We start from the raw sequence: 288,358 nt of genomic DNA, 5'->3' as shown, positions 1-288,358 counted from the left end.
CAAAGTATTAAAAAATTAGAGCTACAATTGAAGTCAAATTGGGATTCCAATACTTTTCAGGCCCTTTTAAAAACAAAATTTAGGTATAATGAAATTTCTTCTCAGTTGGCTAGAAAAAAGTTGGTGTCTCATAAGGCTCTGTATTATGGAAATTCAAATAAGGCAGGAAGATTACTGGCTAATTATCTAAAAGCAATAAAGAGGAAATAAATATTACAGCAATTGTAGATGGAAAAAAAGGAAATTCAATATCTAAATATTAATATACTAAAACAGTTTTTAAAATTTTATTTAAGCTTGTATTCTTCTGAGCATTATTCAACTAAAGAGGAAGAAGGGTTGGAATTCTTAAAGTTGATTGAGGGCCCTAAAATTCCTGAGCATGAAAGAAGAAAACTAGAAGCAACTATTTCACAAAAAGAAATACAATCTGCATTGAAGTCCCTTAGAGTCGGATACACTCCGGGTGGTGATGGATATACGGTAGAACTTTATACATCATTTCAAAACATATTGTTACTTCATCTACTAAATTTATATCAAGATCAACTGAAAAATGGTTGTATATCAGGTACTATGGCAGAATCATTAACTATTGTTTGCCAAAGCCAAATAAAGATCCTATGTTGGTTTCTAATTACAGGCCGATTTCTTTGATTAATGTAGATGGGAAATTATTAGCTAAGTTATTAGCTTTACGCTTGGCCAAAGCTCTCCCATATATTATTGGTATTCACCAAACAGGGTTCGTTGCTCATAGACATTCTTCAAATAATACTAGATTGGCCTTTCATATGCTAAATTTGACAAAAGAATTGGAGGATCCAGCATTTTCTGTATCCTTGGATGCAGAGAAGGCTTTTGATCGAGTAGAATGGTCCTTCATGTATCAGGCTATAGATTGGTTTGGTATTGGGTCTGGATTTATACAAATGATTCAAACCTTGTATAGCTCTCCTGCTAGATTATATATTAATAATACTTTTTCATACTGTTTTTGCTTGGAAAGGGGAGTTAGGCAAGGATGTCCGTTATCTCCGTTGCTATTTGATATTGTTCTGGAACCCTTGTTATTGGCTATTAAACAAGCGAAGGAGATATGTGATATTCCTTATGCAGGTCGGGAATACAAAGTTTCTGCATATGCAGATGATATTTTGCTTCATTTGAGGAATCCTGAAACTACCATCCCACATTTATTGGATCTGATTAATAGATTTGGAAAATTCTCTGGTTGCAAAATAAACTGGAGTAAATCAGAGGTTCTTCCATTGAATGTACATTGTGCAAAATAATTATTTAATAAGTTTCCTTTTATCTGGAAGGATGATGGTATTAAATATTTAGGTATATGGATTAAAAGTACATTGGAAGAAATGATGAAAATAAATGAAAAATCTTTATTATTAAAGGTCATGGAGATGTGTAAGCAATGGAACCCTTTACATTTGTCTTGGTGGGGGAGAGTTCAAACGGCCAAGATGATGATTTTGCCTGTAGTTTGCTACCAAATGGTCATGTTGCCAGTTTATTTTCAAGGGTCCTTTTACAAAAAGTTAAATGGTATTCTGACAAAATTTATTTGGCTAGGAAAAAAAAGCAATAATTGCTTTAGTATCTCTACAAAAAACAATTATGGAGGGTGGGGTAAATTTTCCCAATTTTTATAGGTATCATCAAGCCTATATAATGCGTCAAGGTATATATTGGATCCTCCCTGAGCTCTTGGAACATCAGCCAGATTGGCTATATCTTGAGTGGTAAATCATGTCACCGATGCGACTATCTCATATATTAAATATTAAAATGCCTAGATATGCTAAGGAGAATGTGATTTTATTGGATACGTGGCAAACAATTAAATTTATTGATAAATTAACAGATGTTCCCATAATAAAATCTACTTTGCAGTCCTTATGGTTAAATTCCAAGATTCAAATAGGCGGTGCTGGGGTCGCTTGGAAGAATTGGATGCAGGCAGGTATTCGGACATTAGATGATGTTATATCTAATGAAAATCTGCTTGATTTTTCACAACTGCAGCAATCATTTAGAATTTAAAAATCTCAACAAAATAGGTGGTTGCAGTTGAAGCAGGCTATTCAGAGTGGGTTCCCTGTATGGAAACATTTAAAAACTTATTTCAGCCTGCAGATCCTCTGCTACCAAACTGATCTAGTAGGACATCAGGCTGCCCAGTGGTACAAATTGATTTTTAGATTTTTGAATAAAAAGCTAAAAAATAGTCTTAAAGACATCTGGAGCATCAAGATAAAACAATATATTTCTGTATCTCATTGGCCATGAATTTGGATTTGGAGATTGAAATGTACAATCTCAGCATCTATGAGACAAACTTGGTTATGTTTGTTACATAGAATTTTCTGGACCCCAGCTCGGTTAAATAAAATTGATAGTTCTAAGTCTAATAGATGTTGGCATTGTCATATAGATATTGGGACTTTGGATCATCTGTTGTATTTTTGTCCTTTTATATTTATATTTTGGAAGTCAATTTGGGGACAAATAAATTTGGTTTTGGATTCAAATGTTCCACTAACATATGAGGTTATAATTTGTGGAACTATATTACATGTGAAACCCACTTTAAATAAATACAAGAGCTGTCTTTTTATGATCATGACTGGCATAGCTATGCAATTGATCACGAGTAACTGGAAAAACCATGACAGATTAAGTTACACTTTTTGGTGGGTATGTATGCATTACATACAAATTATACATACAAAGAATTAATGCAGAATGTAGGAGATTTAGTGGTGTATTTAATAAAGTTTGAAGCCCATTGACTACATTTATGGAGTTATGATAATATTTTTTTCTTCTGTTCATTACCTGTACACATCCATGGGGGTAGGGGGGTGGAAGGGAGGGAAAGAAATACTGATGGTGACATTTAGGTAACTTTATTATTTATTTAAGTCATATATTATGTTAAATTATATTATTATTAAATATAGGAAATTTGAAAATCCTGAATGATATATAAGTTGCCTGCACAGATAATAGTGCAATGTATGTAATACCTACTGTTCTTTTATTTGTTTGTCACTGTTTTTAGTTTAAAAATTAATAAAGATTTTTTTTTAAAAAAAGAATCTATATACTGTAAATTAATAGACCCATCGTTTTAACAAATACATTTCAAAGTAGAAGGGACAAATCTTTCTGTAGCTTCTTGACTCTAACATAGGTGTGGAAAATAGAAATAAGAATGTGGACCAACCAAAAATGTGTATAGCAGTAATTACAACTTTAAATGCTCATCATAAAATGCATTGAGTTAGTCCAATATAAAAGGTATTTCCTTTGGTTTTTGCTTTATTTCTATATATTACCTGGAAAAGTGAACTAACACAGCCACCATACCATTTCACTCAACTTGTAATAAAAACTCTTACGAAATAAACATATAACAATATACTGTAATGTATTAATAAATTAAGTTGCTGTATAGTCTTGTACTGTCCAAATTGTGAATGTTGGCTTGTAACCCGTTCGGAGCTACTGGGAGGACGGGACAGAAATCAAAATAAATAAATTAGAAAACATGTATCCATATAGAGGGTATTTCTAGAACAGGGTGTTTAAGATAAGGGGGCAAGCAGGTGCCTACTTTTTTCACAGAATAGCGCAAATAGCAGAAAATGCGCTTACATTTATGGCACACTTATACTAGCCATATAGCTAGTATAAATACTTGTGCCTTGATGTTAGCCAAACACATGTAAATTACAAAATTCTATCATTTGTGTGTCTATTTATACATTCTACCTATGTTCCACCCAAATTCTACCATGTGCGTGCCCAAAGTAAACACCAGCAAGATATAGGGCCTGACAAGTAGTAAGAAAGACATGGCCAGACTCATATTGATTCAGAATACGGCAGTCAGATTGCACAAATCTGATTTTTCATTGGGAGTGTGACTTTATTCACACGCTTATTAGTTTCTTTATGGACTACATGATGTATGAGGCAATTCTCATTTAGATTACGGTCTGGTGCTGGTCACCTTTGAGATTTCGCCTGAGTCAGAGGTTTACGTTGATTCATCAAGGACTCATACTTTTGTCCATTACTTAAAAGCCTTTTTCACTTTAACAGACTTCTTATCCAAGGGACTAGGTGTGTTAACCAATTCCTTAGTGGTGTTATTTCTAGTATAGTATTGGCTATTATCCAAAAGGGTTATACTATTGTGCTGTTTTGAAGAAGTATGACCATGTGACGCCATTCTGTTGCAAGTTGCATTGGCTCCCGATGGAGGCTCGTGTCTTGTTTAAGTTGGGTTGTCTCTTTTATAAGGTTATGTATGGCACTGCTCCATTCTATATGGTCAATAGATTTTCCTTAGCATCCATACAGGGTTGTAAAAGCAAGAAATTTCTTAATTATACTTCAACATTTCAAGCAGCTTCCCATGATAAAGAATTTAGATTGTTATTGCTTACAGCTTGTTCTTATAAATATTTTAGAACTCAGTTGAAAACCTATCTTTTCTCAAAATATTTAATCAAATAACTCTTCTTGTTCTTCATGATATTGTTTATAATCTTCTGTAAATCGCATTGAACTGACGGTTATGCGGTTAAGAAGCATGATGTTATATTATAGTGCCCAAAAAATCAACATTAACTAGAATGGTGTTTAGTGCAATTTTATTATTTATTTAGGCCCTCTTTTACTAATCCACGGTAGAGGTTTATACGGCAGCCCAGGGTGCAAATGCTCCGATGCTCATTGGAATTCTATGAGTGTTGGAGTATTTAGCACTCCGGGCCATGATAGACCTCCACCACGGCTTAGTTATTTATTTATTTAGATTTATTAACTGCCTTTTTCATAAAGAGTTTCATCCAAAGCAGTTTACAATACCTTGAATAGTAATCAGGTACTCAGGTATTTACAAGGTGCACTTACCTTTAGAGCAGTGGTCTCAAACTCAAACCCTTTGCAGGGCCACATTTTGGATTTGTAGGTATTTGGAGGGCCTCAGAAAAAAACAGTTAATGTCTTATTAAAGAAATGACAATTTTGCATGAGGTAAAATTCTTTATAGTTTATAAATCTTTCCTTTTGGCTAAGTCTTAATAATATTGTAATTTATAGCTAAAGAGACATATGATCAAGAAACTCTTTTATTTTACTTTTGTGATTATGATAAGCATACCGAGGGCCTCAAAATAGTGTCTGTTGGGCCACATGTGGCCCCCAGGTCGCAAGTTTGAGACCAATGCTTTAGAGCATCACACTAAGCACCTGAATGCCTGGGCCTAAGTTGTGCACAGATCAGGCATATTCTATAACAATGCGCATAACGTTTAGGAATGTCCATGATTTGTCCCTGGCCTTGCCCCCTTTTCGAATTCAATTCAACTAGCGCATGCTGTTTATAGAATTGTACTTTCCAAGTTGTATGTATAACTTTTAATTGTTCCAGTTAGAGTCAGTTAGGAAGTGTGAATTGCCAATTATCAGTGCCAATTAGGCCAATTAATTAAGTTGTGCACACAACTGAGCTGTGTACAACATAAGGCACCTTATACAGAATTTGGGGGATAGTGCGATCTTTTCTACTTGGTGGTGTTCTACAAGAGGTCATTTACATATGTAAATGGACACTTATGCATATAATGATTAGCATAAATCACTAATATTAATGACTGTTCCTTCTTCATAAAATTAGGTTGCTCCTTATAGAATTGCCCCTATAAAGTTGATAGCCATGTTTTGGCATATGCCTGCATCAGGGGTTAAAATCTAAAATCAAAAATAATATATGAATGTTAAATGTCATGCTATCAATTACAAAGTAATCAATTCATTAATTAATCATAACAGTGAATACCTTAATAATTACTAATGCAGAAACAGAACTTTCCCCTTTCTAATTAAACAAAAGAAACCCCAACACTAAATATCAAAAAGTATTTTTAAACTAAATATCGTTCTCCTTTTTAAAAAATAGGTACTGGTGGGGTCCTGGTGGGTTGGAGGGGTGTCAGAGTGGGGGCATGTCTTCAAGGGCTGGGTCTTTGGAGGCTGGATGATGTTCCGGCAGGAGGGACTAGGCATCCCTTCTGCTGGTGATCTTCGGGGGGATGGGTAGGTTTCCAGCCGGCAAGCCCACCTCCACAGAATGATGGGCCTTCCCCTTCCCGGTGCATAGTGGGATGGCACCAGGGAGGCGCCCAGGTGCCTAAGGCCCCTCCCATTCTGGGATGCACTGGGAGTGGCCTAAAACTCAGATTGGTCAGATTCCTTAGGCTACTCCCATGAGTGGGCATCCCTCCTACCAGAGGATGTCTAGGGGGATAGGTGCAGGAGGAATTGGGCACTCCCCTGCTGCAGACATTTGGGGATGGAGGGGCTTCGGGAGTTCTGGAAGAAGGGAGTGAGCATCCCTCCTGACAGTGGTCTTCGTAGGGGGGATGGGATCCCTACTGTGGCTGCTAAACTGATTGTGGCAGAGAGATCCTCTTGCTGCGATCAGCTCCCGGGCTGCGTCTATTTGAAATGTAGACCATCATTTTGCTGGCCTACATTTCAGGCTACCTAGGCTCGCCTTAGACTTCTTCTGAGCGAAACTATGCTCATGCCTAGCCTTGGGCAAGCTTAAGTAGCCCTCCATGCCTCCCTAGGCTCGTAAGAACGCTTACAATGCCTCCCTGCCTCCTGATTGGCTGGTTAGACAGCGGTACGACGCCTCCGCCACCTACAATTGGGATGCTGTTTATAGAATTTGCCCCTCAGTGCCCATTCATCTGCAGATAGGAGTTTAAGGTTTTATATGTCTATTGTGAAGATAGTGTATTTGAGAATCTTTTTTCTTTTATAGAGTGGGATTTCTTCTTTACAGACTGGAAAGCTGTACGAGTTGATGTTTTCAATTAATATTACAGCAAAACCTGTTCAAATCAGCTGTGCATACTGATTTGCATGCACAACTTAAGGCACCTTAAACAGAATTTAGGGAATAGTGTATACTTTTCCACTTGGTGATATTCTACAAGAGGTCATTTATATGTGTAAATAGCCACTTGTGCATATAGGTCTGGATTCTGTAACCAGCGTCATTGTCAGTGGATGCCTTAAAAATGGCCACCAATCGTGTATATTTAAGAATCTTTTATAGAGTGGGATTTCCTCTTTATAGACTGGAAAGCTGTAGGAGTTGGTGTTTTCAATTAATATTGCAAGGGACCTCTGAAAAGCACTCAGCCCAGCCTACAAAGTTGAGGCAGTCTCTATTGAGGGCTATACACATAGACCACTTTTTTCGTTCCATTGGAAAGATACACATTGAAAAAAGTGAAAAATCACTGGACTATGTGCAAAACCCTCGATGGACTCTGCCCCAACTTTGTTGGTTGGGCTGAGAACTTTTCACTATGACTGTAGCAAGAAAACTAATATATTTAAAAAAGGGAACAATATGTTATAATTGTTCCTTTTGGTAATTTTTGGACATTGGATTCTATTTATGTGATCTTATATACTTATAAATACACATTTTTTTGAATATGCTTTCAGATAACCAGGGTTATTGGGTGGAATAAATGATTTCAGGATAGGCTGGTGATATTCCTGTGAGCTTTTTGAATGATATTTTTTATAATGTGCATCACTTTGATATTTATTTATGCAGTTAATCAAATAAAATCTTGAACCTTAACCTTATGGATACAGATAACCAGGTAATTTGGTATGACTAGCTGATTTTAGGAACAGACTGTTGGCATTTTTTGTTTGAACAATTGGAATAGTCTAATTTTATATCCATTCTCAAGTATGTTCTGTATATTTTTGAGGCCTTTATGGCATGTTTAATTAGATTTTACTACAGCAGTCGGCGATAAAAAAGACTAACACGTCTTGATAAAAGAGGGCTCAGAATTTTACAGTGTGGTGCAATATACATAATTAAACAATAATGCAGAAAGTGAAGACCCTTGTGGTACACCCGAGCTAATTTTGACCCAAGATGAAGTCACAGCATCCAATTTTATTTGAAAATGATGATCCTGTAGAAATGAAGTAAACCATTTCAACACTTGTCCGGCTATTCCGAAAGCCTGTAATCTCTTTAACAAGAGCTGATGATTAATCGTATCAAATGCTGCACTAATGTCTAATCTAACCAACAAAAACACCTTCCCTGAATCAAAACCAATTCTAATTTATTTATTTTATTTTAAAAATTGATATACCGTTTAAACCTAAACGGTCTACATATCGTTACATACATAATTCAGTAAGACAAATATTGTCAAGAACAGACAATAGCAAAGGGGTCCTTTTACAAAGGCACGGTAGCGGTTTAACGTACGGAATACCGCACGTTAAACCGCCTGCCGCGCTAGTACCTAACGCCTCCATTGATGAGGCATTAGGATTTCAGGCTGCCGCGGGGGTTAGCGCATGATGAAATGTCCGACGCGCTGACCCCCGTAGCGCACCTTGATAAAAAGAGCCCAAAGTCCTAACTGGTTAGACCATAGATAGGTTAAAGTTTATTTAGTTAGAGCTCCCCTTTAACAAGGTGGGTTACAGTAATACATTCATAGTAAGTATTATAAAAAAGCCACAAATACAGATGATTGATAAATAAATTTCATCCACATATACAAAAATAAGCAGGTAAGATATGTGCTCAGCACCCATGTTTCGTTTTGCAAAAGAGATGGCTCTTCAAAATACAGGAGCCCTTACTGTCTTCAAAATAAGTAGAGGTAAGTTCCATAATTTTTTTTTAAATGGTGACATTTGTGTCCGGTTATTATTTAAATAAATAGAAAATCTAGGTTTGTATGGCAGTGGTAAAAATGACCTTGGTGCATGGGAAAGACCCACTAAGGGTGCTTTATGATCATCTTTTACTGCAGCTTAGAAAAAATACCTCTATATATCAACAGAATATGGAAAACTGAAATTAAATTAAAAGACAATAGAAATATGATGATATGGTCATATTATACTAGCCCCAAACATTAGGGGAGTCATAAGAATGGCTTTTGTAAATCACCTTCTAAAAGCTGGAAGAATAAATTGACATAAAGGAAAATCAATCTAGGAGAGTGGTTTGAAAAGTTTGGTGAAAAAGCAAATTAAACAACATAGTCTCCATTAAGTCCAGCAAGTTTCCAGGTTTGTTTTCGTATCATAGGAAAAATAGCTTACTGTTTAAAATGCTCAGTCCAGGACACAAAATTCAAACCATTCCACACAGTGACTTCACCCTGCATTTGTCAAAGTTTTAGTAAACATGAAATCTGGATTCAATTTATTTAATATACTGCAAATATAAAACCAAGCGGTTTACAATAAAATTTAAAATAAACAAAGTAAAAATGAAATAGGGTGGGAAACAAAAAAATAAAACAAAACGTAAAGTACAATTGAGAACATGAGGAAAGAGGGAATCAGCGGATTACAATAAAAATAAAAAGGTTTGGGAAAGGGATGAACAATATGGTAGAGGGGAAACAGAAATTTTAGTTCTGCCCACATTAATTTCATAAAGCTAGAAATGTAATTTTTGAGAAAAGCTGCCATCAAAGGAAGTAAATTAAGAGCTGAAAGTCAAGGAGAAGTAGTATGCCTTAGGTTGTACCTTTGAAGGTTGAAAATGATTTTTCTTTTTTTTTTTAACTCTTTTTTATAACTAATACAAACAGTCAGTTTAACAGAATATCAATACACCAAAACAACCCATCCCCACCTACCTTTCTTCCTTTCACTAGTATATCCACCTTGAGCTACCACTGAAAAAAGCACAAGCTAAATCCATATCCAAAGCTAAAAGAAAAATATAGTATAAATATTATAATACACAAGTTATCAACTTTCTTTTTAAATGTTCTTTATTCATTTATAAACTTTCAACAAGTGATTAAAAATACACTTTAATATCACTTATTAATCAGACATATATTAATTCATATAATAATTCCTTCCTCCCTCCCTCCCTTCTCTCATATAACATCCAAATTTCTTATAACCTTAAAACTTAAAACCTTCCCTCCCCCCACCTTATACTTCAATAATTAAAAGGGGAAGAAATAAATTATTATTTAATCAATCATTACAATAATTTGGTAATGGCTCCCAAACATCACTAAACTTTTTATACCGTCCCTGCTGAATAGCTAATATCCTTTCCATTTTAAAAATATGGCACAATGAATTCCACCAAAAGTTATAACTTAGGGCTCCTTTTATCCAGGTGCGGTAGGCGGTTAACCCGCGGAATGCTGCGCGTTCAACCGCCTGCCACACTAGTCGCTAATGCATCCATTGACGAGGCATTAGTTTTGTGGCTTGCCGCGGGAGTTAGCGCATGATGAAATGTCCGATGCGCTAACCCCCGTAGCGCGCCTTGATAAAAGGAGCCCTTAGTTATAACTTTTCCATAGTTTTTCCAATTTCTCGTAATATGTTGAATGGCAGCTCCTGTCATTATGAGTAAAAGTTTATTGTTTTTAGAGGATATTTAACTCTTTGCCCTCATTGATGTACCAAATAATATTGTATCATATCAAAGTGCTACCGGGTTCTCAAGTAAATTATTAACTTGACCCCCAATAGATTTCCAAAAGCTATGTATCAGAGGACAATAAAACAATAGATGATCCAATGTCCCAGCTTCAAGATGACAGTGCCAACATTTATTAGACTTAGAATGATCTAACTTTTGTAAACGCACCAAGGTCCAGAATGCTCTATGTAACTGAAAATACCAAGTTTGTCTCATAGATGCCGACATTGTACATCTCATCCTCCAAGACCAAATTCGTGGCCATTGAGACGCAGTAATTTGATGCTTAATCTCAATGCTCCAAATATCCCGAAGGCCATTTTTGGGGTTCTTATTCATAAATCCAGATATCAATTTATACCACTGCACAGCCTGGTGACCCAGAAAGTCTACCTGAAAACATAAAGGCAAACTGTACTTATCACTAAGAGATCAACTTTGTTTTAAAAAATTTAAAAACTGTGATTCGTACAGAATCATTAACATTTGTTAATAGCCAGAAACTAATCAAAACTGCCTGCTGTTATGAGTCCCTGTGTGAAAATAATTTCAGTTCATTGCTGGAAATGGCCACTGCTAATTCTTCTTTGCTTAGCAAAGTAAAATAAGTGACTAAACATGTGAATCACAAATTGCTACAACAAATAAACTATAAAGTAACTGAGTGGAGATTTTCAGATGCATGCCCCTGTTCTCAGGAACAGAGGGACAGGTTCATACTTGACATTGGTTGCTCTTTTCCTTAATGTGTGCACAGCTTGTAGGGATAGTTCACAGTGGCCCATAACCTGCACTCAGCAGGGCTCATTCTACTAAGCTGTAAAACTTGTTTGCCATGGCTTCTTCATAAAATCTTTCAAATGATTTTTCTGAACGGAGGTAAAAAGGCAAAGAATTCCAGAGAGTAGGAGCCATGACAGAGAATGAAGAATTCCTATGGAAATCAAGGAAAAGTTGTTGGAACGAGGGAACGACTAATAACTGCTGTTGTGACGAGCGTAGGGTTCTTTGTGGCGAGTATGGAACCAGAAAGCTATGTAAAAGCAAGGGAAGACCACTCTCTGCACTCATTTACAAGCAACATTCTAAACATGTAGCTAGATAGATCAATGAGGGAGAGTCAATATGACTTTGTACTGTTTTGAATCTCTTATTTATTGACTCTTTCTCATGTCTGTATGTATTAAAAGTGGATATGAAGTGATGTAGATTCATTGCCCTTTTTTCTTCTGGCATGTTAATATATCATTTCTTTCTCCGTATGAAAATTCATAACCAGAAATATGTTACAACAGCTCCATTCTTTCTACTGCTACAGACCACAGTGCTTAAAATACTGAAACTCTGACTCCTATAAAGATATATTGGATACAGCAGTGCGATTCCTGTATTAGTCCTCTTGAACGTACAAAAATTAAGATTAATAAGTAAATAAAATGTGATACTTTTTTTATTGGACTAACTATACATACATTTCTTGACTAGCTTTGGACCTACTAATCTTTATTTCTATGAATATACGAGAGGACGCTGAAAAGTTTTCAGCCCAACCAATAAAGTTCCGTTGGAAAAATATGGAACAAAAAAAGTGGAAAATTGCTGGACTAACGGTCTCTTTTACAAAGCTGTGCTAGCGGCTGCGCTGTGTTAAGGGCCCCGAAGCCCTTAGAGATTTAAAGGGCTTCGGGGCTGTTGCCGCGTGCGGCTTTGTATAAGAGGCCGTAAGTGTATAGCCTTTAATGGAGACTGCCCTAACTTTGTTGGTTGGACTGAAAACTTTTCAGCCACCTCTCATATATTGCTTTTTTGAATTTTACAATTTTACCTTGTAACATTTTCCACTTGATTTCCTTATTATGATATTCCTTTTTTGCTGTTTCATTAGATGGTTTTTTTTTTTTTTTAAATCTTTATTGATTTTCAAACTTTGACAGTGCAATACAATTAATTTAAACATAAACACTACATTATTTGAATTGTATTGCAATTTGAGGTGCATGTCATAATATACGTGTCAGAGGCCACATTTTAAAGCAAGTTTTGTTGAATGTCTGGTAACACCTTCAATGAAATGTAACTGTATTAACTTTTTGTGAGATTAGGTTGAATGAAAGTTTGCCCGGAGCGTTCCACAGAACATTTCTCCCTTTGGGTAGGTTATTTCATAAATTTTTGTATCCCTTTATTCTGTCATTTATTTCATTTAAACTTCTCTTCATTTCTCAATAACAACTGAACTTTTAATGATAATTATGATAATTAAATGTTCAATGCAGAGGAGTTTAGATCAATTATTAATTTTATGGTAGAAGAATAAGTATCTCTGATAATCTGTATTGGTAAGGTTTAGAAAACCGAAATGGAAACAGTTTTAAAAACTGTACATCATTAGTGTCACTCCACTGGGTCTATGGAATTTTGCTGATCAACTTTTGATTGCCACACTATTGAAATGTTTTAAGAGAGACGCAAAATAAAACAACTCTAATTAGTTAAGTTTATAAGAAGATCTTGTTAAAGCTTTGAGTACAAGTTGTGAGATCTGTGGGATCCTTTCAGTAAAGTGCAGTAAGTTTTGCACTTATCCCCAAATTCTGTATATGGCACCTTACATTGGGCCGGATTCACTAATCTGCCCGATTGGGCCTGATGCGGGCAGGTCCAACGAATTCACAAAAAACAAATATGTAGATGGGAGCGATCGGAGCAACGCCCCCATCTGCCTGCCCGGATCGCTGGTGTGCAATCCGCGCACATGCGCAGACTATCTGTAGATGGTGTGTGCATGCCCGTCCGAGCCGGGGCTGTTTGTCGTGGGTTTTTTTACTTTTCTGCACGTGCCCTCCTGCTCTCCCCTTCCAAGCCCTGCTCTTGCCGCCCAGACTCTCCTGCTCTCTGCCGCCTTCCCTGCAGTGCGAGCCCGCGTGTTTAAAGCAGGGCTGCACTGCGGCGTGCAGCCCCACTTTAAACCCGTGGGCTCGCACTGCAGGGAAGGCGGCAGAGAGTAGGAGCTCGGAGCAGAAAGCAGGGCTGGAAGATCGGGGCAGAGAGCAGGGGCAGGCGCCGCAGGTTTCATTTTCGGGGCAGAGGACAGGGCTGCAAGATCGGGGCGAGCAGGCAGGAGACACGGGGCAGAGCAGTAGCTGGAGAGTCGGAAAGACGTTTTTGACTGGTCCCCAGCAGTCGCTTTTCAGGATGAGCAGAGAGCCCAGTCGAATCGCAAAATTTGTTTAGTGCTTCGCGACCCTGCCTACTTTGCATGCAGTTCCCCTCATTTGCATGCACAGATTGTAATCGAATCGCTACACAGATTAGTGAATAGTGCAGGAGGGAATCTGGTCGCAAAGTGCTCGCAAACCGATCGATGCACGATCGGTTTGCATAGTGAATCTAGCCCATTGTGTGCTCAAATCAGTGTACACAGCTGATTGCACACACAACTTAACCGTTTAACAGGCTTAATCGGCACCAATATTTGGCAATTAACACCTAATAATTGATGCTAATTGACTCTAATTAGAAGTTACAAGCAAAACTTGGTAAACACATTCTATAAAGTGCTTTGCGTCAGTTCTAGTGCACAAATCTGAAAAGGAGCGTGGCAAGGGTAGGAGCATGGGTGTTCCTCAAAGTTAGATGCGCTATTGTAGAATACACTTGATCCATGTACAAACTGGGCACAGGTATTTAGGGCTAGTTTTCCTTGGCTTAATGGGTGTACCTATAAGTTATGATACACTTAACAAGATTCTATAAGGTGTGCATACCTTGTATAGAATCACACTAAGCGCTATTCTAGTCGGTGCCGATTTTTGGATGCCATCTTTAGAATATGGCCCTTACTGCATTTTAACGGCAAATTTTAACACACAGTACATGCAAAGGCTGTGTAGAAACTGACGAGGATGTGCCCTGTATGTCCTTCGCAGTAACTACACGTTATGACTATTCACAATTAGCACTTCAAAGTTTTCGTAAATCTTTAAAAACGCTACTGTTCCAGAAATCATTAATAGATTCTCCTAATTTACATGAGAAGATTATACATAATGATGCTTTCCACTTTGTATACTTTAATCGTAATGATCTATCTTATGTGATGAATCAATTCTTGTAAACCGAGTCGAGCTCTTTTCTTAGGGGATTGGATTGGATCTTATAGTGCATGGTAAGTAATTACGCTAACTGCAATTTCTCTGTCCATAATCTGCCCTGTTTCTGCCACTTAACATGACATACAGTTAACACACAAATTAGTGCACGTGAACATGAGAGTTAATGCACATTTTAGTAAAAGAGCTCCTGTGTTTGCATGTCTACCTGAATTGTTTAGCTACTCAGTACAAACACAGCCGCTGATATTATGGACCTGGGCACTCCTGCAATTCCCATCTTATATTATTATTATCATGTGTGGCACATCACAGCCAGTACTGGGTGGTTTTAAATCCATTCATTCTGATCCTTCCCAAGTACCTGAGAATTGGGTCATGCCGATATTATGAAATTGGATATAAATTATTTTCTTTTTTAAAAAAAATTCTTTATTCATTTTAAAGCCATAAGTAAGTGCAAAATAAAATACAATCATATAATTCTATAAATAGAATTACAATTATAATCTATGACATAAAGATTATCATCCCCCCCCCCATAATTATATCTAAGAACTAAACTCTAATTGAGAATTGAAAAATACATTCCAACCCACCCTGGACGTGTATGACCAAAGGGCATAATCACCAATCACTCTGCAAAATTCTAAGGAATTGGAAAAACTGGGATAGACTGAACTATTCCTTTTGGTGGGAGTCTCTCTGTCATGCTTTTAAGATGGAACATAATATGGCCATAAATCAGGGACATTATAAGAAGTTTCTGAAGATTTGGGAGCCATTGCCAAAATTATAGATTATTTTCTTTCTTTATATAAAATCTTTATTCGTTTTAAAACTTACAATAAGTGTGACAGTGAGTTAAAACATTTTAACATTAAATAGAACACTTAATAATCAGGAATAGTTCAAATCATATAACTTATCTCCCTCCCTCCCCACTCTTCCATAGCAAATATAAAATATATGTATCATGTGATAAAACATTTCCCCTATCATTCTTATATTGTTAAATAATAAACTAATAATTATCACCCCCCTAGTATTGAACTTGTAATTTTAAGGGAAAAACTGTATCTATAAAGTACAATATTTTGTTAACGGCTCCCATAAATCTTGAAACTTCCCTTCTGTGTAGATATTGCTCTTTCCATTTTATATATATGGCATAACAAGTTCCACCAAAAATTATAGTTCAATCTAACTCCAGTTTTTCCAATTACATGTAATTTGTTATATGGCAACCCCTGTCATTATAAGTAAAAGCTTGTTATTATTTGAAGATATCTGACTCTTTGCCCTCATTGACATGCCAAATAATATAGTATCGTAGGTCAATGCCATCGGGTTTTCTAATAAACAATTAATTTGGCCCCAGATTGATTTCCAAAAAGCCATAATAAATGGACAATAGAACAATAAATGATCTGAAGTCCCTGCTTCAAGATGACAATGCCAACATCTATTAGACTTAGAGCTATCTCACTTTTGTAACCGAACAGGGGTCAATAATGCTGTTTTCTTATCATGATTTTGCACAGCCTGCTAGATGTTGACGGCTGGGTTTGGCATTCTAAATATCAAGTCCTTCCCAAGAACCTAGAATATTCAGAGGTATTGGCAAAGGATGTAGGCAGTTCCAAAGAGTGCAGCCTTCTGTAGTTGACAGATGGTGATTTTGCCAATGCCCAATGTATTCAGATGCCATTCCAGGTCTTTTTTTTATATTGCTTTGATATAATTAGTATTAGTATTTTTACAAAAATATCTTACCTCACAGACAGACAGCCAATGAGAGGCATTCATCTGCAAATGCTGGAGCAGTTCAGATAAAAATCAGATCAAACACACCATACGATGTGGGTAGAAGACAATTTATTTGAGAACACATGAATTCAAATTATGCCCAAAGTGGGCACATTTTACCTAAAAATAGGCTGTGTCGGGGGCTCACAACTGTCAAATAACTATAATAAAATGTCAATACAAAGAAATCAAATCATATGCAGACAAATAAATAAAAACCAATTACGAGGGAGTGCTGAAAAGTTATCAACCCAGCCAACCAACTTCCTAAATTCTGAGCGTGATTTTGCTACTGTAGCTGAAAAGAATGTCATCTTATTTTTTGTTGAATGTCTGGTAACACCTTCAATGAAATGTAACTGTATTAACTTTTTGTGAGATTAGGATGAATGAAAGTTTGCCTGGAGCTTTCCACAGAACATTTCTCCCTTTGGATAGGTTATTTCATAAATTTTTGTATCCCTTTATTCTGTCATTTGTTTCATTTAAACTTCTCTTCATTTCTCAATAACAACTGAACTTTTAATGATAATTATGATAATTAAATGTTCAATGCAGAGGAGTTTAGATCTATGTTTTGCCATTGTTTCAGATCATTGATTGAACCATATCCACGCCATTCTCTTTTTGGTTGGGCTGAGAACTTTTCAGCACCCCCTCATAGTTTTGCTGGTCTCCAAGTCCCATATCGCAGGGTGAGTATTGGATATGAGCCCAGGTCTGGATGTGGAAACTGAGCACAAGACCTTGTGATAGAGATGAGATATGATACCAACTGAAAAATACCATCTACTTTTAGGTTAAACTCAGTTGCAACTTTTAAGAACCAGTTAATAAGGCAGTTTGATGTGTGACTATACCTTGAACCTTTAGAAATGTTCCATTTCCTTTATATTCCTTCTGAGGTGTGGGGTTTAGTACCCAGACACTGCAGTAATAGCTCCCAATGTCCTTAGGGGTTACTGCAGGAATAGTCCAAATACTGAAGGGCTGGCTGAAATTTTGAGACGTAGAGGTATTCTGACACTCGTGTTGTGAATGTGAAGTGGCATAATTCCAGTAAAAATTCCATTGCTTATACTTATTTTGGCCTTTCAGGGTACAGTTTATGTCTGCCCTCTGGCCCAACTTTAAAACAAGTGAAGAATCCTGGAAGATTTCTATGCCCACCGCTGCTGTTCCTGAGAAAGGGAACAAGACATTTCATTTTATGAGACCAAAATTACAAGAAAAAAAAATGGAAATGCTGCAGTAATAATAATAAAAGCATGTCAAAATACCTGTAAGCAGAAACCCCCAAATCTGTAGCATAATAGTCATGTTCTACAAAAAAAGTAGAAACTGCTGTATTGCTTATTTAATTCATTTTGAAGAAAGCTACAACTCACGTCACAGGCTCTCCATGGAATTGGTGTGGTTGAAATGTGTGAAACATGTGGTGATTTCTGAGCATCCACTTGAATGCCAAGGACTGATCACCCTTCTCTCACACTTTTTAGAATCAATCACCCTATGAACAGTGACTTACAGTGCAGAGACAAGAGTAAATTTATCAGAATGCAACACAACTATTCAGGGAAATGAAACTAAAAGGTAGAAGGCAGGCATCAGATTAGAAAACTCGAAGATGTTTGAATATGCTGAAAGGTAAATGGTCTTCAGAGATGAAATGGGCATTTGTTTTCTTTCTGGAACTTACTAATCAGTGAACTGAAGCCAATAGATGCAGGAAGGGGCTGCTCTGTTTTTCCTTTTGTAAAGGAAAACAGAATGACAAGTACCACAATGAGATTTGAAACATAACATAGTAACATAGTAGATGACGGCAGATAAAGACCCGAATGGTCCATCCAGTCTGCCCAACCTGATTCAATTTAAATTTTTTTTTTTTTTTCTTCTTAGCTATTTCTGGGCGAGAATCCAAAGCTTTACCCGGTACTGTGCTTGGGTTCCAACTGCCGAAATCTCTGTTAAGACTTACTCCAGCCCATCTACACCCTCCCAGCCATTGAAGCCCTCCCCTGCCCATCCTCCTCCAAACGGCCATGCACAGACACAGACCGTACAAGTCTGCCCAGTAACTGGCCTAGTTCAATCTTTAATATTATTTTCTGATTCTAAATCTTCTGTGTTCACCCCACGCTTCTTTGAACTCAGTCACAGTTTTACTCTCCACCACCTCTCTTGGGAGCGCATTCCAGGCATCCACCACCCTCTCCGTAAAGTAGAATTTCCTAACATTGCCCCTGAATCTATGTCCTCTGGTTTTACCATTTTCCTTTCTCTGGAAAAGATTTTGTTCTACGTTAATACCCTTTAAGTATTTGAACGTCTGAATCATATCTCCCCTGTCTCTCCTTTCCTCTAGGGTATACATATTCAGGGCTTCCAGTCTCTCCTCATACGTCTTCTGGCGCAAGCCTCCTATCATTTTCGTCGCCCTCCTCTGGACCGCCTCAAGTCTTCTTACGTCTTTCACCAGATACGGTCTCCAAAACTGAACACAATACTCCAAGTGGGGCCTCACCAATGACCTGTACAGGGGCATCAACACCTTCTTCCTTCTACTGACTACGCCTCTCTTTATACAGCCCAGAATCCTTCTGGCAGCAGCCACTGCCTTGTCACACTGTTTTTTCGCCTTTAGATCTTCGGACACTATCACCCCAAGGTCCCTCTCCCCGTCCGTGCATATCAGCTTCTCTCCTCCCAGCATATACGGTTCCTTCCTATTATTAATCCCCAAATGCATTACTCTGCATTTCTTTGCATTGAATTTTAGTTGCCAGGCATTAGACCATTCCTCTAACTTTTGCAGATCCTTGGGGTTGGAGGAGTTACCGTACAGTGAAAGATTAAAGAAACTGGGCCTCTTCTCCCTTGAACAGAGGAGATTGAGAGGGGATATGATAGATACATTCAAGGTACTGAAGGGGATAGACTTAGTAGATAAGGACAGTTATTCACCCTCTCCAAGGTAGGGAGAATGAGAGGACACTCTCTAAAGTTGAAAGGGGATATATTCCGTACAAACGTGAGGTAGTTCTTCTTCACCCAGAGAATGGTAGAAAACTGGAACGCTCTTCTGGAATCTGTCATAGGGGAAAACACTCTCCAGGGATTCAAGACAAAGTTAGACAAGTTACTGCTGAACAAGAACGTTCGCAGGTAGGACTAGTCTCAGAGCGCTGGTCTTTGACCAGAGGGCCGCCGCGTGAACGGACTGCTGGGCATGATGGACCACTGGTCTGACCCAGCAGCGGCAATTCTTATGTTCTTAAAACTGGACAGACAACTCACAAATCTGCTATCCTCGACCACAGACTACAAAACCTTCAAAAAAGAAACAAAAACCATACTCTTCAAAAAGTACATTAAACCTTTATAACAGAACCAGACCCCCCCCAAACTTCACCCAAAACACCATCTACATAGCAAATCAAAAATATTCAAACCACTCATTAGACATTTACTAGTATCTTGACAAGTCTCTTGTAATTCACCAAATGTATTTTATAACATCATGACAATTCTTGTGTAATCCACCTTGAACCGTAAGATAACGGTGGAATAGAAATCACTAATGTAATGTAATGTAATGTATTTATGCATCGTTCATACCTATACAGGCTCAAGGCAACTGTAAAGAGAGGTAAGAGGGAAGAAAAAGAGGAGAGAGAGAGAGGAGGTGGATAGGTAAGAGGGAGAGGAAGGGGAGAGAAAAATAAGGGAGAGAGGAAGAAGGGAGGAAGGGAAAGGGAGAGAAGAGAGGGTAAAGGAGATTAAGTATCGAAATGGCTTCTGCAAGGTATGAGCCTGAGGCTAGGACAGGAAGGGCAGCAGACTGCAGAGCCTGGCGGCAGTGGAATGCACTAATTTTGGAAGGGGGGTAGAGGTGGTGACCCTAATATAAACCAGGACCCTAATTGTTTGGCCCCAAAATTCCGGTTTATATTCGAGTATATACGTATAGTCCCAAACACCTCCTGAAGCTGCCCCCATCCCCATGACAGGCCTGAAATCTTAATGCAGAATCGAGGCTCCAACATAACCTGCCTGTTTTCCCTATACCCCACCCTTCCAATGGAATAACCATGCCCCCTCAAAGCCCTGATCAATTTCTTTGACTGGGTGACTAGAGAATTGGATAGAGGGAGTGTGCTAGATGTGGTGTATTTAGATTTTAACAAAGCCTTTTACAGTGTTCCCTGAGTGCCCTCGGGATGGGTCTCAAAGTGATGAGATGGGTCAAGTACTGGTTAAGTGGAAGGTGACAGAGGGTAGTGATCAATGGAGATTGCTCTGAGGAAAGGGATGTTACCAGTGATGTGCCTCAAGGTTCTGTTCTTGGGCCTGTTCTTTTTAACATTTTTATAAACGATATTGCTGCAGGGCTGTCAGGTAAGATTTGCCTCTTTGTGGATGATACCAAAATTTGCAATAGAGTAGAAACCCAAGATGGAATGAATAGCACGAAGAAAGACCTGGTGAAGCTTGAAGAATGGTCTGAAATTTGGCAGCTAAAATTTAATGCTAAGAAATGCAAGGTCATGCATTTGGACTGCAAAAACCTTAGGGAACAGTACAGTTTAGGGGATGAAGAACTTATGAGCACAACAGAAGAGCAGGACATGGGTGTGATTGTATGCGATGAACTTAAGGTGGCCAAACAGGTTGAAAAGGTGATGGCGAAAGCTAGAAGGATGCTAGTGTGCATAGGGAAAGGCATGGCCAGTAGGAAAAAGGAGATATTGATACCCCTGTATAAGACTCTGGTGAGACCTCATTTAGAATACTGTGTACAATTCTGGAGGCCACACCTTCAAAAAGATATGAAAAGGATGGAGTCGGTCCAGAGGAAGGCTACTAAAATGATGCGTGGTCTTCGTCATAAGGCATATAGGGACAAACTTAAAGATCTCAACCTGTATACTTTGGAGGAAAGGCAGGAGAGGGGAGATATGATAGAGACGTTTAAATACATACATGGTTTAAATGCCCATGAGTTGAGTCTTTTTCATTTGAAAGGAAGCTCTGGAATGAGAGGGCATAGGATGAAGTTAGACGTGATAGGCTCAGGAGTATTATAAGGAAATACTTTTATACAGAAAGGGTGGTAGATGTGTGGAACAGTCTCCCGGTAGAGGTGGTGGAGACAGAGACTGTGTCTGATTTCATGAAAGCCTGGGATAGGCATGTGGGATCTGTTAGAAAGAGGAAGAGATAATGGTTACTGTGGATGGGCAGACTGGATGGGCCATTTGGCTTTTATCTGCCATCTTGTTTCTATGTTTCTATACCCTCTCCAAACTCCTTGATCCCCTTCTGGGACCCAGGAGACTTCATTTGTGGGTTAGTGATACCTACCTGTGTGCTAGCTATTACACCTGGTCATACCTACACCTGTCCATGTCACACCAAGATCCCACCCATTCCTACATTAGGCAGATAACTTGGGATTTTTAATGGAAGTGCTGCCATTTTAGTGCAGTAGATACTAGATTAAGCCCCTGCTATGGTCTACAATACTGAAAACCCCATGTTAGATGCACAATGCAAATTTATTGGGGAAAGGACCCTTGATATTCTGAGGATGTGTTATTTTGGTGCTCTTCTGGTTTATATTCCTTGATTTCCTGACAATTTGGGCTAATTCTTGGTTTATCCCAGAGAAGAGCACTTCAGCTTACAAAAAGAGACATAAGAAGATAAGAATAGCCTTACTGGGAGACCAATGGTCCATCCAGCCCAGTATCCCATCTTCACGGAGGCCAATCCAAGTTACAAATACCTGGCAAAACCCCAAATAGTAGTAGCATTCCATGCCACTGATCCAGGGCAAGCTGTGGCTTCCCTCAGGTCTGTCTCAACAGCCGACTATGGACTTTTCCTCCAGGAACTTGTCCAAACTTTTTTTTAAAACCAGTTACTCTTATCACAGCCTCTGTCAACGCATTCCAGAGCTTAACTATGAGTGAAAAAATATTTCCTCCTGTTAGTTTTAAAAGTATTACTCTGTAACTTCATTGAGTATCCCCTAGTCTTTGTAAATCTTGATGCAGTAAAAAATTGATCCACTTGTACCCATTCTACACCACTCAGAATTTTGAAGACTTCAATCAAATCTCCCCTCAGCCGTCTCTTTTCCAAGCTGAAGAGCCCTAACCTCTTTTGTCTTTCCTCATATGAGAGTTGGTCTAGTCCCTTTATCATCTTGGTCGCTCTTCTTTGAACCTTTTCTAATGCCACTATATCTTTTTTGAGATAAGGAGACCAGAACTAAACACAATACTCAAGGTGAGGTCACACCATTGAACAGTACAAAGACATTATAACATTCTTAGTCATGTTTACCATCCCTTTTTAAATAATTCCTAGCATCTTGTTTGCTTTTTTGGCCACTACCGCACATTGGGCAGAAGGTTTCAGCGTATTGTCCACGATGACACCCAGATCTTTTTCATCAGCACTGACCCCCAAGGACAACGAGACCCTATTAATATAACAGTTACATTAAAAGGTGTCAAAAGTGGGATGTATGCCATCTGATAATTCATATGTTGATGTACACTGCTGAGCAATGTTCTCTAGGCCAATATAGTTAGTATTAAATTTAAACAAAATAAACAAATAAAATGATACCTCCAGCTATACAGAACACAAAAACAAGACAATAATCTTTTTTCATTTGACATTTCTAGGGAACTTTTAGCACTTCTGAAAAATGTCAGATTGATAGCACAGGATAATTAAGCCCTCCGTTCATAACATAACATAACATTGTGCTTATTGACCGCGTAACCAGAAGTTCAACGCTGTTTACAAAAAGTTATAAAAGTAAACATGCTACATGAAATAAGATGATTCATTAAACAATCAAATATTTAGAAAACAGATAGGTCTTCAATTGTTTTCTAAAATGGCCATAGGAATGGGTAATAAGCAACAATATTCAGAATTCATTGTCCCAAAGATCTGCCTGATATGGCAAAGTATGATTCAGAAATTTCTTACTCCTGCAACCCTGGACAGATGGAAAATTAAACAAAGGATGAGTTCTTCTACTATGTCTGTATGATGCTAAAGAAAATCTATTGACTAAGTAAGAAGGAGCTGTACCATAAACAGCCTTGTAACAGAAACAGCCTAGTTTAAATAATACCCAAGCCTCCATTGGCAGTCAATGCAATTCGCGATAAAAGGGTGTAACATGATCAAATTTCTTCAGGCCATAAATCATTCTGACCACTGTATTCTGTATTATTGTAAGTCTTGCTAATTCTTTCAGGCAAACCTCTCTTATCTATACCCTTCTCTTCTACTGCCAATTCCAGATTGCACCCTTTCTCTCTTGCTGCACCATATGCTTGGAACAAACTGCTTGAATCAGCACATCAAGCTCTGTCTCTGAAACTATTCAAATCCAAGGCACCAAGATGCATATCTGCCAAACTACAAACGTACACGCCTAGCCATTCCCTACGCTCAGAATAAGAGAAACGGCTCAGCATACCCCCTGGAAGATCCCTCCTGCTGGAAACAGCATGCAAGCGCTCCTTTACCCACATTCTCTTGCAATCAGTTTGAACACTTTTTATACTAGGAGGCTATATTGTCCACACTGATCCCTACATATGCCAGAACATGTTCATGTGTTCTTTATGACCTTTAATTACTTGTTAAATATGTATCACAATGAGCAAGACAAATGTGCTTATTATATCACTGTACTCAACTGTATGTTTATGTTGTTTATATAATCTGTTTTTAATTTTTCCATGTATCTTTCCTCCTCATTTTTGAGAGGAGTACTTAGTTTTTATAATGTTCTATATATATTTTATGTGCTAACAATATATTTGATTTTATATCATTTTTATGTTATGTACAATAAAGCATATATCTATGAGTCTTTTATACTTTGGCTAACACATACTATTTGGCTAACACATACTATTTTTGGATGTTTTATCATATATATTATTTATTTATTTATGTATGTATATTTTACTTTATGTGCTCTTCCTTTTATATTTTATGTGATGTACAATGATGCACAAGGTTTTAATTTTTTTTAATATATTATTTATGTATACTTAATATATGTATTTTGATGCATTATTTATATTTATAGTTCAATGTTTGTCCCCTGAGGAAGGCAATCCTGATTGTCGAAACTGGGTTCCTAGTCGGGACTTTTGAGATTTGTTTTCAAGCCAAGTAATTATATTGAGACTTTTTTTTTTGCAAATAAACGTAACTGCTGGTTATCATAGACATCTCGTTTGCCTTTTTGGTTTGTTTATCATATATTGAGGCAAGGGTTTTTCTTTCTTCTGTTTGACCCCAATTTCTAGACAGCAAGGGGGAATTCAGTAAAGGTCAGCCAAAGTTAGGTGCTGGTTGATGCTCGTTAAGCACAAAGGCCACAATTCTATAAACTTGGCCTAGCTCGTTAGGGGCTGAGGAACACTGCTCTTACCGCATGTCAATCTCAAAATAGGCACCTTTTATAGAATCATGCCTAGCAGAGCCTAAACTAAAGTTAGGTGTCCTTATTTTAGATGCTTCCTATTTATGTCAGGATTTTCTTGGCCTAAGAGCCCCTTTTACAAAGCCACAATAGTGATGCTGCCAAAGTAAATGCAAAAAACACCCCAATTCAATTCCTAGGGGCTTCAGTGTGTTTACCACAGTAGCTTTGCTATTATAGCTTTGTAAAACGGGTCCCAAGTTAGGCGCCTACTGAAGCCTAAGTCCACTTTAGGTGCCCACCACACAAAACACGCTCACAATCCACCCATAACCATGACTACTTTCTGGTAGGCGCTTGGACTAGGGGCTGGATTCTGTAACCAGGGCCGATATCAGCAGCCGCCAATCACATGTCAATCATACATCAGCGTCGGTTTTAGAATCACTCCTACAGGAAAGATGGGAGCCAGAAATGTAGGCCAGGGTTTGCCAGGCCTACATTTCTGGTGCCTATCTTTGAAAGGAATCACACCTACATAGGTGCTTTAGGTCATCCAATGGCACTTCTGGGTGTTGGCCACACCTACTTTGACGTTCAGAAGCCTAAAGCACCTATGTGGGTATGATTCTGGCATCTTTTATTTAGGCACTGGTAGGTGCCATTTTTTTGCCATTTCTAATGGTGTTCTTCAATTATCTTAGGAGCCAGTAGGGCACCTACCAGTACCTAAGTTCATGCACCGGTTTAAGAATTTCCTAATAGTGGTAGGTGCCTATCATTCAATACATTTTTATTTTTGACATTTATGAGTTGCTTGTTATCAGTGCTGATAAAACTTTTTTAAATAATTAAGGTAGGCGCCTAGATCGGCTAGGCGTCTAACTTCAGGCACTGTCTACAGAATATGGGCCAATGTCAGTTTTGTATGGAACTATCTTTCTAGAATGCTATCTTAGTGCGCAATTTTGCACCTCACTTTGGACACAAGCTATTATGTCAGCCAAAGGCTAATGAAAATGCTCAAGCCAACCACTGTCAGAGAATGAAATGCAAGTACTTCTTAACTGCACTCCTAAATCCTGAGAACACCCACGACCTGCCCATGTCCCACTCCTGGCCACACCCACTCTGGACTCACACAGAAGATAAGTTAGGCATGCAGGTTATAGAATAGGCTATAACTCTGCCGGCATTAAACATCCATTTGAAATTGTAGATAATAAATTTTATTAATTCATCAATCTCTTATACTATACTATGGTCTTCAGATCACGCCAACCACCAGCCAAAATATTTGTAGGCTTTTTTTTGTTTGTAGGCTTTTGTTTATTGGCGTTTTAGTCATCATAAGACCTTAATAAATAATTTACTTGAAGTGCTTTGTGCTCTGTGCAATTCATTGTGCATATCATTGAAAAGTTAATTTTAAAATATTTTTTAAAATAGCATTTTAAACTGCTTTTATACTTAGCTTAGCTTTAGTTGTATTTTTGATTGTATGTTTGAACCTCGGGTGGGACATATAATTTAATTTAATTTAATTTAATTTCTTATATACCGCTAATCCATTAGGTTCGAAGCGGTTTACAGAAAATATACATTAAGGATACAATAAAAATAAGATAAGTAAAGATAGGTACTTAGAAATACCCTTACTGTCCCGAAGGCTCACAATCTAACTAAAGTACCTGAAAAACAATTAGTAAATGGTAGAGAAGTAAAATAAAAAACAGAGGTAAAAATAAGATAAGAAACATCCTAACAAGAATACATAGATCTTTTTAAGGCCGCACTTTTAAAGCAAAATGTACATCTCAAACAATAATATATTGGATAAACTAAAATTAAGTTATGATATTTTAAAGTTAAATAAGATATAGAAATGTAAAAAGAAAAAAATGAACTTTGGAAGTAAGGAAAAGATAAAGAGAGAGAATGTGAATAGAATGAAAAACCGTAAAACAAGTTTCGCCAAAGAGGCTTTTTCAAGAACAAGTCCCCCCTTTTACTTTGCTCCGCAACATCCCAGTATCCTGTCTTCTGTACAATAGGGGCATAGGGCATAACTAGGGTTACCATATTTTGCGGTGTAAAATCCTGAATGCATGGCCATGCCCCATTCTGCCCTCAACTCCACCTTGTTCTGCCCCAGCCCCACTCCATTCTGCCTCTAGCCCCGCCCTCAGAAAGCTCATTTTTTTCATTTCTGACATCTGGGCCATGTCCGAGGTCCTCCGAGCATACGTGAGCACGTGTGAAATCATCCACGCATGCTCAGAGGCCCTTCAGATGCAGCCAGAGCTTTCCAAAACCCTGACAAACTGTCGGTTTTTGGAAAGTCCATCCTGTTACCCAGACAGTCCTGTAAAAAGAGGACATATCTGGGTTTTCTCAGACATCTAGTAACCCTAGGTATACCTGCATATAAATAAGAGGGCATTTCAAAAAGTAACAGCAAATTGAATATTTTGAGATATGTTTATGTTTATTTTTCATTTGGTATCCTGCTTAGTGCAAAAGGTCAAAGTGGCTTACAAAAAAAATCATAATGAAAAGAATGCCAATATTAATAGAAAAGATAAAACAATCAAACAAGAGACATTCTTTTTTTTATTTTTTATTCTTTATTGATTTTCAAACTACAAATGTTTTGGAGGTCTATTTGGGACCAAGTAAATAATATGTTAAAAAATATGTAAATAATATGTTCAAGAAGTAGCTTTATCTTATGATACTATATTATTTGGTACTCTTATGAGAGCTAAAAGTCAACTTCCTACGAATAATAACAAGATGACAGTGGTTGCCAATTGTCATGCAGCTTATCTTAAGAAATTGGAAAAACTGGGATAGGTTGAACTACACATTCTGGTGGGAATCCCTGTGTTATACATATAAAATGGAACAAGAGGCATTCTTACAATCAAATTAAAAAATATATTTTTAAAAACCTATGCTATTAAAATGGTTAAAATTAATAATATATTTACTGATGCCAGAAGAAAGGACCTGCCAGAGCTGGCTGTTAAAAACCTGTTTACTTCGCTTCTTCTGTTCACCGGCTGTGAGGGGTGGAGGAGGATCTCAAGATCAGCTTCGGCTGCAAGGTCCAAGGGTGGGGGGAGATTGTCAGGATTGGCTGCCGTTGCTGCTTCAGGGCTGGGGGAGGGAAGGAGCAGTGGCGTACCTAGGGTATGTGGCATCCGGGGCCCATCATTTTTTGACACCCCCCCCCCCATGTAAAAAAATATTTTTTGTAATGACCATGAAACGGAATAAATGGTCAGAATAGAAACAGGCAGTGAAAATTTTCTTATATTCCAAACATAACATAACATAAATTATGTCTGAATTGTCATGACATCAGAAGTACATATGGAGTAGTTGCAGGTGATGCTTGGGACAATTCTGATTGTGTTAGTTCGGTTTTATGTGTTTTTTGAATAGAAGGGTTTTTATTTCTTTTTGAAGGTTTTGCAGTATGTGGTCGATGTCAATTGGTTGTAGGGTTGGGGGTCGAGTGTTGCAGCTCGAATGGCTAGGAGGTTGTCGAACAGTTTTTTTCTTTTGACGTTTTTGGTTGGAGGGTGTGTGAATGGTGCGTGAGTTCTCCTATGTCTGTTTGAAGTGGATTGAATTATTTAGCTGAAGAAATTAGTTACCCCCTCATCCCACACACATTAATTCTCTTCCATTTTTGTTCCCATTATAAAAAACACTGATAAGTTCCCAGAAAAAAAATACATTAAAATAAGAAGTGAAAACAAAGGCCCCTACAGATGAGAACATAACATAAGAATAGCCTAACTGGGTCAGACCAATGGTCCATCATGTCCAGTAGCCCATTCTCATGGTGGCCAATCCAGGATACTAATACCTGGTCAAAACCCAAAGAGTAGCAACATTCCATGCTACCGATCCAGGGCAAGCAGACACTTCCCCCATGTCTTAATAACAGATTATGGACTTTTCCTCCAGGAATTTGTCCAAATCTTTCTTAAAACCAGCTACACTATCTGCTTTTACCATAACTTCTGGCCACTTCATTTTTAAGTTTAGATCTTTCCTTTCAAACAGAGACCTTGCTAGATGTCAAATACAGCACAAGGTAACTTCACATGGACTTAGCTGTGCAGGAAATGTGAATCTCCTCATACACCCACCATATAGTGCAAAAATGTGCAAAGGTCTGTTTTTTTCTTTCGATCACTACATAGCCTAATGCCACACAAGCAGCGCTGTTACAAACATATTCTGTAGGTCAATGCTAAGGATAACAAAGTTTCCTTCCTTGGACCAGAAGGAGATACTGATAAACCACTGGAAGAGATCCCAACACAACACCCAAAGACCCACTCAGTGTGTGAACCAGTTGAGTGGAGTGGACTAACTGGGGGGTAGAAATGGGCCCGGAGTTTGCTCAGCAGAATTTCCCAGACCACCTCTTCCTCTCAACACATTGACACGCTGCCACCAGCACCACTAGAAACACCTCACTGGGTAGGCCAGCTATGCTATAAACTTTATAAAACACATTATTATATTTTCTTATAAAGCACATATTTTAACTGAACTCTCTGACATCCTCAGCCTTTCCATTCACAAAAATAGAAGGAAGAAAAGTTCCCATTTCCTGCTGTTTCATGTCCCCGGCCTATACAATATTTTTTTTCTGCAGACCCTTCAAAAGTCTGACCAAATCCTCGTTTCACTTGCATTATAAAGTACTGAGGATGCCATCTCTCCCCAATCCCAGGTCCTAAAGTCTAAGACAGTAGCGCAAACTAATGCTGCCAGATTCAGGAAAAAACATTTCGATTCGATTTTCCTGTCCAGTTGGGTGATTTTTTTCAAAACTCCTGGTGGGTTTTATAGCTTTTTCACTACCTTTGGCTTCTCCTAACCACACTGGCGCTGTGGTGTAAATAAAATAAAGAAACAAAAAGGACTTTTCCTCTCTCTGTTAAATCCTAGCTCACGTTTGCAGTCCAACACCAGCTCTGTCAGGATACACATTTCAAATCTGACATATTATAATCACAAAACAGAAAATAAAATTAATTTTTCTACCTTTTGTTGTCTGGTTATATTTCAAATCTTGTTGGTCCAAGGCTCTGGTTTTCTTCTGATAACTTGCTTGCCAGGGTCTCCTTCTTTCTGCGTGCTAACCATCCATCTGCCAACTCTGTCCTCCCTTTCCATTTCCCTTCCCTCCCCAGGAAGTCTGGTATCTTTCCTTTTTTTCATCTCCCTCCACAGATCCACCTTTTCTTAACTACCCTTTCATCCGGCATCTCTCCCTCCTTCCCCACCACCCCAGAGTCCACCATTTCTCCCTTTCTTTTCCCAATTACCCTCCTATCCAGTATCTCTATCCCTCCTCCACACCATCCCTTGTGTCCAATTTCTCTCCCTTTCAGTTCCTTCCCTCCCTAAATCCCATGGTCCATCATTTCTCTCCCTCGCCTCTATTTTCAGACCCATTATTTCTTCATCCCCCCCCCAAAGTTTGGCATATGCACGTCTCTTTGAACACCCCCTTCCCTCCGTGTACTTCTAAACCAGGGTCCCCCCCAAAGGCCTGTCCCCCCCTTAAAGGTCTGCCTGTCCCCCCTTGAAGGCCTGCACCCCCCTTGAAAGCCTGTCCCACCCCCTTGTAGGCCTGTCCCACCCCCTTGTAGGCCTGTCCCCCCCTTGAAGGCCTGTCCCTCCCCCTTTTAGGCCTGTCCCCCCCACCTTGAAGACCTGCCTGCCTGTCACCCCCCTCCCCCTTGAATGCCTGCCTGCCTGCCTGCCCACCCGCCCCACCCCGAAGGACCGCTCGCCCCCCTGGCCTCCCCGCACCACCTATGAAGCAGCACTACCTATGCTCCCGGCCTTGCCGTTCAGTCCCCACCACCACCCCCGAAGGACCGCTCGCCCCACTGACCTTCCTGCACCACCTATGAAGCAACCGCAGCAGGATCGCGACGTCAGCTATCCCTGCGCTGCTTCCTGCGCCGCGTTCCCGCCCCTCCTCTGATGTCAGAGGAGGGGCGGGACCGCGGCGCAGGAAGCAGCACCCAAGCAGCTCAGGGATAGCTGACCTCGCGATCCTGCTGCTTGCTGCTTCACAGGTGGTGCAGGAAGGTCAGTGGGGTGAGCGGTCCTTCGGGGGTGTGGGGGGACTGAACAGCAAGGCCAGGAGCACCCCTTCAGGGCTGGCACCTGGGGCAGACCGCCCCTCCCGTCCCCCCCCTTGGCACGCCACTGGGAAGGAGTATCAGGATTGGCTGCTGCTGCTACTTCAGACCCGGAGGTAGGGAAGGGAGATTGTCAGGACCGGCTCTGCTGCTTTGGGGGCTTGAAGGAGAGAGGGAGGGAAGGAGGGATGTTGTCAGAAATGGCTGCCTGTTGCTACAGTATTTTTTACACTCTCAGTCAACCAAAAACTACAGTTATCCAGCATCCACCCATCCCTGTGTGTGCTGGATAGCTTAGAGTCTACTGTAATTCAATTAAAGATACAAATTATATGTCATTTTTCTACATAATCACCGTCCTTTTCAACAACTTCTTGCACCTTCTTTATTCCATTGGAAAAAATACATTTTTGGTTGTTCCTTAAGCCAGAAATGCACCGCTTCTTTGAGCTCATCATCGCTTCCAAATCTTTGTCTTTGCAAAGCATTCTTCAAGGGTCCCAAACACATGCTAATCAGAGGGAGCAAGATCAGGGCAATAAGGAGGATGCTGTAAGAGTTGAAATCTCAATCTCCAAATGGTGTCAAGAATTGCAGGGGCTGTGTGAGGGTATGGGTTATCATGAGAAGAATGTCTTTAGACAAAAGTCCTCTGCAATTGCTCCGTATTTTCGGCTTCAGCTTCTCCTCCAACATTGCACTGTATCAGGCACTATTCACTGTTTCATCCCTTTTCCTGAGAGTGCTCCAAAATTGGTCCATTCATATCCCAGAAGAGAATGAACAGGACCTTTCCAATGGAGGGTTGAGACTTGAACTTTTCCTTGACTGGAGATGATGTGTGACGCCATTGTGAAGACTGCCTCTTGCTATCAGGCTCATAGTAATGCACATAGGTTTCATCCCCTGTAACGATACATGCCAGGAAGCCTTCACCTTCATTGTTATACCGTGCCAAAAAGGCTGTGGAAGTCTGCACCTGAATCATCTTGTGCTTATTAGTCAGCGACCTAGGCACTCACCATGCACACAACTTGCATACTTGAGAATCTCCGTGACAATAGTATATGCGGATCCGATACTGACATCCACTTCCCTGACCAGAACTTCTACAGAAAAGTACCTATTTTCACGAATAATGGCATCAGCATGACTCACCTTCTCATCAGTGATGGCTGTTCTGGGACGACTGGAACGTTCCTCATCAGGGATTGATGTTCACCCATTTTACACTCATCTCTAGCCAATGCAGGCATCTCCATACTGTTGCAGCATTCTTCTATGAATTTCACACCCTCCAACCACAAAAATCAGACGACTGCTCGCTGCTCCTCCACCATGCAAACAGCTAAGGGCACCACCATTTTGTATATGGTACTTTACCGATTAAACAAGCAACACTTCCTCTAAGAATGTATCTTCTTTATATGAGAGTTTGAAATGCCAGGGATGATTGTATCATGAAATACTGTCAATTTGTTGTTACTTTTTGAAACGCCCTCATACTAATGACTGTCAATTAACACATGTTAACACTAATAATTGATTATTATCACCTATTAGCCAATTGGTTTATACACAGATCTGTGATCTTTGCCCAAAATTGTGCCCCCATCTTTGGGTGACCTATACAGAATCTGGAGACAACTGGCACTAAATTTATTTATTAAAAAAAATTTATACCGCTATATATGCATAGTAATCAGTGCCAGAAGCAGCTGGGCAGTGGAAGTATTCAGTCCTCTTTCTGAATAACTATAACGTTATGAGAGCAAAAAAAAAAAACTGTTTTAATGTTATCTGGATATTTCTCTGGACTAAATTTTGTTGCTCTCCATATAACTTGGAGCTCTATCTACATAATGCCACTGCAGTGCCTTGATAGTGATGAGGTAGTCTGTAAGGATTTTCCACAGCACTGTCTGGATAGTACTGTTAAAAATTCACAGCGCCAGCTATGAAGTTTATGTATGTGGATAACAATTGCCATTATCCAGATAATTCCCTTTGAATATCACTCCCTAATTGAATTATTGAGGGACAAGTTTTCAAGGATAAGACTGCCCATCACTGGAGGTATGTTTATGAGGGAGGTTGATGTGGACTGGGGCCCAGGACAGAGCCTCAGCATCCTCAGAAATTAGTACAAAAATTAAGTGGCCAGTCAAAGATACACACAGCATCAGGATTTCAAGAGACTTAGCCATTTTGTTTCATATTTTTTGTCTTGTTGACCTTTTGCCACTTGTTCCATTTCATTTCTGTTTTTACAAATATTAAACCATTGAAGCATGCACTAAAACAGAAGAACTGTGACAAAACCAAAATCAGCGGGTGGGGGGGGGGGGGGTCCTGTTGTTTCAAATTTAAAAAGAGAAGAAACTAAGCAATTCTCTTTTGCTGTTGTCTGTGTCATCTTAAACAACTCTATGTCACTACCTAAGCCTTGCTTCTGAGTCCTGGGATTACGGGGTCTTTGCAGGATTTCTTTTGTCCAGGAACACAGTATAGCGGGGAAACTCTCAGAGCAGGACAGACCAGATCTGCTGACATCAAACTGAAACTCATAATTTCTCACCATTTCCTTCTCTGATATACGTATTAATGTTGCCCTGGTGGGTGCCACACATCCGGAGGTAGAGCTTTTCTTAATTATGGTGGGTGTGGGTGAGGTTTCAGATAAGATTGTGGTGAAGTATACTAAGGGGCACAGACTGTAAGTAGTTTACAGGATTAGCACTGAGACATTTTACATGAAATATATGTTCTAAATGATTTATGAGCAGTGCACCCATCCATACATGCGCATATATACTTACACACATATTCACACAGACTCCTGAATTCTATAAATGGCACTTTGAGTTACACGTGCTCAATTTGCATGCGCAACTTAATTGAATAACCAGCCACTTGGCACTGATAATTTGCTTCTTAATAAGCAATTATTAGGGTTAATTGGTTTCAATTTAAATTTGTGCATGTAAATTTAGGTGCGGGATCAGCACCTATAATTTCTGCACAGCGTCCAAAATGGAGCATGGAAATGGGAGGGTCATGGCGAATTGGGGATGTTCCTCAAAGTTACATGCATAATCCGTTATAATAAACCCATAGCGCGCATGCGCACTTCAAACTCCGTGCGTCCGTGCTCCGTGCCTCCGTATGCACAGTACAGTAGAACCGCCAAGCAGTGAAGTAGGGCCGTAGTGGAGAGAAGATGCAGGAAGTAACCGCCGAGCAGGGAATTATATGCCGGGAAGGGGAGCGGCAGAGAGGGTCGGAAGCAAAATCTCGCTCCCTTGATGGAGGTGAGAGGAAAGGGAAAGATGGTCAAAGGGGTGAAACAGGGTCAGAGAGAAATTGTAGAGGGTGTGAAAGGGAGAGATGGAAATGGTAGAGGGAAAAAATGGGGGGAGTGCAGATGTGCTGCTGATTCCCTGCAGGATCGGGGGTCTAGCTTGTGGCCACCTTTCCGCCCCGCCCATGTCTCCAATGAGCTGCTAATGGCTGAAGCCTGGCTGGAAGAGGACAAGGAGGAGCTACGAGAGAGCTCTGTAGAGGCAGGAGGTGCCGGATTTGGGGGGAGGGAGTGGGAGAAGGAAGAGATGTTGGAGTCAAGTGAGGAAAGGAGAGCCCACCGAGCAGGTGAAGTCAGACTGGCTGCTAGACTAGCATCAGAAAATTCTCATCTTGGTAAGAGCAAGGACTAGAATAAAAACAGTTCCAGCATACTGGCTAGTTCTGATTTTCTTTCTTATTCTGGGCAGACCTCTTACCTGGTCCTGAAATGTTGGCTGAACCAGGGATTTGGGAATATGCTGCAGAATCTGCACCTGTAGGTACTGATGTACCCAGAGCTGATTTTACATTACATTAAAAGACATTTTAGCAATGAGTTGAAAAAGACTAACAAGAAAGAGATAGCTGAATAATCTTCAGGAATACCATAATATCTAGATCTAGATTATTCACATTACTAATTTCTTAAATAAAAAAAAAGTCTTTAAGAATTTCCAAAACAAAGAAAAGTTAAATTCTTGTCTCAGAGAAAGTAGAAGAGAGTTCCCTATGGACGCTGCCTGATAGGATAGACTATTATTATGAAATCTATACAGAGGTCCAGGGCAGAAACTGGGGAGGGGCCCCTAAGCCCACCTGCAGGCAGAAGAAGAAGTGCATAGAGAAGGGTCTTTTGTGAAAACTGGTCAAAAAGAAAAGAGGCAAACTGCTCTCAAACTTGTCTTTACCAGATTAAGACTGGTAATATTTACTGACCATTCCTAAGGACCATAAACAGATTGAGTTCTTCAGGATACTATTAATGAATATATTTGAGACACAATTGGATATAAAAGAGGTAATGTATATGCAAATCTGTGTCATGCACATTCACTGGAGATTTCCTGAAAGCTCAACATATTTGAGGACTGGAATTGAGTACTTCTTATTTGGGTGTCAGGTCAAAAGCGCGCCGGGACAAAGGCGCGCGCAGACAATTGAGCGCAGCGCGGAGGTGCGCACCGAAGAAAATTACTGTTTTTAGGGGCTCCAACGGGGGGGCGTGGGGGGGAACCCCCCACTTTACTTAATACAGATCACGCCACGTTGTGGGGGGTTTGGGGGGTTGTAACCCCCCACATTTTACTGAAAACTTCACTTTTTCCCTGTTTAGGGAAAAAGTGAAGTTTCCAGTAAAATATGGGGGGTTACAACCCCCCACAACGCCGCCGCGATCTGTATTAAGTAAAGTGGGGGGGGCTCCCCAACAAAAACCCCCGTCGGAGCCCCTAAAAACAGTAATTTTCTTCGGCGCACGCCTCCGCGCTGTGCTCAATTGTCGGCGCGCACCTTTGTCTTCCGCGATTATGTCTATGAACCCTTATTTGGGTTCTTTTTCAAAGACACGTGAACATAGGGAGCTGCACGGGAATGGGGATTGCGGGAATCCCATGGAATTCGTGGGAATCGGGGGGGGAGGTGGAGGAAGTTGCCATGGGTTTCCTAGGGGATGGAAGAAGTACAGTAGTCACGGTATTCCTGGGAAGTGTAATCAATTCCTGGGAAGTGTAATCAAATTCTCTGGCAAAGTCAAAATGATGCTTGGAACACAGTGAAACAATTGGAGTGCCATAATGAGGCTTGATGTGCACTGAGAAAGGCAGTTGGAGAACCTGAATGAGGCTTGGAATGGCAAGAGAGGCAAGCAGAACACCAGACTGAGGTCTGGATGGAACACTCATTCGTTGAATACTGCCCCAAAAACCGCAGTAGGCTCTTGGGGTCTAGAGGAAACAAAGGGCTGTGAGCAAGTAAGTAATAGTGTTGACTTCTGTGGGGATGGATAAAATGTCCCTGTGTAACTCTCCTTGAAACTGGTGGGCTCTACAAATTTTGTTTCAGTTTCCAAGAGAAAGGGAAATAAACGTAAGCATAAACATCCACCACCAAATCACAGCTTTGATTACCTCAGTGGTTCTCAAACAGGTCCTCAGGATGCACTCATCCAGTCGAGTTTTCAGGATTACCACAAAGAATATGCATGAGAGATTTGCACACAGTGTAGTGCTTTGATGCCACACACTGAGGGCTAATTATCCTAAATCATGAACTATCTTTTGAACACCAGGTGGCAGCTCTGATGAAGACCTGTTTCTTCAGCATGAGACAATTGCACACAGCCACTCTTTCCCTGAGCAGTCTTCAAAAATGACTTTTCTCTGCATTCCTTCTTTCCTGTCCAGATTACTGCAATAAAACTATACTCAGATCTTCCACATGCACTTATTTGATGTATACAATCAGTGCAAAACACTGCTATTAGAATCCTTTCACATGCCTCAAAATTTGATCATGTTAGCCCTCTGTATTTGCATCACTATTGGCCGCCTTTTCAGTATCACATTCAGTATAACATATTTTTTTTAGTTTGCATTGAATTTTAAGCAGGTACTCTAAATATTTTTCCTAACAGTCCCAGCAGATTCACAATCTAACTATGGTACCTAGAACAAGGGGGGGTGGAGGGGAGTTAAGTGACTTGCCTAGGGTCACAGGAAGCAGTGCTGGGAATGAACCTGCAACCTCATGAGGCTGAGACAGCAGCTCTAATCACTAGGGGGGATTAGTACTAGAGGCAAGTAACCTTGAAAAGGACTTGGGTGTGCTGGTGGACACAACAATGAAGTCAACAGCACAATGCGCAGCAGTCTCAAAGAAAGCAAACGGAATGTTGGGTATTATTAAGAAGGGTATTACAACCAGAACGAAGGAAGTCATCATGCCGCTGTATCGCGCGATGGTGCATCTGGAATACTGTGTCCAATATTGGTCGCCGTACCTAAAGGACATGGAGATACTTGAGAGGGTTCAGAGAAGAGCGACAAGAATGATAAAAGGTATGGAAAACCTTTCATACGCAGACAGGCTAGAAAGGCTGGGGCTCTTCACCCTGGAGAAGCGGAGACTCAGAGGAGACATGATAGAGACTTACAAGATCATGAAGGGCATAGAGAAGGTGGAAAGGGACAGATTCTTCAGCTTATTGGGAACTACAAGAACAAGGGGGTACTCGGAGAAATTGAAAGGGGACAGGTTTAGAACCAATGCTAGGAAATTTTTCTTCACTCAGAGGGTGGTAGACACCTGGAATGCGCTTCCGAAGGATGTGATAGGACAGAGTACATTAAGGGGATTCAAAGAGGGATTGGACAAGTTCCTGAAGGATACGGGGATTGAGGGATATAGCTAGAGGTAGAGATAGGATTATGGAAGGGTATAGATAGAAGAATAATGGGGCTTGTAAGGTTTTAGACAAAGGATCCTGATGGGCCGCCGTGGGAGCGGACTGCTGGGCGCGATGGACCCCTGGTCTGACCCAGCGGAGGCAACTTCTTATGTTCTTATGTTCATTTATCTATATAGTCCCTGAATCATAGTATGCTTGTCAGTGTATCACAAATTATCTGCCGTGGCGAGATTCAGGGTGTGCTGCAAGATGCTGCGAGGAGGAGAGATGCCGGCATCAGCTGACTGCCTACAGGACATGCCTCTTGCGGTGAGAGACACGTTCTGTAGGCAGTCAGCTGGTGCTGCCACTTCTCCTCCTCTCTGGCACCTCTCCTCGTCTCTCCTCCTAGGGTTACCAAGCTCAGGGCCCTGTCTAGAGGGCCTTCGCACATACGCAGATGTTGACGTGATGACATCATACATGCGCTTGACATTATGTCAACGTCTGCGCATATCCGGAGGCTCTCCAGCTATGGCCCCAAGTTTAGTGTGCCGCCGCTTCAAAAAGTTTGCGACACACTGGCTTATGCATTTAGTCGGCATATGCAGTTAACAGAAGTTAAATACCATATTGCCTTTAGACATACTCACATAACTGTGATATGTTGAAGTCACAATATATATACAGTGGTGCCTCACACAACGAACTTAATTCGTTCCAGGAGCAAGTTTGTTATGCGAAAAGTTCGTTATGTGAAACGCGTTTTCCCATAACAATACATGTTAAAACAAATAATTCGTTCTGCAGCATAAAATATGCTAAGATGACATAAAAAAAGATACATTTTTTGTTATTATGTTTATTTAGATACATCTAAAAACATAATTGTTTTTTAAAACAACACACATTTTTAAAATTTAAAGACAGACTAAGTAGAGTCTAATTTTACAGTGAGAGAGGGCAGAGTCTCAGTGGTAAAAACTGGGACTTAACTGTTCATTTACATCCTTTAATTTACATTTGGTGCACTGACTTGCTGCCCTTTCTATTGTCTCCCATTGGAAAAAAACAGTCATTCCTTTGCATTTCTTTTGTGTAGCATCTCAAAGGCTACCCTGACACCCCAGTGTATGTTTGAGAAAACATCATGTTTAGCTGCTGTTTGGCTCCTGGAGCCCAAAACAGAGAGACAGACTTGACTCCCTTGTAACCATATAGTATCTCAAGTACAGGGCAGCTTTAATGCAGAAGTGTAAGCATGCATCGGATACAAAAGAACGCAAGAGCAAAGCTTAACAAATTGCCAGATGCATGAAAGAAAAGTCAATTTAATAAGGTCAGTTGGTTTCTGTACAACAATGTTTTTGTTTTTTTCTAGCATCGGGGAAGCGGCGAGAGTAGCTCCGCCCCCCCCCAACGCATCAGCAGTAGGCGCCGGGCCCCTGCGAGCCGACGGTCCGCCACTGCACAGGGAGCCAGGTGGAGAGAGGGCAGTTAAGCGCAGTGCCTGTGCGGAAGGATGCAGCTCGGGCGACTTCGTTGTGTGAAACGAAGTTCGTTGTGGGAAGCAAGACCTGAAGTTCGTTGTGCGCAGCGTTCGCTGTGCGAGGCGTCCGTTATGCGAGGCACCACTGTATATAAAAATAACCAGCAATTCACAAGCCAAAAGATAACCACAGGCAGCTGGCATTTTAATAATGTGTGCTGCCAAGCACACATTATCTGCGTCATCTGCTAAATAGGCATTTAAATGGTGTGAGTATACATACTACAGTGTACAGTTACTCCCCAATTCTGTATATGGTGCCTAAGGTTAGAAACATAGAAACATAGAAATAGACGGCAGATAAGGGCCACGGCCCATCTAGTCTGCCCACCCTAATGACCCTCCCCTACCTTTGCCTAGTGAATAGATCCCACGTGTCGATCCCATTTGGCCTTAAAATCAGGCACGCTGCTGGCCTCAATCACCTGCAGTGGAAGGCTATTCCAACAATCAACCACCCTTTCAGTGAAAAAGAATTTCCTGGTGTCACCTCGTAGTTTCCCGTCTCTGATTTTCCACGGATGCCCTCTTGTTGCCGTGGGTCCCTTGAAAAAGAAGATATCTTCTTCCGCTTCGATGCGGCCCGTGAGATACTTGAACGTCTCGATCATGTCCCCCCTCTCTCTGCACTCCTCGAGCGAGTATAGCTGCAGTTTGTCTAACCGTTCTTCGTACAGGAGATCTTTGAGTCCCGAGACCATCCGGGTGGCCATTCTCTGAACCGACTCCAATCTCAGCACATCTTTGCGATAATGTGGCCTCCAGAATTGCACACAGTATTCCAGATGGGGCCTCACCATGGATCTATACAATGGCATAATGACTTCCGGCTTACGGCTGACGAAAGGTTGTGTGCGCATAGTGGCGTGCATAGCCAATGTGCATGCATAACTGAATTGATTAATTGGCTTAATCAGCACCAGTTATTGTCAATTATCACCTGTTAATTGATGCTAATTGGCATTAATTAGAAGTTATGCACAGAACTTGGTAGGTGCATATTATGAAGTGTTATGCACCATGGGCTAGATTCACTAACATTCCCATCTGTGTCCGATCCGTATGCAATTGGAGGCAGGCTGACTGATTCACCAACTATCTTCATGCAAATGGAGGTGATCAGAGGCACGCCCCCAACCGACTGCACGGATCGGATTGAGTCGGGGAGAGCTCTGACAGTAGTGACAGGAGAAGCAGCCAGATATGCAAATTACCTGTTCACAGCTTCTCTTGTGGCTGTCACATTTTCAGATCTATGACATTTTCTGATGTCTAGTTTCATATGCATCAGACAACAAAATGTTGGAAATATTTTCATAGCCGAGATGCAAGTTGTGTTAATATTATACATACGTATTTATACATCAATCACCCATATCTCAGATTAGACATAGTTCAAAGTTGCCCAATCTCCCACCTACTACTATTAACTCACATAATCCAGTTAACTGTCTCTTGTTTTTTTTTCTTGATAAATTATTTCCATTTTTGCATCTCATACAAAATAGGCCTCTCTTTGTGGCTACTGAATTGTCATCATATGGAAAACAACGTAAAATAATAATGTTTAATAAATCCTAAATCCAAAAAAGCAGTGCATGTGCCCACTGTTTGCAGATGTCACAGGAAATTATGGTAACACTGACTATGATGATAGAGCAGGGGTGGACAACCTTGAACCCCAAGGGTCACAACCCAGTCGAGTTTTCAGGATTTTTTTTTTTTTATGATTTAAAATATTTATATCCCGCAAATCCAACAATGCTAAGCAGGTTCCAAAAGTACATATATAATCAAAAAACAAAACAATCACAAAAAGTACAAAATCTATATAATAAAAGCTAAAAAATCCACACACAAAAACATCAGATTTAAAACATCATAAAAACTGGATTTATTTTTAAAAAGCAGATCATACAACTAAAAAAGGTATTCAATTAAACCCCTCAGGCAAATTTATAACCTCATATATCGACGTGCAAATAAGACTGTTTTCACACCTTTCCTGAACTGAATCAAAGTAGGAGCCTGCCTTAACGCCAAAGGAAAAGCATTCCAGCAAACTGGACCCTGTATGGAAAACATGGTTTTACGAGTTACAGATAGCTTTGCAAAGTTAAAGATGGCACTTTCAAGCTCGCCCCGTCCATAGAACGTAATGTGTATGATGGCTGATAGACTTACAGACCAGAGTACTGTTGGGCAGTTATTCTGCAATAGTCTAAAGATTGTACATAAGACCTTAAATTCAATTCTAAGGTCAATCGGTAACCAATGTAGAGCACACATAATCTACGAGATATGATCAAATTTAGATATGCATTTCCTCTATTATATGCAAATACATTTCATGCATATTTGTTGGGGAAATCCTGAAAGCCCAACTGGGTTGCAGCCCTTGAGGACCGAGGTTGTCCTTCCTTGTGATAGTGATAAGAACTAGGATCACCCAGCCTACCCAGTTGTCTCTATGGTTTTCATCCATTTTAGTTTGAGCAGCACATAAATGACTATAGTTACACCCACATCAGTTCCTTTTGCTACCTTCATGTCTTTTACCTGATCCCTCAACCCATTTATTCCTACCACCACCTTGTATATGACTCCCACAGAGTATTTGAATTCCATGTCAGTGATGGCCTCTACATCCCCTGCAGGATGTCCTCTATTTTACTCTGTTTTCATGCCAGCTTACCTGAGATTCGAACTGTGAACTTCTGCAAGTCAGTGCAGTGTACTTAGCACCTGTCTTACCACCAAGTTTTGTAGTCACCCAAAGAGCCACTGAAATTAGTGAGGCTGTTGTCAGAAACAGCCAGCAATCTTGTTATAACAGTTGTCATTCCATATCAAATCTTTGTGGTAAAGAGATGAAGCCATACTGAAGCTGTTAGGCTTGAAATCAAGGGTGGCCAATGCAGCTTACTCAAGCCTTATTGGAAGCATGATGTAACCACACAATGCAATGCAGAGATGGCAAATTATTTGATCCTTGACTCGAGGTTTCCACATGTATTTTTCTTCAAGGGGAGAACTCTGCTAGGTTAGAAACTGAAATCTGGCCTTTATATGATCAGCTAATCAGGTCTTGATGGATTACAAAGCAGGCCAGTGTGCACAGGTAGAATCAACTTTTTCAGGGAAATTATATGTTTTTCACTGGTTGGAAAGACTTAACCTAGAGTTAGAATGAGGAGGGGCAAGGCTTGTTGGCCCACCATATCCTCAATGGGACCCAATAATGAAGAGAGAGCAGGGTCAGTTTTGGAAAGGGTGTCAAGTATAGCAATTGTCCAGAGCTCTGGCACCACATGGAGTCTGCTTGGGAACACTGAGACAAAACTTCCTGGAACCTGGGGCTGGTTGGGCTCACTCCTTAGTTTCTGCCCTGGGCCTCAGTGTATCTAGCACCACCCCTGAGAGACACTTCTTTATTATGAAAGGTTTCTGAAGTTATAGCCATTCTACAAGAACTCTCTACCCACTGGGTACTGAGTGACTCTCTTTTTTTTTATTTTTTTTGGGGGGGGGTATTCTTAGCCTCCTGAACTTCAGACTGTATTGGATAATTGATTCTAATCTGCAGTTAAGAACATAAGAATAGCCTTACTGGATCAGATCAATGGTCCATATAGCCCAGGATCCCGTCTTCGCAGAGGCCAATCCAAATCACAAATACCTGGCAAAAACACAAATAGTAGCAGCATTCCATTCTACTGATCCAGGGCAGGTAGTGATTTCCCCCATGTCTGTCTCAACAGTAGAATATGGACTTTTCCTCCAGGAACTTGTCCAAACCATTTTTAAAACCAGCTATATTAACTGCTCTTACCACATCCTCTGGCAACACATTCCAGAGCTTAACTATTCTCTGAGTGAAAAATATTTCCTCCTATTGATCAGTTCGGTTACGTGAGGTTATATGTGACATCAAAGTCATTATCAGAGATGCAGTTTATATTGCTCCCATGAGAGTGGGGGAAGATTTTAAAGACTTTTAATAATAGCAACTTCAATATTTTCCAGCAGATGGTAGATATGGTTACTCATTTAATCTGAAACTAATTTAATAATAAAATTAAGGCCATATGATGGATACAGGTATGGAGGGTAGCAATGCTAGCCAGGCTGGGTATCAAATACCCAGGGCCGCCATCAGGGCAGTACTACCAGTCCTGCATTCAGGGGCCCGGAGCTGACAGGGGGCCTGAGCTCCCCCAGGGTCCTAGGCAGTGTTCTAAGACAGGGGCACCAGTAGCTCGCCAAGGCAAAGTGAGTCGATCACCCAGGACTCACTTTGTCTTGGCGATCTAATCTATCGGGCCGATCAGTCTTCCTCTCCCCGACGTCAGTTCTGCAGTCGGCGAGGAAGTTCGGGCCAGCCAATCACTGCCTGGCTGGGCGGAACTTCCTCTCCGACGGCAGAATTGACGTCGGGGAGAGGAAGACTGATCGGCCCGAAGCAGGGAGAGCATGCGTCGGCGTCGGCTTCCGCTTTGGGGCCTGTTATCCATTGGTGGGTCCTGTTCCCCGATGGCAGCGGCAGTGGCTTGGGGAACGGCAGGGAGAAAGAAAGAAAGGGGGCAGGCAGGGAAACAGAAGGAAAGACGAGAAACAGAAAAAAAAGAAAGAAATGTCAGGGAGAGAGGAAGAAAAAGTTGGGGGAGGGAATGAGGTGTGGAGGAGAGAAAGCATACAGGCTGATAGAAGGGAAGAAAGATTGGATGCACAGTCAGAAGAAGAAAGTGCAACCAGAGACTCATGAAATCACCAGACAAGGTAGGAAAAATGATTTTATTTTAAATTTAGCAAAGTGGAGGCAGTATTACCACAGTTTTCAAAGGAATTTGCCCAAATAACTTAATAGTTAACTGGGTAAATTCCCAGAGATGAAAACTTCCCTTCACTTACTATGCACAGTTCTGAATTTATATCTGCTGTCTATATTTTACAATATGGTCCCCTTTTACTAAACCGCAATAGTGGTTTTTAGCGCAGGGAGCCTATGAGCGTCAAGAGCAGCGCTGGGCATTCAGTGCAGTTCCCTGCGCTAAAAACTGCTATTGTGGTTTAATAAAAAGGATGGAGGGTATATTTGTCTATTTTTGTATGGTTGTTACTGAGGTGACAATGCATAGAGTCATCTGCCTTGACCTCTTTGAAAAAACCCCAAAATAGGAATGATAATTAACATTTTCTCAGCGTATAGTGTGCTTTGTGTTTTTTAATTTTATTGTTGGTAGATCATTTTGACTTGGTCGTTTTAAAGTAGCTCGCAAGCCCAAAAAGTTTGGGCACCCATGAGCTAGAGCGTTGAAGCTGTGTATTTCTATTTTATCCCCCCTTTTACAAAATTGTGGAGCGTTTTTTAGTGCCAGCCGTGGTGGTAGCAGCTCTGATGCTCAGAGTTCTATGAGCGTCAGAGCTGTTACCACCATGGCTAAAATCCACACTACAGTTTTGTAAAAGGGTGAGGGGTTAGTTTGTGATGACATATTCCATACTAGGCGAAGGTGTTTTCTGTGTTCTGTGTGTTCGAAAGACATGGTTTTCTGTTAGGATTGACGGTGTAGGATTGATCTGTGCTGGTCTGGCTTGTTTAGTTTTACAATGGGTGTATTGATGTACTGCTCACTGCAATATGTAAGATGCTGCCTTTTCCTAGGTACCCATGTGTGACGTGTGGTTTGTTACTAAAAATCATGTTTTTCTTACAGATGGGGGGGTGCCAAAAAAATGATGGGCCCCGGGTGTTACATATGCTACGTACGCCACTGTATGTAAAGATACCAGAAAGCTGGCGTAGCAAAAACTTTAAGTAAATTGTTATTCTTCTAAGTTTTGAGTATTTAACCCTCCCACAATCTCACGGGCACTCGTTTCAAGTTTATTGAGATTTTGATTTAAACGCAATATCAAATATTTTCAATGCGTATAACAAAAATAAATTTGGGGAAATAAATAAAACCATTTGAACAATAAACATACAAACATATCCATAGATGATTAAAATTACATAAGGAGTACAAGGATAAACTACATTTGTTTAAAAATGCGTTCTCCGCGCCTGCTCATAAATTTGTTGACTGGAAGGATCCAGCAATGTGGCCAGATGCCATTCAGGACAAAGACAGAGAACGAATTGTGCAATTTGGATTAATGATGGAAGATGATTTAAAGCAAATGGCACAGTCTATGAGTAAAGATCTTGACGGATGTTCTTTTTATGAATATCTCCTCTATGCCAAATCACCCAATGGACATGAGAAGATTTTACGGGACTGGCTTAGGTGGAGCATTAGCAGAAAAGTATGTGTGTATTCGGCCCATGGAAGAAGGGGGGGGGGGCGTCGGGGGCCCAATAGGATTGCTCAGTAAGGGGCCCAGAAATTTCTGATGGCGGCCCTGCAAATACCCAGTGAAGTTGGCACTATTTGACTCAACTTCACTTTTACTAGTCTGGCATTTAAGCCGCTCAATTCTTACTTTGGGTTCCTTGAAAAAGAAATTTGAAACATAGTCCATGTAAAAGGGACCTGTAGAAAACCCTAAAAGCTAAGTGAGAATTTTCCTTTTTTGCCATTAAGAACACTGATTTCAACTTTTGAATAGCACTTTTACTCACATTTTTTCACCATTTCATGCACAGTTATTGGGTGGTGGGTTCGACTATAGGAGCTTCATCTTGGTCGAATTACACAATTCTGAGTGTATGTGAAGTAGACCATACCATATATTTAACTATTTAAGAGACAATTAGCAGAAAATACACTATTAGGACTCCTAATTTAGGAGTCTTTCTTGCATTGTCGTACCTGTACTGCAGACATGACTTCTTTTACTTAACCTACTATTTTATAAAACTTACTTGTCTTTATTTAAACCTGAAAAGAGGCTTACACTAGGCGCCTCCTTAGAAAATTACTGTCCTAAGACTTTTGTAGGTGTGATTCCTGCTTCACCTAATGATAGGCCTCAGATTCATGTCAAGCAAGAGAACCATTGTTGCTGCCTGAAGTATTCTGGATGTGTTTACAAGAACTGTGTGTTTGCAGTCAAAGACATGTGCCCGTCCCAGCGTGTCCATCTCCTGTGTGAACCTGGAGGAGTGTTACTTTATGAACTATGCTTTGTGCTCTTATCATCTGTGGCGCCTACCAAGGCCTCTGCACAAGAAGAAGACTGTTCATTCTTGCTGTTCTGCTTTGATTGGTCCTGGAGGGTCATCTGACACGATCTAAGGATAGAGGTGTTTTCTCAGAAACAGACAATTTTGGATTTGGGTGAACTTGGATCTAAACTTATGTTTCTCCTACTTTGCACCGTTTTACAATAAGAACTGATAAAAGGTTCCCTCTTGTGACTATCGGAGGAGAGTGAAGACGCAGAACTGTCTTTTGGATATATCTGAAAGCGCTCTGGTTTACAGCACAAAAAGGAACTCTGGCAAATATATATTACAGCTGTACCAGTGATAAATGACCTTGTCTGACCATAAGAAGATCTACAACCTGCTAAGCTGAAGAAAGAGAAATTCCATTCCCAGGATTCGCCGAGGCTCTATCTAAGTGGTGAGACCGGAATTATCTTTCACCGTCGCTAGGTTAGATATAATTCTTACTTTATCTGGTTAGGTAACCTAAAATTAAAGGTTAAGAGAGTGGGAATTGGGAGTTCAAAGAGGGAGGGGTTACATTTATAATAAACTATTTCACATATTTTGGGTTTCTCTGTTTCACTCGTATAAGAAGGCATTTTGCAGAACCTGTGCTGCAGTAATGGTGTATCCTAGACACGAGGTTCATGTGACTGATGTTTATTTGCACTAATTAGTTTATCACACCATAAATCTGCCTACACTTTCCAAGTCACCAAATAAATTTACTTTTTGTACTCAGCCAATACCCAGACCACCTCCGGCTTCCTTCGGATGAGTACAGAATAAGTGCAAGAAACTGCTGTCCTGTAAAGCATCCTTTGAACCTTGGGCCTTGAAGTGAGCCTTTCTTCCTCCTGTCCTGCCTGAGCCTGGGAGATAAGTTTTCCCTATTACCTGTGTCAGATCCTAGATAGTGCATTTGCAGAAGGCAGTAGAAAGCCCCTTTGCAAAATTATAGACAAAGCTCTAAGTGTCCAGGTTGCAGCTCAGCACGAGACATGTTTAAACATGTCTGTGTGGAACCTGTACAACAAACCAACGTATGTTGTCATGAGGGAAGGATCTTACTGAGGACTGGTCCCTCTATGGATGCCTCTAAGCACATATGATGCTGGACATGATGAACCCTTAGTCTGAACCAGTGTGTCAGCTTTTATATTCATATAAGCAGGTTGAGAATTTTTACCTTGTAATTTACTCCAGAATTATAGTCAGTCAATAGGGAGCAGGAACAGTAGCACATCTTGGACACAAGACAGGCACTAAAGACTAAGGTCTCCTTTTACTAAGCTACGATAGCGGTTTTAGCGCATACTTAGCATGCGCAGAACTGCCCCGCACGCTAGACGCTAACACCAGCACTGAGCTGGCGTTAGTTCTAGCCGTGTAGCGCAGGTTTAGTGCGCGCTAAAAATGCTATCACAGCTTAGTAAAAAGAACCCTAAGGCAGGGCTGCTGGTGGATTCCATCCCACTGATGCTATGGACAAAGACAGTCTAACTCTGCTGGTACAGTGCAAGCATTTTCCATACTTCTAGCCTAGCTGTGCTAATCTTTCAATGTCTGAGACTAGTGCAGCTGGCTAGTAAATAAAAAAAAATAATACCATATTGTCTCTAATAAATGTCCACCTCTAATACTTGCCCCACCCCACACACTTAAGAACTCCAGAACACTGGAAATTTTGGTCTTCAAATCAAATCAAAATCCATCCAATAATTGCTCCCCTTCAGCTTTGCTCTTCTCCACCTTCTCCCCAGCAATGTCCAGATCTCTCTTATTACCTCATCTCGAGGTTATGGTGCTGGTCTGGGGCAGGGGCTTTGAGCATCTGGGCATGCTCAAAGCCCAGCACCAAGATGAGGCAAGAAGAGAGATCTGGTCATCACAGTGGATGGGTGGAGAAGAGCAATGCCAGTTACCACAGGGAGCAAGATGAAGGAGATATATGATCACTGCAGGGAGGAGGGCTGGAGGAAAAAAAATGGTGCCTCTATTAATAACCTACCCTAGACCAGAAATCTCTAATAATAATCAGGGCAATTATTAGAGACAATAGATACTTATAGAATGCCATCAAGCTTATAGTCTTCACTTAGGTCACAAGCCCATGAATACTACCAACCACGCTGCATCTTCCCCCTGATCTGACACCATCTAACATTTTGTGATAGTTTGGACTGAGGCTTTTGGCAAATTATTTTGGGGAGACCTGGCTTCAGTTCATAGTCATGGGCTGCTTTTACTTGTTCACTGGAACAGATAAAACACAGTGAGAAGCTCTTAAAAGATTTTTATAGGTTGCAGGAATCTCAAAGTCCCTCCTTGAGGGCCACAAACCAGTCGGGTTTTCAGGATTTCCCCAATGAATATGCATTGAAAGCAGTGCATACACATAGATCTCATGCATATTCATTGGGGAAATCCTGAAAACCTGACTGGATTGCGGCCCTCAAGGAGGGACTTTGAGACCCCAATGTCAATGTGCTTTCAGCTGAATTGGCTACAAAGAAATTCTCCTGGCCTTCCAAGAAGAGAATACACAGAATCTAGTTTTAGGGTGTGTGTGTTACTTTATGTTATTTCAAAAATCAAGTCACTTGCAGAATGATGTGGGGTCTTTAGCACATGGATTTGGGATAAACTGCATACCAGGACACAATATGTCTATAAATATCCACAAGACATTCATTGTAGGGGAGCAAGGTATGACCCTCAAGTTTGCTGAAGCCCTTTTTACTTCTAGTTCATTCTACCATATTGAGACAGATAGGCATGAACCCTAATGAGTACGAAGACTGAATTTTCCTGTCGTTGATGTTCTTAGGCCCAAGACGCTTTCCAAACCTTCCAAATGTTATTAAAATTCACCATATTCATGTAAAGCTCCTTTACCTACAAATGAAGACAAACACAAAGTTGACCAGCTCTTGCATGGTTTATAGAGTATCCTGCCATCTCCTATTATACATACATACAGACAAAAGTGACAGCGTTGTTTTCCCTACTACTTATTCTAGGTAGAGGGGTGCAGCTTAAAAATATTTGTTTCATATCATTCCCAGTAACAAACAGGACTTGTTTGTTACTGGGAGCAATATTGTCAAAAGGACACACTCTTTCTTGATTATGTGCACAATGATTCATGCATATACACAGTATCAAAAAACAGTGTGCACTCTTTCTGAAAAATTGCTCACTATTTGCGAAAAGTACACATTTTCAGCAGAGTATGCAATCCTTTAGAACAGAATTCAAAATACAACAATACTCTCCAATTATATATACACTATGGGCCTGATTCTCTTTAGAATGCCAATCTCACACATCGGTGTCCTAAAGAGAATTGCATCTACATCACTGAACAAATGCCTTAAATGTAAGCCAGAGATGTGTAGGGATGCTCAAACACGCCCAAACCAAGGCCACTTCTGGGCAAAACCACACCCACACCCCACCTTGGGCATACTTAAGCGTCCCTACGCATCTCCATAGACATGCTTCAGATACCTACAATGTAGTTGTCCATCCTCGCTCAATTTTTTAAAAAACATGCTTCCCAATTGACTGCCAGACGGTGGTAGGATGCCTACTGCCGCCTGTAATTAGGACTTGTGTTTCGAGAATCAAGTCCTATGTGCACAGCCCACAACTATTAAGAATGAAAGAAAACAGCCTCAGATGGTTCGAGGAACAATTCCAAGAGCACAAATGAAGAGAGCCTTAACTCATCAACTACACTTTAAAGCCATCCATCATAGGCCCAAAAAACCTTCAGTGCCTGGAACAATTAGAGCCTTAGGCTCCTCCTCGGTGCATCCCATGATGCACCGGGACGGGGCAGGCCTGCCATTCTAGTGAAGGCGTGCCAGCTGGCTGGAGGCAGAAAGGATGCCTCTGGCCGGCCATCTCAATAATGTAGGGGGTTCTGGGTGGGCATGGGGGGTCTGGGTGGGATCTGGATGGGCTTGGGGGGGTCTGGGTGGGCTAGCAAACAGCAGACCTGGCTAGGCAACTACATCAACAGAGCTAGGCTGACCTACATCGCATTTCGGAAAGAAATTAAGACAGCACTATTCAACACACTTATCTCCTAATCAGTTACCAGTTCTAAACGAATAACTCCATGCTGATAACTTGAGAAATACGTGTACTGTACTAATTGTATTGTATCGTACTGTATTTTACTAATTGTAATCTGTAATTCACTGACTGTACTGTATCATCCTCACCATTTGTATTCTGTAATTCGCTGACTGACTAGCTCTCTTCACTGTGAACCGCCTAGAAGTCGTAAGATTATGGTGATATAGAAGAAATAAAGTTATTATTATTATTAGGGCATCGCTCCTGCCTACATTATTTGTGGGAGGTGGGAGGGGGTAGGTGAAGGAATATATATATATGTGCACATATATATTTCTTCAGTGGGGGGTGTCCATTAGGAGGGACTGGGCATCCCTCCTGCCAGCGATCTTTGTGAGGGGGGAAATTTGGTTTGGTTCCGGCAGAAGGGATTGGGCATCCCTCCTGCCAGTAATCCTCGTGGGGGAGGGATGGGTTGCTGCGGTTGCTAAACTGATCTTGGCAGGAACATTCCCTTGCCGTGATCAGCTCAGCGGCAATGCGATTCTCTAACCGGCGCCTGTAACATGAGCACCAGTTAGAGAGTTGTGGTGGTTAGGCGGCTTAGGACGATTATGTGTAGGCCGCTCGTGTGCGATTCTCAAATGCTGCTTAGGCAGCTTCTGAGACAGGTCACCTTAGAATCCAGGCCATAGTGCATATATAATTAGAGAGTATTGTATTTTGAATTGTGTTAATGCCTAGTGGTACAAATTAATTTCTAGATTTTTGAATAAAAAGCCAAAAAAAATAGTCTTAGAGACATCTGGAGCATCGAGTATATTTCTGTGTCTTGTAGGCCACAAATTTGGACTTGGAGATTGAAATGTACAGCGTCAGCATCTATGAGACAAACATGGTTATTTTTGTTACATAGGATTTTCTGGACCCCAGTTTGATTAAATAAAATAGATAGTTCTAATAGATGCTGGCATTGTCATACTGGTATAGGGACTTTGGATCATCTGTTGTATTTTTGTCCGTTTATATTAATGTATTGGAAGTCAATTTGGGGACAAATAAATTTAGTACTAGATTCAAATGTTCCAATGTCATATGAGGCTATAATTTGTGGAACAATTTTACATGTGAAACACACTCTAGATAAATATAAGAGTCGTCTATTTATGATCCTAACAGGTATAGCCATTCAATTGATTACAAGTAATTGGAAAAACCATGATAGAATTAATTATACATTTTGGTAGGTGAATGTGTGTACTACATACAGATATGAATGAATTAATGCAGAATGTTGGGGTTTTAGTGAGGTATTTAATAAAATCTGGAGCCCATTGACTAAATTTGTAAAAACATAATAATGTATTTTCATCATATCTCTTCTTTGGTTTACTTATCTTTACACATCCAGGGGGGTGGGGGGTTGGAGGGAGGGGAATAAATATTGATAGTGATATTTGGGTAACTTTATTCTTTATTTGTATTGTATATTAGGATATATTATGATATTATTATATGCAGGAAAATGAAATTATTGAATGATATTTATGTTACCTGTATAGATAATAGTGGAATATGTGGAATATCTTTTGTTCTTTCATTTGTATGACACTGTTTTTGATTAAAAATCAATAAAGAATTTTAAAAAAAAAATCCTCCAATCCTTTTTTTCAATTTTTGTCATACAAAGTCTCCTTAGAACAGTGCATACTCTTGATGATACACAAAAATAAAGTGCTGATTTCTGATGCAGCAGAGGAGAGATACTGTCAAGGCTGGCCGCAAGCAACCTGTTTACAGTGTTGCCTCTACTTACTGGATACTACTGCTGCTTCGGGAGAGCCACAGGTAAGAGATACTGGCTTTACTGAGTGAGGAGGGTCCATCGGAGGCCAGACCCGGGGGGGGGGGGGAGGTGGACTAAAAGTGTGTGTGTGGAGGGGAAGGGACATGAATGCTGGCCTACAGGGCTGGCGTCATGAACTTCTTCTAGCAGCAGCAGCATTCACAATTTGTTGCTCTTGTCGGCTTCGGGCCTTGCTCTCTGCCGGGTCTTGCCTACTTCCTGTTTCTGCAAAGGCAGGACCCAGCAGAGAGGAAGGTCTGAAGCCAACAAGAGCAGCGAGTTGTGAATGCTGCGCTGCCGACCGGGGAGGAGAGTAGAGGGGGAGAGAATTGCTGCACCCTACTGGGGAGAGGGAGGGAGAAGGAAAACCAGAGAAGGTAGAGGAGAGGAAGAGAAAGAGAGAAAGGAAGGACAGAAAGGAGATGCCAGACTATGGAAGGGGAGGGAGAGATGCCAGAGCATGGAGGGGGAGGGAGAGATGGAAGAAAAGAGAGAGATGTCAGGGCATCGAGGGAGGAAAAGAAAGGAGACAGATGCCTAACCAAGGAGAAAGGGAGATGCCAGACTATGAAAGGGGAGGGAGAGATGGAAGGGAATGAGAGAAGAGAGATGCCAGAGCATGGGGGTAGAGAAGGGAAGGAGATAGAGATGCCAGACTGTGGGGTTGGGTGGGAAGAAAGGAAGCTAGAGATGCAGGGCATAGAGGAAGGGGTGGAGACAGAAAGAGCAAAAAGGAGAGGGAGTGAAGCTGAAATGAATCATGTAGAAAAGAGAGAAAGGGCACAGGATAAATAGTTTATGGAAGGGACATAGAAAGAGGGAAGATGCCATCTGCCACAATCTGCCTCCCTCTGACGCAACTTCCTATTTCCACTTGCCAACAACCTGTGAGAATGGCTGTCATGCCAGGGCCCCTCTGAAAAAGAAGATTATGACTTTGAAAGAAGGCCAGGAAGGTGAGGGGAAGGGAGGGAGGGAGGGAGATGGACAGAAGGAGAAGAGATGCCGGGACTGCGGAGCCCCCTGGAGCTGTTTTATATTAACCCAGGGGTGGGGAGAGATAAGAGCAGACTGGGCAGAAGGGAGATGTTGCACTACAAGTGGCAGAAAAGGAGGGAGAAATGTTACACTGGGAGGGAGGAAAGATGACTCAAGAAAGGGAGAGATGTCAGATTCCAGAGAAGCATGATGGAAGAAGGGAGAGAGAGATGCCAGACCAGGGAATGGAAGGAGGGAAGAGAGATATGACAGATTGTGGGAAGGAGGTGAGAGAGATCTACAGGACTGCGGGAAGGAAATGAGAGAGATTTACAGGACTGCGGGAAGGAATGGAGAGAGATGTTGGACCACTGGAAGGATGTTGGACCATGGGAAGGGAGGGGAAAGGAGAGAGAGATGCAAGACCATGGGAGAGGAGAGAGATGCCAGGCTATGAGAAGGGAGAGGAGAAAAATGCCAGATCATAGGGGGGGGAGGAGGAGGAAGACAGATGTCAGAAGAAGAGAGAGAGGGAGAAGATTGTGCACAGGGATGGAGGAGAAGGGAAAACAGAGGGATGAAATGGTGCACAGTGATAGGTATGAAAGGGAAGAGATTATAAGAAATGTTTCTTATAGATGGGAATAGGAGAGAAGAAAGATGGAGGAGATGGTACACGTAGATAGATGGAAGGTAAGGGAAGACATGGAAAAGTAGATAGATTTTGAGAAGGCAGAAAAATGGAAGAAAGTTGAATGTTAAAAGTTAATGCCAAAGATGGATGTTGATACAATCAACTATAACACAGGGTACTGTGGCTCAAAATGAGACGATAAGTAGAGTATACTTTTGATGTATACTGAATAAATACATACACAACTTACTCCTATTGTGTTCAAATGCACTATATGACACAGTAGAATGATTAATGACTCTCTTATTCGTTCAGAGAAGTGGAACTCTAATGGGGAGTATTAACCCCCCTCACGGAGTTCACCGTCCAGTCATAGCGTTCATTCATATAATCAATCTCTGAGACATAATGCTATTTACTTCACTTTTTTTGTTTTTTTCTGTTGAACTGGTTGCAAAAATCAAAATGACAAGAAATCACAGAAGTCTTCACTTAGCTGATACAAAGTTCGGGGGTCTCAACGTGGCCCTGTTTCGGAATCTGCTTCAGGAGACCCAAATAAAGACTTCCAACTCATTCATTGAGAAAATTTGATTCATTCAATGAAACGACTTGCTCTGATTCTGCAAAGACTCGCTCTGATTCTGCAACCGTTTCTGTAGATAAAACAAACATAGAAACATAGAAAGATGACGGCAGAAAAGGGCTACTGCCCACCAAGTCTGCCCACTCTACTGACCCACCCCCTTACTAGGCCTCTGTAGGGATCCCACATAGATGTCCCATTTATTCTTAAAGTCAAGCACGCTAGTGGCCTTGGTCACCTGCTCCAGAAGCTTGTTCCAGCAACCCACCACTCTTTCCGTGAAAAAGTACTTCCTGGCATCACCCTTAAATTTCCCTCCTCTGAGTTTGAGCGGATGCCCTCTAGTGGCCGAGGGTCCTCTGAGTACACTGTGCAGTTACTCTCTAACTGCACTGCAACCTCGGTGTAGCATACATTGCAGGCAAATACAGAAGGCAAGCTAGACACATACATACTGAATTTGAAATGATCAGTGCTTGTGCGATAGTGTCCTGAGTATAACTGACATAAGACGCTGCCAAAAAGCCACTTTAAAACCCGCTGAGTCATATAGTGCATTTGAACAATAGGAGTAAGTTATGTAAAGATGGATGTTGGGCAGAAAGTGAAGAAGGAGAGAAAAACAGCATATGGATAAGAAAGCTCTGGAAACACAGTTAATAGCATAGGCAGAAGGAAGTATAACCAGAGTCTGGGAAAAGATGATTAAGAAACCAAAATCACCAGACAACAAAGGTAAGGAAAATGATTTTATTTTCAATTTAGTAACTGAAATGTGTCAATTTTGAGAATTTGTATCTGCTGTCTATATTTTGCACTGTTCAGGAAGAAATTCTTTTCTTTCTATTTCTCTGCTGTACTGCATGTAGAGTCTGGCATCTTAGGGTTTAATTTGTATATATTAGTACTTTTAGTTTGTGGTCCTCTATTTGCATAGGGATTATCTGTGTTCTGCATGTGACCAAGGCCAGGTGTTCTGTTAGGAATGAATGTTAAGAAGCATACAGTGTAGTTTAATTTTGTGGTTAACCATTATGTATTGTTAATAAGATTATACTATGTGTATATACTATGTGTATATATGAAAAATGGAATGGAAAAATTGGCATTACAATTAGTACTATTATTATGGGGGTGGGGTCTTGGGGCAGAGCTTGGGCAAGGTCCAGGGTGGAGCTTTTGAGCACCCCCCAATCATTTTGAAAAGTTGGCTCCTTTGCCCAGAATGCCCATCCACTGCCCAGATTTAAGATGGCTGGTTACAGCTAATATTCAGTGGCACTGTCTGGTTAAATGCCACTGAATATTGGAAGCTGAATGTGGTTTAATCAGGAAGGAGCCTCTGCTGCTTGCTTAAATTTCTCCAAATACTTACACATAATATTCCATATGACCAACAATTACAGAATACAGGAAGTCCCTGAGTTACAGACGCCCAACTCATACTTAACGAGGTTCCAGATGGCACAGACTCCTACACTTTACCTGTAGCAGATTCAGGAATGATGCAAGATCACATTAAGAACAGTGTGTGGTTGTGTGTGCTGTACCTTGGAGGGAATACTGGTAGGGACAGTTGGATCTTTAGTCAGCTGGGAGCAGAGGTAAGCAGAAAGAATCTTAAAATCTACAAGTTCTGAGTTATATACAAATCCGATTTAAGCACAGCTTTAAAAATGTAACTCGTTCTTAACTCAGGGACTGCCTGTATGTATAAATCTTTTTAAGGTCAGAATTAAGGCAACAATCTATTCAGACTGGCTCATAGTACGTGTACTATTATTTGGATTTTTATTTTATACCTCATAATATAGTTTTCTTTTCTATGACAATATACCTGAGTTAATATCTATAAGGGACTGCGGAAAAGTTCTCAGCCCAACCAACAAAATTAGGGCAGTCTTCATCAAGGGCTATGCACGTGGAGGGGCATAATCGAAAGGAACGTCTAAGTCTGTTTTCGTCTAAGTCGCAAGTCATCCAAAGTAAAAAAAACAGCTTAAGTCACATTTTCAAAAAATACGTCCAAATTTTTTTTTGTTTTGAAAATCGTCTTAGTATATGTCCTGCCGATCTGATCGTCCAAGCTGCTAAATTGTCCATCTTTATATCAAATTTTCATCCAACTTTTCGTCCAAGTCAAAAACACCTAGAACAAGCCCTGTTGGACGTGGGAGGGGTCTGCAAAGTGATGGACTGAACACCCAGACATGGCACCTAAATAGTGGGGTACCTTACAGGGCACTGCTGTGAACATCACAAAAAGGGTGCCATGTCATCATCTCACTAAAGCTCCCTTATAGGTCATGGTGAGCCCCCCAAACCACCTCCAGAATCCCTTAGACCCACTTATCTACCACCCCAATAGCCTTTATGGCTGCAGGAGCCACTTATATACCAGTAGAAAAGGGTTTTGGGGGTGTATAGGGGAGTGCACATGTTTCAATATCAATGCAGTGATTACAGGGGCTTATGGACATGGGTTCTTCTCTCCATGGGTCCCTAATCCACCCCCAAGATGGCTTAAGACGCCTCTGTGCAGGATGACTAGGCTTTCCTATGCCAGGCTGCCAGGTAATGATGTTCTGGAGGCACAATTTTCAAGTTGTGATTAATATTTTTAGGGGGGTGGGTTAGTGATCACTGGGTTAGTGTATGTGGGTCTGTATTATGTGTGTGCAGTGCTTATCTGGTGACTTTAGGTGGTTTTTTGTGACTTAGACCATGTTTTAAATGGTCTAAATCATAACATCCAAGTTCCATCGATCCTATGCTGTGTAACTTTTGGTTATACATGCAGTACGACTAAGTCTAAGCCTGCCCACGTCCCGCCCCACTCCCGCCCTCAGCACTCCTCCTTAAATGCCCCATTTAGCTATGGTTATTCAGCAGTACTGTGAAGGCCTAGGTCGTTTTTAAATACATCCAAAACCCGGTTTTATTATCAGCACTTGGACGTTTGTGACTGATGATCGTCCAAGTGTGACTTAGGCTGGATTTTGCACATTTTTCTCTTTCGATTATGAGCCCCTTAGGGATAGATTCTCAAAAATTTGCGTTAAAAACCGATAGGCTGCTGTCGCAGCCATTATTGTAGTGATTTTAAAAAAGCTAGTCATTCTCCAAAAAATGCTCATGCAAATGAGGTTAGTGGAAAATAGCAAAGGTTTGCTAAATTTGCATGTGCCCATCGCTGGTGAAAGCGATTGGTACATGCATAGAATAAAAGCAAAAAAACCCCCAAACCTCCAACAAATCGAGCTGCTGAAGTCAAGCAAATCCCCACTTGACACCTCCTCAGCAGCAGAAGAGATTCCCATTATCTCCTACCACCAAGCAACACCCCCACAACACTCCCCCTGGCAGTGGGAGAGATGTCCACTCCCACCACCAAGCAATGCATACCCAACACCCCCTGACAATGGGAGAGATACCCACTCTCTCCCACCACCACGCAATGGACCTCCGACACCTCTCGACTGTGGGAAAGATGCCCACTCCCTTCTGCCCAGCTGTAAAGCGAACCCCAACCAATAACCCCCCCCCCCCCCCCGGCAGCGGGAGAGATGTCCACTCCTTCCCACTGCCAAGCAACATACCTCCCGACACACACACACACCCCCGTGCCTCCGATGACCCCCCCTGCCCCCTTACTTTACTTATGATGGCTGGCCAGGGGGATGCCTACTCCTACCAGCCAGGAGGCTCATCTCTTCAAAATGGCAGGTCTTCCCCTCCCTGTGACATCCAGGGATGCATCAGGGAGGGGCCTGAGGATCTGAATGGCCATATTGTTTAAGGCCTAGACGCCTAAGGCCTCTTCTATAGGAGGGGGCCTTAAACAACCTGGTCCAATCAGAGCCTCAGGCCCTACCCTGGTGCATCCCAGCATGCACCAAGGAGGGGAAGGCCTGCTATTTTGAAGAGGTGGGCCTGATGGCCAGAGTGAGCAGGCATCCCTCTGGCCAGCCATTGTAACTAAAGTAAGGGGAGGGGGCAGGGGGGTGTCATTTGAGGCACAGAGGAGTGTCGGGATTGGGGTTGCATGGCAGAAGGAGGGAATGAGCATTTCTTCCGCTGCCTGGGAGGGGTGTTGGGTGGGAGGGTCGCTTGATGTCGGTGGCGGGAGTGGGCATCTCTCCCACTGCTGAGGAGGGATGTCAGGGGGGGTGCATTGCTTGGCGGTGGGAGAGAGTGAACATCGCTCCCGTTGCGGGGGAGGGGGGTAGCAGTGTCAGGTGATTGTGTGACATGGCAGGAAAGAGTGGGCATCTCTCCTGCCGATCTTTCAAGTTGGTTTTTTGTTTTTTTAAAAATTTGCATGTGGGGCAGTGGGTCTGAACTGTCAAACCTTACTTTCCTATCAGTGCCTGAGCTAATCAACGCTCAGGCACTGATCAGAAAGTAAGGCAACAACAGCTCAGACCTGTTGGCAAATTTTTGCCGCAAATGTGGCATAACGAGGTTAGAGAATCACTCAGCGATTATAGAGAATTACTCGGAGTGATCACTTTAATATTAAAGACTTTGTTGTACTACATTTGCATAGTAGTATTGGAGACTGCTAGAAAATTTGGAAAAGGCCTTGGTAAGCCGTTTTGATAATCCACCACTAAAATATATGCACACTAAACTGTCTGGAACCGGTTTAGCAAGCTCGTTAAAGGCAGATTTTAGTTTTGAGAATCTGTCCCTTAGTCCAGTGATTTTCCACTTTTTTTGTTCCGTATTTTTCCGCTGGACCGAAAAAAGTGGAAAATCAATGGACTAAGTGTAAAGCCCTCAATTGAGACTGCCCCTCGTATGCTGGCAATTGTGTAACTGTGCTAATTTTCTATCCTATAACAAAATCTTTCTAGGATAACTAGCAGAATACCCGAAAAGGCCTGAGATAACAGTGATAGAACACAGTGAAAGTATTTTGGAATAAAATCTGAGGTAGGTCTCGCACAACTTTAAAAAACATAAATTCATGTGCATTTGTCATAGGCTTCTCCAAAGCTTCTGTATAAATCTGAGCTGGGAAAGTTTCTCCACATGGGTTTCATTGGATGATGTGCCCCAACTGTGAGAACTTACTATCCTAAATGTCCTTAGAAAAATGTCAACCCTGGGTAAAAATGAGGTTGCCACAGCAGTGTAAACGTGGCAAGTGTGTCCTGTTCTCTTTTCATTTTTCCTTTGCACCTTCTGACCAGTCATCTTCCACACACAGAGAGAAAACACATGTACACCGAAAACTAGAAATTGGAAAAAAAAACACAAGTCAAGGAGGAACATACTCAGTTTCCGGTACACATTGCGGGGCCGGCGTGCCTTCTTGGCATCCCTGATGTAACAGTGGTACTCCTCGAAGGTTTTCACTTGATAGTTGAAGATAGTGACCACTCGGAAGGACCCATCCTCTCGCTCCTCCAGGATCTCCATTGTGGAGTTGATAGTTATGTCTCGTTCTGCCCGGTTACGCCAGGTGATGATGGGGGTTTTGTACCAGCCAATGGAGATGCACTTGGCAACCACTGTGTCATTCACAGTAACGAACTGCACCTGCGGCTCCTCAGCATCTGCAGGGAATTGCATGGTAAGGGACGGGAGAAGGGAAAGAAAGTAATGAGACATTCTTTCTGTTTACAGCTTCAGAAATAATTACACAGTGAGCTGTAGAGTTTAGCAGTCGAAGCTGATACAGCTTGGAAGGGCTGTGAAAGGCAGATTCTTTTTACTTCATTATAATTTTGATTTGCTGCGAAAAGAAACTCCTTCACAGCAAGGGAAAGAAAGAACAAGGGTAAAGAAAGACAGCTAATTCAAAACTCTAGAGGAAAAAAAAGGCAGGAAAAGGTGAGTTGGGGGGGGGGAGGGTCAGACTGGGGTATGGAGAAGGGAAGGACATCCTAGCCTGTGGAGTTCCCCTACAGCTGTGTAGTCCAGCACAGCTGTCCTGTTTGCTCCTCCCCAACACTGGCCCTGATTAAAGCGATTTAGTGTGCAGAGCAGTAAGTGGCTTACAAGATGCTCCCAGCCACAAGCAGAACTAACCCCGTATATTCAATGTCAGGGCACATGCAGCTCCCAGCATTCAATAATTGAGTATGTTGTGCTGACCCAAAAGTTAATTGAGCACAATCTGGTTAATCTCGTGTCAGAGGCATGACCTTCAGGAGATTCACCCCACCCCCTAAAGGTCCTGAGGGCACTGTTCCGAATTTGATTGGTTGAGTAGGCAACAGGCAGATGCTGCTTAGCCAATCAAATTCAGATCCATACTGTCAGAGCCTTCAGGGAGTTCAGAGAATCCCCAGCCCATGAGTCCTGCCTCTCTTTTTTGATGCAGTTTGGCTGGTTGAGCTGGCTGCCTACTCAACAAATCAAACTGCATCAAGCAAAAAGTAAACAAAAAAATTAAAAAGCAGGGCTGTAGAGCTGGGGATTCACTGAATCTGCTGAAAGTCCTCACCGCACACCACTGCCTTGTGCATAAAGTTAGGACAGTATTTTTGCCGTCCTAACTTTTTGTGCTTACTGCACTGATTAGTTAACTGAATATCGCTGCTAACTGGCTAAGTGCTGGCTCCACCTAAGCTCTGTTCCGGCCTACCCCTAACCTAGCCAATTAGTGGTTAGTGGAGATACCTGGTTAAGTGCCACTGGATACTGGTGTCTGGTCAGCTCAGAGGGGTTTAACCAGACACAGCTAAAACCTTATGAATATCAACCCCAAAATTTTTTAAGACACACTTAGCAAACCAAATGTGCACTAATGTTGCACATCCCTTTGGAACATGTACCATATCATTATCACATCATAAGCATGGAAGAGTGAATTATTCTAATCTTACCTTCCACTAGTAGCTTCATCACTCTCTCCCCTTTCCCATGTGGGTTCAGGGAGCTGCATTTATATACCCCTTCATCCTGAAAGCCAACATTTTCCAGGTGAAGTGAAAATACTCCGTCCGGGATCCCTTCCTTCTCAATTTTGATGCGGCCTTGATAGTTCCAGCTCTGGTCCTCCAGAATGTCCTTGTTATAGTTGAATTTATAGAGGATTTCTGGCTCTTTGTAGTCAAATTGCTGCTGCACATATGCATATATATTATCAACTTCTACCTCCTCTATTATTTCTTCCCTTTCCCAGGCAAAATACAGGCCTTCTGTATTATCCACAAAGTAGAACTCGCAAGGTAGGATCACGGTTTCAAAGGGACGTGCTTTGACTATAGGAACTTCTGCATATGGAATATCTAAGAAGAGGCAAGTAAGCCAAAAAATATAGTGAACAGTAGCAGTATTCATGTGGCAGGTATAATGCTTTAAATAAGAGGAATTTCCTGTCAGATAAAATGTATTTCTTTAAAGTTCCTGAGGTAGTTCAATCATATTGTGAGCACAGATGCCAAGTTACCCAGTTCTAGGCTGGAGAGTTTGGGAAGACCTGAATTTCTATCCATCCTATCTCAATGAATTATGGGACCTGCAGTACTGATTTTATGGGGTAGGATCAGGTACTACAAATCTCACATTGCTTTGGGATGTAAATTCAAAACCAAGACTGGCCAAAATGGCTCCAGCCTGTAATTAGGTAATATGGCATCTATGCACAAGTTTTTCTGAAGATGAGAAATTTTAACAGAGCTTCTAAGTTAACACGGGGAGACTTTTTCACCAGTTCTGGTTTTAAACCTACACTCCAAAGCAGCATGGTACTTGTAGTCCTTGATTCTACCCTTTGAAATCAGAGCTGCAGGTCCCATAATGCATCAGGATGGGGCTATCAGAGATCATGGATTGGCTTAAAATTTTCCTTTTGGGATGGAGCCAACTTTTCAAAACGATTAGAGGTGATCAACCCAGCACTAAAGGCAGATGTTTGCAAAAAGAAAAAGTATGGCAGGGCCATGGGCACAACTGGCCAAAGCCATATTTAAATCCAGAGCAAAGTGGGTAGTGCACATACTGGGAGAATTTAAAAAGAGCTTGAGACTTGACTACAGGTCCTCTCGATTACAGAACTTTTTCAAACCATGGCATCACATGCTGCCAAAACTCCCTCTGCTCTCCCTTGTCTCTTTCAGTACAATAACTTATTTATCCTAGTGGCCATAGGACTGGAGTAGAATGAAAAATGAAAAAGCAGAACCTCTGCAGAACCAATACGTAAATCAATGGCAGCAAAGGTGGTCCAAGGAAGGAGGAACAATTGATGATTCGCAAATAAATTTAGAAACCATAGAAACATGATGGCAGATAAAGTCCAAATGGCCCATCTAGTCTGCCCATCTGCAGTAACCATTATCTATTTCTCTCTCCGAGAGATTCCAACTTGGCCAGATTTCAGCAATTGCCTGCATCAGGGATCATCAGATTCTTCAATAAAATTTAAAATAATTACAAAAATTAGAAAAACCTCTGCCAAATGATGATGCTTCTGCTCAGAACCATTATTGAAACTAAAGGTCCTTCAGTAAATTTATATGTGAATCATCTATTGTTCATCCTTCCTTGGACCACCTTTGTTGTTGTTAGTTCACCTGTAGAATAGTAAAATACCTTCTGTTTCCCATCCTTGACCGAGCCCAGCTATCACAAACACCTTTACTAAACTTTTAATGTTCAAACCTTTGTATCTATACATTGTCTTATAGCCTCTGTCTCTGCTTATTCTTGGTCTTCTCTCAGTTTCATGTCCCTTATCTTTTATGAATTCTTTTCCAATATTCTTATATCCTTAATTTCTCTTTCTACCATGTGTTTGACTCTTCATAACCCATCTCATGCCATAACTAGCCTCTTTTCTCACCTTCATATCTCTTCCTTCCATCATGAACTTTCTTTCCTCTCACCCCTCTTTATCCAATCCCACGTAGCTACACACCATCTTTCAGCTCTTCTTTCCTCTGCAATTTGTATCCCCTCTTCACCTGCTCTTCTTCCTCTCTCTAAACATGTCTCCATCTCCCAGCTCCCTTCTCCCATCACAACCCATGCTTCCTCTGATTCACACAGCTACACTCTCAGCTGTTGTCCCCCATCATTCATCCTCTTTCCTTTAGAGCTTTCAGACAATTGCATCTCTTTACAGCAACATTCTCTCTCATAACTAATAGCCATTTTCAATTCCCTTCACCCCTTCATAAACCCCTCTATTCCTTCCCACAACTCTACTCCCAGCCTCTCTGTCCCCTACTTTCTGCTTATTCTAGTCCTTCACAACAGAATTCTCTATCCCTGCCAGTATCTCCTTTCAGTATCCTTTACCCCTTCTAGGCCCCATCTTGTTTCTCTCCCTACATCTTTCCCCAGTCCTTCTCCCCCTTACAGTTCCTTTCTGGGTTTTCTTCCAGCCTTTCACAACAGAACTCTCTCTCCCAGGCAGTAACCCCTTTCAGTTGACTTACCCCTTCTCAGCCTATCCCCATTACTCAGCCTCTCTTCACCACGAAACTTCTTCCTGCCACTTCCAACCCTTCACAGCAGAATTCTCTCTCCATGTTAAAAACCTTTTCATACCTTCCTAGACCTCTGTCCTCACAGCTCCACTACCACTCCTTCTCCCTTTTATCATCTATTTCTTCTAGTCTATCATACAAAATACTTTTTCTAGGCAGTAACCCCTTTCAATTCACTTATCTCTTCCTGTTCCTTTCCCTAAACCTCCACTCAAAGAAGGAAAGAAAGAGCTAAAAGAGAAAGATCACTATGTAAAAGATAGGTGTAATGAGGAAATAGAACAATACAGGAGAGGACAGGAAAGTGGAGAAAAGACAAATGGACAGCAGCAACTGAAAAGAGAATTAGCAGAAGGCAGACAGGCAAGCAGAAAAGAGAAATTGGGGCCAATATATAGAAAATTAACATGTCCAAACAACAAAGATAGAAACAAGTGCTCTAATTTGAATTTATTAGTTGGAATGGAAAATATGCAAGGTATTCAGTACAAAAGAAAATGCTTTTTTAAAAAATTTCTCCAGTGATAAACTGCATACCAAATTTAACTTATTGGGGTTCCCAGTTCAGTTTTTATTTAAATATTTTATTTTTAATTTGTGATTCCTTAATTTCTGCCCTAGGCCCCAGCATGTCTAACGCTGGCCTTAACCCAGCTGAGAATCTTCTCTGAAGGCAGCCAGAACTCCCTTCTACCAAACTCAGCAGTCAGTGGTAGTGTCCCTGAGCTGACAATGCCTTGCACATGTGTGAAAACTGAACATGTGAGGGCTGCTGACTTTGATGGCTTAAGGATGCTGCCACTGACTGCCAAACTTAGTAAAAGGGAGTTCTGGCTGCCTTTGGAAAAATCTTCAGCTGGTGGGGCTTGGAGATACCTTCCAGCTAAGAGATTTATACTTTGTTGGGGGGTACTAAGGGGTGGAGAGTGGGGAGTAGGGGGAGCAGAGAAAAAAGTTCATACCCATCTACTTTGGGCTCAGGCCCACCCAAAATTGGCTGTCTTGCTATATATACCATACACATGAGTAGAATCTGGGCAGAGTGTAGATCAGGTACAATTACATGTACTGTATATAGAATCCTATAATTTCTATATGTTTTAGCAATCTAAACATAAATATTTATACCAATTCTATGGCTGGTGTTAGTGGTTACACCTAAAATATGCAAGGATAGTGTTTTGTAAAGATGCCTACTTTTCTTAATAGAATAGGCTCCAGATAGGGACTTTCTTGGTGCCTGAAAATAGGTGCCCTCTTCTAGAATTACCCCAATAGTGTACAACTTTCCAAAAATATATGTATATTTTTTTAAAATGTCTAAATCTCAGACAGTGGTAGAAATATACACATTGAGGGGAATAATCGAAAGGAATGTCTAAGTCCATTTTCATCCAAGTCGCATAGGACACATTTTCGAAAAATACGTCCAAATTTTTTTTTGTTTCGAAAATTGTCTAACTATACGTCCTGCCAATCAGATCGTCCAAGCCGCTAAATCGTCCATCTTTATACCACATTTTTGTCCAAGTCAAAAACGCCTAGAACAAGCCCTTTTGGACGTGGGAGGGGTCTGCAAAGTGATGGACTGAACACCCAGACATGGCACCTAAATAGTGGGGTACCTTACAGGGCACTGCTATGAACTTCACAAAAAGGGTGCCATGTCTTCATCTCACTACAGCTCCCTTATAGGTCATGGTGAGCCTCCCAAACCACCTCCAGAATCTCCTAGACCCTCTTATCTACCACCCCAATGGTCCTTATGGCTGCTGGAGTCATTTATATGCTAGTAAAAAAGGTTTTTGGGGGTGTATAGGAGAGTGCACATGTTTCAATATCAATACAGTGATCACAGGGGCTTATAGGCATAGGTCCACCTCTCTATGGGTCCCTAACCCACCCCCAAGATGGTTTACGACGCCTCTGTGCAGCACGACTAGGCTTTCCTATGCCAGGATGCCAGGTACAGTTTTCAAGTTGTGATTAATATTTTTAGGGGGGGTCGGTGATCACTGGGGTAGAGTGTGGGGGTCTGTATTATGTGTTTGCAATGCTTATTTGGTCACTTTAGGTGGGTTTTTGTGACTTAGACCATGTTTTATATGGTCTAAGTCACAACGTCCAAGTTCCTTCAATCCTGTGCTGTATAACTTTCAGTTATACATGCAGTACGACTAAGTCTAAGCCTGCCCACGTCCTGCCCAAATCCTACCCTCGACACTCCTCCTGAAACACCCCATTTAGCTATGGTCGTTCAGTGGCACTATGAAGGCCTAGGTCATTTAGAAATACGTCCAAAACCCGGTTTGATTATCGGCACTTGGACATCTTTCGTTTATGATTGTCCAAGTGCCAACTTAGGCCAGTTTTTGGACGTTTTTCTCTTTCGATTATGAGCCCCATTTCATTTAAATCTCAACTGCTTGAAGAGGGAAAAAGCCTCAGAGGTTCCAGTGTGATTTAACACACTGGGATCTCTGAGGCATTCTCCTCCTTAAGCAGTTGAGATTTAAGTGCAATGTGTGTATTTCCATGACTGTCTGAGGTTTAGATTGTTTTCTATGTTTATTGTGATGGGATTTCTCCTTCTATTTATTTATATTTTTAAAAATGTAACAGAGCTAAAAATAGCTTCTTATTTTAATTTATATCTACTCCAAAAATATAAATGTTAATTTTTGGAGAGAGGCTCTAAAGGAATTATGAACAGGTTATGTTTTCAGTATATGCAAAATATGAACATTATTCAGTTCTTGGACCAGAAGCATGCAAATTACTATCATCATTAATTAAATTTTTGTCGTGCTTTGATGGTATAATGTGTGTTTGTCTAGTATAGTTATAAACCTGAAAAGCACAAAATTAAGAGCTACAGATCTAAATCTAAGCTAAAAACTACTAAATCTAAATTAAGAACTACAGATCTATTCTAAGCTAAAAACTAAAAAAACGCCACAAGTTACTATAGCAGAAAAACCACAGCTATGATGAGAAGGTTAAGAGTGAACAAAGTATGGCAGGAGGGGTGAACTGAGGGTTGGGGGAACCGATATATTGCTGAGTGGTTCTACCCGTCCCTGCTATGTTTCTTCTCTGTATCCTGAGAGCACCACACATCAGTGCCAATGACCCATACAGATATGACAGAAAGCACAATGACACTTACCTGACGCCATACAGTGCAGTGTCAAGCTGCTGAGAAAGACCACCAGGTGTATCATCCTAGAAAAGAAACTGGACTTGTGTTAAATCTTTTCCACAAGTGATGAGAAAACATTTATGGAGTTACTCAGCAAGGTTTACAACATGTAGCATACAGTATCCTTCAAGATCATGAAGGGCATAGAAAAAATAGACAGGGACAGATTTTTCAAATTAAGGGGATCAATAAGTACAAGGGGGCACTCAGAGAAATTGAAAGGGGAGAGGTTTAGAACAAACGCCAGGAAGTTCTTTTTCACCCAGAGGGTGGTGGATACATGGAACGCGCTACCAGAGGATGTGATAAACAGGAGCACGCTACAGGGGTTCAAAGAAGCTTTGGATAGGTACTTGGAAGACAAAAGGGATTGAGGGGTACAGATAAGAGTAGAGGTAGATTATAGGGATGGGATTAGAGGTAAGTTACAAAATTAATCAGGGACCACTGTTCAGGCACTAGGCCTGATGGGCCGCCGCGGGAGCGGACCGCTGAGCAAGATGGACCTCTGGTCTGAGTCAGCGGGGGCAACTTCTTATGTTCTATAATGTAAAATGGGAATGACCAACGCGACGAATCAGGATGAAAGTTAACAACATTTTAATGAGTTACTTGATTGAAGATAAAATCAAGCCTTTGTCAGGGTTTCTGTTGTGCTTCTGTTAGCTTTGCGGTACTTACTCTTGATTCCTGTGAGATATTACTTCATTTTGTTTCTGTTCAGTCACTAATTTTGGTATATATTGTTGCACAACAGGATCCCTGATGAAGGCTTGCAAGCAAAAGCACAGCCTGTGTTGGATCTGTAAATATCTTTCCCACTGTACTTGTTGCATTTGATTTCTGTGATAATGGATTGGGGAGGAGGGGTGGGTTCTACTTTTGGACTATAATATGAAATAACATTTAATTGGTGAGCTTTTTTGTTCTTTTGATCTGTTTATTTTTTACAGGGCAATTGTCTTTCACATACAGTTCTTACCTCTTAACACTAGAGGGAGCTGATTGCACTGTTATATTCCAATGACTAATGGGTGGGTCACTGAAGACTAATTAGGGTTTATATTTTTATGTGTATATTGTCATAGGGTGACCTCTGTGCCAGAGAAGGCGGGTCCAATGAAGCCTATTCCCAAAGTCAGAAAAGTTAAAATAACGCCAGTTTCTGGAGTAACACCACCGATTCCCCAGCCTAGACCCAGAAAGACACAAGGGAAATATAATCCTGAGCAGCAAAGTTCCCATTTGTATTCTCCTGTCTGTGGTTGGAGAACAGGGGAACAAGATTCCATAGGAACTAACAGTACTAGAGGGGCTGTTCCTAGTGGGAAGTTAGAGCAGGTTACACACAATAGCTATGGGGACCTGATTCAGTGCAACACCAGGTATATTCCAGAAAATACATCTTTAGTGAACAAGCCACATCTGATCCTTATCAAAGTTCCTATAAAAATAGGCAGTTTGCTCTTAGGAAGGCAGCCACATAACCAGCACAACCTTAGAGAAGGATGGAACCGTTTAGAGAGGCCAATACCTAAAGCCAGGAAAACCACTGCACAACATAAAACATAGGTTAGCCCAGAGTTTGATTCAATTAATGATATTTCTGATGCTGAAACCTCTAATGATTATCTGGAAGATGTTGCTGAGGATGTTTACCCAGATGAACTTATGGAGTTTGTTGAAGGGGATTCAGAATTAGGGGAATATGATATGGAAACAGACTGTGGTTAAAGCAATGCTGTTTGAATCTGGACTTTATAAGGAAGATAAAAGTTTTGTGCCTTACCAATTGACTGTGGCTGGCTACCTGAAAAGGATATGCTAAGTGCTAGTGCTTTCAACTCTATAAAACTTACCCTGAAAAGTGAAGTTTACAAGGAAAGTTCTTTTTTGGGGCTGTGAAAGATATTGCTACACAGCCTGTGTTTTGGTCTGGATTATTGGGACCTATATTGGGGAAGGACCACATCTACCAGTCAATGTGGGAGGAGGCCCTTCTGCCCCTGAGTTTGTTGTCACAAAACTGTCAAGAGAAGCCTTACTGAATAAAGAGTTTTGGAAAAAAAATGCATGTGTTTTCCCAGTGTGGAGGGTTTAGCTCTGAGAAGCCTGAGCTAAACAAAAGACCTGCCTTAATGTAGGCCTCAGGCCTATGTTTTGAAAGTACTTTTGTGTTTTCGTTGATTTTGCTGGATTGAAATTTTGAAAAGCTGAATTTAAGCACTGCTGAAGCTTTTTGGAAAATGTATGACTGAATGAAACTTGTGGGCTAGCAATGTTTTTCTTTCCTTTTTGTCTATGAACTTTGATCTTTTGTTGTCTGATTATCTTGTGCAGCAATGTTTGTATAAATTTATTTGCCCAAGTGATAAATTGTTTGACTTATTATCCTATGAATATAGATTTTGTGTTTTGAACACTAAGAAACTAAGGAGTGTTGCAGTCCACTTAATTCACCACTCCAAAAGCTGATAAACCGCTTGGTCAGTTCAGTATGCTCCGGGCACTCCTGGCCAGTCTCGTGTGGGCAGGGCCACACCTGGTGACAATATAAATACCTAAATAAATAAAGTTTCAGACAGTCCGTACCTAGGTGCAAAGTACACTTTGCACCTAATTGTCCAAGTAGATTACTTATTTATTTATTGAGATGTATTAATCGCCTTTTTCATGAAGAGATTCACCCAAATGTACCTTTTCTTTCAAAACTGCCTCAAGTACAAGGTATTTGCAAACTTTTGTACCTGATTTTTCTGCAAAAAATAATCTGCACAGATTCAAAAATACAGCCTAGGTGCATTTTATTCCAATCCTATCCAAAACACATTCCTAGCCAGCTAATAACAGAAGTGCTGTGGAACCCTCTCTTGTACTTTTAGCCAGAGAGTGAGGCCAATTTTCAGTCAGGCAAACCACCATTTATGAGTGGCTTTGAAATTTTCTCTTGGTAGAAGTAGTTCACTTTATAAAAGAGAGCAGAAATAAGATGTCATTGCATCAGGGGAGTGGTTATGGCAGTGATATTTTTTTGATGGTGATAGTTAATAACAGCCTGGCACAGCCACATTGGGAATTACCAATGTAACACTAAAATGAAAAACAACAATTGGATGTCATAAGCAAACTGTTGCATTGTAAAAGTCACTAATATTCTTTAGTTAATGGTTAAATATAAAATACAAATTCTACAAAGTAATAGAAGTCCAGAGACTAGAGAAGAGAGATCTGAGTGAGAATTCTTATCATAAAGCAGGGCAGCAGCGAATGAACAGTTCAGGTTAGGGCCAGATTCTATATAGTGTGACCAAAACTGCATGTGCAAATCTGTGCGCATTGTTGATTTGCACACACGGCTTAATTGCTTGACAAGCTAATCGGTGTCAATGGCAATTAGCAAGTAACAATTGGCACAAATTAGAATTTGTAAGCAAAATGTTCTAAGTGTATCCTATAAAGTGGTGTGTGTAAATTCTAGTGCGTCATTCTCAGAAGGGGGCATGACCAGAGGAGGAGCATGGGCAGGTCATGGGTATTCCTAAAAATAGATGCACTGTTATAGAATATGCCCAATCAACGTACAACTTAGGCACAGGTATTTAGGCCTGTTTTCATTGGCCTAAATGGGTATACCTAATGTTAGTCACATGTACTGGCACTAAGCATGATTCTATAAACTATGCATAACTTCAGATGCATTTTGTAGAATCACATCTTTTACAAAGCTGCGCTAGCGGCTTTTGCGTGGCAACAGCCCCAAAGCCCTTTAAATCTCTATGGGCTTTGGGGCCTTGTAAAAGAGGCCATAAGTGCTGTCCTTTTCGGCACTGATCTTTTAGGCATCGTATACAGAATATGACTCTTAGGTAGTAATTCTATAAGGACCTGCCTTGTTACAGGCAACAAAGCTCACAAATTATGGCATGTAAGTCATTTACAAGCGTAAGTGAACATGTGCATGCATAAGTGACCTCGTACAGAATACCAACTAGCGGAAGAGCTACTGAGAGGATGGGATAAAAATCAAAATAAATAAATACTGTGAAATATTACAAAACACTATAAATATCACTCAGGACCTAAACAGCAAGTCTAGCAGTGTAACTTCCGTCACATAACAAGCACCTACTTAAGCAAATACAATACCACAGACTCTGCAAGGGTTAAACAACAATAAACCCTATTGGAAAGCTAAAGAAGCCAGATTAGTACAGACCCATCCTGCACAGTTAATGCTCACAGAAAGTCATGTCTTTCACATATACAGTTGTAATACAACAATAAACTATACTAGACTTAATGATTATCTATTAATTAAATACAAAAAAGGAACCATTCCTAAAAGTCAAAATGACTGTGGTTTTAATTTTATTGTTAGTTATTAATTAAACGGGGACAAGCCTCGGTTTTCAAAAGAGCACAAAGTTAAGGGCTCCTTTTACTAATGTGCATTAGGGCATTAATGTGCAGAATAGCGCGTGGTGAATTGCCGCACGCACTAGACCTTCACGCCAGCATTGAGTTGGCATTAGTTCTAGCCGCGTAGCACGCGGTAATATCCTGCGTGCGCTAAAAACGCTAGCGCACCTTAGTAAAAGGAGCCCTAAGTATTCTAAATTATGAAATGAATTGAAATAATTTATAGCACAAAGGCACTTTTATAAAGCACTTTGAAGCACTAGTGCACTTTAAAAGTTTTACATATTTTTCTCTGTCGGTTCTGAGTGTTGAAATGAACTGTGTGGTCTTTTCATGATAGTCCCAACCATGCAATACTAATGAACTGAGAAGGATTTTAAGAAGTATAGATTCATTAATTTAAACATGAAGGAATTAAGTGAAATGAACATTGAATAAATATTGAACATTTAAAAGAAGATGAGAAAAAGGAGATTTAGTTAGGAGATATAGTATAAACTTTTTATGAATTAATAATAAAGTAATTAATATTAAATGTTTTTTAGTCACTCTGTTTTTTAGGGAGGAGGGGTTCATGCCAATGATGTAAATAAGAGTAAGAGAAAAGAATTTCTTACTCTTGGAAGAAATCCCAGAATGGGAAAATTACTCCATAATCTGAGGCTTGTCCCCATTTAATTAATAATTAACAATAAAATTAAAACTACAAACAGAGTCATTTTGACTTTTAGGAATGGTTCCTTTTTCGTATTTCACATATACAGAACATAGACAGACCCTAACACAGTATAAATAACCACAAATCAAATCTAGAAATATGTAGACAAATATTAACACCCCCCCCCAAATCCACTGTGCAACACCAGAGAAAATGTGACGCAAGTCCCCCTGTACTGTGCAAATATAAAGACAGATGCAAATTTGAAAAACTGACATATTTCATTCACTACACTATAAGTTAAATACAAATAAAACAATAAAAGGAAAATATGATAATATGATGATGATACCATTTTATTTGACTAAATATAATTAGCTTTCAGAGGCCAAAACCTTTTTCGTCAGATGAGGACAGTGTTCTGCTATTATGGTATCCTATTCTGACATGAAGAAAGAGGCTTTGGTCTCCAAACATTAATCAAACATTAATGTATTAAAATTAATAAAGGATCCAAGATGGTTACACCTACCTGACATTCAGTGTGTTTCTTTATTGGGTTGTTGTTTTTTTTTTGCTTTTAAATTCCCCTAACGATGTCAAAGCAGCAAGGAAAGACTGCTGCTAGAGCCTCTCAGCATTTGAAGCCAGCCACAGTAGGCCCAATTGATAGCTTCATAAGGAGGACAGGGGCCATTCAACTGTCGGAGACTTGCATGCTGTAGCCGCCGGAGCAGAGTGGAGACTCAGTAGGATCCCTTGGGCTAGACACTACTCTGAGTCCCTATGGTAGAGCTCCTCCCCCACAGCCATGGAACAGCAGCTCCCCATTGAGGGTGGCAACACTGGTGCAACAGGACGTTGCTTCACCCAAAGCTTCTATTCAACAAACATGAGTTAAGGCCACCCTATCCAGAGGAGACACTCCTAGTGGCTAAGTCTGCACTAGTTTCATCATCAATGGGGGAGAATTAAGGCACTTCTAGAAGTGAAGTGGAGGAAATTTTGTCCTTAGAACAAAATCCAGCTCTAAGTTTGCTGGATTTTCTTCAATTTAAACCATCTGAGGTAATGCTAGATTCTCTGCGGATGTTAATTGCTAATCTCAGAAAATCTTTGTATCCACAAATTCAGATTGTGTATCTTAGAAGAAAAAAATGTGAAGCGAATTTGAAAGTTATGAAAATGAGACTATAAATATCCATGTAGTAAATATTGAGAAAGATTTGTTTGAGACTCAGAGGGATCAGGATACAGTAGTAAAAGATGTTGCAAAGTTAAGTCATTATAAAATTGTGTTAAATAAATAAATATAGGGATATATATATTTTTTTCAATTGTGATAATAACTTAAATGACAATATTCATTTCACAATTTAAAAGAATTAATTAATAACCAGTTGCTTATTAAATGGCCATCGGAGAAGCAGTAACCACCACAAAGATAAGTTTATTTTATAGTAAATGGATGTTGGATTGTTATATGGTGGTACAGACATTAATAGTGCCATGATGGTATGATGGCAACTGGTGTTGTGTGTCTTTACACTAGAACACTAAGGTTGTGGGTCTGAGCACTATTTAAATTATTAATTAATTCTTTTAAATTGTGATATGAATATTGTCATTGTAAAATTGTGTTCATAAGCTTCTCTCAAGTGTTTTCTGTAATACCTAAGGAAATGCTTAAAGGGTATTTAAAGGAAATTCTTTGGGCTCCTTTTACTAAGGTGCGCTAACGCCTCCATAGAGCTTATTTAGCGCATGGTTTGCGCACGCTATAAACGCTAGCGTACCTTAGTAAAAGGAGCCCTTTGTGTTCCTGAAGATACTATCCCTCCATGTTCACTAGAGTATTATCTACCAATGAAACTCTCTCAGAACCAAAAAGCAGATCAGGATATTATATCTCAAGATATCTGAGCTCTTTTGGACTCGTCTGATAAGGATTCTGCCAAAGTGTCAACATTAGTTGCTATTGTGACGAAGCGTATAGAGGGGATCCAAGTGGATTCCCCTATTTAGTTTTTATTGGTATTAGTGGCTCCTTCAGGTGTTATTTGCTTGTTAAATATTGAAAATTGTGATAAAAAAGTTTAGGAGAAAATGTATTAAAATGAGTCCAATAAAAATATCACCTTATTTCCATTTCCTTTATTTATTAAAGCTTATTAACACCCCCCCCCCTTCTTTATGAAACCAAATTAGTGTTTTTTTATCACTGGCTGTGGCAGTAAAAGTTCTGACACTCATAGGAATTCTGTTAGTGGCCGGCAATAAAAAATGCTAACACAGCTACCCCTCCTTTTATGAAGCCATCACACTACTTTATCCTAAACTAAAAATAAACCCTCCCTTCATGGGGCCACACTGTTCATGCTCGGGGCTACTGGCCCTGCCCCATCTGACATCATTTCCTATTCCAAAGCAGGATTGGTAGCTGCAAAGGCTTTTTCTTTGTTTTGCCACCACAGACCAATAGCACCAGCAGCAGCAGCAGGGGTGGGTGTTGGGAGGAGAGAGGTTTGATTTTTGGTGTCAGGAGTGCATTGGATAGGAGTAGGTGGTCTCTTCCCCCTCCAGATTTTTGGGGGTGCCAAGGCACCCTCCATTCCAACACCTATGCTGGAGACCCAACACATTACCATGTTTTGGTGAAAATTTATATCTGTGCATTATTCATCAACTTAATTTGTTTTCATTGCTCATCATTCTTGATGCAGAATGTTTTGACCCCTGAGGCAGGTACATTTTCACTGAAACACAGTGCAGTGTCGGGTTTCCAGTGCATATCTGTTTTGAGGACAATTAGACTAATAATTTACTAACTTCTACCCTGTATGGTCTCCTAGTTTGGAAGTCTTTTGTTCAGCTCTACTTTCTTCTTTTAATTTTACATCACCAACTCACATGTCTGTCCAACACCCTTCAGATTAACAAAAAATATCATGACCATGAGCCAGAATGTTATGTGGTGGCTTCTCCTAGCAGTCCATAAGCAAAGTATCAAGGACTCTTTGGCAATTCTCGGATGAAGAGATTTCATTAACTTAGAGAAACATTGGCTCAGTTATTTGACTTTAGCTGAGTATCCCCACCCCACCTAACAAGAAAACTAAAATCACTAGCAGTTTATCCATACCAAAAACCTTTCATAGAATTTCATTGACTTCATTCCAAAATCCCTTATTTTAATAATGCTACTATAGATGGAGAAAGGATCCGACCACACTGGCAGAGAAAATACTGCGCTCCTTGAGATCATCACCTAGCCACTTGCTAAATTTAAAGAAATGTAACATTTAAACATGCATCTTCATACTGCCAATACAACACTGAACTGTTTTATTCACAATGGATTAACCACTATAAACTGTTTAGTATTACTGCTAATCCATCAAGGTGTTATAAAACCCATCCTTGAACTATCTTATCTATCTACCTTAACTCCTATTCCTATATCTATGCTAGGCGGAATAGTGGCCTCAGACTTAGAGCGTCTACACCCAACAAAGGGTGTTAATCTCTGCATTCGGCGCTCTTAGTTTTAATCATTGGCTTCCAACCACCAACCGCTCTTTTTAATCTTTAATCTCACCCTTATCTTTTTAAATAATTTTTGAATATTTTTGTTTGTTCTATACACTCATCTTCAAACTGCCAGCCAGAAAAGGTAATGGTTACCGTGGACGGGCCATTTGGTCTTCATCTGCCATGATGTTTCTATGTCCTCTTATATTCAAGAAAAATAACTGCCACTCACTTTAGAAAGTCATGAATTCAAATCCTCGTCTGTTCACTTTTACTGTTCCTCACTACAAAATTGTCTCTGGGGAGAAGCAGATTATAAATGTATAACATTAAGAAAGGAAAGAACAAATAAGGAACAAGGAGGGAAAGTTCCTAGGGATCAGTGCTAAAGAAATGGTCTGGGCAACAGATAAATGTTTTCTTCTCATATCTAGTGTATGTGTACATATGGCCAAGTATGAACTCGTTGACTCACCTGACTGAAGCTCGTCACCTGTGCTGGTCCTTTGCTCCTGGCCGCCAAACGAAATGGTTCCAGGTACAGAGGCTTCAGCAGCCCGTTAAAGAGAGCACAGATGATGATGATAAAGAAATCACACCTGCCCCGTGTTTAGCAAAATAACATTGTACGCAAGGGAGCTCTGGTTTCTTCAGAGAAAATTGACAGCTAAGAATGGCAGGGGGCAGGGAGAGAATTCTCTCTCTCTCTCCACCACACTTCAGTAGAGGTGTTTTGGATCAGTAGCATTCACAGAGCAGCTGTGGCTGCCAGCTGAGCCTCAAAGAGACAGATAGGTGTTTCTTTATTACCTTTCTGAGTACCCTGTACTCCAGTTTATAGAAGGGACTCCTGCATTAATATCAAAGCATCTTCACAGTGTATCCTCAAGTATCTATATTTTGCCAGCAGTAACAAGTAGCAAGCTAAACACCAGAAATTTGTAAAGATTACAATTATAAGCTTACTGACGAGCCAGTAAAGAGCTTGTGGTATATTTTGCTATTATCTTAACATCTAACATTAGTTACTTTTATTCTGACATATACATTTTCTCTGGTTAAGTGTCACTGACTTAGTGCTAGATTCATTAAGCCCACCAATCAGGTCCCAACCACTTAGCGACCTCGACTCGATTCACTAACTTGCCTCCTGATCCGATTCCGATCCGTGCATGCAAATGAGGGGGAAGGACATCCAAAAGTAGGGAAGGCAGCGATTCACAAAAAAAAGCAAGGAACTCCGACTGGGCTGGCCGATCACAAAAGAAGCGACTGGTGAGGACAAGTTGTTCATGTTTTTGCAGACTGTTCTGCAGCCCTGAAATCACTTCACATACCGCCCTGCTCGCTGCCTCTCTGCAGCCGTGAAATCTACTTCCTCCAAAGCAACCGCCAAGCACAGTGGACACCGCTACCATTGGGATGCCGCCTGCTCCCGTGTATAGGGATTTACATCACCGCGTGACGAGCGCGGATGGAGACAGCAGCAGCGGAAATAGCAGCCGGGAAAGGGGGAGGACACGTTTGTTTCCCAGTAGAGAATGACACGGGTGAAAAAATTTGTCTCCATTACTGCCCCGTCCCCGCGACCACCGTCCCTGTCACTGCCCCATCCCCGTGACCACGGTCCCCATCCTGTCCGCACTACCACTGTACCATCCTAGTCCCCATCCCCACAACCACTGTCCCCGCAGCATCCATACAAGCCTCAGTACTGCAATATTTAGCTTATTCCTTCCTTATAAATCAAAGTTTTGGCCGCTGAACTAGAGAAAGATGTTCAGCTGGCAGGGTTGTTTATAAATTTTATAAACACAACTAATACACTATTTTATCCTAAAGCAAAAAAAATAAAATAAAATTAGAAATTCTTTTTCTACCTTTGTTGTCTGGTTTCTGCTTCCCTCATCTTCTCATTCAATTCCTTCCATCCACTGTCTGTCTTCTCTCTGCATCTTCCATTTGCTCTGTTACTGTGCCTCTCCCTTCACCCCCCCTCCCCAATTGGTCTGGCACTCATCTTCTTCCCTCCACTCCCCCATAGTCTGGCATCTCTATTTTCTTCCCTTCCAGTTTCTTCTCTCCACTCTGTCTTCCCCATGTCCCTTCAGCATCTTCTCCCCACTCTGTCTTCCTCCATGTCCCTTCAGCGTCTGTTCCTCTCCACTCCCCTTCCACATCTATTCCTTTTCTCCACCACCCTTCCCTCTCACCACCTCACCGCCCTTCGGCACCCCTCACGTGGCCCTCTCCCTCCTTCCTACCTACCCAAATCTATCTATCTCCCTCCCTCCTTCCCCCTTACCTTCGCGGCGCGTTTTGAGTAACTTCTTCACAAAGCCATCGGAGCCTGCAAATAGTAGCGTGTGTGTGTTGGTGGAAGCTTCTCTTCTGACGCAACCGGAAGTTATGTCAGAGAAGCTTCTGCCCACATACGCATGCTACTGCTTGCAAGCTCTGACGGCTTTGTGAAGAAGTTACTCAAAACGCGCAGCGAAGGTAATGGGGAGGGAGGGAGATAGATTCGGTTAGGTAGGAAGGAGGGAGGGGACCGCGCGTGATTAGTGACCGCACACGTTCTCTCCCTTAACTACGGGGACAAGGTCATTCACCACTCCATGGGGCGGTGGATGGCCTTATCCCCGTTCCCGCAGTGAGCACTTTTTCCCCCTCTCACTGTTTCGGCGGGTTACCCAGCCACCGTGTCATTCTCTAGTTCCCAGTCCTCAAGAATCCACACATCCAAGTGTCGTCAGCACTCTCTACACAACATCCCCAGCTCTGGCCAGCCTGGAAAGCATGAGATCTAGGCCAAAAAATGTTAGCGGCGGCTCAGTAGAGGGTTTTAACTTGCGAGTATAAAGCAGTGCAGCCCCTCACTCGTCATACCAATTTCCTGGTCTTTTATAAATATGTTGACGAGCATGGGCCCGAGCACTGAACCCTGCGGCATTCCACTCATGACACTTTTCCAGTCTGAGTATTGTCCATTTACCCCCATTCTGTTTCCTATCCGCCAAACAGTTTTTAATCCACATGAGAATATCACCCTCGATTCCATTTATGTATATGTTTAGGGTGGTCTTGATTCTATATGTTGCCTAAAAGAACGCTTACTGCGATTCAACAAAGGGCATGTACCTTTTATAGAATCATGCTAAGCAGCACTGTGTGACACATAACTTAGGCACAGCCATTTAGCTAAAACCAGGCCTAAATGTCTGTGCATAGGTTGTGTGTATGTCGGCACATATTCTATAAACTTGTGTATAAAACTTAAGCCACCCCCTTTTTAAGTATGCACACCAGGACTGATAACTTTGTCAGAATCGCACCTACCAAGTTTTGCACATAACTTCCAATCAATTATGGGGTGTTTGTCAATTATCAGCACCAATTAAAACTATTATTCAATTAAGTTATGTGCACACGTGGGCTACATGCACTGATATAAGCACCCAACTTTAGGCACCATTTATAGAATTTTGGGGTATATGTGTAATTTATTTTGTTTTCAATTTTTATTTTAGAAACTACACCCATTCACACAGAATGGATTGAGATCATCTTCAAAGACTTTATTTTATTTTCTTCTACGCTTTCCTCATTTTATTTAACTGCATCTAGTACGTAGTTCCAGCTATTGGGTCTGACCTGAGCCACTTATGGTAATATATATATCCTATTTCTTTATCTTATCTCTAGCTTTCTTATTTCTAATGGAGTTCCTTACCTATTATCTGAATTATATTGTAAACTGCTTAGATCTGTAATATGCTTAAGCGGTATATCAAATGTTAATAAAACATAACCCTACAGTACACATACAACCTTTATGCAACAATATCACTGCTGTGCTGACTTAGGGCTCCTTTTACTAAGGTGCGCTAGCACACATACAAAATTACCGCGCGCTAAACCGCTCGGTACGCTTCTAGAATAATGCCAGCTCAATGCTGGTGTTAAGGCCTAGCGCACGCGGCAATTTAGCACATGCTACTCCGCGCGTTAAGATCCTAACGCACCTTAGTAAAAGGAGCCCTTAGTGATTCAAATATGTATTTCTTTGTTGTAAATTCTACTGTGAAACCTAGTGACTGAACCATATAGCTTTATCAATGGTTATGTACCAGGGGCATAGCCATGGGGCAGGCCTAGGTGGACCTGGCCCAACAGTTTGAGCTCAGGCCTGCCCACCCAGCAGCAAAGGACTTTGAATAATCTTTCTCCAGGTTGCTGGCAGCAGTTCCTATATGCTGCCAGCAGCTGACCTGGAAGCCTTGCCTCTAAAGCATTTACATTTTGTGTCAGAGGAAGGCTAACGGATTAGTCATTGGTGTAGGAACTGCTGCCTGTGACCTGGAGAAAAACGCACAGGTTAGGGGGGAGCAAGAGAGAGGCTGGGAATGAGGGATGGAATGGGAGAGATTATGGGCACAGGGAAGGATAACAGCAGAATCACAAATGCAAGTTGTTGGACACGGAGGGAGAATAAGAATAGGGACATAGACGGAAGATAGATGGTAGATGTAGAGACAGAAGAAATGTCAAATGGACAGGAGATGCTGGGAAAAAGTTAAGAGAAGACAGAGCAATGCACAAACCAGAGACTATAACAACGTGAGTAAAAAAATTAAAATGGCCACACAACACAGGTAGAAACAATTTTATTTTCTATTTAGTGATTGGAATATGTCACTTTTTTGGAATATATTACAACTACTACTATTTGTATTTTTAAATCATTTTATTGCATTCAAGGAAAATTACAACTTCTAACCAATACAATAAATTCATTAACAAGAATCCCTACCCATCCTGTTCCCAAACTCCTCCCCCTACAGGACAACTGCCCATCGGTCCCACCCCCCCTTACCCCCCTCCCATCCCACCCCACACAGATACAGCAGGCAACCCAAGTAAACATTCCAGGACAACCATAGCATCAAATCATAGATTATTCAAAATCTGACTGTGGCCATTCGGATTTAGGACATTCAAATAAGGAGTCCACACTTAAAGGAAAGCTTTATGTCACTTCCAGGAACCTGGTGGTACTATTAATTATTTCTACCAGACGTACGAAGCGCTGTATAGAGTCACAAAGAAATTCCCTGCTTGAAAGAGCTTACAATCTAAACAGACAAGACAGACAAACAGGATGTCATGGATATAGTTAAGGGGAATGGTTAATCTGCTCGCTGCATTGATGCGCAGTGGAGAGTAGGGGTATGGATTGAAGGTTATATAAAAAAGGTGGGGTTTTCAGTCTGCTTTTAAACATGGGTAAGTAAAGGGGCTTGGTGGACAAACTTGAGTAATTTATTCCAGGTACAGGGGGCAGCTAGATGAAAGGAACAAAGGGCTAGATTCACTAAGCAAACAGATCGTGTACCAATTGGTTTTCGAGCCCTTTGTGACCAAATTTCCCTCCAACCCCATTCACTAACGCCTGATCCCGATCCTCCCATGCAAATTAGTAAAACCCCATGTAAAATAGCCAAGCGATTAATTCACTAACAATTGCTTGGCTATTTTGAATCAGGTTTTACTATTGGCAAGCCTGACTGCTGCAGACCTGTCAATAACTGAGTTACCGACAGTTCTGCAGGTTTTTTGACAGGCCTGCCTGTCTTTTTTATTCATTTTTTTTCCATGGCACAGATATTTTGCATGTATTACACACCTAAAATATCTGCCCATAAAAAAAATGAAAAGACAGGTAGACCTGTCAAATGTCCGAGGGCCCCCCCGACAAACGCAATCCCCCCACAAATAGCAGGAGGGATGCCCACTCCCTTCTGCCACCACCCGACGCTGTCCTCGCCGCACCAATATGGCAGAAGGGATGCCAACTCTCCCTCCTGCCACCAACCGACACCCCCGATCGGCACTCGTCTCACCTCCCCAACCGGCCCACCGCACTATAGGTCCCCTGACCGGTCCAACACACTCCCCAACCGGCCTGGCCTGACCCAGAAACCGCCCCTGTACCTAAACGTTGGGAGCAGGAGGGGTGCTCAATCCCTCCTGCGCCTTAGGGCTCCAGTGCTGTCTTCGGGAGCAGGAGGAACCCCAAAGTCCTCCTACTCCTTGCCATGATGCACCACAAATGTGGGCCTTAGGCCCCGCCCCAGTACATCATGTGATGCACAGGGAGGAGCCTAAGGCCCTGACTGGCTCAGCCCTAAGGAAGTCCCTGATTGGCTGAGGCACCCCAGGCCCCTTCCAAGGGAGGAGCCTGAGGTGCCTCAGCCAATCAGGCCTTAGGCCCTGCCCAGTGCATCACATGATGCACCAGGGTGGGGCCTAAGGCCTCAGACTGTGTCACAGGAGGGGTTGAGCACCTTGCTCTGTGAAAGGTATGGGGAAGGGGGTGATGAGGGGACCAGGAATGGGGAGGGGGTGTCCGGAGGGGAGGTGGGTGGCAGGAGGAAGTTGGCATTCCTCCTGCCATTAGTTTTTGGGTGGGTGGGACTGATGGCAGAAGGGAGTGGGAACCCTCCTACCATAATTTTAAGTGGTGTCGGGGCAAATTATTTCGGGGTTCAGGGAGGGGTGTTCGGGGCACTTGTTGGAAGGTGGGTTTTTAATTTATTTTTTTTTTTAAATCGGGCAGATATTTTGCATGTATAAAACACCCAAATATCTGCCCGATTAAAAAAAAATTTTAAAAGCTGGCAGAAGCCCTGACAGCAGTGACAGGAGGCTGTTTCTCCTGTCACTAATGTCAGGGCTTTAGCGATCTGTGCAGTTGGCTGGGGGCGTGCCAACAATCGTCTTCATTTGCATGCAGGCCTTTAGTGAATTCGTCGGCCTGCATGCAAACGGAAACAGATCACACATGGATCGGAGGGTTAGTGAATCTAGCCCAAAGTCTGGAATTGGCAGTGGAGGAGAAGGGTACAGCTAAGAGTGGCTTATCTGAGGAAAGAGTTCTTTGGGAGGTGTATAAGAGGGGGGAAGATATATTGAGGAATGTAAGTAATGGATACTGGGAGTGGGCCCAACCCGACCATGTGCCTCAGGCCGCGCCCCCAGGTGGGACCTAAGGCTCCAGGGCCTATTCTGATTGGCCACGCGCCTTAGGCCCCACCAGTAGGCGGAGCTTTAGGACGGATGGGCCAATCCGGCCTCATTCCTTCGTTGGCTGCCTGCCGGACAGGCGGGTTTGGCTCCCGTCTGTCCGGCCAACTACCAAAGGTACGGGGAAGGGAGGTGGGGGAGTCGTGGGGGTTGGCCAGGGGGGTCGCGGGTCGGCTGGGGGGGCGGTCGGAGGTTCTTGGGGGGGGCGGTCGTTGGGGGGGGAGGGGGGTTTGCGTCGAGGGCAGGAGGGCCTGGGATCCCTCCTGCCCGTAATGTAATGCGGGGTGGGGTTAGGGGGTCGCCGTGGCCAGGAGGGTTTGGGCTCCCTTCTGGCCCGATATTGTCGGGAAGTCGGCGGTCGTTCGGGGTGGGGGTGCGAGCAGTCCTGCTGGGGGGGTGAATCGGGCGTCGGGCGGGGTGGGAACTATGTTTAAAAACTTTTGTATACCGCGCTCAGGCATATAACGCGCGAGGGGTATGCGCGGTAGGTAAAAACGCGTATAACGCGCGCGTTATATCCGCGAAAATACGGTACATGTTTGAATCTATTTAATACCCTCTACCTTCCCTCCCCAAACCCTCCCTTCCCTTCCCCTTCCAATAGTACTCTCTACCCCTTCTCAATCTCAGTTAGGACACCCATCTTAAAACTGCACTACGTCTTTTAGGAAATAAGGCTTGCAAATACGGATCCCATATTTGCATAAACAACATCTTTCGCTTCCTCATCCTTCCAGCATCTCTAGCTTCCCAGATGGCCAACTAATGCAACTGGTTTCGCCAATGCCAAAACTTTGGAGGGTCAGGGATCGTTCAATATTGAAGAATACATTTTTTGGCCAGTAGACTCATTTTCCTACACAGCGTCCTATGCCCCTTAGGCAAATGACGAAAAGCTTCTGGCAAATCCAAAATAAAATGGGATGGAGAGTAGCGTAAAGATCTTCCAATTAACTCAGACATATAAGATATTATTCGCTTCCAAAAATGCTGAATAATGGGACAAAACTAAAAAGCATGTTGCAAAGTGTGCTCCCCCAACCCACATTTATGACATAATGGAATAGGAAGACCTCCACATAGAACAACTGTGTACGAGTATAAGAGGCAAGTAATGTTACCCTGTAATATGTTTCTCTTAACCATGCACATTGTATCACCCCAGCTGTAGCCCTTAAAGAACGGGCAACATCCCAATGTCCCAACTTAAGCTGTAATTCTCTCTCCCATTTATCCTGAATATTTTGGTAGTCCTTATCTAGCTAGCATGAATGCTTGACACTGAAAGAGATAATCCCTCCTCCTGAGTAAACAACTCTGGCATTTTAACCCCCAAATGCAAACTCAATTGTGCTCTATCATGGGATCTTACATAATGCTCCACTTGAAAACAAGCAAACTGCGCTCCCCAGCATGGATTAACATTTTTCCTTCATCCCTTAAAATATGTTCCAAATTTTTAACTCCTCTCAGTCCCCATAACCTATACTCTCTAGAGTCTCGTCCTGGAGGAAAGGCCAGATTACCCTGTAAAGGCAAAAGATCAGTTATCATTGGATTCCCACATAAGAGTCGCACAAGCCAACACCATGCCATCGGTAATGTGTTGAATAATAAACTTGAACAAATATGAGAAGGCAATGCCTTCCGTGCACTATGTAATAATGCAAACACATCACAAGGAGCAGGGTGGGAGACAGCTGGGGTTCTCGTTTTGCATATTGCCAAATTGGACATTATGTGGTCTCCCTCGACGAAGCACAACTTGGTAAGCACATAGGGGTGAAACCTAGTGATTTCTTTGGATTAAACCGGGAAGAGAGTGTCACTGTCTCTGGGTTATATCAGGTGATAAATACACTACTCCCGGGTAAAGATTTTGCTACATGTCACAGGGCTCGGGAGGTGGATTTGACTGTTGAGCTGGGCGCTTGGGATTTATCTGTTAATATTAGGGCTCCTTTTACTCAAGTGCACCATGTGTTTTAGCGCACACTAAACTCTAAAGCCCCAATTATAAGTCTATGGACATGTTAGCATTTAGTGCGCACTAGAACATCTAACGTGCCTTTGTAAAAGGACCCCAAAGTGTTTGGTTAAAGGAGAGTTATAGAATTCTGTTCTGTGCTTAATTTACTCAGAAGCAGTTATATTATAGTGGACACATTCCATCTCCGATCTGTCTTAAATGTGGCCAGATGAAAAATTCCTTTGGTCATGCCTTTTGGACATGCCACAAAATTCAGCAGTTTTAGCTGCGAGTAGTGACCTACTCTTTGGGTAATCTAAGCGCAGTTCTGCTCTTTTGAGTAGGCAGATTCGGGATAGTTAGTATTAGATGTTCCTGCAGCATTTGGTCGTATGATGTGTTTGATTACTCGTGAGATGGATAACCTGGACATACAGGCCTCAATTGACATTTTAACACATATTTTCCCACAGCCTAAAACAGCCTTCCTTTACAAGCTAACCAGATGGAACAGCCTGGACTTTGCTATCTGTGAACATATGTATCCTTTGAAATGCTAACCCAGTTGACCTCTGCTACAAAGTTTTTGTCTCCATTCCCTGCTGGGAGGATACTTCTCCAAGGTTCTGCTGAACTGTTATCAGTGCTGTATGACTTTATATGCCAGGCACCCTGGACTTTATATGCCAGGCACATTTATAATGAGCAAGGATCCCTGCAGGATGATGTGGGTGTAGAGAGATGAGAGAACTTGGTACCAAAACATTTTGCTACCTGTCTCTGAACCGAGTTATGGGAACCAAGCAGCTGGGTTGTTGAAAGGTCACCCTGGCCAACTTTCAGCATACAAGGATGCCATCCTGAAGATGCACAGAATTGTAAAACCACAAATTAGCATCTGCATGCCACATCCTGAACTTTTCATTTCTTGGACACTTTATGCCCGTTCTGACATTTTGCTGGACTTTATATTTTCTTCAGTTTTTGCTCAAGACATTATTTCCATGAAGGACTCATTATTTTATCCTGTATTTTATTTTTAAGTTACCCCGTTATTCTTTCCTGCCATGTCATTATTTTCTTTTTAATGCTTTCTTTTTATTTTGATTGCTTGCCTCTTGTATTTCCACCTGAATGAACCACATTTCAAATATGTATTTCTTGCTTTCCTAGGTTTTAATTTGCAATGACCCATGTGTTATATTGATTGCTAAACTTGTGCCATCCCAATTTTCATGCTGTGTACGATGAATCAAAGTTCTGCATTCTGCATTTGTCCTGTGCATCTGCATTTGCCCACTGTTTTTTTTTTTATTGTTCTACTGTTTGCTTTTTGTGCCTACATCCTCTGGTTCTGGCATGTACTGTTGTTCAGTTTAGATAGCTAGTTGGGTGGGCTGCCCCTCCTCCACGCCTTTGTTTCTTCCTCTCTCGGCTACCCTTTGTTTGGAGGCCCTCAGTTGCAGTTGTTCAACTTGCAGTTCTTCAGCCCGCCAAGAGGGGACTGAGATGGATAACCTGGACATACAGGTCTCACTTGTGTATGCTGGACACTACAGATGTTTTAACACATATTTTCCCACAGCCTAAAAAAGCCTTCCTTTACAAGCTAACCAGATGGAACAGCCTGGACTTTGCTATCTGTGAACATATGTATCCTTTGAAATGCTAACCCAGTTGACCTCTGCTACAAAGTTTTTGTCTCCATTCCCTGCTGGGAGGATACTTCTCCAAGGTTCTGCTGAACTGTTATCAGTGCTGTATGACTTCATATGCCAGGCACCCTGGAAAGCCATAAAACATTTATAATGAGCAAGGATCCCTGCAGGATGATGTGGGTGTAGAGAGATGAGAGAACTTGGTACCAAAACATTTTGCTGCCTGTCTCTGAACCGAGTTATGGGAACCAAGCAGCTGGGTTGTTGAAAGGTCACCCTGGCCAACTTTCAGCATACAAGGACGCCATCCTGAAGATGCACAGAATTGTAAAACCACAAATAGGAACTGCAAGGTGATAAGGATCTCAAAGCTGGAGGAAGAAAGTTCACCAAGAATTCTCTGTTTCTGCTCGGGCACCCCTCCTGGGGGGGGGGGGGAAGTGAGAGAGGCGTGGATTGAGGGGAGGAATAGTTAGATATACATTTTTGTACCAATAGGGAATTACATGACCAGAATTCGGGGATGTGCTTTTTGGAACAAAGGAAGAATTTATCTGTATAAAAACATGTGCATCACAGGTAGAGCCAGAGAGAAATTCACTTGGGTATGCCAGCAGGGACATGCGTAGCCCCCTGCTAGGCATATGGGTGTAAATTCTTCTCTCCATTGCATATTCTGAACTGACAATATATTTTTCTGCTATGCCTTTGCTGCTGTAATTTTGTAAGTTTTTATACTAACAATAAACAAATATCTGTTTTTAGAACATTCAATGCTGTCTTGTAGTCATTCCAATGAAGTAAACAAAGCAGCCTTTACTTGCAAATGTATCCTGCAGAGCTGGATAGTGGTGGATCCCCCAGCGTTCTGGTAACCCTAGCCTGGAACATTATCAATTAGCAAACAGGCTGAGTTTTAAATTTCAATGATTTTTACTGATGACTTCACAACAGAACAGCAATAAAAAAAGACAACCATTCTTATCCGGTTTTTTTGTAAGTTACGTACATCCCATCCCATCCCCTCCCCCATCCCCCGCTGTTTTATGTGAAACTCTGCAGATAGCAAATGACAAAAATATAACCCAACATACAATAATTCCATAATAGCGCCAAACAAAAAAGTACATTGTAAGAAAAGAAAGGGGAAGGGATAAAATTTATATAATGTACCAATGATTGTTTATAAGTGATATATTTATTGTTACTGTGAATGAATATATTTTACACTTAATGTAATTTTGAAAATGAATAAAGAATATTAAAAAAAAAGAAAAGAGCAGAGAGGTTATGAGTTTAAATGAATGAATGAATAAATGAACTGTATTCTTTTTCTCAGGAACAGACCTACTGTATTAGCAGACTTAAAAATGGTGGACTTCTGTTCCATGATGCTGCTCCATATTCTTACAGCTCATCATTCAATTCAATAATTTCACCATCTGTAAGGTATAAGAGGAAACATATTAAAACTTTGCTAGGATGATTACTTAAAAAAACATTTCAGAAATCTTTTAATTTAAAGCATAAGGAAGTTACATCAGTTCATCATAATGCTACACATATTTATTCCTCAGTACTAACATGCAGTTCTCATTCTCCAAGGTATTACTTTAACCTTATGTTTAATTGGGGTTTGGCTTCGTTAATAGCTGAATCTGGGTTCTTTTTCACAGGGTAGTTTTGGACAGGACTCGCCCTACCAATGAGCAACTGTGTTTCTCACACACACATGACCCCACTTTTTGGCTCCTACTGACTTATACAAAGGAGGCCCCAGAATGAGTTTCTGCACATGGCCCACATCCCTCTACTGCCACCCCAGGGTTTGGGTTTTGTGACTGATTCTGTTTGAGCACAACAGGACTACGGTTTCCGTTAGTGTAAGGTTAATCCATTATGCTAGAGTGGGTGGGTTGAATTTTGCATAGTTCTTTTATAGTTGAGTATAGCTATTCCATATGTTTGGCTTTGACTGATATCTCTGAATATGATTGGAGTAGAATGGGTACAAGTGGATCGATAAATAAATGGCAGATGAGCTTCAATGTAGAAAAATGTAAAGTTATGCACATAGGGAAAGGGAACCCGATGTACAACTACACAATGGGGGGATGGTACTGGGGGAAGACAACCTAGAAAAGGACTTGGGGGTTTTGGTAGATAGAACAATGAAGCCAGCGGCACAGTACGCTGCGGCCTCAAAAAAGGCAAACAGAATGTTGGGCATTATCAAAAACGGTATCACTACCAGAACCAAGGAAGTTATCCTTCTGCTGTATAGGGCGATGGTGCAACCGCATCTGGAGTACTGCGTTCAGTATTGGTCGCCGTACCTTAAGAAGGATATGGCAATTCTCGAGAGGGTCCAGAGGAGAGCGACAAAAATGATAAAGGGCATGGAAAACCTCTCATATGCTGAGAGGCTGGAGAAGCTGGGGCTCTTCTCCCTGGAAAAGGGAAGACTTAGAGGGGATATGATAGAAACTCATAAGATCATGAAGGGTATTGTGAAGGTAGAGAGGGACAGATTCTTCAGACTAGCAGGGGCAGCAAAAACTAGAGGGCACTCAAAAAAACTGAAGGGAGATAGGTTCAGAACAAATGCTAGGAAGTTCTTCTTCACACAGAGGGTGGTGAACACCTGGAATGCGCTTCCAGAGGATGTGGTGTAGCAGAGTACGACTTTGGGGTTCAAAAGGGGATTGGACGAGTTCATGAAGGAAAAGGGGATCCATGGGTACAATTAGAGGGTTACTATACAGTACAGAAGGCTGTAAATTAATAGAGTAGTAAAGAAATAGATCACTACAGGTCATTGACCTGGGGGGCCACCGCGGGAGCGGACTGCTGGGCGTGATGGACCTATGGTCTGACTCAGCAGAGGCAATGCTTATGTGCTTATATGGGGGAAGCCACTGCTTTCTCTGCATCGGTAGCATGGAATGTTGCTACTCTTTAGGCTTGGGCTAGGGACAAGTGACTTGGATGGGCTACTGGGCATGATGAACCGTTGGTCTGACCCAGTAAGAATATTCTTATGTTCTTGTGAGTAGGAATTACATCATGTTGTGGTATTTTAAAAAAAAGGTCCCAATGAACCTATTCTACTTCTCCTACTTGTGTAGTGTAAGTTAACCCCAGGAGGGATTGAGAACTCAGGAGGAGAAAAAACCTAAATTGAAATATCAATGATTGAAAGGGGTTTTAGTGTCCCCTAGGAAACAGGGAGGACCCCTAATGGGAAATACTTCTAGATTCCTTAACCTTATAGCTGCCAATCAAAGGAGAATATGGTTCCATGGAAGAGATTTGATCAGATATCACATTTGTTAAAATCTCAGAGAATTATCTACAAAGTGTTAATGTTAACTTTCAAGGCCTTCCATCCAGGCATTCCTGAATACCTGATAACCTGCCTGCCTCCTGTGTACATAACCAGCCACAGGATATCCTAGGAGGCCAGAGGTTATACAAATGATGCTCAACATCAAGGACCTATTCCAAAGAACTTACCTTAATTTTGGTATATTTTGCTGTACTCCACTCTAACCACTGTGGAGCCCACTGGTTGCTATACCAGTGTGTCAAACTGGCAGGGATTTGAAAATAAAATAAACAAAAGGAAAAGGTTTGAAACAAACTGTGGTTTATGTGCTTTTGGATATTACTATGAAAATGGCAAGGCAAATTTTACTAAATTGGTGTTCAGGAGAGGGAACTGATTCTGTAAGGGTCTTTCTGTTGGAAAAGGTTCCTTTGGGAATTGGTTCCCAAGAAATTCAGACACAGAGAAAACTAAAAGTAGAAAATATAAAAATCCTAAGTAGGATGAGGGATTCCATACAGGAAAAAATACTAGTCCTGTGTGTATGCCCTCATAACACAGACCCTAGGAACCTTAAAGAGGAAATTATAGCAGACATTGAGACCACACCCTGGAAAATTCTAGCAGTGAACGAAGCTTGTGGTCCCTTAAAACAGAGAGAGGATAACACTCTAGAGGAGGAAATCATTGAATTCTTAAATTAGCAAGGCAGAACACTAGCTGACAATAAACCAATGTTCAGGCTCGGAGAAACTTTCTAGTGACACTTCCTCCATTATACTAGCAATAGGAAGGGTACTAGAAAATAATCAAGACTCAAGAAAAAAAAACCTGTCTATAAGAGACTAAGAACTTTTTCAGGCAGACTTCCTGTGACCTGGAGAAGGTGATTATAAAAATTAGATGGAGCAAGCTACCCAGATGGTGCAGGTCCGGGAGTACCCTGCCATGGAAAAAAGAAGGCAAACAGGCAAAAACCTAAGGGGTCCAGCTATAGAGATTTTTAGGACTGTAAAAGCTGAAAATCCCCAAGCTTCAGCTGAGGAAGAGTACATTTTGCAAAAAAGTAGGCCTGACCTGTATTTTAGATTTAGAAGCACATGTCAAAAAGAGGGAGAATAACTTTCAGATTATCTCTGGAGGCTAAAAGCTGTGCTCAAGATAGTAGTCGGAAAGGATAGCCTAGCAAGAAAAAACTCTGCCATGATAGAATAACTAGTAAGAGGTGCTCCCCATGCTGACAGAATGATCATGCATCTGAGGCTCCATGAGAAGTAAAAAAAAAAAAAAAAATTTGTCCTGGGTTTTTATACTTGCTCAAAGAGATCATAGATGAAAAGGAGCAAGAGGCAGTAAATCTGGCTTTGGTAGGGGCAAAGAAAATCCCTGAACTACCTGCCAGATGAATAATGTGGCTTGCTTAACAGAAGCTTGAGGAAGGGACAGCACTCCAATCATCATCAATACTAATGCTATCTTGTTAGGGAGATTCGCCCAAAGTGCCAGGAGATGGTGGGTCTTGACTATATCAATGTGTTTAACTAACTATCCACTACTCAAAGAGGCTTATTTTAAAGCACTGCTCTCAGGCCCATGAAGAAAATTTAGACCATTTAGCATGCTTCCCCCAAACCATTAAAACTGCTGCCTGGAATAGTAACCTCAGTTACCAGCCAAGTATAGCTTACTCCGAAGATGAAGAAGTAACAATTGATGATGGATGCTCCTCTTGAGAGTACTCTCTCTGGTGGATTATTAATACAAGAGAAATTTTTTTCCGACATGTAGTCTATGTAAGAAATTAATGCAAGAATGAAATCACTTTAGAAAAGGGATCACAAATAGCCAATGTATATAGAGTGGAATCCATCACTGCAGGCTGTTCTCAGAAAAAGGCATCACCACCAAAAATCAATCCATCATTGTACATTTTTGGGGACTCACCTCTTCCTTCTTATCAGAAGGATAGATTGATACAGTAGCTCTTAAACAGAAGCAATGCATTCTCAACATATTTTGCTACTATTTGGATTTTTGCTAGGTACTAGTGATCTGGATTGGTCATTGTGAAGACGAGCTACTGGGCTAGATGGACCATTGGTCTGACCCAGTAAGGCTAGTTTTATATCTTTATGTAGGCTTAGCCAAAGAAGTAGAACATCCCATACCTCTGCTATGATCCTCATCCCTTCAAGGCAGTTGGCACCAGGAGACATAGATGATATTAGAAAGAACCGATGAGAGCTATTGGATGTGGGAATCATCAGAGTCTCAAAATCCATATGCCTTACCTATAGTGACTAAGAAGAAGAATGGGTCTATACGCATGCGTATAGACTACCAAATATTGAACAAAAAGACCAGACCAGACCAGTACACATTGCCAAGAATTGATGATGTGCTGGACTGTCTAAAGCAGGGGTCTCAAAGTCCCTCCTTGAGGGCTGAAATCCAGTCGGATTTTCAGGAATTCCCCAATGAATATGCTTGAGATCTATGTGCATGCACTACTTTCAATGCATATTCATTGGGGAAATCCTGAAAACCCGACTGGATTGCGGCCCTCAAGGAGGGACTTTGAGATCCCTGGTCTAAAGCATATACTAAAGCTAGACTGTCTAAAATGGTTCTAAGTTTTAAACTTGAGGAGTGGATACTACCAGATACCTATGAAAGAGAGTGATAAAGAGAAGAGAGCTTTCATCTGATTACTGGGGTTTTACTAATTTGAACGGATGCCCCAAGGAATCACAGGAACTCTGAGTACCTTCCAAAGATTCATGGAAAGGATGATTGGAGACATGAATCTCCTGAAGTGTTGGTTTACCTCAATGACCTCATTGTGTTTGGAAGAACATGAGGTGAGACTGATGCAGATCTTTGACAGCCTGGAGACACAAGGGCTCAAGCTGTCATAGACAAATGCCAATTCTGCCTGCCTCAAGTGAAGTATGTGGGATACATTGTGTCTGAAAGAGGTATAGCTATGGATCCAGATAAGATTGCAGCAGTTGCCACTTGGGACAGATTACCTACTGATTTGAAAGCCCTCAGATAATTCCTACGATTTTATGGCTACTATAGAAGGTTCATACAAAATTATTCAGGAATAGTATCATCTATTGACTGAGCTCACAAAAGGTGACCCGCCTGAAAAGAAAGGAGGAGGCAAAACCCAAAAGTCATGGCTACCATACGTCAAACCATCAGAACCTTTTGGATCCAGATGGACATAGAGTGTGAAGAGACTTTTAAGAAGATTATCCACTGTTTGATGGAACGCCCCAGTGTTGGCTTTCGCCGACAGTTGACTGCCCTATATTCTGCATACAGATGTTAGCCAAGAAGCTTTGGGTACAGTATTGTACCAGGAGTATCCAGACCAGAGAGTAAAAGGCCTATCACTTTTACTAGACAAAAATTATCTGAACCTGAAAAGAAATATCCAGCTCACCAGCTGGAATTCCTGGCATTGAAGTGGGCTGTAGTAGACAAAATTCATTACTATTTCTTTTAGAAATTTCAAGGCCTATAATACCTGATATTCCCTAAGGACCTACCCCTGTGACACCAGACCTCTGACCTCCCCCTGCTTCCTGCTGTTAATTATCTTTCTTATCTGTTATGTAAATTTATCTTTCCCACTCCTATTGTATGAATGATCTCCTGGTCTGTTTGATCTGCTTTCCTATCATACCAGTTGGCATTCCTTTCCTAAACTTTGACTAGCTCATGAACCATTTAGCCCTACACTGCCAATTGTAGCAGTATAGTAAATCTCAAATAAATCAATGTGAGAACTCCTGAAGTTAGAAAGAAGGAAGCAGAAGGGGGGGGGCAGGACAAGCAGAGAGCAAGAGGAAGAGCCCTAGCCTAGAGAGAGAGAGGTCCCTAGCCCAGGGAGAAGGAAGCCCTAATGAAAGTCTATGTGGATAAAGTGTGGAAAACCACTAGCCAGAGTGTGGTATGGGTAAATTGTCTGTCTAAGCTAAGACTATGTTTACTATTGGAAACCATAATAAAATGCTGTGTTATTGTTGAAAAGAGGCTGGCTCAGAAACTCTGTTTTGATGGAATGTGGCTACTAAAAAGAAATGCAGCAGAAATGAGCTGAACTATACCAAGAGATGTCCTGCCTTTGACAATGTCTAGCCAGTTTGATAGGGTTTAGAATGGGTTAGATTTGTTAGAGGTGAAATATGATTAGAGTTGTTTGTTCGGGGGGTTTAAAAAAAAAAAGATTTTATTGCATTTTTAAAGTTAACAATAAAAGCACATAAACATATATTTACAAGCAATATATGATATATGCATATCTATATAGATAATTACTTAAGTATGCGGTCAAGCTGCAAACTACACAAAGATTTTTTAAAACCTCAAAAGCGGTTACAGAAATTGTCAAAGGGTGCCCAAGTTTTACAAAAGTGTCAAGAACAGTGCAGGGCATTTAGCTTCCTGCGCTAAAAACTGCTATCGTGGTTTAGTAAAAAGGGAGGGGGTATATTTGTCTATTTTTGTATGGTTGTTACTGAGGTGACATTGCATAGAGTCATCTGCCTTAACCTCTTTGAAAAAACCCTGGAATATAAATGATAATTAACATTTTCTCTGCGTACAGTGTGCTTTGGGGTTTTAAAAAATTTTATTGTTCGTAGATCATTTTGACTTGGTCATTTTAAAAGTAGCTCGCAAGCCTAAAAAGTGTGGGCACCCCTGACCTAGGGCATCTTATACTCACCCACTAGTCCTGCTTAGTACTATCTGCAGCAAGGGACAATACCAGACTTTACAGTCAACAGTCCAGAAGTATCAACGAAGAAAAAAAGTTAATCAAATCATGTATTTTTTAAATGAGTATCACTAATGGGCAGACTGGATAGACCGTTCAGGTCTTTATCTACCGTCATTTACTATGTTACTATTTTAACTAAACGGTTTACGGCCTCTTTTACAAAGCCGCGCTAACGGCCCCGAAGCCCACAGAGATTTAAAGGGCTTCGGGGCTGTTGCCGTGCGGCAGCCGCTAGCGTGGCTTTGTAAAAGAGTCCGTTTGAGCAGTAAATCTTCCATCAACGGGCTCAACTTTGGTGACAGCCCTTTGATGTGTGCAAAAAATATTCTAAGATATTCAAGTAGCTCTGTGGTACTGTCAGAAGAATGCTGTGGCAAAACAGTGCATTTCAATTTTTCAAAACAATTTTCAGTTTACTCTTTGGTCTAATTTATGAAGAAAATATTTCAGAAGCAAGCAAAAAACCCAAAAGCAGACATAAATACAGTCACTTTCCCCCTCTTTTACTAATGCGTAGCGCGGGTTTTAGCACCGGCAGCGGATTGTAACTGCTCTGACGCTCATGAGAATCTCGGACAGAGTGGGAGCCAGAAGGTTGGGCCATGGGGGTGGGTGGGGGAAGCTGGTTCCCAAGGGTGGGGTGGAAGTGCGCCAGTGGCCTTCGGGGGGGGGGATATCTTTTGGGGATGGGGTAGGGTGGGAAGGAAGCACGCCAGTGACCTCGGGGTGGGGGGGTCTTTATAGGATGTGTAAGGAATCATCCCAGTTTCCCTCACTTTGATATACAAGCACTTTGGTTTACGAGCATGCTTCTGGAACGAATTATGCTCGCATACCAAGGTTCCACTGTATACAAGATTTTGTCAACTAAAAATAAGGTAAGAGACTTTTACTAAAAATTAGCATATGTTATCTGCAACAAGGCCCATAGGAATAAAACGGCTCCTGTGGCAATCACAGATAACAGATTAATCTTTAGTAAAATACACAGAGTATTCATTACCCAGTATGAGCAAATCCTGACCATTGATCAATGGGGACACCTAGTGGCCAGACCTAGAGTGCACATCTACTGGATTATGGAGGGAATCATGATTCTCTGTGGCTTTCTGGACAAGGAACATAATGGACGTGGTTCACAGTGAGCATAGAAAAAACTGGGAAAATGACACACTGAGGTTCTATAAGGAAAAGCTCGAGCAGTTATATATTTCATAGCTGGCTGCTAAGTTTAGATGGGAGTTTTATATGGTTCAAAGTCAATCGCGTGCGAGACACCAGTGCGCCGACAATGGAGGGCAGACAATTCAGCTCCGAAGTGGGGTGTGAGTGGGGAACTCCCCCACTTTACTGCATAGTGTTCGCGCAGCTGTTGGGGGGAGGTTTGGGGGGTTGGAACTCTCCATTATAGAGAAAACGGAAAAGAGACAGACTCAGAATTACTCCCCATTTTCAAGTCATGGCTCCTGGAAAAACAGGGATTGGAAGGCCCTTGTGATCCTTTTATATGTGAGAAGTTCAAGACCAGGAGCTGTGTCCTTGATCAGTCTTTGCCCTTTATCTCAATTGGGGCTGGGAATCAAACCCCCCTTTGATTTAATGGTCTAAGATTCCCCTCCCAGTGTTCCCTATATCAGAGATGAGTAACGTCAAGTCACTGAATTAACTTAAGGCTTCTCCTTTCTGTCATGTTAGTCAGCCTTAGCCCATCCCCCATTCACTATGCTTGGCTTGCATACAGGGATTCTGGCTTTATTTCTGCTTCTAACCAATCTTCACATTCATACATCAATTACTCATTCATTAAATGGTCCCTCAAAAGGATATAAATATCTTCTATGCTTTTTGGCGCCAGTATTCACAAGAATATAATGGCCACATGACTATTCAGCTAAAGTGGCACAGGAATGAATAAAATGGTCCCAGTATGTGCAGAGCTTAATTCTGTTTTCTTAGCTATACCCCACAAAGCTGCATGTCCATTTTACATATTTGGAAGAGGCTAAAGAATTCTTGAATCACATCCCCCAACCTCAAGAGCAAAACATGGCCATGTCAGAGCTGGTAGAGACTATTTTACGATTGTTCACAGTTAATAAATTTATTCAATTTCAACTTTTCGGTCCACTTCATCTTTTGCTGTACTGGTGGCTTTATACTTGGATATTCAATGCCAGGCTATAAGTCCAATATACATCAAGTTTCAAGTTTATTTAAGAATTTTATAAACCGCCCAATCGGTCTTCTAGGCGGTGAACATTACGTTAAAAACTTGTATGGGGTAACTATACATCCGTGACCATTTATTTTTTTCATCAAAAGGGGACATCTATTAATTATCAGTCCTGCCCCCAATCTCGCCCTAGCCCTACCCCAATCCCACCCTAGCCCCGCCACAATCCCACCCCCAATTTCTTCCATTCATTTTTCATGTACACATAATATATTATTAATTCTTAATGGTAACCATAAAATTTTTAAAAACTACAAAGCTCACTATATAGAGAGAAAATGTTAATTATCATTTATATTTGGGGGGTTTCAAAGATGTCAAGGCAGATGACTTTAAAACATGCAATGTCACCTCAGTAACTATAGAAAAATAGACAAATATAGTGCAAAATATCTGCCGTCATCTACTATGTTACTATGTAAAATATAGACAGCAGATATAAATTCTCAAAACTGACATATTTTGATCACTAAATTGAAAATAAAATCATTTTTCTTACCTTTGCTGTCTGGTGATTTCATGAGTCTCTGGTTGCGTTTCCTTCTGACTGTGCATCCTTTCTTTCATCTCTTTCTGCACTCAGGCCCAAGAATTGTCCCTTTCTATTCCCTCCCTCTTTCCTTCCTATGTCCTTAGTGTCCCAAGTACCTCCTTCCTATGTCCTTAGTGCCCCCAGTTCCTCTTTCCTATGTCCTTAGTGCCCCTTCTTATGTCCTTGGTGTCCCTTCCTATGTCTTTAGTGCCCCCAGTACCTCCTTCCTATGTCTTTAGTGCCTCCTTCCCATGTCTTTAGTGCCCCCTTCCTATGTCCCTCACTGCCTTCCACACTTTGTCCCACCCCCACCCCCGAAGCCAGTCTGCTTGCCTGCCTACCTACCTCCTTCCCTCCCTGCCGCGTGAAAAAAAGCCTCCCCCCTTCCTTTCCCCCGGTCCGCTGCTATCTTACCACCCTGCTGCTGCTGCTAAAGCTGACACGAAGTCTTCTTTCTGACTTCAATTCTGATGTCGGAGAGGACGTTCTGGGCCAGCCACTCACTGCCTGCCTGGCCCAGAACGTCCTCTCCGACGTCAGAATTGACGTTGGAAAGAAGATTTTGTGTCTGCTTTAGCAGCAGGGCAGTAAGATAGCAGCGGACCGGGGGAAAGAAAGAAGGGAGGCTTTTTTTTTTGTGCGGCAGGTAGGGACAGGAAGTGATCGCCTGTCCCGTTGTCCCCAAGCACAGCTTCAGGATGCTGTCCCTGAAAACGGGACATTTCGGCGTCCCGAAGCTGTGTGTGGGGACAACGGGACAGGGGGTCTGAAAACGGGACGGGCCCATTCAAAACGGGACGTATGGTCACCTTAAATATACAACACTTACTTGGACAAATGAAACCAAATAAAGATAGGACTGTGCTAAATATTTTCCTTTAACCTACTTTAAGTGCCTACTCCGCCCCCAGATTTTCCACAATATAGCCAGTTTGTAGAAAAGAGATTAGAGCAGATATTGAGTGGTACGTAACTGGACAATGCCGCTGAATGTCCCCAGATAGCCCCACACAGGTGATTTATCAGGCAGGCAGGATATGTCTTATGATGGTGAAGTCTGCTTTAAATCCTGCCACTAAAGAAAATGTGCCTATTCCTAAGCCAAGGAACTTGCCCATTAACTCTGTTCCCAGTGCTAAGGACAGACAGGCAGGGCAGAACAGAGTGGGTACGGCAGAGAAGAACAGAATGCCTGTTCCAGTCCCCCTATAATTCCATTTACAAATCTCCTGCTAGCTTCTCAGGTTAGATCTCAGGTCAGACAATCTGGCACAGCAAGGGTTAAAGAAAGAGGTGTGGTTGGAAAGCAGAATGTGCTCAGAGCACAACTGAAGGTTTTACAGCTGGATAAATCAAACACATGGAAACAATCAGGAACTTGGAGGGAAGTAAGAACCTCACAGAGCAGGGAGCATGAGGGTAGAAACTCAGCCTCATTGCCTTCACCTGACAAACCTTCTACCCCAAAACACAGCCATGCTGACAGAACTTTACTTGCCAGGCAGAAACTAGCTGGAAGGAAAGGGCTCTCTCAGCAGACCTGGCCAAACACTGCTCAAGAGCAAAGTACACTTCCACCTCCGTATTCACGAATTCCGTATCTACGGATTCGCTTATTCGTAGTTTTAGATCAAAAACTACATTTTCATTTTTCAGGCTATTTTAAGCCCTGTAAGCCCCCCCCCCCCTTAAGCCTTACCTGGTGGTCTAGTGGGTTTTTGGGGCAGGAACGATCTTCCCACGTTCCTGCCCTATGCAGATCGCTCACAAGAAATGGCTCAAGAGATTATGGGAGCTCAAGGCAGCCATTTCCTGCGAGCGATCTGCATGGGGCAGGAGCGTAAGAAGATCGCTCCTGCCCCGAAAACCCGCTAGACCACCAGGTAAGGCTTAAGGGGAGGCTTTCAGGGCTTAAAATAGCCAAGGGAAGCGGGGGTTAGGGGCAGAACTAGCCCGAATATTATTTGCGGTTTTTTAATATTTGTGGGCCGGCTGCCCCGAACCCCCGCAAATACGGAGGGTGAAGTGTATGTCCATTGCTTCAGAGGATGAGGAGTCCCTTATAGAGACAGAGGGAGATGCCTTTGAGGGGAAGGAAATGGAGTGGAGCCCCGAAGCCATGGATGATATATCCGAATTAAGCATGAGTCAGTAAAGCACTGTGTGGGGGAAGGGAATGAAGTTTGTTGTATAACAGAGGATGGTTTAAAGCAGAGGTCTCAAACTCAAACCCTTTGCAGGGCCACATTTTGGATTTGTAGGTACTTGGAGGGCCTCAGAAAAAAATAGTTAATGCATTAAAACCACACAGACTTAACAATACTGTGGGTTGGAATTCCTTTTTTTTGACGGTTGTTTTTACAGACCCTTCATTGAGATCTTTAGTCAGCATCATCAGCTGACGTATGACATCATTTGAGCAGAGCATAAGTGCGCATGCATGGCGTTCAGTAAATTACCGGTGCCATTTTTGATATGCAGTAGCAGTTAATCTGAACGCAGTGAGTACTATTTCTATTGAATGTTTTAACAGCTACTTTATCTATACTTTATATGTGATTGCACTTTATTCTTTTGAAGTTTTCAAAAAACGTCCCCCGATGTAGCCAAATTTCGGCGAAATGGGTCCCGTCGGGCTCTTCTCAGCATTAAAGATAAGTGCATTAACGTTATAGCTGATTGTTTTGAAGAATGACAAAGTGCCTAATCCACTGAATTTAAGTATTTTTTTTTAAATCAGTTAAAAGAGGTTTTTGACTGATGATAAAAATCCTGTCCCTGCTATTTACCACTTTTGAGTTTATATTCTTTGGTGGTGCAGGAATCTGAGGTCTTTTCCTCTTAATAATAACAACAAATTTTCTTAGTTGTGTGTTGAAACCTGTTCCTGTATTGGTTGTACAACATTTGAGGTTTCTATCCATTCTCGTATATTTTGTAGTGTTTCATTATTAAAGAAATGACAATTTTGCATGAGGTAAAACTCTATAGTTTATAAATCTTTCCTTTTGGCTAAGTCTTAATAATAATATTGTAATTTATAGCTAAAGAGACATATGATCAAGAAACTTTTTTATTTTACTTTTGTGATTATTATAAACATACCGAGGGCCTCAAAATAGTACCTGGCGGGCCGCATGTGGCCCCCGGGCCGCGAGTTTGAGACCACTGGTCTAAAGTATTAATGTCCTTATGAGGGACTGTTTAATGAGTGATTGCTGTATGAATATGAGGATTGGTTAGAAGCAGAAATAAAGCCAGAATCCTTGTACGCAAGCAAAAGCATAGTGAGTGAGGGATGGGCTAAGGCTGACTAACGTGGCAGAGGGGAGAAGCCTTAAGTTAATTCAGGGACCTGACATTACAAATCTCTGATATAGGAAACATTAGGAGAGGACTCTTAGACCATTAAATCAAAGGGAGTCATGTGGTAACCCTAGATATATAATCCCCTAGAAATGGTTCTTCCTCAGAACTCGGGGGGGGGGGGGGGGTTATTTCTAGAGAATGATAAGGGGACAAAGTTTGTCCTCATCCCCGCCCCGAATGCTATGTCCCTGTCCTCTCCTCACCTCTGAATAGCTCTGCCTGAAAACTCCAAAGCTTGTAACTGAACATTTATCATTAGCACTTACCTGAGGGGATGGCTCGAATTGATCGCTTCAGATGTTCCTCATGGATATGGCAGAAGTAGTGCTGGTTTTGTGTGATGTCAAGGTTGAGAACAGACTCCACTGTTCTGGTGCCGTCACTTTGCTTCTCACTTATATTAGTTTCTGCATTGCCAGTCAAATTATTCTTCTCTCTGTCATGCCACTCAACATGAGGATTCTTATAATGCCCAGTGGAGACACATTTCAGAACCTTCTTCCCATTTCTCTGTTCCACAGTCACTTTTGGATCATCAGCCTCTAACTCTATAGCAAAACAATGAATAAATAGGTAAGATATGAAATCATTTCATTTTGGTATCTGAGTTATTATAATAGTCAGAGTGTCCTAGTGGTTAGGATAGCTGCCTCAGCGCCCCGAGGTTGTGAGTTCAGTTCCTTGTTCTGCCTCCACTATTGCTCAGTTTCTTATATAAGAACAAATTTAAGTGTTTTATGTTAAGATGAATGAGTAAGGTGTGCTTGTCAGCCTAGCATTGCTAGCAATCAGCATTTTCAGTTAGCCTAACCAATGTCAGCAAAGGCCTATGGGAGATCATATCATTCATGTCTGACCTTAGGGAATGTCATTGCAACAACCTTAATTCAATCAGTGTTTAGAGGACCTGGCAGTAAAAAGGGGTGACAGGACAATTGTGCGCCAGACACCAGCGCACCAACAATCAAGCGCTGACAATTAGGCGCAAGACACACACGCGCCGCGGGAAAACTTAGTTTTAAAGAGCTCTGATGGGGGATGTGGAGGGAACCCCTACCACTTTACTACATACTGTTCGTGCTGCTGTTGGGGGATGTAACCCCCCCACATTATAGAGAAAATGCAACTTTTCCCCCCAAAAAATCAGAAAAAGTTTCATTTTCTCTATAATGGAGGGTTCCAACCCCCCAACCTCCCCCCCCCCCAACAGTTTCCCACTCACCCCCCGCTTCGGAGCTCTTTAAAACTAAGTTTTCCCGCGGCACGCTGGTGTCTTGTGCTGAATTGTCAGCATTCCATTGTCAGCGCGCCTGTGTCTCGCACGTGACTGACTATGAACCGTAAAAAGGTGCTAAAGACAGCTAAGAGGTGTTAAGATGTGTTAATATCTGATACTTAGGATGGACAGCTTAGGAGGTACAATAGGTTCAGGTGCACAGATAACTAAGATTAATCAGAAACTATTGTCAGATGCATACTGGAAAGTACATTTGACTCCAGTCTAGCACACCTCACTCACCTTCCTGATCAATGAAGCTAATCATTGTTTCAGATAGTTTACTAAGGATGGGGATGCTTAACTTCAATAGATTCTATTGAACTTCAATAGATTCTATTTGTTATAAAAAGCCCCCTCTCAACATCAACCCCCCTTCTTTCTCTCTCTGGAACCCGAAGCTTGGAACATCACCCTCCCCACCCCCCTTTCTCTCTCTCTCTCTATTTCTTTGTCTTCACACCTATTCAGGAAGCTGTTTTTCTCTCTCATTCTCAAGAGAACAGAAGCAGTCTGTATTTGTAAATGTAACTTTTGTGAATCTTGCTTTCTGTATTTCTATACTATATTCTCTTTGCAATCACTTCTGGCTGTGCTTGTCAGTGATTTTACTTCCTGGTGAATCTTCTGTGAGGGTATTGAATTCGGGACCTGGCATTTGTAAGGACGCTTCAACCTAACCCCTCCATCCTTACATTTTGGGGGCCTGTCTGGGTATTGAACCCAGGACCTCTTGCACCCAAAGCAAGAATCATACCACCAGACTGTTTGTAAGGGCGCTTCAACCTAACCCCTCCATCCTTATAGTGCTTTGTGGACTTAATTCCCCAGAGGGCCTTGCTTCTCCTAGAGTGCTAGGCTGCTTCCACAGAGCTGAAGCCCCATGCTTCTTTTCCAGTGTGAGAGAGAACTATTGCCATATTTGAGACCTCATGGTTGTATGAGAACTTTAGTTTAGCATTATTCTCCCACCAGGTTTGTTTTTTTTACCCTTTATTTCCAACAATCTAACACAGCTTGGATTCTCTAAGTCTGGAGAACAGTGTTATTCCCACAAGGTGTGGACACACTCCTAGCTTGAATAGGAAAACTGGTAGAGTGAGAAGATTCAGTGAAAGTTGAACTGCCTTGAAGTCATCAATTATGAGTGTTTATTCTTTATTTCATGTTATTAAAGAAAGTTGTTCAACAAATACAGAGTCTGACTGGTAATACTAAGATTACAGAAGTAAGGGTTAGCTGAATAGGAGCCTCTTGTAATTTGCCAATAACTCAGCATGCGTTCAGTAGTGCTTGGCAACCTCAGAGGAGTTCTTGCTTTCAGCACAAAAACCTGAGAAAATCCATGGTCAAGACTGTGCAGTGAGCTGTAGCTGTATAGTTAAGATTCTATCAGCACATTCCTGCTGCAGCTCCTTGTGACTGGCCAAGACTTAACACTTCTTTGCCCCTGGTACAAAAATATAAATACCTTTCTAAAATATGTAAACCACTTTGATTGTAACCACACAGAAAAAGCAGTATACAAGTCTCATCCCCCTTCTTTTTGTCCTCTGTAATTGTGAATGAGTATAGACCAGTGTTCTTCAACCTTTTTACACCCGTGGACCGGCAGAAATAAAAGAATTATTTTGTGGACCGGCAAACTACTAAGACCGAAATTTTAAAAAAACACATTTTCGCCCCATCTCCGCAAGCTCGGTCCCCACAAACCATCTGATCCCATCTGCACAAGCCTCAGTTATGATTTTATATTGAACGTATTTTATTAAAGTATAAAAAGAAACAATATTCTGTACAATTGTCATTTTATAAATATAAATATTGGGGTTTTTGGAGGGTTTGTTTTTGGGGGGTGGAGGGGGGTTGGGGGGGAAGAGGGGGGTTGGGATGGGCGGGTTGGGAGTGGGAGGGGTGGGCTTTGGGGGGTGGGGGGTCCTCCTTCTCTATATTTACCTTTTAAGTTTGCTATGTTTCATTATTGGTCTTTTCTGTTCACTGCATTTTTGGCGATTTCTACTGCTCTGGGGGAGGCTGGGCCCTTGGGGTAGTTTTCACCTACCTTTCCTTTTTTGGCATTGCTTCCTTCCTGCTTTTCAACTATGAGTACCCCTTTTAGAATTGCCTCTTGGAATGTTGGGGGGATCACGTCGCCTGTCAAGAGATCCAAAATACTTGTTGCTCTACAACGCTACCGGTCTGATATTGCTTGTCTACAGGAAACTAGATTGACTGATGCAGAACATCTTAAGTTGCGTCGTTCTTGGGTGGGGGAGGTGTTTTTTGCTTCTTCTTCGGGCCGTCATGGGGGCATTGCAGTGCTGGTCCGTAAGTCTTCTCCAATAGGTGTTCAGGTTCTGGATAAGTCGTCTGACGGTCGCTTCTTGCTTCTTCGCCTTACTTTGGGTGGTCGCTCCTATCTTTTCCTTGTGGTATATGGCCCTAATTCTGGAGAATCAGCCTTTCTACAGCGATTGCTTCATCTTCGTTCTCGCTTTCCTGATGACCCGCTGCTTCTTTTGGGAGATTTTAACTTGGTGATGCATCCCGATCAGGATAAGTCTAGCTCTTCTGCCTCTTCTTTGGGTTCTAAGAGTCATCTCCTTTCCGACTTCTGTGACTCACTTTCGGTTGTAGACCCGTGGCGTCTTCTCCACCCTGAAGTTCGTGACTATACCCATCTCTCTCGTGCCCATGGTACTTGGTCCCGTCTCGATTATATTTTCTTATCTACCTCTTTGTTTCCTTCTGTCCACTCGGCTGAGCTTGGACCTTTGTCGATTTCGGATCATGCCCCGATTTGGGTTGAAGTTGTCCTGGATCCTACGTACCTCCGCGCACCGTCTTGGCGGTTTCCCTTTTATCTTGCTAAGGATGAGGAATTTCGTGCTTTTTTGCAGACCCAGTGGGACGATTATTCTACAAATAATGCTTCCCACATGGCTGATCCTATTTTGTTTTGGGAGGCTGGGAAGACGGTGATTAGAGGGCATATCATTTCATTTCTCTGTGCTCGTCATAAGCGTATTAATCAGGGGATTGTTACCCTGGAACGGGCTTTGCGTTTGGCAAAGCGGTCCTTTTCTCTTCACCCTTCTCCGGGGACTCGGGACTGCTACTTGTCTACTCAGGTGGCCTTGAACTCCCTTCTCCATTCTCGTTCCCAAAAATGCAAAGCCTTTTATCATCATCGTTTCCTTCGTTACGGTAACAAACCCGGCCGTCTTATGGCTCGTTTGGTTAACGCTACGACTGGCAGGAAGCCGATTTTATCTCTGCGTACCCAGGGCGGAGGTGTGGTGTCTCGGACTTCTGAGATCTCTGGGGTCTTATTTGATTTCTTTAGTCGGTTATATGAAGCTCCGGAAGATGCTTCTTTGGATATGATATCGGACTATCTTCACTCTTCTGGGTTGCCTCGTTTGTCAGCGGATGCGATTGCCTCTCTTAATAGTCCGTTTAGGGCGGTTGAATTGGAGTCTGCTATTAAATCGCTCCGCTCTGACCGGGCTCCGGGCCCGGATGGGTTCTCGGGTGATTTCTATCGGCTCCTTTCTCCGACACTTTATGGACCTTTATTGGCATATTTTGATGCAGCTACGGCCCATGGTTCTTTTCCACGTTTTGCAAATGAGGCCCTTATTACCTTACTCTTGAAGCCTGGTAAGACTGCTGATTTGCTGGAATCTTATCGTCCCATTTCATTGATCAATGTGGACCTTAAACTTTTTGCTCGTATGTTGGCTGATCGTCTTGCTCCTCATTTACCTCAGCTTATCCATGAGGATCAAGTAGGTTTTGTTCGGGGCCGACAGTCTGTACATAATGTCCGCAAGGTACTTCTTGCTCTTGCCCAGTGTCAATCTTTCCGGATTCCGACCTTGTTTGTTAGCTTGGATGCTTCTAAGGCGTTTGATAGTATTCACTGGTCCTTCTTATTTCGTACCTTGGAGTATGTGGGGCTCGGGGGGTTCTTTCTAGACGCTGTGCGTTCCCTATATTCCAATCCCTTGGCATCATTGCTTGTTAATGGGACTTGTACTGACTCTTTCCCTATTCTTCGTGGAACCCGACAGGGATGCCCTCTCTCCCCTCTTTTGTTTCTTCTTTCTTTGGAACCGTTGTTATGCACTCTTCGGGGGTTTGCGGAGGTCCGAGGTCTCTCGGTCGGTGACTTCGAACTTAAGACTCTGGCGTACGCGGATGATATGTTTCTAATTCTTACCCGACCTGAAGATTCTCTCCCGGCGGCTCTAGATCTCATCTCTGAATTTGGGTTTTATTCAGGGCTGTCTCTTAACTTCGATAAATCCTTGGCCTTACCTTTTCCACCAGATTTACGTACTTCGTGGCGGGGTGTCTTCCCTCTTCGTTGGGCAGATTCTTCTTTGCGGTACTTGGGGGTTAATATTCCGCTAGACTTATCTAGTTTGTACCGGCTGAATGTAACCCCGTTGTTTCAAACGTTACAAAATAGGTTGCACCTTTGGGAGTCTCTTCCTTTCTCACTTTTGGGTCGAGTACACCTGTACAACATGCTGCTGGTCCCCTGTTGGCTTTATGTTTTTCAGGTCCTTCCCCTTTATTTGACGTTTCGTGACGAGCGCCGATTGGAACGACTGGTCCAGAAATTTCTTTGGGCAGGGAAGAGGCCTCGCTTGCCTTATAAGCGGGCGGCGACTCCCTGGTATAGGGGTGGCTTGGGATTATTGAATCTCCGCTATTTGACAGTTGGTTGTGGAATGAGGCATATTAATGATCTCTTTAGGGGTACTTCGGCATTTACTAACTCAGCTCTGGAACTTTCCTGCTTTTCTTCTACTCATTTCAGTGCTTATCTTCATTCTGTTCCTTCTTCAGAACCTGAGTCTCTTTCTATGAAAGTTTTACATCGACCCTTAAGGAAGGTTTGGCGTTGGGTCTGTAAATTTCACACTCTTTCTCCTTCTGTCTCTCCCTTCCTTCCTATTCGTTTCAATGGTTCTTTCTTACCTGGGATTGATGGGCCGAGCTTTGCTCGGTGGGAAACAAGGGGCATTCATTATCTATTTCACTTGGTTAATGATGAAGGCGCCACTAAATCTTTTGCTCAGTTGCGAGCTGAATTTGATCTCCCTGCTACTGACTATTTTGCTTACATGCAAATTCATCATTATATCTCTTCCTTACCTTCTAGCTCCTTGAAGGCCGCTTGTCATGAGACTTTGTCCACGGCCTTTACCCTTGGTTCTCAACAACCGGTCCCTCTCACGTTTCATCACCGCCACTTGAAGGATGAATGCCCTTTGTTTGACCATTCTAAGCTGCGAGATGCTTGGTCCGGTGATCTTGCTGTTGATTTGCCTTCTGATATCCTCCTTCAGGCTGTCCGGCGACTGCCTGCTTTTCGTGAATACACTACCTTTTGGGAGCAACATTTTAAATTGATTTTTCGTTTATATATTTCTCCTAAAAGGGCTTATTTGGCTCACTTCCGTCCCCACGCAGCCTGTCTTCGTTGTCAGGCTCCGGAAGCCAGCTTAGGCCACATGTTCTGGACTTGTCCTCAGATACAACTTTTTTGGACTGCTATATTTGCTTTTGTGGAGTCTATTTGGCATGTTACTGTTCACAGTTCCCCTTTGCTTTTATTTGGGACTGTTCCTCACTACTTTCCACGTTCCAAGGGAGTTGCAGCTTTCCTCAAGTGGTCTATCCTGATCGCCTTGAAATGCATCCTGCTGAAATGGCTTGAAGCTGAGGCGCCGGACTATTCCCTTTGGAGGAGCCGCATGATCGCTCTTTTGATGTGGGAGCGAAGAGATGTGACTGACTTGGCTTCTCGACAAGGTCGTCTTTTCCAGACCACTTGGGAACCTTTCTGGAATACTTTGACCCCTCTGGCTCGTAGCCGGATACTTAATTGATGCTTTGTTTGTACTTTCCTTTTGTGCCTCTTTTGTATAGTTTGTTATTCAATTCTTTGTTAATTTGTGTTTCGAAGGAGGACCCAGGGGTGGGTATGGTGGGGAGGGGGGTTTGGGGGGGTTTGGGGGGGGTGGTTCTTTTGGGGACTATTTCAAAATTTTGAGCTGTTTCTGTACTTTGTGTTACTATGTTGTGTTCTTGCTTGCTCAATAAAATATATTTGACCATAAATATAAATATTCAGAACAAGGACCAACAAAACCCCTGTCTCCCCTTCACATATATCCCCTCTACCATCAAGAAAACTGAACAAGCCAAATTATTACAGAATGCTACACAGAAATATCATGCTAACAGAATACTGCAGTCACACATGACAGGAATAGTGTTAGGCTTTGCAGTCCCCAGTTATGTCTCTAGCAGGATATATATTTCAAATCTGATATATTGTAATGACAAAATAGAAATAAAATGATTTTTTTCTACCTTTTGTGGTCTCTGCTTTCATCTTCTTTCCACTCTTCCTTCCAGCATCTGCCCATTCCATCCACTGTCTGGCCTCTCCCCCTTCCATATGTATCTGACTTCTTTCTATGCCCCTCTCCCCTTTCCATCCAGCCTGTGCCTCCTCTCTCCTTTTTACATCATTCATTCCAGCTTCACTGCTTTCTTCATTTTTATCTCTCCTACACCAGATCTAGCATCTTTATCCCTCTTTCATTTCTCTGCTGACCCCATTTCCAGCATCAATCTCTCTCTACTTTCTCATTCCTGTCTCTCCCCTTTCCCTCCTCTAATCTCCCTGCCAGCTGTTTCCTTCCTTTTTACCTTCTCCCTTCCCTCCTCCCCCCCTATCCAACAGTAGCTCTCTTCCCATCTCTTTCCCTCTTCCCCTCCCAGCAGCATCTCTCTTTCTACCTCTCTCCAGGTGCAGTAGCAGCTCTCCCTTTATCCATCAGCTTCCCAGCCTCCAACAGTGGCTTCCTCTCCTTCCAGCAGCTCTCAGTACTTGCCTGCAGCAGTGATTTCCTTAGGCAGCCTTGGGTCCGTTGCCGCCTCTGAGGAAAAGGGAAGTTGCCAAAGTGAATCACTGCCCTGGTAAGTACAGAGCTGCTAGGAGAGGAGACAGCCACTGTTGAAGGCTCCCCATGATCTTACTCCTGCTGTGCCCTGCACATTCGCGACCCCCCCCCCAAGCCGGCAAAAACAGCTTTGCACCGCAGGCCCAGCCACCCAAGACGAGTCGGAGGCCCCTACCCGCCGCATCCTGCACGTGGGCAGACTCAGCACAAACGCTGCTGATGGCCCCAATCGACACGCTGACTTCCCCGCGCACGCTGACCATCTTCTCTCTGCCTGCACTTTCCCCGCGGCCCTCTTCGGCGATTCAGCAGGGGCAGCGATCAAGACAGGCTGCAAACGTCGGGACCTTCCCTCTCTGAGTCCCGCCTATTTTGTTTCAACTTCCTGTTTCCGCATAGGCGAGACTCACAGAGGGAATGACCGCCTGTCTTGATCGCCCGAGGCTGGGAGGATCAGAAGATTTCTGCAAACACCATCAGGGCAGAAAATTTAACGGGTCCATCTTGCCGGTCCTGTGCGGACCGGCAGGAATTTTCTGCGGACCGACACCGGTCCGCGGACCGGCGGTTGAAGAACTGTGGTATAGACTACGAGGGGAAGCTAGCAGATAATCAATGCCAGTAAGAAACAGGTACCAAAAAAAACCAAAAACAAGCAAGTTTCTAGCACAAAACTGAACATCCCATAAAATTGGAACATTTGCTTCTGTTTATATACAGGGAACTGGCTCTGTTCTTGTTAATAGGACCAGGAACACTGAAAAGGGAAACACAAAACATAGAGACTCCAAGAATGAACTGGAAACCTGAGGAGGATGCAAAGATGCAAGCATCATGAAAAATCTACACCCCCCCTGACCTGACAGTACAGCGTCTTCTCCCTCATGAGAAAGCCTGAAGAGACATTGGAAGAAGTCAAGATCTCCTCAGAATGAAGTGCAGAAGGTCAGGGAATGTCCGGATGAGACTGCCGGATCTGCAAGAAGAGTCTCCTAGGAAAAATCAAGTGTCACAATGTAAAGAGGAATATACTGGAACCCATGAAAACAGTCCTAACACCATGCAACATGAGCTAAATACGTATGTCCGTTAAAGTGAAAACGCACTAGACTCAATCAAGAGGCTGCATCTACCGCCCCGTGGAAAACAACAGCATCCTTATAGGTATCAGACAAAGCTCACATCGCTAATGAGAGCTTCAGGGATGAGGCTATCAGCCACATAGCGCGCGTCCTCCGCGGGTTTGATAGAATAGTTAACCGGCTCCTGGTTAAAAGTCTTATCTGGTCGGGGGGCCTATCTAGTATGTGCCATGAGAAAATGGTGACAGAAGAAATCAGCATGATAAGCATGGAAATCCGCAGTCCAGGCCCCCTCAGAAACAAAGAAAGAGTGCCCTTAGGAAAAGTAGACAGACCCGGATGTCTGAAAGATAAGACACCCATTCCAAAAGAAAAAACGTCAGGGAATATTCAAACTGACATATAGCCCTGGTGTCCCCTACTGAGAGTCACTGCAAGGTGAAATGAACCCTCAAACAACCTGGAAAAACAGGGTGTACAGCCCCCTACGGCAGGAGAAGATGGTAGCCTCATAAGACTGCATAGAAGCCAGTAACACACAGGACCTTGCATCACTCCTGAAATAAGAAAACCTAGCCCTGCCCGTAGAAAAAGGCAAGGCACCACCCGGCTACCCCACTCCAGCCTTAGGTAGCATCTCACCAGGAAAACCTAATACGCTAGGATAAAAAGTAATTTCCATAGCGCTAGCAGACCCCCGCCGCGCAGCTCGAAGGTGCAAGGAAGAGGAAAGCAGACAAACTGCATAAGCACCAGACAGGTACCCCGGGAGAGAGGAGGAGAGATCCGAACCCAGATCTGGATATCCCCCCGTTGCTGACCTCCGTCAGTGACAATCTGGCTGCTGCCGGTCCAGTGCAGGAACAAGCTGCAACCCAGGAGCCAAGCACACCATGTCACCCCCTCTCCATCATCCTCTGGCCAGTCAGGACGGCTCCCATGCCCGAAAAAAAACAGATAGGCCCAAACAACAGCCTTGGGAGAGAGTCTATGGCCGCATTACTGGCAACTGCAACTCGCAGAAGCGGCCATGTCCAGCAATCGGGAGCTCGCAGAAAGCGCAGCGAGAGGAGAGATGTCAAAACAGACAACAAAGACGCCACGGTGCTCCCGCCAGCGTCGGAGCACAAGCGCGGGCGTCCGGGCCTCCGAAAGGCACTGGCTCCATAAACAGTCACCCGCAGTGCAATTAAACACAGCTGCAGGATACGCCGTGCAAACAGCAGTCTAAGTGACCAGGCTATAACAATCAGGATATTTCCCCGCCCACGCAAGAAGACAAGCTCGCACCTCCCGCGCGCGGGAAGGCACCGGCCCTATTTTTTTTTTTTTTTTTTTTAACTGAGCTCAAAAATTTTCAAAATTAACTAGATTGCATATACAAACGTACATTCCCTAGCAACAGCAGGGAGCCCTCCATCGAACAAGTCCAGTTACATCGAAATTTAACAAAGCGGAGCCTCTGAGAAATAAATCATCCCATGGTTGAGCCACGTGACCACACCACTGCAGTTTTCACAAATCACCAAACATAAGATCACCAACAAAACCCGCAGCTCTAAGACAACGTCAAAAAACTAACACACCCAGCTCCAACATCACCAGAAATTATAACCCACCGATGTAACATAAAAAGAAATACTCACAACCTGGTGGACAGGGCTTGCAGAGCCGGTAGACCCTGGCTGAGCCCAAAGACAGGGCAGAATCATACATAGCAAATGCGGTCTCTCTTTTTTTTTTTTTTTAAAAGGGAAAGAAGAAAAAAATTAGAGACCAAGTTAAACCCTCTATCATTGGAGGGAGGGTGAGGCAGGGACAAGGGGGGGCCCAAGTGTAACCTCTAAAGCCGGCACCGTTTAGCTGGACACCCCTGTCTCACTGAAGAGAAAAATCTCAACAGGAGAAACAGAATGGCAGTCTCACTGAAGAGAAAACCTCAACAGGAGGTAATAAAGTTCCAGTCACAGCCAGAATCCAGGAGCTAGTTGAATAGCGACTTCAACCTGCTGGGAGATAGAGAATACTGATGAGACAGGAGGAGTGCCAGCAAATAAGTACACCTGTTAATCAGTTTCTCTATCTCCACCTGCTGGTAGATGTGAGCTATCCCATTGGTCTCTGGATTCATCTGCTGCTTTGCTAAGGAAAAAACAATGCTTGTTTATTTCAGTCCACGATATACAGTAAAGGGGACCTGACACAATACTATTTTATCCATTGTCCATTCCTACTGTTTTCCTTGTTTGCTTTTTGTTGACTAACATTAGGGAGAGGAAAATGCATAATAAATGCATATCTATTATACATGAATGTAAGTCACCTTGAGATACAAATTAAAAGTTGTGAGCTAAACATAAATAGAACAATGGAAACTCATTAAGAGAAAGCATACCATCTACAGTTAGAAGAATCCTTTTGTCGCCTCTGGTATTTAGATTTGCTGCTTTGCAGAAGTACATTCCTGCATCTGAAGAAGTCACCTCTGTCAATTCCAGGGATATTACTCCTCTGGAAAATTCCTTTATCAAGCGTGTTCTTCCCCTGTATTGGGCTGCCTGTTCTTCAGGATGATCCGTATTGTCATGGAAGCTGTGCACTGCGATGATGTCTTCTTTGTCTTCCTTTTCCCATGAGATAAACACATTTTCTGGCCCCTGGACGAAAGGGAACTGGCATGGCAAGACAACATTGGTGTGGAGGCGTGCTTTTACCTCCTCTGATCCACCTACAAAAATTTGATCACAGCATTAATTCACTCAGAGATAGAGAGAGAAAAAAATTAATGAGCTAATAAGGAATTTTAGAGACTCTACAGGGAAGAGAGGCATCTTTCAACTGGTCAACAGCAACCTGCTTGCCTGTGACTGTTGATTAGAAGAGTTTTGAGCCACAGAATAATTTGAAAGATATACTGGGCCTGAAATTCAGTGATGAGATGCATCAATGAATATATGAATGACTAGCCCAACTACCATGTTTCCCTGAAAATAAGCCCTAGCATGATTTTTAAAGGTGCTCCTAATATAAGCCCTACCCCAAAAATAAGCCCTAGTTAGATCGATCCCCAAAGCCCCTCCCAAATGTCCTCGACTACATCCCTGACAATAGTGCTACCTGGTTCGCTGGCAGCAGCACTTTCTCTCTCCCCCATGTGCAGCATCTTTCCTCCCCTCTCACCCATCCCCTTGCGCAGCATCTTTCCATTCCTCCCTCCCATCCACCTCCGCAGCAGAACTCCATCGACCCTCCCACCATGAGACCGACATACCTCTAAACAGCAGCGGCAGCAGTACTCTGAATAGGCGACTTCACTGCTCCCTCTGCTGCATCACTGATGATGTCATCAGTGGCGCAGCACGGGGAAGGCCACAAAGCAGCCTTCCGCCACTGCTGTTTGGAGCGAAGATATGTTGGTCTCGTGGTGGGAGGGTTGGTAGGGGGATGGGAGGGAAGGATGGAAAGATGCTGTGCAAGGGGATGGGTGGGAAGGTCAGTGAGGTTCTGCTGCATGGGGGGAATGGGTTAGAGGGGAGGAAAGATGCTACACTTGGGGGGGGGAGAAAGGAAAGAGGAAGAATTGGGGTGGTGGAGAGGAAGGGAGAGATGATCGTTGTACATGAATAAAATAAGACATCCCCGAAAATAAGCCCTAGTGTGTTTTTGGACCCAAAATTAATATAAGACATTGTCTTATTTTCAGGGAAACACGGTACTAGGGCCTAGAGATTGGCCTAGGTGGCATAATTCAGGGGGTTTGCATAGTTACAGCAAACAATGTGCCTATGTTCAGCATCTCCCCATCCTCCCTCAGTGTTCAGTGGCTTCCCTACCTTCTTTATCCCTCTGCAGCAGCACTAGCATGTCAATCATCTTGCTAACACAACACTCATCACAGCCATGCAGGACCTTGAGAATCTGTGCATGTTCAAGGCCTGATGATTCCTGCCTCTTCCAAACTTCCTGTTTCAGGGGAGGGACCCATTGAGTTGTGAGCACGCACATAAGCTAAAGGTCCCACATCAGGAGTGATGACTGACCATTGTGTTGGAAAGCTGACTGACATGCCGATGCCAGAGGGGATAAAGAAGAGAAGGCAAGTTGCTGGACACGTTGGGAGAAGGATGGTATAAGACTGGACACCACAGAGTTGGGGAGATAGGGAAGGAGAGAAATGCTGGACACCATAAAGGTAGGCAGGGAAGGGGAGGACCCAGACATAATGAGGGAGGGGAGAGATAGGGAAGGGAATATACTAGACAGTACAAAGTAAGGAAGGGGAGATGCTTGTCTACAAAAGTGAAGGGGAGATGCTATATTTGAGGGGGTGGGAAAGGCCTTGAGCCATCCTAGGGTGGGGAGGGCTCACACATCTGAAGGTTTGCTTAAAGCCAACACTGTCACTGTCACTGGCGCTTACGTATTCAAAGTAAAGCCAATCGAACATACAACTTGGACATTGGGAGAATAATTTTATAACAGAGTGCCTAATAAAAGTTGTCTTTAAAGATGCTATTTTAAGCCTATTCTATAGCAAAAAGTTGGCACCTGCTTTTATTTATAAAATACTAGAATAAGGAGCCAATAATGTACCTTAATTTAAGGCATGATCACTTGTACTAGCCCTAGAACTGGTAAGTATAAATGCCTGTGCCTACATTTTGCAAGTACTTGCAGGCGGAAATGGCTGAATTATCAGGCTTTTTCACTTTTGATGGACATAACAAGAATTACAATATTTGGGGAAGCAGCTGACAGCATTTACTCAAACTCTGCTAATGTGCAGGCCCACAGCAAAAATATGCGTCATGCACTGATGTTGGTTGGTATTTTATCAGAGGTTATTTATACACATAAATGGCCACTTACATGTGTAAATGAATACTGCGATTTATACACAGTAACATAGTAAATGGCGGCAGGTGAAATGAGATGTCTGGCGTGATACGATTTTGTAAAAACGTGTCAATGTTTAGGAAGTTACTCAAGACATACTACTTTGTCTTAGTCTTTAATTGATTTATACAATTTATGTGGACATGGGACAGTAAAATATGTCCTCGAAGAAGAAAGGAAAACAAGGGGCTCCTTTTACAAAGGTGCGCTAGTAGTTTTAGCGCATACGCTAGCCGCTACCGCCTCCTTTAAGCGGGCGATAATTTTTCATCTAGCACGCACTAATCTTGTGTGTGCACTAAAAACGCTAGCGCACCTTTGTAAAAGGAGCCCAAGGTTTGATGGATGGTGTTTCTCCTGATTTTATTATTTATTGGTCTATTAATGTAGTTTAAAGTTTATTGTATATCTTTGTTCAGAACTGTGTATGTATCAGGGCTGTGGAGTCGGTAGATAAATGTTCCGACTCCTCAGTTTTTTGTACTTCAGACTCCGACTCCGGCTCCAGGTACCCAAAATTTCCTCCGACTCCCGACTCCACAGCACTGGTTAATTTTCAGATCGTTAAAATGGAATGTCAAGTTGAGAGAAATGAGCATTTTCGACATCACCTTCTTTTTGCTTTTAATCAAGGTTCTAAGGCCGCAGAAGCTGCTCGCAACATTTGTGCTGTGTATATAGTGGGTGCTATAGCTGAAAGAATCGCTCGTGATTGGTATGCCAAGTTCAAAAATGGAGTCGGTAGATAAATGTTCCGACTCCGACTCCTCAGTTTTTTGTACTTCTGACTCCGACTCCAGGTACCCAAAATTTCCTCCGACTCCAAGACTCCGACTCCACAGCCCTGGTATGTATACTTGTTGGCCGCTTAGGTTGTAAGTGGATTATACATTTTTAAAATTAAAATAAATAAAGACCCCAGTCCTGATGTTATATCCCCCCTCTTCCCTGTTCTTTTACTGTTTTTAATGATGCATTTATTGACTCCCCCTTCCCCTCTTTACTCTCAAGTCTAAGTTTGTATTCGTAAATTGTCCTTAATGTTCACTCTTCCCCCCTTATAAATATTATATATATTTTTTTAAACCTTTAAATTTTTAGCATTGTAAACCGGCTAGATGCATGTCGATAGTCGGTATATTAAAACTAATAAAACTTGAAACTTGACCTGTCCATTAGTTAATTGGTGTACCTTAAGGCTCTGTCCTGGGACCACTTCTTTTCTCAATCTACACTTGCTCACTTGGAACAATGATCTCCTCCCATGACTCCCAGATCTACCTCTACTGCAACTCAGATCCGCGGCTTAGCCTATCTGTCCGACACTGCTGCCTGGATGTCTCGCTACCATCTAAACCTGACTATGGCTAAAACGGAGCTGTTCATCTTCCTGCCTAAACCCACCTCTCCACTTCCCCTGTTCTGTCTCTGAGGACAAGACTCTCATCCTCCCTGTCTTGTCTGCTCACAATCTCAGGGTCATCTTTGACTCCTCTCTCCTTCCCCATACAGATACAACATATTGCTAAAACTTGCTGCTTCTTCCTCTATAATATTAACAAAATCTGAACTTTCCTCTCTGAGCACATTACTAAAGCCCTTATCCACGCCCTCATCACCTCATGCTTAGATTACTGCAACTCACTACTCTCAGGTCTTCTGCTCTGCTATCTTTCTCCCCTCCAATCCATCCAGAATTCAGCTGCAGAACTCATATTCCATGAGAGCTGCTTTACTCATGTTACCCCTCTTCTAAAGTCACTTCATTGGCTTCCCATCCATCTCCAAATACAAGTCAAACTCCTCTTACTGTCATACAAATGCTTTCACTCAGCTGCCCCTCATTATCTCTCTTCACTTCTCTCCTCCTACGCCCTCCCCCCCTCGCGAGCTCCACTCACAGGTAAGTCCCTCCTATCTGTGCCCTTCTCTTCCTCTGCCAACTCCAGACTCCATCCTTTCTGTCTTGCTGCACTGTATGCCTGGAAGAAACTGACTGAATCCCTACAGCAGGCTCCATCTTTGGCAGTGTTCAAGCCCAAGTTAAAAAGCCCACTTCTTTGAGACTGCTTTCAACTCCTAACTCTTCTCACCTTGGGTTCTGCATCCCCAACCCTCTATGTCATGTCTGTCTGTCCAAATTAGATTGTAAGCTATTCTGAGAAGGGACTGACTAGTTAATGTCAAAATGTAGAGCGCTGCATACACCTTTCAGCACTACAGAAGTGTTAAATAGTAGTAATAGGAGTAATAAAGTGACATGGATAACCTGGACATACAGATGATTCAACTGGACATACTGGCCTCACTTGTGTATGCTGGACACTACAGACCTATATTTTCCCATAGCCAGGCCCAGCCTGTACCTTGCTGACTGTAAACACCTGCAGCCTTTGCAATGCTAACAACGTTTTTGTTTCCGTTCCCTGCTGGGAGGATATTTCTCCAAGGTTCTGCTGAACTGTTATCAGTGCTGTATGACTTCATATGCCAGGCACCCTGGAAAGCCATAAAACTTTTATAATGAGCAAGGATCCCTGCAGGACGATGTGGGTGTAGCGAGATGAGAGAACTTGGTACCAAAACATTTGCTCCCTGTCTCTGAACCAAGTTATGGGAACCAAGCAGCTGGATTGTTGAAAGGTCACCTTTGCCAACTTTCAGCATACAAGGACACCATCCCAAGATGCACAGAATTGTAAAACCACTAATTAGCATCTACAAAATGATAAAGTGATCTCAGCGCTGGAAAAAGAAAGTTCACCAAGAGTTCTCTGTTTCTGCAAGGCCCCACCCTACTGGGGAGGGGGGGGGGGGTGGAGGTGAGAGAGGCGTGGACTGAGAGGAGGAGTTAGCTATACATTATTTTATGTACCAATAGGGAATTACATAACCAGAATTCGGGGATGGACTTTTTTGGAACAAAGGAAGAATTGCTTTGTATAAAAAACACGTGTATTCTAGGTAGAGCTAGAGAGATTCACTTACTTATGCTACGGGGATCTGCTAGCCCCCTGCTAAGCATATGGGTGCAAGTTCTTCTCTCCATTGCATATTCTGAACTGACAATACATTTTTCTGATATGTCTCTGCTGCTGTAATACTGTAAGTTTTTATACTAACAATAAACAAACATTGTCTGTTTTGGAAGATACAATGCCGTCTTGTAGTTATTCCAATGAGGTAAACAAAGCAGCCTTTACTTCAAAAGGCTGACCAAATTTGGGATTCAGTTTTGGCTTCTGTATCTAACAGGCTGCTGTTGCTACCCATAGGCCACTGCTGCCACATCCACTCCACTTGTGCCCACCCATAGGCTGTCTTCCCCAGCCACCAGGTCCAATCAAACTCCTCGTAGCTGTCTTCCCTGCACCCCCTCTCCCCCTCCCAGTGCTCCTGCCCATCTTGTGTCCTAAGTAAAAATGGCTGCCATGACTTCCAGCAGCAGTCTTGTGAGATTGCCACTGTAGGTCGCAGCAGCCATTTTGAGATTGGAACTGGCATGGGTGAGAATGACTACAAATTGGAACTGGCATGGACAGGAGCAATGTCAAAATGGCTGCCACGACCTCCAGCCACGATCTCTTAAGACTGTCACTGGAAGTTGTGCCAGTCATTTTGACTGAGGACACAGGATGTGTAGGAGTGACTGGGGATCACTGCTGTCCTAACTAGCCACTAGACCACCAGGTGCTAAGGTTGGTCCAAGGGTGGGTGGTATCAAAAGTGACAGCCTATGGAGGGAGAGGGAGGGAGGGAGCGGCAGTGGTGAAAATGTTGGATGGAGGGAGTGAGTGATATTCCTGGTTGGGGAGTGGGCCAGCTTTAGTTCTGGCCAAAACAAAGTTGCAAATTTCAGCCACAGATTCAGTTTTGGCTGAAAAAAACAAAAAAGAAAAAACACTTTTGCATCATTCTGTTCCTAGAACAGCAGGACATATCCTCACAAGCAACTCACTTCCCCAAGGAGTTGTATTCTTTTAGCTGAGGAGGTCTTACTCAGCAGTACAACTTATGGATGCTAGGCCTATTCAAAGGCTTCTGGAAAAGTGTTCGGATAGTGTTTCCCATACCAGGCTCCAACACCTACCATAGGTTAATAACTTTGTTTTTACTCCAATCCTTTCTGATGAAGTATAAATTACTTTGGGCCAAAGAGTTGTGCATGAGAAATACTACAATGGATCCAATTTAAAGACTCCGAGGCCTTGATCTCAGTTTCTGTGACTTTCTAATTCTGTCCCTCCCACCACTGGATACATTCATATGCCAGATTTTCTGAATGATTCTATTGCCTTCTAAGTTTATAATACAGCAACATAAGGTAACAGTTTCTAGTCCTTGAATCACCACTCCAATTAAATAAAACAATTCATTCCCAATCTATTCCTTCAGTTTACCAATTCCAAGAAGAGAAAGGAGGAAGATGAAAACAGGGTAAGCCGCCATCCTCTGGAGAAAAAAAATCCTTTTGCAAAACTAAAATGGTAAAAAAAAAAAGCTTCCATTAGTTATAACAAAATATTTATACTCTATGGACAACAAAAATGATATGTCACAGATTGCATGATTCAAGCTTATTGTAACATATAAATTCATAACATATAAAACACATTGAGGGGCTCATCAAGCAGGCCCAGCCATCCTATGATGCTACCCAGCAGAAAATAAACTAGGGAAGGGAGACCATGAAAGGATTAGGGATAAAAAAATTCCATTGCTGGATCCCTGTAGTAGAATTAATGTTCCCAAGAGCATGGAAAGAATTATGATCATTTACTAGGATATTGATACATCCAAAGTCAATGGTGCATAAGTCGGAATATCTGTCTTTTACAGTCTGTGCTCTAAGGGGTTAATTCAGCAGGGGTTATCTGAATAGCGCCACCAAAAACCCAGGCAGTGGTGGGGCAGTCCAGGTGCGTAGATTAGTATAGGTTTGATTTATTATCCAACTTTTCATGAAGAGAATTCACCTAAAGTGGTTTGCAATACATTGAATAGTAATCAGGTACTCTTGAGTATTTTCCCTATTTTAAGATTACACTTCCCCCTCCCCATTCGCGGTTCCTGCACTAGTGGTTTCATATAATCGTGATTTTTTCTGGGGAGGGGGAAAATAAAAAAAAAAAAAACAGTCTTAATGTAAAAAAATCCATCTTTTTTTCCTCCCTGCCGCCTTCCCGGCCTTACCTGGTGGTCTAGAGGGCTTTCGGGGCAGGAGCGATCTTCCTACGCTCCTGCCCCGTGCAGATCGCCATGAGGAAATGGCTGCTGGGAGTTCCCGTAGTCTCTCGAGACTACGTCGGGAACTCCCTACAGCCATTTCCTCATGGCGATCTGCACGGGGCAGGAGCGTAGGAAGATCGCTCCTGCCCCGAAAGCCCTCTAGACCACCAGGTAAGGCCGGGAAGGCGGCAGGGAGGTGGGGGTGGGTCAGAGTCGGATAATCGCGGTTTTTCGGCATTCGCGTTCCGGCTCTGCCGGTATCCCCCGCGAATGACGAGGGAGAAGTGTACAATAAGGCTCCAGAAAAAGAAGGATGGATTAAGACATCTGGGTTTTACTTCCATTGAAAGCAATGGAAGTAAAACCCAGCATTGAATATCCAGGTCTAAACCAGCCTGCATTGACCAACATGTACAAATTGCAGCAGGTTGAATATTGCCCGGTAAACACCAGCTTGCCAGTGCTGGTTTAATCATTAGGTAAACCATGTGGTAGCCTCAGGCAATAGTTTCGGTGGGGGGGAGCAGGGGGGGAGTAGAGGACAGCAAAGAGCAGCTACATTACAAGCAAAAGAATAGGTCCTGACAGGTACACCAATGCAAAAAGCCATCATCATGTACTTGTAACTGCGTAAGAACAGTCACACTGGTTCAGTATTCCGTTTCCAACGGCGGCCAATCCAGGTCATAAGTACCTGGCAGAAACCCAAATAATAGCAATATTACATGCTACCAATCTCAGGGCAAGCAGGCTAAAGTGGCTAGGGCAGGCAATTCCAGTCTTCAAGAGCCACAGCCAGGTCAGGTTTTCAGGATATCCACAATGAATATGCATAAGATAGATTTGCATCTCAAGGAGGCAGTGCATGCAAATCCATCTCATACATATTCATTGTGGATTTCCTGAAAACCTGACCTGGCTGCGGCTCTCGAGGACCGGAATTGCCTACCCCTGGGTTAGGGAAAGACCCCGGAATAAAGAACTACAGATTTTTTTTTTTTTTAAATATGCAAATAAAAATTGAGATCAAAACCCCCAAAAGGTTTATTGTGTAAGCAATTAAATACTAGAGAAAAGAAACACATGACCCAAAGCCGATATATTCCAGTCCTTAAAAATGGAAAATAAGTGTTCTTTTTCATCTTTGTCTGTATATTTTATTTTTCTAATTGATCTTGGCCCCATCTCTTTTTTCACTTTGTCAGTCTTCCAAGTTCTCTCCCATGTCCCTTTCCATTTCTTCTCTCCTCTCCTCTCATCTTCATCTCTACATCTGTCTGACATTGATCTTTTTATGTGTGTTTTCCCTTTTTTTCCTCTGCCTCTGTATCCACTCATACTGATATTGCCCTTCATTCTCCCTTTCTTTCACTCACTAGTTCTTAGTCTCCTTTTCACCTCTTTCTACATATGGGCTTTTCCCATCTCTCTCACCACCTCTCTCCAGCACTCCCATTGCACTCTCTCTCTCACTCTCTTCCCAGTCTCCTGTCTTCCTTCTATCTTTAACAAACTCCCATGTCCATCCTCTGTACCAGCTGCATAACCAGACATTGAATGGGGGAAGAGCTGAATCCAAAGTGAAGGGGCACAAATTTTGCCCTGCCCCATCCTGTTTTCCATGCCCCCCACTGAAACCTTCAAGTATCTGAGCTGTTGTAGATCCCCAAATCCCACCAGTGGACGAGGTCCTCCTCTGCCACCCAGAAAAGTTCTAATGCTCCTCCTAAACTTACTTGCTCCACTTCATCACTTCATCATACTTCTATTCTTTTCTCTCCTCTCTTCTACCTTCCAAAGTATTTAGATCAATGCTGTCTTGTTAAAATGTTTATTTTATTTTTATTTTTCCTCTAACTCTACTTTTCACTTCTCTATTACCCTCCAGGTACTTTAGTTAGATTGTGAGCCTTCGGGACAGTAAGGGAATTTTTCAAGTACCTTTCTTATTTCTAATCTTAATGTATATTTTCTGTAAACCGCTTAGAACCTAACGGATGTAGCGGTATATAAGAAATAAATTACAATTACAATTTCTATTGGCCACCACTGTGCTGCTCCCTCCCCCCCACATTTCTTTCTGATTTCTTAGTTTATGTAATTTACTTTTCTTTCTCCTCATGATATGGGTTGTTTGTATAGTTTCGCTTACTTTATATTTTCTATGTTTTCTTCCACATTTCCTTATTTTCTCTTTAAGATCTAAGTAGCAAAATGGACTCATTGCAAACTGAATAGCCTCTTGTATACAATTCTGCTCTATACAAGTTCCAAGGTCATAGCTGATCAAATTAGAGTTGTAACTCTTGAAGTCTGCCTCTTTGCATACTATCTGCAAGACACCTACTACTACTATTATTTATCATTTCTAAAGCGCTGAAAGGCGTAAGCAATGTTGTACATTTAACATGTAAATAGATGGTCCCTACTCAGAAGAGCTTACAACTCCCCACAGCCATTTCCTATTGGCGATCTACACGGGGCAGGAGAGTAGGAAGATCGCCAGGTAAAGCCGGGATGCCGGGGGAGGCAAAAATATGGGTTTGGTTTTTTTCCCCCCTCTCCTCAAAAAAATTGTGATTATGTGAAATTGCGAGTGCGAAAACCGTGAATGGGGAGGGGGAAGTGTAATCCTTGTAGCACCAAACAATTCAAGATTAGAAGTGGTAAAGCAGGATGGAACAGCACGAGCAGCAATACTGTTCCGCTCTGGTCTAATTTTCATTAGTTCAGCTGGGGCACAATGGACCAATCACAAACGACCTCAGAGTCCCTTAGGTCATTTGTGATTGGCCCCTTGTGCTACAGAAGAACCAATGAAAAAAAATCAGGAAGTTTGTCAGCAAACCAATTACCCTCCCAAAATAGTCCAGTCACAGAAAAATAAATAGCCCCCCCCCCGCCCGCCCAAGCCCTTAATTTCCCCGTCGGGCTGAAAAACTAAAACCGCCCCAACTGGCACACTGAAAATTCGTTCATCCTACTCCCAGCTTCAGCACATTTTCATGACCTTCCAGCCTGCCCATCACCCCAGGGTTCAGCAGAAGCAGGACTGGTAGAAGGAAAGCCCTAATGCAAGCCAGAGCAGCGAGTTTTAATCGCTGCCAACAAGCAAACAGACATAAAAACCTAAGCCGTGCCCCAATAGCAACCTATTCCAGTCATATCTACCTAGCAACTACTGATGATCAGAGCCTCCATTTTTTTTAATTGGACAAAGCATTATAAGTTACAACAATAGACACTTTGCCATAAATATAAAGGGACTTTATAAGGTTATTTTCCTCATCCATTACCAGATATAGATCTCCAGTACCTGGCAGTTCTGCTAGATTTGTCAAATTTCCCACTCAAATTTTCACCACGGCCTGCTGTATCTGTCCCAAGATTATTCTTTATCGCTGTAGCTACACAGCATGTGAGTTTATTTGTGACCCTCTGCTCTAGCCTCTCATCCTCGGTCTTTTTTTCCCACTCTTTCCTCTACTACCTGGATGGCAGTTGTTCATTTACTGCAAGTCAAAACTTGCATTTCAGCCATTTTTCCTCCCCTATAGGACTTTATGCCTCTTTTCACACACTACTAATTATGGTACTGTCTGCTTTAATCTTCACTTCACTAAAAGAATCTGTTCTTATACGCATTGCTAACGCATAAAACCGGCAATAAGAAATAATTGACGTGATACAGCAGCTCTTCAGAATTCCTAATCTAAAGAGCCATCTAGTCCTGTAATAACCTGCGTACCTCTGTGGCACCTCACCCCATCAAAAAGAACATTTCCCCGAGAAACTTACATGGATGACAAGTTTTCCGTGAACCAGCCTCAGAGAATGAAAAGCAAAACAGAAACCTAAACGGTGCTGAGAAAGTTTCTGTTTCATTTTCACAAAATATAGGAACAAACCGAGAGGGGAGATTTCAGAGTTTCGTGAGGGTAAAAAGTGTTTTATCTAATATCCTTGATATATAGCTGAAGAAACTCAGATTTTGTGAAAAACTAAGTAATATCCAAAATACACTTTCACAAGAAAAATATATATTAACTAGTCTTATAGCCCGTTACATTAACGGGTGCTAGAATATATGTGTATGTGTCTGTCTTTATTTTTTTTTCTCTCTCTCCTTAGCGCTTTCTGTATTTCTGTCTTTCTTTATTATTTTTTTTTCCTTGGCTGTCCACCACCCCTTGCCTGCTCCCCCTGTCCATTCTCCCTTCCTTTTACCTCCCCTGTGTCCACCACTCCATCACTGCTCACCAGTTTTATTTCCCCCTGTCCATCATCACCTCCTTCCTGCTCCCCCTGTCCAGCAGTACACCTCCGTTCCTTTTTCTGCCCCTCCATTTCCCTGTGCTTCAGCATTTCCCTCCCACCCCACTTCCCTTTGACTAAGAAGATAAGGGGGAAAAGAAAGAGACACCCTGGACCATGGAAGCAAAGGAGGGGGGAGGGGGGAGAGAGAGAGAGCGAGACATCCTGGACCAAGGAAGGAGGGAGGGAAAAACAGACAGATGCTAGACCAAGGAGGGAGAGATACATATACCTTGGACCAAGGAGGGGGGACAGAGAGATTCCTTGAAGTAAGAAGGGAGGAAGAGAGAAATCCTAGACCAAGGGGAAAGAGAGACCCTGGATCATGGAAAGAAAAGAGATGCTGGACTATGTGGGGGGTGGGGGTTCAGGGGTGGTGGTTGCATGAGGAAAGGAAGAGATAGAAGAGAAAGTGAATTTGGGAAGGTTCAGGAAAACAGCAAAGAGATGCTGGGTATGGAGGGAGCATAGAAATAGGGACACAGAGAGGCAATACTGGACACAAAGGGAGGAATAGTAGCACAGAGGGGAATGCTGGACAGAGTAAGATAGAGACACAGAGAAGAGATACTGAACATGTGGTAGGCTAGGGAAAGAGATAAAGAGGGAAAACATTGAATGGATAGGGATGCAGAGGATAGATTTATAATTAATTGCTGTTGCCGGCTTCAGGTCTTCCTCTCTGGCGGGTCATGTCTTCATGAAAACATGAAGTAGGCAGGACTCGCCAGAGAAGAAGGCCTGAAGCCAGCAACAGCAGCGAATTTTAAACGCTTCTGCTGCCCGAAGAAGCCAGGCCTTAACCACAAAGCTGGGGGGTGGAGGGTTTTAAAAGGTACAGCGGCGGCGGTGGTGGTGGTGGTGGGTTTGAAAAGCCATTGGCCGTGAAGTATGCTGCCTGCATACTTCACGGCCGACGGCTTTTCAGGACTTTACAAACTTGCCTGTTTTATTTTTAAATGCTGTCCGGGCTCAGGTGCCATGGCCTGCAACCGCCGATAGCTGCGGCGGCCGACATCCGCCTCGGGCCACCGACATCCGCCTCAGCCCACCGACATCCGCGGCGGCCGACATCCGCCTCGGGGGTAAGGGAGAGAGAGCTTCGCGCGCATGCGCACTCCTACCTGCGGTGCCCTACAGCGCACGGAAAACAGAACATGCATATGGAGTGCGCATGCGCGGCTAGTATTTTATTACATTAGATGTCAAGTGGAACATGAACAGTACTGCTTAGGTTTAAATGTGAAGTGCCATTAAAAATGGAGGAAAAAGCCTCAGACTGAGACCCTCCCACCTCCACAACAGGTTAACAGATGGTTAGGCGATAACCTCACTGGCAAAAAACCCTCCATTGCACTCCCAAATGTAAAAACCTTAAACAGGGCTGTTAGTGCTGAACGATAGGAGAAATAACTTTCAACTTATTTTCTGTTGATCGGTACACTGACGGTGGCCAGCGTTTCACAAGTCTGCTGCCTCAGGGTGTAACGTATCCGATCAAACTAAAGCCAGAATAAAAATAAAACTTTTGTCATTAAACTGGACTTGTGCACTTCTTCAAAAAGTTAAATAAAACCAGCATGACATACCTTCAATCGGGACGCCTAAACGCATCTCCTATATCAAAAGATGGCTGCACCATGTCCGTACTAGGTATGATGTTGTCATAACCAGAAATGGCAGCGCGGCAAAATGAAAACGCTGCTGTGTGAAAAAATTATATTTGCTGACAGGCTGAAACTGACACTCTGCTGACTTACTAAAACTGATACAAGAGATACGAATGGAACATGAAGCCTCGATGTAGTACAAATATCCATGGGGTGCAGCATTTAAAACTCACTTAAACATATATAAAAAAACAAGTGAAAAATCAGCACTCACATACTTACATATGTAGGGTCATAAAAGTTTAAAAAGTTAAAAAAAAAAAAATTTTAATTTTGAAAAATAAAAATAATAAAAACAATGAAAATGTTTTCAAAAATTAATAACAATAGAGGTTAATAGAAACTTTCAATGAAATTGTGGCATAAGTAAATTATTTCTTGAATATAAGTGAGAAAGTTATAGGAGTTGGATTTGATTTTCTTTCTCAATCCTGTATAGAAGATTTTTTGGTTATACAAGTCACTTAATCCCCCATTGCCCCAGGTACATTAGATAGAGAGTGAGCCTGCCAGGACAGATAGGGAAAAATGCTTGAGTACCTGAATGTACATCACTTAGGTTATAAGTGGTATATAATTGCTATAAATTAATTTAAGGATGTGTGCTAGATGTAATTTTCTTAGATTTCAGCAAAGCCTTTGACATGTCATACTACTTCTTTGACATGGTTCCCATAGAAGGCTCTTAAAAAAAACTCCATGGGCTGAAGTTAGAGCCCAAAGTGGTGAACTAGATTAGAAGCTGGATGATGGACAGATGCCAGAGGGTGTTGTTTAATGGAATTCGCTCGGAGGGAAAGGTGAGTAGTGGAGTGCCTGAGGGATTGGTTCTGGGACTGATTCTGTTCAATATGTTTGTGAGCAACATTGCTGAAGGGTTAGAAAGTAAGGTTAGCCTCTTTGCGGATGATACCAAGATTTGTAACAGAGTGGACACCCCAGAGGGAGTGGAAAACATGAAAAAGGATCTGCAAAAGTTAGAAGAATGGTCTAACATCTGGCAACTAAAATTCATTGTGAAGAGGTGCAGAGTGATGCATTTGGGGGGTAGAAATCTGAGGGAACCGTATGTGCTTGGAGGTGAAAGGCTGATAAGCACTGACGGAGAGAGGGACCTTGGGGTGATTGTGTCTGAGGATCTAAAGGCATCTAAACAGTGTGATAAGGTGGTGGCTAGCCAGAAAGATGCTAGGCTGTATAGTAAGAGGAATAACCAGCAGAAGGGAGGTATTGATGCCCCTATATGGGTCATTGGTAAGGCCACACTTGGAGTATTGTGTTCAGTTTTAGAGGCCGTATCTGGTGAAGGATATAAAAAGAGTTGAAGCGACAAAAATGGTAAGGTGTTTGAACCAAAAGTAGTATGAGAAAAGACCGGAAGACCTAAATATGTATACTCTGGAGGAGAGGAGGGACAGGGGAGATATGATACAGACATTTAAATACTTGAAAGGTATTACTATGGAACCAAATCTTTTCCAGAGAAGAGTAAATGGTAAAACTAGAGGGCATAATTTGAGGTTGCAAGGAGAAAACTCAGGAGCAATGTTAGGAAATTATTTTTCATGTAGAAGGTGGTAGATATTTGGAATACTCTCCCGAGGGAAGTGGTGGAGAGGAAAACAGTGATGGAATTCAAAACAGTGTGGGATAAACATAGAGGATCTCTAATTGGAACATGAAGGATGTAAATTAAAGAGCTAAGGCTGGTACTGGGTGGACTTGCACGGTCAGTATCCCATATGTGGTAATATGGTGTAGGATGGGCTGGGGAGGGCATCAATGGGAACCTCCACTAACTTGGAACATGAAGATGTTACTGGCCAGACTTTATGGTAGATATCCTGCAAACAGGATGGTTGGATAGGTTGGAGTGAGCTTGGATGGCAACTTCAGCATTTGGAACCTAGGACAATGCCAGGTGGACTTTACAGTCTAGAAACATAGAAACATAGAAAATGACGGCAGAAAAGGGCCACGGCCCATCTAGTCTGCTCACGCTAATGGCCCACCCCCTAACTCCATGAAGAGATCCCACATGCCAATCCCATCTTTTCTTAAAATCTGGCACTCCCATCTTTTCTTAAAATCTGACCCAGAAATATCAAAGAAGAGGCAAGTTAATTTAATCATGTATTCTATAGCGCCTGTTAGACCGGTATAGTCTGAACAAATGGTATAGTCAGGACAAATCTAATTTAATCTTCCATTTGTGAGTCACACATACCTATACAGGCTCAAGGAGACAGATCAAGGAGGAAGGGGAAAGTAGTAGGGGAAGGGGGCATGAAGAAACAAGAGGGACCTAGAAGTAGGGGGAGCTATACATAACCTAAAACAGATTAATTGTCAAAGAGGTGAGTCTTCAGGTTTTTTCTGAATATGGTGTAGTTTGTCTCTTTCCTGATAGCTTCTGGTAGGTCATTCCAGGTTTTTACACCCAGATAAGTTAGCATAGAGTGGAAAATTCGTTTGTAGTGGAGGTATTTTGTGGATGGAAGGTTTAGTTGGATTCTGTTCAGGAGTCTTTTTGATGTCGACCAAACAGTAGAGAATAGTTGGATGAGAGGGGTTGCTGAGTTTCCGTATAAAATCTGATGTAGGATACATGATGATTTGAAACTTATTCGGGATGATATTGGGAGCCAATGTAGTTGCCTGATGGTTGTGATTGAATCAAATTTCTTTAATTTGTAGATTAGTCTAGCGGCTGTGTTCTGGATGAGTTGCAGTTTGTGGATAAGAGTAGTATTGATGCCAAGGTAGGTGGAGTTGCAATAGTCCAATTGAGGTAGGACCATCATCTGAACGATCAGAGCAAACTGGTGTGGGTGGAAGTATGATCTTGTGAGTCGCAGTTGATGCATAGTGTAGATCAGGGGTCTCAAAGTCCCTCCTTGAGGGCCGCAATCCAGTCGGGTTTTCAGGATTTCCCCAATGAGTATGCATGAGATCTATGTGCATGCACTGCTTTCAATGCATATTCATTGGGGAAATCCTGAAAACCCGACTGGATTGCGGCTCTCGAGGAGGGACTTTGAGATCCCTGGTGTAGATGGTCTTTTTCCGAAGGTTTGATATTTGTGGTTCCATTGTGAGAGTATTGTCTAAGATGCAGCTAGTACCTTGGTGGATTTTTCCATTATGAGTGATGCCTGAGGAAAGAGTGAGGTTAGATATGACATTCTGTTGTGCGGTGCAGAAACCAATGGCTTTGGTCTTAGTGGCATTCAGTTTCAGCTTGTTCTTCGTTGCCCAGGTTTGAATTCTAACTATATTGTTTGAGATTTTTTTGGCAATATTAGGATGCTTATTGGTTATGGGGATGAGGAGGAGGATGTCATCGGCATAAGATAGTACAGTTTCATCTTCCATTTTGATGTGTCCCAGAGAGCTCATGAATAAATTGAATAGGACTGGGGATAAAGGGGAGCCTTGAGGGATGCCACAGAATGCCTTCCAAAGGTTGGAGTATGATTCTTGCCTTTTGACCAAGTATTCGCGATTTTGTAGGAAGTCATCAAACCATTTCAGTACAGTCCCTGTTATTCCTATTTCCGAGAGTTTGGTTAGGAGTAATTGGTGGTCCACTGAGTCAAAGGCTGTGGCGATATCAAATTGGAGCAGTATTGCCTAATGACCCGAGCTTAGCAGCTGTTCAATTTTAGTGATTAGAGTGATGATGAGGAGCTCAGTGCTGTGCTTTTTTCGGAAGCCGTATTGTGATGTGTGAAGGCAGGAGTGTTGCTCTATGAATGAGGCTAGCTGCTTGCTGACATGGGACTCAAGGATTTTAGTGAGGATCGGAAGGCCAGCAATCGGTCTGTAGTTAGTTGCTATGGAGAGGTCTGTTTGGGCTGTTTTCGGTATAGGGGTTAAGGCTATTTTACCCATTTCTTTGGGTAGATGCCCTTGGTTCAGGGAAACTATTTAGCAGGTTGGTGAGCCAGTTAATGATATGATGCGGAGCTGCAGAAAAGGTCTGGAGGACAGTTGTCTAGGGGGCTGCTTCGTAAGACTAGCTTTGATATTAGTTTATTGGTATCAGGGATGGAAAGGTTAGTGAATGATGACCAGATCTGGTCTGCTTTTATGGGTTCAGTGTATTCCGTATATTTGTGTTGGGAAGTGTTTGTTGTGGCTGTCTTAGCAACTTCCGATTGGACCAACCATGTCGTTGGTTCCTCGGCCTCAGCGTCAGGAAAGTCCCAGTCTTCTCAGATGCTGCAGGCCTCTGGAGCTCCAATTTCAGCAGTTTCAGCCCCGATTTCAGCGAGAAACACCTCCATCATTGCAGTGTCCTCAGGTGACCTTCCCCTTGTATTGGAGAAGCAAGGGCAAGGTATTGCTGGGTCCTCTGCTGTGGCAGGGAGTCCCTTGGGGCCACCAGGGATTTTTCCCCTGAATTTATGTTGGCACTTTGTAAAGCTTATGTGCTGGCAGCTGGAGGTTCAGTTTCAGATCCGTGGGTCTAGGGAGGGTGTTACCCTTGACGTCTTCTCCGGTGCAGCCCCAGACAGTGGTAGATTTGACCGCTCTATGCCTCTCTCGTCCAAGCAGCCAAGGGTCTCTTGGATGAAGATTTTTATGCTGAGGAGCAGGAGGTGATTGATGAGGACCTGGACCTTTGGGGAGATTTCCAGGATCCTCTTGGGGAGACGGATTTCACCAGCAGTGGGTTCGAGAGCCCATGAGCTGGCAAAGATGCATCTGTGGTGCACATTTTTCAGTGGGACGAGCTTCAGGAGCTGATTTCGTCAGGTCTCTTCAGTTTTAAAATTTGAGGAGGCCATGTCGGAGCCCCCGCGTGCAGTGGACCCCTTGCTTAAGGGGATCCGCTCATTTCCTATGCATCACAATATTTGAGATATTATGCTTGCACAATAGCAGGTGCCAGAGGCGCATTTTTGTTTTTTGCGCTTATGCACTCTATTTGTGCGGAGAATTGTCAATAAAGAGCGGAGGAACTGTGCCTGGTGCTTGCTCAGAAAAGCAATCACTAAGCACAGCTTCTCCCTTCTGTCAAAGCTAGATAGACAAAGCACAAAAAAACCAACAACTGTGGATTACTTTTCTGTGCTCTTAATCTGATTTTTCTCTTTGTAAAATCCTTTCAAGGCATCAAGTTTTATTAAAATTTTGATGTATCGCAATATCATTAATTCAAAGCGATTTACAATTAAAAACAGGGTCTTAATTATTAACTACAACAGACACACACAAACATGATGTACTGATACATAAGGGAAGTAGGGAGAACTACAATAAGCATAGTAAAGGACACATGAAAGGAAAATACAAAAGGAGGATAAAAATTTTTAAAAGTATTGATAAAAATTGAAAAGAAAATGAAAAACCTTTTTTTTAAAAAAAATACTTCCATACATTGACAAACTTTTCTGATTTGAAGCCAGAACAATCACTTCCGCAGTTCCATCACAAGATGTAAGTTTCCATTTGGATTTTCCAAAATAAATTAAAGATTGCATAATGCAGGATTTGAGCAAACATAGAAGAAATATTTAATTTTCTGTATAAAGTTAGGGGAATCTAGAATCTTTTCATATCTATGTATGGACTCAGGTGAAATATTAAAATAAGTGCTTTTTGGCAGCATTTTGAACTCTTACTTCTAATGTAGCTGCATTCATATCTATCTCATCTTCTCAGGTTCTGACCAAGGACTTCATCACTATCACAGTGGATGTGGTCTTCCATTACTGCATAGTGAATCCATTTAAGGCTGTTCTTAAGATGAACAATCTAGCCTTGGCACTTCAGATGCTCGCCAAAACTGTCTAGGAAGATACTGGGAGCAAAAACCCTCTCGAAGGTTTTGGGTAAACAGGAGCAAGTGGCAAGCAAGATAGACGTAAGACTTCTATTTTTTAATGTTTATTTCTATTTTGTTCTATTTTTCTTTGCACTTTTCCAGCACAAGAAGTTTATGTTTCTGTTGATTTTACTGGCAGGAGTGGGAAAGCAGGAGGCTAGTGGAAGTGGTAATGAGTAAGCAGGAAAGAGGAAAAGGTTGTGGTTGGGTTTCCAAGCCTATTGTACAGGGTGCCTATGACCTTAAGTGCTGGTCATGTCCATTGTTTTTTCTGTCCTCTCTAGAATTGTATTTCTGTTACATAAACATAGGAATCTGTACTTTAGGTGAATAACCTCTGGTTACAAACTGTTGCAGAAAGATGTCAATCACATCTTTCAACTCCTCCTCCTTCACCAGTGGACTATAGTGCCCTCTTCAGAATCCCTGAAACTGGCTCAGCTGATGGGAATTCCTGTGCTGCGTTCAGCTGATGGGAAACCTATGGGTTATTTTTTTTTTTTGCTCTTTGGAGGGGGGGGGGCATGTCTTAAATCCTCCAGTGGTCTTCTTAGCAGTTTGGGCATCTTTGTGGAACTTAGATGCAACTCAAATAGGTCTAACTGTCGGCGTCTAAGTTCCCTCTAGGAAAATTTTCACATAGGCTGCCACCTTGGCCTTCCATTTGCTGTGAAGCAATGTAGCTATCACTGCAGTAGACTAGTCCAAGACCACACACTCGAGAGCCATGCTGTAAGACCAAAGCAGTCCGAGTCCTGCAGAGCGATTGGCCCCTGTGTGAGTAGTCAAGGGTGTTAGGGCAACCATAGCCCCCATCCCTGCCAGAGCCGAACCAGTTCGGCATACCACTGCCGCCTCGGCCACTAAGATCACTACCCCCCCCACCCCCTGTGCTATACAACACAACAGGCACCCTATCATGGGTCACAGAGGGAAGGCGTAAAGAAAACCCTCCTGTGGCCAGGTCTGCACCAGAGCGGCCAGGCTGCACATGCCAGCCTCAACAAAGACCATAGAACTGATCAGCCTTGTTCGCTGAAGTTGCAATGAGGTAGAACACTGGTGCCCCACTTCAGTGCACTATGCACTTGAACGCTGAAGTCACCTTTGGAGAAGCAAAGCGCTTGGTAAAACTGGCTGCCATGGGATAAAGCCTTGCCTGAGCACATTTCAAGGGACCCTCCAAGTTATCCCGAGAGAGAGATGTTGGTTGGGGAAGGGAATGAGGTCCCGAGAAGCGTGCAGGAGGCAGAAAGAAATATTGAATGCACAGTCAGAAGGAAATACAACCAGAGACTCATGAAATCACCAAAGGTAGGAAAAATAATTTTATTTTCAATTTAATGATCAAAATGTGTCAGTTTTGTGAATTTTTAACTGCTGTCTATATTTTGCTCTATATTTATCTATTTTTCTATAGTTGTTACTGATTGCATATTTTAAAGGCATCTGCCTTGATATCTTTAAAAAAAAAACAACAACGAATATAAATAATTAACATTTTCTCTGCGTACAGTGTACTTTGGGTTTTTTTTTGTGTGTGGTTACCATTATGTATTAATAAAATTATATTGTGTGTATATGAAAAATGGATGGAAGAAATTGCATTACAATTAGTATTATTATTATGGGGGTCAGGTCAGGGGCAGGGGTACTCAGTTGGTATTTGTTAGGCTTAGGGGGTACTGTGCTTGCAGATGAGAAACACTCTATCTAATATAATAATACTTTAAGCGCGCATGCGCATTCCCACCTGCGTGTTCTGTTTTCCGTGCGCTGTAGTCTCCCACAGGTATGAGTGCGCATGCGCGCGGCGGCGTGGAGGCTGCGGAGGCTCTTGACATCTGAAGGATAAACTTGTAAGTTTGCTGCCGCCGTTGCTGTCCTTCCCCAGAACCCACGCTCACGACAAAACTGCTGCAAACTCTTCCCAAGTTTCTAAACTAGAAAAAAAAAAAGTACTTCGCGCTTTTTTTTTTTTTTTTTTGGTCACTTTGGCAATGCCCGTAAACTTGCATGCATTAAACAGAGGTGCTTCTTTCGTGAAGTAAACCCACTTCCAGCCTCTCAAGGCATGGAAGGGGCACCCACCGCCACCAACCTGAGGACCCTTCAGCCCAGCTATTTGTCTTTCACCTTCGGCCGAGGCAATGCAACCACAGAAGATGCCCATCCGCTCAATATATAGATCCGGGGGCCATCGAGCGACCTGCGGTCCTACCTGTTGCGTCAAGGAGTGCAGAGAGCAGCAGGAGAAACATCAGGCAGAGGCGCAAAAGAGCCCGGTAGTCTTCCAGAGCCATTCTTGAACATGTGGATGGCAGAGAGCGCGGGCGGCGGTGCACGTGCAGCAGGGCGCAAGCACTGTCTGAGGGAAGTCGTCTGCCGCTGCCAAACCCCCAGCAACAGTAGTACATTGCCTGCTAGCATTTCTCCACCGAGCCACCGGCGCCCTCAGTGGCGAGAGAAAAAGAGGGCAGAGCAAGCCCTGGGCTTCTGTCGCGCATCCAGCTCCCTCATCGCGTCTGGGCATAAAAAAGTAAAGAACTAAATGAAAAAAACTATTCAAAGTTGTTAAAACGCATGTGGCCTGTGAAAAATTGCAGGACAATCTTAGGAAATGGGAAGACTGGGCATCCAAATTCAAGTTAAAATTTAATGTGGACAAATGCAAAGTGATAAGAACATAAGCAATGCCTCTGCTGGGTCAGACCAGAGGTCCATCGTGCCCAGCAGTCCGCACACGCGGTGGCCCAACAAGTCCAGGACCTGTGCAGTAATCCTCTATCTATACCCTTCTATCCCCTTTTCCAGCAGGAAATTGTCCAATCCTTTCTTAAACCCCTGTACTGTACTCTGCCCTATTATGCCCTCTGGAAGCGCATTCCAGGTGTCCACCACTCGTTGGGTAAAGAAGAACTTCCTAGCATTCGTTTTAAATCTGTCCCCTTTCAACTTTTCCAAGTGTCCTCTTGTTCTTTTATTTTTCAAAAGTTTGAAGAATCTGTCCTTCTCTACTCTCTCTATGCCCTTCATGATCTTATAAGTCTCTATCATATCCCCTCTAAGTCTCCTCTTCTCCAGGGAAAAGAGACCCAGTTTCTCCAATCTCTCAGCGTATGAGAGGTTTTCCATCCCTTTTATCAAGCGTGTCGCTCTCCTCTGAACCCTCTCGAGTAACGCCATATCTTTCCTAAGGTACGGAGACCAATATTGGACGCAGTATTCCAGATGCGGGCGCACCATCGCCCGATACAATGGCAGGATAACTTCTTTTGTCCTTGTTGTAATACCCTTCTTGATTATGCCTAGCATTCTATTTGCTTTCTTAGCGGCTGTTGCGCACTGTGCCGTCGGCTTCATTGTCATGTCCACCATTACCCCCAAGTCCCTTTCTTGGTTACTCTCATTCAATAATATCCCTCCCATCGTATAGTTGTACCTCGGGTTTCTGTTTCCAACATGCAATACTTTACATTTCTCATGTACGTACATTGGGAAGAAAAATCCAAATCATAGCTGGCAGATGCTAGGATACATCTTAGGGGGGTCAGCAAGCACTCTACACACGGTGCTTCGGGGCCTTCTACTGCCCTGATTTGCTGGGCAGTGGAAGGCCCCAAAGCAGCATGTGTAGAGTGCTGCAGAGGCTGCTGGAATCGGAAGGTTTGTCGGGACCCCGGGAAGGGGGGGGGGGCGGTAAGGGACTAAGGGAGCCGGCAGAACGCGGGTAGGGAAAGGGGGGGTAGGGGAAACGGCTGCTGCTGCACAGGGAAGTGGTGGGAGAGAAATGCTGCTGCATAGGAGGCAGGGAGAGAAACAGATAGATAGAAAGACAGACAGACAGCAGGAGGAAGGGAGACAGAAAGAAAAGAAGAAAGACAGGGGCTGGGAGAGACAGAAAGACAAAGGGGGCCAGGGAGAAAAACAGACAGAGGGGAGAGAGAGATAGAGACAGAAATAAAGACACACAGACATATATTCTAGCACCCGTTAATGTAGCGGGCTAAAATACTAGTTAGACTATATAGAGAGAGTAGATGAGCTGCTTTGCTGAGAGGATGCATGGCCCCCTGACACATTCTTGCCAACAATGTTTGAGGTGCTTGACATTTATCAGTACTGAAAAACTCCCTACACTTTGTGGCCTTCCTCACACCTAGTTTTACCTGGATCTTATTGAAATCTGGTAACAGTTTAGCCTTCTAAAGTACACAGAGGCATGAAATACATAAATGTCCATCTTTTTGGAAACAGGTTGAAAAGTAAGTGGATTTTATCATATAATGGAACTGCTACTTGACGTCTCTGTGTATGTCAAAAGGCTAAACACATTGGGCCATAGTCTCATCTCTTGCTTTAGTGGAAAAGGTACCTCTTTCATCATCTTATACAAGAATCTAGGCTCAGGGCAATTCATTTTGCACTAGGAGAGGAGAGGCATTAGAAGAGATTCCTGTAGCATTCTTTCATCTTCTCAAGAGAGACCACAAGGGCATCTAGGGGATTCAAGAACACCTCTACTTGGGAAACACTGGATGGCAATGGATGTGCTAGCTCTGTCTGTGCGTCTTCATATGTGACAAAGTAAGCCCCTGCTGAATGAAGAAAGGGTTTCCGCTAAGTTGCTGGAACTGCACATTTGGAAATCCCTTGCAATAGCCTTTCACAAATTCATTAAACATTGTTTATTGGAAGCTTATACCGTTACTAATGACTGGGAGTCAATTCTGAGCAGTTTGCATGAGTTTCTGTAAAGATGAGCTAAATCTTTATGAATCTTACCTATTTATACCATCTATATACATATACTTTGTAGGAATGATTAGGACTTCTCTGAAAGAGGTAGTGAAACAAAACAAAAGAGGATTCATCTGCTACCATGACCAGCACCAGTGTTGTCAAGAGGGGCTGTTGTGTAGAGGCATGCCAAGGAATAGCTAAGGTCCGCATTGTGTCCATGTCTATCCATTCTGCACCACAAGCATTGCACATAAGAAGACTCCAGTCCCTGGTACTTTAAAATGATGATACAACATTAACATGCTTGGGGGGTTGAGGATGTTTACTTCACTTCAGGTCTGTGCAAATGCTTAGAAAATGGCTATGGTGCAGGCCTGGAAGTTTCTGAGGAAGAAGCAGGCAGCCGTTTAAGTATTATCCAATGCTTCTGTACTTGAAAAAAAATCTTCCAGCTCTATAGTAGACTTAAGGAGACATATGAACACAATGCTTGAAATAACTTTATGATCCTTATTTATGCTGAGTAGCAAACTTCAGGATTTTTTCTGATCATGACAATAAAAGTAACATAATGCATCAGACAGATGTGTAAAATAGATAATAATTAAAGCTGATGACTTTCAAATTTGTGCAAGCTCCAGCTTGAAGTCATTGTGAAAGCGAGACTGTTTGGATGAGACAGTCTTGAAAGGTAGGTGTGGTAGAAGTGCCAAGGAGAGTGGTTGGATAAAACAATGTGCAGTTCCTGTGAATTCTGATACCAAGGATCACGTCAGAGGAGCATCAGCATGACTGAAAGAAAGCCCTACATAAGAGCAATGGCCTATGCTGAGGAAGGAGAGTGGCAAGTTGATATTTTCTGTGATTTTACTTAAAATCAAAAAAAATAAAATTATATTTTATTCTTTGCTACAGCAATCCTGTAGTTATTAACAACCCAGTCTCAACAACAAAGTTGATAGCTTGAAAAAAAGTCAAATTTTATTTTATTTCTAGCTCTTGGGTAAGCAACAACCTTAAAAAAAAAAAAAAAGCAGCTTCCTGCAGCATTTGCATGAAATGTGAAGCAAGGAGGGGAGTGGGTGCATTACCCCCAACACATCTTGGGGTAAACACACCTTTCTGGAAAAGTGTTCATTTAAATAAAATCAGTGACATGTACAATTTATTTATTTAAAACAGTAATGTACATTAAATGTCTTATTCTTTATACAATCTAAGTTCTATCATCATATACAAATACAGAATGGCTACAGTACATGCGAGGTAACAGAAGTACATTCTGGGATACTCACAGATAATCAAAACATTTCTATGCCAAAACATTATTTGACTTTCACCACCAATATGATCAGCTAACTTCCCTACCTCTCCCAAAACAGTAAAACATTCTATAACATCCAGCCACTGAGCCTACAGCCAGGGCAGTGGAGGTCAAATCACTATTTCCAAGGCTCAGCCATGCAAGTGAGACGGGTCTGCACCACAGCCAACTCCAAGTTAAGCAGCAGGAATATCACAGTAAGAAAGATGCTGCAGAAAGGTGAAGTGGGAAGTCACCTGCCACAGGACTTTTTTTTTTTTTTTTAATCTAGGACAGGGGTGCATAACCTCATTCCGAGGGGTGTAACTTAGTCAGGTCAGGATTTCTCACAATGAATATGCATGAGATCCAATTCATACAATGGAGGCAGCGCACACACAAAAATCTCATGCATATTCATTGTCAAAATTCCGAAAACCTAACTGGGTTGCAGCTCTCAAGGTCAGAGGTTATGAACCTCTGATTTAGCAGGAGAGGCACAAACTTGTTATGTGATGAGTTAGAAACTGGTTACATAACTCAGGATTCTGAGATCTTGCTGAAGTAAAAAATAAAAGCTGGTATTTTTTTTGCAATATATTACATAAAATGAGGCCAAAGGTGCACAAGTTTCATTCTGGCCTTTGGTGCTAACTAATTAGAAAGAGGGGGTGGTATCTCTTTAAATACAAGCTATCGTTCTATTTTTTTTTATATCACAGTCCCTTATTCACACTTTGTATATGATTATTTTTAAATTGCAATCAACAAGGCCCACTCCCAACTCAAGTGTTACAGATCTAGCGCCATTTTCAAAAGCAAAGTTTCCCCGCTGAGGCATATCAATCACAGTCAAACAATTTGCCCTAAAAACATGAATGCTATTGAATCATTTTCAGCAGACCCTGGCACTGTTCTCTGTTCACCACATACATATATTTCACACTGTTTCCTCTTACAGTACAGTGCATCACTATCAACACAAATGACATGCAAAGTGCAAACAGTGATAGAACCACTACTGTGTCCAGCAAGCCTCAGAGTAGCCTAAAGAAGTGTGGTCAGCATATTTAAAAGTGTGGATGCTTCCCCTTCCCTTCTCCCCCCCCGAAACACGAATGTCTTCCCAACACAATAAGAGTAGCTTCGAGTCCTGCAAATTTTTATTTTTTTTGCTCCAGCCCACTAACAGAGCAAATGTTTTTTTTCTGTGGCACACCCACAACTCTGCCCCGCTCCTCCCTCAATCCTGCCCTGCTCCATCTCCCCAACCCCATCCCACAGGCCCATCATCTCGTTTTCCCTGAGCTCGGGGCCTTGTCTGGAGGGCCTCTGAGCATGCGTGGATGTCGTTGTGATGATGTCGCACGCAGGCACATGACATCATCACGTCGACATCTGTGCATGCTTGGAGGCCATCCAGACACGGCCCCAAGCTCAAGGAAAATGAGACAATGTTTGTGTGGGGGCAGAGAGGAGGAGAGGCACCGATGTCTTATGTCCTTCAATCTTGGGCGGCACACCCAGAATCTCACCGTGGCACACAGTTGCGATTCAATGACTTAGAGCAATCTGTTTACAAATTCTGATCAGTTTAAAAATCTCTTATGATAAAATCTGTTCACTTGCCTGCAACTTGAAACAGCAGATTCAGAAATAGGCAATAACCAGATATATAAAAAAAAAATAATTGAAAGCCTGTCATTACATGTTCTTTAATTAAAAAAAAAATATAAAAAAATAGATAACCCCCCCACCCCAATTCATACTACATGTGCATTATTATTATTTTACCACAGTGGTCACTAAGAATATCTGATATGCACTGCAGCTGTGCACTAGGGAGGCACCTTCCTAAATCTGTAGCCTTTGATCCAGGGAATCTCAGATTCTTAATTCTTCTAGTATTCCTAAGGATAAAGGGTCTTTGATTATAACTAGTTTTCCCCTATGTTTCTATTCAGTCTTATAATTATCGTATTTCCCCATATATAGGCCCCAGCCTATACACAGATTTTGTAAATCAGCCTAGTGAGCGCGGCTTGCTTAAATGGGGCGGCCTATACATGGAGCAATACAGCATCCCCTCCCCCCTTAACTAGCAATGTTGCCGGAAATTACCTTGTGGACTGCCGCGCCTACCTCCTCCAAACACACTGGTTGCCTCCTCTAAACATGATGTTCAGGGCAGGAGCGATGCTTGCGATCTCAAGCCTCGCCCAGCGCCCTTCCTGATTGGTTGCCATTGCGAGAACTGACGGCAGTCAATCAGGAAGGGCATGGGGGCGAGGCTTGAGATCGTAAACATTGCTTCCCTGCACAGCGTGTTTAGCAGAGGCAGCCAGTGTGGAGGAGGTATTTGGGGGGGGAAGGAGATGATGCCCCGGGCTGCTCGTGCTCCTGCACTGGGCGGTTCCCACTCTCCCTGTCACGTTTCTCTTCCACCAAGGGATGACCCCTCTGCTGAAGCCTGCCCCTTGTCCTGATCCGTTCCTGCCCGGTGACATGACATTGCTTTTATGTACCGGTATAGGCCGCCCCATTGTATAGGCTGATTTAGATTTTTAAAGCTCTTAGATAAGCCGCGGCTAGTAACATGGGGCGGCTTATCTAAGAGTTTTTAAAACCCAAATCGGCATTTCCTGCGGCCTATACATGGGGGCAGCCTATATGTGGAGAAATACCGTTTAGTTTTGGAACTGATGTTGAAAGAAAACTTGTCTTTTTGACAAATGATACAGCAATTGGCAACTGTTTACACCCTGAGAATAGACAAAATGAATTATGATTGACAAAAGCTTAGCGTGGTCAAATGCTTGGCAGTGAAGATTTCAGTGCAACCCCCCCCTCAAAAAAAACCCCAAACAAACCAAAACCCTGCAATCATATCAGGGATGCATATGTATGCACAAAATCAGCCTTATGAGACAAAGTTCAAACCAATACCAAATATAAAAATGCATTGAGAAATAGAGGAAAAAAGAAATCAGACATCTAAACACAACTGAACCAAGTGTCTTACTGGGCTCTAGTATCTTTCATTGGTCAAAAACCTCTATTAAATTTTTCCAATATAGTTTTCAAAGTTTTTATATTATTTTTCAAAGTTTCTTTCAAAAAAAATACTTTTCCAGAAGATTATAATTTTTGCCACTCCCAAAATGAAGACAGCAGTTCTTTGAGATAAAGCAGGAATCTGAGCGCGTCAAAAGTTATTGCTTGAAATGCCACCATCATTCTGTCACACAGAAAAATTAATGCTGTGTTTGAAATTTGATATAAGGAATTGTCAAGCAGAACATACAGTCCCTAATGAAGCGCTTACAGTGAAACGGATCAGCCTCCATTGGGCATATTCAAGCTAAGTGTAGCTGGTTTATGCTTGAAGAGTATATGGTCCCTTTCTAGAAAGCTGTGGTAGTAAGTCCTGGAATGGCAAATGTGATGCAGTCCATAGGAATTCAATGGTCTGCATTCCATTGCCACATGGGCCTTACTCCTACAGCTTTGTAAAAGGGGATATATATATATATATATATATAAAATTTTGTGGAGTGGCAAAATTATAATAATCTTATGGAAAAGTATATTTGAAAGATACTTTGAAAAATAATATAGAAGAAACTTTGAAAATTAAAAAAAGTAGAGTGAATAAATTAAATAAACTTCCCTCCTCCCTATTTGCGGTTTCGATTATCCACAATTTTTTTTTAGGGGGAAACCCCACCCTGCATTTCAGACCTTCCCTTCCTCCCTCCCGGCCTTACCTGGTGATCCAGCAGGCTTTCAGAGCAGGAGCAATCTTCCTAAACTCCTGCCCCATACAGATCGCCAATAAGAAATGGCTGCCGTGAGCTCCCGTCGTAATCTCAAGCTGTGTAAATGAATTTAAGAATCTACATACAGTATGCATACACTAAAGAAACTGAGAGAGGAGGGAAAATGACAGAAATATTACAATACCTTGACGGTATTAAATCATACATAAGAATTACCATAAACCTTTTTCAGCAGAACAGAAGCTGTTAGAACTAGGGACCAAGACCATCTAAATTTCCAAGAGGGCAGATCCAAGAACTATGTCAGAACATGTTTTCACAGAGAGTGATGTAGCCTTGAATTTCCTATTGGAACAGGTAGAGGAAACCAAAAGTTATGGGATAAATGCAAAGGACCCTTAGCCAAAAATGGAATGGAAAGCAGAAACAGTGCTGTCCTGCAATGACAGGACATCCTCTTATGCTCAGAAATAAATGCCTATATGTAATCTATGACGTATGTCCCATCATATTGTACAATGGACTTCTGCCACTGCAGGGTAAATTACCTGAGAGAACCAGAGAGAACCTGCAGAGTGACAGTTACCACCAGCAAATAGGTATTGGGACCACAGTAAAAACCAAAACTTGAATGAGCATTAGGGGAAGAGGCAGCTGTTCTAGACTATGGGTTTACTAGCTTTGGTAGCTTGTGGTTCATTAGACAACTTGGTACTGTAAGATATGGAAAGAGTCTCTGTGTTGGTCTTGCAATAATCACAAAGGAAAATGACAGTGGAAGGGATTATGGGCATGCTTTGGGATCAGTATGAAGAGCAGTGGTAGGAAAGAGTAGGGGGAGGGGGAATACTTAGAAAGATGACTTAGGAGTGGGAGGAGAGAATGTTTAGAAAGATGACTTGGGAGTGGGGAGCTGGTATTGGGTTAAGTGCAGGAATTTAAATGCTCACCTACCCAAAACAGAAGAACTGCAACTGAGCACATAAAGTAATTTGCTCCTGTCCTACCATCATTTACCATGACAGGTTCAACTAGGCTAGAAACCCAAGGATTTGATGGACATTACTGTTGCCTCAAAAAAGCCCCACAACACACATTTTACTCCACTGAAGATCCAAAGCTGAAATTTTAATTGACTGCAGAACCTAATGACTCCTAATAGTGAGAGCTCAGATTCATTATAAAGGTTTTACTAGTAACCAGTAAATTAACCTGTGGATATAATGACTGCCTGTAATGAATTTTCTCAGATATCGTTGAGGGAAGGGAAATGGAGTGGCTCCCGGGACAAGCTGCAAAGTAGACATCAGTGTCACGTTTGCATACCATCACATGTAATAGATTCACATTAAAATACTGAAGAAGAGAGGCTGCAAATGTCATACTTAAAATCCTTAACAGTGCTCTCCCACCTGCCCAAAATGGCAAATTTTGGTATTTCAGTGACAAGACAAGAACAAAAAATAGAAAACAGCACCTAAGAACATGAGACAAAACCTTTTCAGCAATTTGAAATGAATATAAAGCACAGAAATAAAGTACCACATTAAAACCAAGGCATGCTATGCTGGCCTTACATGATACAGTCAGATTTGGTTTGTTCACTTTGTTGAACTCTTATGTGGATTTAAAGATGTATACAGAAAACAGACCACCTTCCAGATGCTCCTGTGTGCTGAACGCAATTTTCAAAGGGGTTTTTCCACAGGCAAATTTGTATTTGAGAACTGCCCTAGCCCTTTGTGGGGAAAAACACGTATTTTACTGCCAACAGAGCTTATACTCTTCTCCATCAGGAAGAGGAACTGCCCTGGAGTGTGGGCTAAAGCAAGCAAACAAGAACATGAATTTCAAAAGGAAAACCTGATTCTGCTTTACTGCTTTACTGGGCATATACTGAAGCTTACTGTATATAGCTTCAGTATATGCCCTACAGCAGTGGTCTCAAACTCGCGGCCCGGGAACCACATGCGGCCCACCAGGTACTAATTTGAGGCCCTCAGTATGTTTATCATAATCACAAAAAAAAAACAGTTTCTTGATCATATGTCTCTTTAGCTATAAATGACAATATTATTATTAAGACTTAGCCAAAAGGAAAAATTTATAAACTATAAAGAGTTTTACCTCATGCAGAATTGTCATTTCTGTAATAAGACATTAACTATTTTTTCTGAGGCCATCCAAGTACCTACCAAATCCAAAATGTGGCCCTGCAAAGGGTTTGAGTTTGAGACCACTGCCCTACAGGCACTGGCTGCCTTGTGCAGGCATCCAGCCTCTCCCGACACACATAAGTTCTCCTCTGCAAGGATTACATTACATTACATTAGGGATTTCTATTCCGCCATTACAAGGATCAAACCTAGATTCACCAGGTCTGACTGCATGTTTGTTCACATGCATAAAGCAAGAAAAATCTTCATTCAGATCCCATTCTGAGTTGTAATAATGCTAAAAGGTGGTCCCTAAAACTGAGCTACTGAGTATGTAAGGCAGCAGCATTTCTCTTTTATGCCAAACAGCATCAACAAGCAAGTGATTTAATATTAATTAGATTAAATTATTTCCTGTGGGTGTAATAAAAAGCAGAAAAATGTACCTTTTTCAAATATACTTATCTATGCTCAACAAAAAGCTGCATTTTCTTTCTAACAGGTGTACCAATATTGTTAACAAAAATGAACAGAATTTCATGCCTACAGTGCCATACAGGATCCCATTTGCAATGCAGACTTTGGAATGCGATGAATAGAATCATTGGATGGATTTCTTCTTACAAGGAGAAAACTTATTCCTGATCTACAACTGTATTCAGCTGAAAGGCAGTAAAACTCTTACTCTACGAGCTTGGGTTCACAAGCTACACTGGAAAACCAAACTAAATACCCTGAAATGTACATGAACAATTTTCCCTACTATAAGTCGTACCATAAGCATAGCTTTGGAAAGGGGTACCCCCCAAATGCTCTAATGCTAATAATGAATTGACCCCCCCTCTCCAATGCTAGCATGACCTCCCTACCCTTCTGCCCCCAAACTAAACTAACAAACTACACCTAGGATTTGTACATTTTCTGGTGAACTCAGCAGATCAATGGGCCTTCTGAATCTGAGACCTGAGGAATGGAGATCACCAGTGTTAAATTGACATATCTAAAGACTGCTGAATTCCAGGAAAGAAACTTGTTAAGCTAGGTAGGGGTGGGGGGAAGTGACTTATTCATTCTAGTAACTGCATGACCAGTGCTGCTCTTGGGCTCTCTTCCATTACTCAAGTGCCCTACTAAAAACGAACATGAACTCACATAGAGGACAAGGTCCCCTACAACATGGTTCCAATCCCTGAGGCTCCTTAGCTAGGCAGGATATCCCTGATCAATATGCAAGATGCATATCTGCATTCAACTGAAGCAGTGTGCATACAATGTCTCATGGATATTCACTAGTGATATCTTGAGAACCCAACTAATTAGGAGTACCCCAAGGACCAGAGTGCTTGCCCCAGCCTTACAGACATAAGCTGGAGTTCAGAAGACATTTACATTATCAATATAGCAATCACTAATCTTGTACCATTTCAGCAAAGAAAATGGAGAGAAAATTGGTGTCATAGATGGAAGATTACTCATCTGCAAAACTCCATGGCATACCTGGGCCCTCAAATGACAGTTCAAACTCCTAGTGCAACCCAAAAATGAAATGGGCCACCATTACAGCTTGAAGGTCTTAGGTTTTGGTTAAGAACCTTCATCCTGTAACAGACTCGGTGGCCCCTGAAGCAGAATGGCACCATAGCTTCTTCAAGTGAACTGCTACAGCAGCAAACAATCTCAGATAAAGCACATCAAACTGTTAGTGTCATTTTAACCTTACGTGTCATTCTTTGCCATCATGGGGAAATAAACAGTACTGTGACAGAACCTCTCTGGTGGTCCTGAAGAAACTTGTTACCTAGGCATCAGAGAGGAGAATGGGGGTACACTTAGACAAATCTTAAAATACTGCTCCTCCCAACCCCAGCTGTTTGAATGCTGTTGGCTTAAGTTTCTCATAACTATTTAAATAGTCAAAGGGGTAACGGTTGTTTCTGCTCCACAACCGAGGCAATGTCTTTGAAATGGCAGCATACATCTTTTGTTCCTTAGAGGTCAACAATACAGTATTCCACAGCAGTAATAATCCAAACATTCGTATCTTCGCATAATGCACAGTCAGTAGGTGACATAACAGCAAATCACAGAAATAAGCGTCTTGGACCTCAATCACATTTCTTTTATCAACTATTTCCACAACAGGAATCAAGTGACTGTGTAAAGTATGCTAACATTATAAAGGTGGATTCAAATGTGCTTTAAAAATGATATTTGGTTTTAGGTAAAGCCACTTTCAAAGACTTTTCTACTATGGTTCAGTCTCTGATCCTGTTCTTTTTAAATACACACATCCTAAGATGGCATATCTTTGTGTCTTGTAGGCAGTGGCACTCCCTGCGGTACACGATACACTATTTCTTCTGTAGATCCTGGCCCCTGTGTTCCCTTGGGAGTATCATACAATGCCTGCGTGGATGATGAGCTGTCAGTCCTGCCTAACACTTTATTGTATGTCCCTGCCAGTGCAGGTGTCTGACTCCCTGTGGTCTTAAATGTCGAGGCAGAAGAAATACCCAAAGACCCAGCAGGATGGTTGGACATATCCATGATGATGGGTGTGGCATATTCTGGCCCATTTGTAGGTAGAGGTTCTGCATAGGCATGGTAAACCTCTTGTTCTGGTGAGTTGTAGGGATCCAGGTCAGCATAGCCAGCTTCTTTACCCTCTTCTGGTTTAAAAGTTGATCTCTGATGAAGTGTAGGAACTAGTCCTCCTACGAGTGGCTGTGCATACTCTAATGCAACACAATGAGAGAATGAAAGAAAAATAACTACTAAAAACAGTTCTGAAAAGTGACTTATGGCACAATGCCAGCTCATAACGGAATGTCTCAGGATTTAAACCTGCAGCTCCAAACCAAGCACTCTACCCACTGAGCTATAGAAGCACTCCTCTAGTTGGGCTAGCAAGATGACTACTTGAGCTCAGACCACAGATACTCATCCTCTTCTTAGTCTGCTCTGTCATGTTTGTTCACAGAGGTGACCAGAAGCAGTGAAAGGTAGTTAAAATAGAATCCTGTACACATTGCAGTATTGTTATGGAGTACTACAGACTAGATGATGACAAACTTTTTTTTCAATTTCAATAAAAGCTTCCCAAAATAGTACGAGTATGGCCCTCCTGTCTGAATAAAAGTGGGGCCCAACTACAGCCTCACTTCGCCTTCCTACAACCCCAACCAAAAAAGGGCCGCAACCCATAGCCCCCCTCCCCCAAAGCCTAATTACAAACCCTGATGGTCTTGTGATCTTGTTGTAGTAGAGGTGATCCAAGTTGCTCCTGTCCATACCGGCTCTGTATGGACATGCTGGCTCCAATCTCAAAATGGCTGCTGTGGCTTTCCGTAGGAAGCTGTGGTATCCATTTTGACTCTGGAACTGGCATAGGCAGAAGCGACTGGGGATTGCTCCTGCTTCACCAGCCCCTAGACCACTAGAGTTTGTAAGGTAGGTGGAGGGGATGGTGGACCATTTTTGTTCAAGGAGGGAATAGCAGAGTGAGGCCAGCGTGGGGGGGGAGGGGGGGAGGAGCATGGAGTTTTTGTTTCAGCTGAAAATGCATGGGAGTGTGTGGTGTAGTGGTCAGAGCCACAGCCTCAGCACTCTGAAGTTGTGAGTTCAACTCTAACACTGCTCCTTGTGACTTTGGCAAGTCACTTAATCCCCCATTGCCCCAGGTACATTAGATAGAGTGTGAGCCTGCCAGGACAGATAGATAAAATGCTTGAGTGCCTGAATGTACACCACTTAGGTTATAAGTGGTATATAAATACTAAAACAAAAAAAAAATTTAAGCCAAAATAATTCTTTATTTGAATTTTGGGTTGGTTTTGATGCAAAAGCCAAAACTGAAACTGAAATTCAATTGGACACTATCACAGCCTACATAGCTGGCATTTTGCAAGGCTTAGAAGCAATAAAAGGTATACAAATATTCCTGTACTAATTTGTCCCCGTCCCCGCAGTTAACTGCAGGAAACTATCCCTGTGTCATTCTTTAAGGAGAGAGGGAAGAATCAGAATATGAATAGGAACAGCCACTAACCCTCAAGCCTTGCATTGAAGAATGCTGGTGTAGAAGGACAGGTTGAGGTAGACACTTAAGAATGACCCAGGATGGTTTTCTGTGGTTATCTGTGGGAATTGGGACAAATTCTGTCCCTGTGTCATTCTCTATGGTCTACTATAGACTTTTAAGGGTAATTTTAATAAAGTCATTTTCACACACAGGTGTTAATATTTGTCTCAAAATAATCCTCTTCACAACTTAATATTGTCACAGGTAACCCCCTGTGAAGGCAAAGAAATCCTTGCAGTACCCCAGAACTGATGACCAAAGTGGGGAATTACCCCAAGAGAAAACAGTAGATAAACCTAAAATTCCTCCTAGGGCACTGCCAAGAAAGAAAATGCCTTTGCATAGCAGTGCACAGGAGGAGGTAGGGACATCTCATGCCTGTTTACCTTTTTCTAAGCAGCAAGTGAAAAACAAGGTAACAGGACAACAAATCCCATCAGGCCAAGGGCAGAAAATTCCTAAAGCCAGGACTGGAACAGCTCCAGTGCCTAGCAAACCCAAAACTGGTTTGAGCCAGATCAACAAACACCTGAGCTCAGAAGCAGCCAGAAACAACTAAGAGCACACCTGCACTCCAGCACAGGCAGTTAGCCACTGAGAGAGAAAAGGGTGGGGCTCCTAGTTGCAGGCAGCCACACACTGAACCACACAGGCGGAACCCAGAAGGGAGAGAGAAGGGAGCCAGACCTTCTCTGCCAGGAAACAGACCTGCACCAGAGCCTTATAAGAACATAAGAATTGCCGCTGCTAGGTCAGACCAGTGGTCCATCGTGTCCAGCAGTCCGCTCACGTGGCGGCCCTTAGGTCAAAGGCCAGTGCCCTAACTGAGACTAGCCTTTCCTGCATACGTTCTGGTTCAGCAGGAACTTGTCTAACTTTGTCTTGAATCCCTGGAGGGTGTTTTCCCCTATAACAGCCTCCGGAAGAGTGTTCCAGTTGTCTACCACTCTCTGGGTGAAGAAGAACTTCCTTACATTTGTACGGAATCTATCCCCTTTTAATTTTAGAGAGTGCCCTCTCGTTCTCTCTACCATGGAGAGGGTGAACAACCTGTCTTTTATCTACTAAGTCTATTCCCTTCATTATCTTGAATGCTTCGATCATGTCCCCTCTCAGTCTCCTCTTTTCAAGGGAGAAGAGGCCCAGTTTCTCTAATCTCTCACTGTACGGCAACTCCTCCAGCCCCTTAACCATTTTAGTTGCTCTTCTCTGGACCCTTTTGAGTAGTACTGTGTCCTTCATGTACAGCATCCAGTGCTGGATGCAGTATTCCAGGTGAGGGCATACCATGGCCCGGTACAGTGGCATGATAACCTTCTCTGATCTGTTTGTGATCCCCTTCTTAATCATTCCTAGCATTCTGTTCACCCTATTGCCGCTGCTTTGGGTTTAACAGCACCTTTTTTCCACATGCCAGTTTTTCCACGTATCTCTTACCATAGGACACTTAGGGACCCCTGAAGAAGACATTTTGTCGAAATGCAGACCGTGTTGGGTCCTGCGCTACCAGCGGACTAGGTCCTATATGTTTTTATGTGGATTTTATCTTTTTGTGGAATGTTTTATATGGAATTGGAACTTTGAGTCTTTAATTAAAGTCCATTTCAGGATCATTGTCGCTCCACAGTGTTTTTTTTTATTTTTCATTGACTTGTCGACCAGTACTCCCAAGTCTCCTTCTTGGGGGGGGTCTCTCCGAGTACTGCACCGGACATCCTGTATTTGTGTATAAGATTTTTGTTACTGACATGCATCACCTTACACTTACCCACGTTAAACCTCAGGATTGGGAGGATTTTGTTGAGGACTCATTCATAAATGAAAATGATATAGAAATGAATGAAGCTCACATTATGGAAGAAATAAATGAGGATTTTTCATATGCTACTGACCCTGAATTAATGGAGTGGGGCTGAGGCACAGTAGGAAAAGTTTGGAGTTTATCAAGAGGAAATTGGTGAATGATTCCAGACTAGCCAGGCTGTATTATTTAAAGCCTCTGGCTGAAAGAGGGTTTTTTTCCCACTTGTATGGAACTTGCAGAAAAACTGAACAGCCTAAATCCAAGCAGGACTGTTTGAGGACAGCGCATGAAAATTGGTTACCTAAGGCACTGCTGATCACAAGACACTGGGGAACTCTTTATTCAAAATCTAGTGGGATCTTGTTTGGGATTTTTTGTACACCAAAATCTACCTCTGGGGGTATTGTGGTTAATAAAACCCCAAGATAGAATTTTCCTCAGTGAAAGGACTTGTCAGAAGTCATAGCAACCAGTGGTTGAACAGGCCATATGGAAAAACAGCAGGTGGGCCAGGCAGGGCCTAGCCCCGTGAGGCAGATATAGGCCTGAGAGCCTCAGGGAAGGCCATTAAAAGGCTGAAATAGAAGCCAGTGGATGGCAACAAGCCAAATAAAGGAAACAAATTGATTGTTTTTGTTGATATTTTGTACAAGGACTATTTGCATGTATTTTTGGAACTCGTTTTTAAATTGCTACTAACTTGAGTTAAATGCACCAAGTCTGGTGTGAAATGAAGATTTCTTTTGTGACACACAAGTGTTTTGCTCTATTTTTGAACTTTATTGCAGTCCTTCCCAGCTACCTATACCTCGTTTTCTTTCAGCCGAGGTCTGTGTGGCTTAGGGTATTGGCCCCTGGACATGTCCAATCGGCCACGCCCCGTCACAATATTTATGCATGAAGTAGATGGACCTCAGCAGCTAATCTCAGATAATCAATATCTCACACTGAGGGCTAATTCTATTATGAGTAGAGTGGGAGGGTGGTAATTATGAGAGATGGTTAAATTACCATTAGCAGCAGTGGATATATAGTTTGAACACACATTGAACTCACTGCAATCTTAATTCTGAGGTAGAATGGATGTCGTGGATATATAGTTTGATCACACTTTGAACTCACTGCAATCTTAATTCTGAGGTAGAATGGATGACGTGGATATATAGTTTGAACACACTTTGAACTCACTGCAATCTTAATTCTGAGGTAGAATGGATGACGTGGATTTATAGTTTGAACACACTTTGAACTCACTGCAATCTTAATTCTGAGGTAGAATGGATGACGTTGGTAAGAACGTGCACTTGGTTAAACGTCAGGTTTATTTAAATGTGAGAGAAAAAAGCCGCCACCATTTTAGAGAAGAATGAGGGGAAGGTGACTGGTGTGCAAGAAAGATATGAATGTTCAAATGGGGTAGACTATTGCAATAAAGGTTTTGAAGAGGTAACCCATTCTAAGCTCTCTGGGGAGGTTAGGATATAAAACAAATTAAATAAGGGACATATAACTACTTATTTGTGTGATATGTTGCTGTTGTAGGGAGCAAGCCTTGGCAAGACATGATGTCATGTTGGGAGACCCCTTTTTTAAAGATAAGTAACTTTGAGTCTAGTTACTTATGATAGCATAGTTACTTACAATCTATTAAATATCTGCATGGTGACAGTGAAAATGATAATTAAAAACATGGACTTATGAAGAATTTGGTAAATGAACCCTCAGTGTAAGATATTGATTCCCTGAGGATAGCTGCTCAGGACCATCTACTTCATGTACAAATATTAAGTGGTGAAGAGGATTATTTTGAGACTGATGTCCTGAAGGTTTCTCATCAATGAAGGAATTTTTTTTAAAGTGCCCGATGAATAGTTTTTCAATGTGTTAATATTTGCACATGCATAGAACTAGCCCATACAATAGCAATATCAGATACTTGTAAGCAGGTATGTTCTGGGGTAGAATGCATGTGGAAGTGAGATTTGTATTTAGATAGATATTATCACACATTATACATACATACACACACTTATCTCTACTCTTGAGCAGGTGTATATAATAATAATAATAATTTATTCTTATATACCGCCATACCTTTCGAGTTCTAGGCGGTTCTCAACAATTACATTAGGATCCGCATTGATATGCCGATTTACAACAATTTAGTAGATTAACAACACATTTAGCCGAACTTGGCTGATGCAGAAGGGAGAGGGTAGAAAAGAGGGAAGAAAGCGTTTAGGAAGGGGGGAGAGGGCCGCACGTGGGGCCCGGTATTGCCGGAAGGGGGGCGGTTATGGGTCTTGTTTGTTGAATAGTTAAGTTTTGAGTGTTTTTCTGAAGCCGAGGTAAGTGGGGGCCTCGAGTATCAATTGAGCGAGCCATGGGCTCATCTTAGCTACTAGGAAGGCAAAGGTTTTGTCTAGGAATCTTTTGAGATGACCAAGCTTTAGCGAGGGGTAGGCGAACAGTTGAATTCTGCGGAATTTTTTGTTGGTGCAATAAAGGTTAAAGAGGGGGTTGATGTATCTTGGCGAGAGGCCATTTACCGCTTTGTAGCAGAAGCATGCGAATTTGAAAAGTACTCTGGATTCGAAAGGCAGCCAGTGAAGTTGGTGATAGAAAGGGGTGATATGTTCCCATTTCTTTAGGCCATAGATGAGACGAATGGCGGTGTTTTGGATCAGTTTTAGTCTCCTGGCTGTTTTCTTTGTGGAGTTCAGGTAGATAATATTACAGTAGTCTAGTATGCTGAGAATGGCAGCACTAGTAGGCTGAAAGCAATGTTGTTGAAGTATTTTTTTATGGTGCGTAGTTTCTAGAGTACCGAGAAACATTTCCTGACGATGAGGTCGGTGTGAGTTTCTAAGGATAAATTTTTATCGAGCGTGACTCCTAGAATTTTTACGGTGTTTTCGAGGTGGAAAGTCCTTCCTTTCAGTTGAATTGTGGTATCCTTGATTTTGTCGTTGGGGGTGGCAAGGAAGAATTTTGTTTTGTCGGAGTTTAGTTTCAGCCTGAATGCTAGCATCCAGAGTTCAATCTGGTTGAGGATGTTTGTAATGTAATCGAGTAGTTCTGGTGAGAAACAGGGATGAGTATTGTGATGTCGTCTGCATAGATGAAAAATTTGAGCTTGAGGGTAAGTAGGAGGTTGCCTAGGGAGGCTAGGTAGATATTGAACAGAGTGGGGGATAGTGGGGAGCCCTGCGGGGCCCCGCAGGTGTTGTCCCAGCTGTACGAGAAAGAGTTGTCTGGAGTACTTTGTAGGATCTATTTTTTAGGAACCCCTGAAACCAGTTGAGGACCTGATCAGAGATGCCTATGTGTGTCAGACAATCCAGGAGAATGTGTATAGTTAAAGGGCTGGAGGAGCTGCTGTTCAGTGAGAGATTAGAGAAACTGGGCTTCTTCTCCCTTGAAAAGCGGAGACTGAGAGGGGCCATGATCGAAACATTCAAGATAATGAAGGGAATAGACTTAGTTGATAGAGACAGGTTGTTCACCATCTCTAAGGTAGAGAGAACGAGAGGGCACTCTCTAAAGTTAAAAGGGGATAGATAACGTATAAACGTAAGGAAGTTCTTCTTCACCCAGAGAGTGGTGGAAAACTGGAATGCTCTTCCTGAAGCTGTTATAGCAAAAAACACCTTCTAGGGATGCAAGATAAAGTTAGACAAGTTCCTGCTGAACCAGAAAGTACGCAGGTAAAGCTAGGCTCAGTTAGGGCACTGGTCTTTAAACCAAGGGCCGCCGCATGTGCGGACTGCTGGGCATGATGGACCATTGGTCTGACCCAGCAGCGTCAATTCTTATGTTCTTACCTGTGATTTCTGCAGGATTTATGCTAATATCTATATCTAACTATGCATCTTTATAAAATAGGCTGTAAATAGGCTCTTTTTACCCTTTCAATTTAGGTAAATTTTAATAAAAGTTGACTGTGCCATTAAAAACCAATTAAAGAGTCATAAAAAAAAAGTAGGCACCAGAATCATGTCTAAGCATGGCACCTACGGTCAAAGTAGGCATGGTTAGGGGCAGAGATGACCTTAGGCACCACTATGCACAATTCTCTGTCAAACCTGGTCTTTAAAACCCTGGGCTACTTTATGTTTGTTTATTGATATCTATAGACTGTAGTCGTGATTATGTTTGCCATTTACAGAATCCGGGTCTGTGTGTGTATCTTTTTGAACCACTAAAAAATAAGTCCAAAGGAAAAATGCACAGAGCAAGCCACTGGGATGTAGAAGGGGGCCAGCATTTTTAGTAGACTGGCTGCACAGACATTCCAGCAGAGCAGTGGAGCACCCTAGAGGGCACTGATGTGAACTTCACATAAAAAGTCTCAGGTACACATCTCACCATAGCCCCCTTATATTGTATGGCAAACCCTCACCTTTTGGGCACTTATTTGTTGTTAAAACAGGTTTATCCCTAGGCATCCAAACTGTGCCCTGGATGTATTCTTAAATGTTCGACTTAAACATCCAAGTCGTAAACCCACCCACACCATGCCCCCTTGAGATTTAGATGAATAGTAAAATTGGAAGGGTTTGGTGAGAAAAACGTCCATCTGTCCCTTTATGCCACATTTTGGCTGTTTTTTTTTTTTTTAAATGAGCCCCTAAGCCTTCTAGGATAAGCCTTATACCAAAAAGGTTAATGCACAAATCAAGGCAATTAAATCACTGCAAACCGCTGGGCCAGCCAGACCATAACAGCAGTGTATACCTGCAGAATCTGTCTGCAGCATTGCTGCAACATCCCTGGGTCTCAGACGGCTCACTTCACAGCTGCTGTAGCGCACAGGAGTTTCCTCATGATCCACCGACTTGGAAGGAAGAAAATGCTTCATTCCTTTCCACCAGCCTTCAGTGATGATCACAGTGAGAAGGAGAAATGGGGAAAAAAAGTCATTATCAGGTTAATGTATGTTAACCATGAGCCATATGACATCAGGTCTCATTTTCAAAGCACTTAGGACACACAAAAGTACCATAGGTTTCTATGATACATTGTGTGTCTTAAGTGCTTTGAAACTGAGCCCCAAAGTGTCAGAAGGTTGCCAATATATGACTCAGGAAAGACTATGCATGGTTATCTGCAGCGTGACAGCTGCTAGTAGGCTGCTACAAGTAGAGCCTACATCACCTACATGTAAAACAATATAAAGGGAGAGAGCTGTATGAGAAGGGCAGATCTAGCCAAAGAGAAGTGAAAGATGAGAATAAGGGTGTAACTTTAGCCTCTCCCAACGAGCAGATAAAAGATAACAAGATCCACATGAATGGCAAAGATTACGAAATTGATCAATCTATTAAAATACTAGGGGTTACCCTTGACAGACACCTAACACTAGAAAAACACACTGACCTAATGTTCAAAAAATGTATCTCTACCCTATGGAAACTTCGCACCATCAAAAAATTCTTCGATGAATCATCCTTTCGTCTACTAGTACAAGCCTCCATCTTGAGTACTCTGGACTACTGCAACATCATATTCTTGGGAGCATACAAAAAGTCCCTCCAAAAGCTAAGATTAATCCAAAACACTGCCATCCGTCTCATCTTCGGACTCAAGAAATGGGAACATATCTCTCCATACCTCCAAAAACTCCACTGGCTACCAGTAGAATCCAGAATACTCTTCAAGTTTGCCTGCATCAGCTTCAAAGCGATCTTCGGAATGCTACCAACCTACCTAGCTTCCCAATTCCTCACCTACTGCCCAAAAAAGACCTCCCGCAGAACAAACCTCTTTACCTACCCATCCCTGAAATCATGTCACTACAAGAAGTACCTAAACAGAATGCTTTCCTTCCAGGCAGCCCAACTGAACACATGGCTAGCAAAACCAATACTCGAACTTCAGAAAATCTCTGAAGACCCGCCTCTTCAACACCACCTAAACTCTTCCCCTACCAATTATAAACCACATCGAAAGTCCTTTTCCCCTCCCCCAACGTCTAATGCTGTACCTCTCTTACACTTATCATATATATCTAGCTGTAAACAGCACTGATCCCTAGTAACTGTTCATATTGTATCATCCTATAACTTAGTATAACATCCTGTATCTGATTGTAAACATCCTATAACTGTTCTCTTGTCAATATCTTGAACCTTACTGTAATCACCCCAGTACCCGCTCACCTTATACTTTCCTGTATCTTATTGTAAACATCCTGTAACTGTTCTCTTGTTAATATCTTGTACCTCTCTGTAAACACCCCAGTACCCTGTACCTCATTGTAAACACACTGTAACTGGGGTTTTTTCGTGTTAATATTTCGTACCTTATTGTAACCACCCAGTACCTGCTCACTTTGTATTATCCTGTATCCCTCTGTTAACACTGTACACCCTCTAGACACGACTTCACTGTAAACCGCTTCGAACTTAGGGTATAGCGGTATATAAGAAATAAAATTATTATTATTATTTGTTAAAAGAGGGTTCAACAGGAATATGAGCATTACTGACAGTTTTAATTCATCGCGGAAGTGTGCTGCTGATAAAGATACTTTTGGAGGCTGCCGGGGAAAAACAGCACCAATGTTGAATGCTGCTAAGTCCTGCAACAGTACCAAGTTGTTGTTTTTTAGAACATAAATGTTTTTACCTGCACGATCCCAATATGGTGGTTCATAGGTTCCTTCACTTTTTTTCTTTCTGAAGCAAAGAACAATAATAAACACCTTACCTCTTTTGCTATCGAACATCTTGGGCTTTCATCTTATTCTATAGCTACATTCACAGAACATGTCTCGGGGCCTAGTGGGCTCTTAGCACTAGGTCTGTGCATCAGCTGCTTGTTCTGTCAGTGTTTTCTCTTGAGCCAAGAAAATGTAAGACAGCATTATTCAGGTACAGTTGGAGGCACTTTCTATACTCAAAGAGCATAGAACTAGTACAGGCAATCCCTGGGTTAAGAATGCGTTCCAGTTTTAAAACTGTCCTTAAGTTAAATTTGTATGTAATTTGGATCATGTGTGACTCTGTGTGTATTTGGGTTAGTTAATTTGAAAAAGAAGTGGTTAGGGATATCAGTTTGGCAGGAGGAGGGAGAGTACAAATCTCTCTGGACCAGCATAGCGTAGTGGAAAACTTTCTTTGTGAAGGGAAACAAGTGTGGCTGGAAGGAAGGAGGAAGAGGAGGGAGCCGGACAGAACAAGTAAACACCCGCAGGAGGGGGGCATGAACTTGGGGCACGAAGGGAAGAAGAGGGGTGCGTTGGGGCACAGAAGGGAGAAATAGGACCCCATTCATAGATACGAGTCTGACGCAATCCGGGGACTGCTTGTATACTAGTTCTGTACTGATTCAGAGGGAGAAATACCTAATTTCACAGCAGGGGCATAAAAGATGTGTTCCCTACAGAATCAGAAGCTCAGCATCCTATTTTCAATGGTGGTCCAGCAAGGAAAAGTACCTGTCAGGATGTTGAAGAACAGATCCACTCCTTACTGCTTGCTCCCAGAGATAAATGGTGACATTCTCAAGTCTATATGGTTAATAATAGTTTGCGGACTTTTTCCAGGAATACACCTAAATCAGAATGCACATTTGGGCCAATTCTGTAACTTGGCACCAAGATGTAGGCATCACAATTGGTGTGTTTGTGCCACGTCTGTAATGGTTTCAGGTCAAAATATAGGTGTGCCCAGTCAAAAACTTTCTTACTCTTCCGAACTCACACATAAACTTGCCCAGCACACCAATATTCACTCACCAGCAGAGGGTAGAACTTACCTGTTTCTCCAGTGCCATGCACATACTAAAATCAGAATAAGGCTGGTCAGGACCATGACTAACACAGGAACTAGAACAGCTGCCAATGTCACATCTGAAAGCCAATAAAGAAATTAATCCAAGTTAATCTAATCTAATCTTTAATTTCTGAGTTACCTAGATTCAAGGCAACTTACAAATTAAGGGTTTACCTTATAAATTTGAGTTACAACAATTAGATGAAGGTATACTAGGAAAAAATGACCAGACACATTAGAGATTACAACATAGCGGATTAAACAAAGAAGGAACCACAATTGTTTCATCTATCGTTAATACAGTTAGGAATAGACATCTCTTGGCCTCTAACAGCACAGAATAAAGGGAGAGGGAATGGGGACTTGTATACTGCCTTTTTGTGGCTTTGGTATTTCAAAGCTTACATTCAAAGCAGTGGGAACTGGAGGATTAAATGACTTGCCCAGGGTCACAAGGAGCAACATTGAGATTTCATTTCACAACCTCTGGGTGCAGAGGCAACAGATCAACCAATGAGCCACAGCCCTTCCTCTCCAAACCAAAATAATTTAGAATAAGAGGTAAGAGATTGCAATCCTTATACAAGAATTTGAATAAATGAACACTGAAACACTATTCGTTATCTTGTGGCACCATTAACAGGAGACCAATTAAATTAGTGCTGTACATGCTTGCACCATTCCAAGATCTTCAGGATGCATTGGGCATGATATTCAGCCCACAGTAATATGCAGTATTGGAGCTGCTCAAAGCCACAGACTGAACCGACTCCAAATGTTCAATGCTGGGGCATACACAGCTCCCAGCACTGAATATCTGAGCATCAGTGGTCACCCACAGTTAATCAGGCACCGGCAAATATTCTGACCGGTGCCTGGTTAACTTTAGTGCATAAAGTAAGGACAACCTTTTCGCTGTCCTAACTTTATGCATTTACCTAGCTGGTTAGCAGATTGAAAATTGCCACTAACTGGCTAAACAGATGCTCCCGCCGCACTCTGCTTCCGACCTAACCAGTTAGGAAATGGCCAGTTAGTGGCAATATTCAGCAGCACTAATTGGTTACATGCAGTTGAATATCAGGTGCCAGGTTGATCAATAAGGGTTTTTTTTTTTCCGTTTTGGTTTTATTAAATTTTCAGTGTTATATTAAAAAGAACATATAGTTTGGGATGGGGGAGGGGGAACAGAACTGTGTGTTCATAGTATGGTTATTTTTGAAACCAAATAACCACATTTAAACATAAAAAAGAACATATAGATATAATTCAGTGGTCACAGAAGGGAAGATTAGGTTCTTACCTTAATAATCTTTCTAGTACAAAGGCATACGAGTCTTGAATCAGTGGGTTATTCACCTCTAGTCATGTGTTGTGTAGAAGGAATTATCTACTTTATTTTCCTCTCTCGGCTCCACCTACTGCATCACAGGGCTGTGATGTAGTCCCTCAGTTCATACCAAAGCAGTTAACAATTACTGTTAAGAGAAGAAATAAGACGGAGAGATATGGGGAACTCCCCGACCAAGCCTATTCTGTTCTGATCTGCAACAATTGACAAAAAAAATCAATGCCAATACAGACATACTCTGAAACAAGGTAGAACCGAACAAGCCACTTACCTGAGAGCAACAAGCACTTATATAGTTCTCACATGCTTTCATTTGTCTTTTGCAATAGAATGTTAGGTCATCACTCTTCAGATCTGTTGGACAGGAGAAAATCCAGCTTCAGGAATACCTACCTGTCTGAGCCAATAATCAGGCTAAATGCAATCTGACAGTTTGGGTTTGTTTCGTATGTGTCTGACCCTTGATTTGAAGGGAAACCAGACGATCTTCGAGACTCATATGCCTTTCTACTAGAAAGAAAATTATTGAGGTAAGAACCTAATCTTCCATTCTATTGCAAAAGGCTTACGAGTCTTGAACCAGTGGGATGTACCAAAGCAATCTTCTGATTCTAGGACAGGGCAGACAAGCCAGCTGCTAGCACTTAGGACCCAAAAGCGGTGTTCAGTCATGTTGCTACATCTACCCTGTAAAGCTTTGTGAAGGTATGGAGGATGGACTATGTAGCCACCCTACAAATCTCCTCATGTGGAATTGCCCAGGACTCTGCCCATGAAGACGCCACACTCCTTCTCAAGTGTGTTCTCCAAAACAATTGGTGGTTGCTTACCATACCCGATATACGCTGAAGAAACAGCCCTTGAGAATCAGTCTTGACATGGTAGCCTTAGAAGCCAGATTCCCCCAGGTGAATAGGTCTCGCTAGTACAAAAAATGATCTGAGAAACAAAATCATTAGTCACCTTGAGATAATGAAGAACTCTTCTAACATCCATAAACACCAAAACTTTTGGTCTTTGTCTTCAAACCTTTGGCCAGGATCAAGGGCAGTCAGACTTTCTGATTTACAGAGAAGGCTGAGGCCACTTTTGGCAAAAAAGAAGGTACCGAGCACAGGGAGATGCCAGCCTCCGTAAATCTAAGGAAAGTTCTCTGCACAACACAGCCTTACTCTTCAAGACCCTGCTCTCTGGATCGATAGCTAACAGAAAAAAGTATTAACTTTAAGATCCATCAGTGACTCCTTTTGTAGGGACTTGGACAGAGCCTTACTGAGGTCCTGCAAGATGTTAAGATTCCGCTTCTGGCACGGCTGTCACACAGGAGGGATACAGTCGCAATGCTCCCTTCAAAAATCAGGCTACATCAGGATGGAAAGTCAAAAAATTTTCTCTACTTGAACCAGCAAGTGCAAGAGGCCTTCCACCTGCACATTGATGGAACTAACCGCCAGATCATTTTCGAGCCTGTCCGGAAGACATGCAAGGACCAAAGACATCAGAGCCTAAATGGACTCCACATGCTACTTAGCACACCAGTGCCAAAAAAGTTTTCCAAACCTTAGCATAGGCACCATGTCATAGGCCCAAGCAAATTGAATCCCTCAGGGTAATTGGACCCTGTGAGAGAAGAGTTAGATGAAATGGCAGTTTGGGATACTTGTCTCTGTAGCCTAAGCAGATCCACCTACCAGGTTGACGCGGCCAAACTGAAGCAACCCTAATTACCAACCCCTTTCTCTGGCCAAGGTTGTACTAGAGCACTCATGCCAGCACTTACCGGTTCAAACTTTGGCTGAATAACCGAGACACTTTCTTGCTGGCTACTGATGCCAACAGATCAAACATTAGATGCACACAGTGCTTCACAATACTGTCGAAAGCCTTCCGTGCCAAAGACTATTCTCCCTAGTCTTTGGGCTGCTAGGTGGGATAGATGGTCTGCACGTCATCCATTTCTACCACGTATGCTATTGATAAAGCCTGTATGTGGACTTCTGTCCAGTGAAACAACTGGCCTGTAGTCACAATGGAACACTCTTTGTGTCTGCCTGGCTGCTGACGTATGCCTTAGGCATCTGAGCACTCTGTATCGTTGGATACTCAGGGAGTAGCCTAAGGCCCTTCCCTTGGACGGGCTCAAACACCTAAGCATCTGAGCCATTCAGGGCCTTAGGCCCCTCTTCGTGCATCCCAGGATGCACCGGGAAGGGAAGGCCCACCATTTTGGAGTAGCGGGCCTATGAACAAGAAGAACTGGGCATCCCTCCTGCTGTCATCGTAATTTAGAGTAATGGGGGAGGTTTGGGGGGCATCCAGTGGCAGGAGGGAGTGAGCATCCCTCCTGCCGATTTTTATTAAAGTGGGGAAGGGGAGAGGAAGGGTCGGTTCAAGGGGGTCTGGCAAGTACTAATTCCAGGATAAGGACTTGAAATAACATAAATGTTATAAGAGGTTCTATGTACTGAGTCATCGCCTTTTATGATACTTCAACCTCCTAGTGTTTGAAATCTGTTTTTATTGGCAAAAAGAATAACAACCAACAAGCACATGTGACAGCAGAATTGGTACATTTTCAACTGTATACAAACAGAGGGTCACCCCCCCCCAAGAGGACTGGACTCTGATGTCCTCCTGGGTTACAAGGAGACCCAACACCCCCCTGAAACAGACCCCTACCCCCACAACCCCCCCCCCCAAATCCCCTCCCCTCCCAAAGACCCCAGAACAATGGAAACCAAGGTCAGACAGGTGGGGTAGGATACAACTGCTGTCTGTTCGAAATTTGACTGCGACTTTTTGGAGACAAACTGTCCAAATAAGGAGACCAAGTACGAACAAAGTCTCTGCTTCGGCACTGAGAGGAGTATGCCAGCCAGGCTTCCCAGCCCATAAGTTCGTGTAACTTATTTCTCCAATACCAAAAGGAGGGAAGGACATCAGCCAGCCAGTGGTTCAAAATACACTTTTCCACCAGAATAGAACATTTACTCAGAAAGTTTTTCAGCAGAGGTATAAACAGAAAATGCAGAGAAGTGAGCAAACACCATGTGAAACACAGAAAGAGGGACAAGAGTCTCAAGCAGGCCTTGAAGGAAGGAGGCCAAGTCCCCCCCAAAACCCTGAATACTCTCACAACTCCAAAGGCCATTGAAGTAAGAATTCACTTCAGTGAGGCAAGTGAGACAGTATTGGGTATCCACACAGCCCAAATAGTAAGCCCGGCTCTGGGAGGTATAGGCCCTCAACAGGGTTCTATAGTGGCACTCACGAAGCTCCGCACTGTATACTAAAACCGGGACTCGTTGGAGAGCTCGGAGCAACAAATCCGCCCCAAGTCCCCTCCCCAAATCCCTCTGCCAAGCCTCCAAGACAAAAGAAAAGTCTCGAGGAGGGCCAAGGGGTCCAATATGTTGCTGAAAATAAGAGACCGAGACTCGAGGCTCTGGATCCTCCCCCCCTCCAAGAAGGCTCAGAACCAAAGCCCAAAGGTTAAAGAAAGGGAATCCCTAGGAAGAGAGCTCACATAGTGCCGCAACTGACAGTGAGCGTAAGCCAGACCAAGGGAAGAAAGACCACAGTGCTGCAAATCCACACAGGACCTGAGCTCCCCATCATCCCGCATCAACTGAAAAAGGAACTCAAAGCCCCCAGCTCGCCATTTACCGAAAACCGAAGGAACCAACTCCGGAGGGAAGGAAAGGTTACCAGTCAGAGGCAGCAATACACTGACATGGGAGTCCTGACGCCACAAGGGGAGAATCCGCTGCCACACCTCCCAAAGAGGTTTAAACAGGACACTGCGTCGACTAGAAACAGGCACCACTGCCAACCGAGCGTGAAGAAGAGACAGAAGGTGAGTAGGATAAAAATAATCACGCTCTAGGGAGACGTCAGTGTACAGAGAAGTACCCAAGACCCAATCCCAAATATACCGCAGAAGACAGGCCTGATTATAAAGAATAATATTTGGCATCCCTAAGCCTCCCCGGTCCCACAAGCCCATTAGCAACTGCCACCGCATTTTATGCTTCCTACTCCCCCCCATCAAAACCGCGAGAGCAAAGAGTTGAAAGTCCAGACATCCTTGCGCAACGTACTACCATTTAGGTAACATCACCATCCGAAAGAGGTGCACTCTCACCATCAAGGAGAGCGGCAAATCACGCCAAGTAGCCAAGACCGAGCCCGTGGAAGACAATAAGCATGCTACGTTCAACCGGTAAAGCTCCTGAACATCCATAGAGAGCTGGATCCCCAAGTAGCAAAAAGAGTAAGAGTTAGCCCATTTCAACGGAAAGGTCCCCCCCACAAGACTCTCGGAGCTGTGCCGAAGAGGCCAACGCCTCAGACTTAGTCAAATTCAGCGCAAAACTCGAAAAATCCCCAAATTCCCGAATGCTCTCCAGTAGAGTAGGCAGAGATTGAAGCGGATCAGTCAGGAAGACCAGGAGGTCATCAGCAAACGCCGCCACCTTAAAATGGGTAGCACGCAGTTGAAGGCCACTGATGTCTATATTAGATTGCAGCTCCCGAATCAACGGGTCCAAATAAAGTGCAAAAAACAACGGCGAAAGAGGGCATCCCTGACTGGTGCCCCTCCGAATCGAAAAGGGGGCCAAAAGGCCCCCATTCACTGAGATCTGCACCGCTGGATCACTGAACAACGCCTGAATAGCATTAAAAAAGAAGGGGCCAAATCTGTACGCACGAAGCATGGCAAAGAGGAACCCCCACCGCACCCGGTCAAAAGCCTTTTTGGCGTCAAAGTAAGTAGGTCAGGGGTGTCTTCCGTGCCGGCTGTCTCCAAAGCCAGCAAGATACGACAAATATTTTTGGATACCAGGCGATCACACACAAAGCCCACCTGTTGTTCAGACACCAGGGAGGGCAGCATCCAGGCCAAGTGGTTGGCCAGCACTTTTGCCATCAATTTCGTCTCAAAATTCAACATGGAAATGGGCCGATAGGATTCCGAGAAACCGGGTCCCGGCATGGCTTTGGAAGAACGATAATCTGAGCAAGACTCAAATAGCGGGACAAGAAACCTCTAGGTATGAGGTTAAGGTTTTAGCTACGAGGCCTTCCATCAGCTTGACGTACAGTGGGATAGAAGCTATGGGTCTGTAGTTGGATGGTTGGTCTGTTGTTCCTTTGGGGTCTTTTAATGTTGGAGTTATGATGATTTTGCTGAGTTCTTCTGGGAAATGACCCTCTAATAGTAAAGATTGTATCCACTGTAGAAGCAGGGAAAGGAATAATATACTTGAGGTTTTCAATAGGTATGGGAGGCAATGGTTGAGGTCACAGGCTGCGTGGCTGTATTTATTATATAGGTTGTTGAAGTCTGACCATTGTATGGGTGAGAAATGGGACCAGGTTCTATCTGCTGTGACTAGTTCTTTTTCTGGGGGGGCAATGAGGTCTCTATGTGTGAGGGGGTTCCGTTGAACGTGGCTCTGATGTTTGCGATCTTGTTTTTGAAGTATGTGGCTAAGAGGGTGGCTGAAGGAGGGGTGGAGTTGCTTTTGGCTATGTAGGGTGTGGTGTCTGTGAGAACTTTTAGTAGCTGGAATAGCTCTTTTGTGTCTTGGGGTCCTTCTCCTATTTGTTTTGAGTAGTATGTCTTTCTTTTTTCTTTCAGCTTTTGTTTATATTTTCGGTTTGTTACTATCCATGCTGCTTTTGTGGACTCTTGGCTGCTTTTTCTCCATTTTCTTTCTAGTTGTCTGCATTGTGTTTTTAGTTGGAGTAGTTTGTTGTCGAACCATTTCTCTGATTTTCTGTGTATTTTGGTTTTAGGTTTTTCTGGGGCTAGTTCGTCCAGGGTAGCAGTACTTAGGTGGTTCCATTGCGAGATGAAGTTTTTGGGTGTGTAGTATTGGATTATGGTGTCTGTTTTTGTCCAGAATGTGGTGGGATCTATATGTTTGCGTGAGTTGTAAGTTGTTTGTTGAGTAATTGGAATGCTTTTGTTACTGGTCCAATTGATTTTGAAGGAGTATGTGTAGTGATCAGACCAAAGGGATCGGTTCCAATTTCTGTTTGATGTTTGGATCTCTGGTTGTGTGGGCTGTTGGGACATGTAGGCTGCAATGTCTAGTTGGTGTCCTTTTTCGTGTGTGGGTTGAGGATCTAAGATTTTATATGTTAAGGCCGTGAGATATGCTAGTAAGGTTTCTACATTTTTGCAGGATTGATTTTCGAGGTGAAGGTTAAGGTCTCCTAGAAGTAGGTTGTAGGTTGTCGTTAGAGAGTTTCGATAAATTAATTCTTCAAATATTGGTTTAGCTGTGTTCCAATTACTTGGGATTATGTAGCAAAGAATGCAGGTTAGCGTTCTTTTAACTGATGTGCTTGAAAGTTGAAAGGCTAGTAAATCCATGTATTGGTTGGTTGTTTTGTCTTGTATTTTTAGGTTTATGGTGTTTCTAGCTATAATGGCAATTCCTCCTCCTCTTTTATTTTCTCTGCAGTCTGTGGCTCTTTGGGCAAACTTCAGTTATTCTGGCGTCCGAGTCAGATGTAAGCCATGTCTGTGAGGAAGAGGCAGTCTAGGTTATCTTCTTCTATCCAGTTTTTTATGCGTTCTGTTTTAGGGCCTATGGCTCTGATGTTCACATATGCACACTTGAGAGTGGTGTATTCTATTGGTATGATGTGAGTTGTTTTTGGGTATATGAGTGATCTTTGGTGGGGTTGTTTTTTGGTCTTGTATGGGTTTGTTGGTTTTCTACTTGTTGATTTTGGGACTGGTTGGTATGTGTAAGGCTGATGGTTTGAGTTTCTGTCAATTCTGAGGTACCAGGTTGGTTGGGTAATTCCCTTGGAATTTGCTATGATTGGTATTGGATATATATTGCTTGCAGTTGCTTTCCAGTCAGTTAGGAGCAGGAATATCAGTAGGATTGTTTGTGGAAAATAAGGTGATGTGGTTCTCATGGTGGTGCTAAGTGTGGTGAACATTGTACTTAATATATTGTGTATGGTGTGGGTTTGAGGAGTTAATCAATTCTAAAACTTTAGTCAATTCTACAATATTGAGTTTCTAATCTAATATGAATCTGTCGTCTAATGGTAATAGTTTGCATTAGTCAGACTTTTAAATTCAACTAACATTAGCTTTAAACTTTTAAATTCAAGAAACAAACATTTAACAGACTTAAATTTTTTAAACTTTAAAATTTTTTAAGCTTTTAAACTTTAAATTTTTTTTTTTATAAAGCTATAACAAGTTGTAATACTAATCAGGTGGTTTTGGTATCAGTCTTTCCGTCTCTCCGCTTAGTTTATTCACAAAGTCGTGTACCTGCCTTGTTAGATCTGCCGAGGTTAGATCTGTAAGGACTAATCCAGCCGTGAGTGGATAGGTTGCTGCCAATAAATCAGCTACAGAACTATCGCTTCACCAGATTGCTTCACAAAGGCACACATTAAGGCGCACGTGCCTTTGCCGTGCGCCTTAGCCTGTGCGCCGTTGGCGCTGCTGATTTTAAGTATCCCCCGCTGGTTCGGGGGAGGGGCGGATCAATTTGCTTGCCTGCAGGATCGGGCTCCTGCCCGCTGGTATCGGTGCTGATTGTGGGCTGGATAGATTGTGAAGTGATACGTTTTATGCATTCGGGGGGGGTCAGTACTGGCAGGAGGGAATAGGCATCCCTCCTGCTTATTTTTATTGAAGTGCGGGAAGGGGGTCCTGCAAGGGGTGCAGTTCAGCTCGGCACGGGGGTTGGGGGGAAGAGGTGTTTCGCAGTAGCAGGAGGGAGTAGGTATCCCTTCTGTCTCTATTTTGGTTCTGGGATCATCGGGTATTTGGGGGGGTTCATCAATGGGAATGGCGGGGACTGGGGCTCACATTTTTTTTAAATGGAGACAGATATCATAACACATGCACAACATTTGTACCATTATAACCCCTTCCCCCCAAAAAAAAGCCCTAACTGCTAAGTGGCGGAGACTGTTTTTGGGCTTCCCCTGCCACTCAACTGTTCAGGCTTTCCCAAACTGGCTTTGCACATGTGTGAAAGCCGGATTCTAAGCGAGCAATCTGATGGGATTTCAACTGCCCTCCACAAAACTCATTTGTAAGGGCAGTCATTTGAACATTGATCACTGTTTAGAAATCGGCCAAAAAACATCAGCCCACAGTGACCCGCATGGTCTTAGAACCATGTTTTGTGCATCTAGCACTGAGTCTTTCTTGGACATGATAAAGTGTCTGCACAAGCTCGATTCCTCGGCTGGTACGGGTTCTAAGGCTTGCATATCAATGAACTGTTTTCAACACTGTTCGGACCTTGGCCACTTTCTATAGCCATCGGGCTGGAGAGTCTACAAATAAGTCCAGTACAGGATGAAAGAATTTGAGCTTGTAGCCCTTTCGAATGATGTCTGGTACCCAGGGGTCCGAGTCAATCTTTGCTCAGGTCTCTCAGTGAACCGACAACCTCCCTCCTATATACGGGAGTTCTGAGACTGGGCTGACATCATTGGGACTTTCTGGAGGCTACTGCTGGGTGGGAACCTGAGGCTTAAGCTCACCTGGAGTCTCAAAAGCCTTGTCAAAAACCATGAAACAATCTCTGAGCATATGATCTCATTGACAACTGACAAAAAAAAAACCATATCCCCTCCTCACAGGTGCACATGGTCTACTGTCTGGCAAAGACTTAGGGTGATGAACTGTCACACTGGTCATAAGATAATCGAGCCCTCTGCCGAGGAGCATTTGTCTTTGAAAAGGTAGCTTGCACATTGTAGGTTTGGATGCAGAATCTCCCATCTATTGCCTAATCCTAAGGGTGGAGATACATAAGCAGAGATCTTGCTCATGACTGTGAACACATCATATCGAGCATCTGAAATTAGCAACATAGTAGATGACAGCAGATAAAGACCTGAATGGTCCATCCAGTCTGCCCAACCTCATTCAATTTAAATTTTTTTTTCTTCTTATTACTAGCTATTTCTGGGCAAGAATCCAAAGCTCTGCCCGGTACTGTGCTTAGGTTCCAACTATTGAAGTCTCCGTCAAAGCTCACTCCAGCCCATCTACACCATCCCAACCCTCCCCAGACCATCCTCAACCAAACAGCCATATACAGACACAGACTGTGCAAGTCTGCCCAGTACTGGGGGTAAGCGCCCTCTCCTCTGATGGAGCCTGATGAAATATAGTATGATAGATGCGTGCAATAAAGGAAAACCACTGCAAACGTCTATAACCTCAAGGACAAGGCCTTACCTGTCTTTTGAAGACTAAAGCTACCCTGTGGACTTGCACATCTTTCAAAATTGCTCCATCTTCATAGGCAGAGAAGTTCATTTGATAGCCTACGCTAACAATGAATCAACTTTAGGCTGCACAAACAGCTGCTTGAAATCAGGAACCAGCAGATACAATTTTGCCATAGTCTTAGCAACCCGCAAAGGACCCTCCAGATCCCCTGATGCTAAGTTATCATTGAAATATCAGCATGTGAAGGAAAACAAGGTGATTTGAGGCTTAGAGGTGCTCATGACTGAATAATGAGCAGCAGAGGTCTACAGCGGTTCAAGCTTCAATACCCGCAAGGATGCTGTGATGACCTCCAGCAAAAACTGCCAGCTTAAAAAAGCGGAACACAGTAGGGTCTTCTCATTAGTCCAGGGCTGCCACAGGCTTCTGAGTGCCAGCCCTAGCCTGAGACCCTAAACCAGTGTCTCTAAAGCTATTTCAGCTCTAGCACACTAAATGGAGCAAAGGTTTTTCATGACACATTATAACTGAAATTATAAAATTGAAAAAACAACAAAAAATAAATTTGAGTTATATATTTAAAGTTCTTTAAGCTATGTATGGGTAATTGTAACAGTGAAACTAAAGTAGATAGAATAGAATTGCTAATCAATGTGATTGATGTGCTTGTTTTTGAGTGCAAATTAACTCAAAACATGGCTCGATAGTTGACAGACAAAACATGCATTTTATCTGCCATTAGTTTTCAAAAAAACTGCTGAGCATTCTGGAAAAAAAAACACTTTGTAGTAAAACATGAGTACCTTTGATTATATTTGGTGTAACTGTGGTATTTCTAATCTCTGCAGGGAAGGTTGTTTCATCAATCTGCAAAGGGTACTCAGGACTTTGGGTCTGAGGTTTTACAGGTGTTGATGTCGCACTGAGTTTTGGAGCTCGACCTTAAAGGGAGTAGGAGGAGGGGGAGAAAAAAAAAATTACGCAGGTTTAGGTAAGGTACTGTACAGGTTGGTCATTAAACATTTAGATTTCTATTCTGGCTAATAAAAATCTATCAAAATAATCAAGAACAAGAAATATATTTCAACCACTGAATTTATGATGTACTCGGGGGATAATGCAGCATTTCTTTAATTTACACAAGCTACATGAACAAAATCATTCCAGTTTTTATGGCATGCTAACCAGAGTACTTTACAGTAACACATTCTCATAATATGAAAATAAATCATTAGAGACCCAAGACAGGGTGGGTTAAAAGTTAAACAAATGCCAGGCAACACACGCAGGTTTTGATCTAAAGCAGAGGTGCCCAAAAGGTTGATCGCGATCAACCAGTAGATCGCAAAGGCAATGCGAGTCGATCGCGAAGCCCATCCCAGGCTCCGTAATAGACTTGCGTTGCCTTCACGCTCTCCCTCCTTCCTGATGCTATAAACAGGACAGCAAAATGACATCAGAATTGACGTCTGGGGGAAGGCTGGTGGGCTTGGAGCTTCTGTTGTCCTGTTTACGGTGTCAGGAAAAGTTCAGAACTCGGCAGCAGTGGCTTGGGGGGGGGGGGGCAGGGAGAAAGAAAGACAAAGTAAGAAAGGGAGGCAGGAAGAAAGAAAGAAAGGGGAAAGAGAGAGGAAGAAAAAGTTGGGGGAGGGAATGAGGTTTGGAGGAGAGGAAGCATACAGGAGGCTAAAAGAAGAGAAGAAATATTGGATGCACAGTCAGAAGAAGAAAGTGCAACCAGAGACTCATGAAATCACCAGACAACAAAGGTAGGAAAAATGATTTTATTTTCAATTTAGTGATCAAAATGTGTCTGTTTTGAGAATTTATATCTGCTATGTTTTGCACCATGGCCCCCCTTTTTTTTTTGTAATCATTTTTTTACTAAGACGCAATAGAGGGTTTTAGCGCAGGGAGCCTACAAGCGTCGAGAGCAGCGCAGGGCATTGAGCGCAGCTCCCTGCACTAAAAAACGCTATCGTGGTTTAGTAAAAAGAGAGGGGGTATATTTGTCTATTTTTGTATAGTTGTTACTGAGGTGGCATTGCATAGAGTCATCTGCCTTAACCTCTTTGAAAAAAATCTGGAATATAAGTGATAAATAACATTTTCTCTGCATACAGTGTGCTTTGTGTTTTTTTTTTAAATTTTATTGTTGGTAGATCATTTTGAGTTGGTCATTTTAAAAGTAGCTCGCAAGCCCAAAAGTGTGAGCACCCCTGATCTGGACAACAGTGGAGAGAAGGGGAAAACATGTCGGCCTTTGGGGGGCCCTGAAGTACATGGAGGGAGGGGTTCCAAAGAGAAGGGCATATGCCAGACTGAGGGTAGGGGAAGGGGAAGAAGTAATGGATCTTAAAACAGAGGAGAGGGAGACAGATGGTGGACAATGGAATGGAGGGAGGGAAGGAAAAGAAAGGAAGAGAAGTTGAACCCAAGGGATGGTGTGGAGGGAGGGGGGATAGAAATACTGGATGGGGGATTAGAGAAATGCTGAACTGCGGGGATGGAGCCAAAAAAAAGGAGAAGTGCCAGACCTCCGGGGATGGGAAGGGAAACGGAGGGATTGGACAGAGATGGAAGATGGATGGTGAGCATGGAGAAAGAAGCATCAAATGGGCAGGAGGCCCTGGCAAGCGAGTTAACTTAAGACAAACAGAAACCAGAGCCTGGGACAAACATGACTTGAATAATGACCAGACAACAAAAGGTAGAAAAAATAATTTTATTTTCTGTTTTCAGATTACAATATTTCAGATCTGAAATGTGTATCCTGCCAGAGCTGGTGTTAGACAGCGAATGTGAGCTAGGACCTAACAGAGAGGAAAAGTCTTGTTTGTTTATTTTGTTTACACCATAGCGCCAATGTGGGTAGGAGAGGACAAAGGAGGTGGGGTGGATGAAGAGGCTACAAAATAAACCCACCAGGACGTTTGAAATAAACACTCAATTGGGCAGGAAAATCAAATTGAAAAATCGATTCAATAGGCTGCACTACACTTCTCCCTCCGTATTTGCGGTTTCAATTATTCATGGTTTTAGTTTACTGACTCTTTCCCCAAAATTACATCAGCTTGCATAGAGAAATCATTGATTCCAAGCATTTACAGAGAAAAATCGCTGATTCCCAGCACTTTCTTCATCATGTTTTGCTTCTCTTTCATGAACAGGCCAGGTCTCTCACCATGTTATTCACGGTTTCACCATATTTGCGATGGTGTTTAATAGAAAACAGCGAATAACATATGAAAAAGTTATTTGTGGTTTTTCTGTATTTGCGGTTCTGTTAATCCCCTATCACAGCGAATACGGAGGGAGAAGTGTACTGTGCTATGCTAGAGAGAGAAAGAGTGAAACTGTCTCTAGCCGGAGTGCGGAACTTCGCCTCTGGTAACCAAAGGATTGACAGCTGAGGATGCAGGCTTCCATCATTCCAAGAACTGATACCTATAGCGTGCTGTAATTAGTCTAAGACCCATAGGATTGTGAAGGCGCTGGCTCACTGCCCAGGAGATAAGAGCATCTGCCGAGGGAGTAACCCCTCCTTTTCTAGGGTGAACAGGCATGCCCTTCTTCTATTGTTCAGTTTGGTAGATAGATTCATGGCATTCTTTCTTGCCTTCGGTTGGGTTTATATGATGTGGTGCTTAGTGCAGTGGTAAATCCTAGCTGTGTTTTCCTCTCTCTTAGTGACCTAGTTTCTTATGAAAAATCTGTATCACAGAATTACTATTTGTGCACGTATTCAGTGTTGTTGTGTTCATCTATGAATATTTACACATGAATGTATGTATATAAGCTTTGCATTACCTATATCCATAGACTATTATTCCCTGTTGGGCTAGTAGCACAAATAAAAACATTTGCTTTTCCATGGCAGCAAGGTCATTATTTACAAGTGAGTAACCAAGCAAAAAGCAGGTCCCAGGGTAACGTAAGAAAAGTGCTACCCCTAGACATACCAGAGTTTTATTACCAGTAATTGTATAGCACTGATTATCCTACAGAGCAACACCATAAACAAATCTGAAGGTAAACTTTAAACAGGTTCAATGTTATCCTGCCTCTAATGGGAAGGTATTTGGATTGAGTTCACACCTTTTCTCAGTAGCCCAGGGTGAGTTACATGCAGGTAATATAGATATTTTTCTGTCCCCAGAGGTTTTGCAAACATAGTTTGCACTTGAGACAATGAAGGGTAAAGCAACTTGCCCAAGATCAAACAGTGGGATTTGAATCTGGCTTCCCTGGTTATTGGCCTGCTTCTCTAACCATTAGGCCACTCCTCCACTCTAACAGGAAGCCAGTGAAATATGTGAAACGAGAGAGTAGCAGGTGAATGATATGGAAGTTGGTAAGAGCCAACAGGCTTCCGAGTTCTACATTAGTTGGGAGGGTGCAGGAAACTATCAAGCAAACCAGAGAGAAGGCGGTTTGAGTCAAGCTGAACAAGAACGTGCGCTGGTAGGGCTAGTCTCAGTTAGGGTGCTGGTCTTTGACCAGAGGGCCACCGTGTGAGCGGACTGCTGGGCATGATGGACCACTGATCTGACCCAGCAGTAGCAGTTCTTATGTTCTTAAGCTTTAAGCAAATGTGAAGCAGAGAGGGAGAGACAAGAATTCATGAGGAATGTGGTGGATACATGGAGAAGTTGAGAATAGAACACACAACAGCCAGAGGGGAAAACAGTCAAAGACAGCACCCAAGAGAGCAGAAACAGATAAAAGAATAGTGGGACTGACATTGCTGAAGGTTGCACAGAGATCAAGGAGATGAAGAACAGCAGAATGGTGGGAGGCAGTGGATAGGATAGGTGAAGGGTTTAAAGTAAGGCTGCACAAAATTTCTGTAGATTGGAACACGTACATGGCACTGAAGGAGAAAACAGATCTTGCTTTTGCCAGGCTCTGCTTTGACGAGACAGGAGGTGATTACAGGGTTCCTGGCATCTACAGTATCCGGCAGCTCTCTCCTTCCTTTCTCTACTCTCTTGTCTAATGTTCAGCATCTCTTTCCTTCTCTTCCCTCCCCTCCCAGGGGGAAGGAGCCAGCAGTTCTTGAGCATTCATGGTTGCTCAGGCCCTATGCCAACTATGATGCATCTTCTATAGCTGCTGAACACCTCATGGCAGAAGGAAAGAAGAGGAATTATGGAGACCACGGGGAGGGGGGGGAGAAGAAGCAGTAGACCAAATGCTGGTTCCTCCCCCTAAATTGGACCACCCTAGGTGGCAGCTTAGTCCACCTAGTGGAGGGGTTAGTCCTGCTTAAAAATGGAAAAGAGGCAGTGAGCCTGGGCTGAAAACGTTGTTGAGATGGCTAATACCATGCATCAGATCAAGCGATATTCAATAAATGACTAGGCAGCGGGGGAGTGGACGTAAATCATATTACATCTTCCTGCTCATATTTTATTTCATACATTTCCAGAGGAAATTAGACTTAATGCCTTGCTTCCCTCTGCCCTATCTCAAAACGCTCCACATCTAACTTTTACTTAGTCAAAGAGAGAAAGAAAATCCCTGCATCAGCCCATAAAACTGACCTTCTGACTTTTCTACAACCCACCTGGTCCACTGACTTATTTAAGTTTAGGATATGTTCTTCTTTCCTTACCTACTCCAAGCTGGCAGCCCAGCAGTTCCACCTTCATCGCAATCTTCTGATGCCACCGGAGAGGATTAATTTTAATGAAGCGGGCCATGATGGGAGGAATGAAGTTATTACGCACCTCCTGGTAATAGTTTGTGTTTCCCTGAAATATCTAAAAAAAAAAAAAATAATAATAAAAATGCCCCCCACCCAAATTATGATTCTTAAGTCAGAGAGGCACAAGTTTTCAGAGAGGACAAGTTTTAGACTCAACAATACTCAAAAATAATCTGCAAGAAGAATCTTTATCCCCTCTCAGACCAAGGTAAATCAACTGGAATCAACTCTTTCACAGGCAGGAGCCCTGACAGTGTGAACAAGCGATGAATAACAGGCCCAAAGGAACAACAGAGAACCTTCCCTTACTCAAAGAGTTTTTAATTTCCAAGTTTATTTTAAATTTGTTTTTCCACCTTATCAACAGTTTCAAGGTGGTTATACAATAAAATCAGGGGGGCAAATTATAATAATTAAAACAGTGGACAAAAGGACATACTGAAACAAAGTTTCCCCTGACAAATGAAAGCAACAAACACAATCACACTGTATATGGGAAGATCTTGGACTAGTGCAACTGTACCTTGTCCTGATCTGTGCCAGGCTCCCTGAATGCTGCCCACTTCTGCCCATCACTACTGTGCAGAACTCTGTATTCGGCTACATAGAAATAGTACTGGGCCAAACTGGAACCAGCCGTTACAATACCTGTGAAAGATTCATATTAAAAAAAACCCACACATAACACTGAATGCAACATACTGCTAAATTTAAACAGAAATATTAGACATATCGTAAATGGGATTTATATAAACACTTCTCATACAAGCTGCAGATGGAAGCACACGGGAAGTGGAGAACAGGAAGCAGAACTACTGGTATGGAAGTGGTACATGGGATCCAATATCTTTATCAGAGCACTAGTAGTCAGAACTCACCAAGTGTTCTTCATACAACATTTGAGATTGAAATATTAAGTGGTGTGCTCGTAATTGAGCATAAGATAATCATATAGCACCAGCTCAAGCCAACATCAGTAGATTACTGTAATTCTGTGTACCTTGGCCAAGAGAATGACACAGGGACAGAATTTGTCCCTGTACCCGCAGATAACCGTGGGAAACCATCCCATGTCATTCTTTAGTGTCTATCTCAACCTCAGTCCTTCTACACCAGCATTCTTCAATGCAAGGCTTGCAGGTCAGTGGCTGTGCCCATTCATACTCTGGTTCTTCCCTCTCTCCTTACGACATGGGGATGGTTTCCCACGGTTAACCACGGGGATGGGAACAAATTCTGTCCCCATGTCATACATCAAGGCTCTGCAATGTGTTCAGAACACAGCTTGTCTTAATGGGCACAAGGATACAACAACCTATTACAGTGGTTCCAATAGCTCTCTACTGCTTGCCTATAGAGTGGCGGGTCACATTTAAAAGCACTGTAGATGATGTTTTAAATCCTTTAAATTAACTGTTCTTCTTGAACCAATATTCCCTTTGAAATGTTATCAACTTGCAACGGTCTCAAGATCATGTATTATTGGAGATCCCTTCATTAAAAGCTGCATATCATACAACTTGTAATCAAGCCTGTTCTCGCTAGAGACCCAAATTATTGAATTCTCTGTGAATTGATTTAAGAAACTTGCAGGATATGTTTGATTTTAGAAAAGAAGGAAAAAGTTTTACTTGAGAAAAATATATGCTTACTCCTATCTAGAAAATCTACTGTATATTGTATTGCAAATTTATTGTTTTGTTTCTCTACTGATCATGAATGTTTATTGTAGTCTTCCCAGATTGAAATTTGGGGGAACTACAAATATATTTTATCTACGTATTCTCAAACTGGAGGAAGGCACGTACATCACAGCTGAGATGCAGAACATTCAGCACTACAGAGTGCAGGCCGCTGTGAAATATCTTCCCCACTCACTTCTGAAGTAAATACGAGATAGGAACAAATTAAGACAGTCCATGTTTCATCTTCCCTCTTCCCAGTGAAGGAGAGAGAAGCCAAGGATGAATGGTGCCACCCCCTCCCTAACCACCAAAGCAGAGTGGCTGAGAACGAGCAGGGCCATTTGACTTTAACCCCTTCTTCTTCCCCCTTCCCTGAACCCACAAAAGAGGAGAGGAGCTAAAGAAAAAAATCCACATGTTCAATTTTGTTGAAATGTTACCTGTGATTTTTTTTTCTTTATTGAGATCTATCTGTAGCCACTGATGTTCATCAGTGAGAGAGGCAGCCCAAGGATGACCAGCCTTTTTCAACCTGGCATTCTTGGCACTCCAGACATTGTTGTTACCCGCATTGTCTGTCCACTCAAGGAAGGATGAGGATGTGATCTGAGAATCAGGAATCACTCCTGACTCCATTCCCAGGGTCCCGTAGCAACCTGGAAAAAAGCAGGGTGCAAGCTGAAAATGTGGAAATGAAGACTTTCCTCTCAAACCAGTGGATAATCCAGTCCTCAGAACACTGTAGAATGGGGGTAATCAACTTCAGTCAGGTTTTCAGGATCTCTCTAATACATAAGATAAATTTACATGCACATGGCCTCAATATCATTCAAATCAATTTTATGCACATTCATTAGGAATATCCTGAAAACCTAAGCTGGTTCTTAAAACCAGTGTACACAGATCTCTGCTATATACATATTGAAAACCAAGACTGACTAGTCACTAGACTGAACATAAGAACATAAGAAGTTGCCTCCACTGGGTCAGACCGAGGTCCATCTCGCCCAGCGGTCCGCTCCCGTGGCAGCCCATCAGGTCTGCGACCTGTGAAGTGGTTTCTGACCACTTCTATAACCTACCTCAAGTTCTATCTGTACCCCTCTATCCCTTTATCCTCCAGGAACCTATCCAAACCCTTCTTGAATCCCTGTACAGAGTTCTAGCCTATCACTTCCTCCGGAAGCGCGTTCCATGTGTCTACCACCCTCTGCGTAAAAAAGAATTTTCTAGCATTTGTTCTAAACTTGTCCCCTTTCAACTTCTCCGAGTGACCCCTAGTGCTTGTGGCTCCTCTCAGTTTGAAGAATCTGTCCTTATTTACTCTCTCTATGCCCTTAAGGATTTTGAAGGTTTCTATCATGTCCCCTCTAAGTCTCCTCTTCTCCAGGGAGAACAGCCCCAGCATTTTTAACCTGTCAGCGTATGGAAAATTTTCCATATCTTTTATCAGCTTAGTCGCCCTCCTCTGCACTCCCTTGAGTACCGCCATGTCCTTCTTGAGGTACGGCGACCAGTATTGAACACAGTACTCCAGGTGCGGGCGCACCATTGCGCAATACAGCGGCATGATGACTTCCTTCGTCCGGGTTGCGATACCCTTTTTGATGATGCCCAGCATTCTGTTTGCTTTCTTTGAGGCTGTTGCACATTGCGCCGATGGTTTCAGTGATGAGTTGACCATCACCCCCAGGTCCCTTTCTAGGTTACTCATCCCTAGCAGTGTTCCCCCCATTTTGTAGTTGAACATCGGGTTCTTTTTCCCTACATGCATGACCTTGCATTTCTCTACGTTAAAACTCATTTGCCACTTTTTTGCCCAGTCTTCCAGTCTCGTTAGGTCCTTTTGTAGGTCTTCGCAGTCTTCCGTGTTTCTAACCCTGCTGCAGAGTTTGGTGTCATCAGCAAATTTGATAACCTCACATTTTGTCCCCGTCTCCAGATCGTTAATAAATATGTTGAATAGTAGAGGTCCCAGCACCGACCCCTGTGGAACTCCGCTCGTGACCCATTGCCAATCTGAGTATTGGCCTTTGACTCCAACCCTCTGTTTCCTGCCTGCTAGCCAGTGTTTGATCCATCGGTAGATATCCCCTTGCACCCCGTGGTTCCACAGTTTTTTAAGTAGCCGTTCGTGAGGTACCTTGTCGAAGGCTTTTTGGAAGTCAAGGTAAATGATGTCTATGGATTCACCCTTATCCATCTGACTGTTTATTCCCTCAAAGAAGTACAGCAAGTTCGTGAGGCACGACCTTCCCTTGCAGAAGCCATGCTGGCTCGCCTTCAGTTGTCCATTGTTTTCTATGTGTTCGCAGATTGTGTCCTTTACCATTGCTTCCATCATCTTTCCAGGAACCGAGGTCAAGCTCACAGGCCTGTAGTTTCCCGGGTCACTCCTTGATCCCTTCTTAAAGATGGGCGTGACATTTGCTATTTTCCAGTCCTCTGGGATCTCCCCAGTTTTTAGAGAGAGGTTACATATTTGGCGAAGTGTCTCTGCTATTTCGTTTCTCAGTTCTTTTAGTACCCTTGGGTGGATGCCGTCCGGGCCTGGTGATTTGTCGCTCTTTAGTCTGTCTATCTTTGCTTACCTCTAGTTGTACCAGCCTTTCGTCGTGTTCTCCGTTTATAATCACCTCGGGTTCTGAGATATTGGATGTGTCCTCTCTGGTAAAGACCGACGAGAAGAATTTGTTTAACCTTTCAGCTATCTCTTTTTCCTCCTTTATCGCTCCTTTCCTGTCTCCGTCGTCCAGTGGTCCCACTTCCTCTCTGGCTGGTTGTTTCCCTTTCACATACCTGAAGAAGGGTTTTGAAGTTTCTTGCTTCTCCTGCCAGTCTTTCCTCATATTCTCTCTTTGTCTTCCTGACCTTTCTATGACATTCTTTCTGGTGTCTTTTGTGCTCTTCCTGGTTTTCCTTTGTTGGATCCTTTTTCCATTTCTTGAAGGATGATTTCTTGTCGCTTGTCGCCTTTTTAACCGCAGATGTTATCCATGCTGGGTTTCTAGTTCGATTTTTTTTGCACCCTTTCCTAAACCTTGAGACGCACAGGTCTTGTGCCTCGAGCACTATGCCTTTAAGCAGTGTCCAGGCTTCCTTTACGGTCTTCACCTTCCCTGAGTTGCTGCTGAGCTTTTTTCCTACCATTTTCCTCATGTCCTTGTAGTTTCCCTTTCTGAAGTTGAGTGCTGTCGTTTTGGTTCTTTTCACCTTTGATGGTCCCATGTTTAATTTGTACTGGATCATGTTGTGATCACTGTTCCCTAATGGTGCTATTACCACCACTTCCTTTGCGGGTCCTTCTAGCCCGTTGAGGATTAGGTCTAGAGTGGCATCCCCTCGCGTTGGTTCTGTGACCAGCTGATCCATGAAACAGTCCCTTATCGCCTCTAGGAATTTAGTTTCTCTCGTGCAGTTTGAGTGCCCAATGTCCCAGTCTATTCCCGGATAGTTGAAATCCCCCATAACTACCACCCTTCCACTTTTGCACACCTGCCTCAGTTCGGCCTCCAGTTCCAGGTCGTTTGCTTCTGACTGTCCTGGTGGGCGATAGTACAATCCCAATTTGATGTCAGCTCCTTCCCCTCCTGTTAACTTAACCCATAGTGACTCCAGACTGTCTGCCCTTATTGTTGTTTCTGTTCTGGATGAAGGAATGGAGTCCTTTATATACAGTGCTATTCCTCCCCCCTTTTTGTGTGCTCTGTCCTTCCTGTAGAGTTTATACCCTGGAAGGGCCACATCCCATTTGTTGTCCTCTGTCCACCATGTCTCTGTGATTCCTATTATGTCTATGTCCTTATTTCCGGCTATAACTTCTAGCTCCCCCATTTTAGTCCTTAGGCTCCTAGCATTTGTATATAGGCAATTTAAGTCCCAGTTTGTTACCTTTTCTTTTGGATCTACTCTTGATTTGTTGCTCCTGCTGGTCTCCTCACGTGTTGCCTCCTGTGGTGTGTCTATCCCGTCCTCTGCCCGCTTTTTTGTTCTTTGATAGCCCTCTGGGTCCTGCTGTTTCCTCCCTGTCTTGCTCTTTATTTCTAGTTGCCTCTCAGGTCCCTGTGCTGCATCTTTGGGCTTATGTCCATAAAGTGTCCATTTTGTCTCTAGTCCACTATCGCCATTTTGTCTCTAGTCCACTATCGCCATTTCCTGTTTCAGTATCCTTGCTTGATACTGTGGTCCGATGTGTCGAGGTCAGATCGACTATCGGCTTTCCCCTTGTTCCCCTGAGAACTGGGCTTAAAACTACTCTCTAACCAAATTTTTAAAGAATTTTATTAACAGTGAAAGAAACTCTCAATACAGCAGCATCTGGCCTGCTTATATCTTGAAAAAACTAAACACTTCTATTCCTTAACAACTCCTTCAATCTTTCCTTATCCCCCATCCCCCTCCAGCCCAATCATAGACAAACAAAGGAGGGTACTTTTGCTGAAACTTCAGAGAACTGGCACTTCAGGCAAGCCAGTTAATATAATCCTCCCAAATCTTCTCTAACAAAATTTCTCTAAGTTGCTTTTGGAAGGAAACTGTCATCCTGAAAGCTTTCACTTTATAACATTCATTAACTTCAGGAAGTCATCATGCTCAACCATTTGACTGGATTTCTACTAAAACTAATCTTGATTTTTGGTAGGTAAGCATAAAACTGGATTGTGTGTGTTTTTTCTTTTTTTTTACCCAATATGTTGGCCATCCCTAGCTTGCTACTCCATTTAATATGAACAACGAGCTATAACTAATACTAATGCAACTAATAATAATATTGATCATTTCTATAGCACTACTAGATTGCAGCACTGTAAATATTATATTCAGGTACTTTCCCATTCCTTCTAAATAGGCTTGAGCCTGAATGGTATGAAGAAAAAAGCCCTTCTTACAGTGTTTTCACTGCAGAGCCTAAGGGCCAGTGGCAGTCACTTCAAATCCACATGTGGCCTCCTGACTCTTGCCTCCCTCTCTAGATTTTTGCTAGTGGCACTACCTCCGTATTAGTTTTGCTTTAAGCTCAGCTGTTTTACATTTGAGCCACTGCGTTGCCTAAACTCCTTCTCTATTATCATAAAACTAGTGTGGGAGACTGGGCACTAAACAGTTCAAACTTGCTGAGATTCCTGTAGTGGCAGAAGAAAACAGAACAGCTGCTTCAGAGATGTCACTGCCAATAAATCTAGTTAGCAAATATAGGAGGATTAAAGAAACCAGACAGATTGGTGGGAATGGGGATTCGGTCTAGCTGGGGGACAGAGATAGAGAATGGACAGGGATGAGCTGAAAGAGAAAATATCCACAGAGTAGACTATTTTAGCTACATAAATTACTCCAAAATGTTCTTGAGCAGCCAGACAGACTGTGCCAGAATGGAAACCCCTTAGAACAGATATATGATTGGAGGAGAATCCCCCTCTCTCCAGCCCAGCATTCTGTCTCCTTTGTTGAGTGATGATCTTGGCTCTCACAATGAAGAGGAGAGAACGTGAACTTGCAGGCCTTGAGCATGCGCAGATGCTCAAGGCCCAGCAGAAGAGAAGGCCGATCTTCGGGCATCGGCACCAACGCACAGGACATGCCGGTGCCCAGATGACCGTAAGAAGCGGCGGGGGGGTGCCGGATCGCTGTTGTGGGGTGCCCAATCGCAGGGGGGGAGGGTGCCGGATCGCAGGGGGGGCCTTCGGGGAGAGCAATGCCGGTTCTCGTGGAGGGGGGAACGTATCAAAGCGAGTTTCCATTATTTCCTATGGGGAAACTCGCTTTGATAAACGAGCATTTTGGATTACGAGCATGCTCCTGGAAAGGATTATGCTCATAATCCAAGGTACCACTGTATGTTTAAAACCAATAGAAGGAAATTATTTTTTCACTCAGAAAATAGTTAAGCTCAGGAACACATTGCCAGAGGTTGTGGTAAGAGCAGATAGCATAGCTGGTTTTAAGAAGGGTTTGGACAATTTTCTGGAGGAAAAGTTCATAGTCTGTTATTGAGACAGACATGGAGCAAGTCACTGCTTGCCCTGGATCAGTAGACTGGAATGTTGCTACTCTTTGGTTTTGGCCAGGTACTAGTGACCTGGATTGGCCACTGCTACTGAGCTTGATGGACCTTTGGTCTGACCCAGTAAGACTATTCTTATGTTCGTGTTTCTAGCATTCCCCCATACTGCCAGACTGTAGTATAAACAGTGACATACTGCCTTGGAATATTTTATATGCATATATAGTGCCCAGATATAGAAACAGTTCCTTGGAATTCTAAGAAAACTAGAAATAAAAGTTATTTTGTCTGTCTTTGCTGAAAATATAAGCAGCAAAAGACTTGTCATTAAGTTTTATAAACTACTTGTGCACAATGTTATTCCTGCTCTGTCCCAATAATGCCCCAAGAATACCCACAAGCATATTTGGTCACCCAATTTGTCAAAGCCATTTTCCACATATAAGGGGAATGTTTTGTAAAATTACCTCCTTAAAAGTTAATAAAACCCAGAGAAGTTATCTTACCACTGGTCTTGAATGTAAACAGACTTGCTGATAATGGTCCCCTAAAAAAACAAAAAGTTTATATTTTTAGCTAGTAAAGAACTTCAGTTACATCTGAATTCAAAAAAAGTGTGGGATGGGCACTTGGGATCTCTTAGGGAGAAGAGATAATGGATGCTATGGATGGCAGACTAGATGGGCCATTTGGCCTTTATCTGCCATCTTATTTCTATGTTTCTATAAGATCCCAGTTTGGTTCTGCTGTACAATTTGCATTCCCCATATATGCCTTTAACTGTATTTTACTGAACTGAATACCCTAACAGAATAGTATAACAGACATTCAAAGGTCCCTTGGTCAGAAAAAGCACAGTTACTTACCGTAACAGGTGTTATCCAGGGACAGCAGGCAGATATTCTTAACGCATGGGTGACGTCACCAACGGAGTCCTGGTACGGACACTTTTAACTAGAAAGTTCTAGTTGGCCGCACCGCACATGCGCGAGTGCCTTCCCGCCCGACAGAGGAGTGCGTGGTCCCCAGTTAAGATAAGCCAGCTAAGAAGCCAACCCGGGGAGGTGGGTGGGACATAAGAATATCTGCCTGCTGTCCCTGGATAACACCTGTTACGGTAAGTAACTGTGCTTTATCCCAGGACAAGCAGGCAGCATATTCTTAACGCATGGGTGACCTCTAAGCTAACAAAGAGGGAGGGGGGGATGGTGGGCCATTAGGAAAATAAATTATGTAACACAGATTGGCCGAAGTGTCCATCCCGTCTGGAGAAGGTATCCAGACAGTAGTGAGTAGTGAACGTGTGAACTGAGGACCAAGTGGCAGCCTTGCACATTTCCTCGATGGGCGTGGAACGGAGGAAAGCCACAGAAGCAGCCATAGCTCTGACCCTGTGAGCCGTGACAGCACCTTCCAGTGAGAGACCGGCCCGAGCATAACAGAACGCAATGCAGGCAGCAAGCCAGTTGGAAAGCGTCCGTTTAGAGACAGGGCGACCTAGACGGTTAGGGTCGAAGGATAAAAAGAGCTGAGGGGACGAGCTGTGAGCCCTGGTACGGTCAAGGTAGTATGCCAGGGCGCGCTTACAGTCCAGCGTGTGCAACGCCTGTTCCCCAGGATGAGAATGGGGCTTAGGGAAAAAGACAGGCAACACAATGGATTGGTTGAGGTGGAAGTCCGAGACCACCTTGGGAAGGAATTTAGGATGGGTACGCAGAACCACCTTGTCATGGTGAAAAACAGTGAAAGGTGGGTTGGCAACCAGTGCATGCAGCTCACTAACCCTCCTGGCAGAGGTGATGGCAATGAGGAAAAACACCTTCCATGTAAGAAATTTGAGTGAAGTTGTGGCAAGAGGCTCAAAAGGAGGTTTCATGAGGGCGGATAAAACCACATTCAGGTCCCAGACGACTGGAGGAGGCTTCAGAGGTGGTTTGACATTGAAGAGGCCTCTCATGAACCGGGAAACCAGGGGATGAGCTGTGAGAGGTTTTCCGAGGATAGGTTCATGAAACGCAGTAATGGCACTGAGGTGGACTGATTGAGGTGGACTTGAGGCCAGCATCGGATAGAGAGAGCAAATAGTCCAGGACAGTTTCCACCGCCAATGAGGTGGGATCATGGTGATGCAGTAGACACCAAGAAGAGAACCAGGTCCACTTCTGATGGTAACATTGGAGGGTGGCCGGTTTCCTAGAGGCATCCAAAATGCGACGGACAGGCTGAGACAGATTCTCTGAAGAGGTCAGCCCGAGAGAAACCAAGCTGTCAGGTGGAGCGAAGACAGATTGGGATGTAGTAGAGACCGATGCTGCTGCGTAAGTAGAGTAGGAAACACAGGGAGAGGAATGGGCTCCCTGGAGCTGAGCTGAAGCAGGAGGGTGAACCAGTGTTGGTGAGGCCACCGAGGAGCGATGAGAATCACGGTGGCTCTGTCCCTGCGGAGTTTGAATAACGTCCGCAACATCAGAGGTAGTGAAGGAAAGGCATAGAGGAACCGATCCGTCCAGTCGAGCAGGAATGCATCCGGGGCCAGGCGATGAGGAGAGAAGAGTCTGGAACAGAACTGGGGCAGCTGATGGTTGTGAGGAGCTGCAAAGAGGTCCACCTGAGGAGTGCCCCAGCGAGCAAAGATGGAGCGGAGTGTGGGAGGATCCAGAGTCCACTCGTGAGGTTGAAGGATGCGGCTGAGATTGTCGGCCAGGGAGTTCTGTTCGCCCTGGATATAGACAGCCTTGAGGAAGAGACTGTGGGCCGTGGCCCAGGTCCAGATGCGGATGGCCTCCTGACAGAGGAGGGGAGATCCGGTGCCGCCTTGCTTGTTTATGTAGTACATGGCGACTTGGTTGTCTGTGCACAGGAGAAGAACCTGAGGGTAGAGAAGGTGCTGGAAGGCCTTGAGAGCATAGAACATGGCCCTGAGTTCCAGGAAGTTGATGTGATGCTGACGCTCCTGATGGGTCTAGAGTCCCTGGGTGCGAAGCTCTCCCAGGTGAGCTCCCCATGCATAGGGGGAGGCATCTGTGGTTATGATCATGGAGTGAGGGGGTAGATGAAAGAGTAGACCCCTGGAAAGATTGGAGGAGTTCAACCACCAGTGAAGGGATTGCTGAAGAGACGATGTCACAGAGATGGGATGAGAAAGAGGATCCGTGGTCTGTGACCATTGGTTGGCTAGAGTCCACTGAGGTGTCCTGAGGTGGAGTCGCGCCAGAGGAAGCACATGGACCGTCGAGGCCATGTGGCCCAGGAGGACCATCATTTGCCGAGCTGGAATGGAGCGACGAAGGAGTACCTGATGGCAGAGGTGGAGTAGGGTCCGTTGGCGGTCTGAGGGGAGAAACGCCCTCATCAGAGTGGTGTCGAGGACGGCTCCAATAAACTGAAGTCGCTGTGTGGGAAGCAGACGCGACTTGGGGTAGTTGATCTCGAACCCCAGGAGGTGGAGGAAGGAGATGGTGTGCTGAGTGGCTTGTAGCACAAGAGGAGACGTAGGTGCTTTCACTAACCAATCGTCCAAGTAGGGGAACACCTGGAGGTTGTGGGACCTGAGAAAGGCCGCCATCACAATAAGGCACTTGGTGAACACCCTGGGCGATGATGCGAGGCCAAAGGGTAGCACTTTGTACTGATAGTGACGGTGCTGTACCTGAAATCGAAGGTAGCGACGTGAAGTCAGATTGATTGGAATGTGAGTGTAGGCCTCTTTGAGGTCTAGGGAACATAGCCAGTCGTGTTGAGAGAGAAGAGGGTAAAGTGTGGCAAGGGAGAGAATTCTGAATTTTTCCTTGACCAGACACTTGTTGAGATCCCGGAGATCGAGGATGGGACGGAGGTCTCCTGTCTTCTTGGGAACCAGGAAGTAGCGGGAGTAGAATCCCTGACCTCTTTGGTCTGAGGGTACCTCTTCGATGGCATTGAGAAGAAGGAGGGATTGGACCTCCCTCAGGAGGAGAAGGGATTGGGAGGAGTGAGAAACAGACTCTATGGGAGGATTGTCTGGTGGAAGAGTCTGGAAGTTTAGAGAGTAGTCGTGGCGAATGATGTTGAGAACCCACAGATCTGATGTGATGACCTCCCAACGGCTGAGGAAGAGTTGAAGGCGTCCTCCGATGGGCTGAGGAAGAGGCAATGATGGTGGGAGACTGGCTATGCCCTGGAGAAAAGAGTCAAAAGGGTTGAGATGGCTTTGATGGAGGGAGAGGCTTGGCAGGTTGGTGAGACTGTGAGCGAGCCTGAGTTTGATGCTGTTGCCGAGGTCGGCGAGGCTGTTGTTGAGGTGGGTTGAGAGGTCTGGCCGAGAACCTGCGTTGGTAGGAAGACTGCTGTCTGTAGGGGCGAGCAGGTGGGGTCTTCTTCTTAGGTTTTATCAGAGTATCCCACCTGGTCTCGTGTGCCGAGAGTTTCTGGGTGGTTGAGTCCAGGGACTCCCCGAAGAGTTCATCACCAAGACAAGGTGCGTTAGCCAGGCGGTCTTGGTGATTAATGTCGAGGTCAGAAACTCTCAGCCAGGCCAGGCGCCTCATGGCAACAGCCATGGCAGATGCTCGAGAGGTCAACTCAAAAGAGTCATAAATGGAGCGCACCATGAATTTCCGGAGTTGGAGTAGACTGGAAATTTGTTGTTGGAAAACAGGAACCTTACGTTCAGGGATGTATTTTTGTAAGGAGGAGAGTTGTTGCACCAGATGCTTCATGTAGAAGGAGAAGTGGAAGGTGTAATTATTAGCCCTATTGGCAAGCATTGAATTTTGATAAAGGCGCTTGCCAAATTTATCCATCGTTTTGCCCTCTCTGCCAGGAGGGGTGGAGGCATAAACACTGGAGCCCTGGGTTTTCTTTAAGGTGGACTCCACTAGAAGGGATTCATGGGGTGGTTGAGGTTTGTCGAACCCCGGGATAGGAATGACCCTGTACAAACTATCCAGTTTTCGAGGGGCTCCCGGTACCGTGAGAGGGTTTTCCCAATTTTTGTAAAAAGTTTCCCATAAGATGTCGTGGATGGGTAACTTCAAAAATTATTTGAGGGGTTGTTCGAAGTCTAAGGCGTCGAGAAAAGCCTGGGACTTCTTAGAGTCGGATTCCAATGGGATAGAAAGAGCCGCCAACATCTCCCTTAGAAATTTTGTGAATGAGGACTGTTCAGGTTTGGAACCGGTATCGACCATCGAGGGTTCTTCGTCCGTTGAGGAAGCCTCATCATCGGTACCGGGTGGGGATTCTTCCCATAAGTCCGGATCCCTGACGTCGGTATGTGCAGGACGGGACGGTGGTGTGGATGGCTCAGCGTGGCGATTCTTAGAGAGAGATTTGCCAGAGCGCATCGAGACGGTACCGGGGGAGGAAGATCGGTGCCGGTCCCGGTCTTGGGGGGACCGGTGTCGGTCTTGATGTCGGGTAGGGTCGGCATCAGAGCGTGGTTGCACGGGAGAATTGAGTGGCTCAGCCGCGAGTACCGGCATGGACGTGTTCAACAGTACTGATGGGGTCGACACCGGTGGTATGGTGCGAGGCTCGGGCCGGTCTGGTACCGGAAGGAGTGGGGCCAATATTGCTGGCAACAGGTGTTGGAGTTGCTGCTGTAGCTGCTCCTGCAATTGGCTTTGGAATATGGCCGCAATGCGGTCGTCCAGAGGAGGCACCGGTACCGCTTTTTTCTTTTTCGGTACCATAGGTGCCGCTCCATGCCCCGGCGATGAGGAGGCCGATGACGAGGCACTCACCGAAATCGGGGCAGAGCGTTTGCGGGGTCGGCGTGATGCCGGGAGGACCGGCGTCGCCGCTGTGGCAGGAGGGCGCTCAAGGGAAGTGGAAGGCTTCTTAGCCGACTTACCTGGTGCTAGCGACACCGAGGAAAGATCAGGCGTCGTCGAAGTAGTCGGTGCCGACTTTTGCGGTGCCGTCGACGGCACGGCCGATTCCATGGCAGATCCGGTACCGAAAAGGATATTCTGTTGGATCTGTCTATTTTTTAATGTACGTTTCTTAAGAGTGGCACAGCGGGTGCAGGTGTTAGCCCGATGCTCTGGACCCAGGCACTGTAGGCACCAATTGTGCGGGTCAGTGAGAGAGATCGGGCGTGCACATCGCTGGCACTTCTTAAAGCCCGGCTGAGGGGGCATGAAGGGAAACACGGCCTCCGCAAAATCAAAACCGGAGGCCTGTATGGTGGCAACAGGCCCCGCCGGGGCCGGCCTGAAAAATAAAGAAAAAAGAAATAGCAAAGTTTTTTTTTTTTTAAACGGAAAAGAAATCCGAAGGGAAAAAGAACAAAAAAGAGGAAAAATTTCGCGAGTGGGAAGGCAAAATCAGATTTTTCAACAGCCGTTGAAACACATGCGTCTTCTTCGCTCCGCGGAAATGAAGAAACTGGGGACCACGCACTCTTCCATCGGGCGGGAAGGCACTCGCGCATGCGCGGTGCGGCCAACTAGAACTTTCTAGTTAAAAGTGTCCATATCGGAGCTCCGTCGGTGACGTCACCCATGAGTTAAGAATATGCTGCCTGCTTGTCCTGGGATAATATATATTTCCCACTGACACATAAAATAATGACCCTGTGTTCTCTCCTCTTATGTCAGAGGGAACACAAACAAACCCAGATTCTTAATAGGGCCTTCCTATTAAGAAATGATCCTCCTCTTGCACAGTTTACCAGAGAAAACCAAAGGATATTAAAGCTAATCCTCACCAGTGCAAGCTGTTTATTTCAGAAACAGCAGAGTGACCCCCTCTCCCCAACCACCCAAATATTAAGTTATCATGTCTCATTACTTCCATAACTTTCAGACATAGTGAATGAGACTTAAGATTTTTTTTTAACCTCCTGGGAATTAAGTATAGTACACCTGTTAAATCTTAACCCCTAATCTAAGAGGTGCAATATCCCTTTATTTTCTGTTTTTACAAGCAGCTCTAAATGCTTAGGTTTTATCATAGAGAGAGGTACTGGCTAATCCAAACACAGGCTCAGTTTATGAAGGGTCTTCAACATAGGTGCCCAATATAACAGGCCTGGAGAGGCTAAGCCTCTCGATAAATAGACAAGCAGAAAGTGGATCCTGCAGTTTATGCTAAGAACATGGCAGGCACCAGAACCACCACACTATATTAAAAAAAAAAAACACACACACAAAAAAAATAACTATACAAAGCTTGTTTTCTACATACAAGGGGGTGCTGAAAAGTTCTCAGCCAAACCAAGAAGGGAATGACGTAGAGCCATGAAACTTACAAGTTATTCCACATATTCACCCCTAAGTTTAACACACTTGGCACATCGTATCTGAGGTTTCTGTGACCCTTTCAAAAATACTCTGAAATGCTGCTCTGCTGCTGCAATCGCCTCCAAATCACTCAAATATTGTCACCCTTTCAAACTCTTTTTAAGGTTTGGAAACAGAAAATAGATGGAGCAAGATTTGATGAGTAGGGTGGATGGTCTATGCACTTAAAACCCCAACTGTGTCAAAACATCCATCGTTTTGCCAGCCTTGTGAGCAGGTGCGTTGTCTTGAAAAAAGAAAACTCCTTTCCACAGCTTCCCTCTCCTTTTTTCTTTAAATCGGCACAGAAAGTTCCAGTAGTATTGTGCATTAACTGTTTGGCCCCTTGGAAGATAGTTATTACAACACCTTCCTGATACCAAATCACTGTGGCCTGACCTTTCCCGCTGATTTTGGGTCTTGAATTTCCTTGGACTTGGAGAACCTGAGTGCTGCCATTGCATGGACTGTTGCTTTGTCTCAGGATCATAGTGATGTAACCATGTTTCATCAATAGTAACTAATCATTCCAAAAAGTTGGCACCAGCTCACTGTAAATGCTGCAAAATCAACTTGGAAGTGTCCAATCAACATCATTTCTTGTCAGCATTTAAATATCTGGGCACTCACTTAGCTGACAGCTTCTGCATACCCAGCTGCACACCCAACATGTTCCCTGGATATCTGAAGTCTCAGCATTTGTTTTAGCCGAGACATGGTCAACAATTTCAGGAGTTGACACTGTTTGAGGCCTCCAAGACAATGCTGCATCTTTGGTCTCAAAATCTCCACACCACTTCTTCACTCTGGGTATTTCAAGTTTCAAGTTTAATATATATTTGATTGATCGCTTTATCGGTTTCAAAGCGATTTACACATGATTAAAATTACAATATAAAAGAAGTTTTAAAAATAATTAAAAACAAAAGAGACATGGACAGTTACGAGATAAACTGGAAACATTAGGATAAGTAGGGGGAAAAATTACAATATATTTAAGCAGAATGGGAAACATATAAAGGAAAACACATATGGATGGGATAAGAGAGGGGATAATTGAAAAAATGTTATAGAAAAGAGAATAGAATTGGTTCCAAGACTTGTAAAAAATATATTAAATGAGACCAAATAGTATTAAATAACAAAGGCGTCGTTAAATAAGAAAGTTTTTAGTTTACTTTTAAATTTTTCTAAGTTGAGTTCTTCACGTAGATAATAGGGGAGAGAATTCCAGGTTTGGGGAGCTGTGACTGAGAAGATATACTGCCGACGCGTATTGATAATTTTTAGCGAGGGAATTGTTAATAAGTGCTGTTCATCTGATCTTAAAGTTCTATATTCTCAATATTTGCATCATACATTCATGGATTTCCTTTGGAGTTTTCTTCTGCAGGAATAGGAACTTTACGATGGCTTGAAGTTCCACAATTGAAAATTCCACACCTTTTGTTGGCATGGTTCAATCAATGATCTGAAACAATGTCAAAACATAGCATTACAGTTCTGCAAATTGGTACTTTGCAAAATAGAATAACACTCTTTTCAGTTACAGTGGCAAAATAAAGTTCAGATTAGGAAGTTGGTTGGGCTAAGAACTTTTCAGCACCCCCTGGTAATGCTGTCAAAGCTGGAACAATTTCAGTAAAACTTGGAATATATCATCCTGAATAAGTTTGCACCCTGCATTCACACTGGCCAGCTCATCTAAACTATATGTAAACATTTTGCTTTAAACAGTTACCATGGTCGTCAGTCAGGAGGATTTGATCCTTATTAAAAATGTGTATCTGGCGAAAAAGGTTATGGATTTTGATGCTAAAGTTTCCAGAAAACAGGTGGAAGAGAGTTCAAAAGAGGTAGAAGAGAGTAAGTGTAGAATATATTTTGAAGAAATTGTGAGACATGGGCTCAAATGATCAGCAAGTGGCAAGGACTGAGCAGTTTGCACTGAAGAAAACATTGTGACAGTTGAAAAAAGCAGGTAGTGAAGCGATATTGTCTAGGGAAGGTGGCCACAATGAGTATAGGCTTGTTGCAAATATATTTAGGATGATATATCCCAAATTTTATTGAAATTGGTCAAGTTTTGACAGAGTTATGCAGAAAACAAGCTTTATATAGTTTTGTTTTGAAATACTCGTAGAACCATCACCAAGGCAGGAGACCAGAGGAAGTTGTTAAGTTTGTTGCAGCTCCTGAGTTCAACCGTCTGCCTTTGGTTTAATCTTCTAGCCAGAACCAATCAGCAGTCAGAGGGGCAAACACTTTCTCTAAATTCTGCAGTGACAAGGGAAGGAGGGGCAAAGAGAGGAGACTACAAGAACACATTGTAAAGGGGAGAGGGAGGGAATTATTAAGGAGGAGATAAGTGAGAGAGTGGAGGAACTGGAGGAGAAAGCAGAAGATTATGGAGTGGCAGTTAGTAGTAGGGAAGGGGTGAAAGAAGAGAGATAATCTGTGCAGATCAAGGACATCATTCCCTTTTTCTCTTCTTCAGAAAGTGAGTCACTGGCCACTATGATCTTTAACCTATATTGCAAAGGGAAAATTATTGATAAATCAATTCTCAGGCAGGCAGCCCAAACCTGATAGAACTGTTCTGTGGGTATACTGAATTCTAATCTCTCAATAAATTATGTTTTTGAATTAAAACAAAAAAACAACACATTAAAAAAACAGTTGGTCTACTTACACCTTGGAAGTGACGTTGTTAGCCAGCGAACTTTCATAGTATGGGATACCTTTGCTGATCACAACACTGATTTCACCACCAAGAACATTTGACACCACTCCAGCATGTACACCAGCCATGCAGAGGGAGGAAGACTACAAAGGAAGAGAGAAAAAACAGGTCAGAAAAATCCTGCATCTAAACTGCTTCCCAAGAACCAAAATTATGTGATCAAACCCCACCCCCCACGAAGTGCAACACATTACCCACCACTTTCCCTATAATAGGGGTAGGGATAGGGAACTCCAGTCCTCGAGCCGTATTCCAGTTGGGTTTTCAGGATTTCCCCAATGAAATGCATTGAAAGCAGTGCATAAAAATAGATCTCATGCATATTCATTGAGGAAATCCTGAAAACCCAACTGGAATACGGCTCTCGAGGACTGGAGTTCCCTACCCCTGCCCTATAACTTTGAAAATAACATTTTTCTCTATCTCCATTCTTAGCTCAGTGATCAAGTTGGATGCATCAGTTACATATGCTGGCAGAGGAGCTGTTATGACTTCTCTTTCCTTTAGTCCAGGGGTAAGAAACTCTGGTCCTTGAGAGCCGTATTCCAGTCGGGTTTTCAGGATTTCCCCAATGAATATGCATGAGATCTATTTGCATGCACTGCTTTCAATGCATATTCATTGGGGAAATCCTGAAAACCCGACTGGAATACGGCTCTTGAGGACCGGAATTCCCTACCCCTGCTTTAGTCCTACCAGACCAATCCAGAATGAGTGGGTGTTGTGTGCACCAGAAAAAAAGACAAAACAGTTCCCTGTGATTTGCCCCTTCAGGCCTCTGTGCAGGCAAAGCAATGTGTAATCTATATCACATGAATGATCATAATCCAAGTGTGATTACCTACAGATGAATTATCATGCACAATGGAGCCAAATGAGCACTATACAGTATAATCTCGTTATGACTCGCTTATAACGGAACCTCACCTATAGCGGATGAGATCCGCTGGTCCTGGCCGTGCACCATTATAAACATACAGAAAATCATCGCATATAGTAGACTCGCATATAACATTCTTTCGGATATAACGGACAACCAATTTGGTCCCCAGAGCCGCTTTTAGCTGTAGTTTTATTCTGCTATAACGGACATGCAGGCTCCGCCTACAAGGCACGTGACATGCCAGTGATATAGTATCAAAATGCAGCCCAGAAGAAAATGACAAGAGTATTTTTCTTTCCAGTACAGTACGACATAATGCTTTAGAACATCTTTTAGTGTTCTGGTTTTGCTGAGTTTTGTTCTTGATGTTGCTGATATGGTTGTGCAGTGACTATTGTTCATTGATTGAACGTTGTTTCAAGTTGACCTAAATAAAGTTTTTAAAAAATGCAACTCTGGATTATAACAGACTCTGGATAAAACAGACAGTTTTTCCAGGTCCCTTGAAATCCGTTATAACGAGATTATACTGTACACCCAAATGTCTGGTGAAGGGGACTGGAAGGGAATACCTTGAGTGAAATGATGAGATATCATCCACCACTGGAGAGAGTGATGGAGATCTGAGGTAGCCAGGAATGAAGCAGACAGATGTTCTGTGGCTTGAGACCATTGGATCGACAGGGTCCATTGGGGAACTCTGAGGTGAAGATGTGCTAAAGAAGCATGGCACTTAACTACTACCGCTACTCAAAAAGGAGCATGACCATGGGCATTTTGAAAAGTTGCACACAGTAACAGAATATTGCAGCAGCTTTTATACCAGGTTTCAGCTGGTGTAAGTCTGGCACCCAAATCAGTGCTAAGCTTGATTCTATAAAATGCACATGCTCTATATAGCATTACATACTCTATATAGCTTAGCACTGATCTTTTTCCAGTGTCTAATTCTGAGTGCCATTTTTAGAATTCACTCCCACAGTGTGCTTGCTGAATTTATTTATTTATTTATAATTCACCCATACCTAGGTGGAGTACAAGACATACAGAATCATAAAAAAAACCCCAAACAAACAGATACACAGACATAGGACTTCAAATTGCCCTCATCTTGATCAACATCAGAATTACCTCACTGCAACACATATGTGGTTGCATAATTTTTAAAAAGTCAATTTCTGCATGTAAAATAGGCTTTTTATATAGAATTTTTACGATGTTGAAATTATCTCCTAACAGGGCAAATTTTATAATGCTCACCCTGTTGGATACCTTTTTCCCAGGGAATTTACACCAATTTTTGAAGGAAAAGTAGATATATTTTCTAAACTACCTAAGCAAAAAGTGTCTCAGACACCTGCATCGTCTATTTCTATAGACACTTTACCTGGCCAGAACTATGTATATTGTTGCAATCTCTCTCTAACCCTCATTCTTGGAAAAGCCTCTAGTTTAAATCAGCACTCGTGTTTTAGAACTACAGGTAGGCAGTTTTCAAACAGCCCACTTTCATGGGTGAAATACTGGTTTTTACATAGAACTGCCTTTGAAAATTGCTCTCATCATAGGTTTATAATGACCAGAGGATATCTGCTGCTATGATTCCAATATAGTACAAATTTTTCAAAGTTCTCCCCTGCCCAGCAGCAGGTTGTACTCACATCTCTATAACCATGAGGCATGGTCCCCGAAACCTCTCCAAATGGCATCAGGCAACCAGCTGGACAATATTTGCTGAAAGGAATGATAACATTATATTAAAAAACAGCCCACTATGTGTCTCACAGAACTGCCCTAGTAGGGTTGTCCAGAAAAGTTTATAGTTGGAATAACTATGTGAATTGAAGTTTTTCCCATGAATTTGACTGTGCTTGATCAGAAAATAATTTATAAAAGCCCATCCTGGGGTCCTTCAAAGCTACTGAGGCCTTGTTGCAAGGAGTTGAACAACATTGCAGGCTTTATCCTGTCTAATCTAAAGAAGACACTCAGGCCCTGATTTTACAAAGTGCGTCCCGATTTTAGGCAGCTGTAGGCGTCCTACAGCTGTCTAATCAGCCAATCGGGATGCACGTTTTTTTAAAAAATGCTCCCCAGGCAGGCCGCCTATATTGAAGGCGCCTCCGGGAGCCTAGGGAGGCCCGCAAGATACCTAAGCTCGCCTAAGGGCCTTAGGCGAACCTAGGCGGCCCTACGCGTCTCCCTAGTAGAGGAAGAGACGCTTAAAATGTAGGCCAGCAAAATGCTGGTCTACATTTAAAGTAGACGCGGCCGCTATAATGATCGCGGCAAGGGATCTCCCTGCTGCAATAAGTATTGCGGCCGCCTGTCCCATCACCGGCAGGAGGATGCCCAACTCCTCTTGCCGGAACCCCGGACCCGAACCCCGGACCCCCCTCCCCCCCAAACTGGTAATCGCCGGCAGGAGGATACCCAACTCCTGGGCCAATCAGGCCTTAGGATTAGTGGGGATGGGCGGACCCGCTATGCCTAAGGCCTGATTGGTCCAGGCTTCTAGAGCCTGGGCCAATCAGGCCTTAGATTTAGCGGGGATGGGCCGGGAAGGGGCGGGCCCGTCTCATTTCCACGAGGCGGGCCTGTCGGCTGGACGGCAGCAAGACCCATCCAGCCGACCAACATTTAAAGGTTAGTTGAGGGAGGGAGATTAGTTGGGGGGGTCATCGGGCTTTCCGGCAGGAGGAGTTGGGCATCCTCCTGCCGGCGATTACGAGTTGGGGGGGTTCCGGCAGGAGGAGTAGGGCATCCTCCTGCCGGCGATTACCAGTTTCTGTACTGATTTATTGTCTTTTTATCAATGCATCATTGTGAAAACATAGAAACATGATGGCAGATAAAGGCCAAATGGCCCATCTAGTCTGCCCATCCGCAGTAACTATTATCTCTTTCTCACTCCGAGAGATCCCACGTGCCAATCTCAGGCCCATTTGAATTCCGATAGTCTCTTATCTCCACCACCTCTTCTGGGAGACTGTTCTATGCATCTACCACCCTTTCTGTAGAAAAGTATCTCCTTAGATTACTCCGGAGCTTATCACCTCTTAACTTCATCCTATGCCCTCATTGAAGAGTTTCCTTTCAAATGAAAGAGACTCAACTCATGCGCATTTACATTACGTAGGTATTTAAATGTCTCTTATCATATCTCCCCCTCTCCCGCCTTTCCTCCAAAGTATACAGATTGCGATCTTTAAGTCTGTCCCCATACGACTTATGATGAAGACCACATACTATTTTAGCAGCCTTCTTCTGGACCAACTCCATCCTTTTTATATCTTTTTGAAGGTGCAACTTCCAGAATTGTACACAATATTCTAAATGAGGTCTCACCAAAGTCTTATATAGGGGCATCAATACCTCCTTTTTCCTACTAGTCATAGCTCTCCCTAAGCAACCTAGCATCCTTCTAGCTTTCGCTGTCACCTTTTCAACCTATTTGGCTACCTTAAGATCATCACATACAATCACACCAAAGTCTATCATACATAAGTCCTTCACCCCCTAAACTGTACCGTTCCCTTGGGTTTTTGCAGCCCAGATTCATGACCTTGAATTTCTTAGCTTTAAATTTTAGCTGCCAAATTTCAGACCATTCTTCAAGTTTCGCCAGGTCTTTCTTCATGTTATTATATCATCTGTAAAGAGGCAAATCTTAACTCAAAAACCCTTCAGCAATATCGTTTATACAACAAAATTATAGCTATAATACCAAGAAATTTGTTCCATTAAGTAAAAATAATAGCACATTGTAAGAAAAATTGAGTTTTATGTAATCAGTGGCTTTGAGGGACCCCAGGACGGGTTTAAAAAAAATTTTTTTTAAACTATTTTCTGATCAAGCACAATCAAATTCATGAGAAAAACTTCAATTCACACAGTTTTTCCAACTTTTGTTTTTTCTGGACAACCCTACTAGAATATCTCTCTCTTTCAAAACAGAATGATTATGGCTGCTGAATGTTATAAATACTATATCACTTAACATATGGAGAGCTGCTAAACTGGACTGCAGGTTGTTAATGTTGCTTATCCACAGAAAACTTGGCAGCCCTGTGCCTACATGCACACTCATGGAAGGGGACAGATTCCGTACAAATGTAAGGAAGTTCTTCTTCACTGCAGAAATTTGGAACGCTCTTCCGGAGGCTGTTATAGGGGAAAGCACCCTTCAGGGATTCAAGACAAGGTTGGATAAGTTCCTACTGGAACACAACATACGCAAGTAAGACTAGACTCAAATAGGACACTGGTCTTTGACCTAAGGGCTGCTGCATGAGTGGACTGCTGGGCATGATGGACTACTGGTCTGACCCAGCAGCAGCAATTCTTATGTTCTTATGTAGTGGTGTTCTGGTCATATATGCATGTAAGTGATCACTTATGTGTATATATGACCTCTTATAGAGCACCAACTAGCAGAAAAATATAAAAATAATGTCATGGTGCTTTGCTGGCAGCCATGCGCAAGAACAAAATTTGGGTAGACTGTCCAGGTAAGCACATAAATTATAGAATTCTATCATTTATATCTGTTTCTGCTAACATTTAAGGATGAGAATACACCAGCCATAGGCTTAGTATCAATGATCGTGCCTTTGACTGCATGTTTGTTTTAGCAACTTGCACTACTGTTCTATAAAGAAAAATAGACATCTACTTTTCTTTATAGGATAGGCTAAAAATAGTATCATAATCAGTGCCTTATTATTGTCATTGGGTGCCTCATTATAGAAATAGCCTCACAATTAGCAAAATAAAACATACTACAGATCTTGAACATTCATATATAGGCCTGAACACTGTCTATGTCACTGCTTTGGTGATATATGCTTACTCCTGAAAAGATTTAAGGCAGGGGTGTCCAACCTGCGGCCCCGTGAAGTATTTTGTGTGGCCCCAGTCAAGGGCGATACAGTGTTTTCCTCTGCTGCCCCCGGGTGTTTACCATCTTGCCGGCTCCCTCTTCTGTCTTGCTGCAGCGTTTGCACGGCCCCAGAAAAAATTTTTTCAGCCAATGCGACCCAGGGAAGCCAAAAGTTGGACACCCCTGATTTAAGGGGACTATGAAAATCAGATAGCTGTGTTTCAGTTCTATCAGAAATTAATTTAGGGCACAGGGAATGTTTTGACAATGAGATTAAAGTAGTATAGTTTCACAGGCACATACCTTCCAACCAACAGACAAGAGTTTACTCGTTGCCCAATGGAGCAGCCCAATACCATGGGAGTGATATCTTTGGGCCCAAGGAAGAAAGGCAGGCAACAACATATACTATGACAGCTATTACTGATCAGCAAGTAGCACTAAAGCATGGCTTGGAGGAAGTGGCCCTCCAATTAACAAGTATGCTCAATTACCAAAGCAATGTCAAATTAGAATGGGGGAGGGCCACATAAAAAAATATTACATAAGTGTGCTTTTTTTTGGGGGGGAGGGTGTCAAAGAAAGGTAGCAGCTTATCATGAAACATTGGATAAAATTTTTGAAAATATAGGGGTGGGCTGGGGGAGAATTCTTTATAGCAATTTATTTTTGTCAACATTAGCATATGGTCATTAATACAGAAAATAGAAAAAAAGGCCATTTTTACTGCTTGGTGTGTTGGGAAAAAAGCCCATGTGAGGGCACTCTAAGGCCATTTTTTTTCCTTTAGTAAAAGGATTCTTTAGAGATGTAACAGCACATACCAACCCTACAAATATTTTCTAAGCCAACTAAATAAAACTTTTTTAAAAACCTTTAAGCTAGTGAGAATTTCTTACCTATATTCTGGCTCTGAGAAACGACTTGCTTTTTCTAAGCAGGTGATCAAGTCTAAAGATGAAAAAAAAATAAATTAGACAAAAAAAAACAACCCTCCAACTGACAAGAAAAAAACAAGATGGATGTCACTAAAAAGGCTTTTCAATAAGGTCAAAAGTTAGTTGGTATTTGTGGACTAAAGCTGCTCTGTGCCTTCTAAAAACATGAGCTGAGTTTTAGTCACAGAAATCAGCTAGTGAAAGGGTCTGCTTTACAAATTCTATTTTGCAGATTTGCTGTGATCCATTTTTTATTATCATTTGTTACTCACCGCTATATAACCCTCTCACAACTACAATAACTGCTGACTGCTGCTGCAGTGGTTTAAGAAACTTGCTCATAATACTGTATGATCCTCTTGAATAAGGTTCTGCACACAATGGGGGAATAAGCAGATCACTAACAGGTGATGTTTGTTACAGATGAACATTTGGCAAGGAGTTCAGATCATAAGGCCTGATGGGTCAGTACTTTCTGCTATCACAATAGGACAGGAATTTAGATTACAGAAGCAAACAAGCTAGGCCCAATCCTGTCCTTACCTGAATTTTATTCAGCTTCTATGCATGTCAAAAAGAAAAAAAAAAACCAGCCAAAATTTTCCTGAAGAATACTGTTTTTTGTATCCAAGATAAATTTGATCTATAGTTTATTTCACAGGGAAATTTTCAAATGGAAATACACCATAGATCCATTATAACGCAGCTTGATATATAAACACGTGATCAGTTATAATGCAGTCAGAATCTGGTACCCAATTTTCAGTGTGTTTTTGATCTAAGCTAATTATTCTTGAACTTGTTAGGGTTTTTTTTAAGTGGCACAAGGCAGAACTGGTAAAGTTTGCGGAGCTTAACACATAACATTCAATATTAACATGGGGTTTCTACAAAAAGAAAAATATGGACAGTTCAAGAAAAATACAAGCTTTAGATCTTTTTTAAAATCTGGAAAAATGCAAGCGGAGGTATGCAGACACGTGGGTGTTGGTTATACGGGGGGTAAATCAATGATGAATCAAACTTTCGACAAATTAAAAGTAATTGTGAAAAAGACGAAGGTCTCCAACAAAAATAGTTAAAGCAAGCTTGTGATAGCCCCCTGGATAAAGAAGTTCACTTGATTTGCCAAGGGAACACCTATCTCTGCAGAAATAATTAAGAATCAAGCAGAAAAACTAAAAAAGGAACTGGACCATTTGCGTGGGCTACAAGCCAGGGCTGTGGAGTCGGCATACAAAATCTTCCCACTCCTTTATTTATACTCCAACACTACAAATCAGGGTACAGTTAAACAAACTACCTATCCAAAAAGTATTTGATACATATAACTAGACAGGCTTTCTACTTAAATACACTATGGGCTCCTTTTACGAAGGTGCGCTAGTGTTTTTAGCGCACGCACTGGATTAGCTGAAAAACTACCGCCTGCTCAAGAGGAGGTGGTAGCGGCTAGCTCACACTCTTCCGCGCATTTAGGCCCTAACGCGCCTTTGTAAAAGGAGCCCTATATTTATTAAAAAACTCAAATCACAGCACCATTTTACATATTAAGCAAGAAGTGCAAGATAGATTCATTCATTTTGTTTAATATGTAAAATGGTGCTGTGATTTGAGTTATTTTATAAATATAGTGTATTTAAGTAGAAAGCCTGTCTAGTTATATTATATGTATCAACTCCTTTATTTATAGTATTTCCACTTCGACTCTCGACTCCTTTATTTATATATCTATATAGGAATTCGCAGGGGTGGGGATGGGGACAGACTTGTGGGGACGAGTGGTGTCCCCCAGGGGTCAGTGTTGGGACCGCTGCTGTTCAATATATTCATTAACGATCTGGAAACGGGCACGAAATGTGAAGTTATCAAGTTCGCGGACGATACAAAACTCTCCAACAGGGTCAAAACTGTTGAGGAATGCAAAGAACTACAGAGCGACCTGAACAAACTGTGCGAGTGGGCAAAAAGATGGCAGATGAGCTTCAATGTGGAGAAATGTAAGGTCTTGCACATCGGGAAAGGGAACCCCATGTACAGCTATACGATGGGAGGAAGGGAGATGGGGAAAGGCACCCTAGAAAAAGACCTGGGGGTATTGGTGGATACAACAATGAAGCCAGCGGCGCAATGTGCAGCGGCCTCAAAGAAAGCGAACAGAATGCTGGGCATTATCAAAAAAGGTATCACTACCAGAACGAAGGAGGTCATCCTGCCATTGTATCGAGCAATGGTGCGACCACATCTGGAATACTGTGTCCAATACTGGTCGCCGTACCTTAGGAAAGACATGGCGATACTTGAGAGGGTCCAGAGGAGAGCAACTAGGATGATAAAGGGAATGGAGAACCTTTCATATGCCGAAAGGTTGGACAAACTGGGGCTCTTTACCCTGGAAAAGCGGAGACTGAGAGGAGACATGATACAGACATATAAAATCATGAAAGGCATAGAGAGGGTGGATAGGGACAGATTCTTCAGACTAGCGGGGACAACAAAAACAAGAGGTCACTCAGAAAAACTGAGAGGGGACAGATTCAAAACGAATGCAAGGAAGTTTTTCTTCACTCAGAGGGTGGTGGACACCTGGAACACGCTTCCAAAGGAGGTAATAGGACAGAGTACAATACTGGGTTTCAAAAAGGGACTGGATGACTTCCTGAAAGAGAAGGGGATTACAGGGTATAGATAGAAGGTTACTCTACAGGACAAAAGCGAAAAGCATATGTGAGTTTTAGGGTAGGAGCACTATCAGGTCCTGGACCTGAGGGGCCGCCGCGTGAGCGGACTGCCGGGCACGATGGACCTCCGGTCTGACCCGACAGAGGCAAGTCTTATGTTCTTATGACTTTGTTCCTGTGCCATCCTCCATGTGCCACTTTCACTAATATAAAAATCATAAAATATATTTTGTAATCAAAGAACTCGATATCAAACTATATTCTAAAAGTAAAACATATCCTGAAACAAATGGTTTAAGCTAATTATTATCCGTGAAATAAGAAATTTAAGCATCATAATATTTGCATGATATACAATTTCTACTAGGAGTCAGCACATTTTCACAGACTCCCAACTCCACAGCCCAAAAATTGCTCGACTCCCAATTCCACGACTCCTCCTACTTCAGAGCACTGCTACAAGCAGAAGAAAAGAAATTTAAAGCAAGCAAGGGTTGGCTTATCCAATTTAAAGGGAGGCATGTCATCCGGAAAGTTGCATTTGCAATTTCCAAAGAAAAAAATCGATCAGCAGACACTCAGGGAGCTGATGATTATCCACCAAAGTTAAAAGCTATCATAGAAGAAGGAGGACTCATTTACTAAAAGAGGGTGTAATTTTAGCCTGTGTTCTCTTTATGCTGGGACCAAATTCACTGTGGATACAATGTTTAATAAAATTTGGGTGATTTATCAATGAGACATGAAACATTTTATTGAAGTACTGGAGTGTGTAGCTTTGCCAGCAAAAGGTATATGTTCATAAAGAGGGGGTGTATTTACTATAGACCCAATATAACCAAGACTTGACTCTTGGTTCCCACCATCCCCTCCATCTTTTTTTTTTTTTTTTTTAAACGCATGCCAAGCTGTGTCTCAATCACCAGCTCAGGAACAAGCAGGATACTTCATTTATCAAGGATACTCAATACAAAGGATGTGTATCTCAAATATTGGTGACCCGTCAAAAGCGTGCCGGGACTCCTGCTTTCCTCTTCTCTCCCCACCCACGGACCAGCAGCGGCAGCTCAGTGTGATTTTAACTTAGCCACACAGCTGCCGCTAGCAGTAGTTTACATGCGGCGCCCGGGCTACTGACACTGTCATAGCGGCCGTCGAATGGGCTGAAGGCAGGACTGGTGCGAGCGTGTGACAAGTAGCGCATTCTGGAGAGGGGAGAAGGCACCAGAGGCCGGCAGGGGCAAAAAAGGGCTATGAGGAGCCCCGGCCACCTGCGACACCATCCAGAGAAAAGCAGCAGGCCGGGCAAACAGAAAGGAGAGGGCGAACAGAAAGGAGGGAAGGAGAAATGTTACACTGGGGAAGGGGGAGAGGACAGAGAGTGAAAAGTTGGCCTCATGGAAGGAGAGAGATGTTGGTTGGGGGAGGGAAGGAGGACCAGAGGAGAAGCATGCAGGAGGAAGAGAGAAAAAAAAAATGTTGGGCTGGTGGAAAGGAGGGAGAAATGTTGGACTGGGAGGAAGGGAAGGAAGATAGACTTCAGGGGGCAGAAAGGAGGAAGGGAGAGAGAAATATTATACGGGGGGAGGGAGTTAAGTTAATGCCAAAAATGAATGCAATAAACAAAACAGACTGACTCAGTAACAGTAATACAACCCCAGAGGAGGACTCGTTATACAAAAAGTTAAGCTCAGAGATGTAAAACTCTGAAGAGGGAGAGGTAACCCCCTCTTAGGGAAAGAGTTTATCTTCCAATCATTGCCTCATAATTGTGACAAACGAGCCCAACTCCAAGGTATGAAAGTTTTAACTGTGTATATATCTCAATGTGGATGCAATATGCATTCAACAGACTCTCAAAAATAGATAATTATTCTGCATTCAGGTAAGCATTAGAGTTTTCAGCATTCATATGATTAATTCTCAAAAGTACTTATCAGAGTCCCGACGCGGCCCCGTTTCGGTGTCTACTTCAGGAGACCCCGTATGACAAAGTTGAATTTTGCAAAGAGTAATAGTCATAAGAAATTCAAACGCAGGTTCGTTCTGCTGTTGAAAAATTTCGTAGCACAGAAATTTTTCAACAGCAGAACGAACCTGCGTTTGAATTTCTTATGACTATTACTCTTTGCAAAATTCAACTTTGTCATACGGGGTCTCCTGAAGTAGACACCGAAACGGGGCCGCGTCGGGACCCTGATAAGTACTTTTGAGAATTAATCATATGAATGCTGAAAACTCTAGTGCTTACCTGAATGCAGAATAATTATCTATTTTTGAGAGTCTGTTGAATGCATATTGCATCCACATTGAGATATATACACAGTTAAAACTTTCATACCTTGGAGTTGGGCTCGTTTGTCACAATTATGAGGCAATGATTGGAAGATAAACTCTTTCCCTAAGAGGGGGTTACCTCTCCCTCTTCAGAGTTTTACATCTCTGAGCTTAACTTTTTGTATAACGAGTCCTCCTCTGGGGTTGTATTACTGTTACTGAGTCAGTCTGTTTTGTTTATAGCACAGTGCTTTTTCTGACTCTCAGTTACATTGTCCCTGCTTATAGTGGAAACAAAAATGAATGCAAGGCAGAAAGTGAAGATGGAGAGAAAAACAGTCAAAGGACAAGAAGGCCCTGGAAACATAATTAAAAGCACAGAAAAATAAAGTCATCAGACAACAAAGGTAGGGAAAAAGATTTTATTTTCAATACAGTGATTGAAATGTGTCAGTTTTGAGAATTTATATCTGCTGTGTATATTGTGTGTGTATGAAAAATGCATTACAATTAGTAAAGGGATTGGGATCTGGGGAAGAGCTTGGGTGGGTCTAGGGTGGAGCTTGGGAGGTCTGTGGTTGGGAGTACTCAGTTGCTATTTGTTAGACTTTCATGCTGGCATTTCAGGGCCTGTCTGGAGGGGCCTCTGTGCATGCATGGAAATCAATGTGATGATGTCACACATGCACATGATGTCATCACGGCAACGTCTGTGCACTTCAATGTGCCTCGAGCCATAACCTCTACCTTTAGTGTGCCCTGGCTCGAGAAAGTTTGAAAGACACTGCTATAAAGGAAAGCACTCCTTTAGAGAATTGCACTCCTTTAGAGAATTGCCCATGTGAAATTGCAAAAGGAAGCAAGTGCTTCAGTAAAAACAAGCACTTGCTTCCTTTTGCCACTGAAGGACAGAACATCCTAGTGTAAGTTTTTTTTTCAAGTATGCAACATGATCAGACATCCAAATGTGGATATAGGGATGAATGAATATTTTACCCTCTCATGACATGATTTATACTCATCAAAATCTGAACTTCATTTTGAAATCGTGGCTTTGGTTCCACAAAATAGATCATGTGGACCACATCCCAAGATCAAGCAGGCCTAAGTAGGATGATTGATTATGGCTTAATTATGCCGGTATTAATAACTTTGTATTGTAACACTGTTACAGAAGCCCCTGTAACTCGGTATAGAGCCCTTGTATTGTAACACCTGTACAGAAGCTCATGCAAATCTCTCTGAATTGACTCCCCAGTTATTAGTAGCGGTATAGAAGCTCACAACAAAGCAAACAATATGCTGGACATCATGTTACAGTGCCACCATGGAGCAGCTGGACCACAAATAGCAGGTTACAACTACCCATAAGCCAAATAGGTTGATGCAGGGTTTCCACGCCTACGTTAGATGTTACTGTAGCCAGGTACCATCCAGCAAAGGTGTAAGACCTAGGCAGCCAGATGTTTAGTCAACAGCTTCAGTGGGTGTGTAAACAGTTTTGATTATTACAAAATCTTGTGGTAAGATATTAGTTAAAAGGCTAGATGTTGGAACAAATATTGGAACTTATAATTGCATCTATTCAGTGGGATTAGAGAACATAATTGAAAATTGATTGGGATAAGGAGCAATATTTTAGAGTTGGTCAAGCTTTTATATCTGGCATCTGGATATTTATAACTGAATCTTTTTATTACATGAACTGTTAACACAGAATACGGCAACAATGAACAACTAAGATGTCACTCAAATATTCTAACAATCAGTAACTTTTTGTATGAACTCTAATCCCTTCCACTCCCCTCCCCCTAGTCCCACGAAAAAAAAATACAGTAAAACCTTGCTTTGCGAGCATAATTCGTTCCAGAAGCATGCTTGTAATCCAAAGCACTTGTATATCAAAGCGAATTTCCCCATAGGAAATAATGGAAACTCAGACGATTCGTTACACAACCCAAAACCTATACGGACTTGTATTGCAAGACCTCGCTCGTTTAGAACAGTCACTACACTCTTGCAGCGACAGAGAGAGAGAGAGAGAAGAATCGTCAGCTCAGTTGTGATGTGTATATACTGTATGTACTTGTATTGCAAGACATTGCTTGTATATCAAGTTAACATTTAATCAAATGTTTTGCTTGGCTTGCAAAACACTTGCAAACCAAGTTACAGTCAAACCTCGGTTTGCGAGTAACCCGGTTTGCGAGTGTTTTGCAAGATGAGCAAAACATTCTCGCAAAACTTGTCTCGCAAACCGAGTGTTGACTTGATTTGCGAGCACCTCCCCCCCCCCCCCGAGAACCGGCATTGCTCCCCCCCCCCCGAGAGGGAGAATTAGAAGGCCTTGAGCATGCGCAGATGCATGCTCAAGGCCCGGCAGAGGCAGGAAGATCTTCAAGCGGCACCGGCACGTCCTGTGGGCTGCGTGCCGGTGCCAGACGGGGGGGGGGGGGGTTAGTTTAAGTTGTTCGGACGCGGGGAGGGCCTTTGCGAGCGGGGTGGGGGGGAGCAGCGCCGCTGGCCTTGGGGGGGGTGAGAACGTATCAAAGCAAGTTTCCATTATTTCCTATGGGGAAACTTGCTTTGATATACAAGTATTTTGGTTTACGAGCATGCTTCTGGAACGAATTAGGCTCGTAAACCAAGGTACCACTGTACTTGCAATTTAAGGTTTTACTGTATGCCTAAGCATTATGACCAGCGGAAAGGCCTGTATGTTTATAATAGTTGGATATTTAAATAGGCAGACTTTTGGGCCAAATGGCCTTTATCTGCCACTATTTACTGCTACAATGATCGTTTAAAAAGAAAAAGGAAGAGTCTTCACCTTGGCCATACACCTACAGATACTACAATCAACTAGCTATCAAGTCACTTTTCTTGCGGCATCTTTCCAAGTCTCATGAAAAGACACTGAGCTGGAGTATTTAGGACAAGAAAAGAGGAACTGATGAACTAGAAATCCTTCCCCACACTCCAACCCCATACCATCTTAGGTCTTATTTCTTTAACTGAACATATTTGACTGGCACTGAGAATGAATAATGATACCTGATTTATCCATGGTAGAATAGGACAAAAGAAAGCCACGACCAGAAGTATGGATTCCACTCATGAATTGCACTGTAACTTCATTACTGTTTGATTCAATCATGGTTTCCCAGACTGCCAATCCACAGTATTTAACTAGGAAGCAGAAAGAACAAAAAGAAGCACATTTATTTCTGGTGTTCATATATTGTTAACCTCTTACATCTGGTATATTTTATGAAACGTATTTTTAATTTTGTTATATGCGACACTGAGCAAGCTGTTGAATAGAACACGTTTAGCAAACACCATCTAACCCAGTGTTCTTCAACCTTTTTACACCTATGGACTGGCAAAAATAAAAATAATTATTTTGTGGACTGGCACCGGTCCATGGACTGGCAGTTGAAGAACACTGGGCTAAGCCGTGGGCCAGACCCCACCCATGTCCGCCCATCTCCACCCCCATAATAGTACTAATTGTAACACTATTTTTTCCAATCATTTTTCATATATATAATATAATCACATTAACAACACATAATGGTTAACCACAAAATTAAACTACACAAAGCACACTTTATGCTTCTCAATATTCATTCCTACCAGAACACAGATAATCCTATGCAAATACGGGACCAAAAGCTAAAACTAGTACTAATATATACAAACAAACCCTAAGATGCAAGTCTCTGCATGCAGTACAACCCCAGAGAAAAAGAAATGCATTTCTTCCTGAACAGTGCAAAATACAGACAACAGATGTAAATTCTCAGACACAATTCAATCACTAAATTCCCTTTTTTCCTTGTTAAACTGGAAGGCCACATACACTAGCAAATGAGATCTAGAGACAGCTTCACTTCACAAGATATTCAAAATTAAGCACTGGCCTCTGGGGCCCAATGAATTCAAATAAGCATAGCAAATTAACAAAAATTGTTTCCTCTGCTTTGGAAAATTTCCAACATCCCATGCCTTCCAGATTACCAGTAAATGAATTTGGTTTCTTCATTGCCAGTATTACCCAACTAGGTGCCTAGATTCCATTATAGAATACAAGAATAATCTGATATTGGTGTGCCCAACATGTAAACACCTGCACATAACTTACAGTATGCTATAAGTTATCTGTGTAAGTGGCAGACACACCTATATCCCACCCATGCTCCTCTAGTGTAATCGTCCCCCTTCCCTTTTGCAAACACCCAAGTTAGTTAAGTGGATATTTACAGAATAGCCCTTAGGTTTATTATACATGCAAAAATGTCAAAGAAGTGATAGGAGAGTTATGATACAGAGATTTAAACACTTGAAAGGTATTAATATACAAACAAATCTTATTTCAGAGTCAGAGAAGCAGTAGAACCAGAAGATATGAATTGAGGTTGCAGGGTGGAAGACTTAGGAGTAATATCAAGAAATGCTTTTTCATGGAAAGAGTAGTGGAATGTCCTCCTGGTGGAGGTGATGGAGTCAAAAACAGTGACTGAATTGAAAAAAGGACGCTGTCTTTCCATCGGAAGCAGCTCGTCATGCTAGTGTGAAGGCAGTAATAGAGAGGTTCAGAGGGGGTAATCGTCGCAGCTTGCAGTATCCCCGAGCTACAAGGTTATGTGCTCATTGGATGATGAGCAATATCAGGCTTTAAAGCTCACTGAGCAGTATCTTAAGGATCAGGTGACCCAAAACAGCATGGAGGTCCATATCTACGTCGGGCCCTAAGCTGTCAGGGCAGGGCCAGGGGGTAATTTTTTGTAAACTATGTAGTGTTGTTTCTGCAAAATAAACAAAGCTGTAGCCTGGTTTTACACCCACTTTGAATGTGTCTATCTGGTAATTCTGATGTCAAATTAGTGTTATGAAGGGGTAAGCAGGGAGGAAAGGTGGGGGGGGGGAGGAGGACACAGCAGGCCTAGTCCAGATCCAGCTGTTATTTTCAAATTGTGATTGCCTTGCCCCTTCTGGTCTAGTAACTGCAAAGACTGATCCAGGACCTAGGAGGAGCATAAACTGTTTCACATAGAACTTCTCGTTCAGCTGGAAACTGATAAAGACGGACAAGAAACAGAACAGACAGGGAGAGCATTCAGTTAATTAGCTTATTAAAGTTAAAACACACCTCTGTGGACCATGCACTCCTTCCCTTGTAAGGACCGACTGTGCAGCTGCTGTAAAGAACAGTTGGCTCAAAAGTAGTCATGCACAGAATCTGCCGGGTCTTCGTTCTCCACAACCTTTGCGTATCTGAGGGCTTTCAGAAAGGCCACTGCTCTGTACCAGAAACAGCTTTACAGCTTTGGGTGGGGGTGGGGTGTGTATGTGCAGCTGGACATACCAAATCTTCAAAAACAAAAAAGCCACTGTGTTCCACATAACACTGAGAGACTCAAAAAAACAGAAAGGTGGAACAGATGATCCAGCTGAAAAATCTTTAACTGAGCATCTAAGTTTTATTCAACACAATATATACAGTCCTTCAGAATTGTGAGTGCAATAGTAACACGAGACCCAACGCAATTGGTGTTTGGCCTGAAAAAGCCTTCCTCAGGTGTCCTGAGAATCCATCAATGATCAAGTACACGGAGTGAAAACTTGCCACGATGTCTTTGAAACGTTGAATGCTGCGCTGCATATGTGAAGGCGCGAACAACCAAATCTTCAGCCGATTCACTTCTCCTGGAGTATGGGCTATAAAACTACTTAAAAGTGGCAACTAAGAACTGCAGAAAAAAAAGGTTCAGAGCACTTCTGTGAAATTCATAGGGGCAAGCTCTGTGGATGCTGAGCAACCCAAAAGGTATAGAAGATGAAAAAGTGAGGCCAACTGGAAACAATCACAGTGACCAAAATCCTCAGTGTTCGGATTCAACAACAGGATGGCAATAGAGCAGGGTAGGGAACTCTGGTCCTCAAGAGCCGTATTCCAGTTGGGTTTTCAGGATTTCCCCAATGAATATGCATGAGATCTATTTGCATGCACTGCTTTCAATGCATATTCATTGGGGAAATCCTGAAAACCCGACTGGAATACGGCTCTCGAGGACCGGAGTTCCCTACCCCTGCAATAGAGCTTTCAAAGTCATCAATGTCAATACATCAAATATATATCTGGCTTTGGCTCATCTCATTGCCTCCTTATGTGATGTAGCGTGTCTATTTACTTCTGTGTCATTTATCCAGAAATAAAAACTAGTTAACAGCATAAGTTCTTTTTACTTATCGTTTTAATGCAGTGTCTCTAGCATGCCCCAACGGGACCCATTTCGCCCAAAAGGCTTTCTCAAGGGTTCGTGGAGGAGCATATATACGACCTCCTTGCTCCTCCATGAACCCTTGAGAAAGCCTTTCGGGCGAAACGGGTCCCTTCAGGGCATGCTAGAGATAAATGACACAGAAGTAAATAGACAAGCTATATCACTTAAGGAGGCAATGAGATGAGCCAAAGCCAGACATATATTTGTTTGATGTATTGACATTGATGACCTTGAAAGCTCTATTGCCATCCTGTTGTTGAATCTAAACAGTGAGGATTTTGATCCCTGATGCTGAGCACCCTCCCCTCCCCCCCAGTCAATGTTCCCTCTAAGATGTGCAGCTGCGCACCTCTTTTGAAGACCCCATGCAGCAATTTAGGATTGCTGCGCAGCAGGAGCAGCACTTTCCCACCTCCCTTCTACCGCCATCTTGGCCACTTCTGCTGCTTCTCTAAACTTGTAGCAGCAGTAGCAAAACAGCCTGCCTCACTCTGCCGCCGGCCGCACTCACAGACTCAATAAGATCAGCTGCTGCCTGTGACCTGGAAACAGAAGAGGACGACGGAAGGGTGTGACCGACAGCTGGGCGAACTGAGGCTGCGATTGCAGCCCCACAGGAGAGTGAAGCAGGCTGTTTTGTTACTGTTGCTGCTCATTTAGAGAAGCAGCAGCAGTGGCTTGGGTGGCCATAGGAGGTAGGAGGGGAAGTGATGCTCTTGGTGCACGGCAGCTGGGTGTCAGGTGGGAAAGAGACAGGAGGGAGATCTGATAAAGGGGGAGGAAGTGAGAGAGAGCAAGACACTGGATAGAAAGAGAGAGGGAGCTGATGCTGTATGGAAGGAAGGAGACACAAGGAGATACTAGAGTTTCCCCGATTTGAATTGATTCACCTCGGCTGAATCGATTCATTCTTAAAAAAAAAAAATTGGACTCACCGATTCAGTGCAGTTCTTTAGCCCTTGCCAGAGCCTGCGCCGATCAGGTCCGCTCAGGCATACCACGTTTAAATAAAGTTTGATAACAATTTGATGTCAGTATGCCATCATGTAATTTTCTACTTATCTGCAAGCAAGTAATTCAGTTCAGCGTTCTTGTATGTGATTCGCCATGTTGCAGTACAAGACTCTCTACACACTCACTATTACAATGGGCTCCTGAGGAAGGATAATAATTTCCGAAATGGAGCTCTGTTGGACCCAAATGAAATACAAGAGAGACCAAAAATTCAGATGAGTATTTGAGTGAATTGTTTTAAAATTTTGAGTTTTTAAAAAAATTATTTGAAAACACTGCGCTAGACTATTGCACCAGTCAGCAGGATTATGACTCTACTTGATTGATTCAGGACATTACTTTTGGACAGTCCGAATACACTTTCTTTGGAAGGAACGCTGATTTTCCCATTTGTTTCATTTGATTATCTTTTTTCAATTTGTGTGGAAGGTCTGAAGGAAACTCCCATGCGAGAACAACTACTCCTCTCTTAGGCACAGTGAACTGAGGGCCATGGTGAATTCACAATTCACACATTTTTCAGTTGTTTTAAGCACCTTATTTAGTGCCTGTTCACCTGAGACTATGAGTGAGCTTACATGCTGAATGCATCATTCAGTGGGGGGGTTTGTATATTTATATGCACGTAGCTATGGACACCGCTGAGGTGCAAGATGCTACACTGAAGGCGTCATATGTAGAGCGTGCCATGTATTTCCTGGTTTCCAGGAGGTTATGCATGAGATGCCGATAAGTAGAGAGATGTTCAGAGAGTATATATTTGTCATAACTGGACATCCTCTGAACAGACTTCATGTAGGACATATAGAAGGTGTAATTCAGGATTTTGCTCGCGAGCATGGAGCCTTGGAACACTATGTGAGCAAACTTATCCAGCGTACGACCTTCTCTGCCAGAAGGAGCACTGGCATAGACGCTGAAGCTGTGTGCATTCTTTAAAAAGGATTCCACTACTAGGGACTGATGTTGCAGTTGTGGTTTGTCAGATCTAGGATCAGACTGAAGCTTGTAAATAGAATCCAATCTCTTTGGAGCCACTGGTACCCAGAGAGAGAATTCCCAGTTTTTGAGCAAGGCCTCTCTCATAAAGCAGTGTCTGGGCAACTCCTTATAGTCGAGTGCCTCTCTGAATTCTGCAGTAGGTTCTGTTTCAGACTCCATTTTAATTGGAAGATCTTGCCCCATTTGCCTGATAAATTTGGTAAAAGACAGACTGACAGGGGGCAAAGTCTAATCAGGCAGTAAAACTGAATCTGGAAGGCTGTCGTAAGAGAAATCATTGTACTCTGATATGCTAGAAACATGAAAAGATAAGTCAGACTCTAATCCTCATCATATTGCCCTCTAGACCTAGAATGGTGATGGGAAAGACGAGGGGAGCACTTAGCAGGTGTCTGCCAGCGTTATGTCGTCTAGGAGTTCAGCTGCGATCCCAGGAGGAGCATCAATGTTGTTGCCTGGAAAGCTGTCGAGAGGAGTGGAGTGTCGAGAGTCAGATGATGCACTCTGTCCCCTGATGACTTTGCGGACATAGACACAGGTGATAAGTGCAGATTATTGATGCCCTCATTAAGTATTATACACTTGCAGGAAACTGTGAGCGGTGGTCTGCAGTATCTTGCTTAGCTTGCTCGGACCCAGTCGAGGCTAGGGGGCGTGTTGACAGTATTTAACATAGCGTGCGGCAGCAGTAGCCCAGTTAGCACATTGCACAGCAGCAACTTTAGATGATCTTGAAGATAAGGGGTCTGCACAGTAGACAGTACATATGGCGCCTGTTGTTGGAGGTAGAGCGCCTGAGCGGTGGGCGGCAGAGTGCGCTTGATGCTGTGAAGATTGTGCCATCTACTGCATAATTGCGCTTGTTGCTGCACAGATACTGGAACACGTGCCTGCGTGGTAGTCGGCACAGAATGCGCATGTGCAGAGGTATCAGTTCGTTGTTTCTTTGATGGAGACAACACTTGTGATGCAGCAGCATTGGAGGGGGAACAGTGCTTGTGCTTCTAAGCTTTCTTACAAGGTTCCCTTGATTTTAGCAGTACCGAAGTAGCAGAGATAGAGCTGGACGTTGAAGTCGACAGCCTTGCAGTGGGGCTGTGAAAAGGAGCCTTAGCGTCACAGTTGGCCTTTCTTGACGCCGCATCAAAACCAACTTGAAAATCGAAAAATGTATCGAGAGGAAAAACGACCCCAGGAGAAAAACCATCAACACAAGGTTCCTCAAAGAGGAATAAGAGGCTAGTAGGCACAGGCCTAAAAGAACTATTTTCCGTAATACTGGCAAATAAAATTATGGAAAGAAAAAATTTATATGGGAAGGCACAAAACACATGCAAATAATACATGCAGAAATTAAGTGTATAAGAAGTATGTATGTTAAGGGGCAAATTCTATAAAGGGCGTCCCAATTGAAGGCAGCAGTGGGTGTCCTACCACTGTCTAACCAGCCAATCAGGACGCACGCTTTCTAAAAATAAATACTCTGAGGCAGGCTGCTTACACTGTAGGCATTTGTCGTGGGTGCAGGGAGATGCATAGGGACACTTAAGCTCACCCAAGGCCGAGCATGGTTTTGCCCAGAAATGGCCCTTGGCTGAGCTTAAGTGGCCCTAGGCATCTCCCTAGGGCCGCGATAGACGCCTGAAATGTAGGCTGCGATATGCAAGGAACCCCCCCACCCTCCGCTGCAAAGTCAGCCAACAGGAGGGGTATAAGGGTGCGAGAAAGGGAAAATGTTACTATGAGGGTACGGAGGAGCAAGAGAGAGAAATGTTAAAAATTATGGTGGAAAGGAGGAAGGAAGAGATGTTTGACCCAGGGCACAAGAGAGAGAGCTATATGTTGAACATAGGAGTGTATGAGAGGGAGAGATCCACAACAGGTGGTAACTTTTAATGTAATGATTCTAATATGTCAGTTTTTGAAATTTATATCTATTATCTTTATATTTTGCAGGGTACAGTGGGATATCCGTTTTCCTCTTTCTCCGGTGTTACATTGTGGCTTCTTGGAGATTCAATTTAATATTTTTCTGTATGGTTCTATTTTTAATTTGTGGTTAGTTATTCTACACTGTGTGAGGGTCCATCTGTGTTCTGCGAATATGAATTTGAGACATGGTTCTGTTAGCATTAATTGTGCAGGATGGATCTGTACTAATCTAGCTTCTTTAGTTTACCAATAGGTTTACTGATGTTCTAGTACACATTGTTGTGTTTGGTGCTGTGCTTTCCTAATTAGGTTCTTGTTACGGGACTCATGGAAGTTTTTACTGGGGGGGGTGCAGTATTCTTTTTAAGATGCAATAAATATATCCAGTATCTAAAATTTATTCAAAGTAGCTATAAACTACATGCGAATAAGTAAGGAAAGCATGCAGAGTATGGTATTCTTTCCAATTTCCCTGCGAGTGTATATATAAAGGCTTAAAATGTTTATTTGCAATGCCCTAGGCTCATAAAATTGCATAAAATCATGTTTCTGCTTTGAGCGGGGAGATGTGAGAAAGAAAATTAAGACTGGGGAGACATGGATGAATTTTTGTCCCCGTGTCACTCTCTATACTGAAGTATAAAAGAGTCCTCAGTCATTTATATCTGGCATAACTAGAACTTGTCTATGTATATTTTGGATTACCTTGTTTATTGGACTACTCTGCAGACCACTTAGGCATTCCAAGCTAAGTCCAATGACATCCTCAGGCTCTCTTTACTCTATATGTATAACATGCTCTAGTGAATACAATTCAAAACAATATCAATTCATTGATAGCCAACTATAATAATATTTTAAAAAAGTCATCTATCCAATTCTGTGCAAAATCCACTTATCTGGAATGGTGTCAGTCAGTATCACCAAATTATGAAACGATACTCTAGTGCGGGGGTCGGCAACCTGCGGCTCCAGAGCCGCATGCGGCTCTTTTCCACCTTTGCTGCGGCTCCGGTAGTGTGTCACGCAGGCATGCAGCTTAAGTCCGGCGTCGCGGCGGGAAATAGCCATGCTGAGCAGTGAGCTCAGCACATACACAGATGAAAGCCTTGCTTGCTGATTGGTCCGGCGGCCCCGCCCCGCCGGACCAATCAGCAAGCAAGGCTTTCATCTGTGTAGTGCTGAGCTCACTGCTCAGCATAGCTATTTCCCCCGCGACACTGGACTTGTAAGGTGCCTGAAAAAGAAATCATCCTGGCCGGGGTCGGTGTCATGCTCCGGAGATCTACAGCCTTCCTATCTCCCTCTCCCTTCTACCTGCTTCCGGCCACATCCCCTGCTCCGCGGCTCTCTTCGGCAAGTCAGCAGCAGCGATCGACACAAGCTTCTGACGTCGGGGCCTACCCTCTGCGAGTCCCACTTGTTTCAACTTCCTTTTTCCACAAAGGCGGGACTCGTAGAGGGAAGGCCTCGATGTCGGCAGCTTGTCTTGATCACTGCTGCTGACGAGTTGCTGAAGAGAGCCGCGGAGCAGGGGGGTGTTGCCAGGTGCAGGTAGAAGGGAGAGGGCCAGATGCAGAACTCGTGGGTGAGGGAGGAGAAGAGAGAGATAAAGAGAGAGGGGAGGGAAACAAAAGGAAATATTTCATACTGGGCTGGGCCGGAGTGGAGGGAGGGTGGAAAGATTCTAGCTACAGGGTGCAGTAACAAAGGAAAAGGGGGGAAAGCTGAAAATGGAGATAGTGACACAAAGAAGAGAAAGGGTAAGCAGGACCTACTGAATAAGGATAGAGATACAGAGGGGACATGAAGAGGAGGTGAAATAGAGACATAGAAGTAATGCTGAAAAAGTGGGGGGGGGAGATAAAGACATTGAAAGGGCAAATGGTGAACATGGCGTAAAGATAAGGACAGAGACAAATGAAGATTCTGAAAAAGTGGTGAGATAGGGATATAGGTGAGATGGACACAAAGAAGGGTGATGCTGGAAAATAGGTGGAATGGTAATTCTGACAGACACAGAAGGGAAATGCTGGATCAAGGAGAGATGGGGCTCAGGCTGGATGGAATGAGGAGAAATGCCTTGTTGGCCCGGAACTTCCTCTCCTACGTCAGAATTGACGTCAGGGAGCGGAATGCTGGTCAGCGCAACACTTCTGCAGGGAAAGCTTGGGACGGCGGTGGCTTGGGGGCTGTTCCCCGATTGCGGTGGCAGCAAACCGAGTGGCTTGGGGGACGGCACGGAGACAGAAAGAAGGGGGAACAGGGAGACAGAAAGAAAAAGTTGAGGGGAGAGAATGAGGTCTGGAGGAGAGGAAACATACAGGAGGCTGAAAGAAAGGAAGAAAGATTGGATGCACAGTCAGAAGAAGAAAGTGCAACCAGAGACTCATGAAATCACCAAATAGCAAAGGTAGGAAAAATTATTTTATTTTCAATTTAGTGATCCTGTATATAGCATTAAGATAAGAAACAATATATGCAGTGTTAGATTTGTTTTATAATGGTTTTGCGGCTCCAAGTTTTTTTTTCTTTTCGAAAACGGGTCCAAGTGGCTCTTTATGTCTTAAAGGTTGCAGACCCCTGCTCTAGTGCTTCTGAGCTCAACGAGGTGCTCCATTTCACAACTTCTTCAGGAGCCTACAACTCTAAGCATCTCTTGAATTTAATGCTGAAACAAATCGAAAATGAGACGCTTGGCTTACCATTAAATGTTCATAAGACGCCTTCTTGGACTTTCTCAAATCTTGTGGGTGAGATTCCCAACTACGGGAGCAGAAAGATGAGAGTGATGTCATGACGCTCATAACATCACAATGTACTTCCACTGAACACTGCATACTCAATTAAAGGGACACCACTGTGAAAGCAAACCAAATGCTATCTATACCACTAGTTCTTAAACCTGTCTTGGGAGACCCCAAGCCAGTCAGGTTTTCAAGATACCCCTAATGAATATACATCAGGAAGATTTGCATGCCTGCCATTTCTATTATTTGCAATTCTGTATCATGCATGTTCATTAGGGATATCTTGAAAACCTAACTGGCTGGGGTCCCCCAGGACAGGTTTAAGAACCACCGATCTTTACCCTTCCCTCTAATAAATCTTCTACAGAAAAAAAATGTTACAGCTCAAACCTAAGCCTGGCTCAAATTGTAAATTTGCATATTTGGTTTCACTCAATTGCATATGTTAAACTTCGGAACAATTTCCAAAATATTAAAAATGCAAAATGAATTTAAAAAAACAAAACAAAATATGTGGAACATTCACTTGATTCAACAATGCAAAATTTAGAATATAGCATTCCATTCTATCATTTCAATTAAAACTCAATTGAGAGGTTGCTCCTAACTGGAAAATCCACCTTTGTTCTTTTTCCAACAACTGCCAAGTTCTATCACCCTGTAACATCAAAGGCAGGACTCTGTCTTGAATTGTCCATTTGATCTGATGAAATCATGTCCACACTTTATAAAATATTGAACCATAGGAGCTGAATGTGGCAGTGAATCCCTTTAATAGAGTATATAGTGTTCAGCTGGAAGTATGTCATGACATCACACTCGTCTTCCTGCTCTTGCGATTGTGGAGAGGTCCCCTTCAAGGGATTTGAGAAAGTTCAAGAAGGCATCTATGAACATTCAATGCTAAGTCAAACTTCTCATTTGTGATTTGTTTCAGCATTAAACACATGAGACGCTTAGAGTTGTGGGTTCCTGAAGAAGTCATGAAACAGGACACCTCGTTGAGCTCAAAAGCATTAGTATCATTTCATGATTTGGTGATTCTAACTGACACCAATTTCAGATAAGTGGATTCTGCACAGAATTGGATGTACAAATTTTTTATATTATTAGTTATCAATTACAGTGGTACCTCGGTTTACGAGTGCACCGGTTTGCGAGTGTTTTGCAAGACGAGCAAAACATTCGCAAAATTGGCGCCTCGGAAACCGAGCGTGCCTCGATTTACGAGCGCCCCCCGCGATCCGGCACCCCCCACTCGCATCGCACACACCCCCTGCCGCGATCCAGCATCCCCCAGGCATCCACCCACCCACCCGATCACATTCCTTACCCCTATTTGGCACCGGCACCAACGCACAGGACATGCCGGTGCCCGAAGATCTGCCTTCTTTGTGCAAGGCCTTGAGCATCTGCGCATGCTCAAGGCCCAGCACAAAGAAGAAGGCAGATCTTCGAGCACTGGCACCGGCATGTCCTGTGCGTTGGTGCCGGTGCCAAATGGGGGTAAGGAATGTGATCGGGTGGGTGGGTGCCTAGGGGATGCCAGATCGCGGTTGTGTGGGGGGGGGGGAGCACGAGCAGGGGGATGGTGGATCACGCGGTGGGGGGGCCACACAAGTGAGGGGATGGCGGATCATGTGGGGGGGGGGGCTTCATGAGCGGCAGGAGACAGGCCGGTTCTTGGGGGGATAGAGCAGCGCCGCTGGCCTTGGGGGATGGGGGTGGGTGGGAATGAATCAAACGAGTTTCCCTTAGTTCCTATGGGGAAACTCGCTTTGATATACGAGTATTTTGGTTTACGAGCATGCTTCTGGAACAAATTATGCTCGCAAACCAAGGTTCCACTGTAATTGATTTGTTATGAATTGTATTCACTAGAGTACGTTATACATATAAAGTAAAGAGAGCCATAGGATGTTATTGGACCTAGCTTGAAATGCCAGCATGATCTGTAGAGCAGCCCATTAAGCAAGGTAATCCAAAATATATTTAGGCAGATTGATTCAATATTAGTTGTGGGACATAACACATACATGACTAGGTAATTTTTAAGAGTGCCACACTGTTTTTGATTGCTTTTTGAAAGTTTTTTGTTTTGCAGTAGGTTTATAGTATCTCTTATATAGAGTTTTTATAGTTTTTGGAAGTATGCGATTAGTGTTGAGCATTGGTCGCTAAAGGGCTTGAAACTTCCTGAGGCATGTCCACAAGAGTTGTGCAGCAGGAACAGCTCTTGTGTGCATGACTAGTAGACCCCCTCTCAAACCCAATTTAAATAAATCCCTAGTGGTCCAGAAGATCTCTCTCAACCCCTGCCCATGAAAAAAATTCTTGGTGGTTCAGCTGATCCCCCCCCCAAACCCTCAGCTAAAAAAAAATCTTTGGTGGTTCAGCAGACCCCTCCCAATATCCCAAGCTAAAAAAAAATAAATTTCTGCTGGTCCAGTGGCTGGCTAATCAGCCGGTTGGACCAAGCCCCTTAGCTCAACACTAGCCCGCTGACCAACTCACCCAAACCCAAACTTCCCCCCACCCACATGTTCCTTTTTCTTAGGGCCTGCCCTCTTCAAAATGGCGGCACCCTGTTCCTGTTTATATAATGCTTGGGCACCTCCTAGTGCATCCCAAGATGCTCCGGACAGGGGCAGGACATTGCCATTTTGAAGAGGGGAGGCCCTGAGGCAGTAGGGGTCCCTCCTACCTGCACAGAAAAGGTACGTTAGGGGGGAGGCTGGAGGGTTGGGTTGGGCGAGTTTGGCCAGTGAACTAGTGTTAGGCTAGCGGCCAGGACTTGCCAAGCCCAGCCTGCTAGTCAGTAAACCATCAGGGATTTTTTTTTTTTAAACCAGGATGGTGGGAGGTTCAAGGGTGTTATTTGCTGTCAGTGACCGAACCAATCAGTGCTCGGGAACTGACAGGAAAGTAAAGCAGAGAACACTACTGAGAGCTCTGAGTTGTCGGTAGTTTATTGTAGGAGTTTTTGTGTCCCCATCCATTGTTCGAGGCACTGCTAATGAGCTTGTTTTAATACTAACAAGCTCATTGGAATGGAACTTTCAGTCACTGACTCCATGCATGGTACAGAAATGGCTGAAAGCCTCTGTAGATTGGCCGCAGAATAATGTTTTATTTAGAATGGCTAAAACCAGTCTAAATGAAATATTACCAGACCAGTAGAATTTGTGCATCTGCCTCTCAGTGTCCTCATTCAAGTCTTTTCCAGCATTGCCTCTCTGAGTCCACATCTCCCCCACCCCTCAACCTTTTCCATCATTGCTCTATTAATCCTTGTATTCAACTTCTCCCCTCTCTTCCTGCACTCTTAAAATCAGCATCTCTCCTCTGCAGTGGTGAGAGGTAAACAGTCTGGCTTAAAATAAATGTTTAACTATAGCCTTATTTTCTGACCTGAAACAATCATCACCCCCAATGCTTAAACATTGTGTCTTTCACAAAGTATAAGAAAAATGAATAATAAAAAAAAAGTATCAAATTCCTTATACCTATCTCAGTCCTGCTGGATCCAATTCCATTATATACCCTTAAGTAACTGAAGTGGCAGGAATCAAAGTCCTCAATATCAAAGTCTCCAAATCTGAGCCGAATTCTCTTCCCTGGCTTCACACGGATCTCCCACTCGCACACAGTGCTATTCGGGTACGTTTGTGGGTAATTTTTGGAGGTAAGGGTTCCACTTTCAGATCCCATGACAGTGTGTCCACATCCATCTCCTAAAGGAAAAAAAAAATGTTCATCATTGTTAAATAAATAGTAAAACAACAGTAGGATACACACATTTGCAGCAAAAATCACTACTGAAAAGGAAAGAGAGATGTCCGAGATTGATATAAGATTCCACCCCCCCCCCCTCCTTCTCTCCAACATAGTACATTTGCTAAGCCGCCCAAGGTCTGCACAAGCTAAGCCAACACAAGACCAGATAAATGGAACTGAAGTTAAGATTTTGCCAGAGGTTGTGGTAAGAGCGGATAGTGTAGCTAGTTTTAAGAAAGGTTTGGATAATTTCCTGGAAGAAAAGTCCATAGTCTCAAGAAAGATATAGTGGTGCTAGAAAAGGTTCAAAGAAGAGCGACCAAGACGGTAAAGGGGATGGAACTCCTCTCATATGAGGAAAGACTAAAATGGTTAGGACTCTTCAGCTTGGAAAAGAGAAGGCTGAGGGGAGATATGATTGAAGTCTACAAAATCCCGAGTGGAGTATAACGGGTACAAGTGGATCGATTTATCACTCCGTCAAAAAATACAAGGACTAGGGGATACTTGAAGTTACAGGGAAACACTTTTAAAACCAATAGGAGGAAATTTCTTTTCACTCAGAGAATAGTTAAGCTCTGGAATGCATTGCCAGAGGATGTGGGAAGAGCGGGTAGCGTAGCTGGTTTTAAGAAAGGTTTGGACAAGTTCCTGGAGGAAAAGTCCATAGTCAGTTATTGAGAAAGACGCGGGGGAAGCCATTGTTTGCCCTGGATCGGTAGCATGGAATATTGCTACTCCTTAGGTTTTGGCCAGGTACTAGGGACCTGGATTGACCACCATGAGAACGGGTTACTGGGCTTGATGGACCTTTGGTCTGATCCAGTAAGGCTATTATGTTCTTACTAGTCATTAAGCCCGTTACATTAACGGGTGCTAGAATATATGTCTGTCTGTCTTTGTGTCTCTCTCCCTCCCACTGTCTCTCTCTCTCTCTCTCCCTGGCCCCCTTTCCGTCTTTCTGACCCTCTCCCTTCCCCTCCAGGTCCCTGTGCAGCAGTAGCAGCATTTTCACCCATCCCCCCTTCCCTACTCTTACCAGATGTGGCCTGCTCCTTTTGGTCCCTTCCCCTTCCCTCCCATAGTCTAGCCTGCTCAAAGGGCCCCCCTTCCCTTATCAAGTTTCCCGCAGGCAAGCCAAGCTTCTTACCTTTTTTTTTTTTCAGTCTGTTTCCCTCCCTCGCATGGCTCGCGGCTGGAGTCTCTTTGGCACGTCCCTGCTCGGCCCGCGGTCTGGCCTAATCCGGGCAAGTATTGCTGCGGCTCCTCACGATCCCCACCAGCGTCGGAAACCTTCTCCGACGCTGGTGCGGCTAATGAGGGAGTCCAACGCTGGCAGCCATTGCTTTATAGGTAAGTGCTGGGGACCCGCGCATGCACTCTCCTGCGGCCACAGAACTACATCTCACAGATCAGAGATCTTGGAAGCACAAATCAATGGATCAGCATGCGCGGCTAGCTTTTTATTATATAGGATGCTATATTTTGGAGTCCACATTGGTAACAATGTAGCAGATGATAAGACTATTTTTTTAAATCAAGCAAAGATTGCAATTGGTCTGGGACAAAGAAAAGATATTTACTCCCCAAGTCAATGTGTCCAGCAATAAACAGAGCAAATGTTTTTCACGGCACATTATAATTGAAATTATAAAATTGCAAAACCAACAAAACCATTCCGTAAGCATCTGAAGACCTGGCTCTTCTCCAGAACGTAACCCCGTCCCACTCCTGGCACTCTCACACCAACCTCTCTTCTCTCATACTTATATAATTCCACTGGAGTTCCGTTCCTTCTCTAACCATGTAAACCGTGTCGAGCTCCATCTGCGGAGATGATGCGGTATATAAACCCAAGATTTAGATTAGATTAGATTAGATTAAAAAGTTAAATTTGAGAGTTCTTTATTTAAAGTTCTTTAAGCTATGTGTGAGTAATTGTAACAATGGTGAAACTAAAGTAAATAGAATAGAATTGCTAATTAATGCAATGGATGTGCTTGTATTTGAGTGCAAATTAACTCAAAACGCGACTCAACAGTCAACAAGCAAACGTGCATTTCATCATCCACCATCTGCAGTCCTTCTCTTTTTTTCAATTTAATTTCTATTGGAGCTGAAAATCCAAATCTGAAGAGATAAGAAGATCCAAATGATAACAAAGCCTGGATTGCTTTGTTGCTCAAGATAACTATTGCATAAAAAATAAAAATAAAATTACTTGTCGTTAGTTTTCAAGGACCAATTGTATCAAAGAATGATGCTTGTCTGGGTGGTTGTATCCTTACGCACACAGACCCTCATCACATTGACAGACTCTTGTGTACGCAATGTGCAAGTGATCTATTCTAGTGTATATTTATGAAGGCAATTTTTTAAAATAAAGTAAAATTCTGGAATCTCTCATGGCACACCTGGAATCTCTTTAGGGCACACCACTGTGCCAAGGCACACAGTTTGAGAAACACTACCATAAGTAATAAAATAAACATTTGCATGGGTATCTGTTATCCTTTTTCAACCTGTGAGTCTTCTATTATTCTTTGTTTTTTTTGAGGCGGCAGATAATATAGTTGTACCATAGGAGGTATTGATCAGCATTTTTGATATCTCTGTTAAGTATTTTATGAACACTTCACTTGGTGATCTTAAAAGGAACTTTTGGAAAATTAATTACTTTCTAGTTCAAAGCCCTTGCTTGATTCTCAAGCGATTCAACTTTCAACCTTAAATTAGTTATTATCTTTAATCAAAACCTTATTCTTTTCCTGTATAAAAGTTACATGTACCTTGGAGTCTTCCATAGTTATTTGCAAAACAATTTATTTTCCCTTCATTTCTTGTTCCTGAAGTTTAAGATTCAACATATTAAATGGTACCAATAAAGCTTAGCCCAACTGTGTTACCACATTCCAAATTACCTCCAAAGAAAAAAGTGGTCAGGGTGTTGTGGTTGAAACACAAATTGTGAAACAGTGGCCACCTGATCTGGTTATGTTTCTAGATATAACTTTGGGAGACCTTCCCTTAATAAAGAAGAAATAGTCAAGGGAATCCCTGGGACACCTGCCTCCATTTTCAGTTTGGTAAGCATGATCTCCAGCACAATGGGGAGTTAACCCCTATTCCTCAGTCCTGAGCTACAGCAAGCTCTTTGGCCTGCAATAAATTGGGTCTCATGTTCATTCTGTGAGAGATGCCTGGTTGCTGCGGTGGTGTTTGGTGAACTAGGCCGAGTGATGTCTTGGAAGCCAAGGGAAGTACAAAAGACTCCTCTACCATACCAATGCCCTCCGAGTCATGAATTTATGCATTGATCCAAGAAGGGAAAAATCCGGAGGTTTCCGAGGGATAGACCCTCAATTTTCCTTTTGCTCATAATAAATTAGATTCAAGAAAGGAGACAGAGCGTTGCAGTCAGTCTGCCATCAATTTGGCTTCCCTTCCCCCCCCAATTTAACCTAAGTGGAGTGGAAGAGCAGCCTAATAGTTCGTGCAGTGGGGAACTTAGTTCAATTTACACTGTAGCTCCTTGTAATCCTGGGCAAATCAATTAACCCTCCCTATTGTCCCTAATGGACTCGCAATCTAAGTTTTTGTACCTGGGCCAGAGAAAGCATCTGCATGTAATAAATGTAAATCATTTTGGTTGTACCACAGAAAGACAGTACAGGCAGTCCCCGAGTTACAGATACCTGACTTAAGTACAACTCATACTTAAGAACACAGTCGTGGCTTCATTTGATTTCACTGAAAAGTATTTCCAGTGGCATAGACTCCTACATTTCTCTTGTAGCAGATTCAGGAATGATGCATGGCCATATTAAGAACAGTGTGTGGTTGTGAATGCTGTACCTTGGAGGGGAACACTGGTATGGACAGTTGGCCCTTTTGTCAGCTGGGAGCTGACAGAATCTTAAAATCTACAAGTTCTGAGTTACATACAAATCCGACTTAAGAACAGCTTTAAAAACGTAACTCGTCGTTAACCTGGGGACGGCTTGCATATCAAATCCCACTCTACTAAGTACGTACAGGAAGCAATGGAGAATAAAGTGACTCACCCACTCAAGATCACAAGGAAGCTTCCTTGGTTTTCAGCCCACTGCTGTAACCACTAAGCTCCACTTTCACAAGAATATAAAATGTGCAATGGTAAGTCACATTAAAGGTCTATTAGCCCGGCATCCTGTCTCTGACAGTGACTAGTGGTATCCCAAAGAACAGATCCACAGCTTGTTGTTCACTCCCAGAGACACGTGTACCTAGGTTCTCACAGCTCTCTCAATCTCATGTACATATTTAAGCTGGCTCAGAGCAGGTAACAAAATATAAAAACAATTTTAGAAATCAGATAGACATCAGTAAAAAAGCCAAAATTATTTTAAGTGCTTTTGAGAGATTTCGTAAAAGTCTAAAATCACAGGGTTATTGCTTAATGATTAAAGGTATGTTGATCCAAAATTTAGTTGCTTGAAAAGAAAGAGAGAGGTCTCGAACATTCTCTTAGAGCAAACACCTTTACATGTGGAAAAATTCAACAACAGACCATCTATAGAATGAGATACCGGTATTATCTTAGTTGATGGAAAGAATATCAAGCCAGTCAAATAACTTGGAGCTTCACTATTAAGAATTTTAAATATAAGACTGGATATTTTAAAACATTATTCGTGTGATCACTGGTAACCAATGAAGGCTTAATAAATACAGAAAAACATGTTTAAATCTTTTAAATTAAAAACAAAAAACCAACATCTAGCAACTGTATTAAGAAGTAGATGAATTTACCTAGGGATCCTCTGGGCTTATCTCAAGATTTCTTGAATCCAGTTAGCTGTTTGTTTGTTTTTTCCTTCCAACTTTTCCCTTGGGAGTCCATTCCACACATCCACAACCCCTTCCATGAAGAAATATTTTCCAGTGTGACGTATGAGTTCACCTGCTTCATGGCTCATATCACAGCATTCTTTCCATTGAGAAAGGTTTGCTTCTTGGGCAGTATTTAAACATTTGAGATTACGGTACTCAAATGGGTCCATTGTGTCCCCCATATACCTCTCCTTTCTAGGGTACAATTTGAGCGAATCATTTTGAGAGTATAAATTCAGTTGCAAATTAAAACATCCCTTGTTTCCTAATTTGGATTTTCATTTCCGAGGAGCTGTTTATTCACTTCCTAAGTAAATCTTGGAGTTGTCATTCCTAATCAGACCCACATGCAGGCACCAAAACAGGGTTTATCAAAAAAGATGTTCAGACATTATAAAATGCAATGGAACTGAAAACAGAAAGGAGACCTAGAGACAAGTCATATTTACATCCTGAGAAACTTAACATGCAAACGGTTTGCTTGCCCTGAACTCACAGCCAGATGGCAATGCAACAAAATTATTGAAATTACTCCCGAGATGAAAGCAGATTTTATAAAAGAGAACACTTTGCAAAGGTCATGAAAACATGTAACTGAAATCTGTAGGAGAAACCCAATAAAATACACATATACACAGTCAGAATGTCAGGCCAACTATATCAAAGCAAATTCCATGCCAGAACTTCCACTAGGCCACCTTTAGGGTTGTTAAGAGCTGCAATGACTAAATCTGAGTTTAATAAAGTGCAGCAGGCCATGGGGTGAAATTTTAACTGTTTTAAGCCACATGGATTCTGTGAAAATTCCTAAAGCTTCTGCAAGTCCTCCCAGATCCCTGGAAATCTGATGATTCAGTAAGCACAGCTGTGCATTACTCACAAAACAATAGCTGGAGGAATTACACATGGACCTAGGTTGCAATCTTTCATGTTAGAAAACAACCCATCCCCCTCAGTACAGCTATTCAGATAGCATGGTCAAAGTGTCAATGTTAACTGCAGTGTACTTTAATGGTGCTTTCATTCACTTTTAATTTAGTTTTCAGCATTTAGTTTAAGCTCTTGGTTTCATAAAATATTGAAACTATATTAGTTTTGAGTATACTTTTTCATAAGATACAGCAGGGAAAAGTGTACTGTTATTTAACTGCTGTCAAGAACGCCGCCGCCATCTCTGTAGGTAAAGTGGTCGTGTTGCTGGCGATTGAATACACGGTAAGAAATGGAAGGCTGTTTTTGTGTCTTATTTACATGAATTTGGGGCACTTAGAGAGCTATAATAATGTATACTATTGAATATGAACTTTTGTTGTTCCCTAGGGGATTTTCCTTGATAAAGCTAACTTATAGCGAAACATGTCGGTATGACAATCCCTGGGCCAGAGACCACATGATTAAGAGCTAAGTATAGCTTTTTAAATATTATATTAATTTATAAAAAAAACTTTAACAAAAGTAAAAAATGATATAAAAATGATTGAATTAAGTTAAGATAGGACCCGATGAAGATTTGACACGTAAAGCTTGGGGCAATGAGATTGAATTGAGCCCTAAGTGGTGCCGCTGAGGATCCTTAAGAATACAACATTAATATGTATACATGAGGGTATATCAAGGTAGTAGAATTTATGCTATCTTTTGAAGAACGGTTATTGATTTGAGTCCCTTGTGAAGAGCGTGTGTTGTGCTATTGCATAGATTATATCTCCTTAAGAGTGGCATAGAGTGATACGGGTAAGGGTAAATTAGATGCACATCTCCCTTGAGAAGCATACAGTGATATGGGGACTAAAAATGGCGGGGCCTCCACGTATGTGGATCACCAGACTTGATGGACCCAGGGTCTGATTCGGAGATGGCAATTCTTATGTTCTTATGTTTATCAATAGCATGCTATTGACCTTGCCTCCAGGAACTTGTTCAAACCATTTTTAAACTAGAGAGCAGCACGGGGACGACGGGGATCCCGCGGGTTCCCCCCTCGGGTCATGGGGATCCCATGGGGATGCCCCCTCGGGTCACGGGGATCCCGTGGGGACGCCCTTCGTGTTCCCGGGGATCCCACGGGGTTGGAGGTAGCGAGAGGCTCCTCTTCTTTTCCTACATTCCCACACACATAGGCGACCGGAAGTCTAACCCCCGACATCAGAGCAGGCGTCGGAGAGAAGGCTCCACGTTAGTCACGTGCAGGGTAGCGGGCAGATCTCTTCCTGGCTGAATAACACGTAGCTGTCGCCTCTGGCCGGTTTGGGGGGGGGGGGGCCGCGCAGTCGTCCTCCTCCAAGAACCGGTAGTTGAGGTAGGCGGGAACCTTGAGCGCCAGTGAGCAGTGGAAAGGCTGGTCAGAGGTGGCGTACTTGGGCGCTCCCTAGAGCGGGGGAGCGGTGGTGGAGATGCCCTTTACTAGAAAGACGAAAAGCTTATGGCAAACTGCATTCGGGGATAGGGTGAGTTAGAAGCTCTCCTTAAAAGCTTTTCAAGGATGGGTTCTAAGTCCTTCCTCCAGGCAGGTCTCAACACAAGGATTCTCGGTATGGATGGTGAGAGGCAAACAGGCAATAGCTCACTCACGCCATCCCCGTTTGGGTATCTCCCCCTCTCTCTCAAATCCAAACTCTCAGCCTCTGTCACACCAGCAGTTCAACAACCCCCCCTCCTCCAATTCTTCCAACCTGTTCCACACAACTGTCTTTCTCCAGTCTCTTGCTCCCTCTAATGACTTTTCTGCTGTTTCTCCGGCAGGGCAGAGGGAGAGCCAAGGTGAGAAGTGGTGTTGGAGGGGGCGGGGTGCTGGAGAAGAAAAACAACAGATAATTTCAGGCATAAGTAAGAAGGCAGGATTGGGGGAGGGGGGGAGGGAATGAGATTAAAGCGGCTGTGTTGGATGGCAGGCTGGGAAGAGATGGTAGACCACAGGGTGAGATGGTAGACCACAGAGTGAAGAGGGGTGCTTAAAGGGTGAAGGCAGTCAAATGTGTGTGACTTGGTCTCTGAGGTGGGCAGTGGTTGGCAATTGAAAGTGTGGTAGTTCTTTGGTTGAAAGCTTTGGAGAGCAGCGCCTAGCCCCCCCCCCCCCATCTTCCGAATGGTTCTGCCCACTGGAAGCCGAATGTGTTCATCCCTGCCGCACCCGTTTGCAGATGGACCAGCACGGCAGGATGGCCTGCTCCAGTACCATGCACATAGGGGCGTACATGGAGCAGAGGAAAAACTTGAGCTCTGATGAGCAGTGCACCTTCACCAGTGGGTAGAACTGGTGCACCTCCAGGCCGACGTCCTCCTGGTTCATGTGGCCCAGTAGTTCCAGGTAACAGTAACTGGAAAGGCACCAGAGAATTTTCTAGCCTGAAACCCAACCATACTTGGTTTGTTTGGGCTTTTACTGCTTTATTTTGATGATGCCAGTTATGGAAAAATGCTCAATATATAGGGCCATGATGGTCTGGTTGTAGGCGATGTCCATGCACAGGGGGATGGAGATAATAATAATAATAATAATAACAACAGTTTCTATATCGCAGGACTGTGAAGTTCTATGCGGTTTACAATGATTAAAAGATAGTACAAATTGAGTAAACTTAACACAGTTAAAAGCTAGTGATTAACAGCTCTAGGGATCAGTTATTGTGGAATGAGATTGTGCAGGTTAGTTGCCGAAGTACTTTAGGAACAGACATGTTTTTAGTCGTCTCCTAAATTCAGAAGCCGTGGTCCTAGATGTAGATGCCCCTTTCCCCGTGGAACTGGCACGCCACCCAACATTTCAGGAAGGGCAGCAGCAGAGAGTGCCAGACGCCAGGGACAGGCATGGCGGGTGAATCATAGCAAAAAATCACTGCAAAAAAACAAAAAAAAACAAAAACAAACTTGGGGGGAGAAATCCTCAATTCTGTGGCTTATGGAGACCAAACGGATCCGCCGTGCAAAGAAAGTTTTCAGGACACAAGCTCATGTGCGCTCAGTATTTCCAAATAGGCCCTGCATGTGATTGACACAAAACCTTTCCTCAGACGTCAGCTCTGACGTCGGGAGAAGACTTCCGGTTGGCTACATGTTCGTGCTGTAGGCAGGAAAAGAAGACGAGCCTCGAGCTGCCTTCAACCCCTGCTGTTATCTGGATGCAAACACGGGACACAGAAGGGGTCGAATGTGGGAGGCAAACACGGGACACAGAACTTCAAGGCATGAACTTGGGAGAGAGGATGGAGGAAGGTAGGGAAAGAGATGCTGAGGTGGAGAAGGGAATAGAAAGGGAGAATTGGGTGTGTCGGTTAGAGGGAAAGAGAGATGACTGTGTACACGGGGAATGGAAGAAAGGAGAATTTTTGGTTATAGGGAGGGAGTGAGGTACAAACGAGAGGGAGAAATGTGGTGGAAAGGAAACATTGGGACAGATTGAAAGGGATGCAAGAGGGAGGAATGTTGGACATAGTGGTGAAGGGAATGGAGGGAGAGATGTGGTATGGTGCTGGAGAAATGTTGGGCATTGGGTTGGTGGAAAGGGGCGAAAGATGCTGCACATGGTCCAGGGGATGAGAGAGGGATAAATGCTAGACCATGGTAAGAGGAACCAATGGACAGCAACAGAAGAATTTACAGAAGATGGGAAAGCAGAAAAAAGAAACTGGGACCAACTTGATGGAAAAATAAATGTCCAGATAACAAAGGTAAAAAACGGAATTTATTGACTAAAATATGTTAGTTTTGGGAAATGTATATAGCAGATGTCTTTGTATTGTGTTCAAAAGAAAAGGAAATGCATTTCTGGTTTTATTTCTACAGTGTTGAAGTACTTGCTGACCCTTGCTGTGGCTGGTAGGGATCTCCAAGCACCGCCAGCAGAGACGGCCAGAACTCCCCTCCACCAAACGCAGCAGTCGCTGGCAGCATCCATGAGCTACTGAGATGCCAGCTTCTGTGACTCAGGGACACTACTGCTGCCTGCCAAACTTGGCAAAAGGAACCCCTCGCTAACTGCAGATGAAATCCTCAGCTGACAGCTTGAGGGTCCTCATCAGCTGAGTATTTATATTTTATATTTACATTAAAGGCTCTGGTAGAAACCCGTTTACAAAGTATGTATTCTTCCCAATTAATATTTCCAAATTAATAAAGTGTCTTTGCTTATTTGTAAATGGGTCTCTAGCAGAGCCTTTAATTCAGTAGCATAATTAAATGAAATAACTATTTCTGAAGTTTATAGGGATGGGTGGAGATTCCTCACGGGGACGGGTGGGGACGGAGGGGATTCCTCATGGGGACGGGTGGGGAAGGAGGGATTCCTCGCGGGGACAGGTGGGGATGGGTTGGATTTTGGCGGGGACAGGTAGGATTTCTGACCCCGCGCAACTCTCTATTTTAAACCCAAATATGCAAACCACTGTTACCATATCCTCTGGCAACAAGTTCCACAGTTACATTAACAAAAAATAAATAGTTATCATTATGGTCAAATTAAAAAAGGCACAACCTTTATACTACAAATACAGTATATCTCATAGAATAAGAATGCCTGGTGTAGGCATAAACTAGAAGTGTGTTACTCCATAGCACGGTGCCGCAAGACGCTAGCAAGGAGGAGAGGCACCAGCTGACTACTTACAGGACGTGCCTCTCGCAGCGAGATGTGCGTCCTGTAGTCAGCCGGCACCGATATCTCTCCTCTTCTCCCACCTCCCCTCCTCCAGGATCCCCCACCAATGAAGTGACAGGTTCAGGGTCACGGCCGAAGGGCCTCTGCACATGTGCGGATATCACTGCATTGACATCCACGCACTTCTGGATACCTTCCGGCCACAACACTGGGTTTAGTGTGCCGCAGCGCCAAAAAGGTTGCGGGACACTGCCATAGCACTCTGATAACATGCAACAATGCTACTTATTGCTTAAACGTCAGTCTCTCAATTCCAAAGGGCATCTCTTCTCCAAACTCTTAAACCTTGTTGGAATAGGGCTGGGAGTGAAAACACAATGCAAAATGATTCCTCCCTGGACAAAATGAAGGGGCTTGCTCACAACTGGGAGTGATCAGCAAACACAGAGCTGGCTCTTAGGCATGCCACCTGATTAATCAGAACAAATCATTAGACTGTCTTGTTTTGCAGCTCAAATGCAAAGTACGGGGTGGTAAGTTTAAAGCATAAGTATTATACAAGAAAAGTGCTGTATTTGTAAGCACACTCAAATGCTGCTGCAGTCCTGTCAGCCCTCTAGAAACCAGTGTTTGAAGACACGCTAAGGACAGCACTACATACCACATACAAAGCTTACAAGCAAAGTTCAGCCAAAGTGCAGCTTCTGGATCTAAACAGCCTTCTAATTACCATGTGCAAAATGAACTGGGCAATGTCTGCAAACCTGACTTAAGCCAAGAAATTAAAATAATTTCTGCAGATACAGCAGCACTGGAGAAAAGCACAGGGTGTTCATAGTGTGTATTTTCAATCCCTGAAATGCTTTTAGGCTCATTTGTATTCCAGCTCTACTGAACCAATGTTCTACGAGCTAATAGAGAAGATCTGTCACATATGAATTGCTTTCCTGCACTTCTATGAGAGAAACATCCCTGTCCCGTCCCGTCCCGTCCCCCCCACCAACCAGTTAATAAAGGAATGCTCAGTACAAAACTGGATGCAGGGTGGTTAAAGTAGTGGCTGCCAAATCAGGGAAAGTACAATTAATGCCTTAATAACTGTTTCTTGAGTCCTGCCAGACAGCAAAGATACGTACTTGTAGTAGGTGTTCTCTGAGGTCAGAAGGCATATATTCTCACATGTGGTGACATCATCCACAGAATCCAGTACGGACACCGCCAAGTGCAGTCACTTTAAATCTTTAGGCAGTGCCCATACCGCACGTGTGCTGTTGCCCTCTCACCCAATGTTAGCTCATGGACTATCAATTTAGTAAAAAAAACTAAGACGATTAGGAGAGGTGGGCAGGCTGTGAGAATATACATATATATATACATATACATATATATATATACATATACATATACATATATATACATATATACATATACATATACATATACATATACATATATATATACATATACATATATATATACATATACATATATATATATATACATATATATATATACACATATACATATATATATACATATATATACATATACATATACATATACATATACATATATATATATATATATATACACACACATATATATATATATACACATGAACCTGGTGAAATCCAATAAGTCCAGAGGGAAAGCTGGCTCTCAGGAAATGAAAAACTATTTTGCAGAACTGCTTGTCCAAACTTACTTTCCTCAGGATGAAAAAAATGTCCCAAAGGTTAAAACTCAAAAAGTTGACAGAATTCAACCAAACTTAAGGGAATTGCTACCCTCCCTCCCCCCAAAAAAAAATAATTATGAAGAAAATAGCCAGAAAGTAACAAAAGGAGAGCTAAGGCCAGCATGAGCAGCAGGTATGAGATGCTGGCTGTCAGCAAAGATTTGAAAAGGTATGGGGGAGGGAAGAGGGAGTGTGGGGACGCATAGCATAGGGAGGCAATGCCAAGCGACTGTTTCCCTTGCTACCCTGTTACTAGCACACCCCTTTAATTTTGATAAACTCAACAAACTTGATCACCTCAAGCCTGTAAAAAATGAATAAATTTGACATCAAGAGTAAAAACAGAAGAAACAGACCAACCACAGAAACAGACATGCTCAGTCTGTTTCTCTCATTAGTTTGGAGTAGTGCTGCTCAATTCACTGATTCAGTTTGGTGAATTGATTCATAAAAAAAAAAAAAATTTGGACTTACCAACTCAAAGAGTCCCGAGTCTCCTGAAATATATCCGGGTCACCTAACACAGCAGCAGTGGTGGCGGAAGCAGGCAGTGAACAGGCTGCTCCTGGCCTGCCCCGTCAGGGCCTTCCCTCTGCTGCGTCACTGATGACACAACAAAGGGAAGCCCTGGCGGGTAGTCCACGAGAAGTCTGTTCACCACTGCTACTGCTTTAGGAGGCCCAAAAGTTGAGGTCCCACTGTGGGGTGGGGGTTGGGTGTCGATTGGGAAGTACTGCACAGGGAGATAGGAGGCATGTAAAGCTGCTGCACATGGGAATGAGAGGGAGGCATGTAAAGCTGCTGCACAAGGGGGGGGAGGAGAAAGGAAGAATTGTTGGACATAGGATGGAGGAGATGAAGGAAGAGATGCAACAAAGAGGAAGAAAGGGGCGAGAGGGAGAAATCTTGCATATGGTGGAAGGGAGGGAGACATGCATGTATGGAAAAGAGAGAGATAAATGTTGGACATAGGGTGGAGGACAGGGAAAGATAGTACATGGGGAGAGAGAAAAAAATGTTAAACATGAAAATGGAGGGGAGGAAGTGAGAGATGCTGCATTGAGGAGAATTGAGAGGTTTACCCAGGGCATAAGGCAGAGAGAGAGAGAGAGAGAGAAAGAGAGATGGTAGACAGTGGGAAAGAAACAGAAAAGTTGGATATGGCAGTGGAAGGGAAGGTACAGAGATGAAAGATGGATGGTGAGCATGAAGAAAGAAGAAAATGTCAAATGGGCAGAAGACCCTGGCGAGCAAGTTAACAGAAGACAAACAGAAACCAGAGCCTGGGATAAACATGATTTGAATAATAAAATTCAAACAACAAAAGGTAGAACAATAGGTGATTACAATATGTCGGAACATAACATTAAGAATAGCCTTACTGGGTCAGTCCAATGGTCCATCTAGTCCAGTATCCTGCCCTCATGGTGGCCAATCCAAGTCACTAGTAACTGGAAAAAACCCAAAGAGTAGCAACACTCCATGCTACTGATCCAGGGCAAGCAATGGCTTCCCCCTTGTCTGTCTCAATAACAGACTATGCATGTATCCTCCAGGAAATAGTCCAACCTTTCTTAAAACCAGCTATGCTATCTGCTCTTACCACAACCTTTGGCAACGCGTTCCAGAGAAGAACATAAGAATTGCCATACTGGGACAGACTGAAGGTCCATCAAACCCAGTATCCTGTTTCCAACAGTGGCCAACCCAGGTTCCAAGTACCTAGCTATATTCCAAGTAGCAAAACAGATTCTAGGCTGCTTATCCTAGGAATAAGCAATGGATTTCCCCAAGCCATCTCAATAATGGCCTATGGACTTCTCTTCTAGGAAATTAGCCAAACCTTTTAAAACCCCGCAAAGATAATCAATTTCACACATTCTCTGGCAAAGAATTCCAGAGTTTAATAAGTTGTGTGAAGAAATATTTTCTCCGGTTTGTTTAAAATCTATTATTAGTAGCTTCATCGCATGTCCCCTAGACCTAGTATTTTTGGAAAGAGTGAACAAGCAAGTCACATCTACCCTTTCCACTCCATTCATTATTTTATAGATCTCTATAATATCACCACTGAGCCGTTTCTTCTCCAACCTGAAGAGCCCTAGCCGCTTTAGCCTTTCCTCATAGGGAAGACATCCCATCCCTTTTTATTATTTTTGTCGCCCGTCTCTGTATCTTTTCTAAATCTGCTATATATTTTTTGAGATATGGTGACCAGAACTGCACACAGCATTCGAGGTGTGGCTGTACTATAGAGCAATACAAGGGCATTATAACATTTTCATCTTTGTTTTCATTTCTTTCCTGATAATTCCTAACAGTCTATTTGCTTTCTTAGCAGACACCGCACATTAGAAACATAGAAACATAGAACTAGACGGCAGATAAGGGCCACGGCCCATCAAGTCTGCCCACTCTAATGACCCTCCCTATTTATCTTTGCGGATAGATCCCACATGTCTATCCCATCTGGCCTTAAAATCTGGCACGCTGCTGGCCTCAATAACCTGACTATTCCAGCGATCAACTACCCTTTCAGTGAAGAAGAACTTCCTAGTGTCACCATGCAGTTTCCCGCCCCTGATTTTCCACAGATGCCCCCTTGTTGTCACGGGACCCTTGAAAAAAAAGATAATCTTCTTCCACCACGATGCGGCCCGTGAGATACTTGAATTAGAGAATGACACGGTGGCGGTTTACCCGCAGCTACTGCGTTTAGCCGCGGGTAACCCGCCAAAAACGGGGAATGAAAATTAGCAGCCTCTGCGGGGATGGGGACAAGGCCATCACCGCCCCGTGGAGCGGTGAATGGTCTTGTCACCGCAGTGAGGCATAAAGGATCGTGCGGTTCCCACAGCCCCCACCCACCCACCGGCTCGATCTTTTAACCAGCTTCCTCTCTCCACCTCACCTTAGTTTGCCGGCTTTCTTTTTCGGCGACCGGAACGCTTTCAGAAGAGCCGCGCACGCGCGACTGCTCAGTATTCAATCTTCTGCTCTGACCCAACCGGAAACAGGAAGTTGCAGCAGAGCAGAAGATTGAACTTTGAGCAGCCGCGCATGCGCGGCTCTTTGAAAGCATGCCGGTCGCCGAAAAAGAAAAACGGCAAACTAAGGGGAGCTGGAGAGCAGTAGCATACCAAGGGGGGGGCGGGAGGGGCGAAAAAGGTAATGGCGCCAGGCCTTGGAGCACCGAGGCGACCGCTTCTCCCCCCTCCCAGCCGAACCCCCGCTGACCCTCCTATCTCTCCCCCCCAAGTGAACCTTTCCGACCCTCCCAGCGAAAGCAGCAAACCTCCCTCCAATAGCGTCGGCTTTCTCCTCCCTCTGCCGCATCACTGATGATGTCATCAGTGACGCGGCAGAGGGAGAAGAAAGCCGCGAAGGAGGTTTGCTGCTCTTGCTGGGAGGGTCAGAAAGGTTCACGGAGGGGGGGGTGAGATAGGAGGGTCAGCGGGGGTTCAGCTGGGATGGGGGAGAAGCGGTCTGCCTCGTGCTCCATTACCTTCTTCGGGCAGCAGCAGCGTTTACAATTCGCTGCTGTTGCCGGCTTCAGGCCTTGTTCTCTGCCGGGTCCTGCCTACTTCCTGTTTTCATGAAGACAGGACCCGACAGAGAGGAAGGCCTGAAGCGGGCAACAGCAGTGAATTGTGAATGCTGCTGCTGCCCGATGAAGTTCAGGACATTAGGACATCGGGGAAGGAGCAGGGAGAAATCGGCTGCTGGCTTGGGGGTGAGGGTAGGGAAAGAATCGTGGAAGTGGAGAAATTGGCACGATGGCTTTGTGGGGGCTAGGGGGAGAGAGAAAGAAAGGAAAAAATAAAGAGGGGGGGCCAGGGGGAGAGAGAAAAAAAGGCAGAAATAAAGAGGGGTCAGGGAGAGAGAGAAAGAAAGGCAGAAATAAAGAGGAGGTCAAGAGGGAGAAAAAGAAAGGCAGAAAGAAAGAGAAGGGCCAGGGGGAGAGAGAAATAAAGAGGGAGGCCAGGGGAAGAGAGAAAGAAAGGCAGAAATAAAGAGGGGGGCCAGAGGGAGAGAGAAAGAAAGGCATAAATAAAGAGGGGGTCAAGGGGGAGAGAAAGAAAGGCAGAAAGAAATAGGAGGGCCAGGGGGAGAGAGAAATAAAGGCAGAAATAAAGAGGGGGGCCAGGAGGAGAGAGAAAGAAAGGCAGAAATAAAGAGGGGAGTCAGGGGGAGAGAGAAAGAAAGAGGGGGGCAGGAGAAGAAAGAAGAAGGACCAGAGACTCATGAAATCACCAGACAAAAAGGTAGGAAAAATGATTTTATTTTCAACTTAGTGATCAAAATGTGTCCGTTTTGAGAATTTATATCTGCTGTCTATATTTTGCACTATGGCCCCCTTTTACTAAAACGCAATAGCGGTTTTTAGCGCAGGGAGCCTATGAGCGTCGAGAGCAGCGTGGGGCATTCAGCGCAGCTCCCTGCGCTAAAAACCGCTATCGCAGTTTAGTATAAAGGGAGGGGGAATATTTGTCTATTTTTGTATAGTTGTTACTGAGGTGACATTGCATAAAGTCATCTGCCTTGACCTCTTTGAAAACCCGCGGAATATAAATGTAATTAACATTTTCTCTGCGTACAGCGTGCTTTGTGTTTTTAAAATTTTATTGTTGGTAGATCATTTTGACTTGGCCACAAAGGTAATCCTTGCAGGCTTGACTGTGCAGGGAATTATTTTTGTAAAATCATGTTTTGTTATGTGACTGACATTGACATTATCTAGACTTTAATTTCTATGAATGAATAGAATGAAAATGATATAAAATTACTTGCTTGCGGGGACCGCGTGTTCCGGCTCACACAAGGAAGGAGGGGGTGAAAGGGAAAAAGTTTCTCTTCCTTGGAAATAGATTCTGAAGTGACCTCATCAAAGAAGACCAGCACCAAATATACAAGAAATCCCTTAAACAATGTCAAAAGAGCCCAAAATAGAAAACTGCTACTGCCTTGAGACTCCATTATTGAAGGAATCAACTTGAAATCACAGAAGAGAAAGGAAAAGGTTAAATGCCTCATGGAATCCTCAGGTACAAAACACAAACCAAATTGTGAATGAAATCAGAGCAGACAGTAAGAATTATAAAATTGATGTCATTATCCATCTGGAAAAAAAGGCGTACTAGAAATAATGCCTCAGCAATACAATTTTCAGAAGTTCTATTTGCTCATGGTAAGGGAGAAGAGAGACTGCTAGTGATGGTGGGGGGACTCATAGAAGATATGAAAGAAGGGTGGTAGAAAGGAACAGATGGTAAAGGAGGGAGGGAAGGGTGGTGGTGGAAAGGAATAGAACAGACATTGAAAGAGGGTAGAGAGGAACAGACCCTGAAAGGAAATGTGGAAGGCAGAGTGGGGAGAAGACGCTGGAAGGGAAGAAGACAGATGCCAGACTATGGGGGAGCGGAGGGAAGAAGATGGGTGCTAGACGGGGACGGTGAAGGGGCGGTGAATGGGATGGCAGTGGTGATGACGGGGCGGTGAAAGGGATGGCGGTGACAGGGCGGTGAAGGGAACGGCGGTGACGGGGCGGTGCAGAGGATGGTGGGCCGGGGACGGTGCAGTGACGGGGACAGATTTTTTCCCCATGTCATTCTCTAACTTGAATGTCTCGATCATATCTCCCCTCTCTCTACGTTCCTCGAGTGAGTAGAGCTGCAACTTCCCTAACCGCTCCTCGTATGGGAGCTCCTTGAGTCCCGAGACCAACCTGGTGGCCATTCTCTGGACCGATTCCAGTCTCAGCACATCCTTGCGGTAATGCGGCCTCCAGAATTGCAAACAGTACTCCAGGTGCGGTCTCACCATGGATCTATACAGTGGCATAATGACTTCCGGTTTGCGGCTGACGAAACTCCTGCATATGCAACCTATGATTAACATCGGGATCTGGATAGCTCCTACTCCCGCCACAACCCCCCCCCTCTCTTACCCTTATGTCTTGAACCAAATAACAGAGACCAAACACCATTTTTTGGAATATAGCCGCAGCTCAATTTATTAACCACAACAATTAACTTAATTGCATAAATTAACATAATTAACATAATTAACACTGTAACTTCCATATCACAAGATCAGCCAGCTCTTCCCGAGCTACATAGTGTAATCATCAATCCATGGCCCCCGACCCCGCCATGAACAGCAAGAGTCTGAGGGGTGGCATGACCTCATGCCCCTTTAACCAGGTCAGTAGACCCCAAGACACGGCTCCCAGCCGTCCCTCCACTCATCGCCGGATGAGCCCCAGCACCCAGTAGCTCGGGAGACCCGCCACAGGACTGTAGTCATACAGGCCCCCCCCCCAATAAATTGGAGCTGCGACCATCAACGGGAGGCAAGGACTCTCTCACAACCCGATGCAAAATCATCGAGCAGCAAATCCCATCCTACCGCAGACAAATGCACCCCGTCCTTATGAAACAATCCCGCGCAAGAAACATCAACCCACTCGTGTAACAATTGCAGCCCCCCTTGTCCCACTACCCATTTACCCACCTGCCGATTTATTTTAGCTAACCCCCGCGTCCATCGCCGAGACGCTAGACAATGGGGGCGAGGCATAATATCGGACCAAACTAATAAGACCCCGGGGAACCAATCCAGCACCACACGCAAGTCATCTTTAATAAGGTTCACCAAGTCCTTCCCTGTACAAACATCGACATCATTCCCACCTAAATGAACCAGGAGCATGTCCGGATGACGTGAACGGGATCGCAATCCTTCCAGCAAAAGCAGCAACTGACTCCATCGCATCCCACGTTGACCCCACCAGGAGACACGGAGTCCCCGATGACCCTGCCCTAGATGGCGGCCACCAGGACGAATACCAGCTCTCTCCGCCGCCCAGTGAACGAATGAGTGGCCAACGATCCACAGGAAATAACTCCTGTCACTGGAAGCTGAAAGAAAAACAACAGAAGCTAACCACAAGGCATACAATAACCTCTCCAAATGTAATATCAACAAGTTAGGGCAGTATGTAATGTTGGTATTTTTTTTTTATTTTATTTGTGTGATATAACAGCACCCATCACCCACCAGCAACCAAAATCCTGCATTACTTCCGTCCTGAAAAAGGCCCCTCCCGACGAATATATCCCCGGAAGGCCTCCGAAGCCCAACGCCCCAACCGTTGGATGCCCTCCCTAGACATACCGGACATGCTAGCGCTCGTAGCCGCCCAATCCTAAAAGAATGAGTTCCATAAGACGCCGGATCCTCTCCACAATGTACCAAAGCCAGACGCAAGACTGCCTGAAATTGAAAGCGTGTAAGGGGAGATCCCTACGCGTGCACAAACAAGATGGAACCCCCTACTGGCCGAACCCCCAGAAAAGACCGCATACGAGTAACCGGACAAGAACGACAGGCAGCAACTGCGTGCAAAACAATCCATTGCCCCAACGCAGCCTGATCCGTCTTGGAGCTGACAATAAGCAGCCGCAAAGTCGAATTCTGAAAACAAACATGCTGAACCAGCAGACCCCCTAGGGCCCGAGTGAGACGATGATCCCACTAACAACTTGCTAACCCTCAACGCCCCAAAGAAGGCAATGGAGAATGCTGCTTGAAACAAACAAACTTCATACGCCGAGCTACCCACTTCCACCAAAGCGTCAAGCAAACGGAGAAGAAGTTCGTGAGTGATTGGCAACCTGGTATCCCTGGGACTCGGACGAACACGACCCATGGCTCGAAGCATGCGTTGAACCAAGAAGCCAGAAACTGGGCACGCCCAACCCAGCGCCCTGCAAAAGAAAGCAAACCCCGCCAGGCGCCCACGGACCACACCCCGGGATACCTGATCCCGGAAGGATGACAGCACGAAATCAGCCAACAATGATTCGGCCACATCACCCGGGCACCAGCCTCTGTCCGCTAGATAGGCTGCCACCAATCGAAAACCCCCGGAATAATGCGACCAAGTAGAAGCAGCTACTGACAGGCGGAGCATCTCCTTCCTGACCAGGTTCCATAAATGAGCTGGCATCGGCGAGCCGTCCACTCGAGCTTCTGGCGCCAACCGACGAAACTGCAAAAAATTAAAACGAGACAAGGCATCAGCAATACCATTCTGCAAACCAGGTACATGCCGCGCCCGCACGTATAAGTTCAGCCGTAAACACCGCAAGACGAGCTCCCGCATCAACACATTCACCGCCAGACAGCGCGCAGCTTGCCGATTCACCACCTCGACCACTCCTAAATTATCACACCAAAAAACAATCCGCCGATTGCGCAACACATCAGCCCACAACTCACATGCCACCACAAGGGGAAACAACTCTAACAAGGTAATGTTGCGAGTAATACCTAAGCGAACCCACTCTACTGGCCAGCACTCGGCACACCAGGCACCACCGCAATACAAACCAAAACCAACCCCACCCGCTGCATCGGAATACAATTCCATATCAAAATTAGACATATCTGGAGCCTGGATGGGCACAGTGCCATTGAAATCACAAAGAAAAAGAGCCCACATACGAAGATCAGCTCGCACACCCGCCGAGAGACGAATAAAATGCCTCTTATCACGCACACCGGAGGTTGCTGCAGCCAATCTCCGAGAAAAAGCACGGCCCATAGGTAACACTCTACATGCAAAATTAAGAGATCCTAACAAAGATTGAACAGTATGCAAAGTTGATTTAGACACAGATAACACCCGCTCAATGAGCACAAGCAACTGACGAACTTTCACCTCAGGAAGGCGAGTCACCATAGCCACCGAATCCAGTTCTATCCCCAAAAACACCAAGGAAGTAACCGGACCCTCAGACTTGTCAACAGCCAACGGTACACCAAACTCCTCTGCGAGCTCCTCAAAAACACTTTTTAGACGCGCACAAACAGCACCCTCCCCAGCCCCAATAAACAGAAAGTCATCCAAATAGTGAACCACCGAAGCAAAGCCTGCCCGCTGAACCAACACCCAATGCAGAAAAGAACTGAACTTTTCAAAATATGCGCAAGAAATTGAACAACCCATCGGCAAACAGCGGTCATAAAAATAGGAACCCTCAAAACGGAAACCTAACAACGGAAAGGACTGGGGATGAATCGGCAACAACCGAAAAGCCGATTCAATATCAACTTTGGACAAAAGCGCTCCCCGCCCCGCCTCTACAATGTGCCGTAAAGCACAATCCAAGGACGCATAACGCACGGAACACAAATCTCGCGGAATGCCCTCATTGACCGAGTGACCAAGAGGTCGAGACAAATTATGTATGAGATGAAACTGACCAGGCACCTTCTTAGGAATCACAGCCAAAGGAGATATAATCATCTGCGAAAAAGGAGGATCCCGAAAAGGCCCAGCAATACGCCCCAAACGCAGTTCCTCAGATAACTTGGTCCGAACTACGTCACACAACTGGGAAACAGAGGAAGCATTCTGAGCTCTACCCCTAACCAAGGACCCCTGAAAAGGTATCACAAAACCGAAAGTGAAACCGGATTCCAAAAATTCCGCCGTCTTCCGAGAACCATAACCCCACAGCCAAGGACGCATCGCCTCGACACGTATCGGAGTCGGTAACAAGCCTTCACTATCACTTCCCAGCCCCTCCTGGAGCCCCGCCACTCCGCTTGGGACACTTGAGCGCCGCGTGAGCCTGGCCACACACTGAACAGGCATGCCTAAACTTACAGTCGGTAAAGGGGCAGCTAGACTTATTAAATTTCCAACATACGTCGGATCCAGCCGCCGAACCCCCACCGACCCCCCCTCGAAATGGCCGCCCCGCATTCGCGGAGCCGACAGCCCCTCGACCCGCCTGGGCGGTCAAAGGCTTAGAAGCCATGTGAGTAAGCCACAAATTCACGTCCTGAGTGCCCCAGGACATAAACCGATTTTCCTCCATTTTGTCCCTAAAAGCCTCATCATAATTAAACCAGGCCCAACCTCCAAACCTCTGATAGGCATCTAAGACCGAATCCGCATAAGCCAACAATAAACCGTACTCCTGAGGGTTAGCACGCCCCCAAACACTTGCCAACCGCAAAAACGCCCATATCCAATTAATAATGGACCGTACTACCGGAAAAGGCTTAACCTCCTTCCTATCCCTCTTTGATTTTTTATGACCCCGCCTATGTGCCCTGCCCTCCATCAAGCGAAAAATATCCACACAAGACCGCCTTCGAATTTTACGATGCAACGCCCTAGGCACGCGTTCCCAAAGCTCCGTAAGAGCAACCAATGCAGGCGCACCCCGCACTCCCCCCGAAGAAACCGCCCCATCTCCTCCTACAGAAGACCCTACACCGCCTGCCGGCCCTTTAGAAGAGGACGACGAAGAAGACGAGGACGACCCAGTCGACGAAGAGGAGGACTCCCCACGTCGATGTCTACGTCTGCCCTTTTTCCCTCTAGCTTTACCCGCCAAAGCAACCTGAGCAGGCGCCACATTACCCTGTGCAGAAAAGCTGGGGTCTCCACTTCCTCCTCCAGAGACGCCGCTGGCAGCAGTCCCAGCCACCGAAGCAGGTCCGGAAGCAGAGACGCCACGAACAGCAACCCCAGGCAAGGCAGATGATAACTGAGAAGAGCCTGCAGCGCCGCCACCAGCAGCCACAACACCTCCGAACGCCGAACTGCGCTCCGATCCGGAACATCCAGGCCGTTCCGACATAGCTGCGCTTCCAACATCCGGCACTCCCGCATCTCGCACTCCAGGACAAAAGGAAGGAACCTGTGGAGACCAAGCAAACAGAGAAGCAGGACCAGGCAAAATACCACTAGCCAACCCCATAGGAACACCCCAACCTGAGCCATAACCACCGTGAGGCATAAAACCCAAACCCATAGCCACATGACTAGCAGAGCTCCCCCCCCAATGGGAAACAGAAGGCCCCACTCCACTAACTGAAGACCCGGGACCCCAGGTAGGAGAACCCCAACCCGGACCCCATCCCCCTGGAAAGACCCCAGACCAAGCCGTGGACGCTCCCCCAACTGGGGCAGACCCATAACCTAAACCATCCATCCCCCTGCCGGAGCCAAAAACACCAGGGGACCCACAAGGCTCTAAACCTCCCACCACCCGGGGAATACTAGCAGGAGCCCCCTCCCCCCCCCTCCCCCGGAATGACCCAGTACCCACATCCACTCCTGGGAGCACAAGGGAAGCTGAATCCAAGGACGCAGACGCTCCCCCACTCGACACCAATGGCACAGAGGGATCAGCACACGACGCATCCAACAAGGACGCCGTTACTGAGGCCCCGCCCACTTGCGGGGCTGAAGAGCTGCGGCCGGCCAAAACGGCTCCCCTAGAGCCGTCCGACGCACCAGTCTCTTGCCGGCTATGTCCCGCCTGAACTCCCCCTACTGAGCCGCTCCCCCGCATCATCCCCGAACCCGCTATGGCGAGCGCCGACAACGCCGCTGCCTTTGAACGGCTCAACGGGCGAACCAACTCCTCCCCTGCTCCCTGACCCACCTGTTGTGATGGCTCTTCCGAGAAGGAGTCTCCAGCCAGCAAAGAAATCTCCGCCACATCTCCATCCTGTCTATCACCCCGCAGGCTGCCCGACGCCATCGATAACAAACCGAAACCTACAGAAGGCAGCAAAAAGGCAAAAGACAAGAAAAAACCGCCCTGGAGGACCCTGAAAGCCGAGTCCTCCAAGGTCCCGGCTTTTAACACCTCCCCCGGTACCGCCCACTTCTCCCTGACCTCCAATCACGCACCATTTTTGTCAATTATCTCCATGTTATCAAAGCAACTTTTAAACCCACCTGTCTCCCTGACAACACGGGCGGCATAGGGCTCCCAGCCCCGTGTTATCCTACGCCCATCGAGACTAGCTCTCGGGCTACTCTTTGCCTTGTATTGGATGAAGCTTACTCCACTTGGTTTGCAGATTTCATGTCTTCCCTGACAATCACCCCTAAGTCTCTTTCCGCTTCAGTTCTTGTCAGGATCTCGCCATTTAGGGTGTAAACCTTGCATGGATTTCGACTCCCCAGGTGCATAACTTTGCATTTTTTGGCATTGAAACTGAGTTGCCAGGACCTAGACCAGCGCTCAAGTAGAAGTAGGTCATGCATCATATCGTCTGCCATTGAATTTTTGTCTGTTGTGCTTTTGCTCACTACATTGCTTAGTTTGGCATCATCGTCGAATAATGTTATTCTACCTCTGTCAAGTCTCTTATATAGATGTTGAACAAGATCGGGCCCAGGACGGAGCCCTGTGGCACTCCACTTATCACCTCTGACATTTCGGAGGGGGTGCCATTCACCACTACCCTCTGAAGCCTACCTCCAAGCCAGTTCCCAACCCATTTGGTCAATGTGTCGCCCAATCCTAAAGAACTCATCTTGCTCAGCAACCTACGGTGTGGTACGCTGTCAAATGCTTTGCTGAAATCCAGGTAGACGATGTCCAGGGACTCACCAGCATCCAGCTTCTTCGTCACCCAGTCAAAGAAGCTGATCAGGTTGGATTGGCAGGATCTCCCTTTAGTAAATCCATGTTGGCGGGGATCCTGTAGATTCTCCTCGTCCATGATCCTGTCCAATTGGCGTTTGATTAGGGTTTCCATTAGTTTGCTCACTATTGATGTGAGGCTCACTGGTTTCAACGTATCCTCAACAATGATGCCTAGATCCTTTTCCTGGGCAATGACTCCTAACTTAGAACCCAGGATCACATAGCTGTAGTTCGGGTTCCTCTTTCCCACAGGCATCACCTTGCACTTGCTCACATTAAATATCATCTGCCATTTTGACGCCCAGTCCTCTTGCAATTTTTCACAATCTTCTTGTGATTTAACAACTTGAACAACTTTGTGTCATCAGCAAATTTAATTATCTCACTAGTTGTTCTCATCTCTAGATAATTGATAAATATGTGAAAAAGCAGGTCCCCAGGGAACCCCACTATTTACCCTTCTCCATTGAGAATATTGACCATTTAAACCCACTCTCTGTTTTCTGTCTTTCAACCATAAAAGGACATTGCCTCTCTATCTCATGACTTTCTAATTTCCTCAGAAGTCTTTCATGAGGTACTTTGTCAAATGCCTTTTCAAAATCCAAATACACAATATCAAGAGATTAGCCACATGTTCATTCACCCCTTCAAAGGAATGCAGTAGATTGGCGAAGCAAGATTTTGAGCAAATCCATGTGAGCTTTCTCTCATTAATCCATGCTTATGTATATGTTCTATCATTTTGTTCTTTTTTTAAAAAAAATTTTATTTATAAAGTTTTCACATAACATCACAAGAATACATCTTGCTACGGAAAATCAGGAAAGAAAACCAATTAAACAGTAAGGGAAAAACACAGCCTCCCTAATAAAGAAAAGAAAATTTTTACCCTTTCTTAGACCACTACCTGAGAGAGTCCACTTTTCAAATTGAAGAAAGTAAAAGTAAAGGCCTAATATGAAAGCAGCTGCTAATTACAATCAAAATCAGATACCCTTCATAATCAGCCCTTGATGATTTTCTTGACATCTAGAAATTCCTTAAGATGTTCTGGGGGAAAAAAAAGTATATTGGATTCCCAAATACCTTACCAGGCATTTACAGGGGTACGCTAAGAGGAATGTGGCACCCAATTTGATTGTGTCTTGACGTGAAGAAAGAAAGTCTTTCCTTCGCTCTTGAGTTGTTTTAGAAACATCAGGATATATCCAGACTTTCTGATCTCCAAACAATTTTTGAGCGTCCTTAAAGTATAACTTTAGAATCATATTTAAATCCTGCACAAAAACTAAAGACACCACCAATGTGGTTCTTTCGGTTTCAGCTGTAATAGTTTGTTCTAGTGAAGCAGTTATGTTACCAAGATCAGTCTGTTGGCTCCTCCCTTATTTTCAGAGGAAATCTTTTTGTTGGATAAGTAATACAGTACTCCCCCGATATTCGGGGGGGGGGTTCCGTTCCAGGAACCCCCGCGAATCTTGAAAAAACGCGAATATGTTTTTTCGTGGGGGAGACTAGAGAGGGCAGCAGGAGAGGCAGGAGAGAGCAGCCGGAGCACCGGCTAGTGCAGGAAATCACATGTCAAAGCAGCTCCTGATAGGTAAGGCCCAACTTTAGTGCAGGAAGAGGCGGTCGGAGCATACAGTGAGTGATTTCCTGCATTCGCCGGCGCTCTGGCTGCTTTCTCCTGCCTGTTCAGCTGTCCTCTCCTTGTTGGCGGTTCGCGGTCAGAAAATACCGCAAATGACCAGGAATGACCGGGGGAACACTGTATATCCTATTAATTGGTGGTATATTATTTTAGGAGATATTTAAATTTTCAGACTACGGGGGCACAGTTGCACAGAATTCCACCAAGAATACACATAAACATACATAATTCAGGCATTTTACAACAGAAAAATTAGCAATTCGATAGGGTCTCTCCTAGAGCTCTAATCGATTTGCACCTGAAGTGTAGGTGATGTTTTCAGAACAGATGTTTTGATCTGATGAACAGTTGAAAAGAAAAAAAATTGAAAAACCAGAATAGCAACCTGGAGAAATACAGCAGTCCAACCATGACATTTACAATGTACGTTAGGGGGTTTGAGAAAGGGGTGGAGAGACTTGTTGTGCAAGACATGAATTTTCAAGGTCACAAAAGTGATGCAAAACATGACCCATAAATGACTCTTTTCTGGCATTCAGTACCAAGCAGCTGTTCATCTTACATCTAAGCCATAAAATTACTCCAGAAAAACAGCAGAGCATCACTGGCATGGAATGTCTGCCGCGTGCATTCCTTCAGATCGGTGAAAGGAATAAGCGGACCATGGCAAAGCACTGATAACTAGTTCTAAAAGGTCTTACTTCAAATCTCCAGATACAGAGAATGATCTAGCCTTAGTTCTGAATACCAGCATCCACCCCCTCCATCTAAAAGATGCTGTTAAGGGCATGAGCTATTGAGATCCCACAGGTCCCTACTTTAGCTGTGGCCTCTCCAGAGCGGATTCTAAACTTTATTTGGCAATGAACTGTTTTGTCCTCACAGACCTTTGACCCCTGCTAGACCCTCATAAAGACCTTGTTCTCTCATATGGCTCAGCAATGAGGTGGTAAAAAGGAAGGGTGCAAAAAGGAAGGGTAATAACTTATTTAAAGCAGCAGCCTCAGCTGGTCAGATAAGCCAGATAGAAAAGACAAGAATCAAATACATATCAACAGAAGACCAACCTTACTTGCCCTGGTTATCTTTCTTGTAAGCTTTGTTAAGCAGGGACTGTCTTACACATTTTGGACCTAATTCTATATATCACACCTAAAAAATTTGGGAAGGGGGAACTCACTTGTAAAGCTGCTGCCTCTGCACCCAGAGGTTGTGAGATCAAATCCCAGTGCTGAACCTTGTGACCCTGTGTCAAAGCCACCAAAAGGCGGTATACAAGTCCCCATTCCCTTCTCCTTTTACTAAAGCTTAATGTATGACAATGGTATTAGCAGGTGTAAAATTGCTCAGAAGCCAATTTCATACTTTTGGGCTTCTTGGCATTTAGGGCTAGATTCACTAAGGACACGGATCGGATCGGATCCATGTCCAGGGGGTTGATTCATGAATTGTCCTAATGCAAATGAGGGCGATCGGAATCACGCCCTTAACTACCTCCCCGGATCGCTCTATAGCGATCCCAGCGCATGCACAGACCATTTGTAGATGGTCTGTGCATGCATTAGACCTCTGGGCCCGGCAGAGATTTTTTTTTTTTTACTTCCTTTGGAGCCCGCGGGTTAAAACCACGGGCTTGCACTGCGGGGAAGGGTGGGAGAGCTGGGGCAGGCAGGCGATCGGGGCAAGCGGCGGTTGGGACAGGCAGGAGATCTGGGGTAGCGGTAGAGTCGGGGCTGCAGGAGGCGTTCAGGGCAGCAGGAGATCGGGGCTGACAGGGCAGAGAGCAGGGCGGCAGAAGGCAGGGCAGCCAGAAAGGGCTTGAGCGACTGGTCCTCAGCAGTCGCTTGTTTGTGATTGGCCAGCCCAGTTGGTGTTGCAGGGTTGCTTAGTGAATCACGTCCCTGCCTACTTTGCATGCCGTTCCCCTCATTTGCATGCACGGATCGGAGGATGGTCAGCAGAGAGGTAAGTGAATCAGGCCAGAGGGAAATCAGGTCGCAAAGGAGTCGCAAACCGGATCGGTACACGATCGGTTTGCTTCGTGAATCTAGCCCTTGTTGCGTGCTAAGCTTTAGTAAAAGTGCCCCTTTGTCGGGTTACATTTGCATTTTTGTGGATGAATCCAAAATCTGCGGTAGGACAAACACCCTGGAAGGTGTGAACAACATGAGGAGAAGTTGTTTAGCAAAACTTAAAGAGCGGTTTAGACTTCAAAAGCATGCAGTTTAGGTCCTAATACACTTTAATCTGTTGGTTTAGAGCAGTGGTCTCAAACTCACAGCCCAGGGGCCACATGCGGCCCGCCAGGTACTATTTTCGGTATGTTTATCATAATCACAAAAGTAAAATAAAACAGTTTCTTGATCATATGTCTCTTTAGCTATAAATGACAATATTATTATTAAGAGTTAGCTAAAAGGAAAGATTTATAAACTATAAAGAATTTTATCTCATGCAAAAATGTTATTTCTTTAATAAGACATTAACTATTTTTTTTTCAGGAGGCCCTCCAAGCACCTACAAATCCAAAATGTTGCCCTGCAAAGGGTTTGAGTTTGAGACCACTGGTTTAGAGGGAAGAGGGTACACACTTTCCACACTAAGGAAAAGGGAATGGGACTTGATATTCCACCTTTCTGTGGTTACAATCAGTGGTGTAACGAGGGTGAGAGATGCTTAGAGTGGTGGTGCCCTTACCCCACCCTTCCCTCATGTCTCTCATTGAAGTTGTTGCACATGGCGGTCAGCAACGTGCTCCTCGCGACCCCGTCAGCTCTCCCTCCGACGCCACTCCCATTGCGCGGCACCCAGAAGAGACGTCAGTGGCAGAGCCAGCGGGGTCACGCAGAGCCAGATGTTGACCGCTGTGAACAACAACTTCAACTAGAGGTACGGGGGAAGGGAAGGGGGGGCACGTGCATGGAGTGGAGGACTGGAAGAGGCGGTGGAGTGGGCACGGAGAGGAGGAGGGGCACTAGCGCCCCCCCCCACAAACATGGTGCTTGGGCGGACCGCCCCTCACCCCCACACTTACTATGCCACTGGTTACAATCAAAGCGGTTTACATATTATATACAAGTACTTATTTTGTACCTGGGACAATGAAGGGTTAAGTGACTCTCAGAGTCACAAGGAGCTGCAGTGAAAATCAAACCCAGTTTCCCAGGTTCACAGGCTGATACTCCTGGCTTATTCCCCCAGTATGTCTTTATCTCACTGAAGTTAATGTTTACTACTATTTTTAATTTCTATAGCACTGAAAAGCGTATGCAAGTGCTGTATTCTCAACATGCAACAGACAGTCCCTGTTCAGAAGAGCTTACAAGCTAATTTCGATTGACAGGATACATAGGGGGAGGGGCTGGGGAGTTGCTTGCAGAGAATGATAGGATGGACATAGGAAAGACTAAAACGGTTACGGCTCTTCAGCTTGGAAAAGAGGCGGCTGAGGGGAGATATGACTGAAGTCTACAAAATCCTGAGTGGAGTAGAACGGGTACAAGTGGATCGATTTTTCACTACGTCAAAAATTAAAAAAGACTAGGGGGACACTCGAAGTTACAGGGAAATACTTTTAAAACCAATAGGAGGAATTTTTTTTTTTCACTCAGAGAATAGTTAAGCTCTGGAACGTGTTGCCTGAGGATGTGGTAAAAGCGGATAGCGTAGCTCGTTTTAAGAAACGTTTGGAAAAGTCTATAGTCTGTTATTCAGAAAAACACGGGGGAAGCCATTGCTTGCTCTGTATCAGTAGCATGTAATATTACTATTCTTTGGGTTTTGGCCAGGTACTAGTGACCTATCTTTCTGCAATCAGGCCCAACAATTGTTCCATTCTATTCCCTCCCTCCTTCCTTCCTATGTCCTTATTGCTCCCAGTACCTCCTTCCTATGTCCTTAGTGCCTCCTTCCCATGTCCTTAGTGGCCCTTCCTATGTCCTTACTGCCCCCAGTGCCTCCTTCCTATGTCCTTAGTGCCCCCACTGCCTCCTTGCCATGTCCTTAGTGCCCCCACTGCCTCCTTGCCATGTCCTTAGTGGCCCTTCCTATGTCCGTACTGCCCCCAGTGCCTCCTTCCTATGTCCTTAGTGCCCCCAGTGGCCCTTCCTATGTCCTTAGTGCCCCCAGTGCCTCATTCCATGTTCTTAGTGCCCCTTCCTATGTCCTTAGTGCCCCCAGTGCTTCCTTCCTGTCTTTAGTGCCCCTTCCCATATCCTTTAGTGTCCCCAGTGCCTTCTTCCCATGTCCTTAGTGCCCCTTCCCATATCCTTAGTGCCCCAGTGCTCCTTCCTATGTCCCTCCTCACTGCCTTCCAGCCTTTGTCCCACCCCTCCCCCAAAGCTAGCCAGCCTACCTCCCTCCCTTTCTGCCGCGCTAAAGCCAGCCTGCCTGTATGACTCCTTTCCTCCAGTACCAAAAGCCAATGCCTGCCCCCCCCTTACCGGCCCCCGCAATCATTACCTACCTACTGTCTGTGCCAGAGGTCAGCAGCCGCAACTAAGACCGGCACACGCTAGCAATAGGAGAAGCGTCGGAAACCGCACAGCTGAAGCTTCTCCTACGCTGCTGTGGAAACGTGCTGCACAAGTCAGAAACAGCTGCTCCTACCGCGCATACGGCGCATGCGCCACGGGCGCATGAATTTCCCACTGCGCATGTCCGCTAAGGCTTTTATTATATCTGATTGTTTGGTTTTTTTTCTTTCAATCTCTCTCCCTGGCCCCCCCCCCCCCGTCCTTCTGTGTATGTGCGGAGATGTCAGAGGGATGTCAGTGGAATATTGGGGATGTTGGGGGGGATGTCAATTATCGTGCCCCTTCTCCCATCTATCTTTTTTTTTCTCACACATTGTCTTGGAAAGGGCAACCGGCACAGAGTAACTGCTGACGTATAAAGTAAACCGCCACTTGTTGGAAGTCGAACGCACGCATGCGCCAAACGCTTTACAATTTCTCTGCCGGCTACGGAGCTACGGATCACGCAGGTAGGAGTGCGCATGCACGCTTAGGGTTTTATTATTAGTGATAAACCCAAAATGCTAATATAAAGTCAATATAAAGTAAATGTTACCTTTTGAAGATACTAGAAAGCAATTAAGTAGTTGGTGAAATCTGCCATTGTTACCGACAGGTAGATCAGTCTTTTCCATACAACCCCGTTTCCTCATTGGCTTTGGGATACTTATACCTTCTTAAAGATTCAGCAATCCTCTTCAGCAGGTGACGGAGTTGAGTGTAAACTCCTTCCTCCTCCCTTAAGAATATTAAGTTTGGACATTTCTCTGTACATGGGGAGGTTTTTCATCTTTCTTTCCCTCCATACAGTGTTACAGAAATGGGGTGGGGGGAGTATGAGGGGAAGGAAGTCAAACTGGATGGGGATATTAAAGCAAAGTAACAAAATATAATGTTCTATAGCAGTGTTCTTCAACCTTTTGACACCTTTGGACCGGCGGAAACAAAATAATTATTTTGTGGACTGGCACCGGTCCGCGGACCAGCAGTGGAAGAACACTGGGCTAAGTTGTGGGCCAGACCCCGCCCATCTCCACCAAATCTCCGCCCCAGACTCCGCCCCAATAGTACTAATTGTAACACCATTTTTTCCATTCATTTTTCATATATACACACACACACAATATAAATCGTATTAACAACACATAATGGTTAACCACAAAATTAAACTACACAAAGCACACTCAACATTCATTCCTACCAGAACACAGATAACCCCTATGCAAATACAGGACCAAAAACTAAAAGTACTAATATAGACAAACAAACCCTAAGTTGCAAGACTCTGCATGCAGTACAAACCCCAGAGGAAAAGAAACAAATGCATTTCTTCCTGAACAATCAGCAGATTTAAATCAATCAGTAAATTAAAAAATAAAATAATTCCTCCTACCGTTGTTGTCTCCCTCCCTCCATGCTATGCTTTGCATTCTGGCCTCCCCCCCCCCCCACCGCCCCGCTGTTATCTTCGGGCCAGCTCCCTCTTCATCAGCATCCCACTCCTCATCTGGAAGTCTTCCTTCTGACATTGCGACGTCAGACAGAAGGCTTCCGGTTCAGGAGCAGGACGTGCATAGGGGCCTGCCCGAAGCTTTGTGCACTGCAGCACTGAGGAAGAGGGAGCCAGCCCGAAGACAACGTCGCAACGATCACACTGTGGATCGGCGGCTGAAGATCATTGAATGGGGCCCGATGCACGTGCCAGCCCTGCGGACCGGCAGGAAATTTCTGTGGACTGGCACCCCAGTTGAAGAACACTGTTCTATAGTTCTTTCTTTTGATGGTAAGATTCAAATCTGCTGCTATTATTGTTTCCATATTATTGCCATTTCTAAAATTGTGGTGCTATTTAGTACCATGGCACTTCTTTAATAATTTTTTTTCATCAGAGTATCTTTATTGCATTTACATACAAAAAGAAAAACAAGGAAAAGGGTAATAATGTATACATAACATTAAACAGAGAACAATGTTTTAAACTAAAGAATTGTTTAGAATTTGGCAGCTATTTACCTCTCCCTATGCAACCTAGCATCCTTCTAGCTTTCGCCGTCACCTTTTCAACCTATTATTTGGCCACCTTAAGATCATCACATACAATCACACCCAAGTCCCGCTCTTCCGTCGTGCACATAAATTCTTCACCCCCTAAACTATACCATTCCCTTGGGTTTCTGCAGCCCAAATGCATGACCTTGCATTTCTTAGCATTAAATTTTAGCTGCCAAATTTCAGACCATTCTTCAAGCTTCGCCAAGTCTTTCTTCATGTTATTCACACCATCTGGCGTGCCTATTGTATTGCAGATTTTGGTATCATCTGCAAAGAGGCAAATCTTACCCGACAACCCTTCAGCATTAACATTTATAAAAATATTAAAAAGAACAGGCCCAAGAACAGAACCTTGAGGCACACCACTGGTAACATCCCTTTCCTCAGAACGATCTCCACTGATCATTACCCTCTGTCGCCTTCCACTCAACCAGTTCTTGACCCAGCCTGTCACTTTGGGACCCATTCTAAGGGCACTCAGTTTATTTATGGAATAGAAACTCAGGAGGTAACACACAGGATTAAGGGATAGGCAGCTACATACAATGCAAGTCAAGGATTCCTAACACACAAGACTGGAGATGCCAAAGGATCCATATCATTATTATTTTTTACTGTCAGCCACGTGTATGTGAAATTAGGATTTTTTTTTTCCTCCATTTTATATTTTTAGCACAGGTTGTCTTCTTCCTTCCCTATGCAGATGTGTCAGGCTGACAGACACTGCAAGTTTTCCTAGTTTTACATTACAGGCCTCTGGCTGGTAAACTGTTGGCATTATGCTCAGAATCTTAAATGAGTATCTATTTGCTGGCCAGGGACCAGGGGCTGCTCCTGTGGCTCTCAGTTTTGCAAGGAGGATCAATATGGTGCTTTTTCTGTAATCCCCGAGCTCCTTTCTCAGTGATGATATCAGAAACAGAGACTGTAACAGTTCATGCAATAAATGGGCCGGAATAAAGCTGCAATTGACTGTATTCCTTATGGAGATTACAACAGTCTCATTAAGCTGTGGAGGTGGAAGGAATCATGAGATCAGTTGAAGGACATGAAGGGAAGGGCACTGTGAACTCATCTACCCAAAATGGAAGAAGTGTCTTATCTGATGTCATTTACTGTGGTATTCTGGGCGGGAAGGCACTCGCGCATGTGCGGTGCGGGCGACTCGAAACTTCGAGTTTCATCAAGCAAAAATGCTTGTGAGGCGTCCACATCGGGGCTCCGTTGGATCACGTCACCCATTAGTGAGAATACCTGCCTGCTTGTCCTGGGATAATAATTATTATTATTATTTTTTTTTTTTTAAAAAGAGGATTGAACTACAATTACATACAGGGAAGAGAGAAAAGAACAAATCATTCTGTACTGTGCTTCCAAGTCCTTGCAAGTCTAACAACGCCAGCAATAAAACAGCAGGGGGAAGTAATCCAACAAATGCTTTTTGGAACAAATATGTCTTGAGAGGCTTTACATTTTTTGCTCATTATATGGCTCACACCTTCAGCCCCAGCCTCCAGGGAAATAAGCAGAAGCAGTTTCCCTAAGGTCATGATTTCTCTGCCATGCTAGACACAAAACACAAGAAGAGACAAAATAACAAGCCAAAATAACAAGACCACAGAAAGAGCACATTGTATCCTACCACATTAAAGGACCACAATCCACTGCAGGTGTAAGGCTGATAAAACATCCTTGAATAGCTGAAGTGCATGGCATTCCAGTTCTTATGGAATCAATCTTTACTCAGAAGAAAATATAATTTACTGTATACAGTAAAACCTTGGTTTGCAAGCATAATTCGTACCAGAAACATGCTTGTAATCCAAAGCACACGTATATCAAAGTGAATTTCCACATAAGAAATAATGGAAACTCAAGACAATTTGTTCCACAACCCAAAAACATTAATAGAAAACATTGTACTGTAGTACGTACTTGTATTGCAAGACCTCGCAGCGTCAAAAAGAGAACCATCAGCTCAGTTGTGACGCGCGTATACAGCGCGCACTTGTATTGTAAGACCTCGCAGAGTCAAAAAGAGAACCATCAGCTCAGTTGTGACGCGCGTATACAGCGCGCACTTGCATTGTAAGACCTCGCAGCGTCAAAAAGAGAACCATCAGCTCAGTTGTGACGCGAGTATACAGCGCTCCCTTGTATTGCAAGACCTCGCAACGTCAGAGAGAGAAGAACCAACGGCTCAGTTGTGACGCGCGTATACAGCGCACACTTGTATTGCAAGACCTCGCAACGTCAGAGAGAGAGAGAACCATCGGCTCACTTGTATTGCAAAACTTTGCAGCATCTTCGACTCAGTTGTGATGATGTGCCGCGCGTATACGTACGCGGATTGCAAGACATCGCTCGTTTAGCAAGTTAAAATTTAATAAAACATTTTGCTCGTCTTGCAAAACATTCACACACCAAGTTACTTGCAATCCAAGGTTTTACTGTATATGTATTGTGCTATGCATGCAGCTCTCTATTATTAACTAGGCAAAATAAATAAATTTTCACAGACACAAAATGTCCTTTTCCTTGAGACCTAAAATCTGAAGTGCCATCTCAGGCAACATAATGATAGATGATGACCTGCCCCAAGTTCATACAGCATATCTACAACAGAAAACCAATTTAACCCAGGTCTCCTGCTTCCCAGTCCCGCAAGGCCATCAGCCTTCACCCTGTCTCCCATTTCCCTCATACAATTAATTTTAGAGCAGCAGTTATGACAAGGCCAATGACTTAAACCCAGGCCTCCTGTTTCTTAGCTTTGCCAGGCTAGCAGCCCCACTGTTCTCACTTTCCTCATACAATTAATTTTAGAGCAGCAGTTACAAAAAGGTCAATTACTGCACAACATCTATGCCTCAGAAAAAAGTAGAGAGACTGTCATCTTCCTGCTGTTGCTATGCAGAAACTCGGAAGTGCAGCACTTTAAAAGTAGAACGTTTAAGCAAATAGTCTTTACAGATCTTGCTGGGTCATAGGGGTATCTGGGCCAGTTTGCACTATTAGCTGTGGGTAATTCAGATAGTATGAGTGAAACAGCTACTCACACCCCCACCTCCCAGTCTGCTTCCTTCACTCTGCTGGCAAAAAAAAAAAAAAGCTTTAAACCCAAAACCCAACTGCATATTTCATCATATATAAAGCCGCCACTGGATCAGCAAGAAGAACCCAGCTAACAAAATTCCAGGATACTTGCAGATGAGGATATGTTGACAGTGAAAGATAAGGCCTTATCTGAGCCAGATGGAAAGAAAAACCACTCATGGAAATATTTGACTAATCTCCCTTGAGTCCTTGGCTAAAAGAAGAAATGAAATTGATGAAATGCATTTAAGAGTCCCTTTGTGTTTAAGCAGACCCGTCTTCCATTCACAGTAAGTGCCACGTGGAGGGAGCCAAGCCTCTCTTACTGTCATTGTAATTCAGTCAGGGGCACATTTACTGCTATTATACCCCATTTTAGGGTGGAGGTACTTGAATCTAAAAAAAGAATCTGATTAGGTTGGACCTTGTGACCCAGTGGCAAGTGTAATGTAATGTAATTTATTTCTTATATACCGCTACATCCGTTAGGTTCTAAGCGGTTTACAGAAAATATACATTAAAATTAGAAATAAGAAAGGTACTTGAAAAATTCCCTTACTGTCCCGAAGGCTCACAATCTAACTAAAGTACCTGGAGGGTAATAGAGAAGTGAAAAGTAGAGTTAGAGGAAAAATAAAAATAAAATAAAAAATTCTGGAGAAATTTAAATGATAGAAATAGAACAAAACAAAGACAAAAGGCAAAACAATAGATAAGATTAAAGATAAATCATAAGCTGGAAAGAAAAATAAAATAAAACTTTGTCTTCAATCCACGGTTTCAGCGTCAGTGATGAAGTAGAGCAATTAAGTTTAGGAGGAGCGATTGACGTTTCCAGAAAGGGCTTCTTCAGGGAAGAGACTTGGCAGACAGTCCCAGGATGCCTATGTCTCCTCCCCTGCGATGTTCTCCCATCCATGCATTCCCTCCCAGACACACTGCCCGTGCCCCAGCCGCTCCAAGGAGGCTGCCCCAGATGAGGCCCACGGTGAATGCAGGATTCTCTCCTCTGTGGGAAAGCCGCCCGGAGCCGACAGTCGATCTTCTTAGCGGATTGCATGGGGGGAAGAGTTCACACTCTTGGTAGGATCGGGTCTGTGTGCTCTCGGTGGTTGTGGCTGGTCTCGTTGCTGCTTAGGTGTAAAAGCAGTTGATCTCCACTGCTGCTGATATTTAAAAGCAGGCAGATTGATCTCTCCAATGGACTGCAGGGGGAGGAGTTCACACTCCTGGCAGGATCGGGTCTGTGGGCTCTTGGTGATTGAGGTAGGTCTCGCTGCTGCTTGTATGTAAAAGCAGTTGTTTTTCTACTGCTGCTGATATTTAAAGCAGGTAGATTGATCTCTTAAACGGGATATAGGGGGAGGAGCTCACATGCCTGGTTGGATCGGGGCAAGGGCTCCTATTATAGGCTGCTTAGGTGTAAAAGCAGTTGATCTCCTACTTCTGATAATATTTAAAAGCAAGCATATTGATTTTTCCAACGGAATGCTGGGGGAAGAGCTTACTTGTTTGGCTGGATCAGGGCAAAGGGCTCTCGGTAATGGTGGCTGATCCTGTTGCTGTATTTGGTTCTTAGCACAAGTATTCCTCTCCTGGAGATACTGCAGAACTAGTGCTCATGACCCATGTGATGGACTAGGATGAGGTGGGAGTGGGAAACGATTCCTACTAGTCATCATGCAGCAGCAATATCTGATTGTAAGGTTTCAGGAAGCAGCCATGGTGCTTGGACCCCTGCCATGGGCTGAAGATCATTCAATTTCCCCAAGTATTTCCCCAAGTATAGGCCGCAGCCTATACGTGGGTTTTACAAATCTGTGTAGTGGGTGCGGCTTGCTTAAATGGGGTGGCTTATCTAAAGACAGTAAAACTCGCTGTTAGATAAGCCGCCCCATTAGAGGAGTACTGTAACTGAACTTCCCCCTTCAATACCTAAACAAACCAGGAACGCTGGTGGAAGGCGCAGACCCAATGAATTCATTACCCCTCTGCGTGCGCTGAAGACATCTCATCTCCACTGGTGGGCGCTGCCTCCTCCAATCACGCTGTACAGGGCAGGAGTGATGTCTGCAATCTCAAGTCTCACCCCACCCTGCTTCCTGAATGGCTGCCGTTGTGAGAACTGACGGGGCGAGGCTTGAGATCGCAAACATCGCTCCTGCCCTGCACAGCATGATTGGAGGAGGCAGTAGCCGTCCAAGAGGTATTTACTGGCGAGGGAGGTATTTAAGGGGGGGGGGGGTAATGTACCAGTATAGGCCGCCCCATTGTATAGGCCAATGTAGGTTTAAAAACTCTTAGATAAGCCGCGGCTAGTAACATGGGGCGGTTTATTTAGGAGTTTTAAAACCTAAATCAGCATTTCCTGCGGCCTATACATGGGGGCGGCCTATACATGGGGAAATACGGAAAGTTGGGAGAGAATTTAAAATGGGGAAATACTCCAGGTAGTTGTGAAATGAAATGACACTGCATCCAGCCCAGTTCTAAGTAAGCAAAAGCATACATAGTTGCTAGGAAAAGATCCCCAAAACTCAAGGATCAAATAAAGGGGGGACTCAGTATCTCCCTTTTCTGTCATCTCCCCAGATGGGTGTCTGGATGCCACTGAATTTGCACCTAGTGATGAGCTCCGATTTTATCTCTGGCTGCCCCTAAATAAAGTCAGAATTGAGCGAAACATCTCACCTACCAATCCACAATCCTCTTTTTTTAAATTTCTATTTATTACCTTAAGGGCAGACTAAAAATGGCAACACACTTCTTTATCTCCTTGCAAACAGAACTCTGAGGAATTATTTTATCATTATCTTGGTGTTGTTTATACTCCTCGATAGCCATGATGTTCTCTATCTAGGTAGAGATGCTGGCTCAGCCCTATCGTTAGAGCTATGAGGCATCTCACCCTTATACATTAGAGGTTAGGGGGTAATACTGCAAGCCAACAAGAAGTTACACACAATATAAACATAGGCAGAAGGCAGGCGGGAGAGGGTGGCTAAATTTTAGAATGAGAAGACATAAGAGAGAGGTCACATAAGCACCTGGTGTTGATGTTGTAACCAGTACTGCAGATTAAATTTAAGGAAAAGGGATTGGGACTTATATACTGCCTTTTTGTAATTAAACAACCACACTCAAAGCAGTTTACTTATAGGTACTTCAAGCATTTATTTGCTTTAATACTTTGAAGTGTCTGAAACTATTTAAGGTGGAAAGTCAACTAATCAGACAATGCTGTGTCATCAGTAGCCTACACTTTGGTATGCCTGAAGTACAGAATGACATGGGCGACCTGGATTTTCAGAAGGCGTTCGGAAAGGTTCCACATGAACGACTACTTCGGAAAATTGCGAGCCATGAAATAGAGGGTGAAATACTGGCTGGAGCATAGGAAACAGAGAGTGGGGGTAAATGGGCAATACTCGGACTGGAAGAGCGTCACCAGTGGGGTGCCGCAGGGCTCGGTGCTTGGACCTGTACTCCTCAATGTCTTTATAAATGATCTGGACATAGGTATGACAAGCGAGGTGATTAAATTGAGTAGTGAAGACACAGGGGGATTGCGAAGATCTACATGACATAATCAGGCTCGAGGAATGGGCATCGACATGGCAGATGAGGTTCAACGTGGATAAGTGTAAAGTGATACATGTCGGTAACAAAAATGTCATGCATAAATACAGGATGTCTGGGGCGGTACTTGGAGAGACCTCCCAGGAAAGAGACTTAGGAGTTCTGATCGACAAGTCGATGAAGCTGTCTGTGCAAAGTGCTGCGGCAGCGAAAAGGGTGAACAGAATGCTAAGAATGATTAAGAAGGGGATCACAAACAGATTGGAGAAGGTTATCATGCCGCTGTACAGAGCCATAGTGCGCCCTCACCTGGAGTACTGCGTCTAGCACTGGTCACCATAAATGAAGAAGGACACTGTACTACTCGAAAGGGTCCAGAGAAGAGCGACTAAAATGGTTAAGGGCTGGAGGAGTTGCCGTACAGTGAGAGACTGGAGAAACTGGGCCTCTTCTCCCTTGAAAAGAGGGGACATGATCGAAACATTCAAAATACTAAAGGGAATAGACTTAGCAGATAAAGCACAGTTACTTACCGTAACAGGTGTTATCCAGGGACAGCAGGCATATATTCTCACATGTGGGTGGGTGACGTCATCTACGGAGCCCCAGCGCGGACAGCTTTTCAAGCAAACTTGCTAGAAGTTTCAAGTTTGCACACTGCACCACGCATGTGCTAGCCTTCTTGCCACTAGAGGGCGCATCCCCACCTCGTGGTCCTCAGTTCCATAACATAGCAAAGAAAGCCATCCCCGGGGAGGTGGGCGGGTTGTGAGAATATATGCCTGCTGTCCCTGGATAACACCTGTTACGGTAAGTAACTGTGCTTTATCCCAGGACAAGCAGGCATGATATTCTCACATGTGGGTGACCTCCAAGCCAACCAAAAAAGGGCAGGTGGGAGGATGGCAAATTATGAAAACAGGTTACGTAACACCGACTGGCCAAACCGGCCGTCGCTTCTGGACAAAGTATCCAGACAGTAGTGGGAGGTGAACGTATGAACCGAAGACCAAGTGGCAGCTTTACAAATGTCCTCCATAGGTGTAGATCGGAGGAAAGCCACAGAAGCTGCCATCGCCCGGACTTTATGACCCGTAACGCGACCCGCAAGCGGGAGACCAGCCTGAGCGTAGCAAAAAGAAATGCAAGCAGCTAACCAGTTGGACAAGGTGCGCTTTGAAACCGGGTGTCCCAAACGATTAGGATCAAAGGACAAAAATAATTGAGGAACCTTCCGATAAGACTTGGAGCGTTGGAGATAAAAGGCCAACGCCCTCTTACAATCAAGGGTATGAAGCGCCGCCTCACCAGGATGAGAATGGGGCTTCGGAAAAAACACCGGAAGGACAATAGACTGATTGAGGTGGAAATCAGACACAACTTTAGGTAAAAATTTGGGATGGGTGCGGAGAACCACCTTATCATGATGAAAGACCGTGAAAGGAGGATCCGCAACCAAGGACTGTAACTCACTGATTCGACGAGCAGATGTGAGTGCAATCAAAAAGACTACTTTCCAAGTAAGAAACTTAAGATGCGACTTGTCGATGGGTTCAAAGGGAGGCTTCATAAGCTGAGCCAAGACCACATTAAGATCCCACACCACCGGAGGAGGTTTCAGAGGAGGATGGATATTCACTAGCCCCTTCATGAAACGTGTCACCAGAGGATGAAGAGAGAGAGAACGACCCTCAAGATGCCGATGGAATGCTGCAATGGCACTGAGATGCACCCGAATGGAAGTCGTTTTCAGGCCAGACTCAGACAAATGCAAAAGATATTCCAGAAGCGAAGCCACAGGCACCGAATCTGGTTGCAGACTATTCAAAGAACACCAGGATGAAAACCTGGTCCATTTCTGAGTATAGCAAAGCCGAGTCGAGACCTTACGCGAGGCCTCCAAAACGTCCCTCACGGCCCGAGACACCGGAACCGAAGTCAGAGGGAGAGAAACCAAGCAGTCAGATGTAAAGACTGAAGATTGGGATGCAACAGCGAACCCCGACTCTGAGACAGCAGAGAGGGAAACACCGGTAGAAGCAGAGGTTCCCTGGTACTGAGTTGAAGAAGTAGGGAGAACCAGGGCTGCCTTGGCCACCGAGGTGCAATGAGGATCATGGAGGCTCCGGCCGATCTGAGATGAACCAGCGTTCTCAAAATCAGAGGGAACGGTGGAAACGCATAAAGGAACCTCCCCTCCCATTCGAGGAGGAAGGCATCCGCTTCGAGACGATCCGGAGAGTAGATCCGAGAGCAATAGAGGGGTAACTTGCGAGTCTCCGGAGAGGCAAACAGATCCACTTGAGGAGTTCCCCAGCGGTCGAAAACCTCGCGAAGTACTCGGGAGTTCAGAGACCATTCGTGCGGCTGGAGAAGACGACTGAGTTTGTCTGCCAGCTGGTTCTGCTCTCCCTGAATGTAGACCGCCCGCAGGAAGATATTCTGGGAAATTGCCCAGTCCCAAAGACGGAGAGCCTCCTGGCATAGAGGCCAAGAGCCCGTACCCCCCTGCTTGTTGACATAGTACATCGCTACCTGATTGTCCGTCCGCACGAGTACTACCTGGTCGTGCAGCAGGTGGACAAAAGCTCGCGCAGCCAGAAAAATGGCGCGAAGCTCCAGCACATTGATGTGGCACCGACGGTCCTCGGCCGACCACAGAGCCTGCGTCCTCAGACCGTCCAGGTGCGCTCCCCACGCGTACTCGGAAGAGTCCGTCGTCAAGACCTTGTTGTGAGGAGGAACGCGAAACAGCAAACCCCCTGACAAAGTGGAAGAGTCGGTCCACCAACGGAGCGATCGACGTAAACAAGGAGTTACTGATATCCGGGAAGACACCGGATCGCGATCCTGGCGCCACTGCGACGCCAGAGTCCATTGCGCGATTCTCAGGTGCAAGCGAGCGAACGGCGTGACGTGAACCGTCGACGCCATGTGACCCAGCAAAACCATCATGTGCTGGGCCGACACCTGCGATTGCCCTCGACAATGACGACTCCACCGAAGCAGAGTCTCCCGCCGGGGCGGGGGGAGAAAAGCGCGAAGGCGAACCGTGTCCAGCACGGCTCCAATGAACTGGAGAGACTGCGCCGGACGCAATTGAGACTTGGGGAAGTTCACTTCGAACCCCAGGCCCTGTAAAAGACTGATAGTCTGTCGGGTCGCTAAGATAACCCCCTCCCTGGACGGGGCTTTGATCAGCCAATCGTCCAGATAGGGAAAGACCTGTATACCCCGCGAGCGCAGGGCCGCCGCCACCACCACCATACACTTGGTGAATACCCGAGGGGAAGATGCCAGCCCGAAGGGAAGAACCCGATACTGCAGGTGCAAATCCCCGACCTGAAACCGCAAGAACCTGCGGCAAGCGGGATGCACCGGAACATGGGTGTAAGCTTCCTTCAAGTCCAGGGAGCACATCCAATCCCCCTCCTCCAAAAGAGGATAGAGAACCGGGAGCGATAACATACGGAACTTCTCTCGGACCAGGAACTTGTTGAGCTTCCGGAGGTCCAAAATGGGGCGCAAGTCCCCGGTCTTTTTTGGGACCAAAAAGAAACGGGAGTAAAACCCCAGGCCCATCTGATCGCGAGGCACCACCTCGACCGCCCTGAGGCTCAACAAGGCCCTGGCTTCCTCCAGGAGAAGGGCCAGCTGGTTCCGATTGGGAGGGCAAGCCCCGGGGGGCAAGTCCGGAGGCGGACAGGAGAAGTTCAGCGAATAGCCGTCTGAGATTATCCCGAGCACCCAGGCGTCCGACGTGATCACCGACCAGGCCCCGGCAAAGGCCGTCAGCCGACCCCCGATGGGGAGGGGGTGGCTCGATATTGCGGTGGGGGCCCGCCCCCAACCGCCTATCCCGTCAAAAGGACGGCGCGGCCTTGGCGGCCCCCTGCGCGGCAGGTTTAGAGGGGCCGCCTCTACTCTGCTGGGGCTGTCTTCGAGGGGGCGGTCTGGAGAAGGCCGGTGTGGACTTCTGAGGGTATCTCCTCGGAGGCTGCCTGAAGGGGCGCTGAGCAGGCGCCTTAGGCTTCGGCTTCACCAGAGAGGCCAAGGAGCGTTCCTGTTTGGAAAGTCGCTCCGTCGCCGCATCCAAAGTGTCATCAAACAATTCCACGCCAACGCAAGGCAAATTAGCCAGGCGTTCCTGCAAATTGGCCTCCATTTCGAGGGTACGGAGCCACGCCAGCCGGCGCATGGCCACTGCACAGGCGGACACCCTCGAGGCGAGTTCAAATGCATCATAAACCGCGTGGAATAAATAGAGGCGCAGCTGGGTCAGGTTGGAACTAAAGGTGGCGAACCGGTCCCTATGCGACTCAGGCATCACCTCCCGAAAGGAGGGGAGGTCCTTCACCATCGTACGGAGGAAGGAAGAGTACGAGAAGGCGTAGTTCAGGACCCTGGTCGCCATCAGAGAGTTCGCATAGAGACGGCGCCCAAATTTGTCAAGGGTCCGGCCCTCCCTACTAGGGGGGACCGTCGCCGAGACCCGGGAAGGCTGAGATTTCTTGACCGCCGATTCCACCAGGAGCGAAGTATGGGAAAGTTGGCCCTTCTCAAACCCTTTGATGGGAAGGGTGCGATACTTAGACTCCATTTTTGCGGGGACCACAGCGACCGTCAATGGAGCCTCAAGATTCCTCAGAAAGGTCTGACAGAGGACCTTGTTAATTGGAAGGCGCGGCGACTCCCTGGGGGGGGCAGGGAGATCCTGCTCCTCCAAAAACTCCTTGGTGTAAGTGGACCCTTCCGACAAGTCAACACCCAAAGCCGCAGCCATATCCTGCACAAACCTCGTAAAGGACGAGGGTTTAGCAGGAGGAGAGGGAGACCGAGACTTCCCGGCAGAGCCGAAGGGAGAGGCCTGGTTGGAGTATCTGGGCTCCCTACCCGACCCCGACCCCAAGGAGGCACAGTCCTGCGACCTCGACGGAGTCGGAGACCGGGTGCGCCTGGAGGAACCCCTCGGGGATCCCCCCGGGGTCCGAGGCACCGTGGTCCGCCCCTTCGGCCCGGGCGAGGAAGCCCGAGAGCTCTCCCTGGCCGGAGACCGGAACAAAATGGGGTTATCAACCCGCAAATCCCGAACTTGCAAGGCACCGCCCCTGGCCGGTGGCGAGCGACCACGCCTCCGAGGCGAGGTCCGAGACCTCTTAGCCTTCCTCGGCTTGCGCCTCGCTCGAGACCTGCCCGAGGGAGACGAACCCCTCGAGGACCCCGAGGACGAGGACGAAAGTCTTCGTACTCGGCGCCCCTTGTCCTTCGGGCGCACACTACGCTCCGGCGGATCTCGCGAAGCCGGGTCCGAGGGAACCACCGAGGTCGAGGCCGTGGGCGCCTCGGGAGCCGAGGCCCCGGTACCCGAGACCGAGGTCGCCAACTGCGGGGCCACCGGGGCCGAAGCCTCCGAGGCCGAAGCTGCCGAGGCCGAAGCCTGGTGCAGCTGGTCAATGGCCCCGGTGAGCTCCGAGGCGATTAACGCCCGGAGCAATTCCTGGAACACGGGGATTGACATCCCCTGCGGCAAGACCTGCCGCTGCTCCTCAGAGGGCGACCTCGGTCTCGAGTATTCCCTCGGGGCAGCGGACGATGGCAACTTGGGCTTCACTGAGGCGGGCCCACCCGCCGACGAGCCCGAGGATGGCTTCTTAGATGGAGCTGAGGAGGGAAGCGGAGACTTACCCGAGGCCTTGGAAGAGGGCAGCTGCTTCGAAGGCACCGAGGCCCGAGGCGAAGCTGACGGTCCCGAAGCTGAGGCCGAGGCCGATGTCGAGGCCGAGGTCAAGGCCGGGGCCGAAGCCGAGGCCGAACTCGAGGCCTTCCCCGGCGGGGACTCCACAGAGAAAAGTTCCGCCATGCGGGCCTTTCGGCGTTTAAGTGCCCGCTTCTGAAAGGTGGCACACTTATCGCAGGATGCCGTCGGGTGTTGGGGCCCCAAACACCGCAAACAGCACCTGTGCGGGTCAGTAATCGAAAGGAGTCTTTCACAGCGCCCGCACTTTTTAAAGCCCGTTACGGGCCGGGACATGGGCCCACAAGCGAGCCGGGAACAAGCGAGGTTCCTCGGCCACGGCTACCGGGAGCCCCCGGTAGTAACGAATACGAAGATTTTTTTTTTTTTTTTTTTGAAAAAGAAAGAAACAAAGCAAAAAGAGACGAAAAAACGCAGCGACCGTGCGAAAAAACCCCACACAGCCGCGGCGACAGAAGGCAAATTTAGCACAATTTCTCCACAGGGCTTCTGGCTCCGCGGATGAAAAAGAACTGAGGACCACGAGGTGGGGATGCGCCCTCTAGTGGCAAGAAGGCTAGCACATGCGTGGTGCAGTGTGCAAACTTGAAACTTCTAGCAAGTTTGCTTGAAAAGCTGTCCGCGCTGGGGCTCCGTAGATGACGTCACCCACCCACATGTGAGAATATCATGCCTGCTTGTCCTGGGATAAAGACAGATTGTTCACCCTCTCCAAGGTAGGGAGAACGAGAGGGCACTCTCTAAAGTTGAAAGGGTATAGATTCCGTACAAACGTAAGGAAGTTCTTCTTCACCCAGAGAGTGGTAGAAAACTGGAATACTCTTCCGGAGGCTGTTATAGGGGAAAACACCCTCCAGGGATTCAACACAAAGTTGGACAAGTTCCTGCTAAACTCAAACGTATGCAGGTGAGGCTGGACTCATTTAGAGCACTGGTCTTTGACCTGGGGGCCGCCGCGTGAGTGGACTGCAGGGCACAATGGACCACTGGTCTGACCCAGCAGCGGCAATTTTATGTTCTTATGGGATAAATTTTTCCCCATCCCTGCAGGAACTCAATTTCTCTGCCCCATAATTGTGAGTTTTGTCGCTTTCCCTGCCCCATTCCTGTAAGCTCTGCCTTAACCGCTCAAGCCTCGAACACTTATGATTTTAAAGTGTTTGAGGCTTGTGTAGATGAGGATGGAGCTTGAAGGAATGGGGCAGGGACAGGAAAATAACTCGCGGGGACAGGAAAATGGAGTTCCTGTGGGGATGGGGAAAAATTTGTTCCCGTGTCATTCTTTAGTCTGAAGTACATTTTCAAAACAGAGTTTTGACTTAATAGTTTTTTTTTTTAATGATTCTCTGACTGGTTCTCTTCTTCCAGAACTAGTTTTTGAATTTAAGGCTGGCTGGTTTCTTACCACAAAGCTGCACGTGTAAGACAAACATTGTTTTAAAGATGGTTATATGTCCTGCTCTTCAACATGCAACATCTGGGATGAATAACAGTCCCTTGTAGGTGGACTTAGATTAGCCTCAGTAAAACAGACAAGAGATATTAATAAAAATGCAAAATGCACTCACATACCACAACATGAGAGACACTACTAAAGCAATTCTGAAGATGCAAACTTCAGTTAAAGTAAACAAGTATTTTACCCCAGGGGAGATCAGGGGCATGTGTGTCCTGAGTTCCAGGAAAAGCATATGGATAATATTCAAACAGATCATGGATACTGCTTCTCTTAAGAGAACAATCAAAATAGAGAATCTGGAAGTCAATTCACCCCCTCTGATCAGTGATAATCATCCCCCTTCCCAACTACAACCCAGAGAAAAGCACAAGGTAGCACGTCTGATCCTCTGCTACACAAGCACTATCATGCTGTGCCAGAAAACTACTGGGATCATGAACAATGAAGCTCCATTAGCACTGGCAACAGCACAGAGAGTGTATTGCCTTTGTCATAATTTGCGGTCTATGGATAAAATGCTTTTCAATTTTGCCAGTTTTAAAACACAGTTATCTATGAAGCTTTCTAGTTCCTCGAAGGCAGGGTGCGGCCTAGCCAAAGGTCGCAAGTCTATTTGTAGGAATAGATGGGCTTCCACTATCTGCAGTGATCCAGACGGTGAGAGAACTAAATAGAAGTGGTGGTGGTGGTGCTGGCTAGTGCTGCCTGATTTGAATCGATTCACCGATTCATTTCGGGTGAATCGATTCGAATCGATTTACCCCGCCAAAAAAATCGGCCTCCCGATTCATTGACTGACCCTCCCCACTCGCCCTCTAAAGCAGGAGCGACAACGCTGCCTTTTGCTGGCCTGCCGCTCTGCTTTAGAGGGCGAGTGGGGAGGGTCAGTCTGGAAGTGGCTTACCCGCTGCTATGCTCTCTGTCTTCCCCCTGGCCTCCAGAATCAATCTCCCTAACTTCAGCAGCCTGCAATAAGATCGCTGGCGCTAGCGATCTTTGCAAGCTCCTGAACTACTTCGGAGCGTCTTCTCTCTGCCGCGGTCCTGCCCCTTTTCTGACATCAGAGAAAAGATGGCTCAGGGGAGATATGATAGATATCTATAAAATAGTGAGTGGAATGGAACAGATAGATGTAAAGGTAAAATTATGTCCTTACCTGATAATTTTCTTTCCTTTAGTCACAGCAGATGAATCCAGAGAATAGTGGGATTACATCCATTGACCAGCAGGGGGAGATAGAGAGCACTGAATTGACCTCTGGTATATCTTGGATGTACATCATCCTGGCCAATCAGCTGAAATAAATCATATAAAAGTAAATAATAAAAATCACATCAACCGCATAAAACATATGAGAGATAGGACACCTATGGAACTTCTTCCATCACATGCGCTATCCGAATCACTTATACATCAAAATCAAGATTGCAACTTCATTCTAAAGGCAAGACCAAACCACTCCTGAGAGCGACAAACCCTGCACCAGGGTGGGGCTCTGGATTCATCTGCTGTGACTAAAGGAAAGAAAATTATCAGGTAAGGACATAATTTTACCTTCCTTGTCATCAACAGCAGATGAATCCAGAGACTAGTTCAAATGTAGGGAGGGAAATAAACAAGTGAACTGAAAACCTGCCCTGTAGTACATGTCTAAGGAGATACGACACCCAGAGAGTACTTATCCTATGAACTTAGAGGGTAACCCCTCTAACCATGTGAGCAGGAGCAATCCTTGCCTAAGAGCACCATGCTGCGGAAAACCCCAGTTACAGTATCCCTCCATGAATAGTATGAGTGCAAAGCAACCTGCTAATGCGATCACCAGATTTCAAATAACTCTGTGGAATGCAACCAACATGTCTGGCAATGATCCTTGGCTGATGGCAAACTCCATGAGCCTCGTTGTAAACCAGACCTACTTCCCTTACAAGGTTCTAGGGCAGCCAGCCTGGACTCGTGACAAATGAAGATTCCCCATCTGACTGAAGCCCTCTCAAGTACCAAGGACACAGGAGGCCACACTTTTGACCCTAGTCAAGAATAATGCCAGAGTTGGCAAGGCATCCCCTTGTAACCAGACACTACTCTGTACCCAAGCCACGAAGTGACAAGTGCCTGTCCCAGCATCCCAAGGATAAACAGTAACAGCCTCAGACACTGAGGTAGCTTATTCAACCACCAGTCCATTCCTCCATATGAATGAACCCAGAAGGAGTAAAAAGAATAACTCAGAGCAATAGCGAGTGCTATCATCTAGCCCGCAATCAGCCTAGCCATAGCTTAACTGTCATCCAGCTGGGACCAAACAAGGTACACCAGGCCGAAAGTGAAATGGCTCCCCAGCCAAGGCCAACACACCGCCCGTGTGGCAGCAAAGGCAGTACTGCCTGAAGTGGCATCCCTCCTTCAAAAGTAGAAATACTGACAGCGGCGGCAAAGTCAGCTGCAACTGCAGTGACCCCCCGATCCGCGGCAGGAGGGAAGGGCCTTGAGCAACTGCCCTTAGGACCTCCTACCGCCCGCTGCTGCCTGACCTGGCTGCAAGCCCGTGGGCATCTGCTACTATAGCTGAAGTAGCTTCCGCTTCCCTATATGGGAAAGGAGTAAAAATACTCCCCATACCGGTGCCTCCCTGAAGACAACAGCAACCCCTATAACTCCACGCCCGTAGCCCAAGTGAGCTTAAGGAATTGAAGCATCCAAGTTCTTCAGGGGGAGAGGGGAAAAGGAACCTGGGAGCCCAGGTGATGCCCCCCCCCCCCCCAAGGTAGGCACGATACAGCTCATATCTCGCATCTCAACTGAGGCCTACTCCTCAGGAATCTTTCTCCACCGCGGCCTGAGCCCCAGGAATCGGCCTTCCACCGCGGCTTGAGCCCCAGGAATTGGCCTTCCACTGCGGCCTGAGTCATTGGAATATTCCTCAATCGAAGCCTGAGCCACAGGAGAATTTCTCAACTAAGGTCCATGTCCCAGGAACCTCTCTCATCTGATGCCTGTGCCACAGGAATATGACTTGACCCGAGGCCTGAGCCCCAGGAATCTTCCTTCCACTGAGGCCGGAGCCCCAGGAAACCTTCTTCCCCTGAAGCCGGAGCCCCAGAAATCTTTCTTCCACTGAGGCCTGAGCCACAGGAAAATTGCCGAACTGAAGGCCAAGTCACAGGAGTATTTCCCATCTGAGGCCTAAACCCCAGGAAATTTTCTTCACTGAGGCCTGAGCCAACTCACTCATCTGCGGTCTAAGCCACAGAAAGATCTTAACCTCCGAGGCCCAAAGCCACAGGAAGATCTTAATCTCCGAGGCTCAAAGCCACAGAAAGATCATAATCTCTGAGGCCCAAAGCCACAGGAAGATCTTAATCTCCGAGGCCCAAAGCCACAGGAAGATCTTAATCTCCGAGGCCCAAAGCCACAGGAAGATCTTAATCTCCGAGGCCCAAAGCCACAGGAAGATCTTAATCTCCGAGGCCCAAAACCACAGGAAGATCTTAATCTCCGAGGCCCAAAACCACAGGAAGATCTTAACCTCTGAGGTCACAGGAAGGGCCCTCAACTGAGACCAGCCCCAGAAATCAATCTCCACTGAGGCCTACGCCACAGAGTCATGTCCCATCCTAGGCTTAAGCTACCAGAATCTTTTTTCTTCTTTAAACTGAGGCCTAAGCCACTGCAATCTCCACATCTGAGGCCACAGGAAGATTTCACATCTGAGTCTGAAGCCCCATGACTAAAACTCAACTGAGGCCAAAAGCCCCAGGAACATGCGCAGGAGCATTTCTCACCTGAGGCCTAAAGCCCCAGGAACATACACAGAACATTTTTCAACTGAGGCCTTCGCCACAGGAACATGTCACTTTACTGAGGCCTAACCCACAGGAACATGTCACTTTACTGAGGCCTAAGCCAAGTACTCACGTGCTCCTGCACTACCGGAAGGCAAAGGGAGAAATGTTAGTGCTGCAGCGCACAGGGAACTGTACCGGCACCCGTGGTCGGGCTTTTCTTCTTATGGGAAAGGACCCTCCGACCACATCAGCTTCTTCTTCTTCTCTCCACCGGCTGAGAGGGTGGGAAAGGGACTTGGGTGGGCCCAGGTGTTGCCCCTAAAGTTGGCTCAGTATGGCCAACACCCCTAGGCTGTACTGAAGCTGCAGCAATCAGGAAAAAATAGCCTTCCGTCCTCAGGAGCCGAAACCAGGAAACAGAATGATAGCAGCCATTTTTCAGATCTAGGAAACTGGTGCTGGTAGCTGCAGCCAAGCCTGGCTGAAATTCACTGTAGAATTCAGGAACTGTGAGAAACACATCCTCAACCTGCTAGAGATAGAGTATAATGATTGGCCAAGAGGATGTGCATTCAAGATATACCTGAGGTCAATTCAGTGCTCTCTATCCCCCCTGCTGGTTGATGGACGTAATCCCACTAGTCTCTGGACTCAGTCTGTTGATGACAAGGAAGGGCATGTATTGAAGCTAATAAGTAGCAGATTTAAAACAAACTAGAGAAAATATTTATTCACTCAAAATGTAATTAAACTCTGGAATTCATTGCCAGAGAATGTGGTGTGAAGGCAGTCAGCTCAGCAGGATTTAAAAAAAGTTTGGCTAATTTCCTAAAGCAAAGGTCCATAAGCCATTAATAAAATAGACTTGGGGAAATCTACTGCTTATTTCTAGGATAAGCAGCACATATGTTTTACTCTTTGGCATCTTGAAGGTACTTGTGATCTGGGTTGGCCACTGTTGGAAACAGGATATTGGGCTTCATGGACCTTCAGTCTATCCCAGTATGACAACTCTCATGTTCTATTCTGTCATTACATAGAAATAGAAGATCTTCAATAGTAAATTTCATCAGCGGCCAACATACGGCAAAACCAGAAATGATCCCTACTGCATCAGGCACCACTGTGCCTTTTTGATATGTTGTCATGTATATTACACCCTAAGAACTGCAGAGGAGGTTGTTTTCAGAACAAAAGTGTGAGATAAGCATTGGTAGTGACTTAGAGACAGATAATCTCCAACAAACCACAGGACGGAAGTCAGTTTCATATCTGTCATGCTATGAGCAAAAATCAAGCCATTTTGAGAAATTACCCTGAGTAAACATTTAGGGCTCCTTTTATGAAGCCACGTTAGCGGTTTAATGCACGTAATAGCGCACGCTAATTTGCCAGCCGCGCTAGCCACTACTGCCTCCTCTTGACCAGGTAGTAGTTTTTCGGCTAGCGCAGGGGTTAGCGCACGCTAAAAATGTGCATGCGATAAAGTCGCTGACACGGCTTCGTAAAAGGAGTCATTGGAGATTTTAGATTTATTATTTTTAGTAGTAGCTCAAGGCAAGTTACATTCAGTTACAGTCAGTATTTTTCTGTCACCAGAAGACTTCCAATCTAGGTTTATACCCGAGATAATGAAGGGTTAAGTTACTTGCCCAAAGTCACAAGGAGTCACAGTTGAATTTGAACCAGGCTTTCCTGGGTCTCAGTCCATTGCTCTAGCTCAGTGTTTCTCAACTCAATCCTGGAGTACCCCCTTGCCAGTCAGGTTGTCAGGATATCCACAATGAATATGCAGGAAAGAAATTTGCATATAATGGAGGCAGTGTATGCAAATCAAGTTTATGCGTAAGTTGGATAGAACTGGCTTTAGCACTGCCTTCTTTTCCCCCTTCCCCTAGCCCTAAAGGCACTTTGCTAGAAATTCTGGGGAGACAACAGCACAGTTGTATCATCCTTTTTCAATACCTTGAAGCAAACCAGGACATTCGTTATGCAGTTCTTATGGAGAGAGATACTATAAACTATACCAGGGGTGCCCACACTTTTTGGGCTTGCGTGCTATTTTTAAAATGACCAAGTCAAAATGATCTACCAACAATAAAAATTTAACAAAACACAAAGCACACAGTACGCAGAGAAAATGTTAATTATTTATATTCCGGGGGGGAGGGATGGGGGTTTCAAAGAGGTCAAGGCAGATGACTTTAAAATATGCAATGTCACCTCAGTAACAACTATACAAAAATAGACAAATATACCCCCTCCCTTTTTACTAAATCAAAATAGCGTTTTTTAGCACAGGGAGCGCTAAAAACCGCTATTGCGGTTTAGTAAAAGGGGGCCACAGTGCAAAATATAGACAGCAGATATAAATTCTCAAAATGGACACATTTTGATCACTAAATTGAAAAAATAATTTTCCTACCTTTTTGTCTGGTGATTTCATGAGTCTCTGATTGCACTTCCTTCTTCTGTAAAGCCAATATTTATTTATTTCTGCCTTTCTTTCTCTCTCCCCCTTCCCCCTCTTTCTTTCTCCCCTGCCCCCCTCTTTATTTCTGCCTTTCTTTCTCTCTCCCTCTTCCCCCCTCTTTCTTTATGCCTTTCTTTCTCTCTCCCCCTGGCCCCCCTCTTTATTTCTGCCTTTCTTTCTCTCTCTCCCTGCTCCCCCCCCCCCCCAGCTATCGTGCGGATTTCTCCACTTCCCCAATCGACTATTTGGGCACCCCTGATCTATACTATATTATAATCTAAATTTATTTATAAGAATAAACAAAAATGTTCAGGAAGGGAAGGGAGGTGTAAAAATAGGGATTTATAAATTATAGAAATAGGTACAAAATTAAATCAACAGTCACGCAGATACAAGGTGAGAGGGAAGCATATACTCTTACTTTCCCTCCCTCATAAGAACACATATTGTATTTAATATGGGGTCCTTTTATTAAGGTACACTAACTGATTTAGCGTGCGCTAAAGATTAGTGTGCGGTAAATGCTAAGACATCCATTATGGGCATCTTAGCATTTAGCGTGTAGTAAATTGGTTATCGCACCTTAATAAAAGGACCCCTATATTTGATATATCGCTTGTACATGAGTATTAAATGGTTTTCAAAACTAAATACATTAGGCACTTTGGATTTCCCTCTCTGTCCCGAACGGGCTCACAATCTAAACCAAAGTGCCTAAAAGAAGAACATCATTCATATATTAAGGATAAAAATAGAAAGAAGATGAGAAGGAAGAAGGAAGAAGGAGCCCTAAGATGTAGAGCAGTGGTTCCCAACCCTGTCCTAGAGGACCACCAGGCCAATTGGGTTTTCAGGCTAGCCCTAATGAATATGCACGAGAGAGATTTGCAAATAATGGAAGTGACAGGCATGCAAATCTGCTCCATGCATATTCATTAGGGCTCTCCCGAAAACCCAATTGGCCTGGTGGTCCTCCAGGACAGGGTTGGGAACCACTGATGTAGAGAACCGGGGAAAGTGAAGAAGAGTGATTACATTGTAGAGAAAAAGATAGATTTACTATTCTAAGATAAATATAAATTACTATATCAGGCAGGAGAAAAGAAATAGAAAAAAATAAAATAAGGTAAACCAAGCAAAATAAATATGAAATAAGGTATGAATAGTCAGAGAGTGAAATTGCAGTTAGTGGGAGACGCTTGTTTGCGGATTATGGAATATCGAATAGAATTCCATAATGCTGATGAAATAGAATTGATTTCAATAGTTTTCGAAAGCAAAAGTACGATGTTTCCTTGAGAAAGCCATGAAGCATGGTGTGCCAAAGGTTAGAACCTGCATATGAGAAAGCTCTCTTTCTAGTTGTTTATTAGTTTTATTAATCTTGGTCCAGGGACTTCAAATTGATCGTGATGTGAAGATCTCAGAGTTCTATTAGGTTGATATCTAGCCAGTTTCTTGTAGAGATAATCAGGAAGCTGAAGATGCCAGGTTTTGAAGACTAGACAAAGTAGCTTGAATTCAATCTGTTTAGTTATTGGTAACCAGTGCAGATCAAATAGAATCGGCGTAATGTGGTCATTAATGAGCGCACCTGTTAAGAGTCTAGCTGCAGTGTTTTGGATTAACTGCAGACAGGACAGTTTGGCTAAGCTTGACCCTAGGAGTAATGTGTTACAGTAGTCTAGACGACTAGTAATAAATGCATGAATTAGTTTAGCTGGATTATTTGTGGTTAGTTGACACAGTAGTCTTAGGTGGTAGAAACACATTTTTACAATGTGACTTATTTGCGGTTTGTAGTTTAGATTAGGGAGAAAGATCTAAAGGAGACAGAGAGAAAATTTTTCCCTTTGATGTTTTCAGTATACAGTGTATCCTGTGGTTTTATATGGATAGTGTAAATAGATGACAGCTTTGTCAATATTACTAGTGTAGGTTCACAAGACATCCATAACAAATAAATAAACTTACTAAATACAACCTTTTTGCACAAATTAACTGTTTTGTACTATTTCACTAAACCTGCACTCTCCTCAACTGCTCTCTCACAATATGGTCCACTCACAAATTCCTTCTTTGCGTCTGTCTTTACGGAGGAGGATACTGCAAAAATACCAGAGGCAATGAAAGTGTTTAATGGAGTAATAGAAGACAGCCTCACCACAGTTGAAGTGGAGTTGGACCAGATATACTACCAGATCGACAAACTTAAAAGTGACAAATCCCCTGGACCGGATGGAATTCATCCGAGAGTCTTAAAAGAATTGAAGATTGAAATCGGAGAGTTATTGCAAAAACTCACCAATCTGACAATCAGAACTGGACAGATACCAGATGACTGGAAGATAGCGAATGTCACGCGAATTTTCAAAAAAGGATCGAGAGGAGAACCGGGCAACTACAGACCAGTGAGCCTTACGTCTGTCCCTGGAAAGATGGTTGAAGCACTGATCAAGGATAGCATAGTCCGGCACTTAGATACACACGACTTGCTGAAACCCAGTCAACATGGGTTCAGGAAAGGGAAATCATGTTTAACGAATTTGCTTCAATTTTTTGAGACCGTGAACAAGCAAATTGATAGTGGAATGCCGGTGGACATAATTTATTTGGACTTCCAGAAAGCATTCGACAAAGTTCCGCATGAAAGACTTCTCAGGAAACTACAAAGCCATGGAATAGAGGGAGATATACAAAGGTGGATAGGCAAATGGCTGGAAAACAGGAAGCAGAGAGTGGGCATAAATGGGAAGTTCTCAGACTGGGAGAAAGTGACTAGTGGTGTGCCCCAGGGCTCGGTACTTGGGCCGATTCTATTTAATATATATATCAATGACCTGGAAGGCGGAATATCCAGTGAGATCATTAAGTTTGCAGACGACACAAAGCTATGCCGGGAAATCAGATCGCAGGAAGATAGCGAGGAACTCCAGAGCGACTTGTATCAGCTAGAGAAATGGGCAGAGCAATGGCAGATGAAGTTCAACGTGGAGAAATGCAAAGTAATGCATTTAGGTAGTAAGAATAAGGAACATGAGTATAGAATGTCAGGAGCAACTCTGGGTAAGAGCGAACAAGAAAAGGACCTGGGTGTACTGATAGATAGGACCCTGAAGCCGTCGGCACAATGTGCGGCAGCGGCAAAGAAAGCAAACAGAATGTTGGGCATGATAAAGAAAGGAATCACGAGTAGATCGGAGAAAGTCATAATGCCGCTTTATAGAGCAATGGTCAGACCACACTTGGAATACTGTGTACAACATTGGTCTCCCAACCTAAAGAAGGATATAAAACTGCTGGAGAGGGTGCAGAGACGAGCAACGAAACTAATAAGAGGTATGGAGAAATTGGAATATGAGGAACGACTCAAGAAACTAGGATTGTTCTCCCTTGAGAAGAGGAGGCTGCGAGGGGACATGATAGAGACGTTTAAAATACTGAAAGACATCGATAAAATAGAGCAGAAAAACAAATTATTTACATTGTCCAATGTGACACGGACAAGAGGACATGGTTTGAAGCTAAGGGGTGACAAGTCCAGGACAAATGTCAGGAAGTTCTGCTTTACGCAGCGAGTGGTGGACGCATGGAATGCTCTTCCACAGGAGGTTATTAAGGAATCCACTGTGCTAGGATTCAAAGGCAAATTAGATGCACATCTCCTTATGAGAGGCATAGAGGGATATGGGTGATTAGAACAATCAGGTGTATACCTGACTGGGCCTCCGCGTGTGCGGATCGCCGGACTCGATGGACCATGGGTCTGATCCGGAGATGGCAATTCTTATGTTCTTATGTAATTACTCTAATAAGCAGGAATTCCCTCAGTGGATTAGGACTGATTTCTCTAGCCAGATCCCAGACATGCAGTCTCTGAACAGACTCAAGCAGACAGTATCACAGGTCAATCAGTCACTACAGTGCACGATATAGTTTGACTTAAGAGGTGCCCTACTGGGTCAAATCAAGGGTCCACCTAGCCCTGTATTGTATTTCAACAGTATAAAGTCCATGTCACAGATACCTGGTATCAGACAGAGTCTGAAAAAGTAGCAAGATTCCACGCTACTTAACTTTAGGAATAAGCAGAGGCTTCTCCCTGGTCTACATTAAAAACAGTTTATGGACTTTTCCTCCGAGAATTTGTCCAACTCATTTTTTTTTTTTAAACCCAGCTACATTAACTGCTTTTACTTGCTCTAGCAATGAGTTCCTGAGCTTAACTATAAAGCAAGTGACAAAACATTGCATAGTATCACATTTAGAACAAATAGAAGACAACTTCATAGAGCGATCTAGTCTTTGTAGTTTTTGAAAGGGTTAAAAAAAAATTGATTCACCCGTTCCACTCTAGTCAGGATTTTATAAATCTCTATCATCTTTCTTCTCAGTTGACTCTAATCAACGAGCTCTTATATCAAATCTCTTTTATTGATCAAACAAGAGAAAGTACAACAGTAGAAAAAGATAATCAACACTTGAAATAAAGCTGTTTGACCAAAACATTTTAAACCACAGATCACCCCCCCCCCCAAAAAAAAAAAAAAGACTGTAAGAAGAATGAAGAAAGCTAAACACAGTTAAATGTTTAGTACATTGCTGCAAACATACATAGAAACATGATGGCAGATAAAGGCCAAATGGCCCATCCACTGTAACCATTATCGCTTCCTCTCTCCAAGAGATCCCACATGCCTATCCCACACTTTCTTGAATTCAGACAGTCTCTGTCTCTACTACTTCCTCCGGGTGACTGTTCCATACATCTACCTCTCTTTCTGTAAAAAACTATTTTTACATAGATTACTCCTATGCCCTCTCATTCCTTAGATAACTTCATCCTATGCCCTCTCATTCCAGAGCTTCCTTTCAAATGAAAGAGACTCGACTCATGCACATTTATGCCACGTAGTTATTTAAATGTCTCTATCATATCTCTCCCTCTCCCGCCTTTCCTCCAAAGTATACATATTGAGATCTTTAAGTCTGTCCCAATACACCTTATGACGAAGACCATGTACCATTTTAGTAGCCTTCCTCTGGACCGACTCCATCCTTTTTATATCTTTCTGAAGGTGCGGTTTCCAGAATGGTACACAATATTCTAAGGGCTAGATTCACAAAGCAAACCGATCGTGTACGAATCGGTTTGCGACCCCTTAACGAGCAAATTTCCCTCCGGCCTGATTCACTTACCTCTCCTACGATTCGCTTCACATTCGTGCATGCAAATGAGGAGAAACGAATGCAAAGTAGACAGGGACGTGATTCACCAACCAAAAATTTTAAACCAGCTGGGCAGGCCGATCAACTCAAGAAGCGACTGCTGGAGACCAGTCGAAAACAACTTTCTGACTCTCCAGCTCCATAGAAGCCCTGCTCTGCCCCGATATGTCTCCTGCCTGATTTCCCCAAATGTCGCTCTGCCCCGAACTGTCTTCTGCCTGCAACCCTGCATCACCGCTCTGCTCTTCCCCATCTCTCCTACCTGCTCCTGCCCTTCCCCGCACTGCAAGCCTCTGGTTTTAACCCGCGGGTTTAAAGCAAGTTAAAACCACGGGCTCGCAGAGCTAAAACTTAAGGGGTAAAAGTAAAAAAAAAAAAAAAAAAAAAAAGATTGTGGCTCCGACGGGCATCTACAGATGGTCTACGCATGCGTGGGGATCGCAGAAAAGCGATCCATGCCAGCAGATAAGGGCATTCCTCCGATCGCCCCATCTGCATATTTTTCTTTTCTGAATTTGTCGGACCTGCCCGGATCGAGCCCAATCGGGCAGGTTGGTGAATCTGGACCTAAATAGGGTCTCACCAGAGTCTTATACAGGGGCATCAATACCTATTTCCTACTGGCCATATATTTTTCCTTTTTCCTACTGGCCATATATTGCTAGAGAAGACCAGAAGGACTCCCATCAAAGAGCTCTTAAGAACATAAGAATTGCCTCTTCAGTCTTTCCTCATATGAGAGAGAGTTGGTCAAATTGCTGCAAATTTGCATTCTTACCTAAATCACCAATTTGCCACCTGTGAAATTTTCAACTTGCATAACTGAAAACAAATGAGAAAGCAAGGCCATAGCGGAGAGACTGAATGAATTCGTTGCTTTGATCTTTATGGAAGAAGATGTAAGAGATCTACTTAAACCAGAAATGATTTTCAAAGGTGATGATGCAGAGGAACTGAAAGAAATCTCAGTGAATGTGGGAGACATACTGATCCAAATTGGCAAGTTAAAGCATGATAAATCACCTAGTCCAGACGGTATATACACTAGAGTACTGAAAGAACTCAAACATTAAATTGCTGATCTGATGTTTGTGATATGTAACATTAGAACATAAGAACTGCTGCTGCTGGGTCAGACCAGTGGTCCATCATGCCCAGCAGTCCGCTCCCGCGGCAGCTCTTAGGTCAAAGACCAGTGCCCTAACTGAGTCTAGCCTAACTGAGTACGTTCCTGGTTCAGCAGGAACTTGTCTAACTTTGTCTTGAATCCCTGGAGGGTGTTTTCCCCTATAACAGCCTCCAGAAGAGCATTCCAGTTGTCTACCACTCTCTGGGTGAAGAAGAACTTCCTTATGTTTGTACGGAATCTATCCCCGTTTTAACTTTAGAAAGTGCCCTCTTGTTCTCTCTACCTTGGAGAGGATGAACAACCTGCCTTTATCTACTAAGTCTATTCCCTTCATTATCTTGAACGTTTCGATCATGTCCTCTCTCGGTCTCCTCTTTTCAAGGGAAAAGAGGCCCAATTTCTCACTGTAGATTGGAGGGTGGCCAATGTAAAGCTGATTCTTAAAAAGGGATCCAGGGGTGAAATTACAGACTGGTAAGCACAACTTCAATTTTGGGTAAGACAGTGAAAAGTATTATAAAGAATAAAATTATGAAACACACAAACAAACATGGTTTAATGGGTCAGAGTCAGCATGGTATCAGCCAAGGGAAGTCTTGCCTCACCAATTTGCTGCATTTCTTTGAAGGTGTAAATAAACATAAAGATAAGCTGGTTGACATAGTGTATTTAGTCTTTCAGAAAGTTTTTGACAAAGTTCCTCATGAGAGACTCCTGAGAAAATTAAAGAGTTATGGGATAAGAAGCAATATTCTGCTCTGGATTAGGAACTGGTTATTGGACAGAAAACAGAGGATAGGATTAAATGGCCATTTTTCTCAGTGGAGGAGAGCGAATAGTGGAGTGCCACAGGGATCTGTACTGGAATTGGTGCTATTTCACATATTTATAAATGATCTGAAAATTGGAATGACAAGTGAAGTGATTAAGTTTGCAGATGACAACAAACTTGTTAAAGTTGTTAAAATGCATGCAGACTGTGAAAATTTGCAGGAAGACCTTAGGAAATTGGAAGACTGGACATCAAAGTAGCAGATGAAATTTAATGTGGACAAATGCTAAGTGATACACATTGGGAAGAATGATCCAGGTCATGGTTGCCGGATGCTGGGGGTCCACCTTAGGGGATGGGTCCTGGGAGGAGGATCTGGTTATCAAAATGGACAGGGCACTGAAACTTTCTACTTGGTGAGCGGCAGTAGCCAGGGAAGCAAATAGAATGCAGGGAACTATTAGAGAAGGGGTGATTATAATGCCTTTGTGTAGCTCCAATGTGCAACCTCACCTTGAGTGTTAGTTCAGTTCTGATTGCCATATCTCAAAAAAAAAAAGATATGGCAGAATTAGAAAGGGTTCAAATTAGTGTGACCAAGATAATAAAGTGGATGGAACTCCTCTCATATAAGGAGAGGCTTGCAGGGGTGACGGCTAAAGGGATATATAATTGAGGTCTGCAAAATCCTGAGTGGTGTAGAATGGGTACAAGTAAAACAATTTTTTACTCTATCACCAATAGAAGGAAATATTTTCTTACTCAACAAATAGTTAAGCTTTGGAACTTGTTGCCAGAGGATGTGTGGTAACAGAAGTTAACATAGATGGGTGGACAAGTTCCTGGAGAAAAAGTCCATATTTTGCTATTGAAACAGGCAGGGGGGAAGCCACCGCTTGCCCTGGAATCAATAACATTGAATATTGTTACTATTTGGGTTTCTGCTAAGTGACCTGGATTGGCCACTGTGGAAACAGGATATTAAGAAAGCATATACCTGTTTAGGTAAAGGAAAAAGTATTGGCTTAATGCAGCTAACAAACAATATCTTTGCATATTTCAAGGAACAGATACAACAAAAATCACTCAAGAAATTGAAAGTTTTGACCTATTGTACATATGCATTGTAAACTCAGGAATTGCCATATTGACTGGTCAGAAACTCATGTGTCAAGCAAGAAGCTAAAAGAGCATTCCACACAAAAATATATTTAACAATGAAAAGGGACAGGAAGAGGCACAGCCATGATAAAATAGAGAAAGAATATAGCACACCAGAAAAAGAAAAAAATATGTAGGTATACAGTTAAGAAACATTATATGCTGATAAAATCTAATTAGAACTGAAAAGAAATGAAATATATTTGGTACACAGCAGTTAGCAGGTCATCATCTTCTCCAGAACACATATCACCCCATCCAAACACACATATTTCTTGTCTCCGATTACCAAAAGACACGCTGTTCCCAATCCCAGCATAAATTAACCTAAGACAAGAAGAGGGCTATTTATATTAGTCTACAAATTAAATTTCACTCAGGTCTTAGCATCATAAGAACTGTCTATGCACTGTTTTATCTATAAGGGGAGAATGAATTTTAGGACCATATGTAGAGCATCCCCTTGCCTCTCCCCCCCCCAAAAAAAAAACAACCTCTTCAGTAAAGCTGAGCTAGAACAGGGAACTCCATACAAAGGGCTTCCTAGAAATGATTAACATTCCATTGAAATGAAATGTGAACTGTGCTGGAATCTATGAATCCGACTTACTGAAAATTTTAAAGGTCAAGTACTATCCCTGACAGTCTCTCACAGAGACTAAGAAACAAGGTTACTGAAAGACAACAGAGGCCCTGGGGTCAGAGTACAAAATCGCTTCAAAACATAAAATATTTCAAACAGCAGATAAAGACAAGCGTTAAAGGGTCACGGAAGGGGGTGCCAGACCATTTAGCACTGAAGAATTTCTTTCATAGGATTAAAAGTCTTCAAATAAACGAACTACTGCAACAGAAAAATGGTACAGCAAACGCAACAAATCAATCGAATCTAGCAATACCCATTTTGATAGATTTGGAACATCTGAAGGATGCACCTATGTGGTTCTTAAAACCTCCAGTACATTTATTAGCGTTGCACCAATAAAAGGTGTCCCAACAAGCTTTGTGCAAGACTCTGCAACTTACATGGTACCGTCAAACTCACCCAATCACTACTAAACTCTTGGATCATAACCTACGAACCTCCCAACCCATTTCCCTGGCTGATTGGTAGTACCTGACACTAGAACTAGCTTCACGATCAAAGAGGCGATGGAGCCGAAACCAATCCCATCCCAGCTATTCCTCAAACTGAGCTCCGATCACCAGTCAGTCCTCGACCCCCGACCAAGAAAGCAACAAGCAGAAGAGAACCCGAGCAAGGAAAAGCTCCTGCCGGTATCCGAAGCGGGCGATCCGTTTCAGATTTCCCGATCGCACAGTAGCTTGGGAAAGACGCGCAACAAGCGATTCCCTGGGAAATTCTAACGCTCCGACATGCAAATGATGCTGCCCCGTGGTGGAAGGGGGGGAGGGGGGGACGCACCTTTCTGAGCTCGGCTCTGCCCGAGCAGGAGCAGGAGGAGGGCGGTCAGCCTCCGGAGGTTCCCGCTCACCACGGCTCCGGTGCCCATGGCGGCCGGCAGTCCGCCCGCATGCTGGGGCGGCGCAGGTCCCCCGGGCCCGAGAGCTCTGCCGGCTCCGCGTCCTCGGCGGCTGCACGTCCCCGCTCAATGACTTCCGCCACTTCCGCTCAGGGCTGCAGGCGCGCTCGCGGCCCGGGGGGAGGGGAGGGGCGACACGTGCTCGCGCCTCTGCCCTGGAGAAGGCTGTGGGAAGGCGGGCTCGTACGTGCCTCTGTTTATGTGCAACATGGGCGAGTACAGGGGGGGGGGCTTTTCTATGCGGTAGACATCCTATAAGACGATGTGGATTGTGGCGTTAACGCCTATGCACAGACTAGCGTAGTGGGCTGAAAATCGGGCAAGTTGGGGGTTCGAATCCCACCCCTTTGTGATTGTGGGCAAAGTTAACAGCACAATGGAATCTATCTACCCGTTCCTGAAGCTATAATTCATCGTGAGTAATGAAATCCAAGTCCTAAAAACGTTCACCTTTGTAGGAAAGAGGCTACTTTTTGAGTAAGCAGGAGGAAGGAGAAACGGAAGAGAGTTCACACGTTTCTGGTAGCGAAAGATCAAAAGGGATGGGTGCTATATTGTTAAGAGATACTTCTGATGGAATGTGTGTCCTGTCTGGAGGTTTGGGAAACAGGGGGTGGATCAGATGCACATTTGCTCCTAGGAGTACATTTAAGCCGGCTTTTAAATGATTTATGCTTCTGATTTTCAGGGTTCTGCACATCTTTTAAACCTTAGTAAGGGGCTGAGTTCCTCAATATATATTCAAAATGTGGCTAAACTCATAAATTTAGAAGCATAAAAACCGAGTTTCCAAGTTACTCAGTTCCTGTAGACCAGTCCTGGATTTCTAACAACCCAAAGATGAGTAGAATCAGGGACTACGAATCTCACATTGCTTTTGGGAATGTGAATTTTAAAACCAGGACTGGCCCAATTCGTGTCTCTCCTGGAATTGGGTAGCTTGGTAGCTCTGCAAAAAATAAAAAATGGTGGAACGGGAAACAAAATTATGACAGGGAAGAAAAATTTAGGAGCTTAGATTCTCAGCACAAGTCAACAAATGTAGATAAATGAATGGCAAACCTATATTTATAAGCATAACATGTAAGGTTTAAAAAAGTTTTGGATACTTTCCTAAAAGAGAAGTCCATTATTGAGATGGCTTGGGGAAATTCACTGCTTATTCCTAGGATAAGCAGCATAGAATCTGTTTTGTTACTTGGGATCTAACTAGGTACTTGGGACCTGGGTTGGCCACTGTTGGAAACAGGATACTGTCCCAGTATGGCAATTCTTATTATGTTCTAAGGTCCTAAATTAAGATTAATTTTCAGCTAAAAAATAGGGCACAATTTAGGAATCTAGTTCAGGAGTACATTTTTAAAATATTAGGCCTCTTGTGTTCTCTTACTAAAGAGCTACTGTGGGTTCCTGGCTCCCTTTTACCTTTTTTTCACAATGTGAGGTAATATATAGAAACAAAACATAAAGGTGATACCTTTTCTATTGGAATAACTTAATGCATTTTATGATTAGATTTTGAAGGTAGCCCTTCTTCTTCAGATCAGAAATAAGTAAATGTTGACAAACTTCAGTACCATTAAGTGAAACATGAAAGCGTTCCAGTGACAGTCTCACAGGAAGAGGGAAGGGTGAGCAAGGTGAGAAACTGAGAGGGTTGGATGGATTTGAGACAGAGACATGGATGGGTGATGGAAAGGTGAACAAGCAGTTTAAATTCATATTTTATAATGCAAAAGAAAGCCAAGGTCTTTGTTAAGTCCTGTATGGTGGATGTCAAAATATTTAATCATTTTGATTTCAAAGGTCTTATGTGCCTGGATTGTCTTAAATTTCCTTTTAGTATTTTCACCATAAAATCATTGGTGCAGTGTTCTGTTTTTCCGAAGTGTTGTCCAACAGAAGTGACATCCTAGTTGGCATTGCAATTTTATTTTTTTTCTCAAATATTTTTTTATTAATTTTTCCAAGTAAATACATCAAACACAAATAAAACTAGCAACATAAATTAATTACATACAATAATACACTATTATATTGAAAACATCAGAATATGGGAAATAACCTAAAACAAATTAGACAAATTAAACATAAGAAAATGCACAAGAGCTGCAGATAATCTCTTCAGATATAGAGAAGTCAAGTGAGATTACAAAGCGTTTCTACAGAAATTGTCTAGTGGGGCCCGTTTCTTATTTAAGCTAGCAATGTTATGTTTGAAAGCAATTATTTCTTCAAATTTTCTAATTATACACAAATGATTCCACCATTCATGAAAACTGAGATTAGAATTGTCTTTCCAATTGCAGGCAATGTGATGGATAGCCAGAGCTATCATAATGTCAAATATTTTAAAGAACTTTGATGGAATTGAGCTATCTGGGTTCAAGGAGCGCAAAATAATGGCCCTATAAGAGATAGGCAAACCAATGTCTAAATGAGTTATAGAAAGAATTCTAGGCCATACACTTGACCAGACCAAATGTACGTTATGACATTTATAAAGGAGATGTATAAGAGTGCCAGACTGTTTATGGCAAGACCAGCATTTCCCTGATGAGACAGAGTGTTTAAATTTGGCTATTTTATTAGAGGTCAAATATGCCCTATGCAAAACAAAAAACGTAGATTGACAAATTGACGCTGACACGGTGGGCCGAGCTGATAGAGACCAGAAGGAGTTCCAATTTATTTCATCAGGGATTAAATTAAATTCTTCCGCCCAGAGGCCGTAAAAGAGGATAACCACTTCGCTTCTCACTTCTCACATAGTTTTATATACTGTAATTTGGAAGCTCTCTTTTTTTCCTATTAAAAGAGACTGGGTAAGCTTAGAGAAGTTATGTAAAGTAGGCGCCCTCTCCCTCCATGGGATTATTAAGTTGTTAAGAGATTCTGAGAACCCTTGCCAATTTTGTAAAATTGAATCAGAGTGAGCCAAAATACGTTTCAAGTCATTTATCGGCATAAGTTTACCTTGAAAGGTTAACTGAGAAAGAGCCCATATATTTTTTAATCTGCAGGAAAATGAAATTATTGAATGATATTTATGTTACCTGTATAGATAATAGTGGAATATATGGAATATCTTTTGTTCTTTCATTTGTATGATACTGTTTCTGATTAAAAATCAATAAAGAATTTAAAAAAATCTGCACTGCAATTTTTAATATATCTATGTAAATTGATCCTAGTCTTTAGCATCTGGCTTGTTTCACTAATGTAGCACCCTTCTTTACACTTTCGGTATTGAATGATACAGTATATACCACATTAGAAAATGAGCATGTGAAAGATCCCCTTATGTTGAATAGATTTTCCCATATGAGTGTGAGGGCCTGTGAGATGTTTTGGCACAGTTTGCAACTTGTTATATTGCAGGGATGTGTGCCATTCTCTTTGTGAGTTTGTGTAGGTTTGCTTTTCACCAGTTTCTGATTCAGATTACGTGGCTGATGGAAGACCAACATAGGTGGAGCTGGGAATATTTCTTTAACATAACATAACATTCTGCTTATGTACCACAGGACCATGAAGCTCTGCGGTTTACAAAAGAGAAAGTTGTTACAATTGAATAGACTAACTTAGTTTCCTATATACTTGGTGAACAAATATGTTTTAAAATGCCTTCTGAAATCTAAATAATAAGTAATTTCTTTAAGTAATTCATCCTTCTGGAGTAGCTAAAAGGATCAATTGCAAAAGTTAGAACTGTAAACCATGCGTGAATGTTATTTAAAAATACCACTGTGGAAGCCCAGACCAGATGTAGTCCACATATCAGCAAAGGTGGAAAGAAGAGGAAACGAGAGCCAGCATGGTTAAAGCAAAAAAATCCTTTAAAGAATGGAAAAAAGATTCAAATGAAGAAAATAAGAAGAGACACAAGCACTGGCAAATTAGATGCAAAGAACTGATAAAGAAAGAATATGAAGAGAAACTTGCAAAAGAGGCAAAAGTCATTAAAAAGATTTAGGTACATCAGAAGCAGAAAACCTGTGAGGGAATCCATGGGACCATTGGATGATCAAGGAGCAAAAGGGGGCTCAGGGAGAATAAGGCCATAGCGGAGAGACTGAATGCTTTACTTCGGTCTTTATGGAAGAAGATGTAAGAGATCTACCTGAACCGGAAATAGTTTTCAAGGGTGCTGATGGTAGAGGAACTGAAAAATCTCGGTGAATCTGGAAGATGTACTAAGCCAAATCGACAAGTTAAAAAGTGATAGATCGCCTGGACCGGATACATCCCAGGGTACTGAAAGAACTCAAACATGAAATTGCTGACCTGCTGTTAGTGATCTGTAACCTATCACAAAAATTGTCTGTAGTATCTGAAGATTGGAGGGTGGCCAATGTTATGCTGATTTTTAAAAAGGGTTCAAGGGGAGATCCAGGAATTTACAGACTGGTAAGCCTGACTTCAGTGCCGGGCAAAATGGTGGAAACAATTATAAAAAATAAAATTGTGGAACATGTAGACAAATATGATTTAATGAGACAGAGTCAGCATGGGTTCAGCCGAGGGGGATCTTGCCTCGCCAATTTGCTTGACTTCTTTGAAGGTGTGAATAAACATGTGGATAAAGGTGAGCCAGTTGATGTAGTGTATCTACATTTTCAGAAAGCTCCTATTCATTTAGCTGACAGTCCTTGAATGGCAAGCCTGGTAAATTCTTTTTTTTTTTTACATCTGCCAACCACAGTCTAAGCCAAAAAAAATAAAGCTTCTGTCACTGAACTTGCTCTGGCCTGTAGGACTATCTTACATCATAAGATTATTAGCTAAGTAGAAAGCTGCCAAATAAATTTCCAAAAGCTTGCGAGACATAACAGGCCTTAAAACCCCCAACCCACCTTCCAGTGGTGTGTCATGCTGCTGTGTTTAGAAGCCCAGTAACTGTAAGTGTTTCTCTGACTGTTCTCCCACTCCCTTTCCTATAGGCATAGCTAAGTTTACCTACTAGGAATTTGATATATTTTGTTACAGGGGCAGCAGATCACCATTTTGGTTAGAAAAGCCAAACAAAGCAATCTGCAACCCCCCCTCCCCCAAAGCTCTCTAGTTATTGAAGCTGTTTTGGACAACTATTGAGAGAGCTTTGGATCCAGTGGCCCACCTGGTTCTGCTGCCTACCATTTGTAAAGTATTTTCTAGTACACAACAGAATGGGTTACAAGTTTGCATACATATTAAA

General features: G+C 43.5%; 2 protein-coding genes across 3 annotated transcripts; both read right to left on the bottom strand.

The window, feature by feature from the left end:
* Window positions 1-87,112: 87,112 nt before the first annotated feature.
* On the bottom strand, window positions 87,113-124,240 carry LOC117359121 (butyrophilin-like protein 2). The gene is made up of 5 exons (XM_033941314.1): window positions 124,205-124,240; window positions 119,578-119,656; window positions 112,677-113,009; window positions 101,201-101,482; window positions 87,113-88,119 (listed from the first exon to the last, which is right to left on the bottom strand). Exons 2-5 carry the CDS (start codon window positions 119,624-119,626, stop codon window positions 88,085-88,087), a joined length of 699 nt encoding a protein of 232 aa, XP_033797205.1. The 5' UTR covers window positions 119,627-119,656; window positions 124,205-124,240; the 3' UTR covers window positions 87,113-88,084.
* A 19,937-nt stretch (window positions 124,241-144,177) lies between these two features.
* Window positions 144,178-283,321, bottom strand: DCBLD2 (discoidin, CUB and LCCL domain containing 2). Of its 2 annotated transcripts, none has more exons than XM_033941312.1 (15): window positions 283,044-283,321; window positions 220,016-220,243; window positions 206,576-206,710; window positions 198,525-198,576; window positions 194,405-194,477; window positions 191,810-191,943; window positions 182,359-182,399; window positions 176,292-176,507; window positions 174,690-174,814; window positions 174,074-174,221; window positions 169,260-169,397; window positions 157,851-157,944; window positions 156,720-156,769; window positions 154,827-154,964; window positions 144,178-146,939 (listed from the first exon to the last, which is right to left on the bottom strand). In XM_033941312.1, exons 1-15 carry the CDS (start codon window positions 283,129-283,131, stop codon window positions 146,497-146,499), a joined length of 2,103 nt encoding a protein of 700 aa, XP_033797203.1. In that variant the 5' UTR covers window positions 283,132-283,321; the 3' UTR covers window positions 144,178-146,496. The 2 variants fall into 2 exon arrangements, with proteins under 2 accessions (XP_033797203.1, XP_033797204.1); XM_033941313.1 differs by lacking the exon at window positions 283,044-283,321 and adding an exon at window positions 282,735-282,833.
* Window positions 283,322-288,358: the final 5,037 nt, after the last annotated feature.

This window comes from Geotrypetes seraphini, chromosome 4, assembly GCF_902459505.1.
Source record: "Geotrypetes seraphini chromosome 4, aGeoSer1.1, whole genome shotgun sequence".
Lineage (NCBI taxonomy): Eukaryota > Metazoa > Chordata > Amphibia > Gymnophiona > Dermophiidae > Geotrypetes > Geotrypetes seraphini.
Note: the sequence above shows the minus strand (reverse complement) of the source record. Positions and strands in the feature narration are given on the sequence as shown.

Excerpts from the sequence above, each read along its gene's own strand:
- LOC117359121 (XM_033941314.1), bottom strand. The coding sequence starts at position 119,626 with ATGGCGGCTTACCCTGTTTTCATCTTCCTCCTTTCTCTTCTTGGAATT. Across the intron at positions 113,010-119,577 it reads CCTTTCTCTTCTTGGAATTG|GTGGATCAGAGGAGGTAAAA; the intron begins GTAAACTGAAGG and ends AAATTTTTGTAG. Across the intron at positions 88,120-101,200 it reads AATTCGAGCCATCCCCTCAG|ATGGTGAAATTATTGAATTG; the intron begins GTAAGTGCTAAT and ends TATACCTTACAG.
- DCBLD2 (XM_033941312.1), bottom strand. The coding sequence starts at position 283,131 with ATGGGCACCGGAGCCGTGGTGAGCGGGAACCTCCGGAGGCTGACCGCC. Across the intron at positions 176,508-182,358 it reads GTTTACATTCAAGACCAGTG|GTTGCTACGGGACCCTGGGA; the intron begins GTAAGATAACTT and ends GCTTTTTTCCAG. Across the intron at positions 154,965-156,719 it reads ACCATATTGGGATCGTGCAG|GCTGGTGGAAAGGAATGAAG; the intron begins GTAAAAACATTT and ends TCATCACTGAAG.